The sequence below is a fragment of the Macaca fascicularis genome, chromosome 6 (assembly GCF_037993035.2).
Source record: "Macaca fascicularis isolate 582-1 chromosome 6, T2T-MFA8v1.1".
NCBI lineage: Eukaryota > Metazoa > Chordata > Mammalia > Primates > Cercopithecidae > Macaca > Macaca fascicularis.
Genome location: NC_088380.1, coordinates 139,076,841 through 139,319,121, shown reverse-complemented (window position 1 = coordinate 139,319,121; position 242,281 = coordinate 139,076,841). Strand labels below are relative to the sequence as shown.

Here is a 242,281-nt window from a genome sequence, read left to right as displayed (position 1 = left end):
AATTGGTGTTTACTGCAGCCACCTCTGTGATGTGTTTCAGTTTGCTTCATATTTGGGTTTGGCCTTTCTTGTCTATTTTGTTTTTCTGGGTATGCAATTAATTGCCTTTCTTCTTTTTTGCATTCTATAAATTTGCCAGGCCATCAGTTGTACTATCTATTCTATTGAATGCTCTGCCCCAACTCCTCACCTCTCTCCAAGAGCTTTGGAGACAGTCTAGGCTGGCTGCTCTCTTGACTTGCTGCACAGCTCTCAGCTCTCCTCCTGGGATTTCCTATAACTGCTCTCCTGGGTTGGATGCATTGTTTCTGAATCATGTGTCTTTTTCTTTTTCTTTGGTAACTTTAAAGCATATTATCAAGTAACTTCCTAAGAAAAGGTCCTTACGGAATTTTTTTTTTTTTTTAACCTTTTTGTTATAGAAAACTTCAGGCCAGGCACATCCCAGCACTTTGGGAGGCCACTTGAGCCCAGGAGTTTTTTTAAAATTTTTTAGACGGAGTTTCGCTCTTGTTGCCCAGGCTGGAATGCAATGGCGCGATCTTGGCTCACCGCAACCTCTGCCTCCCACGTTCAAGCAATTCTCCCACCTCAGCCTCCCGAGTAGCTGGGATTACAGGCATGCATCAACACATCCGACTAATTTTGTATTTTTAGTAGAGATGGGGTTTCCCCATGTTGGTCAGGCTGGTCTTCAGCTCCCGACCTCAAGTGATCTGCCCGCCTCAGCCTCCCAAAGTGCTGGGATTACAGGTGTGAGCCACTGCACCTGGCCGAGCCCAGAAGTTTGAGACCAGCCTGGGCAACATAGTGAGACCTCATCTTTACAGATAATTAAAAAATTAGCTGGGCGTGGTGGCACGTACCTGTGGTCCCAGCTACTCAGGAGGCTGAGATGGAAGGATGGCTTGAGCCTGGGGAGTGGAGGCTGCAGTGAGTTGTGATCGGCCACTGCACTCCAGCCTGAGCAACAGAGTGAGACCCTATCTTGAAAAAAAAAAAAAGAAAAAAAAAGAGAATTTCAAACATCTATAAAAGGAGATAAAATAACACCATAATGAACCCTTATATATCTATCCACTACTCCAATAATTATCAACTCTCAGCCAACCTTATTTCACCCACATTCCTAGCCACTGCTCACCTCTCCCAGATTATTTTTCCCCCAGATATCATATCACCAGAAAATATTTAAATATATGTCCCAGAAAGATACAGACTCTTATAAAAAACATAATCAATATACCATTAACATACCTAAAAATTCTCAGTGATTTCTTAATGTCATCAAATAACTGATCAGTGCTCAAATTTCCATGATATATGTAAACATTTGCTTGTGTTAATTGGAGCCAATTGCAATTGTTCGATATATCTCTTGAGTCTGTTTTAAATTTATGGTTTCTTCATCTTATTTTTTCCCTTGCAGTTTATCTGTTGAAAGAAATTGGGTTTTTTTGTTTCGTCTTGTAAAGTTTCCCAGAGTCTGGGTTTTGCTGACTGCATTCCTGCTGTGACATGTGGCATAGTCCTTTATCCCCTATATTCCTGTGAGTTAATGAAATCTAGAGTATTGATCAGATTACATTATATTATTTTAGGGGTACCTTCATAGGTAGTATTGTGTGCTCCCAAAAGGAGGCACATCATGTCTGCTTCTCTCTTTTTTATGATGTGAGCAGCCATTGATGGTCCTTTAATAGATTCATTATTTTATTAGGGATTATGACATGGTGATATTCTAGTTATATTATCACTCATTTATTAGCTGCAGGATTCCTATGTTAGAGAGAAATTTCCCCTTATTTACTATTTAGTTATCCCGAAGTCCCTATGGGAAAGGTAGGATAAATTCTTGATTCTTTCCCTTTATTTACCATTTTAAAATATAATAAGTCCCTAGCATCTTCCAAAGGTAACCTGTGAGTTTTAAATTTTTTTTCTCAATATTTATCTCTTGTTTTGCCAGTGGAAACATCTTTTAGTTGACTCCAAGCCTCCTGCCTCAACTCTTCCTTGATATGTGAAACTTTAAGATGTCCCACTTCTATTTTTTGTATTTTCCACTGTAGACCTGGAATAGTCATTGCTCTCATTTGTTTCTCATTGTTACTGGGTCGATCATTTTTCTAGGCCTTTTCAGTAGATTGAGCTAGAAATGCATTTCTTTAAAGATAAGATATATCATTAACTCCTACAAAACTTCTAAATCAAATTGAAAACTAAGGATTTTTACTTAACCTTATGGATCTTATTTTTCTTTTCTCCCACACTCAAACATGAGGTAAGCTTTATACCTTTTAAAATGTCTGAGCAGGCCGGGTGCGGTGGCTCACACCTGTAATCCCAGCACTTTGGGAGGCCGAGCTGGGCGGATCAGGTCAGGGGTTTGAGACCAGCCTGGTCAACATGGTAAAATTCCATCTCTACTAAAAACACAAAAATTAGCTGGGTGTGGTGGCAGGTGCCTATAGTCCCAGCTACTTGGGAGGCTGAGGTGGGAGAATCGCTTGAACCCAGGAGGCAGAGGTTGCAGTGAGCCAAGATCACCCCATTGCATACTCAACCTGGTAGACAGAGCGAGACCTTGTCTCAAAAAAAAAAAAAAAAAAAGATAATAAAATAAAATGTCCAAACATTTCATTATTCTACCTTATGAATTGTTAGCTTGTGTTGAAAATAGTTTTCTCTGGGAACTTTTAAACCATTGCTCCATTTTCTTCTAAGTAACCAATGTTACTAATGAGAAGTCTAATGCCATTCCGAGTTTTGTTTTTCTTGTATGTGGCCTCCCTTTTTTTGTTTTGTTTGTTTCCATTTGAGGAAGCTTTTAGGATCTTCTATTTATCTTGCAGTTCTGAAATTTCACCATGGCATGTTTAGGTGTGGGTTTCTTAAAAATAACTGTGAGGCCAGTCTGGATGCAGTGGTTCATACCTATAATCCTAGCACTTTGGAGGCTGAGGTGGGAAGATTGCTTGTGCCTGGGAGCAGTGGTTGCAGTGAGCTGAGATTGCACCACTACACTCCAGCTTGGGTGACAGAGAGAGACTCTGTCTCAAAATAAATACAAATAAATAAATTAAAGAACATTAACCTGGATCTACTCTTGGTTGGGGAGATATGAGGGGGATTATTCAATATGTGGGCAGTCAATTCACCTCTTTCTGTTCAGTCCCTTTCTGCTGCTGGGTCTCCATGGCATCTGTGGTCTCTGCGTGCAGAGGGAGGGGTGTCTGAACGGGTGGATACAGACCCTCTGTGAGGGTTCTGAGCTCCATCCAATCTGCTTTAACCATGAATAGTCACCTTTCCACTTTCTGTCTCCTAGAAACCTGTTGTAATCCTTTATCTTCAGATCTCTTCTCTTCTTTTCTGCGCTATTGCAAAAAGGAATATACTTTAGAAGTTTTCCTAGCAATGTCTGTCATGGCATCTTGGAAAGACAGGAGATGATCCTGAGCTGGGAGGCCCTGGCCTGTCTCTCAGCACTCATCCTCTACCCTTAGCTCTTCTCATTTCCTGAAATGGGTCTCCTTTTCTCTTACATTGGGATCTTCTCAAATTCTGTTCCTTCATCTTGAAATAGTTCTCCTTTCCCACCTCCCATTCCATACAGACTTTGTGCCTGGTTAATGCCTGCTGCAGTCTGTGCTCCTTCTTCAAGGGGTCTCCTATGAGCCTCCACTAGATCAAGTCCCCCCTTATGTGTGCTTCCATCACATTCTCTACTTTCCACATCACTATGTCTCCAACTATTGCAGCTACTTGCTCAGTGCCTCTCTGCAGACTTTCAGCGCCTTGAAGGCAGAATCTCACCTGCCTTGTGCGGGGCTATACTCCTGATTTGAAGGAGCTCTGTGTAGTCAGCCAGAAGTCAATGTGTGGCTGACTCAGCTTCTAGGAAGCTCCTGGTGGCAATGTGGGTGACGAAAAGGAGAGATCCATGTCAGGGAGACCGATGAGGAAGTATTGCTGGAGTCCACAGGAGATGAAAAAGCCCTGGATGAGGGCAGTGCGGGGAGGGGTGGGGAGAGAAGAGAGCCTGGCTCAGGAGATGTTTCCAAGAGCACAATCAGGAGTTGGTGACCCTTCACAGATGGGTGAGGGAAAGAGTATTCAGAGATGACTGCATAGTTTTTGTCTTGTGAGAAGAGGAAAACTGTTTCTGTTTGTCAAGATAGGAAAGATAAAAGGAGAAGGTACAAGCTGAGTTTGGACGAGTTGAAGTTTCTAAGGTAAGAGGTATTTATGGATCACCTGAAAGGAAGCTGCCCATGAGGGGCTGGAGCTCAAGAGAGACATCTGGGCTTGAGCCAGGGGGAGTCCTGAGCTTTCAGTTGGTGGCCCATCTAGGGGAAAGGTGTAGCAAGGGCAAGAAGGGACAGGAAGAACCCTGAGGAATCCCGGTCCCAAAAAGGCAGGTGAAGGAATAGCCGTTAAATGGAAGAGGAAGGAATGGGCCTCTGGAGAAGCAGGAAAGCCAAGGGAGGAAAGAATTTCAAGATCTAAGGAAGGGCTAAACTATGCTATGGCCACCCCTATGGGACACATGAGGAAGAGCTGTATGTACTGACAAGGAGGAAAGTCCATGCATGAGGTTTTCTAAATAAACCCAGCAACTTCATTCATTTACCTTATGTTTACCAAGGGTCTGCTAGTGCTGGGCACTGTTCTAGGCCCTGGGGATTTATTAGTGAGCAAAACAGCAAAATCCCTGTCCTCATGGAGCTGGTAATATAGTAGAGAAGACAGAAATAAGATAAATAAATGAAATACACAGTACATTAGAAGGTGACAAGTGGTGGCTGGGCACGGTGGCTCACACCTGTAATCCCAGCACTTTGGGAGGTCAAGGCGGGCAGATCACCTGAGGTCAGGAGTTCGAGACCAGCGTGGCCAACATGGCAAAACCCCGTCTCTACTATAAATACCCAAATTAGCTGGGCATGGTGGCGCATGCCTGTAATCCCAGCTACTCAGGAGGCTGAGGCAGGAGAATCACTTGAACCTGGGAGGCGGAGGCTGCAGTGAGCCGAGATTGTACCATTGCACTCCAGAGCAAGACTCTGTTAAAAAGAAGAAGAAGAAGAAGAAGAGGAAGAAGAGGAAGAAGAGGAAGAAGAAGAAGAAGAAGAAGAAGAAGAAGAAGAAGAAGAAGAAGAAGAAGAAGACGACGACGACGACGACGACGACGACAAGTGGTAAGGAGAAAAAAATAAAGCAAAGAAAAAGGCTATGAAATGCAGGGAGGGTTGAGATTTCACATAGGGTGGCAGGGAAGGCCTCACTGAGAAGGTGACTTTTGTTTTTGTTTTTGAGACAGGGTCTTGCTCTGTTGCCCAGGCTGGAGTGCGGTGGTGCAATTCTAGCTCACTGCAACCTCAGCCTCCTGGGTTCAAGCAATCCTCCCACCTCAGCCTCTGGAGTAGCTGGGACTACAGGTACGTGCCACCACGCCTGGCTAATTTTTCTGTTTTTCTTTCTTTTTTTTTTTTAGAGAGGTGGAGTCTTGCTGTGTTGCCCAGGCTGGTCTCAAACTCCTGGGCTCAAGGGATCACCCACCTTGGCCATCCAAAGTGCTAGGATTATAGATGTGAGCCACTGTGCCTGGCCTATAAAATCTTTTAAAAAATTAGCTGAATGTGGTGGCGTGCACTTGTGGTCCCAGCTACTCAAAAGGCTGAGGTAGGAGGATTGCTTGAGCCTAGGAGGTCAGGAGATTGAGGCTGAGGCTGCAGTGAGCTATGATTGCCCCACTAAACTATAGGCTGGGTGACAGAGTGAGACCCTGTCTCAAAAAAACAAAAACAAAAAAAGAAAAAAAGAAAAGAAAAAAGCCATGATGAAGAGGTCATTGGTGGCCTCAACAAAAACAGTTTCCTTGGAGTTGTGGAGACAAAAGACGACTGTCAACTGATAACTGACAAGCATCTTACATGAGTGAGTTGAAAGTAGGTAGCTGTTTCGATTAGGACAGGAAAGGGAAGGAGACATAAGGAGGGCCTGTCAAGGGAGGAGGCCTCCAGACTTTTTTAGATGGAGGATACTTGATGGTGTTGGCCAGATAAGAGGGTAACTGAAGGAGGAGAGAGAGATATTTAAGATGTGGAAAAAAGAAAAAAAAAATCACTGAGACTATTAAAGGGAATGCCCAGGGGCAGAGTTGGGCACTTCTTGGAGCCCAGAGGGAAAGGTTGTCCAGGCAGCGCTGCTGGCACTTGGCTGGGTGAGGGCTGGGGGAAGGGCTTCGGAGGCTGGCCAGTGCCCAGCGCCTTCAGTTACAGAGTAGCCAGCTTGCCCTGGTATCATGACCATCTGTGCTTTTCTGAATTCCCACCATACTATGAGGGCAAGAACCACACCCGATTTATCCCCCTGGTGCTAGCACACAGTAGGTCTTTATTTAATGTTTTTTGACCCAATGAATAGGTTTTCTTTGTAATAAAAGAGATCAAGGCCAGGTGCAGTGACTCATACCTCTAGTCCCAGCATTTGGGGAGGCTGAGGCAGGAGGATCATTTGAGGTCGGGGTTCGAGACCAGTCTGGCCAATATGGCAAAATAGCGTCTCTACTAAAAATGAGCTAGGCATGATGGCAGGTGCCTTTAATCCCAGCTACTCAGGAGGCTGAGGCAGAAAAATTGCTTCAACCCAGGAGGCAGAGGGTGCAGTGAGGTGAGATCGTGTCACTGCCCTCCAGCTTGGGCGACAGAGTGAGACCCTGTCTCAGGAAAAAAAAAAGAAAAAAGTCAAAGCTTCAGCTGAATGTGAAGGGGGCTGGAGTCAGGGAGAGTGGTTAATATTTAGGGCTGCTGCCATGGAAAAGGGACAGGATGGTGGCCAGGAACAAGTGCAGGATTTCCAGGCAGCTCTAGGAGGCCTGCTGAGCAGGGAAGCATCAGGATGTAGTGCTGTTAGGCATCAGGGCTGGTGACACTTTTTTTTTCTCATGAAACTCTGTGCAGCTCAGGAGCATGCCGAGAAAGCAGATGAGTTTCGTGTAATGTGAGGTGACCTGCTGTTGTTCTCTCAGTGGTGGCCTGGAAGAGCTCATGTAGCTCCCCAGGGCCCTGGCTTCATTCCTGGAGACTGTCTTTGTCTTGGGTGGGCTCATCTTTTGTGTTTGAAACTGCTGCTGACCAGACCAAATTAGTATTTAAGCCTCAGCCCAAATGTCATCTCCAGGGAAGATCTCCCTCCTCTCATTCTCCCCTGGATCCCTGGCAGGGGGTACCAGGCCAGTGTCCTTCCTGATTTGTGATGGTCTGGGTCCCACCAAGACAGCCTGGGCTGGGGGCAAAGTATTTGCTGGGACAGCGCACACATTGGGAGGGTGAGAGCCAGGTTGAGCCATCAGGTATCCACCAGTATGCTTTCAGTAGGATTGCTGAGGCAAGGAGAGCAAGAACAAAGGGGATGGCCAGGACACAGGGTTCTGGAGGCCAGCAGAAAACGAAAGGAATGTCACTCTGGGCAGGCAAGTTGAGTTTGGTGACAACAAGGGAGAACTAGGTAAAAGTTGGCAGTGAGAAACGAGTGGGCTGCTGGTACCAGGTGGCTCAGGATTTGGGCTTTGTAACGCTGGTATTTTGCCCTTTTATCTTATTCTTAGCATATTTTGCTTGACTGAGGGCAGATTTCTTAAAGGGGTGGTAAGTTGGTCTGTGTATTTTTATAATTAACACTTTTTATGTGTGCTTGCCTGTTGAACTCTGAACTCTGGCAGGCAGCATCTATGCCTTCTTTACCTTCATGCCCATGGCACACTGTAAGTGCTCAGTAAATCTTTGTTGTGTAAATGACCCCAATGTTCAATTGTTGAGGAACTTCTATAGTCATAACCTGGGCCAGCAGGATCCTGAGAAGTGAACCAGCCCTTCCCCTCCCCTCCAAGCGGGACTTCACAGATAAGAACAAATTCTACAGGCCCCAAATCCATAATTCATCAGAAAAACAGACACTTTCCTTTATCTAAAATGAACTCAGCGTGCCTGACCTGGAGTCAGAAGGCCAGACTAAGTGAACTCTTGTGCCTTCAGGCACCTACCCAACAGCCATTCTCTCTTTTTCTTTTCTAACAGACTCCAGTTTTTTCAGATAGCAATGTGTCCAGCCCTAGAGGCAAATCTTGTTTTGTCATGTGGGAAATTATCTTTATGCAATGTAGCTTCCAAGTACCCTATCAGGCAAGCTGTCTGGAGATCATGAACAGAAAGACTCACAGACCAATTTAAGATGCTTAAGTCACCCTGCTTATTGATCCAATTTAAAGCGTACAGTGAGAAGCTAGGGGAAAGAGGTGGGGTAGGTTAACCCAGTTAGGGTATGGGGTAAGCAAAGTGAAGAGAGCACACTGCCTGAATCCTGTGTTCCAGGGTTCACATACTATCCCTTTCTATCCCCCCCCCACCCACTCTCTTTCTCTCTCTCTCTCTCTCTCTCTCCCCCCTCCCACCATGGGAGCCATGTGGCACATTATCTCTCCACACTGACTGTGTGATTATGAAAACAAGAAAATAAGAGTTAGCTGGGCGCAGTGGCTCACACCTGTTATCCCAGCACTTTGGCAGGCCAGGTAGGAGGACTGCTTGGGCCCAGGAATTAGAGACTACCCTGGGCAACATGGTGAAACTCTGTCTCTACCAAAAAGATATAAATTAGCTAGGCCTGGTCCACACACCTGTAGTCCCAGCTACTTGGGAGGCTGAGATGGGAGGATTGATTGAGCCCAGGAGGTCGAGGCTGCAGCAGTGAGCTGTGATCACATCACTGCACCCCAGCCTGGGCGACTGATAGAGACCCTGCCTGAAAAAAATAAATAAATAAGTAAAGTGAGAAAGATAAAAGAAAACAAGAGTTAAGGTTGAACAAAGGGGCTCAGCAAACAAGGTGCCTAGAGCTAACACACTTTATCAAAGAAGCCTAGGGGCAAATACATCAGGCTAGACTCATAGCATATAATTTACCTACCAAGCAGCTGGGAAAGAGTACAGGAGGGACCAGAATGGGATCCAAGTGGAGGTCTCTAAGGGGACCAGTTTGAGGATGACAGTTGTCCATCTGAAATTAGCATGATCCCTGCCTTATAACTGGGGGTTTCTGTCCCTTTCTATCTCCAGTTAATACTCTTATGTGTTCTATCCTTTTAAATCTAAGCCTGACACCCTTATGTTTCCTGTATTCTATGTCTAGCATGTCTCTCAAGTTACCAACTTACTATCTATTCTAACACAGTTTTTTGAATTTTGCCTATTTTTTTTTTTGCCTGCTACAGTAAATTTAAATATTCTCAATAATACAGCCAACACACATTCCATTAGTCCAGGCCAACCTTTGGCAATCCTTTATCTTCTGTGTGGTCAAATGACTCGGTTCTGGTCACTGAGATCTCAGGGAGCGTTTTTAGTGGGGCATCTGGAAATATTTTCTTCCTTGATGAAAGGAAGAGCAATGCCGGGAAGAAGCCCTTTGTCCCCTTTCCTCTCTTCCTATGTCTTCCGCATCTGAACCAGTGGCTGGCACATAATAGACATTCAACAAATACTTTGTTGAGAGAGTGAATGATGGATACTGGTGCCTAGTCTTAACAGCTGTGACATTGAACTTGTGCTTCATCTTCTGATCAAGCTTCATTTCTGAATCCAGGGTTGAGAAGGTAAAAGCAGGGTGGTGGAAATAAATCTTGTGATGTTAATTTATAATAATAATAATATTAGCAGCAGTTAACATTTATTGAAAAGCTTCCTTTGTGTCAGAAATAGTTTTAAGCACTTCACATGTAATCCTCACAATAACCATATGAGGTAGAAATTATTATTATCCTAACTTTGCACATGAGGAAACTGAGCACAGAATGTAAGTTTACTTACCTGAGGTCCCTCAGCTGGCAAGTGATGGCCCTGGAATTAGAATCCAGATAGCTGTGTTCAGAGAGCACACCCTTAGACACAGTGCCATTTGTATTAGGGTTCTATTGCTGCCACAAACATTGTGGCTTAAAACAGCACAAATTCATTGTCTTACAGTTCTGGAGGTCAGCAGTCCCACAGTCTTCCTGGGCTGAGATCAGGGTATTGGCGGGACTATGCTTCTTCTAGAGGCTGTAGGGTAGAATCTGTTTCCTTGCCATTTTCAGTTCTAGAAGCTGCCCAAATTCCTTGGCTTGTGTCTGCATCACTCTGATCTCTACTTCTGTCATCACATCTCCTTCTCTGACTCTTCTGCTTCCCTCTATTATAACACAGCCCTATTCAAGGGCCCTTGGGATTTCACTGGGCCCACATGAATAATCAGGGATAATCTCTCCATTTTAAAATCCTTAATTCAACCATATTTGCAAAGTGCCCTTTGCCATGTAAGGTAAGATATTCACAGGCTGTGGGGATTAGGAAGTGGATGTCTTGTGGCGGGGGCACTATTCTGACCACCATACCATCTTGCCTGTGGGGTCCCAGAACCCATACCACACTAGGTCCTGGATCAACAAGTCCCAAGTCCTGCAGCAGAAGTTCTGCCATGAACGGAGGAGTATTCCCTTGAACATTCTTCCACTTCCCCAAAGGCTTCTGCCTGGTTACCACTCCTTCACAATCTAGCCCCACTGCTCCCCATCCCAGCAGGCGAGGAACATTTAGTAAACCGGTGATATGAACCAAGCAGATGAGGGCTGGGCCTTGGCCTCTTGTTCATGAGTTCATCTGGACTGGATTCTGTATGTTAATCAGGTCCTTAGCTTTCTCCATTTTCATTCCCCAGTCAGATGGCCTCAGCCTTGTGGTGTGTGTTTTCTTTATTGTGAATTTACCATCATTTCTACTTCTAATTCAACTTGGAGTAACTTCTCTTAGCTCCCTTGAATCCTTTCTTCCAATCTCCCTGGCCAACCGCTTGGTTCTAGGTGAAACTCTACCTCTCAGCTGTCTGAACTTGGACTCAGTGGTTTCCCTGGATTCCTCCCAGCAGCAGCCTTTTCCAGACCCATTTTGTCTGTCTGAATACATTTCCCCCAGAGAGGTGGTTTTTCAGACTTATTTTTAGCTGCAGAAAAACCCTTTGTAGAAATGAAAGCCCTATATATAAAGCAGGCAGAATGGCACTGTTTGGGGAGGTTGTAGAGCCCCACCAGATGAGTCTTTGTCCCCCGTGGCCCCTTTGGACCCTGTTTGAAAAGCATTGCTCTGCAGACCCCTCTCATTTTAAGTCTTGCCTTGCTGATTTGCCTGTCCTTAGTTAACTGTCTCCTTTCCTGATGGCTTCCTCTAGCGCCTTAAACAGCATGAACCATTCTTTCTCTCTCTCCACTTCCCTCATGCCCTTTGAAGGTCACATTTTTCCAAAAAAGCAAAACACTTTAACTTCCTCATCTCTGCCTAGTGGTGTCACCATGTGGGGCTTCCTCTCACCTGCTTGTGTCCCACCTATTCATGGCTGCAGAGATGGAGACCATGCTGATATGAGCTGGGTGGCCTCTCTGTAATGGGAGCATCTTAAAGTCCTCCACTTCTATAGACTGTAGCTGTTTGGTTACTGGACAGTTGATATATTTTTTTTCCAGAGAATTTTTTTTTTTTTTTTTTTTTTTTTTTTTTAGACGGAGTCTCGCTCTGTCACCAGGCTGGAATGCAGTGGCTTGATCATAACTCACTTCCGTTTCAACCTCTCAGGCTCAAGTGATTCTCCTGCCTCAGCTTCTTGAGTAGCTGTGACTATAGGAGTGCACCACTACACCCAGCTAATTTTTAAAATTTTTAGTAGAGATGCAATCTCTTTATGTTTTCTGGGCCGGTCTAGAACTCCTGGGCTCAAGCCGTCTTCTGCCTTGGCCTCTGAAAGTGCTAGGATTACAGGTATGAGCCACTGCACCTGGCCCAGAGAATTCTTTTTGGCCACAGCTACGTTAAAAGAGCAGAATGCTTCTACCTGGGAGAGGCCCAGGGTTCTGGGAGAGGCCCAGAGTTCTAGAAGAGGCCATGGGCAGAATCTTTGAATAAGTTTCATGGAGCTCCTTGTAAAGGTGCTGTCAATGCCTTGTCCTTAGGCCCTCCAGTCCAGGCTTGGAGTGGGGTCTGCTCCCCTGCTGGCAGCTCCGGACCATAGAATTGCTGCAGGGATCCCTGTGGACTCAGGGACCGGAGACATGTGGGTATCCATGGCCCATTCCCTGAGGGCATCCTGGACCTCATGGAACTTGAGTCTTGCATTTCCAGGTCACTCACTTGCTTGTGTCCCTTCTAAGTCCTGTTCTTTTTTCATTCTAAATAAGTAATTACTTCCATATCTAATTTTGTCTTTATAACAGTGTATTCTTTTAAATTAAACAAATTTTTTTTTGAGACAGGGTCTCACTTTGCCACCCTGGCTGGAGTGCAGTGGCGAAATCTCAGCTTGCTGCAGCCTAGACCTCCTGGGCTCAAGTGATCTTCCCACCTCAGCCTCCTAAGTAGCTGTGGCTACAGGCCTGTGCCACCACACCTGGCTAAATTTTTAATTTTTCATAGAGATGGGGGTCTCACTATGTTGCCCGGGCTGGTCTCAAACTCCTGGGCTCAAGCAATCCTCCCACCATGGCATCCCAAAGTGCTGGGATTACACATGTGAGTCACCATGCCCTGCCAGTGTATTCTTTTCCTAAAAGAAAGCTTTCCAAATCCCACAAGCTTCAGGCTCCACAAAACCCTGGCTGCATCCCTGAGAACCCTGGACCCAGGACTGTCTCAGGGAACCCAGGCACTCATGGGCTAGGCGTGCCTCTTCTATGAAAAAAGGCAGAGATTCTTATCTCCAGGGCTTTCCAAGGTGTCCCTGGTGCTCCGTCTCTAGGACATCCAATGCTAAATGCTTTGGTGGAAGGCAGGGAGGAATCCTGTCCCCATCTGCAGCATGAGGGTCCACCGTGGAATTCCGAGGCACATGACAGCCAGAAACCCAAGAGGCCGGGGAAGGGCTGCTTTCTGCTGGCTGTTCCTTCTGTGCCACATGGCTCCCGGTACCCAGCCTCAGTGCAAATTCGTCAATCTTTCTGGCAGGCATAAGAACATGGTTCCTTCTCTCTAGGCTAACTTTTCCATCAGGCCAGGACTCCTGATCTAGGCCTCAACCTGGCAACACTACCATGAGACTGTAATTCCTCAATCTGGCTTTTAAGAATTCTGGTTTTCAAAATGGGAGAGTTTGCCTGCCAGCTGAGACATCTCGGGACTTTGGAGTTCAGTAGACTCTTCGAGTCTGTTCTTGTTTTGTATTGTTTCGGCAGTCATTGGGACAAGTCAGACCTCAAAGCCAGAGGTAACATGTGCTGCTTTAAAAATGTGCAGAAAGCCAGGCGTGGTGGCTCACGCCTGTAATCCCAGCACTTTGGGAGGCTTAGGCAGGCAGATCACTTGAGATCAGGAGCTCGAGACCAGCCTGGCCAACGTGGTAAAACCCCATCTCTACTAAAAATACAAAAATTAGCTGGGCATGGTGGTGGGTATCAGTAATCCCAGCTACTTGGGAGGCTGAGGCAGAAGAATTGCTTGAATCTGGGAGGCGGAGGTTGCAGTGAGCCAAGCTCGAGCCACTGCACTCCAGCCTGGGCAACAGAGCAAGACTCTGTCTCAATAAATAAATACATAAGTAAATAAATTAAAAATAAAAATGTGTAGGGACACTGCTGCTTACAGATTATGGATGAATGCTTCCCCTCAGAACTTCTCTTTCTCAATGCCTAACAAAATCAAAGAAAGTAAATAAAACAAGGGACTAAAATCTATCATCAGCAACCAATACAATAAACTTCCAAACTGACATCTAAAGAAAGATGTAGAGGATTCTGGAGTGGCAAGGAATGGCACCACACGTCTCTGCTCCCTACCCTGTCCCGAGTGCCCAGAAATGGACCAAAACCTGAACATTCTTCCTATGGCTCCTGAATCTGAAAGGAAGCAGATGTGAGTCATGCCCTGTCTTCTTCCTCTTCTGAATGAGCTGTATTAAAAAGCATGCTGGGGGGACATGGGAAAGCAGGGAGCACGAGCCACTGAGCTGACTCGGCTGATGGAAATAAAGTCTCCAGAACAACACTCCCCATGGAGAAACTGACCCTGAGTTCTGCCCCTTCCTTGGAAAAGGTGTATAGCGTCCTGCTTTCCAGCCCCAATTAGGTGGTATGAGCCTGTACAGGACATTAAACAGGCTCTCAGGACAGGAGCATGCTGAGGCATTCCAACAAAGACCGCAGGCTGCTTCAGCTCAGCTCTCCCCTCCAGACTACCACAAAGTATAGAGAACCCAAATACCCAGCCTTTTGCTTAGCTCAGAGGGAAAAATAGGGTCTTAAACAGTGGGGAGACATCAGTAAATCCTTCTTCCTGCTGCTGTGTTACAGTGGCGTAAAGAAGGTCTGGACAGAGCCACCAAACCAGAAAGAAAAGAAATGGATGCAAACACATGGCAGCAAGATATTAACGATAAATAAGGGGGAAAACAGAGAGTGAAAGATGAGGGCTCCTCCCCATCCCTAAAAAAATCTTAAGGAATTTCTTGCAACTGCTTCACATTATGGAATGACTTAAGAATATGAATTTATTAAAGTGGGGGCTCAACAATAGGATGCTAGAACACAAGAATGGGATGGAAAGACCACAAGTTGAGGACAAAAAACATATTATTATAGACAAATTAGAACTAACAAGAAAGAGAATGGACCCTATTGAAACTCAAATTACTGAATTAGGGCAACTAAACTAGGCAAAGAGATTAAAGCAATTAGAATTAGTAGAAATGAAAGACAGATAAAGCTGATCTGATACAAAAATTAATTAAGATCCCTGAAAAAGAAAAACCAGAAACAGAACCAAGAGAGAATTCTTTTAATGGAGAAACAAACAAGTACATTTCAAAACTAAAGCTGTAGATTGAAAGAACACACTATATTCCAGAAAAGCTTGATTTGAAATGTTTACTACTAAGACGTCTTAGTTAAGTTATTGAACTAAAAAAAAATGATGAAGAGTGATTTCTTTAGGCATTCAAGCAGAAAAAAAATATCTCCTATAAAAGAAAATTCAGGCTGTCCTTAGGCTTCTTCCAAGAAGAAAAAGAGGCAAAACCTACCACATTCAGTGGGAAAGATGAGACTCAAGGATATTACACCCAGCCAAGATATGGTTCCAGTATCAAGGCACAGACAGATACTCTTAAACGTCAAAAATACTTCCTGGAAAAACAGCTTAACTATTAAATTTAGTACATTAAGAGATGAACAAACATAAAGAACTTGCAAATGGAAAAAAAGCCTTGGTAAAAAGACTAGCGATGACCATTGAATTCATTTTAATTAAGAATATTTATCAACTAACTATGAAGTTATGTTTATAGAACAGAATATGAGTGTTATAAACATGGATGATGTAACAATAATATGTAACTAAACTTAGGAAGCAGGTCAGAAATGGACAGAATCATGAGAGCTAATTTTTCAAAGCAATGAACACACTGAACACACACACACACACACACACTCATATGTCACTGAAATGTGCATTTTAAGAAAATAACTCTAACCTCAGTGTTTTTTACAATTTTTGTTTAGCCTCAGAGGTATCTTTTAAAAAGTAATATCTCTTGTGGTCAAGAAACATTCTTTGAAGTTCAACTCTTTCTTCAGTTTCAACTTCTTTTTCTTCTTTTAAATTCAAGTAAAATTAAATACTTTTAATTTAAATAGCATCTGTATTATGGCCCAGATTCCTATAAAGTATCTCTATTATCTTTCCTCCTATCAGTAAATATACATAGAAAGTTTTCTGGAATGATATAAATATAGTGCTCATGATGGTGATTTCTGGGTGGTGGGATTGGGATAATTTAAACTTCTCTGTATTGTTCAAATTATTTAAAATGTACATATATCACTTAAAAACATGCAATTTTTCTTTAAAAGGGGTGGAAGGCTAAGAAGTTATCTGTGGCTGATTCTGGTGGTGTATGGCTGATTATTTTCTTGCTTGTCTTTTTTTTTTTTTTTTTTTGAGATGGAGTCTTGCTCTGTAGCCCGGGCTGGAATGCAGTGGGGCAATCTCAGCTCACTGCAAGCTCCGCCTCCCGGGTTCACACCATTCTCCTGCCTCAAACTCCTGAGTAGCTGGGACTACAGGCGCCCGCCACCACTCCCGGCTGATATTTTGTATTTTTAGTAGAGACGGGGTTTCACCGTGTTAGCCAGGATGATCTCGATATCCCGACCTGGTGATCCGCCCGCCTCGGCCTCCCAAAGTGCTGGGATTACAGGCGTGAGCCACTGCACCCGGCCACTTGTCATTTTTTATATTTTAATTTTCTAATAAACAAAAAATTCAAAGTATTAGAAAAAAAGATTTTCAGGCATCTCACTGGAATGGATAGTCCAGAAACAGATTTGGCAGAGATGGCTGCAGCCTCCCAACATCTGCTCTCGTCTAACATTTTATAGACCTCTTTTTTTTTTTTTTTTTTTTGAGACAGAGTCTCGCTCTGTTGCCCAGGCTGGAGTGCAGTGGCACAATCCATTTTATAGACTTTTTAGCTGTGCACATGATAGCCAGAATAAAGAGCCAATTTCCCAGCTCTGGCCAATAGCATGTAAGCAGAAGTGCCACATGGCAGCTTCTGGAATCCTCTGAGAGTTGGCTCATTTGCACTGTATTACTATCATTGCCTCTTGCTGCCTGAAATGCAGATATCACCATATTGGACCATGAGAGCAAGACCACATAAGGCCAAGCAACAAGAAGAAAGTGTGTGTAGAGAGTCGCATAAGCCCTAGACTACCTACCTGGACAATGTAAGAAAGGAAGACATTTCTATCTTGTTGAAGCAGCTGAATGTCATCCTAACTGATGCACGACCTGCACACACATACAGAAATGTTGTCTGTGATACCATTTGCATTGTACATCAGAGGGGAAAGATGAAACAACTGGTTTGGCATACACATACACAAATCGCCTAGACGTGAAGGAGTTAAAAAAAAAGTTTTACAAGAAAAATTATTCTCTTCTCACAAACACTATATCTTTGTGAAGTTAGGGAAGGGTCTTTATTTTTAGAAGCCAAAGTAAAAACAATAAATAAAATAACAAATACATTTGACAACATCAAAAATTTAAACTTCTACATGACAAAAGAAAGTATAAACAAAAGTAACAAAAGTAAAAGACAAGCAAGAGGCCTGGAGGGCAGCATTTCCTGAAGCAAAGTCTTGTCATGTTCAAGTTCAGTGTGGTGCTGGGTATGTATGCAGGGTAGAGACGGGGGGCAACAAAGTGTGGGGAGAGCTGTATATTCCCCTTTCTTTTGCACAGAAAATGCATATTAGCTTATCAAAAGCTCTGAGGACTTCTACAGAACTCTGTCTGTGTGTGGAACTCAGCATTCCCCAGTTATTTGGCGTTGGGGCCAATCTTTTTGTGGTAAAAATCTATGAACTAACCTCTAGGTATATATGAAACACTCAGAAATGCTGCCATAAGAAATAACACTTTGCCATTTGAGAAACGATCATTATATTCACCTTTTGAACCCTCATAGATAATTCTCACTCTTTTATAAGTTCTGACCAGCAGCAGCAAAAAATGAGAAAGAAATTTCAGCATTGTGGAATAGGAGGAAATTCTCCTGTTTACTCCTACAGAGTACAGTGAATATATTCCAAGAGAAGGAAGTCATCTGTAGTCTGAGCTTTTCCATCTCATAGCCACTGGCCAGGACTGTGAGAAGTACATGTTTTGAAATATTCCCAATTAGAGATAAAAGACCATTTTAAAGATAATTTAGGGCTAGTCCCAGAGTGTTGTAATGCAGAACTGCCATACAGATGGCAGTTGGTCGTGATTTCTTGTTAGTTATAGGAAAAGAAAAAGGCAACAGTAGAAACATCTAGGATGATCAATTCAGTATTGACAACACGCTCTCTGGGCTCTGACATTAAGGCCCTTATAGTCTAGAGAGGGAGATTTTATTTAACACTATATTTTAAGTACAACTTAAAGCCCTTTACTTACGTTATTTAATCCTGTAACATAGGTGCTAAACTTGTTCTCTTTTTAGGACCAGGGAAGGGAGCCATAGTTAAGTAACTTGCCTAGCTAAGGTTAAAAAGCTAGCAGGATTCCAACCAGGAAGATTTGCCATAGATCCGGCTTCCCTAACCACTGCTCTGCCCTATTCCTTGTAGATAACTTTAATACAGCGTGGAAAACAGCAGCATAGAGGGAGGAGCAAAATGAAAACATTGTCAGGAAGGTCCAGCGGGAAGCCAGTTCACGTTGGGGACAAGCTACACTTTGCCTGGGAGGGTGAGGAGGGGAAAGCCAAATCAGGGTGACAAGGTCAAACAGCAGAGCGGGGGCTCCTCTTAAGCCAGGTGTGCCAAGTCAAACGTGGTCTTTAGGCACCTCCAGCCAGCATAAGTTTCTGAGTCGGAGAAACAGGTCAGGTTGCTTCTCAGCATACTGGGGTGAGAGGTGTGTGTGGAGGGTGGACCAACCTGGGATGAGGCCAGTGGGGGGTAGGGGGTACACCTTGCCATATTCCCAGAGAGAGCAGAGAGAAAGGCAGAGGGAAGAGAAAGAAACGGGATTTCAGAAGATTTGGGAGCTGCTTTTGTATGGATTGTCAGTAAGAAGGATACAGAACCCCCTGAGGTCTCCGACCCTGGCATTAAGTGTTAATTTTCTGAACGTTTTGAGCAGTGACATTAACGGAGAGAACGTGCACCCATTGGGAGCGGTCGGCCTCTTCGCACAATGGTGGGACTCCATTAAGACGTTGGCCCAAGCCCTTGGGACAGGCAGGGTGATGGACACTTGTAATCTGATGCCTTGACCGTCGAGCTCCGCTTTTCTATTGCACGAATCCCAGCCTAAACTGCGCATCCTGCTCGTTGGTTGCACAAGCAGCCGAAGGCTAGTGCCTTGCCCGGGAAGGCCGCCTGGCCGGACGCGCGGGTCCCGCCCGGGTCCCGCCCGGGTCCCCGCCGTAGCTCCGGCCGGAGCATCAGGTGGGGCCCAAGACACCCACAGACTAGGCTGCTGCGGCCTCTCCCGGATCCGACGGGCGGCCCGCAGCTCGTCCACACTCTGGCTGGTGGTCCCAGCACATTTGCAGGCTCCAGCGGGTGGAGACGGCTTGGTGGGGGAGACCTCTAGGGCGCACGCCGTGCCCCACTTCCCCCTCACGGGAAAAGCTTCTCAGCGCGCGGACCCAGGAGACTCCCACTCCGGCTCTGCCCCAGGCTCCCAGGGACACGCAGCGGACCGCCGGGTCCCGGCCCTGAGCCCCCCGACACTGCCGTCCCGGTTCCCCAACGCGCGGACTACAAGTCCCAGCAGTCCCCGCAGCTGGCACCTCCCGCCTCGCCGCGGAGACCCCCGGCCGTCCAAGCGGCGGGGCTCCGGCTGCGCTCGTGGCCGGGCCGGGCGGGGAGGCCGGTCCCGCGGGCGGGGGCAGGGGCGGCTCCGCGGCTTCTCCCGCCGCCGCCGCCAAGGGGAGTTTCCAGGAAGTGGCCATATTGGATCCATTCAGCCGCAGCCGCCCGGGCGGAGCGCGTCCCGCAGCCGGCTGGTCCCCGTCGCGGCCCCTGCGCTGGTCCCAGCCCGCCCGCCCGGTGCGGAGCTCGCCATGGCGGCCACCGACCTGGAGCGCTTCTCGGTGAGGGCCCCGCTGGGCCGCGGTGCGCGCGGGAGGCGCGGGGCTCAGGAGGGGCCGCCCTGCAGCTGGCGGGGGGCGCGAAGCGGGCTGTCAGCGCCGCACTGCTGGGCCTCGACGCCGGGCCAGCTCGAGGACCCTGGCGCGGGCTCTCGGTCGCGCTAGCGGGGGGTCCCGGAGCGTCGGGCGGCCTGCCTTGCCGGGCGGCTGGTCGGGGTCGCTTCCTGGGGCGCAGGCAAGGCAAACCCCTTTTGCGGGAAGGAGCAAAGACCCGCCTGGCTCCGGGCAGGTGCGAAGACAGAGTGGCGCCCGCGGGGCCCGCAGGGGAGGTCCGAGACACTCCGGACCCTGTCGCCCAGGGTGTTTCTTTCTGCACACTTGGGGAGAGTCCTAGCCGCACAGGTGCTGCGGGATAGGTACAGCCGGGGAGGATGTAGCCCCCCACAAGAGCTCAGGACAGTTGCAGACTTGAGTCCTGAAGACCCTTGGCCTGCTTTTCCTTCCTCCCTAGCTCCCCTCTGCCCCCGCTCCCCACGCCGGAACCCTGGGTGCGACTCCAGGCAGGTCAGGCCTCAGTGGTCGGGTCTGCGGCAGCCATTCGCCAGGAGCTGGAGGGATTCCAGACTCAGCCCAGTGGGCGTTTATCTGGGCCCCAGTCCAGGTCCTCAGAAGGTTGACGTCCCTGGTGGTCCCTGCAGGGGTCTCACTGGGCCCGAACCTGCCGATAGCCAACTTACTCAAGATTTCATAATTCACTCGGGGGAGGGAGGCCTTTGGGGGATTGTGTCTGGACGTCCCCTGCTGTTTAAGGCTGGATCTGGGTGTGTCTGGAAGGCTAGGCTGTGACAGTGAAGGAAGCTGTGTCCTCTTGCCAGCATGTGAGGCCCTGGTCGGCTGGAAGGGGGAGGAGGGGGAGAAGGAGGAGGAGGAGAAGGGAGGCCCAGGGCTGTTGGAGGGAGGGGGGAACTCTGAATATGTGAACGATAACGAATTGGTTCTGGGGCTAAATAAGGGAGCCAGAACTTATGTAATTAATGCTATAAATACTGTCATCCGAATTTATATATGTAAATTTTCCCTTTAATCTGAAAATACATTTCTTGGTCTACTTTGGAAATGTGCATGACTAAAGCAGGAGCTCTTGGTTTCATAATTTCTAGACTTGGGTGTTTTATTCCCATTGGGGAGGGGGGCCATATGTCAGTTAAGTAAGTTTAAATACATGAAGAACAGATTCAGAGGCTGGGCTACTCAGAGATTCACTTCGCCCCGTACTATAAATTGGAATTTATGTACCGGAGGAGGGCAGTGCCTGAATCCTAACAGACCTGCTGATTAACTGGAGGCCAAGAGACCCGTGAGTGCCTGGGCGTCTCTGCTTGTGTGTCTGTGTGCATTTTCTGTGCCCAGCTGACCAGAAAGTTATGTCTGGGTCTTGTCCGTGGCCGGAGGTTTAACAGTTGATCTTGCAGGTGGGAGAGGTATGTAGAGAAACCAGAATCAGACAGCCTGATAGGAATCCTAGACACTCCTTGTTGGCCATGTGACCTTGGGCAGGTTATTTAACCCCTTGGTGCTCTCATGTGTATAATGGGATAGAAATATTACCTCCCTCATAGGGGTACCGTGAGGATTCAACAAGAGAATCCGGGGGAGGTACTCAGAGCTGTGTCTGGCACATGATAAGGACACAATGAATAATATATGCTACCTATTGTCCACGTGGATGTGAGGACTGACGCCCTATGTAAGAAGGGAGCAGAGGATGCATCTGCCCTGTTCATGGAACTCTCTGTAGGGCTTCCATCCCTGCTCATCCAGAGATGGTCCTCAGAAGGTTAGCTGAGAGGCCAGGCTGTGGGCTGGACAAGCCTTCCCCTGGGGTCCTGTGTTTGCTCTCGGACCATTCCTGTGAGGAGTTTGGGTATTAGCTGCGGGGTGGCCAGGGCACAGAGAGGGTACTGACTCAGGCACAGGCGTAGAGCCTGAGCGCAGGGCCTTGGTTGCTATGCTAGCTTCAGCTGGAGGGATGGACTCCTTCCACACCCTCTGCACTTTGGGCTGTCAGCCTGCTGGGAGGACTTGGATAGGGTTGGATTTGGGTGGAGACCTTGGGTGGAGTTTGGCCTGAATTTTAAGTCCGGACTCCATTCACCCCTCCTGGCTTGTCATCTTGGGAAAATCATTTCTGCCTTTATCTTGCTGTAAAATGGGCAGAGCCACACTGGTTCCTCAAAGAGTTTATGGAGGGTTAATTGCAGTCCGTGGCATGTTTGGAAATATGCTGAGGTGTCTTGCAAGCCCCAGGATGTGATGGAGCCGTGACAGGTCTACACTATCCCTCTGGCCAGCTCAGTGGTCAGACTAGCCCTGCAGTCCTGAGAATTGTCCTGACCTGGAGCTTAGACAGCATACAGAGTTGTACTTTGAGATGGATGTGTGCTGGGTTCCTATGTCCTCACAGAGCATGGTGTACACACCACAGGCTAACAGCCTTGGCATCCTGACTGGGCTCTGCTCCACCCTAGATCAGTATTGGGGTGAGGGTGGGCATCCCCTGTGTGTGGGTGTGTGGAGCAGCCCTCTGGGGAGGGTGTGTTGCCCCTTGCCCTCCTTGGGCAGCCAGACTCCTGTCTACTCTTGCTGTGCCCCTCCTCCTAACTGGAATCTTGACTCTGGGGCTCAGCCCTTCCTTCCCCGAGGGCCAGCTCCAGTATTTTCTCCTGCCAGAATCTCATAGGTTCAGACCCCGTGGTGAGCAACCCTTTAGGGCTTGGGGAAAGTGAAGCTGAGTGGGAGAGGAAGAAACGTGCAGCACGCAGCCTCACATTGGCGTTCTTCCCAGCCAGTCACTTACCCCCATCTCTGCTTTATCCCCAGCACCATCTGTCACTTCCGTTGTCACCCCCTCAATCTTGATACTTCCCCAAGAAGCGGGCTCTCCAGGGAGTACCTAGTCCCTCCTGAAGCAGGAATTGAGAGCCCTCACCCAAGTGGGGCTCAAGGTCTCTGTCAGAGTGGTATCTCCCCGTCTTGTAAAAACGGCCAGTAGCCTCCTTGCTGAGCCATGCCGAAGAGAAACGGGAGCTGAGCAAGAGATGCCCGTGCAGCTCTCAGGGCACATGTGAGCACCACCTGCAGAGCCGCAGCTCTGCCCTCTCCCCCAGGAGGTGAGTCTGCCTGCCCGCCCTCCATCTTGGGCATCAGACCATGCTATGTGTGCCCACCTTGGGAAGGTCTGCTGGGGTCTTGACTGCAATGGGTCACAACTGCAGGGCTGATGGGAAGCATTGGCAGCCCAGGGAGCACATGCTAAAAGACTGACCATGATAGGAACAGAGAGGATGGCAATCAGGAGATGAGCTCAGGGCCAAGGAGGAGGGAGACTGGATGGAGCCTGGGAACCCAGGGTCTGACTTGTGTCAAAAACCTTGGATGGCAGGGAGGGCAGTGGGTGCTTTGAGCGCATTATCTTGTTGATGCTAACAGCCCAAGGTTGGGTGAGGATGCAGACTTTGGTCATTGGCCAGTAAAGGTAGGGGGAACAAGATCCAAATTCCAACACCAGTGATGACAGAGAGGGTGGATATCTTTGCGTTTTGAGCCCTCGGATGGGCTAGGTGGAAGCGTATATTATATTTGGGGCAGTAACTACCACGAATGTCTCTGTGGCTCAAGTCCAGCTACCAGAGGCACGCAGCTGCAGGATGATAGAGCAAAGGGCCTGAGGGCCAGCTGGCCTCTGTGTGTCCCTTGCAGCCTCCCCAGTCTTCCTGCCTCTGTGCTGCCAGCTTGAGTGTCAGGATCCCCAGGCATGGCCCCCAAGGCAAAAGCTTTGCCAGACAACCAGATGCGAAGCTATGCAGGCAGGAGGGAGACACATCTGACTGGGGAAGAGACACCCTCCCAGGGTCTCCATGCCCTCATGGTAGAGCTGGGGCACTCTGTTGGCTTCTTTTGGAGCCATTTGAACCTTCAGAGCTCCTATAAGAACTGGGCCTGGGAAGAGGCAGTGGAGGACAGGGCAGGGGGCATCTTGGCTCTGCGTGCAGTTGCCCTACATGTTCTTGGGGCAAATTAGATATTCTCCTCAGGACACATGGCTTTCAGGTGTTCCCTATCCTAGAGGTCAAATTAGAGGGACAGAACCAGCAGAGGAAGGTACAGGGGCCCATGTCTACTGGCAGGTGGCTGGCTGTTTTCTGAGGGGGCTCCAGGGCTTGGGCTACCTGATGCCTGGGGTTCAGGAGGGGCTGTGGGTTTGGACCCAAGCCCACTTGTCAGACCTGGCTCTTGGGCCTGGGTACAAACCTGACATTCTGCCTGGTGTTGGAATGAATGGACAAGCAGCAGAGAAGTATAGCAGTGCCACCCCCATACCTCCGCCAACCCATGTTGGTGCCCATGCATTCCTCCGTCCCTTTCCAGCACTGGCATCCATCCTGGGGTTGGACGGAAGGCGGGGCACCTTTGCTGCCCACTTTCTCCCTCCAAGGGGTTTCATTTGCTGTGAAACAGAGACTGCCTTCTCCTGCCATTGATATCCAGACCACTCGTGGCTTTCCCTGTTACAAGGCAGTGGTGGCTGCTGCTGGAGTCCCTGAGCTAAGTAAGAAAATGTGAATGCCTGGAGTTCTAGTACATTCAGCAGCCCAGAGCGCCTTCCCCATCTCTGTGGTGGGATAGACCATTCCCTCTCAGGCAGCACAATGAAGGCCAAGAATGTGTCTGTCCTAGGCCTGGGGGTTGGGGTGGCGAGTACTGGCCCAGCTACCAGTAACTGTGCTCTTAGTTTCCTGGAAATCTGATTTTGATGGCAAAAGTGTGAAACATACTATCCCAAATTAATAAGCTGCAGCCTGGCTGGCTGTATGCAGAAAGGGAAGACAGTGCCTCTTAGTGAGAGAGAAAAGCAGAGAGAATGGAGTATTAGGGTCAGGGGATGGTTTTGCTCCCAAAGTTCCTTCTCTTCCCAGGATGGGTGCAGTAGGACTGGCCTCGTGAGGATGATTGGCAGCCCAGCTGCCATCTCCCTGTTACCTTGACTGCCATCATGTTGGGACCATGGAGGGTGATCCTTGCTTGAATCTTCTCTCAAGTTTTCGGTTGCCACTGTAGGAGAAAGATGCTTTGGCTCCCAGGTGTCCTCTTGATTTGGGACAGGTATATCCTGCCTCTATTCTTCCTTCCTGGCCCGGGGTAGCAGCATCCCACCCCTACCCTCCCACATATGTCTCCTTGGTTATTTCCCGTAACCTCTGACCTGGGCTTAGAGGCTTGCTGTGGAATCCTGGGACCAGAGCCGAAGCCTTTCCTGGGAAAATTCCTAGGATTCCTCTAAGGCTCAAGGACAGTTGTGCTTATGACCGCGACCATGGGTTCTGGCTAGAGGCCTCTGCTCTGGCTATTTAAGGCCCAGGCTGCTGGGAGGAGCTGGAGCCGGGGCTAGCATAGTTTGTGCCAGGAACATGGGTGGAGAAGGCTCCCAGTGGTCCATTGACTCCTGGGGCCATTGCTCAGTTACTTAATAGGGCCATCCTCAGGGCTGGAGCTCCCCTGGGGAGTGGGCTTCCTGACTGCCTGACTGGGTACACTGGTGAGTGGGTGCTAGGCCTGGGAACCCAGAGGAAGAAAAGCATCCAAAGTCCAAAGCACTGGAGAACTCTGGAAAGCCTGGGGTCTAGGGGCTGCTCTTTGTTCATTATTCAGTAGCTAATCCACCTATGGTGGGGTATTCTTTCTACTCCCACTGCAACAATCAGCCTAGTTTGGGGGTTTGGATCACAGGCGTCTCTATTCACCCACAGCTTCCCTGGCTCTGTTGGTTTAGACATTCAATAGATTTCCAGTTCCTTCTGGATAAAAAACCTGTTTTTGTGTGTGGGCAACCATGAGATGCAGTTTCTTCCCAGATCCCACCTTGTTTCTTGGTAAAAGGGGCAGTTCCTCTTGGCTGGTGATGAGGGCTGCTCTAGGAGGCTCAGACAGAGCATTTCCTGATCAGGAAAAGGGCGTCCTAGTTATCCACTGGGCTGCATAACAAAATGCTGTTCTCCACTTTGTCTTGGACGGCTGGGCATGGAGGCACGCAGCCGGCCTGAGAAGTTATTATTTTGGTTGTCGTCTTTGATGTGCCAAAGAAATGATGACACAGAAGCCTGGGGCCTGGCTTAGGAGCCAAAAGCTTGTTAGTGATTAGAGAGGGGATAATGGCCCCATGGAGTTTCTCATTGCATATGTAGAGCTCAGAGCTCTACAGAGAGCCAACTCTCTCTATCCTGGGACTTTGAAGACGTGTAGAACGCTCACCCCTGTGTGAGCACCTCAGGGAGCTAGGTGTGTGGAATGAGCAAGAGGCTTTGGGTCCCCCTCTCTCTGGGGTCCAAGTTAAGTTGTCCTGCCTGAAGACTCCTCCCCACAGAGCAGTCTGCCATGGGGCTTCCTGACCTGAGAATGGAGCCCGGCTGCAGGGTCCTTCCAGCTCACTCCCACCAGAGCCGGCTTACAGACCGGCAGGCCTTTGGCCCACACTAGCCCACTGACGTGTTGTATTGGACCCTCATGGTATTCTCAGTTTGTATTGGTTGTCAATCTTTAAAAATTACAGAATTTCACATAAAAATATAGATTTCTGGGCCAGGCATAGTGGCTCACACCTGTAATCCCAGCACTTTGGGAAGCCAAGGTGGGTGGATCACCTGAGGTCAGGAGTTCAAGACCGACCTGGCCAACATAGTGAAACCCCGTCTCTGCTAAAAATACAAAAATCAGCCGGGCGTGGTGGCTGCGTGCCTATAATCCCAGCTACTGGGGAGTCTGAGGCATGAGAATTGCTTGCACCTGGGAGGCGGAGGTTACAGTGAGCTGAGATCACACCACTCCAGCCTGGGTGACAGAGCCAGACTCTGTCTCAAAAAATACATATATATATATATATATATATATGTATATATAGAGAGAGATTTTTGGGTTCCCTTTAAAAATGGGAAGATTTGGCAACACTAGACCTGCTTTCCCACAGTTGGCTCGAGTTGTGGAACTGCGGCCACCATGGATTGAGCATAAGCACAGGCTCTCCAGTTCTCCGTCATTCTCACCTCTCCTCGGGAGCCCCCACACTTGGCTGAATTAGCTGCTGTCTTTCATCCAGCAGGCAGAGAGTGATGTGACTAGAAGCATGGGTTTCACAGTCATGTTGTCTCCATTCAGATCCTGGCTTTGCTCTCCTGAGCAGTGTGGTCTTGGGCAAATTACACACTCTCTTGATGCCTCTATTGTCTCATCTGGACAATGGGGAGGCTTCTGTGGCCTATGTCATAGGGCCGAAGTGTGGACTAAATGAGATTAAATTAGGGTTGTGCATAGCAAGCATGCAATACATGTTAGTTATGTCTGTTGTTGTTGCCATTGTTATTAGGGTGGTGCTGCCCTTCACCTATATATGTTACCTGCCTGGCTTCTAAAGGCATTTGAGCTTAGGCTTAGCCCTCTGAGGTCAAGGATCTGATGTCCTCATCTTTTCATTGGCAGCCATCCCAGTTCCTGGCACACAGCAGACATGTCCAGTGAGTGTGTGTTGAGTGACTGAATGAATGAATTAGGAGCCTGCTAAGAACAGGGGAGGCAATGTAGCAGAGTGGTTTGGGACAAGAGCTTGGTCTACTATTAGGTCCCTGCTCTGCCCTGGTTAGTTCCCTAGCTTCTGTGTGCTTCAGTTTCCTCCCCTGTAACATGGGGATAATTGTGGAGTCTGTCATCCACAGTGAGGAAGGACTAAATGAGAGCCTGGGTGTAAATCACTCGGCTTAGTTCACATAAGGTGGTCCTCAGTGAGGTGTTGGTATCATCTCAGACATCCATTCCTTCCTTTGGTTGTGAACACTGAGCTGTTTTACCTTCCACACTGTCCCTCCTTTCTTGGCTCTCCTTGCTTTCTCCCTGTTCCTCTGCATCCAAAGAGTTTTACTTTGGATCCTATGGCACTGAAGATGTTTCAGTTGCAAGTAATAGATAATACCAGTCAACTAGCCTCAGTGATAAAGAGGATATGGCCAGGGGTAAGGAGAAAAGCCCAGAGATAGGACAGACACTGGCTTCCTCTCTTCTTTGTGATTTTCTTGGCTCTGCCATCCTGTGAGTGGACTGAAGCCTTAGGCTAGCTCCCTTAATGGTTTCAAGATGGTCATAAAGGCTCAACCTGTGTCACTTGCCTGTACCTGCACCAATCATGGGATCATGCTGATGGGCTCCCACCCCAGGAGTTGGAGCTGTGGTCTTACCCACCAAATTGCAGTTCTGGTAGCCACTGGGAGACCTGACTATTTCTGAGTCATGGTAGCTGAGATGTGCAGGAGGTCCTTCAGAGGCTGCTGGTTCCTCCTAGGTTGTAACCCCACTCAGGTTGGTAGAGATGCCTGGGGCAGGCACCCTGGAGCAAGTAATGCAACTTAGATCACGTGTTGATGCCAAATCTATGATCAGGGAGTTGGCATTAGTGAGAGTTACCCCTTGGTAAAGCCTGGAGGTCAGATCAGTCTCCTGGGACAAGGTAACAACACTGTCTCCATCAGGGTCAGTGGCCATTCTGTGTGTGTACGTGTGTGTACATGCATGCTCCATAGACTCATACCCCTGACTGTTCCCTGGGGCTCCTAAACAGATATTGCCCCAGATGTGTGGCCCTTGCAATAACAGAGTGTAGTCTGGGCAGCAACTTAGGGATGATGACCTCCTTGTACCCCACACTTCCACAGAAAGAGTCGAGCTGTGTGAGGGGAGGCCGCTCTGTAGTTGCTGTGCGTGGACAGGTGGTTTATGTGAGACCCGCCCCAACAATCCCCAGTGCTACACTTAGCCTCTGGAGCCTAGACCTGTAAGAAAGTGGGGGAAAACAGGAATGGAATGGCCTCTGCTTCTCAGTAAGTGCTCTGCATCCGTGTGTGTGTGTGTGTGTGTGTGTGTGTGTGTGTGGTTTCCAGACACAGCTGACTTGGTGGGGTTTGGCGGCAGACTACAGGATGTTGGATTGCATCCTGATTGTGTCACCCCTTGGAAGAAGAGGATGAATAAACACATAGCCTTCTCTGCAAGCACAGCACGCCTTAAATTTTGGAGATTTTCAGTCTTGCCTGAAAAGAAAAAAGCTCTAGACTAACTGTTGTGTCCTCCATTTGATCCTCAAGCTGCCATAAGGAGGTGGAACAGAGACTAAATAATGAAGCCCTGTGTAAGGTGGGCAGGTGCCCCGATGCCGTAGCAGTTGGAGGCCGTGTTCAGTAACTTGTAAATGGTAGCATTGTCCAGCATGTTGGGCATAATAATGGGAGGGAGGGAAGAAAAGAAAACCTGACCTCCCCAACCAGCAGCCAACATCGAGAAGCTTATAGAATAGGTAGAGAATCAAGATGCATTAAAAAAGGATAACCAGTAGTACTAGGAAACAGGATAACTGGCAAGTGAGGGGTCTGGAGTGTAAGTGCTTGGGGGCCAGGTGAGAGTGGGTGCCAAGGAAAAGGTGGAGTAAGCTGTAGAGCCCAGGGGAGGGGTAGAGTTTGAAAGGGGAGCTCAGAGTTACCAGCTAGGCTGGAAGTGAGGAAGGCCTGGAACGCCATGCTAAGGGGTTTGGACCTGACCCAGCACCTCCTAGGCTTCATTAACTACTTTTATGTGGGCACCAATGAGAAGAAGCTACCTTTGGGACCTCCTTGTCCAATTATGTTTGCAGCCCTAAGGAGACCTGGGCTTGAGTGGGGAGATTGGGACATGATGCTTTGGGGCTAGGTGATGGGGAGAAGGGGTCAGCTATAAGAAAAGAGGCTCCGTTGAATGGGAGAGAGCAGGTTTAGGGTTAGCCCTGACTTGTTTGAGGGGATGGTACAACTGCCCAGAGGAGCCATGTGGGGTCTAGGTTGCCAGCACCCACACTTGGGAGTCACTGATGCAAGGCTGCTGTGGGGAGGTAGACATCAATTGTGGAGAAGGTTGGCTTTGAGTGCCAAGGTTCTATGGTTGGGAGGGAAGGATGGCCAGAGGGGTTCAGGCCAAGGCAGTGGGCTGCAGCGAAGGTCAGCTGCTCGGGTGCTGAAGAGATGCCTTTGCAGGGCAGGAGCCAGGGCCACCCATCCATTCCTGACCCTGAGCCTGTATCCACATCTGCCACCGGCCCTATCTCCTGGGCTGTCCTCAGCTGGACCTGCTCCCCGCCTCGTGGCTATGGGCAGGAGAAACTCTGAATCCGCTGCCCTTTCCTCTCCTTCTCTCCTTCCTTTCCTCTCCTTCCTCTTTCTAGCTGTCTCAGGGCAGTGGGGCTCAGGAATGGAGGAGGCAGGATTCTGCACAACATGGAGCTATCTAAGGTCTGCCCTCCAGAGGGGCTGAGCCTGGGAACCTTCCCTCGGGCAGCATTTTACCCCATTCCAGGGAGTCAGAGAAACCAGCCACACAAGATGGAGTGTGACCATGACCCTCTGCTTCAGGTCCTTGTGGTTTCCTTTTATAGAGCGCTGGGCCGGCTCCAGTGGCCCCAGCTCACTCAGGGCCTGCCGCCCAGCTCTCTGCTAAGGCCAGGCCTCCACATTCTCACCTGGAACCTTCTGTCTAGACAACCAGGACTGAGATAGGGGTGGGACGGTGGCAGGAGTCAGGAGCCAGGAGCTGGGGATCTCTAGAGAACACCACTGAGGCAGAAGGGAGGAGGTCTCAGAGTCTCGATCCCTTTGGAACCCACCCCTGAGCCCCAGTGGGGGGTTGTCTGAGTGAGGGCCGGCTCCTTTAGCAGGGTCCATGCATGAGTCCCACACGTGGGTGTGTGAGGAGCAGTGGTGAGCATGGAGGGCCATGAGCCCAGCTGATACAGGAGGCCCCTCTGAGGGAGCACGCGTGTGAGGGGGTCAGACCAGACCTGCCCCTGCTTGAGTCCTGCCTCAGTGGGAGGGCCTAGGAGGACTAGGCAGGGGCAGCATCCCCCGTCTCCTCAGAGCTGGCTGCAGGAACAGATGCACTTTGTAATCTGGGCCTCTGGGAGCATCTGGGGCCTCCTGCTGAGTAGGAAAACAGGTGGGCCCTTATGGGTAGCAGCCACAGCCCCAGGAGAGATGGAGCCCTCAGGCCAGGCATCCCTGGCCATCCCAGGGGAAGCAAAGTCACAGAGTGGAAGGGCCTTTCCCCCTGGGGGCATCGGGCTCCCTCTGGGGAAACTTGGCCTGGAGTTGGCTTGGGAAACTTGGCTTGGGTGTACTCAGGGTGTGACTGAGATTTGTTGAGAATTCAGACATCGGGCGGGGCTGCTTCGCTGTTTTAACTCAGAATTAGCGCCCGCCCCCGCAGCCTTGACCTTTCTTCTCCAGTGGCCTTATGTCTTGTTTTATTTCTCTCTTGGCAGAATGCAGAGCCAGAGCCCCGGAGCCTCTCCCTGGGCGGCCATGTGGGTTTTGACAGCCTCCCCGACCAGCTGGTCAGCAAGTCGGTCACTCAGGGCTTCAGCTTCAACATCCTCTGTGTGGGTGAGTGTCAGGGCCTGGCCTTAGACAGAGGGTGGGTGAGAACCTCCTGGGAGAGGGGGTGCTTCTGGCCCCCTGTTGGGCTACGAGGGGGCTTCCCAGGCAGAGTGAAACTTTGGGGGTGTCAGGATGAGGATTTGGTTGGTGTCTCTGCCAAGGTCAAGGATGGAGTTAGAGCCAGGGCCTGGCACAGCGTTGTCAGGAAGAGTAAACTGGATCGGGCACATGAAAGTGGTTTGTAAACTGTGGGTGTTTATCACAGAGATTTAGGTTCATTTATTCATTTGTTTGTTCATTTAAAAAACATGTATTCATTTACTGCTTCCTACCCTGTGTCAAGGACGTTATGGTAAACAGCTCTGCCCCTCATCACCATATCCTGTGGTAAGTGCTCCGGCACGCATATGAACAAATACAGCCCCAAGCAGAGAGGCTCTCAGAGGTTCCCTGGGAGTCCCAGAAGGGCACAAAGTGCTCTGCTGGTCCCTCTGCAGGTGCCCTTCGGGAAGCAGCCCATCCTGGGTTCCCCCAGCTAAAGCCATGTGGAGCTAGGGCTGTCCAGGGCGCATGGGTTGAGCCACTGGTGGCTTTAGACCCTGGCCCTCCTGGTCCCGTGACCACCCTGGTCCTGGGAAGGGTGTTGTGTACAGCAGGTTATGTGTGAGGTGACTGGGTCTGCAGTGGTGTCTACCCAGCCGCACGGCTCTGCCTCTTCCCTGCTCCTTGAGGGAACACATCACACATCACACACAGCTATGTCTTCTGTCCAAGTCCACCTTTTGGCTCTTCCTTCCACAGGTTATTTCTGAGGCCACAGGGAAAGATAGTTCCTGGGGAATGGGGGTGATGAGGGATGGGGGTGGGCGGCCTGCCCCTTTCTCTTGTCCAGGGGCCATGGATGCCTGAGCCCTGCCTGGCCTGGCCACCAGCCAAAGACAGCCCCAGTTCCAGCCTGTGACACCCACTTGTTCCCCTCCTGTGCTCACTGCCCAGGGGAGACTGGCATTGGCAAATCCACACTGATGAACACGCTCTTCAACACGACCTTCGAGACTGAGGAAGCCAGTCACCATGAGGCATGCGTGCGCCTGCGGCCCCAGACCTACGACCTCCAGGAGAGCAACGTGCAGCTCAAGCTGACCATTGTGGATGCCGTGGGCTTTGGGGATCAGATCAATAAGGATGAGAGGCAAGAGGCGGGAAGGGCGGCCCCACCCAGCCTCTTCCCACCCCACCGACATTGGTCCCCATACCAGTAGCCCAGCCCTCACACTGCAGGGGACCAGGGAGTGCCTCTTGGGGAGTATCTGAGGCTCTGTGGTCACCAACAGACCAGTTACTCCTTTAGGTGTCTGGAGAAGGGGTCAGCTGCCTGTATCCAGTCAGGGATCCTCGGGCAGAAGCTGTTCCCAGAAAGAAAAGGCCAGGGGGCAGCCTGGCTTGGCCCCGAGCCCTGAGTCCCCCAAGCCCCAAGCCCCTGATCTCAGCTGGCAGCCTCCTGGGTGATGGAGCTGTCTGTAGTTACAGGCCCATAGTTGACTACATCGATGCGCAGTTTGAAAATTATCTGCAGGAGGAGCTGAAGATCCGCCGCTCGCTCTTCGACTACCATGACACAAGGATCCACGTTTGCCTCTACTTCATCACGCCCACGGGGCACTCCCTGAAGTCCCTGGATCTGGTGACCATGAAGAAACTAGATAGCAAGGTATCCCTGTCCCCACCCGCTGTCACAGGCTCCACAGTCTTCTGCTGCGATACGATGTGGTGGCTGCCTCATGCCTGTCCACCATGGTCCTCAGGGATCTAGTCGGTGGCTTGTGGATGGCCCCCTATTGGCTTGGTCCTCTCTCTGTCTTGCGTCTGTCCCTCCTGCTCCAGTGGCCCCCATTGCTCTGGGCTCTTTCTCCGGAGTCCTGTGCCCTGGGTCTGACCCTGAGCCCCTTGCTTGCAGCTGAATTATTGTCATTCTCAGCCCTGCTGCCTCTCCCGCTCCCAATAATGTTTGTTGCCCTTCACCCCAGGGAACCTCCCTTCCCATCTCAGCCTCTTCTCTGCTCATTTTCTGTCTCTCAATTCCTAATTTCTAGCTCCTCCCTTCACTTCCCCCTTCCTCCCTGATATAAGTGTCCTTTAGTTCCTTCTGAGCCCATCAGGGAGAGGAGAGTTAAGGCCCAGAATTGCGATGTGAACGAGGGCTGGGTATTGTAGGGGTAGAGAAGAGAGGCAGCTTTATGGGAAGGGCTAGAAGAGCTGTGCATTTTGAAGGGCATGTGGCCCCACATCCCTTGTCAGCTCTCACGTGACTGCCTTCCCATCTCAGGAGTTCATTTTTATTGTGAAAAACGGGATAGCCTGGGTGTGGGAGATTTGGGGATCTTCTTATGGCTACTGCTGATGGGTCCTTTTACCTGCTTAGTGGGGAGCACAGCCCCCAACCACTCCTTCTGTCAGGCCCCAGGCCAATTAGGACCTTCAGAGGATTCTGGATCAAAGCTGGGTATGCCTAGGGAGACCAGTTTTGGGGCTGGATGGTGATTTGGGGGAACCAGGGCTGTAAGAAGCACTGCGGACAATTGTTGAAACCCATCAGAATGGCCACAGGTGGCTGGGTTTGCACCTTGGCTGCCTGTGGGAGTGGCTCCATCTCTCTGGCCTCCTTCCCCCTGCCCAGGGATATGGCCTGGGCATGGCTAGCCATGGCATGGGAACCATTGCTCAAAAGAGCCAACCAGCCTGCTGTCCTCTCCCCTGATCCTGGCAGGTGAACATTATTCCCATCATCGCCAAGGCTGATACCATCTCCAAGAGCGAGCTCCACAAGTTCAAGATCAAGATCATGGGCGAGCTGGTCAGCAACGGGGTCCAGATCTACCAGTTTCCCACGGATGACGAGGCTGTTGCAGAGATTAACGCAGTCATGAATGTGAGCGTTGGGCGAGGGCCTCAGGGCCCTGGGGCCAGAGGGCGAGGAGCCGGCACAGATCTGACACAGCCCCAGGAGACTCTTGTTCCCCAGGATTCCAGCCTTAGCTTCTCCAGGACAGAAGGGTGGGCATCTGGAGCTGGCCAGTCCTACATCTGTGGGCAGGGGACAGGAGGAATCTGATAGTGGGCCTACACTGAGGACCCCAGGTTTAGGTGTCATAAGATCTGGACTCATGGAGGAGCCTGGAAACGGAAGGAGTTGAGCAGGCTTAAGGGTTTGGGAACTTGGAAGAGAGCCAGGCTCACAGGTCCTTTCAGGGAGCTCTAATGGTCCCTGGGAGGCCTGAGGGCTGAAAGAACAGCCTGGAGAATCAGGAGCACCAGGGAGGGGGTTGAGGGTTCAGCCCACTCCCCTGTTTGGAGTTCTGGGACATTTCTCAAGAAGAGAGCCAGGAAGCGAGCATCTGGCCCTGGAGCCTTTGTTCAGGTCTGGCTGCCCCTCCCTAGGACCCAAGGGCAGGGAGGGAGAGTCTGCCATTAGCCTGTGTCAACTCCGGGCTTACGCATACCTGGGCCCCTTTCCAGGCACATCTGCCCTTCGCCGTAGTGGGCAGCACCGAGGAGGTGAAGGTGGGGAACAAGCTGGTCCGAGCACGGCAGTACCCCTGGGGAGTGGTGCAGGGTGAGTGTGGATGGGAAGTACATCCCCAGCTGGGGGTAGAACTGTGTCCCCTGGCCTGCCCTGCTGCCTGTAGTACCCTGTGCTGTTTCCTCCTCATGCGCACCTGTGTGCCCACCCTGACTCTGGAGTCTGCCCGCCTGCATGCCTGCCTAATACCCCACTGGCCCTCTGCTTTCAGTGGAGAATGAGAATCACTGCGACTTCGTGAAGCTGCGGGAAATGTTGATCCGGGTGAACATGGAAGACCTCCGCGAGCAGACCCACAGCCGGCACTACGAGCTCTACCGGCGCTGCAAGTTGGAGGAGATGGGCTTCCAGGACAGTGATGGTGACAGCCAGCCCTTCAGGTGACAGCCTGAGCCAGAGTGAGCCTGTCTTCACAGCTGTGGCCAGACACACTATCCTGGCATCTGTTCCCTGGGGGACCCCACCATCCTCTTACCCCTTGTGCCCATGTGATTCTATTTCTCTGGCTCTGCCCTACCCCATTCCTCCATAATCCCATCCTTGGCCTCTTTTCTGTGGGTCTCCACAGCCTACAAGAGACATATGAGGCCAAGAGGAAGGAATTCCTGAGTGAGCTGCAGAGGAAGGAGGAAGAGATGAGGCAGATGTTTGTCAACAAAGTGAAGGAGACAGAGCTGGAGCTGAAGGAGAAGGAAAGGGAGGTATGTGCCAGGCTGGGGGCTGGGGTGGGGATGCTGAGGGAGGGAAGGCCTGGCTGAGGGTAGAGGTGGGGGTGCCTTCCTGGCCCGGGCTCAAGCCCTCCTCTTCTTGCTCCGCCCATCTTCTGTCCCCTTTCTGCTGCCAGCTCCATGAGAAGTTTGAGCACCTGAAGCGGGTCCACCAGGAGGAGAAGCGCAAGGTGGAGGAAAAACGCCGGGAACTGGAGGAGGAGACCAACGCCTTCAATCGCCGGAAGGCTGCGGTGGAGGCCCTGCAGTCGCAGGCCTTGCACGCCACCTCGCAGCAGCCCCTGAGGAAGGACAAGGACAAGAAGAAGTAGGTGGCAGGCCACGGCTCTTCCTTTCGTTCTTGTCCCTCACCTCCCTTCTCGCTCTTCTCCCGCCCTCTCTTGCCCCTTTCCTGTTTCGTTTTCCCTCATCTTCAGTGGCTCTCTCCCCAGCTTTCTTGGTTGCCTTTCTTTTTCCTTCACTAGTGATCCAGTGTCTCGCGGTCTGGATCGCTCTCATAGTCATGCACTCTTGCTTGCACAGGCAATCTTGTGCTACCCCTCCCTCTCCCTTTTTCTCTCCTCCTCTTCCCCCTTCCTCCTCTTCCCCCCCACCCCGCCACCATTTCTTGCTCACCCATTCGCTCTCCTGTAGCCCCCTTGGCAGCTGTGGCCCTGCCGCAGCGTGGTGAAGGTGGGGCTGCACGGGCGAGGAGCAGCCTGGAAAGGGCAGAGCTGCAGGGCTCTGGGAATGCTGGGAATGGTCTTTCAGGCCAGAGGAGGGACAGGACCTGGCAATGTCAGCATCTCCAGCTGACCAGATTCCAAAAGCCGCAGTGGTTTCTGCTTGGACAGCTGTGGCGCATCCCTCCTCAGTCTGTGGGGCAGTGGTGTGGGGCCCGTATTGGCTGGCAGGTGGTGACGGAGAACCGTGGGCACTCGCGCCAGCCAACACCAGGCTCCTGGACACTGTGGTCACCACACTGCTGTTCTGAAGGGTCCGCAGCGCTAAAGGGAGGAAAGCAGCTTCCCACAGGGCCTCTGTGGTTTCTTCTGGGGGGAGGAGCTGCCCCTCAAGTAGAGGCTGGAGTTGTTCCTGCAGAGGGCAGAGAGGAGAGAAAGACTGGATGGCAGGGAGGCCTTTCTCAGCACCAGGAGTGCAGTCAACGGAGTGGCCAGGTGGGGACAACTCTGAGTCACTTCTCCCTGGCAATCCATAACCTGTTTCCACACACTTAGCTGGAGTCCAGATGTTCTGGCTTCTGGGGCTCTCCCTCGCCCACCCATCTCATTCACAGCCATGCCACATCACACTATGGGGATTTCATACATCCCTCCTTCTCCCTGCCCTGGCCTATCTTGGGTGCCATCTTTCTCTTGCCAACCTAGGAACTAAGCAGGTGAACCCATTCTGGCCCTCATTCTTGGGATCCATTTCCTCCTGGGATATTTGGGGATGTATATGCGCAGGCCCTTCCTTCCTTGGTGGCAATGAAGCCTAGCCATTAGGGCCATGAAGTGCATAGTTAGCTGTGGCCCTGGGCTGTTGCTTTTGGTGTTAGCCCTGCCCCTGCACCACCCCCGCCCCACCCCCAATATGGCATTTCCTAACCACATGTGCATACACATGTGCACACACACTGTCTTTCTCTCCTGTCCCATCTCACATACACAGTCTCAGGCACATATCTACCAGCACACAGTACACACATGCACAGAGGCACACAAACACATACCAAGGAAAAAAAACTCAAAGGACTTCTTGCTGGAGGAAATGGGGACAGAACCAGGCATTTCAGAACTGGTTGCCAATTCTCACTCCTAAGGTCTGTCCTCTGCTTCAGGACAGACCCTCTTCCTTTTTGTAGTCTCCCTCATCCCGATGCCTGGTGGCCCTACCCCAGCTGACAGTGCTGGGACAGATGTGCCCCTACCTGTCCCCAGGGAGGACCCCAGCCCCACACTCCCCTCAGCCGTGAATTTCCCCTCTGCTCTGCATTTGCTTCCAGCCCCACTCCCACGCCCATCTTTCGGCTTGGTGAGCGTTGGGGCTCTGCGAGTTGGAACCTGTGTAGATTTCAAGCTGGCAGCTTAGAAATCAGGATTTTCCTGGGAGGGGGTGGAAGTCTATGACCCAGATGCTGGCACCCAAAGTGACTTTGCTCTGCTTCCTGCCATCTTGTTAAAGAAAAGATAGCCAGGATTCCCTAGGAAAAAAGCTGTGGAGAAACCACTCAGAAACTGCAGACAAGGGTCTGTGGCCAGCTCAGGGTGTGAGGGCCAGTGAAGGTGGGTGCAGGCAGGCTGAAAGGACACCAGCACAGCCCTCGGGGTGGGGGCTTGTCACTAGTGTCTGGTCTCCCTGCTTTTCCTATGTGGCCAGGGCTCCATGATATGTTCTCTAGGCCTGGGCCTGGAAAACAGGTCTTTCCTGTTTTCTGGACCTGCTAGAAAGCTTCAGTCAGTTTGGTCCCTGGGAGAGAAAACTCTCTTCCCATGACGGCCCTGTGGAGGCCAGGAGTGGGGTAGGTGGGGTGACTGGGAATACTCCTTCCTGCCGCCCTGGTCAAGGGACTAGTGTGAGTCGGGAGTGCATTTTTGGAATGGGGGCAGGGGTGTTTTTCATGACCATTTATTTGAGTGGTTTTGATTGGTTATACTTACTCTTTAAATTTGAATCCAATTTTTTTGCAAAATTACTTCCGAATCAGATCTTGACCCTCAGCCTGGGACGCCACAAACGGAAGTGAATTCTCTGCTTTGCTCGTCACAAATGCCAAACTGACTGCCCTTTCGCAGTGTCCATCTTGCTGTCTTTTGCTTCTGTTTGATTTGGTCTGCATATCTTTTAATGTGTCTATTTTTGTTTTGTTTGTTTTATTTTTATTTTTCAGTTAATGCACGCACAGACTTACATGTCAAGAGTGGACTTTAGACTTTCATGTGTTAAGTTGCTTGAGTTACACCTTGTGACCCTTCTCCCATAACATGGTGTGAGGACGGACTGGGAGCTGGTACAGACTCCAGTGTTTACAGCCTTGCTTTCCCCTACCCGACCCTGGCCCCAGGCTGCCCCAGGCCTGGCGGGCCACCCCTCTCTATGCAAACACGTAAAAGCCAGGAATGCTGGAATCCAAAACTGACGAGGTTTATTTTTTTCAGAGCCAGTGGCTGGTCTTCCATTTACAGTGTCACTATTCCCTGATGGAGCTGTTATGTGCTGCTCCAGTGAAGGCCCCAGCCGGGATGCTAGGCCTAATAGTTCACCGTGGAGATGGCAACTCACGTGGTGCCCTAGGTGCAGCTGCGTGGTCTGGTATACATGCTGCAAAATTCACCCAGTTCCCCTCATTTTAATTTTTCTAACCTAGAGCTTAATTTTAATAACTTTAAAACACTTCTAAATATTTATTTTGGCACCAGCATCAAGACAAATAATATCCTCTCCCATTATTTTCATAAGTAACACAGATTTCCTGATTTTTAAAAACTAAAAAATACCGCTAAACCTTTCTTATGTATAAAGTATGCCTATCATATACAGGGAGAGGTGGGTAATAAACTTCCTGTAATGACAGTGTTTGGCATTTCTTTGTGGATGGAATTGGAACATGAACAAGACCATGTCCAGCGTTTTTACTGTGAATGTAAATGGAACAGCAGCCTAAAGCAGTTGTCTGTGCCCCAGAGGTGCTACCTGTAAACAGGGACCAACTCCGTGTGTGTGTTAAGTGTTTGACTCCAATTAAGACTCCCAAGCAAATCCTGCATATTCCAAATGCAAAGAGTACTCAGTGGGAAAAGGTTGTTACCTCAAAGTCATTGCTTCTTTCCTGGCTGGGTGAAGAGATGAAGGTGTCTGATATATACAGACAATGAGGGAAAAATGAGCAGCAAAGGAGCTTTCCCCTTCAACTGCACTCTAAAGGGGAACATTTTAAGGAAGTACTAGCAGCTTTGATTCTTCTATGCTCCTGTTGGTTTACAAGCCACCGAGAATGTCAGTGTTGAGAATATGGCCTGGTAAAATGGGAGATGGAAAATGACTAGACGAAAGGAAGGGTAGTTTTAATGTTGAAGCACTGTGCTGGGCACTGGAGCTACCCAGAGGAATGCACAACGCTCCCCTCAAGGAGCTCACAGTCTAGCACACTCCCTGGCTGGAAGCCTCAGGAAGCCCTGCTAATTTATTGTGGAGTTGGTAGTTCGCTTTTCATGCCCCCGTCTTCTTTCTCATGACCATTTCCCACTTTCTGCCTGGCTTGCATTGGTGATATCCAGAACCAAGTCGTGGCTTCCTCCTGCCTTCCTGAGATGATGTTCTGCTCAGGGGGAGGCGGAGGGGCGAGCTGTGTGCGTCCACTGAGGCACGGCCAGGAAGAGGCAGCGTTTACCTGTGAGGGGCTCCATGCTCCAGCAGCGGAGCAGGTTCTAGTGACAATTCTCCAAGTTTTTATGCTATGACCGGGGTGGATCTAAATTTTGTGGGGCTGAAAGCTTGAATTATTTAGACAGACTTCTTTAAGAAAAACAATGTTAATATAAAATTAGGTACAGGGTCTTGGAAGGGGCCCTGAAAATTAAGGTTCATTAGCTTCACAATAAGTCCACATCTGGTTGCAACTGAAAACTGATGCTTCAGTGAGGGTATCTAAAAAGGTAAACTGGCATATATCCATGGCAAGTGTGGGCTGCCAGTGGCTCATCTCTAGGGTAATTTTATGTCTGAAAGTGTATGCAGTTGGGTCAGAGCATGACCTTTAAGATAGCCTCTTTCAGCTAACATATTTCTGAAGATGAGGCCTGGTGACCCAGCAGGTTCATTGGATACATAAGAAATGAGAATTCCTGGTTCATGGGCCAACCTGGGACTCTGGAGTGTGCAGATTTGGCCATTCGTCCATTGTGGCCTGCGGGTTGCACCCCGGGTATACTGAAAGGCCATACTCGTGGCTGGCTGCCTGCCTGTGGGCCTAAGCCTTCCCAGTATCTTCAGGGACACTTGACAGACGCGTTTTCTCAAGTCTGAGCTGCCTCCACAGGTCCCTCTAGCAAGCCTCACTGCACCTCTCCCCCTGCTGTTTGTGTTTGGAATTTTGTCATTTTTAGCTGAGACCAAATTAAACCTTGGTGCATAAAGTGAGCTTAAAACTTGCCACTGTTTAATAAGTTAGCTCTCATAGAATGTGACCCTGTCTGCAGGGTCTCATTTACCCTTCTTTTTCTCATTGTCATTTGTTGGTATTAATAGGGCTGTCTTACAGGATCATGTTGGCATTTACTATCATGTCTTTCATAAACCATGTTTGTTTGGGGTAGAAGAATCACCGTATAATTTGTTGTCCAAACTGGGACTATTAAGAAAGAAAGGGGATGCTATTACACCAGATCAACAGGCATAAACCAGACCTGTCCCAGGCCAATGGGGATATATGGTCTTTCTAGTTGTGGGTAACCTGATCTAGGTGGTTTGTAATTGTGCATACTGACTGCATATATGTTTGTGTATGTCTAAATGTGGGCTCCCTGTTAAGTGGGGCTCATGGATACGAGGCCCGCGTGTGGCTTGCTAGTCTGTTATGTTAACATGCTTTTCTAAAATTGCTTCACGTGTTAATTCATTTACTCCTGCATTCATTGACTGTTTTTGTTCTTTTCCATTCACTTTGTACTCATTTTTTTCCATTAAATTTTGCATTTATTTTGAGTTTTTGTGGTGTCTTTTTTGGGCAGTAGCTTTTCTGATTTAACAAGTTTCCTAAGCCCATTAATCTGCTACAACTGTGGTAAAATACAGCTTGTCTGTTCTTTGAATTTTGTGGAGGTTGATCTACTTCCGCAGGAATCGTTTTAATAGGAAACCCTGCTACAGGCATCTGTGAAAAGCTCTTGGATAGGTGGGGGATGGAGGGAAGAGTCACAGGAAAGTCACAGAAAGGTAAAGGTGCAGTCTGTGGTCCACGAATCTTTATTGGACAACTGGGGGCAGGACATGAGAAAAGGGGCTCCTGCCCTCAAGGAGCATTCCTCCTTAGCAAAAAGGCTTCCCATGGGACTGCTAATATTTGAGTGTCAGAACTGCTTGGAACCACATTACATGCATTAACTCCTCTAATCCTCATCCTAATCCTATGATTAGGGACCATTCATCCCCATTTTATAGCTGAAACACAGAGGTTTAAGTAATTACCCAAGGTTACACGGCAAGTAACTGGAGAAGTTGAGATTTGAACGCTGGTAATCTGTACCCTTAATTCCTGAGCCTACAGCTGCTCCTTGGCATCTCAATGGAATGATGGAAGAGTAGTGGAAGTGTGGCCAGGTTAAAGTACACAGCCTGATGATGTGGGCTGGTGGACCTGAGACTGTTTTTTAGAGGTAGATAGCCCTAGAGGACAGGCAAAAGTTTGGCTGAGGAAGAGCAGACTGGTGGTTGAAAGGTGGTAAAAAGTACGTGGGTTTCTTTTTAAAGGAGCTTTCTCCATTGAGCACCAGGTAGATTTGGGAAGACCAAAATGAGAAAATGGGGATCCCTGCAGGAAGAGTGGTATGAACACATCCCTAATGCAGGCATAGCTCAGCTCTACTTGTGGGAAGGCAGGCAGCAAAGAGGCAAAGTATTCACCAACTTTTGAAGGACAGAGACTTTCCAGGAAGCCAGGGGGAGGAGGGTCTCCTAGGTGGTGGAAACATCATCAAATGACTTGGCTCCTTCCTTTCAGGGACGTACTGTTTGGACAAGTTTAAGACAGGTCTATGATGCTCCCTCCCTGCCCTGTTCCTCCCTGAGCCCACCTACCTTTCTTTCTGCCATAGCATCTGCCTCTGAGCTTTTTCCATCTCCATTTTCTTCACCAATCCCTGCCTTTCTATAGGTGGGGTCAAAAGGAAAATGGATTGTATCCATACTTCTCCCTGAGAAGTATTTCCCAATCTCTGAGTTGAGGTGGGATAGGAGTTCCTAATGTCAGAAAAGAATATTAGAGGGAAATAGGATGGGATCTGGGGCCTCAAGGCAAGCTTGAAAAGCACATAACACTTTTTAAAATCCACAAGTGGGACTTTGGCAATACAAAAGTGAGCTTCCCTATAGAAGAGTTCTATCATTTACAGAAAGCCAGAGCAGAAGGTTGTCTCTTATCCCAGTCCTGGGACTCACAGGTCTACCCTCTGCTTTCTCCAAGAGGTTGAGTTGGATCAGCTTTTGGAATCTAGCTCACATCCAGAGCCACCTGGTTAAGCAGCAGATGTCTTCTAGCAGTTCCCCAAAGCCTGGGACACCCAAGCTGGTATGGGCCCTCGGGATGTCCTCCTGCCTTATGCACTGTGGTCCCACTTACACTGGAAGGAAGGAGGCAGAGGGCACTCACGGCCACCACTGGAAGCTGTGAGCAGCATGGCCTCAGCATCTCCATCTGTAAAATGGGTTCTGGAGTAGAGGAGAGTTCTTGATATGACCTAGGAGATAGTGTTCCAAATATATCTGACTCTCGCAAGCCTAAATGCATGGTAGCTCAAAATAAGATTCATACAGGATTGGAAGCAATTAAAGTTTAATTTTAACAAAAGCTCCAGCAAGCAAAAGTGTGTCAAGAAAAAATAGAGATGTATACTAACTCTATAATATAGACAATTATGGTATATCTAGCCCTTGACCACTTTGCACCTAGTAAATCATTCCCTTCCCACACCATGGCTTAGCACATTTACACACACACACACACACACACACACACACACAAAGCCACCATAGTTCAGAGTGGAAGACTTCATAAACCACCTCTGAATGTGTAGCTCAGTCATTCATGTCCCCAACACAACTTACACAGCCCAGCTGGCATCTGTGTCAGCTGCACTCCCCTGCTCAGAGAATGGCTCTGTAGTAGCACAGCTTGAAAGAAGCAGCTGGCTCCTCCTCCTGGCAGCACTGTGGTTGGAGCAGGCTTGGCCTCAGAACCTGCTCATCCCAACAAAGCACTCAGAGCTGTGCCTTCCATCACAGGTGTTAGCCTATAATACCCATTCATTAGCACAAAATCCCTCTAGTTAAACTAATAACTGAAAACACTTTGCTTAAGAGTAACAAAGGAAAGATATGCTTAAAGCTTGCTCAAGTTACATTAAACAAAGCATACTTTATAATCCAGTCCTTGTAAAAAGAAGACATAAGTCATGGCCATGGTCGGGTAAATGTGTCTGCAGAGACTGTCCCATGTTAGGAGTTGCAGGCAGGGTAGTTGGGACTGGAAGCACCACATATATGTTTGGGATAAGCCTGGGAAGTTGGAAGGACTTGGCCAGCTCTGGCAGGTAGAGCAGCAAGAACTGGTCAGAACTAGCCCCAACCCTTCAGCCCTGAGCCAGGCCTGCCTCTTGGTCTCATATTCCAGCGTTCTCAGGGGCCCATGCCAACCCTTGCTGTAGAAGGAAGGAAAAACAAGCTGCCATTTGAACGTTCATTCATACTCCCTGGCTTCAGGCCCAGAGGAGAAAAAGGGAAGGCAGGGTCATGGTCTATCAGACCACCCTGATCTCTACTGACCCCAGCCTGCCTTTCCCCTCCCCACTTTATTTTTTTTCCAAGGGCTTAGTTGGGAACTTTTTCTCAGTTGCTCTTCCAGAGCCACCTTCCCTTTTTACAGGATTAATAACAAGCCAAAGAACTCATGGTAGTCCAAGCAAGGAGGTTTCACATTAGGCTCTGAAGGCCCCAGGGTGGAGGCAGAGCGGCTGGTTGGCAGGTGACATAAAGTTGTCTGTACAGGATGATGACTGAAAACTTCTCAGTTGCTGCATTACAAGTTCCTTGCAGCAGCTGTACTGCATATCACCAACCTGTATTAGAATAGAGTGGCCATCTTCAAGCAGAACCATCATACATTCTAAGAAATTGGCAATTGAGTGCCAAAATGTTAGCATGAAGCAAGTTCAGGAAGGTCCAACCACCCAACTAAGGACCACTAATCCTACCATCTCAGGTACATCCATTTCCAACCTCAGTAAAGTTGTCATTAGTTTAACCATGCATTCCATCCTAACCTATCTGTTCTGAGGGATTCCGACACACCCCCCTCCTCCTCGTGCCCCGACAATGCTTGCCTTATGGTACCCTGTACCTGGTACCACACACTCGTACAAAGGAGAGGTGAAGGAGTTTAAAATGTATGCTCCCCAGTATTAAGCTCAGGGTTGCTTCCTCCTAAGCCAGACATCCCCCTGACCCCCCAGTCCTCTTGACTACAAGGGCTCCCATTGAGATAAAGATTCTCGCACTCTCAGAGACAACCCCCATTGGTCCAGTGAAGAGAACACATGTCCCATCTCAAGTGCATAGGGCATGGCCAAGTGTGGAAAGCCTAGCCTTTGGGCAGACTCTTTCCAGGGTTATGGCCAGAACATTTTCCAGAGGCCACAAGGGGAAAGGGTACCCCTTTGGGGTCAGAGTGCATCAGCTAAAGGGGCAAAACACAGAGCCTGGTCTGGGGCAAAGTTGATGTCTACCTGTGCTTTCTTTAGCAGATCAGATATAGGAGCACACCAACCGGGCATGAGCCTCTCCAGCTCTAAGGTGATGATGACCAAGGCCAGTGTGGAGCCCTTGAACTGCAGCAGCTGGTGGCCCGCCATACAGTGCTGCAGCTGCCTGGTCAGGGATGCGACGTGGAGGGAAGGATTCCTCTGAGGCAGCAGCTCCAACACATGGGGCCAGCTCAGGACCACCAGGGCATGGAACTGGAGACCATGGTTTTTAATGTTAGAACAGAAAACCCCATACTTTTCATATATCAATGACCAGAAGCGCAAACAATTTGAATTTCCATCAGGGAACATCAAATGTTGCCCAACCCTTTTCATTCCTATCCATGGCTCCATAAGGGGCTTGAGGCTTAATGCCCACTCTGTGGCCAAGCTGAGCTTCCACCCCAGAGACCAAAAAAAAAAAAAAAAAGAGTCTGCTTTGTGACATCATCGTTATGAGTGGAAAGTACCTAGATGACAATGTTTCCATTCTGAAAAATAGAAACATACTATTCAATACCAAGGTAGCAGAAAAGTTACTTGTATCTGCTTATCATAAGAAACTCTGCAACTTGGCAACAGTGGCCAGTTTTCATAATGAAACAGCCCTTAGTAATTTAATCTTCATGCCTCATAACAAACCAAAACCCCATGAGATTTCCACATTGCATAATTTGCCTTACTAACAGAATCATATCCTTAAGGATGACCATCATTCCCCCAACTAAAACAAATACAAACTAATGTATGATATTTTTTTAAGTGCCAGATCAATATGGTCTAAAGCCTCAATAAGGATTGTGTGTAGGTGAATAAAGACAGCTAAGTGAATGTGTGTAAAGTGTAGCAAAAGCAGACAGATATTTATGTACAGTATTCATAGAATGGAAAGTTAAATATTTTTGCAGTGTGTATTTAAAAGAGAAACTCACCATAATAGTGCCGTCTAAAAATCTTTGTAAAGTTAATTTAATGTCCTTTAGAAGTGGGAGTCTGGTGGAACTGTGTTGGATTTAAGATACCTTTTCACTCTCCCGTACGTCGTGAGCCTTGTGGGTCACCTCACTGTGGTGCATGTGCAAGGGCGTGTGCACGCCTGTGCTTTGCCGTCCTATGTTGTAAACAGCTGTTCCAAAGGCACAAATGAGTTTAGGGTAGACTCTGTAAACGCCTCCTTACTCACTATAGTCAAGAAGTCCAGCGGCGTCCCAATATAGAGGTCCCAGTGCAGTCTGTCCAGAATAGCCAGCTCCATCCTTAGCAGCTCATTCGGGGAATAGTCAGAGCCATAGTGCTTTATGAAGTCTTTTACTTGTGGAATAAACTGTAAAAAGAAAATAAAGAGGCCAAAGCCCTACATCATGTCATAGTAGCTTTTGTTTTCTTATCCATGGGGACTGGGCATTCATGACCTTAGTGGAGTTGTCTTCCTGTGGCCTGCCACAGAAAATGCTTCTGAAAGAAATACTAAACCAGATCTTGGCTATCTGTCAAATCCTCAGGTAGTTATGTAGTGAACATTACATGGTTCCCCTCTGAAACCAGGTCTTGATCCCCCAACTGCATACTAGCTCATACCCAACGGTGCTTTGGAGGCTGGGGCTGTGCCATCTCCCCTGTTCAGCTGCAAGAACTCACCCAAAGCTTTCCAGGAGCCATGGGTTCTGGTTCTGCCTATCCCTATTCCTGATCCCTACCATGGGTACTGGGCATACAGAAAAAACTATGCTTTTGAGCTTCCTAGTCTGTACCAGACAGACACATTGATAAAACTTCCTATGGGTTTTTCAGCATCACAACTGCAAACTTCCTTCAACCTTGATTGAAGGTGGTTCAGTTCTGGAAAATCTATGGCTTTTCCCACAGAGGGACTAATGAGACTTGTCTATGAGTAAACATTCAAGTACTAAGTATATTAAAGGCTTGATCCTATGTTTTTAGACAGACAGAAGTATTACTATAACAGCCAGAAAAAGGGTCACTTGATTTTTAAAAGCAACTTGGGCATTAATTCTATTCTAATAAATAGGAGTTTAAAACATTTTTATTGAAGGTTTGGAACTGGACACACAACTTCTTCCCTGCCTCATCAGACCCAGAGATCAGCTAAGGGTGACCCCTGTGGCAATGGCAGTGATTTCATCATCCCCAAAATGAGAAAAGTTGGAGGGAGGTAGGAAAGTTTGGAAAGGGTATTAGGAGATGATCTCCTCCTGAACATATGGCACAGTGAAATTCAGCCATTCAGGCATGCCTGAAGCACTCATGGGCCCTTGTACTTTACCCCCAGCACATGGCCCTCCTGTCCCTCTCAGGGGTCCCAGAGTTCCCAAAGACCAGCTTCATTGACACAGCCAAGTCCTCAAGTCTCAGGCAGCTTTCTTAGACATAATTGCTTGGGGTGGATGTTAAGTCACATGGTTTGGGAGGCCTTTTTCCTTGCTCAACAGCAGATGCCCCTGTTGAGAGAGAGGTAGCATCTGGCATCAACCAGTGAGGCCATATGTATCTGTCAAGAGTTCAGGTCTCTAGGTTTGGTGGGCCAGGACAGTTCAGCTGTTCTACTTGTTCATTTGTGGGGTCTCAAAGTCTGACAAGCCAATGGAAGGGACAGCAGAGATGCTGGCAAGTTGGTGACTTTTCCAGAACATCCACCATACGTGAAGGGCACAGACCTATCATGAAACTGGAGTCCTCCAATGTTACACCCCTATACCTGAAGTGCAGCCCAGTGTGGACTTCCAAGAATGCATACCTCCTGTTCTTCATTAACTTTTGCAGCAAGCCTCAAGGAAGTAATTGTGGCGCAATGTAGGTATTTCTCTTTTACCTGCGGTATGGAACAAACACATTTGAGCAGAATATGAATGCCAAAAACAAACTGAAAAGCATCTGTGTTTGTTTTTTTTTAATATACTTTTTTGAGATGGAGTCTCACTCTGTTGCTCAGACTGGAGTGCAGTGGCATGATCTTGGCTCACTGCAAACTCCACCTCCTGATTTTGAGTGATTCTCCTGCCACAGCCTCCTGAGTAGCTAGGACTACAGGCACGGGCCACCACGCCTGGCTAATTTTTGTATTTTTAGTAGAGACAGGGTTTCACCATATTGGCCAGGCTGGTCTCGAACTCCTGACTTCAGGTGATCCACCCCCCCCACCCCACCCTTTGACCTCCCAAAGTGCTGGAATTACAGGCATGAGCCATTGCCCCCAGCTATTTGTTTTAATAAGCTTTTTTCCATTTTTAAAAGGCTCCATTTCTCCACAAGACAGAATGTTAGTGCCATTTTTAGATCTGACCAATGAGGATGCTCCTGATTTCAGAACTGCAGATGACTGGGCAGTATTCCTTCATTTCGGGACTGACTGGAGGTGGGAAATACGGCACCTTCTCAGGGAACTCAGTCTCATCCTAGCCTCAAGCTGCCCTCGACAGGTCGAGACAAGCACATCCTACCTCATTACACAGGAAGCCCTTTCCCAGCTACTTCCTCTCACGCTCCCCGAGCCCTGACCCTGATGACCACATGACCCTGAGACAGCCAGTGTAGGATGTGGAGAGGTTCCAAAACCAGTTCTACCACTCGAAGCAAGTTAGTTTATACACCTTGGTTTGAGCCTCTGGAACCCCTCACCTCTCAAGCAGGAATGGGGAACAAAGGTTAGTTTCTTCTTTCACCATCTGCCACCGTCCCTCAGAGGCCTCCCTACCTTCACTGATATCAGGAGGCGGCTGAAGATGGTGAGGGCCAGGTTAAAAGTGGATTGGGAGAAGTAAAAGATGTTCTGAAGCCGCAGGAGCCACAGCACGACTCCCTCGAAGGCATTGCAGATTTCATCCCGCTAGGAAGAGCAGGTGGGGCGAGGAAGGTCGTTAGCGGCCACTCCTGGTCCCCCAGGAGCAGGAGCCTCCTACTTAAGGTGCCGGGGGGCAGTGAGAAGTCCCTTCCCCTGCAGGCCCGCTGGGAGTAAGCGCCCAGCTGGCGCAGCGGCTCACCCATCACCCCCACCCCGCGCGCCCGCTTTTCGTCGTAGGCCGAGTTCCTTGATTCAAACAGGCCCTCTTCCGAAGGCCCTGCTATCAAGACGCCCTCTTAGAGAGAAGCTGGTGGGTCCAGCCTCGTGCCTCTCGTGAGGGGCCACACCTGGGGAAGCGCCTGGCCTCCAGGTGCAGAACATCGGACCGCTGGTGCAGGTGGAGGCCACATCCGCCTGCCGTGTGCGCGCAAGGAGGGCCACGCTGCGGGGACGGGTACCTGGGGTTTGCCGCCCCGCCACAGGCGCGCCTCGCGGTCCTGGGCCAGCTGCAAGTGGCAGAGCAGCCGGCGCTCGTCGAGGACGCCTTCCAGGTTTCGCGGCTTGGGGGACTGTGGAGCGGGCCGCGGAGCTTGCTCTGGGGCGGCTGCGGGCACCGGGTCTGTGGTTCTCCCGGCCGGGGCCGTATTACGCCGGGGCCGCAGGCGGACTGTCGCGGACGCAGCGTGGAGGGAAGCCGCTCCGGGCTGGCTGGTCCCAGGGCACCTGCTCCGGGTGCTCGGGGGCAGAGGGGCCTCCCCCGGAGACCGCGGGAGAGGAACGCCCAGGGCTGCTTCCTCCAGATGGGCGCCTGGACGCCCGCCTGGGCTCTGGACTGCGCTGACTTCTGAGCTCGACGGTTGCGGCGGGAACCGAGCGCCCGAGGCCATGTCGTGAGCGGGATCCTAAGTCTGAGTCGCTGCTTAACCCGGCATTTTATAACCCAGCGCCCACAACACTGCAGCCTGGGGCGCCGCCGGGGGAGGCGGGGAGGCGGGCTCGGCGAGCCCCACCCACAACGCTCCCGGGGGAGCTACCCCTGGCGCACCCGGCCGCGCTTCCTGGGCACTCGCCCCGCAGGTGCGCGGCGCGCACCCAGGACACGGTAGGACTGGGCGCGCACAGGCGGGTGGCGGACCCCGACCCTTCCCTCCATCCCGGCTGCTGCCTACCGCACGCCTCTTCCCCCCTGCCGGCCGTGCTCCCTGCGCAGAGCCCCCAGCCGCGGGTGGGGCGGCTGGAGACTGCGCTCGCCTTAGGCCGGGACTCCCGGCCGCAGACCCTGGGTCTTACCTCATATTACACACCTGGGGACATAAGACCAGGCAAAGGAACAGCGAGAGCGCCCTCCTCAGACAGGCTTGAAATGGAATTCCAGACGCGCTGTGTGACCTCATGCGTGTGTCGTGACCTCTCAGAGCCTTGGCTACCTCTTCTCCAAAAAAAAAAAAGTGATAATACTTCCCTCACAAGGTGATTAATTCATTCATATATATATATATATATTTGTTTATGTATCTATACATACATATATAGCTATAAACGTATAATAAGGAAAATCATACAAATCATATATATGTATATATACACACACATAAATTTTAGGGGTGGGTCTTGCTCTGTTGCCCAGGCTGGAGTGCCGTGGCTATTCTCAGGTGTCATCACAGCACACTACAACCTCAAACTCCTGGGCTCAAGCTACCCTCAACTTCAGCCTCCCAAGTAGCTGAGACAGGTGCACACCACCATGCCTGGGTCCTAAGTTATATTTTGTTTAAAAAAATTCATTACATTAAATGCATATTAAAAATATATGGGAATACCAGAAGGACAAGAAAGAGAGGAACAGAAGAAATATGTGGAACAATAACGACTGAGAATGAATATTCCCAAATTAATGCCAAACACCAAACCACAATCTAGGAAGCTCTGAGAACATTAAGAAAGATAAATGCCAAGAACTACACCTAGACATTCCTATTTAAACTGTAGAAAATCAAAAGAAACTATCAACAGAGTCAGCAGACAACCTACAAAATGGGAGAAAAGTATTAGCAAATTACGCATTTGACAAAGGTCATAATATCCAGAATCTGTAAGGAACTTAATTAAACAAGCAAAAAACAACCCCATCAAAAAACAGGCAAAAAGATATGAACAGACTTCTCAAAGGAAGATATGCAAGCGGTCAACAAACATGAAAAAATGCTCCACATCACTAATAATCAGAGTAATGCATCTCACACCAATCAGAATGGCTACTATTAAAAAGTTAAAAAACAACAGATGCTGGTGAGGCTGCAGAGAAGAAAAGGGAATGCTCATACACTGCTGGTGGTAATGCAAATTAATTCAGTCACTGTGGAAAGCAGTTTGGAGATTTCTCAAACAACTTAAAACAGTACTATTCAACCCAGCAGTCCCTTTACTGGGTATATACCCAAAAGGAAAATAAATTGTTCTACCATAAAGACACATATATTTGCATGTTCATCACAGTACTTGTCACAGTAGCAAAGACACGGAGTCAACCTAGGTGCCCTTCAGTGGTGGACTGGATAAAGAAAAGGTGGTACAAATACAACATGGAATACTATGTAGCCATCAAAAAGAATGAAATCATGTCCTTTGCAGCAAACATGGATGTAGTTGGAAGCTATTATCCCAAGCAAATTAACACAGGAACAGAAAATCATATACTACATGTTCTTACTTATAAGTGAGCATTGAGTACACATGAATGTAAAGATGGCAATAGTAGACACTGGAGGCTACCAGAGCAGGGAGGGAGGGAGGGGACAAGGGTTGAATAACTATGGGGTACCGTGCTCAGTACCTGGGTAACAGGATCATTCATACCTCAAGTCTCAGCATCACGCAATATGCCAGAATCTAAAATAAAATTTGAAAAAAACCTGCAGAAAATCAAGATTAAAAAAAAAATCTCAAAAGAAGCTGGCCTGTAATCTCAGCACTTTGGGAGGCTGAGGTGGGAGGATCACTTGAGGTCAGGAGTTCAAGACCAGCCTGGCCAACATGGTGAAACCCCGTCTCTACTAAAAGTACAAAATTAGCCAGGTGTGGCATAGTCCCAGCTATTCAGGAGGCTGAGGCACAAGAATCACTTGAATCCAAGAGGTGGAGATTGCAGTAAACTGAGATCATGCCACTGCACTCCAGCCTGGGTGACAGAGGGAGACTCCATCTCAAAAAAAAGAAAAGGAAGGAAAGAAAGAAAGAGCAAGCAAAGCCAGGAGCAGGAGCAGGGTAGGGTGAGGTGGGAATAAGATAAGGTGGGATAAGGATAAGAATCACATTGGACTTGTCTTCGGAAATCATACAAGCAAGAAGAGTGGAGTGAAGTATTTAAAGTTTTGAGAGAAAACCCCACCAGCCTAGAATTCTGTATTCAACAAAATTATCCTTCAGAAGTGAAAGAGAAATAGTTTCACAAACAAAACTGAAGGAATTTCTCACCAGTAGACCTGCTTTGCAAGAAATGTTAAAAGAAATTTTTCAGAGAGAAGGAAAATGATGTAGGTCATAAATTTCGAGCTACATGAAGAACGAATGTTAAGGAATAATTGAAAGTAAAATAAAACTTTTGTTTTTCTTATTCCTAATTGGTCTAATAATCATTTATTCAAAATCAATAATGTATTTGATGATTATAGGTTATGGATAAGTTAAATGAATGACAACAATGATACCAGGCATGGGAGGGAAGAATTAAGAATACTTTGTTGTAAGGTACCTGTGCTGCCTGGAAAACAGTATAATGTTACTTGAAAGTGGACTTGAATTAGTTATAAATGTATATTGCAAACTGTAGGACAACCAGCAAAAAAAGTTTTAAAAAAAGTATGATTCGTATGCACTAAGAAAGGAGAGAAAACGGAATCATATAAAATGCTAGTAACACCAATGGTAGCTTGAATCCACAGGAAACAAGGAAGAACAAGAAATAGTCAATAAGAAGATTAATATTACAAACTCTATAAATACAAACTTGGCTCTATTTTCTTCTCTCGGCTACTTTAGAAGATTTAAAATACTTAAAATTTTATAACAAAGTTATAACAAAGTATTGTTTGGTTTATAACATATGTAAGTATAATCTGTATAATAATAGCACAAAAAGAGGAGGAGGGAACAGAAGTAAATGGGAGTTACCTTTTTTTTTCTTTTCTTTTTTTTTCTTTTTTTTTTTGAGATGGAGTTTCACTCTTGTTGCCCAGGCTGGAGTGCAATGGCACGATCTCGGCTCACCGCAACCTCCGCCTCCCAGGTTCAAGCGATTCTCCTGCCTCAGTCTCCCTAGTAGCTGGGATTACAGGCATGTGCCACCACGCCCAGCTAATTTTGTATTTTTTAATAGAGACGGGGTTTCTCCACGTTGGTCAGGCTGGTCTCGAACTCCCGACCTCAGGTGATCTGCCCGCCTTGGCCTCCTAAAGTGCTAGGATTACAGGTGTGAGCCACTGGGCCTGGCCAGGAGTTACATTTATATATGTCACTGGAATTCAATTATTATAAATCAGAAGTATTATAGATTCTGATAAGATCTATATCGGAAGCCTTAGAGGTTTTTGTTTTTTTTGTTTTTTTTTTTTTGAGACGGAGTCTCGCTCTGTCACCCAGGCTGGAGTGCAGTCATTGCAACCTCTGCCTCCCGGGTTCAAGCAATTCTCCTGCCTCAGCCTCCCAAGTAGCTGGGACTACAGGTGCCTGTCACCATGCCCAGCTAATATTTGTATTTTTGATAGGGACAGGGTTTCACCATATTGGCCAAGCTCGTCTCAGACTCCTGACTTTGTGATACGCCTGCCTTGGCCTCCCAAAGTGTTGGGATTACAGGTGTGATCCACCGTGACCAGCCTTTTTTGTTTGTTTGTTTATTTGAGACAAAGTCTTGCTCTGTTGCCCAGGCTGGAGTTCTATGGTGCGATCTTGGATCACTGCAACCTCTGCCTCCTGGGTTCAAGCGATTCTCCTGCTGCAGCCTCCTGAGTAGCTGGGATTACAGGTGTACGCCACTGTGTCCAGCTAATTTTTCTATTATTCATAGAAACGGGGTTTTCCCATGTTGGTCAGGCTGGTCTCGAACTCCTGACCTCAAGTGATTCGCCTGCATCAGCCTCCCAAAGTGCTGGGATTACAGGCATGAGCCACTGGGCCCACCAAGGAAATAACTTTAAAAAATAGTAAACCAGGCCGGGCGCGGTGGCTGAAGCCTGTAATCCCAGCACTTTGGGAGGCCGAGACGGGCGGATCATGAGGTCAGGAGATCGAGACGATCCTGGCTAACACGGTGAAACCCCGTCTCTACTAAAAAATACAAAAAACTAGCCGGGCGAGGTGGCGGGCGCCTGTAGTCCCAGCTACTCGGGAGGCTGAGGCAGGAGAATGGCGTAAACCCGGAAGGCGGAGCTTGCAGTGAGTTGAGATCACGCCACTGCACTCCAGCCTGGGCGACGGAGCGAGACTCTGTCTCAGAAAAAAAAAAAAAAAAGTAAACCAATAATTAAAGAAATTCAAATGTTAAACTATAAAAGATTCACGTAACGAAAAACCAGTGAAGGAGGAACAGAAGAACAGAAAGACAATACGACATATCAAAAAACAAAAAGCAGGCTGGGCATGGTGGCTCACGCCTGCAATCCTAGCACTTTGGGAGGCTGAGGAGGGAGAACTGCTTGAGCCCAGGTGTTTGATACCAGCCTGGGCAGCATAGAGAGATCCTGTCTCTATCAAAAAAAAAAAAAAAAAAAAAAAGCCGGGCATGATGGTGCATGCCTGTGGGCCCAGCCACTCAGGAGGCTGAGGCAGGAGGATGGCTTGAGCCCATGAAGTTGAGGCTGCAGTGAGCCACGTTTGTATCATTGCATTCCAGCCTGGGTGACAGAGTGAGACCCCATCTCAAAAAAGGAAGGAAGAAAGGAGGGAAGGAGGGAGGGAGGGAGGGAGGCAGGGAGGGAAGGAAGGAAGGAGGGGAGGAAAGAAGGGAGGGAGGGAGGGAGCGAAAGGGGCAGGGAGGAAGGAAGGGAAAACAAAAAGAAAAATGGGATACTTACATCTAATATTATCAATAATAACGTTAAATGTGAATGGGCTAAACAATTGTATTAAGTCTGCTAGGGCTGCGTAATGGACTGAATGTTTATGTCCCTCCCAAATTCGTATTTTTTTTTCTTGTTTGTTTTTTGTTTTTGAGATGGAGTCTCGTTCTGTCGTCCAAGCTGGAGTACAGTGATGCCATCTCGGCTCACTGAAAGCTCTGCTTCTTGGCTTCAAGAGAGTCTCCTGCCTCAGCCTCTCGAGTAGTTGGGTCTACAGGCACGTGCCGCCACAACTGGCTAATTTTTGTATTTTTAGTAGAGACAGGGTTTAGCCATGTTGGCCAGGCTGGTCTTGAACTCCTAACCTCAAGTGTTCCTCCTGTCTTAGCCTCCCAAAGTGCTGGGATTACAGTACTGAACTATCACACCCTGTTGCAAATTCATATTTTGAAACCCTAACCTGCAATGTGATGGTATTTGGAGATGAGACCTTTGGGAGGAAGTTGGGGCTCTCAGACGTCATGAAGGTGGGACCTTTGTGATGAAATTAGTGCCCTTCTAAGAAGAACTTGCTCCCTATCCTCAGCTTATTCTGTGAGGCAAGTATCACCCTGATGCTCTAACCGAGAGAGAGAGAGAGAGAGAGAGAGAAACAGAAAAGAAAACAAGGTTGGTTTTAACATCTAAAAATCAATATGTATCTGATAAAGGACATAAACACATTTTATCAGAAAAAGCATTTGACAAAATCACACACTTTTTCATAATAAAAAACACTCCACAAACTAGAAAATTTTCCAGTGTAAAGCGCATTTATGAAAAACCTGCAGATAACATCAGACTTAATAGTAAATGATCAAATGCTTTCCACCTGAAATCATCAATAAGACAAGAATGTCTGTGTTCACCAGTTCTGTTCAACAATGTACAGGAGAGTCTAGCCAGGGCAATTAGGCGAGAAAAAGAAAGAAAAAGCATCCAGGTTGGAAAGAAATCATATCGTCTTTATTTGCAGATGATATGATTTTGTATATAGAAAATCTTTAGGAATCCACTAAAAAAAAAGTTTAGGAAAGTTGCAGAGTACAAGATCACTGTACTATAAAAGTCAATTTTATTTCTGTACACTATAATGAATAATCTGAAAATGAAATTTAAAAAACAGTTTCATTTACAACAGCATAAAAATAATAAAATATTTGTTACAAAAATTAGCCGGATATGGTGGCACGTGCCTGTAATCCCAGCTACTCGGGAGGATGAGGCAGGAGAATCCCTTGAACTCGGCGGGGAGGTGGAGGTTACAGTGAGCCGAGACTGTGCCATTGCACTCCAGCCTGGGCCACAGATTGAGACTCCATCTCAAAAAACAAACAAAAAATAAAATATTTGGGAAAAATATTAATATAATAAAAAAATGTAAAATGTATACATTGAAACTACAAAACATCACTAAAAGAAATTAAAGAAAACCTAAATAAATGGAAAGACATTCTGTGTTCATGGGTAGGAAGACTTAAATTGTTAAAATGGCAATACTCTCCAATTTAATCTATATATTTTGCATAATCCCTGTTAAAATTCCAGCTGTCTTTTTGCAGATATTGACAAAGTGTTCCTGAAATTCTTAAAGAAATTCAAGGGATTCAAAATGGCCAAAACAATCTTGAAAAAGAAGAAAGTTGGAGGCCCCACCCTATCTAATTTCAAAACTTACTACTAACATAAAGTAGTCAAGACAGTGTGGTATTGGTATTAGGATGGACTATACATCAGTGGACTAGAATCGAGGGTCTATCTTGTTAAAATGATCAGTTTAACAAAGGTGCCAGTTCAATGGGGTAAAGAATAGTTTTTTCAGACAAGATCAGGCTCATTCAGGGTGGTATGGCTATAGACAAGAATAGTCTTTTCAGCAAATGGTTCTGGGACAGCTGGATATTCACATACAGAAGAATGAATTTGAATCCCTCCATCACACTGTATACAAAAAGTAACTCAAAATAGGGCCAGGCACGGTGGCTCATGCCTGTAATCCCAGCACTTTGGGAGGCTGAGGTGGGTGGATCACCTGTGGTCGGGAGTTTGAGACCAGACTGACCAACATGGAGAAACCATCTCTACAAAAATACAAAATTAGCCTGCTGTGGTGGCTCATGCCTGTAATCCCAGCTACTCAGGAGGCTGAGGCAGGAGAATCGCTTGACCCCAGGAGGCAGAGGTTGCCGTGAGCTGAGATCGCGCCACTGCTCTCCAGCTTGGGTGACAGAACGAGACTCTGTCTCATAAACAAAAAACAAACAAACAACAACAACAAAAAACCCACAAAATAGATTATATACCTGAATGTGACAGCTAAAACTATAAAACTCTAGGTAAATCTTCATGATCTTGGGTTAGGAAATGGTTTCTTACATATGTACCAAAAGCATAGTGACAAAAGAAAAAATACGTAAATTGGACTTGATCAAAATTTAAAACTCTTGTGCTTCAAAGGACGATACCAATAAAGTAAAAAGAAAACCCACAGAATGAGGGAAAATATTTGCATGTCATATACTTGAAAAGGGCTTTGCATTCAGAATATATAGAGAACTCTTACAACTTAATAATGAAAAGACAAATAAAATGGTCAAAGGATTTGAATGAACATTTCTCCAAAGAAGTTATACAAATTGCAAAAGCACATGAAAAAAATGCTCAACATCATTATGATCAGGGAAATGAAAATAAATAAAAACTCCAGCAAGATACTACTTTACACAAAAGTGAGTGTTGGCAAGGATGTGGAGAAATTGTAAACCTTACATGTTACTGGTGGGAATTTAAAATGGTGCACTACTGTGGAAAACAACTTGGCAGTTCCTCGAAATGTTAAACATTAGCATTACCAAACGATCCAGCAATCCTACTTCTAGATGTGTAACCAAGAGGAAGGAAAACATAGGTTCATACAAAAACTTGTAGCAGCATTATTCATGATAGGCAAAAGGTAGAAACAAACCAAATATCCTTCAATGACAAATAGGTAAAAAACATGTGATAGCCATACAATGGAATATTATTCGGCCATAAAAAGTAACAAATTGCTGATATATGCTACTATAGGGATAAAGTTTGAAAACATTGTAAGTGAAAGAAGTTACTCACAAAAGGTTGCATATTGTGTAATTTCATTTATATGAAATGTCCAGAATAGGCAAATCCATAGAGATAGAAAGTAGATTGGTGGTTGTCTAGGTCTGGGATGTTGGCAGTGGGGTGGGAGGAGGGTTGCAGAGAGCAAGGGGGAGTGGCTTATGAGTGTAGAGTGTCTTTTTGAAATGATAAAAATGTTCTAGGTTATGGATGCACAACTCCATATATAGTAGGAACTATTGACTTGTACAATTTAAATTGGTGAATTGTATGTTATGGTGTGTAAATTATATCTCAGTAAAGCTTGTATGTGTGTACATATATAAAATATTGAATGGTGATAGGTACTATGGAGAAATATAAAGTAGGCAGGGAAAAAAAGAAGAGTTGGGGCTGAAGGTTGGAGTTTTAAATAAGGAAATCATATTTGGATTCATTGGGATTATGTGAACAAAGACTTTCTGGAGGAGGTGAGTGGGTCAGGTGGTTATTTAGGGAAAGAACTTTCTAGGCTGCCTGGGTTTGGACCTGGGCTCTGTCATTGTTTGAATGTATGACCTTGGAAAAGTTATTTAATGGTCCTGTGCCGCCATTACTTTATCTGTAAAATAATAATAAATAGTATCTATTTCAAAAGGTTATTGTGTGGATTAAATGAATTTAAAAAAGAAAGCATGTAGAACAGTACACTGGCACTATGTAAAATGCCTTATCATTATTTTCCTCAGTTCCTACTGCAAGCTCACAGCCCTTGCATGCTAAGATGGAAGCACGACGGGAATGTTGGATGATACAAGGAGGCCAGGTGGGGCTGGTGCAGAAGAAGCAAGAGGGAGGATTGTAGGGCTTGTGGCTTTAGCTTTGTAAGATGGGAAATCAATGGAGGGTTTTGAGCAGAGAAAAGAGAAGATCTGATTCATGTTTTAGCACCAGCACTCTGGCTCTTGTCCAGCACACTGAAAGGGGACAAGGACACAATCAAGGAAACCAGTTCTAAGCGACTGTAGTAATGCATGTGAGAGACGATGGTGGTGGGAGAAGTGGCCAAATGGTTCCACTACGAAGACAGATACAACAGGCTGTATTTAAAGATACACTATTCATACACATGAAAGAGCTTGCAGTTTTGACCTGAGCAGTTGTCGGAATTAAGCTCCCACATATTGAGACGAAGGAAGTCTGGGAAGAATGAGAGGGAGCCCTTTTTAATTTTTTAATGGGGGTGGAGTGGGGTAGTGGGGCGACTGATGGGGGATCAAGATTTCAATTCTGGACATGAATAACTTGAAATACCCATTACACATTCAAGTGGACTGGAAAGAGGATGGACGGATCATTGGTTCTTTGACCAACACGTATAAAAATCCCACTCTGTGCCAGGCTCTGTGTAGGCTCTGGAGATACGTGTGAAAATACTAAACCACCTCCTTAAGAGCTCACTTTCTAATGGTAAGACCGGTCATGAGGAAGTTAGCAATCAAGCGAGGTCAGGTAGGTGAGGTCTTTAACTCTTCGGATGAGAGAAAATGTGCAATTGCTATTACTGATTTTAACATTCCGGGTATTGCAAGGACCAGCAGACGGGCCTAAGAGCTGCTACTCCTCCCAACCCGGGGCTGCCAGGTTATCTCCGCCTCAGTGCGGGCCACATTTCTAGCGCAGCAGAATGGCAGCATTGCGCACGCGCGGCCTCTGTCTGGAGTCCTAGGAGATGGACTCGGAAAGCCTCCGCGCAGGCGTAATTCAAGGGCCATGAGAGTCTGAGACTGGGCTTGGGGCGGGGCGAGCTCGGAATGCGGCTGCGCACTGGGCGCTCTCGCCCGGGAAGCCGCAGTCTCGAGAGCTCTAACGAGGTGCTTCGATAGTCTCTGGCCAGCCTTTCTGCGCACCCGGTGTCGTTTCGCTGGACCCCGGGCGGGGACGTCCGCCGGGCACGGGAGGGAGCCAAGATGCCGGTGAGGAGAGTCGCTTCGCCTCTGGGGTTTCTTCTCATCCTCGCGGCCTGGCCCGGGGGCGCGGCCGTTGCCATGGAGGCGCGGAGCAGGCTGACTGCCTGGGTGGGGCGGGGCAGGCTCGGTCGTGCGGCGGAGGTGGTTGGAGAGCCTGGCTAGTCAGCCCCGGGGCCGCGGACGTCCGGCCGGCCTCGAGAGGGGCCTGGGGGCAGGCCCTGCCGCCCTCGTCGCTGCTGCGTCCCGTGGGGCCTGCGCCGCTTATCAAAAAGGCGCTGGGCTGGAGGTTGCTCTCTGGCTCGCAGCCCTGCCTGCTGAGCGGGGCGTCTGGGGGTGGCCACGGAGGGTCTCTTTGGATGCTCCACACCTCGTTAGGCCTTTGCGCCTCGGAGCAAGCTCAGGGAGGCAGCGGAGCGAAGGCTGCCTGCCCCTATTCCGAGCCCCAGACTCCGACTCTCCTAGCCTGGAGCTGTCATTTCTCTTGTGGCGCTTTAGCTTATGATGCAGAATGAAACCTGTAGGTGTCTTTGTGTGTGTGGCGGTGTTATGTTTATCTTCCAGGATTTCACAGATTGTTATCGTGAACTTAATAATGGGGCCTTGTAAGACCCCTTGTTAGGGGTCATGGAGGAAAATTGAGCCATGGCCGCTTATTTAGTGGTTGTGAAGCCTGGCATAATTATTTAATCTGTCTGGGTCCTTAGTGCCCAAGTAAACTTTACCTCATGGGGTTGTTATCCGCGTGAAATAATGCACAGGAGACTAGAAGGACAGTGCTTGACATTTAAGATTAAACGCTCTATATTTGTACCTGTTCACTGCTTTCAAGTTTTTAATTCAATAAATATTGGGCGCCAACCACGTGCTAGGCCTTGAAGATACAACATTGAGCAAAACCAGTCAGGTTCTTGAACCTGGAAAGAGAGAGGCTTGCCTTCTTGGGCAGAGGTGAAAATCATACGTATTTGCAGAAATAAGACACAAAACCTTAATGAATGAAGTGAGTGGGTGTCCTACAATAGAGAGAAGTAGATTCTGGTGAATTGGAAAGTATTGCCATGTAAGATTGATGGTCTGCAGATGATAACAGGTCATTTTTTTTTCCTCCCAAGAAGAGACTTTAGAAATCATTTTTGTGAAATTTCTTAATTTTAGCAACTAATTCAGAAGCTCTTTAAATACTATGAACCAAACAAAAGAAATTTGTGGGCTGAATTCAGCCTCTTGACTACCTGTTTGCAACCTCCAGTGTAGACAGAAAGACGTTAATCAAATAAGGAACAAGCAAAAGTAAAATTCGTGTCCAGGAAGGGGAGAGCAGGTGCTTTCTGAGCCTATAAGAGTATTTGACCTAGTCAGGAAGTCTTCCCAGGTGAAGTGGCTGTTGAGTTCTGAAGGATAAGTAGATGTTAGCTAAATGAAGAGGCCACTGAAGATGGTTCTAGGTAGAAGAAACAGCACCTGGAAAGGCCAGTGGTGAGGAGCCTGGTGACAAGAAAAGGCCAAGAAGCTCAGTGTGGCTGTGGCATGGATGAGTCAGGCAGAATATCTTGTGAAATAAGCCCAGAGAAGCAGACATGGGTGGAAGCCAGACCTTACAGTCCACCTTAAGGATTCTGGTTTTTGTCCTGAGATCTATGGGAAACCACTGAAGAATTTTTAAGTAGGAGAGTGACATGATTAGATTTGTGTTGACACTGACTGCTATTTGGAGAATAGGCAGTAGGGCAATCTAATTAGATTCAGGAATATAGTTAGGAGGCAGTAATCCAGGGCCAAGATGATGGTAATTTAGACTAGTGTGATGAAGGCAGAGATAGATAGAAGTGTATTGTACTGATATAATCTGTTACTTGTCAGTGACAATGTCAAAGTCAATGACAATGGCTTATATTTGTTTCTCTTTAATGCTTAGAAGAGAATCTGAAACAGTAGGAATTTAACAAGTATCTGTTCAACTAAACTGTCCTTTTCACTTCAATAATAGGATTGTGTTTCATTATATTTTCTTAATCATAAAATTTCAGAAATAGCTGGGTGCGGTGGGTCACGCCTGTAATCTCAGCATTTTGGGAGGCCGAGATGGGTGGATCACTTGAGGTCAGGAGTTTGAGACCAGCCTGGCCAACAAAATGAAACCTCATCTCTACTAACTAAAAATACAAAAATTAGCTGGGCATGGTGATGGACGCCTGTAATCCCAGCTACTGGGAAGGCTGAGGCAGCAGAATCGCTTGAGCCTGGGAGGCAGAGGTTGCAGTGAGCCGAGATCATGCCACTGCACTCCAGCCTGGGTGACAGAGTGAGACTCTGTCTCAAAAATAAGAAAAAAACATTCAGAAATGGAAACTTTACATGCACAAATGCTCATAAGGTTAGGTAATATAAGGCATTTTTCTTTGCCATTAGACTTTCATTTCTGTCTTTATCTTATTGTTGTCTTCTGTAGAGAAGGCATATATGGATATATTACATAATAAAAACCATTTTACAGATGCATGATAGGGGATAAAACTAAAGTCTCAGGGGGAAACAGAGGTCCTACTATATTCTTGAGTTAAAGTTGTTAACCATAGTCACATGTGTTTTTCTATAGGCAGGAAACGCTGGGTCAGAGACTTTTGTGCAGAAAGACAATCTAGAATATATTGGTTCAGTTTCTGCTTGTACAGCCTTTGCCACAAATGTAAACTAGATTTTCTCTCCCTTTTATGTTTTAAAAGAAACTATTTTCCTTTTTATATCTTTTAATAAACTTTTCACTTATATGTAAGATCTTTAATTGCATTTAACAAATACTTACGAAGTGTTTAATGTGTGCGAGGCACTGAGGTGGCAAAGTAGCCTTTTAAAATTTATACATTTAATCTGTTGAGGGTAAAAATAAATGTTCTTTTCGTTATTTGTAAATATTATCTCCAACAGATCAATAAATCAGAGAAGCCAGAAAGCTGCGATAATGTGAAGGTTGTTGTTAGGTGCCGGCCCCTCAATGAGAGAGAGAAATCAATGTGCTACAAACAGGCTGTCAGTGTGGATGAGATGAGGGGAACTATCACTGTACATAAGACTGATTCTTCCAATGAACCTCCGAAGACATTTACTTTTGATACTGTTTTTGGACCAGAGAGTAAACAACTTGATGTTTATAACTTAACTGCAAGACCTATTATTGATTCTGTACTTGAAGGCTACAATGGTAAGTGAATATTTACTTTTTAAAAAAACACCCTTATTGAGACATAATTAACGTGCCGTAAATTCACCTATTGCAACTGTACAGTTTGATGAGTGTAGTAAATGTATACAGTTATGAAACCATCATCACAATCCAGCTTTAGAACACCATTGTCATCCCCAAAAGTTCCTTTATGTCCGTTTGCAGACCCACCCCCAAGCAACCATTGATCTGCTTTCTGTCACTGTAATTTTGCCTTTTCTTGAAATGTCATATAATATGTCACCTTGTTTATCTGTTTTCTTTCACATCAAATAATGTTTTTGAAGTTTATCCTACTAGGATTTTCATAGGGATTGTGTTGAATTGTCATTCTGACAATATTGAGTCTTCCAGTCCATGAACATGATACTTCTCTCCATTTAAAACGTTGAAACATTAATTAATTATGGACAGGGTCTTGCTCTGTTGCCCAGGCTGGAGTGCAGTGGTGCGGTCATAGCTTACTGCAGCCTTGAACTCCTGGGCTGAAGCTATCTTCTCTCTTCTGCCTCCTAAGTAACGAGAACTACAGCTGTGCACCACCACACCTGGCTAATTTTTTTGTTTTTGCAAAAACTAAGTCCTGCTGTGTTGCTCACTCAGGTCTCGAACTCCTAGGCTCAAGGAATCTCCTGCTGAGGACTTCCAAAGCACTGTGATTTCCCATGTCAGCTACCATGTCCAGCTTCTCTCCATTTATTTATGTCTTAATTTCTCTAATCTGTATTTTGTAGCTTTTAGTGTACAAGTCTTGTACTTGTTTTGATTAATTTATTCCTAAGTATTTTTTTGATGTTATTGTGAATAGGATTGCTTTCATAATTTCAGTTTTGGATTGTACGTTACTAATATATAGAGATGAACTTGATTTCTTTAGGTAGCTTTTGTGATAAAATTCAAATATCAAATTTATGATTTTACGGTTCATAGTTTTTAGTTCATTTACAATGTTGTGCAGCTGTCACCACTGTCTGTTTCCAGAACATTTCTATCACTCCAAAAAGAAACCCTGTATCCATTAGCAGTCACTCCCAATCCATTACCACCTCCCTTCCCCCAACCCAGCAACTACTAATTTGCTGTCTATATCTATTCTATGAGTTTGCCTGTTCTAGACATTTTCTGTAAATGGAGTTATATGCTATGTGGCCTTTTGTGAATAACTTATTTCACTTACAGTGTTTTCAAGCTTCATCTGTATTGTAACATATAAACGTATATCAGCAATTCCTTCTTTTTTTTTTTTTTTTTTGAAACAAGTCTCACTCTGTCGAAAGGCTGGAGTACAGTGGCGCAATCTCCGCCTCCTGAGCTCACGCCATTCTCCTGCATCAGCCTCCCAAGTAGCTGGGACTACAGGCGCCCGCCAATACACCCGGCTAATTTTTTGTGTTTTTAGTAGAGACGGGGTTTCACAGTGTTAGCCAGAATGGTCTTGATCTCCTGACCTCGTGATCTGCCCACCTTGGCCTCCCAAAGTGCTGGGATTATAGGCGTGAGCCACCGCACCTGGTCTTTTTTTTTTTTTTTTCTTGCGACGGAGTCTTGCTCTGTCACCCAAGCTGGATTGCAGTGGTGTGATCTTGGCTCACTGCAACCTCTGCCTCCTGGGTTCAAGTGATTCTCCTGCCTCAGCCTCCCGAGTAGCTGGGGCTACAGGTGCCCGCCACCATGCCCAGCTAATTTTTTTATTTTAGTAGAGATGGGGGTTTCACTATATTGGCCAGGCTGGTCTCGAACTCCTGACCTTGTGATCCACCCGCCTCGGCCTCCCAAAGTGCTGGAATTACAGGTGTGAGCCACTGCACATGGCCAGCAATTCATTACTTTTTATGTCTGAATAATATTGTATAGATATATCATATTTTGTTTATCCATTTATTAGTTGATGAACATTTGTTGTTTCTGCTTTTTAGCTATTACAGATAACGTTACTTTGAACATTCTTTTACATATTTTTGTGTGAAAATATGTTTAGTTTCTCTTGGTATATACCTAAGAGTGGAATTACTGGGTCACATGGTAACTCTTTAACGTTTTGAGGAGCTGCCAAACTTTTCTACAGTAGCTACACCATTTTCTCTTCCCATCAGCAATGTGTGAGGTTTCTGATTTCTTCACATCTTTGCCAGCACTTGTTATTATCTTTTTGATAACTGCCCTCTTAGTACCCACAATTGATTTTTGTATATTGACCTTGTATCCTGCAACTTTGCTAAACTTGCTTATTAATTCTAGTACTTTTTTTATGTTTTGGATTTTTTGTAAATTTTGTAGGATTTTCTCCATGTAAGAATATGTTGGCCAGGCACAGTGGCTCACGCCTGTAATCCCAGCACATTGGAGGCCAAGTCAGGCGGATCACGAGGTCAGGAGTTCAAGACCAGCCTGACCAACATGGTGAAACCCTGTCTCTACTAAAAATAAAAAAAATTAGCCAGGCATGGTGGCACATGCCTGTAATCCCAGCTACTTGGGAGGCTGGGACAGGAAAATCACTTGAACCCTGGAGGCGGAGGTTGCAGTAAGCCAAGATCACGCTACTGCACTCCAGCCTGGGTGACAGGGTGAGACTCTCTCAAAACAAACAAAAAAAAATGGGCCGGGTGCGGTGGCTCACGCCTGTAATCCCAGCACTTTGGGAGGCCGAGGCAGGAGGATCACGAGGTCAGGAGATCGAGACCATCCTGGCTAACACGGTAAAACCCCATCTCTACTAAACAAAATACAAAAAATTAGCCGGGTGTGGTGGCGGGCGCCTGTAGTCCCAGCTACTCGGGAGGCTGAGGCAGGAGAATGGTGTGAGCCCAGGAGGCGGAGCTTGCAGTGAGCCGAGATCGCGCCACTGCACTCCAGCCTGGGCAACAGAGCAAACCTGTCTCAAAAAAAAAAAAAAAAAAATGTCGTTTGCAAGTAAAGACAGTTTTTACTTTGTCCTTTCCAGTTTCCTTAAATTTATTTTTGTTACCTGATAGCACCTGGAGACTAGAACCTCCAGTAAATGTTGACTAGAAATGGTGAGAGTGGACATTTTGGTCTTGTTCCTGACCTTAGGGAAACTGCATTCATTCTTTCACCAGTATGATGATGTCTGTAGATTTTAACAGATATCCTTTGTAAGTTTGAGGAAGTTCCCTTCTGTTCTTAGTTTGCTGAGAGTTTTTGGATTGTATATTGGATTTTGTCAAATATCATTTTTTTCTGCACCTATTGAAATAATCTTTTTTTTAAAGGTTTGTTAATATGGTAAATGACATTGATTGATTTTTGAATGTGAAACTAGCTTTGCTACTTGGTCATGATGCATTGTTCTGTTCATATATTGTTAGATTTATTTGCTAAATTAAAAAAAATTTGGCATCCATGTTCATGAGGGATGCAAGTATGTAGTTTCCTTCTAATGCCTTTTTCTGGTTTGGGTATTGTGATAATGCTAGTTTCATAGAATGAGTTAGAAAGTATCCCCTTCTTTTCAGTTTTCTAGAAGAATTTGTTTAGAAGTGGTATTATTTCTTAAATGTTTGGTAGAATTCATCAGTAAAGCCATCTGGGCTTGAAGTTTTCTTTGTGGGAAGGTTTTCGACTATTGATTCAATTTCTTTAATAGACATAAGACTATTCAGATTATGTATTTTTTCTTTTCCTTTTTTAGTCAGGGTCTCACTCTGTTACCCAGGCTGGAGTACAGTGGCACAATCACAGCTCCCTGCAACCTCCACTTCCTGGGCTTAAGCAATCCTCCCACCTCAGCCTCCCCAATAACTGAGACTACAGGTGTGTGCTACCATGCCTGGCTAATTTTTTTCTATTATTATTATTTTTTTCTTGAAACAGGGTCTCTATCGCCCAGGCTGGAGTGCAGTGGTGTGATTGTGGCTCCCTGTAGCCTCTACCTCCCGGGCTCAAGCAATTCTCCCACTTCAGCCCCCTGAGTAGGTGGGACTATATGTGTGTGCCACCACACCATGCCCAGCTAATTTTATTTTTATTTTTTATTTTTTTGGTAGAGATAAGAAACTATGTTTCCTAAGCTGGTCTTGAACTCCTGGACTCAACCAGTCCTCCCATCTCAGTCTTGCAAGTCACTGGGATTACAGGCGTGAGCTACCATGCCTGGCCAGGTTATCTATTTTTTCTTTTTCTTTTTTTTTTTTTTTTTGAGACGGAGTCTTGCTCTGTTGCCCAGGCTGGAGTGCAGTGGCGCAGTCTCGCCTCACTGCAGCCTCTCCTTCCCCGGGTTCCAGCGATTCTCCTGCCTCAGCCACCTGGGTAGCTGGGATTACAGGCACACGCCACCATGCCTGGCTAATTTTTGTATTTTTAGTAGGGACAGGTTTCACCATATTGGTCAGGCTGGTCTCAAACTACTGACCTCAGGTGATCCGCCTGCCTTGGCCTCCCAGAGTGCTGGGATTATAGGCGTGAGCCACTGTGCCTGGTCAGTTTTTTCTTAAGTGAGGTTTGGTAGCTTGTCTTTCACAGAATTAGTCTGTTTCATCTAAGTTGTCAAATTCATTGGCAAAAAGTTGTTTATACTATTCCCTTATTATTCTTTTAGTATGTTGAACGTACTGGTATAACTTTTCTCATTCTTGATATTGGTAACTTAGTATTTTCTTTTTTTCCTGATTAGTCTGACTAGAGGTTTATCAATCTTATCAGTCTTCTCAGAGAACCAGCCTTTGGTTTTATTAATTTTTCTTTCTGTTTTTATGTTTCCTATTTCATCTATTTCTGCTCTGATCTTTTTTTTTTTTTTTTCTCTTACTTTGGGCTTACTTTCCTCTTTTCTTTCTACTTAAAGTGGAAGCTGAGGCCATTGTTTTGAGACCTTTTTTCCTAATATGGGAGTTTAATGCTATAGATTGCCACTGAGTGCTGTTTTAGTGTCATCCTACAGATTTTGACATACTGTGTTTTCATTTTCATGTAGTTCAAAATACTATTTTACCTCCTGATTTCTTCTTTGATCCTAGGTTATTTAGAAATGTGTTAGTTTCCAAATATTTTTAGATTCTCTAGAGATTTTCGGTTATTGATTTCTAACTTAATCTCAGTTTAGTTAGAGAACAACTTTATGTGCCTTGAACCTTTTTAAATTTATTAGGACTTGTTTTATGACCCAGAATATAGTTTTTCTTTTAGTTGTTGTTTTTTGTTTGTTTTTGTTTTTTTCAAGACAAGGTCTCACCCTGTCACCCAGGCTGGAGTGCAGTGGCACTGTCACGGCTCATTGCAGCCTCAACCTCCTGGGCTCAAGTGATTCTCTGGCTTCAGCCTTCCCAGTAGCTGAGACTACAGGTGCATCCTACCTTGCCTGGCTAATTTTTTTTTTAAATTTAGTTTTAATTTCAATTAAGTTTTTGGGAACAGGGGGTGTTTAGTTACATGAATAAGTTCTTTAGTGGTTGTTTCTGAGATTTTGGTGCACCCATCACCCAAGCAGTGTACACTGTACCCAGTGTGTAGTCTTTTATCTCTCACCGCCCTCCCACTCTTTCCCCTGAGTTCCTAAAGTCCATTGTATCATTCTTACGCCTTTGCATCCTCCTAGCTTAGCTCCCACTTGTAAGTGAGAATATACGATGTCTGGTTTTCCATTCCTGAGTTACTTCACTTAGAATAATAGTTTCTAGTCCCAGCTGGGTTGCTGCCAGTGCCATTATTTCGTTCCTTTTTATGCACACCTGGCTAATTTTTAAAATTTTTTGTAGAGATGGGGTCTCACTGGGTTGCCTAGGCTGGGCTCAGGTAATTCTCTTACCTCAGCCTCTCAAAGTGCTGGGACTGTAGCATGAGCCACGGCACCCAGCCCAGAATATAGTTTATTGTTTTTATTTATTTATTTACTGTATTTTTTGAGACAGAGTCTCACTCTGTCGCCCTGACTAGAGTGCAGTGGTACTGGCTAGAGTGCAATGGTGCAATCTTGGCTCACTGCAGCCTTTGCCTCCCAGGTTCAAGAAATTCTTGTGTTTCACCTTCCCAAGTAGCTGGGACTACAGGCGTGCGCCACCACACCCGGCTAATTTTTGTATTTTTAGTAGAGGTGGGGATTCACCGTGTTGGCCAGGCTGGTCTCAAACTCCTGACCTCAAGTGATCCGCCCTCCTTGGCCTCCCAAAATTCTGGGATTATAGGCATGAGCCACCCCGCCTGGCCATTGTTTATTATTTTTAAATAATATTAATAATAATAAATAGTGCCTATCTCTTAGGATTGGGATGGAAGTTAAATAAGAATGCAAACATAACTGGGAGGTACAGCTGTAATCCCAGCTACTCAGGAGGCTGAGGCAGGAGGATTCTCTTGAGCCCAGGAGTTTGAGGTTGCAGTGAGCTATGATCATGCCACTGCACTCTAGTCTGAGTGACAGGGCAAGACCTCATCTCTTAAAAAAAAAAAAAAGTAAAGTACATGGCCTAGCACATAGCAAATTATCAGTAAGTGACAGCTGTTGTCCTTACTCAATAGACACATTAAATTATTAAATAAAAAATAAGCTTTATTTTTTATTTAATAATTTAATGTGTCTATTCTGAAATGCAGTCTATGAGTTCATATTTTCCACTTCTTTGAGTGTAGTGTTATATTCCTAATAGCAGAGTTTGAAATATTTAGTCAGTTTGAAAAAATTGAGACTTTTTTATTCCCGTGTGTAAAAAATGGCTTCTGGTATGATTCATTTATTTTCACAGAAAAGTCTGAAAAGTATGTTATGATTATTTCCACAAAAAAAAGTCTGAGAAAAGTTGAGGTTAACTGAATAGAGTAGTAATAGTTGAGGAACCATTTTCATATATGCCATCACATCCAAGGCTATCTTCTCTTACTATACTGTGTCCTGGCCAACTACTCCAGCCCTCTGTTTCCCCACATCTACCCTTGCTTTTCTCCAATTCTTCATCCACAATATAGCCATAGTGATCATGATGTCACTCCTTTGATTGAAAAATCATTCTATGGCTTCATGTTGCTTTTAGGATAAGGTCTAAAAAGTTTAATATGGTCCTTATTACACTGTGTGATTATGGCATTGTCAGTTTCTCTAGCTCTGCCTGTATCCACCTTCCCTTTCTATCTCTGTTTCTTCCATTCTTGTCTCATTTCAGTCCTCAAAATTTCCATTCTTTTTCTTGCCTCTTACTGTCCACACTGTTCCTATCTGATTCTTACTTGTATTTCAGATCTAAACCTTACCTCTTCTGGAAAGTCTTCCCTGACCCTCTCTCCCTTTTTCCCACTACAATTCCTCTGCCCAGTTGATGTCCCTGACTCCCATCTTGAACTCCGTGTTTCTCATTCTGAATACTCATTATCATGATAAACCCAAGAGTATACACATCATAAGATTAAGGATTGCATTTGTCTTGTCATTCTGTCTCTAGTGCCTAGCACAATGCCAAACTCAGGTATGGTAAATATTTGTTGAATGAATGAATTTAGGTATTTAGAAAGTTGAGATTTTATCTGTAATTACCTGTAATAATTGTATTGTCATCTTTTTGTTAACTCTGTTTCTTACAGTTGTTACTTTAAAACAATTGTTTAAAAATACACTTATTTTAGGACTAAGAAAAAAAGCTATCATTTTACTGATACTTTCTATGAGATGTTGTGTTGGTTACTTGAAGGAAATTGTCTCATTTGGTTCTTACTATCAGTGGCGAGTTTTCTTATCCCCATTTTACCGTTGAGGAGACAGTCTCTGGGTAGATAACTTGTCCAAGGTCAGTGGCTAAAAAGTGGCAGATGTGATTTGAGACAGGTCTTTCCACTCTAGAGCCTGTATTCTTTTGCTGTGCTTATAATACCTTCTCCAGTTTAATGTCCACAATAAGTACTTTATATACACATGATAAGAAATGTCTCATAACTAGATATATTGGAAGATTTTTGCATTTAGGACTTGGGATGCTTTTTATTAATTATTAGGGATATCTCTCATTGACTCTGGTGCTGTAACAGTGCTTTGTGCATGTGGTACAGACTACACAGTGTAATTGTTGATAATAAAGGTGAAACTTGTGTGAGAATAAATTTTGAATCCAGGGAAGAAATTACATCACAGTGTCAAAGGAATTAATTTTAAGAGCTATTGTTCTGTAGCATTAGACTTTTAAGAAGTAACTGATTCTCTTCATCATTTTCAGGGACTATTTTTGCATATGGACAAACTGGAACAGGCAAAACTTTTACCATGGAAGGTGTTCGAGCTGTTCCTGAACTTAGAGGAATAATTCCCAATTCATTTGCTCACATATTTGGTCATATTGCAAAAGCAGAGGGTGATACAAGGTAAAAGGAAATTCTTTTATTTTCTAGTATTGAGAAGTACAAACACAGAAAAGGCACATAGGTATAAATTTTATAAACATGTTTTAAAACGGCTCTTACAAATATTCCACTCTCCTCGACTTTTTAAAAATGATGTTTTATTTATAGATTTTTGGTTCGAGTGTCTTATTTGGAAATATATAATGAAGAAGTTCGTGACCTTTTGGGCAAGGATCAGACACAAAGGTTAGAGGTAAGGATAATTGAAATTGGTGGAGTACTTTTTCCAAAGCAGTAGAATGTTTACTAAATTAAGGTCCCCCTTCTTTTTTTACACAGAAGTTGCTTTTTATATTTTAAATAACCTAGTACATATATAATGTCGTACATCTGCAGACATATCTGGGGATAAATTACTGAAGCAGGATTGCTGAGTCAGGTGGTAAATGATTGGTAAATTTGATATTGCTGCATACTTTAGTATTTTAAGATGTGAGACATACAGCAAGGAAAAGGTTAATCCTGGAATTTTAGTTGGATTGCATCACCAGTAAAATAGAGGAGAATAACGTATGTAGAGTAACATGTAGAACAGCAGTAGCTGCCATTGTAGGATAGTATAGAGCATGTGTAGAACAGCAGCCAGCGTTGCTGAGCTCTTGTAATATGATATAGGCATCCAGTGCAGTAATTGATAGTTGTTGGTAGTAGTAAATAATTAATTTCATTTAATCTTCCCAGCAGTTCGATTTCAGTGATGTGGAAACTGAAATTTAGAGGGGTTTCTTGACTTGCTCAAGGTCACATAGCAAGTGAATGGCAGTATCATCTAGGATTAAGAAGGTGATTCTAGCAGTCTACCATCTTAGCTTGAATTCTGGCTCTGATCTTGAGCAAGTTACTTAATATCTGTGAGCCTTGGTTTGGCCATAAAAATGGAAATAATAATGGTATCTACTTCATAGGATTATTACCAACATTAACAGATCAAAGTGTTTAAATCAATGCCTGACATAAAATAATAAATATTAGCTTTTTTTTTCTTTTTGAGTTTACTGCATAAACGGAGTTTTTGGAGCAATGTATTACAGTGTTAAGGATTGTTTGTGCTTGTTGGACCTTCATGAAGCCTTATTCTCTGATACCATTTATATAGCAAATATAGAAACAAATTTCTTTGTTGCTAGTTTTCAACTTTAGTTCTGATTAATTCTGTGCTTTCATGTCCTAAAAAATTTGTTGTCTTATGCAAATTCTAGGAAAAAATCATTTGGAAAGAACATTTCCATTTTTGTACCAGTAATTATAGATCAGATTTATTCTCAGGAAGATTCTTGTCAATGGTTCTCAACTCTGTTAGACCCAGTGCTCCTTTCTAAATAACGTACATTTTGTAATGCTCTTTTGACTGTCCTGAAATAAAATTCATAAGTGACATTAATAAAATCTACCTATACACATACTTTAAAAAAATTCATATACTACCCTACCGTAATATAAAGGAGAATACAAGTAATTAAAAATAAATTTAGGTATGTAAATGCTTAGATGTGACCACACTTGATGACATAATAAAATAGAGGCATATAGAATCAAAATTGTAACAGCTTCAAATGCAGTGTCAACAGGTATGTTGTATTGTTGATCTAAACCCCTTGATTGGTGTTATTGTCAATGACATGGTCTTTTAAAATAGTGACTAGCTCTTGGTAGAGTTTGGAGCAAAATAAAGTACAATTCCTTTTTTTTTTTTTTTTTTTTTTTTTTTTTGAGACGGAGTCTCGCTTTGTCGCCCAGGCTGGAGTGCAGTGGCCGGATCTCAGCTCACTGCAAGCTCCGCCTCCCGGGTTTACGCCATTCTCCTGCCTCAGCCTCCCGAGTAGCTGGGACTACAGGCGCCCACCACCTCGCCCGGCTAGTTTTTTGTATTTTTAGTAGAGACGGGGTTTCACCATGTTAGCCAGGATGGTCTCGATCTCCTGACCTCGTGATCCGCCCGTCTCGGCCTCCCAAAGTGCTGGGATTACAGGCTTGAGCCACCGCGCCCGGCCTAAAGTACAATTCTTTCCTCAGTTTTTCTGTGTTCTCCTATTATTGCTATATGGAAAAGCACTTTGTCTTTATATGTGAAATAAAGTTACATATGACAGACTCAGATATAATTATCTGGGTCTAGACTCAAATAATTATAAGTAGTTTTTTTTTTTACCATGTGAATATCTGGTAGGACATTCAAAATTGTGTGGGACAGTTCTTCATTGGGTGAAACTGTCCCACTTATTTCAGGATATTTAGTATCCCTGATCCCTGCCTGTCAATACTACAGTGTCCTCAAGTGAACCAGAAACTCTTGTGCAAATTCCTAAAACATTCTAGGACAAGAGGGTAACTGTTTCCATTGAGATCCATTGTTATAAACTGTGTTTGTCATAGATATTGAATTCCTATGTTTTTTATGATAAAAATTCTTTGGTAGCATTTCTATCCAGTTTTTTAACTTTCACAGATTTGGAATTATATTTTCTTTCTTCATCTTTCATATTTAATCAGTTATTAGTTGAATATACTTATTAATCGAATTTTGAATTAGTATCATATAGTGACTGGAAAAGACCACGAGTCTGCAGACAGATATCAGTTTGAAGAATGTCCGTTTTCAGTCTGCAGAGAGAATGAATACAAAAACTGAGAGTAGTTGCTTAAAAGCTTTCATAGCAATTTGACATTGGCCATGGCATCCAAGTGCATGATTTTTGTATTTTACAAAATTATCGTATTACAAATATATACATCCCTTACCACAGATTTTTTGAGAAGTATTGATATAGACCAATAGTTTTCAAACCTTTTAAAAGGTGTAAAGCATTTAAACACTTTCATCAAACTAGACCTTATGTGGAAGCTCAATGTGTAAAATTCATGAAAGCGCCCTTCTCTTTAGAACTTCTCTGGGCCTGAAGACCCCTGAACTCCTACAGTGGCCCCTTCAGTGCCACCATGGACCCTCTAGGGCTTTTCAGAGCAAGGTCTAAAATCCACTGGTTTATAGAGATCATCACACTTTTTTTTTTACTACTAATAAAATTAGGGCTTAATTTATATCCCATGACAGATAAAGGATTTTTCCTAATTTCTAAATTTATCTTATCAATTGTTATAAAAGGTGCGCTTACACACACACACAACATTGAAAATCAACAACTGGAATGTTGAGTGTCTGCGCTTATAACTTTTTCTCCTGGAATTGTTTATCACATTTTCGTTTGTCTTTGATGTCTATGAGGTTTTCCTACCCGTGGAATGATTTTTCCCACTGGCAGCCACAGACTTCTGCCCCAGTTTCACTTTTCATTCTGTTGGTTTGTAGAGGTGACTCTGAACCTTCAAAGTGAATTTTGTTTATACAACGCCACTTGTAATTTAGGTAAATCCATCCTAAATACCTTTTTCAAATTTGGTTAAAAATTCTCGTAAGGTAATTCACAGAAAGATCATATTTTAACATTGATACCATAGATCTGATTATTTCCCTCAGTTGCTTGAAATTCTCCAAATTATTCTTACCATAAAGACCAAAAACTATTCTAAACTTGTCTCTGCCTTCCTGTATAACCAGATGTCTCACCTGTTTTTCCCTGTTTCCTGCTCTCTCCAACCACATTGTCTTTTTCGGTTTGTTGTTAAGTGCCTAGTTTTTTCTTATTTCAGGGTTCTTGCACATTTTCTTCTTCTCCTACCTCAATTGACTGTCTACCTCCTTTTTATTTAAAGAAATTTTAGCTTAAACATCATCTTGGGGAATTTTATCCTATCTCCTTAACTAGCTTAGTGTTCTGTACTTTTTCTGTATTTTTCTTCATGTCATCACAATTGAAATAAAATAATTTTTGTGTATACTTCTTCATTTGTATGTTCTTCCTATAGACTGACATCTCCATGCATGTAGGAACAGTGTCTGTCTTACTCATCACTATATCCCCCCTGTCTAGTAGAGTGTCCAACACATAGGAGATCCTCAATAAATAACTGTGGGAGAGTTATTGATATAGTATGAAGTCTTAATTTTTTTTTTTTAGGTTAAAGAAAGACCTGATGTGGGAGTTTATATCAAAGATTTATCAGCTTATGTGGTAAATAATGCTGATGATATGGATAGAATTATGACACTAGGCCACAAAAATCGTAAGTATAGTATACGTGTAATTGTGATTAAGCCTCTGTGTGTTGAGTATGCTGGTTTAGAAGCAAATTTGGTATGGCACTTTGCCCTGTAGAGACTGAAATTTTTAGGTTTCTTGAAAACCATTCCACTTTGATTATTTACCGTGTAGGGAGCATATATGAATGAAAGATAGCACAAATAATTTTCCATGCCAAGCAAAATTTTGTTTCTTTTTAGTAGTGCCAATCTATGCAACTCTTATACAGCTGTCTCTTGGTAGCTATAATACTAAAATTGGTAATGTTTATTGAGCTCTTAGTGGAGAGTGTTGTGCTAAGTGCTTTATAAGAATGCTCTCTCAGTCCTCACAGGAGACTATGAAGATATTAAATTCTTACTTTATGAATGAAGAAAGTGAGACTTAGTTTAAGTAACTTGTCTAAGTACTATAACTACTAAGTGATAGAGTGAGTGATCACACCTAAGCTATAGCCATGCACGGTGGCTCATGCCTGTAATTCCAGCAACTCGGGAGGCTGAACTGGGAGGATCATTTGAGGTCAGGAGTTTGAGACCAGCCTGGGCAATAGGGAGCCTCTGTCCTAAAGAAACACACCTGGAAGAAACCCAAAAAACCTAGGCCAGTAGTCTGCATTAAGTGGGCACTATAATGCTTCCCTTTTGTTGACAAGAAAAACAAAATTTAAATTAAAAAATTACGTTCTTTTTAGTAATTGTGTCAAGTTTTTAGTCTAAAGAGTAAGAAGCTTCAGCGATGTTATACAGATGCCTCAAACCTAGTACTGGTGATGCAGCTAATAGCAATTAGAAATTAGAGGTGAAAAGGCCAGGCGCGGTGGCTTACGCCTGTAATCCCAGCACTTTGGGAGGCTGACGTGGGTGGATCACTTGTTTAAGACCAGCCTGGCCAACATGGTGAAACGTCTCTACCAAAAATACAAAAATTAGCTGGGAGTGGTGGTGGGTGCCTGTAATCCCACTTACTCAGGAGGCTGTGGCAGGAGAATCGTTTTAACCAGGGAGGCAGAGGTTGCAGTGAGCCAAGATCGCGCCACTGCACTCCAACTTGGGCAACACAGCAACCAAAAGAAAAAAGAAAAAAAAAGATTAGAGGTAAAAGATGAGAAATAGGAAATGAAAAAATGAAAAATTTTTATAAGTTTCTACGACTTGACCATAGATCTATCAAACCCAAGGAAATCAAACAAAAAAACTTCAAAAATTGATTATATTCTTGTGAACCAATTAATAGAAAAAGACCAAATCTTAATAGAAAAATTAGCGAAAAATATGTATTTTATTTGTAGAAGAACTAAACACAGCAATAAGTATGTGAAAGGCTCTTTAACTTCACAAGTAATCAGGAAAATGCTAAAATGAGAGAGAGAGAGATGTTTCACCCATCAGATTGGATGAAGGATATGTAGGTTGGTGAGACTTTGAAGAAATGGGCACTGAGGATGGAATATAAATTGGCGCAGCCTGTTTGAAGGGCAATGTAAACAGTATCTGTTGACATTTTAAAATACATTCCTTTTGACTCTGTGTTTCTAATTTTAGACATATTCTGGAAGATATTTTCAGATGTAACAATCTAAATAACCGTCAACAAAACACTGATTATGTAAATGATGGCACAAAAATACCATAGACTGTAATAAAGCTGTTAAAAACAATGAGTTAGGCTGAGTGAGGTGGCTCATGCCTGTAATCCCAGCACTCTGGGAGGCCAAGGTGGGCAGATTTCCTGAGCTCAGGAGTTTGAGACCAGCCTGGGCAACATGGAGAAACCCCGTCTCTACTAAAAATACAAAAAAATCAGCCAGACGTGGTGGCTTATGCCTGTAATCCAAGCTACTTGGGATGCTGAGGCAGGAGAATCACTTGAACCTGGGAGGCAGAGGTTGCAGTGAGCCAAGATAGCACCACTGAACTCCAGCCTGGGCAACAGAGGAAGACTCTGCCTCAAAAAAAAACAAGAAAAAAAACAGGCTGGGCATGGTGGCTCATGCCTATAATCCTAGCACTGTGCGTGGCCGAGGTGGGTGGATCACTTGAGGCCAGGAGTTTGAGACCAGACTGGCCAACCTGGTGAAACCCTGTCCTACTAAAAATACAAAAATTAACTGGGCGTGGTGGTGTGTGCCTGAAATCTCAGCTACTCAGGAGATTGAGGCTGGAGGATCACTTGAACCTGAGAGGTGGAGGTTGCAGTGAGCCGAGATCGCGCCACTGCACTCCAACCTAGGCGACAGAGTGAAACCCTGTCTCAAACAAAACAACAAAAAAAACCCAATCAGTTAAATGTGCCTGTACAGACCTGGAAGAATTTCAAAGTAGTTTGTCAGTGGGGGAAAAAAGCAAATTGTAGAACAGTGTGTATGTACTGCCTTACCCCATTTATTTATATGTGAAAAATTGTTAAACCGTATATTTATTTGGGCACTGTGTGTGCGTTTGTGTCTACATGTGTGTATATAAAATACAAAATGAAAGGACAGATAGTAGTGGTTACCCTTAGGGAAGGAGAAATAAAATTGGGGAAAAGGAATGTCAGGAGTTTTCACTTTATACTTTCTGTATGCTTTTATTAAAAAAAATTTAAATACCAGAAATATGTTAATTATTGGTTATTTAATTAAAAATTGTTAACACAATATTTCATTCATAGAATGAAATTAATTTAATTCTCAGGTAGTTAGTGGGAACTTTTGGTCTCTTCATTAAAGACTACCACTTTAATGTTTCAATTCTAAAATCAAAGCTTGCGTAGAAAAGTTCTGCATGAATGTATAGTAGGAAGATAATTTTGGCACTGAGTAAAATTAACAATGCTTTTAAAATACTTTGGAATTTAAGAAAAAAGCTAATACAGGTCTATTGTAAAAAAACGTTTTTTGTTTACACAATGTGTTCATATATTTACACATATGCAAATACTTTGCATATTTTGAATGGATTTTTTTTTTTTTTTACAGAAGTAGGATTATGTATTCTTTTCTAACTTGCTTTTATTTTTAATTTATATGTTATGGACATTTTTCCATGTCTTTAGATCTACCTTTTTTTTAATGCTGCACTGAATATTGTTGTATTATCTAACATATACACGCAAGTGTTCCTGTGGTTTATATGCCCAGAACATAATTCTTTTTTTTTTTTTTTTTTTTTGAGACAAAGTCTTACTCTATCACCCAAGCTGGAGTGCAGTGGCGCAATCTCAGCTTACTGCAACCTCCACCTCTTGGATTCAAGTGATTCTTGTGCCTCAGCCTCCCAAGTAGCTAAAATTCTCGCCCAGCTATTATTTATTTATTATTATTATTATTTTTTTTTACTTCCTACAGTACACCAGCTTGCATAATTCTCTTTAGACAGCTAAATCAGCAATACTTTTTCCAATTACTTAATGTGTTTTTTTTGGGTGTAAGTTAGTTACTTTTTAGGCAGTATTACTTGGGATTGAAATTATTTTTTGCTAAAGTTACGTCTTTAGTATGAGAAACCTTACAAATTCATTTGTTATCAACAAAGTATAAGATAAATTTCATGTAATGGCTAAGTACACACTCATGCCTTTATGGTTTAGCCATGCTCTCTGGCTTTTGATTGTGATAAAATTAAGTATTTTAAACTGTTCGGGGTGTTTAATTAATTTTAAAGGTACTCTCTGTCACACTTTTTAAGGATTTCCTTTATTTATTAAAGGTTCTGTTGGTGCAACTAATATGAATGAACATAGTTCCCGTTCCCATGCCATCTTTACAATTACTATAGAATGCAGTGAAAAAGGCATTGATGGTAACATGCATGTCAGGATGGGGAAGCTCCATCTTGTAGATCTTGCTGTAAGTAACAGGACGCTGCTTAAGGAATAACTCTTTCTTGTGATCCATTTATTTTATAAATGAATGAAAATTGAGGTGAAAAGGTATAATTTACATATGATTTTTAAGTTGTTACTTGTGTATGTTTATTATTTATTATGGAACATTTTAAATGTAAATGAAAGTAGATAGAATAGTATAGTGATCCCCCATACACTCCCAACTCCAACAATTAGTTCATGGCTAATCTTGTTTCATGTACTCTCACCCACTTCTTCCCTTCCTATATTATTTTGAAGTGAATTCAGGCATCATATCAGGTTTTTTACTGTTACATTACTTTTTAACAAAACCTTGGGAAGAATATTCTATTTTTTCAAACATTTTAGCTTTACTTTCATCTCTGTTTTTGCTAGGGTTCAGAAAGGCAGGCAAAAACTGGAGCTACTGGACAGCGCCTAAAGGAAGCTACAAAAATCAATCTTTCACTTTCCACCCTTGGTAATGTAATTTCTGCCTTGGTTGATGGAAAAAGCACTCATGTGCCTTATCGTAACTCTAAATTGACTCGTCTTCTTCAGGATTCCTTAGGAGGAAATTCAAAAACCATGATGGTAAGACTTAATTGGTGATATAGTTAACATCAGGCAAATTTAAGATTCTAATTTATGCCAATAATTGATATGTATCACATTTTTAAAACTTGATTATTTTCCCTTTTTTTGACTTGTGGTTGTCCTTTCTGTGGTACACGCATGTGTATTAGCCCATAATAGTGTCGTTTGGAAACCTATGTGGTTGACACTCTCATTTTCAAGAAGGCCAAGGGTGCATATGTGCTTTAAACAGTTTTTGACGTATTTGTAATGGTAGTGTTAATTTTAACTGTGTCAAGTGTAAAATGATTTGTTTGATATTTCTAATTCAATAGTGTGCAAATATTGGGCCAGCAGATTACAATTATGATGAAACGATCAGTACATTACGGTATGCCAATCGTGCTAAGAATATTAAAAATAAAGCTAGAATTAATGAAGATCCAAAGGATGCTTTGCTGCGTCAGTTCCAGAAAGAAATAGAAGAACTGAAAAAGAAACTTGAAGAAGGTAACTTTTTCTCAAAATATTAATCTTTATATTGGCTAAAAATATGTTGTTGAACCACTAAGTGTTGTAACAAAAGCCCCCTCTATTAAACCTTTTTTGAGCCTCTAACATTGGTAGTTAAATGAATATTTCTGGAAAGTGACTTGGTACTTATATACTTTTGCATTTTCATATTAAGCTTAAGTAAAATTACATAATATTTGTGTATGTGGTTTTTAAACATTCCCATGATGTTTTATAGATTTCATATGACCACTTGTTAAAGAATGAATGTTTATTTGTCTCTGTATAAGAGCAAATTCTGCCATGTATGTATTTAGGTGAAAATGACCAGAATTCTGGCATTGCAGTCAATATTGTTTGAGGTAAAGAAAGATGTTAGTTGTGAGTAAACCAAGTTTGCTATAAGGAAAAATGCGTTGCATGAGGTCACCTTTACAATATCCTTTCATATCTAAATTTGAACATGAGATTCTATTTTGGAAATTCTTTTCTAACATCATGATGCTAGAAAGTTGGAAAATTTGAAGATCTTATTTATGAGAGTGAGATGCTTCCCAGGCATTAAGTGCTCAGTGATTCCTTGCACCTTAATGCAAGAAACAGATCCTTTCTAATAGGTACAGAGCTCCTTTGCGAACCAGGTAAACAGAGGGCTTTGGTTTCAAAGCACCTTTGTAGTCTGTGAGGAGACTGACTTTCAGAGGTGAAATTCAGAGACGCCAGCATCACAAATGTTTAGAGAAGGTACTTATTTAGTAAACAAGTACAGTTATTGAGGAAAAGCAGTAAGAGAACTGTTAGATAATGAAATTTGGTATTTTAAATGTGACCACTAGGTGGTATTTATAGCCAGTATGTTTTAAAGATTTTTAATTTCTTAGCGATGTTAATGGTGAGTGCATACTTTTATTTTGCTGACTTTATGTTTTACATTTTTTTTGTTGTGGTAAAATATACACAACATAAAATTTATCATTTTAACCATTGTTAGTTAAGTGTACAGTTAGTGGCATCAAGTATATTCACATTGTTGTGCAACTGTCACCACTCTTCATTTCTAGAACTTTTTCATCATCCCAAACAGAAACGCTGTGCCCATTAAGTAGTAACTTCCTATTCTCTTCTCCCCCTAGTCTCTAGTAACCACTATTCTACTTTCTGTCTCTATAAATTTGACTATTCTAGGTACCTCATATAAGTAAAATCATAGAGTGTCTTCTTGTGACTGGCTTATTTCACTTAACCGAACGTTGAAGGTTCATCCATATTATAGCAAGTGCCTGAATTTTTTCCTTTTTAAAAAATTGTGGCAAAACTTGCACAACATAAAGTTTACCATTTTAACCACATTGAAGTCTACGTTTCTGTGGTGTTATGTTCACATCGTTCTGCAGTTATCCGTCTCCAGTTTTCTTCTTGCAAAATTGAAACTTTATACTCGTTAAACAGTATCTACCCATTCCTCCCTTCCCCTAGGTCCTGGCCAACAACCATTCTGCTTTGTCTGTGAATTTGACTGCTCTGGGTATCTTATGAAAGTGGAATCAGCAGCGCGCAGTGGCTCACGCCTATAATCCCAGCACTTTGGGAGGCCGGGGCGGGTGGATCACTTGAGGTCAGGAGTTTGAGACCAGACTGGCCAACATGGTGAAACCTCATCTGTACTGAAGATACAAAAATTAGCTGGGCATGGTGGCTCTCGCCTGTAATCTCAGCTACTTGGGAGGCTGAAGCAGGAGGATCACTTGAACCTGGAAGGTGGAGGTGGCCATGAGCCGAGATCATGCCACTGCATTCCAACCTGGGTGGCAGAGTGAGACTCCCATCTCAAAAAAAAAAAAAAAAAAGAAAGTGGAATCACACAGCATTTGTCTTTTTGTGACTGGCTTATTTCATTTAGTATAATGCCTTCAAGGGTCATCTGTGTTGTAGCATGTATTAGGACTTCTTTTTAATTCTGAATAATATTCCATTGTGTATATACTACATTTTGTTATCCATTCACCCACCAATGGACAGTTGGTTCCTTCCACCTTTTGGCTATTGTGAATAATGCTGCTATGAATGTGGGTATACAAATACCTGTTCAAATTCTTGTTTTACCATTTTTTGGGTATGTACCCAGCAATGGAATTGCTGGATTCTATGATAATACTGTTTTTAATACATTGCACTTTATTTTTGCTCTTATGACATTTCTTTTTATAATCCGGTTAATGGAGCTGATAATAACAACAAGAAAAAAGCATAGCATTAAAAGAATAATTTTTAAACTTAAAAATTATTTTAGGCTTAAATACAACTTGCAAACATGATATGGAGAGTTCCTATCTACCCTTTAGCCAGCTTCACCTCATGTTAACATCTTATATAAGCATACAACAGTTATTGAAACCAGGAAATTTACATCGATACAGTCTTATTAACTAATCTGTGGACTTTATTCAAATTTGGCCAGTTTTCCTTCCAGTGCCTTTCTTTTCCTGGTCCAGGATACAATCCAGGATCACACATTGCATTTATTTGACATGCTTTCTTTCTTTCTTTTTTTTTTTTATTTTTTTTTTGAGACAGAGTCTTGTCTGTCGCCAGGCTGGAATGCAGTGGCGCAATCTCAGCTCACTGCAACCTCTGCCTCCCTGTTCAAGTGATTCTCCTGCCTCAGCCTCCCGAGTAGCTGGGAGTACAGGCACGTGCCACCATGCCCAGCTAATTTTTGTATTTTTAGTACAGACAGGGTTTCACCATGTTTGCCAGGATGTTCTTTATCCTCTGACCTCATGATCTGCCCGCCTCGGCCTCTCAAAGTGCTGGGACCACAGGCATGAGCCACCACGCCCGGCCCTGTCATGCCTTCTTAATGATGATGTCTAGCACACTTGTTCTTCAGTCTTTTATAATTCCCCAGTCTTTCTTGATCTTGACATTTTTGAAGAGTACTGGTCATATATTTGTTGAATGTTCATTAATTTGGGCTTGTCTACTTTTCTTTTATAATGACCCTGCAAATCTATTGTTTTATTTTTCCATTTGTAATTAATAATATCTCATTGGGGATACTTTGAGACTGCAAAGGTCCTGTTTCTCGTCATACTTTCTCCTACTATTTTTAGTATTCATCAGTAGTTCTTACCTGCAACAATAATCCTGTGGCATTTGCTCAATGTTATTTTCTATTCTCATCATTTCTTCTTGGTTAGTGTTTAGGATTCTATTGTGAGGAAGAGCAGCCCCTTCATTCCCATTTATTTATTTATTCAAGTATTTATCTTATTTAGATCATGGATTATAATCCAGTATTATCATTATTTATTTTGTTTCTTGAATTGTCCCAGCTTTGGCTCTTAGGAAATCCTTCAGAGTAGTTCCTGTATTCTTTCAGCATGTGCTCTTCAGTGTTTTTGAGCATTTGGTTACTTTTTGGCACTACAAAAGGTTTATCTTGTGTCTTCCTTGCCCAGCCTTAAAATCATTCACTTCTCTCTGGTCCCTTTGGTAGGAGAGTGGTATTTAGAAACCCAGTTTTGGGCATTAGCTATGCTCATTACTATCAAGATATCATTGTTTCTAAGCCCAGAGAACAAAATATTTTTCAGTGATTCTTCCTCCCAATACTCTGTGTTCCTTTCCATCTTGTACTTACAGGTACAAGTATTACCTGGTTGTGATTAGGGTATATTTTACTTTTTTCTCCTCTTTTATTTTGTTAGACATTTCATATGTAAACAGTGGCATTTAAAAATAGCTAATGTGAAGATGATACAGTGCTGATCTGTTCTCTTGGCTTAATCATTCCTTTTTTATTGTTTTTTATCTTTAATGTGTAGTTAGCACTATCTTTGTGCAAATAAGCATTTCTTTTTTTGAAAATATCTTGTGATACAGTCCTAATAGTGGGATCACTGCTACGTGACAGTTCTGTGTCTCTTAAAAATACAGATTAAGTGATTTTCTTGAAATCTTAAGCAGGAAGCTGTTTTAGAAGAAATTGTTCCTCAAAAGTGATCACATTTTTAAAGACTGAATTAGTAATTCTATCCCATAATTTATGTATATGTTTAAAATTATACATAACTAAATGATTTGAATATTTTTATGTATTTTTTTTTTTGAGGCAGAGTCTCACTCTGTTGTCGAGGCTGGAGTGCAGTGGCGCCATCTTGGCTCACTGAAACCTCTGCCTCCCAGGTTCAAGTGATTCTCCTGCCTCAGCCTCCCAAGTAGCTGGGATTACAGGTGCGCACCACCACGCCCAGCTAATTTTTGTATTTTTAGTAGAAATGAGGTTTTGCCATGTTGACTAGGCTGGTCTCAAACTCTTGGCCTCAAGTGATCTGCCTGCCTCAGCTTCCTAAAGTGCTGGGATTACAGGCGTGTGCCACCTTGCCTAGCCAGAATGATTTGAAATTTTAATTGGGTCAGAATTTAATTTCTCTTTAGAGACTTTAAAAATAAAGTATTTTTGTACATCTTATCTATGTCTGAGATTGGCATATCTGTTATACTCTCTAGAGCATTTAAATAGTATTTAAATTTGTTGTTTGCAGTAACAAAAACCTAAGGAAGAAAGTTGATATAGGTATTGCCTAAATAGCTAATGACTTGGTACAGGATAAAAAACATCCTATTAAATTTCTGTCCAAGGAGAAGAAATATCAGGCTCTGATATCAGTGGGTCAGAGGAAGATGATGATGAAGAAGGTGAGGTTGGAGAAGATGGAGAGAAAAGGAAAAAAAGAAGGGGTAAGTTCTGATTAGTATTCTAATTTGTAGAAGTTAGGTGGTTTCACAAGGTGGTAGAGTGCATGACTTTTATTTTGCCATTATCTGTTTAATATATTAGATAACAATTATCTAGTTGTTGTTATAACAATTAGAAGGTGTATGCCATTTACCTGGTTAACTTTGCATTTATTCTCCTGTATTGATCCGTTTATAGCTGACTTTGAATATATCTTCTGTTTTTTAGAATTTAGAATTGTAAGACTCTATAATAGTGGGTATGCTGTTTTAAAATTTCCTGTGGGTTTTAATTTTATGTAGGGACTTATATCTGTGTTAGGAACCTAAGTTTTTTTGTTTGTTTTGAGACAGAGTCTCATTCTGTCGCCCAGGCTGGAGTGCAGTGGCATGATCTCGGCTCACTGCAACCTCCACCTCCTGGGTTCAAGTGATTCTCCTGCCTCAGCCTCCCGAGTAGCTGGGACTACAGTGCCACCATGCCTGGCTAATTTTTTGTATTTTTAGTAAAGACAGGGTTTCACCGTGTTAGCCAGGCTGGTCTTGATCTCCTGACCTCATGATCTGTCTGCCTCGGCCTCCCAAAGTGCTGGGATTACAGGCATGAGCCACCATGCCTGGCTGGAACCTAAGTTTTTTAAGGAAATTAGGATAATGTGGAGTTTTTCCGCAAACAAGATTAGTCTTTAAAAGTCATTGAATTTTTAAATAGTAAATTTATATGAAGAATTCCATTTTTAAATTTAGTTCTTTTTCTTTATAAAATGTATTCTCATTCTCACCTTGTTGGGGGATTTGTTGCCAAGTGTGAATTAAGACTGTTTATTATGATAAGAATATAGATAGTATGCAAATGAAATGGACATATTATAATGGCCTACATTTCAAACCTTTTTACCATAAATATTTATTTCAGAACTCTCTTCCATTAATGTGGTCATTGTTTTCAAGCTGGTGCATATTTTGTTTGTCTTATTAAAATGATCGTGCTGAAAATAAACCCATCACTGCTTGATTAGAAGTCCCAAATTTAAAAACTATGTAAAGATTTTGTAACTTCAAAAGACAGAAAAATAATGTTTTATAGCAAAAATTGGCAAAATATCTGCTGGCTAAATCCAGCTGACCACCTGTTTTTGTAAATAAAATTTTATTGAAACAGCCATGCTCATTTATTTACCTATGCTCTATGGCTGCTTTCACATGAAGCTGTATGGCCTGTAAAGTCTCAAACGCTTATCTGTCCTTTTGCAGAAAATGTTTGCCTGACTTAGAGAAATTTTTTTTTTGTTCACACCTAGTTTTTCACAGAGTAGATTATTACTTTCACAGCAGAAGCTGATAACAGATTTGTTAAAAATAAAATTAAATAGAAAAATGCCACTGTTTAATATGTTAAAATATTTAACAGTAATATATCTTCCTTCCAGGCTTAGAAATTTAAAAATTTTCAATGAGCCTTTTGAAAGTTTTGCTATCCAATCTTAAACATATTTGATAGTTTGATATTTTGGTGGGGAGAGACTGAAAGTGGAGACAGACTAACCTATTATGAAGGGTAATATATCACTCCTATAATATTACATATGGCTTTAAGTTTTAAAACTCCATTCCTTTAGCTTATCAACCTAAATCGTTTCAATAGACTAAAATCTCACCAAATGACTTCTTTATTTTTTATTCTTCTCATTTCAACCCTTTGAATGATTAGGCTTTAGGTGACCAGTAGAATTTGCCCACAGTAGTTGCTTAAAGCAGTACACTTTCTAATTCCTCTGTATGGCTTTGTAAAGTAGAGAATATTGGATAAACTACCAAGACTGGTTTTTTAGGAAAGTAAATTTTGGTTCTTTAATACAGAGCTTGATTGTCCTTTAAAATTTTTTTCTCAAAACTGAATTTTTCTCTGTGTATGTGTTCATTTTCTTGTTTCCTCTTTCTTTGGTTCCCGTTGGGCTCATTTCTTTGTTTTCCAGGCAGTAGCAGCAGCAGTAGTTCAGACTCCACATGTTCTGTCATAGAGAAACCTCTGGATAAGTTCTTGCCTAGTGAGTGGTAGCTCTTACATTCTCTAACAGAGCTTTGGCTTTTCCATAACCCATGGGCTTCATTTGAGCAATGCTGCTGCACCACTCCCTGTCATTACCTAAAGAATACATGTTGGATTCCTCAGTAGAACAAAGCATGTGATGATTCCTCCTCCCCCTTTCATTGCTTCCAGTTAATCATAATTGTTAAAACATATGCTTTAGCTTATGTTTGAGACAATGGAAGAGAGATTCATGCTTTTGCAATTGAGATAATGTAAAGAGAGCTAGTAAGCTGTATAAAAGAATAATTCTTATGGTTCTTTTTTAGGTTTCATGACACATTTGTAATCCTGCTCAGAATAATGGACACGTAACATCAAATCTTATATATCTAAAAGTACAAATTATATTTGAAGTACACCAATGCCCATTATAACATGTCGTAAAGTTGCAAGTTTTTACACTTTGGTGTCCTATTCTTATTGGTAGCTTAAGATTAAAGGCTCCCAAATAAAGAAAAACGTAAAGCTTGAAGCAAGTAAAAATGAATTGAATAGCATTTTGTTTCAAACGGACATTTATCCATATTTCTAAATTACCTGATAGATTTTAAGAAAATTTTTTTTTTTTTTTTTTTTTTTTTTTTTGAGACAGAGTCTCCCTCTGTTGCCCAGGCTGGAGTGCAGTGGCGCAGTCTTTGCTCACAGCAAGCTCTGCCTCCCGGGTTCACACCATTCTCCTGCCTCAGCCTCCCGAGTAGCTAGGACCACAGGCACCTGCCACCACACCCGGCTCCTTTTTGTATTTTTAGTAGAGACGGGGTTTCACCGTGTTAGCCAGGATGGTCTCGACCTCCTGACCTCGTGATTTGCCCGCCTCGGCCTCCCAAAGTACTGGGATTACAGGCGTGAGCCACCGCGCCCAGCTGATTTTAAGAAATTTTCTAAGGTATGATTTGCGAATGCAGAATCACGAGAAGTTTGTGCAGGATCCATCTAGACTTATTTCAAACTTAAAGGCTTTTGTTAAAACCTAGTTTAATTAAATTGAAAAGTGTTACTTAATTTATTTATATTTTATTTTCAGAAGAAAGGGGAGTAGTGTTGCTTTCTTGTACCACCCTGCAGCTTACTGTCTTTTAAAGCATTATCTATATACTTACCCTTTCAAAACGAATGACAAAAATAATTGCTTGTTGTTCTTATGCTTTTAGCTTTCTAGAAGAATTCCAAGAACATTAGAAATTTCTTTCTCTATTGACAATTCGTAGGCAAGTTACCAAAACAATTCATTTCAAAGGATAATTTGTAAAATACTTGGAATTGCATTAGAAACCACATAGAGGTATTACTTTGTATAATAAACTGTGAAATATGAGAAAATATTTGAGTGGGAGGCATTGCAATTTAGTTTTCTGTTTTAAAACTTAATTATTAAAGAGTAGTTATATGAAAGTATGTTATGAAATGAGTTGCACTTTGTTCAAGAAGTTTTAATTCCTATTTGCATATCTAGCACAGAATTTTTTTGTTGTAATGTGGGCGTGTTGGTAAAGTGGAGAGATGGTTGTCCTAGCATGTGGTTGCTGTGTGTAAATTGTGTGTACCCTCCCTTTTAAATATCTGAATGGCCTTTGTAAAAGGTGTTTCTTGCTTGAATCATTGACACCGACTCCTATAGAATCATTGTTTATAATTACCCTTAACAGTCTACTAATAGAAGGAATGTAAGTGTGTTACTGTACAGGTATACTTCATTTTACGTAATAATTTTATTTTCTGGGAAAAAAAAAAGCCCTTAATCCGGTTGGGAAATCGGATATATTGGGAGAACTTGCTGTCTTTAAAAATTCTTCATTAGACCTTTCTGTTGATCAAATAATCGGGAAATTACTGTAATCTAATTTATCTGTTTGGTTCAGGTTTTTGTGTTAGATTTTCTTAAAGTGAAGCATGCCTGTAATAGATCCATATACAAAAAGAAATATTGAATTGGGACATTTTTGATATGGACAGTGTGAATTTTGTCACTTTAAACATACTAGTTGTTAAAATTGGCTTAATTTTCTGTTTTGCTCTTTTAGATTACTTCCCAGATCTTAGCAGGTTCCTAATTTCATGTCTACTGTTAGCATAACCACATGGTGTTGAACTGTGACCTTTGCAGGACTTGGGGAATCAGTGTGAGCTCTTGAGATTGGCTTGAGTTATAATCTAAGACTAAGTTAACTTTAATATTCTTCCTTAAATGACATCTCTCATTGTGTTGAATATGCTTTCTTTTTACATGGGCTCTATTTCAGTTTTGATAACGATTTGATTTTTACTTCTACACTTAAATGAATGCTATTATGTATTTTTCTTTGTTTTACAAGAGAAATAATGTTTTCCTTTTTTTCCTCCTCATCTCTGTGCATATGCTTCCTGTCTGCGATTTGCTTACTTCTTCTTATTGCAAGATCAAGCAGGTTGGTGTGATTGATTTGCACTCCACATGGTACAATTATTTATCCTATAAAGAACTATGTTATTTAAATACATTAAATTTTTAAAATTTAATACTTTTTTTTTTTTTGGCCAGGTAAGTATCTATCTTTTGTATTTTTAACACTCTTTCAACTTTAGCTTTTAAAAAGAACTTCATTTTTTTTCCTAAATTCTTAAACACCCATTAAGCCAAATTTTGGAAATACAAGTGTAAATTATTTCACATTCAAACATTTTTCTCCTTTTTTTAAAAAGCCAAGAATCAGATGCCTGGTTATGCCGTGGGTGCTTATGTAATAAAAATGATTCAGTTAGGACTGCCCTGAAGTTCTTCCCCTTTAACTTACCCTGGCCAGTTTACCTTCACAATATTAGAGCACATGGCAAAGGGCAATAAAAAATGTTGCTACTTATGTCTGGTTTAATTAAATACTGTTTATGGCATTAACTCTTTTTTTTTTTTTTTTTTTTTTTTTGAGACGGAGTCTCGCTCTGTCGCCCAGGCTGGAGTGCAGTGGCCGGATCTCAGCTCACTGCAAGCTCCGCCTCCCAGGTTTACGCCATTCTCCTACGTCAGCCTCCCGAGTAGCTGGGACTACAGGCGCCCGCCACCTCGCCTGGCTAGTTTTTTGTATTTTTTTAGTAGAGACGGGGTTTCACCGTGTTAGCCAGGATGGTCTCAATCTCCTGACCTCGTGATCCGCCCGTCTCGACCTCCCAAGGCATTAACTTTTAAAAATATTTATTTGCCTGAATTTTGTGCTGAATTTTATCATGCATTGTTAGAAATAGATTTCTTTTTTGTTTGGTTTGTTTAATAAGGTTTTTTTTTTAAAAAAAAGTCTTAAAAAATACATGTAAAAGTGACTTTTAGTGATGTCACATTTTTAAATACCTGGTTAGGAGAGTTAGTACATATTCACATTTAGCTTAAAATATTATTTGTGAAGAAATATAATGATTTATCAGAGTGATTTTGGCTAGAGTAATATGTTACTTAAATATTAGGCTTTTGAAACTAACCCTGGCTATATCTCTTTGATTGTCTTCATGAAAGTGTTACAAGACCACAATAAGACTTTTGCTGCTAAAGTATCAGTTTGGAAACATACCTGAAAAGTTTTAAATTACTAATGTAATGTATTAATTCATGAACAGTTATGTCTTTGTATTTCTACATATAAAATCTTTTTATTAAAAAAATCTTTTTATTTTACTGCTTCTTAATAGGTTTTGAAACTGTTTTTAACTATTAAAACAATTAGAACCCTTGAAGCCTGTACATACTACTGTTCATATGTTGATTAGATCATTTCCTCTATACTGTTAGCATCACTGTCTTCATGCATTTATTATTTTTATCTTAACATATGTCCCATTTTGTCTTTAAATACTTATAATTCTGAGGTGGAAAGCAAGTTACACTTTTTTGAATGTGTATATTTACTATATACCTGAACTGATACTTTGTAGCTTCAAATTTCTAAGACATAGTATAACTAATGGGAAGTACTATGGGAATAGTAGTTAAATTATTTTAAAGTTATTTTTTAATAGCTAATTCGTAAGATTCAATACAGATGACTGTGCCAAACAAGCCAGTAAATAGAATCAGTCTACATCCTGACTTTTGGAATGCAATTAATCACACCACACCAAAGCATGAATTTGGATCAGTGCTTTTATTTACTCTTTTGTTTCATTTGTCTCGTGCCTTAGGTTTGCTTTGGACTTACAGTTCTATAGAAGTAATGTATTTTAAACCCTTGAGTTTTTTACGTAATTTTGTCCTGAAGAGTTAAAGCCTATTAATGATTCTTCATTTCATAGTTCCTGAAAGAATATACTCAGTTATGTATCTCCATCATAATTGTTTTTCAGTTCTTTTACCTTGTTAGGTGGTGGGGGGTTAGCTTTTGGGTGGAGACATTAACAATTTATAAACTCTTATGATTTACACTCTTCTTCTATAGTTCTTTGGGAAGGAAGTTAAGAATGACAGAAAGGTTCTAGGAGAGCCTCAGACCAATTCTATGAAAAATTTTATTGGTTTTCTGAAGGAATGTATGTTTCTAAGAAACTGTATGACCAGAAATGAATTGTCTTTGATTCAGTTTCATAACCAGTTTAATAAGCTAGTTTTATTTTCTCGTTTTATTTGGATTTTATGATTTTGAAATTCATTAATAAACTTTCCTTGAGCACCTGTTACATGTATGTAAAATACTTTATTAGACATTATTAGCAAAAATAATCAATTGGAAACCATATTCCAGCTTTATTATTTGGTAGCATTTCTACTTATATTTGACACTTGGCATGGTTACTCTGACTTAGGGAGCCTTCGAGTCCTGAGTTTGACATAATAGCAAGCTATTTTAGTTGTTCCTTTAGTGTATGATGATATATCTTGACAGCTCAGCTGAGGAGCGAAATGCTTGGTTAATTACTGTGTATGTAACTGTTACATAATTACATAGCATAGAATTTTTTCCTTTGAAAGTATGCTGTGAAATTAAATACTTTAATGTTATTTAACAAACATTTTAGAAAAACTCTGAAAAATATATTAAAACTACTTGATACAAATTCTGCTTGATATTTTTATCTGTGTGTTTTATACCTATATGTGACTTTTATTCACTTGTTTTATGTGAAATTGGGAAATATATTTTAAGGAGTCACTTGATTTTGTACTTGGTTATCAAGAAAAAGTAACTGAAGAATCATGTTGCTTTTTTTTAAACCTGTATTTGTTATCTGGGGACATAATTTTTTTTTTTAATTTGGCTTTCCTGTTAATCTTTCTTTTCCTATTACTTAGCTCATCTATTTTGCTTCTCTTTCACTTTTGTTCTTAGTTATCATTGTAAAATTGGACAACAGTTTGAATTTAGCAATGAGTTATAAAGTTCTTCTAGGAACATAATAAATGGAAATGCATGGTATTATTGGTTTGATTTCCTTAAAATATTGATAATTGGTTTTGTATTATTGAGGAGTGTAGGCATTTCTACATTGAAGGAGGTAATTTATATAAGTCTGGAACATTGACTCATTTTAGTGATTATTTCAATTAAATGATTCAAATAGGAAAAAAGAAAGTATCCCCAGACAAGATGATTGAAATGCAAGCAAAAATTGATGAGGAGAGAAAAGCACTTGAAACAAAGCTCGACATGGAAGAAGAAGAAAGAAACAAGGCTAGAGCTGAATTAGAGAAACGAGAAAAAGATCTTCTTAAAGCCCAGTGAGTATTATTGAATTGAGATGAATTCATGATTTAAATTTCTGTTTTTTCATAGGATATATAAAATAGGAAAATTGAATAGTAATTAAAAGCTTGATTTTTGTCTCCAGTGTAACTATTTTTGGATAGAAGGGTCTATTGTATATAGTATATTTCTAAAAACTAGATCTGTTTTGATTATTTTATTTCCGCATGATAGGAGAACATATCAATGAATTAGAATGAGTTATAGATTAAATGAGAAATCGATACTACACAGTGGTATAATTTGGTAGAGATGTTACATAATTATATTTGTATTTTGAAATTGTATATCCAAATTTTTGTTAAATTTTGGGAAATGTTATTAGTAGAATAATAGATGATCAGTGAATATAGAGTATCCTCATTCTAATCAACAGACAAGAGCATCAGTCTTTGCTGGAAAAATTATCTGCCCTGGAAAAGAAGGTAATTGTTGGTGGGGTTGATTTGTTGGCCAAAGCTGAGGAACAAGAGAAACTTCTTGAAGAATCTAACATGGAACTGGAAGAAAGGAGGAAAAGAGCAGAGCAACTTCGCAGAGAACTTGAGGAAAAAGAGGTAATGTGACTTTCTGTTTTTAGTTTGGTATTTTGCCGGCGAGATTTAACTTTTCTAGTGGAAAGCTAAATATCTATAATCGTATTGAAATTTTAAAGCATGTTTATGGATTGCTTTGAAGATCAGAGTTGCTAAGATCATTTATGTCATTTGTTAAAGAATTAGATATTTGATTTTACAAAGAAAATTCTGAAGTTTACTAATTTTTGTCATAGCAAGAACGCTTGGATATTGAAGAAAAATATACCAGCTTGCAAGAGGAAGCACAGGGAAAGACCAAGAAGTTAAAGAAAGTTTGGACTATGCTGATGGCTGCAAAATCAGAGGTTGGTTCTCTTAGAAATTACCTACTAATGCAGTTCTGAATTTTTGAAAAAGGAGTTGTTTGATTAAGAATTTATAAGTAATCATAATGTGAGCTTATAATTTAAAAGAAATAAAATATTTATCCTTTATGCGCAATTTTTAATTTTATCTATTAGGCTAAGTTGTTTCTTTTCAACCTTAACGAATAGTGTAGAATAGATGCTGATAGTGTCACGCTGTTTATCATTTTTATAAAAGAACTAGGTAAGCTCTCACAAGGTCTCTTAGACAAGCGTCCTATGTGAGATGGTGCTGTTTGGTAGTTAAAGTCTTGTTTGTTCATAATATTTTTATGGATTTTCTCGTAGATGGCTGATCTTCAGCAGGAACATCAGAGGGAAATTGAAGGTCTACTGGAGAATATTCGGCAACTTAGCCGGGAGCTTCGACTTCAGATGCTTATTATTGATAATTTTATACCTCGGGATTATCAGGTAAAAAGGAAGTTCTCTGACCCAGATAGTCACTTGACTGGGGTTAAGGAACAAGGATTTCTAATTTAATTGATGGTAAATACTTAATACTTCAGTTATTGAATGTACAATATTTTGAACAAATGCCATCACTTTTCACTTTAGTTGTTAACTTTTCTTAATACATAATCTGTGTTTGAGTATCTAAGGATCTCAATGAGAATTTTTTTTTTTTTTTTTTTTTTTTTTTGAGACGGAGTCTTGCTCTTTCGCCCAGGCTGGAGTGCAGTGGCCGGATCTCAGCTCACTGCACGCTTCGCCTCCCGGGTTTACGCCATTCTCCTGCCTCAGCCTCCCGAGTAGCTGGGACTACAGGCGCCCGCCACCTCGCCCAGCTAGTTTTTTGTATTTTTTAGTAGAGACGGGGTTTCACCGTGTTAGCCAGGATGGTCTCGATCTCCTGACCTTGTGATCCGCCCGTCTCGGCCTCCCAAAGTGCTGGGATTACAGGCTTGAGCCACCGCGCCCGGCCTCAATGAGAATTTTTTAACCTTTTAGATGAACTCAGATTCATGTACATGCAATCAGAATCAAGGTGTGGGTCCCATTCCTACATTCAGCGCCCAGTATCGTACAAGTAGAATAAATGGAACCCCTATGCTACCTTTTTCTCCCTGCTGTGGATGCTGATTCTTTTGTGTGTGTGTGTATGTGGTAAAATGTAGATAGCATGAAATTTACCATCTTAGCTATTTTAAGTGTGCAGTTCAGTGGCATTTAGGACATTCATATTGTTGTGCAGCCTGCACCATCATTCATCTCCAGATGGATGCTAATTCTTAGTACTAGTATAATTTTAAAATCTCAGCCTCTATTTTTTTTTAATCCAAAATTTGTCTTTCCAGTACATTTTGGTAAACTTTAACATTATGATTTTTTTTTTTTTTTGTAAGGGAGGGAGAGACACCCTGTTGCCTAGGCTGGAGTACAGTGGTGTGATCTTGGCTCACTGCAACCTTCGCCCTCAGGGTTCAAGCGATTCTCATGCCTCAGCCTCCTGAGTAGCTGGGATTACAGGTGTGCACCACCACACCCAGCTAATTTTTGTATATTTAGTAGAGCCAGGGTTTAGCCATGTTGGCCAGGCTGGTTTTGAATTCCTGAGCTCAGGTGATCTGCTCGTTTTGGCTTCCCAAAGTCCTGGAATTACTAGGTGTGAACCACCATGCCTGGCCAATTTTTTTAAAAATCTGTTTTAACTCTCAATACAACTTTAAGAAATTTGTCTGAAAATAAGTCTTAGTCTTTTTTTTTTTTTTTTTTTTTTGGACCACAGGTACATGGAATTAATCCTGGGTTCATGGTACATTCTCCTTATTGGTCCTAGGATGGCCTGCTTTTATTTAGTTATTTTTGTAATGAACTCATCACCCAAAACAAAAGCTAGGACCCTGGTAATAACCTACTTCTAACCAAACAGTTTCCCCTTCCCTTATTTCATTCCTTTGCCTCTTCCAACCCAAGGTAATCATTATCTTGATTCCCGAGTTTCTCATTCTGTTGTTTTTTCATTTTTATTTAGTTTTATTGCATCTACATCCATTCCTAAGAAATATATATTTTAGAATTTATAAAAAGGTTATATCAGTATATAATGTTTTGAGACTTTTATTACTCAATGTTATTAAGATTTTAGTTGTATGACTTCAATATTTTAAATGTTATTAAATATTAAAAATAGACTCTCTTTCATCCTTTTAAAAGGAAATGATTGAAAACTATGTCCATTGGAATGAAGACATAGGAGAATGGCAGCTAGTGAGTATTACCTTAATTCTTTCATGAGAGTACTTCCTATGGTCTAGATATTGTGCTGGCTACAACGGGGAGGAACGTGGTCCAGTGGATGAATCAGATGAGAATCCAGTAGGGCAGATAAAATATTTTTCTAATTCTGTGTAATTAATTGTAACATACAGATCATGGTCTGGGTGGAAATGGTCAGGGTCAGGGGCTATGTGGGACTAAGTGACCTCTGGGGCCCTTTCTGCTCCAGCATTCAAATCATGTTTTACTAGTGTAATATTAGGATTTCTCAGTTAGTTGCCTCACTCACAGTATTGATTACTAATTAAGACATTTCTCTCTCTCCCCCATTTCTTTTTTTGAGAAATGTGTTGCCTATACAGGAAATAACATGAGGAAGCAAACCCCAGTACCTGATAAAAAGGAGAAAGATGTAAGAGTACTTCTTTAAAAAACACAAAACTACAGTTGTTTCTTTATAGGAATATGAGTCATTAAATTGTATTATCAACCTGATATCTGTTAATCAGCTGTGCTGAGAAACGGGCTGATCTTTTGGGAATAAAGGCTCTAGGATGGGGTGATGAGGAGGACCGTTCTGCTTACCATCAGTCTTGATGTCAGGCTTATTCCCACCATAAGACGGCATGGAGTCACTCTTTGGAGTCCTCTTTTCACTACCACTCTGGGTCATAGGGTTATGGGTAGAGACTAGAATGTGTCTGTCTTTCTCTTCAAAGCTAGTTCTAGTCATAGGTCAAGAAGAGGAGGGAGCAGGCTGGGCGCGGTGGCTCACGCCTGTAATCCCAGCACTTTGGGAGACGGAGGCGGGTGGATCACAAGGTCAGGAGATCGACACCATCCTGGCTAACACGGTGAAACCCCATCTCTACTAAAAAAATACAAAAAAAATTAGCCGAGCGCGGTGGCGGGCGCCTGTAGTCCCAGCTACTCTGGAGGCTGAGGAAGGAGAATGGCGTGAACCCGAAGTCGGAGCTTGCAGTGAGCTGAGATTGCGCCACTGCACTCCAGCCTGGGCGACAGAGCGAGACTCCGTCTCAAAAAAAAGAAGAGGGAGCAGCTTTAAGAAAAACAGCAGCAGTTTTTCTTTGTGTGGAAGGAAATTTATAGTGTGTCAGGGCTTCTTACTCACCAACCTTGGTGAGTACGTTTTAGATACTGGGATTAGAAGATGATGTCGTTAGACGTTTCTTTGGTTTTAGTTTCTGCAGGTTTTTTTGAGGAGTTTATTCAGTATTTTAAATCTTCCCCCAAATCTGGCTTAACTCTTTCCCTTAAGAGTGCTTTGTGTTTGTTTCTTTTAGCCCTTTGAAGTGGACCTTTCTCATGTGTATCTTGCCTATACTGAGGAGAGTCTGCGTCAGTCTTTGATGAAACTAGAAAGACCACGAACTTCAAAGGGGAAAGCCAGGCCGAAGACAGGGAGAAGGTAAGGACTGTCCTTGAATCTGATGTAATGAAGGCATTGAGGTATTCTAATTAGATACATGTACAGGAAGTTAACATTTATTTAGTTAAAATATAATACATATTTTAGCTGATTTATTAAAAATCAAATTCCTGGCCAGGTGCGGTAGCTCACGCCTGTAATCCCAGCACTTTGGGAGGCCGAGGCAGGCAGATCATTTGAGATCAGGAGTTTGAGACTAGCCTGGCTAACATGGTGAAACCCCCGTCTCTACTAAAAATACAAAAATTAGCCAGGCATGGTGGCTGGTGCCTGTAATCCCAGCTACTCGGAAGGCTGAGGCAGGAGAATCACTTGAACCTAGGTTGTAGTTAGCCAAGATCATGCCACTGAATTTCAGCCTGGGTGGCAGAGCAAGACTTGGTCTCAAAAAAAAAAAAAAATCAAATTCCTTGTGTATTAGAATTTGAGTAAATAAAATCTGGCCAAAGAATTAAGGTCTTCCAACTTCTTAGGCTCCTGAGTAATAGAATTTATTTTTAATTCACTCTGTTATTTCCGAAATGTATAATGGGTTTAATTCCTTAATTCTTAGACTAATTCTTCTTATGAAATGCTAATTAATTTGCCTGTTTGGTCTCCCAAGGTATTGTATTCAGCTGGTTAGTTTTTCTGTCACAGTACCCCAAGAACCTTGATTTCCTCAGTCACCAGCTAAGGAGAACTTCCTTGGACATTTTCCCCTCTCCTTTGGGCACTGGTTTTGACTGTTGGGTAGTCTGCATGTATCATCACATAAGCTCAGGGAAATCGGGATATGGGAGTCCTGGGCTGGAGCTTATTTTTTCCTTTCCCTTTCCTACATCAAGGACTCTTCAGTTTATTTAAGCTGATTTTAAGACTCTGGGGCTCCTGAAATGTAGAAAATAATAAGCTGCTTTGTTCCCTACTTTGAGTGCATGGACTTTCAAGTTACATGTGGGATGAAGTTGTATGGTTTTGATATTTTTGTGTTACATAATCTCACAGACATGACTTAACACTTAAAAATTTGGGAAGGTTGAACTCAGGGTTGGGCAAACAGTTGAATATTAAAAATGTACAAATTTTTACATTCTGTAGCATTTAGGTGAGGGGTTAAAAACTTTCCTATACCAACACATGCCGTGCATATTATGAGTGAAGCAAATCATTTCTAAGAAACACGAGTCCCTTTAGATGTATCTTTTACTTTTCCATTTTTAATAAAATGACAATGCAAGTGTGATGATAATCGGTAAGACATTTGTCCTCAGCATAGGAGGAAAATTGGCAGTGGTGAGCAGTCCTGTCTAAAGTGAGTGGCTGCTATTCTCTTCCTAGTTATCTATGGAAATAGAGGGCTCATTGTTTCTGGATCTTCTCTTTTCTTTTTTTTTTTTTGAGATGGAGTCTCACTCTGTTGCCCAGGCTGGAGTGCCCTGAGTAGCTGGGATTACTGGCACCTGCCACTGCACCCGGCTAATTTCAGTATTTTTACTAGAGATGGGGTTTTGCCATGTTGGCCAGGCTGGTCTCGAACCCCTGACTTCGGGTGATCTGCCCACCTCAGCCTCCCAAAGTGTTAGGATTACAGGCGTGAGCCACCGTGCCTGGCCTGGATCTTCTCTTTTCTAAGGAAGAGCCAGAAATTGGAATTATTTACTTGAGATCTCTCGGTTTTAGTTACTGTTTTTTTTTTTTAAACTGTATGGACCCTAAAGCAAACGAATAAATAATATGATATTTGAATACATTTTCCAGAACACCCATTTTAAGATATGTCATTTTTTTAGTTTAACATTAAAAAAAATCGTGTGGCCCAATATTATATGAGCCACTCACCATCTCTGTTTACTAGAATTGGCCTGCTATAACCATGGAAACCCTAAGAAAATGATAGCCATAAACATGGATGAATACATGCATTAAATGGCTTATTGATGTTATATTACATTATATGATATGTTCAATGTGGTGTTCCTCATTAGAAACACATAGTTAGATGGGTTGGTCAAAATTGCAATAAATATAATACATTAATATAGCATTTCCGTAAATCCCTACATACGCATCTGTGAGATGTTGCCTGAGATGATTTGTTTCTGATTTCCTCTGAATGCACTTGTACCTTTTCGAGTACCTCAGAAGAGATAATCAGGGGGTTCAAATCTGGCAAGCATGCAGCTCACTTTGCCTGGCCACATGACCTAGTCCAGTCTTGGAAATTATCACCTGTCCTGTCCCTCACTATCTGGCATAATGGGGTGGGCTGCCATCCTCTTGCATTTACTCTAAGTCAACTTCCTGTAGCCTGAAAAGGTGAGCATTAATTGAACACTTACCATGATCAAACGTGTCAAATTTTGGCTTGTTTCCAGACTCTATACAGGCCACCCCATATTTTCTATATAATGTAAAATGTTTGCATTTCAGTCTTTTAGGAAAGCATTCATGCTTGCTTTTTTTCTTCTCCAAACAGAAAGCGTTCTGCAAAGCCTGAAACTGTAATTGACTCTTTACTACAGTAAATGTTACAGACTTAAAGTCACAATAAAAATTAGTGATATTCTCATGCCTGTACAAAATCTTTAATTAAAACAGTGAAGACTTCTCTATAATTTCAGTTGATGGAAGCTGTAGATCAATGAATAAGACTGGAAATAATAATTTGCTTAATAACTTTTAGTCTACATATATTAATATAACATTAAAATTGTACAACTGGTGATTGTTCAAATTGTCGTACTACTACTCTTCAATTGTACTGTGCAGGGAAGTTGGGGGAGCAGTTCATACTATAGAGAGTTACAGTTTAGATGTATGTGTAAATTGATTAGCTATTTATCCAACTACTGTATATTTAGGTAACTAGAATTTCAAAATAGAAAAAAAAACTGTGTCCTGTTTTGCACATAGAAAGAAGCAGATCAGATTGTCCTATGTTACACTGTTATATATGAATGTTTGGACTGTACATCTAAGAAATGATTCCGTCCTAACACTAACCCACCCAGCCTGTTTAAACACATTCTAATTGTCTAACATTTGTTGCATTTTAAGTATGAGATGACTGATCTTATTGATGTTCTGTAGAAAATTTTATAATTTAACAATCTTTGCGAGTATACATGTTTTTTAAAAAGTTGAAAATGTTTCATCTGAACCTTTCCTAACTTTTTTTTTGCCAGTTTGAGTTCAAATCAAATACATCTTATGTTCTGGTTTCATGTTCTCTTGAAATATTGAATTGTACGTAAATATAAAGGATCTACTGTTGCAGAAAATTAAGAAGCTAAGTACTGCTCAGTTATCTTTGCCTGCATGTGTATTTTTAAAAATTCACTCTGAAGTGTAACTTACGGATGCTTTTCTTTGAGTTCTAAATTTTGGTGGGAATTACTTTATATCTCCCAGTTGAGAAGGTCTCCATTTTCCAGAAAATACAGCTAAGCAAGAAAAATATCTTTTAAATACTTTGCCTTTAGAACACTTTTTATTTTGTTTTTCTGTTTTAAAAATAAAATATTATTTTCTGAATTTCTTCTATTGAGTAATCCAGTTAGACCATATTCCTCTACAAATAAAAACTATGTTGATTTCATAGTAAAGTAAGCTGTAATAGAATTATTTTTTTCTGTTGTTGGCTGCTTATGAAATTTTTATTTTATTTTTTTTTTAAAGTTATGCTACTCCTGGTGGGGCACAGGGGCTCACGCCTGTAATCCCAGCACTTTGGGAGGCCAAGGCAGGTGGATCACTTGAGGTCAGGAGTTCAAGACTAGCCTGGCCAACATGGTGAAACCCTGTCTTTAGTACAGATACAATAATTAGCTGGGTGTGGTGGCACACGCCTGTAATCCCAGCTACTTGGGAGACTGAGGCAGGAGAATCACTTGAACCTGGGAGGCAGAGGTTGCAGTGAGCCAAGATGGCATCACTACACTCCAGCCTGGGTGATAGGGCAAGACTCCACCTCAAAAAATAAAAATAAAAGTAAAGTTATGCTACTCCTAAACCACTTAATATATGTTTTGTGGTTTTCAAAATTATGTAATCAGCCCTGAAACACATTGGTTGAAAATATTTTGAGACTTTATAAGTTAGTATTTATTAAATTAATATTATTTTAATAAGTTTTGTTAAATCTTAGTTTAATGACAAAGCTGTGTATAGAGTAGGGGTGAGTGAAGGTGGAGTACTGGTGAGGTGGTAATAAAAATGTATCCATAAATTTCAAGTCCATTCCATAATTGGAACACTGAATGTCCTGTGTGTGGTGAACATTTTCTAGGTGATTAGAATTGCATTTCACTGGCAGCATTTATTTGTGGTATGTAAGATAGCTAGAAGTTTATTACTTAACTCTGTGGGGCATTGTTTAAATACTGTGAAGAGTTGAGGTAAATATGTGTCTTGTAAAAGCTTTGTGTGATCAGAATATTTTGGTAATTATAAAATGTTTTTGATGATACACATTTAACTCTGTTAGTAATTACTGTAAAGATATCTTAATTTTACCAGTTGAAAAAAAAAATGCTTCTTTTTAAAAGTTCATGTTTCTAACCTTTACAATTCAGTTAATAGGAAAGGAGTAACTTTTAAATCAAGCTTTAAAACATGGAAATTTAAGCCAGTATGTTAGATGTTTTTTCTATCCCACCCTACCATGATAATAAAAAGAAATCTATAAAAAGTCAAAATAAAAAGCCGATCTATAGAAAGTCAATTGAGAATTTCTTAAAGCAGGCTACTATAGCAGGGGTGTTTGCTTGTTTGGAGACAGAGTCTTGCTCTATTACCTAGGCTGGAGTGCAGTGGGATGATCTCGGCTCACTGCAACCTCTGTCTCTTCAGCCTCCTGAGTTGCTGGAACTACACCTGTATGCCTCCATGCTTGGCTAATTTTTGTGTTTTTTTGTAGAGAGGGGGTTTTGCCACGTTGCCCAGGCTGGTGTCTAACTCCTAGAGCTTAAGTGATCTACCTGCCTCAGCCTCCCAAAGTGCTGGGATTACAGGCGTGATTATAGGCCTTGAGCCACCACACCCCACCTACTATAGCAGTTTTTTTAAAAAAGCATTATGTTAAAACTGATTATACCAGATGGACATTAAATATCCATCTCAGAAATACCAAAAATTTGATATTTAAGCCTGGCCTGAATTTTTTTTTTTTTTTTTTTTTGAGACAGAGTCTCACTCTGTCGCCCAGGCTGGAGTGCAGTAGCGCGATCTTGGCTCATTGCAACCTCCGCCTCCTGGGTTCAAGCAATTCTCCTGCCTTAGCCTCCTGAGTAGCTGGGATTATAGGCAGGCGCCACCACGCCCTGCTAATTTTTGTATTTTTTTTAGTAGAGACCAGGTTTCACCATGTTGGCCAGGCTGGTCTCAAACTCCTGACCTTGTGATCTACCCGCCTCGGCCTCCCAAAGTGCTAGGATTACAGGTGTGAGCCACCACACCTGGCCTCAAGCCTGGTCTGAATATCTATGTGCAAATATGGGACACTGACTTCAGAGCTATTCATTTAGCTCCAGTCATAGCAATTCTGTAGTTTCCTCACATTTACTGTGTCTTTGTCCATAAATGAAATATTTTGTATGGTCAGTGTTAATTTCCTGAGACAATATAGATGAACATACTTGCTCATTTTTTGAAATAAATATGCAGATTTAAAATGAGTGGCACATACATATAAATAGGTTATTGAATGGGTATTCTCTTTTCCCTTTAATTTAAAAAGTAATATTTATTTATTAAAAGAAGCATTGGTAGAATTATTGGTTTATAGTATCTTCTTTAATAATCCTTACAATTACATATACTAATAGGATGTTAAAATTATCATAGTGTTTCCTATTTGTGTTTAGATTCTTATAAAGCATGAGATGAGTAATCAAGGGGAGGGTTACATCTCCATGTTTGCCCCATGAATAGAATCCATTTGACAAGCCATTTCATTTCCTTTCTGGAGAAAGGGAGTTTGTTGTTGTTGTTGTTGTTGTTGTTGTTTTCTTTTTGCAGCAAAAATTTAAGGTTGTTTTGGGGGAGGGGGTGGTGCTACTTCCTCTGTAACATGTTTTTAAAACTATGATTATGGTTTTTGGTTGTTTTTTGTTTTGTTTGTTTCTTTTTAGTCTGTTTTTAATATCCTTCCCCTTCACTCTTAAGGAAAGTCTTCTTCTTTCCTACAGGCTGTGAATTAAGGAATGGGTAATGTTTACATTTAAGTACACCAATGTCTGCCCAATTTCTTAGTGTATACATTTGTTTGTTTTTAATTATTTTTTGTTCTTAAAAATACTAGAAGAAAACATAGATGTTTCTAGTGCCTTTGAACTTACACTGTAGTCTGACTAAATAATGAATAACTTCAGTAGCATTACTATAATACTGTATACTGGCCAGAATTACAAATTGTACAGTTTGTTGCATTAATTTCAGAAGCCACGCTTTCATTGTATTTTATGTATAAATTGTATTTGTTCAAGTTGTATATATTGATATTGTATGTATACATGCAGCATGGTTAAATAAGAATAAAAATCTTTTACCTAATGCCTGTAGTAGTGATCTGCTGCTTTTCTCAACTATCTTTGTGTTTACTTCCACTCTGATATTAATGAGCATGTTCTTTGTGCTTGGCATCTCAATTTGTGGTTAAGAGAGGCCTGTGTAATTTCACACCCAGAAATGCTTAATGTTGTGGGTCTTTTAAGCAGAAATCATGAAGCAAATCTGGGAGAGATGCTATTTACTTCTTTAAACTTTTAGGTTTGGCAGTACATGTGAAGGTTTGTTACATAGGTAAACATGTCATGGGGTTTGTTGTACAGATTGTTTCATCACCCAGGTATTAAGCCCACTACCCAATAGTTACCTTTTCTGCTCTTCTCCCTCCTCTCATCCTCTCCCCTCAAGTAGACCCCAGTGTCTGTTGTTTCCTTCTTTGTGTTCATAAGATCTTATCGTTTAGCTCCCACTTGTAAGTGACAACATGCGGTATTTGGTTTTCTGTTCCTGTGTTTGCTAAGGATAATAGCCTCCAGCTCTATCCATGTTCCCACAAAAGACATGATCTCATTCTTTTTTATGGCTGCATAATATTCCATGGTGTGTATGTACCACATTTTCTTCATCCAGTGTGTCATTGATGGACATTTAGGTCGATTCCTTAGAGAAATATGTTTTTTAAATTTAATTTAATTTAATTTAATTTAATTTAATTTTAGTTTAGTTTAGTTTTTGAGACAGAGTTCCACTCTTGTTGCCCAGGCTGGAGTGCAATGGCACAGTCTTAGCTCATTGCAACCTCCACCTCCCGGATTCAAGCGATTCTTCTGCCTCAACCTCCTGAGTAGCTGGGTTTACAGGCATGCACCACTACGCCCAGCTAATTTTGTATTTTTAGTAGAGACGGAATTTCACCATGTTGTTAAGGCTGTTCTCGAACTCCTGACCTCAGGTGATCCACCCGCCTCAGCCTCTCAAAGTGCTGGGATTACAGGCCTGAGCCACTGTGCCCAGCTGGACAAACGTTTTTAAATATGCTTCTTCTCATTGATAAAATGTATTTTTCACCAAAAACACTTTTTTTTTTTTTTTTGAGACGGAGTTTTGCTCTTGTTGCCCAGGCTGGAGTGCAATGGCACGATCTCCGCTCACTGCAACCTCTGCCCCCCAGGTTCAAGTGATTCTCCTGCCTCAGCCTTCAGAGTACTTGGGACTATAGGCATGCGCCATCATGCCTGGCTAATTTTCTATTTTTAGTGGAGACAGTGTTTCTCCATGTTGGTCAGGCTGGTCTCGAGCTCCCAACCTCAGGTGATCCACCCACCTCGGCCTCCCAAAGTGCTGGGATTACAGGTGTGAGCCACCACGCCTGGCCCCAAAAATACTTCTGAGTTTTGTTATCCTTTTCATTAGGTGTTTGAGAACAGAAACCAATTCTCAGGTCACAACTTAAGGAAGTGTGTATGTAGAATGTATTCTATGAAAGGTACCATTACTTAGTGGTAACAGTGCCATGATCTCATTCAGAAGCTTAAAGTATCTCCAACCCAGTAACAATTGGGTTTTTGTTAATCATGTTCTTTTGACAAACATTGTTTTACCAGGCACTGTGATTGGCACGCTTAAGAAATGCAAAGTAGAAAACAAGAAATTTTGATTTGTCCACAAGTTTCAAAGGACTTAAATTTTTTTTTTTTTTTTTTTTTTTTTTTTTTAGAGAGTCTTGCTCTGTCACCCAGGCTAGAGTGCAGTGGTGCGATCTCAGCTCACTGCAAGCTCCGCCTCCTGGATTCATGCCATTCTTCTGCCTCAGCCTCCCGAGTAACTGGGACCATAGGCACCTGCCACCATGCCCGGCTAATTTTTTGTATTTTTAGTTGAGACAGGGTTTCACCGTGTTAGCCAAGATGGTCTCGATCTCCTGACCTCGTGATCTGCCTGCCTCGGCCTCCCAAAGTGCTGGGATTACAGGCATAAGCCACCTCGCCCGGCCTAAAATTTTTATTTTTTAATTGACACATAATTATATTATGAGGTACATTGTGATGTTTTGATACAATATATGATGATCAGATCAGGATAGTTAGCATGTACATCTTCTCAGACATTATTTCCTTGTGTTGTGAACACTCAGTATTTTCTAGCTATTCGAATAGTCATTCTACAGTGCTGTAAAAACACTAGACCTTCTATCTAGCTGTAATTTTGTGTCTCAAATGACTTTGTTTTTAAAGACAGGGTTTTGCCCTATTCCCCAGGCTTGAGTGCAGTGGTGCGTTCATAGCTCACTGCCCCCTTGAACTCCTGGGCTCAAGCAATCCTTCTGCCTCAGCCCCCTGAGTAACTAGGTGCATGCCCCCACACCTGGCTAATTTTTTATTTTTACTTTTTGAGATGGAGTCTCACTCTGTCACCCGGGCTGGAGTGCAGTGGCACAATCTCAGCTCACTGCAACCTCCGCCTCCCGAGTTCAAGTGATTCTCCTGCCTCAGCCTCCCAAGTAGCTGGTACTACAGACGCACCACCACACCCAGCTTACTTTGTATTTTCAGTAGAGATGGGGTTTCACCATACTGGCCAGGCTGGTTTCGGACTCCTGACCTCGTGATCTGTCCGCCTCAGCTTCCCAAAGCGCTGGGATAACAGGCGTGAGCCGCTGCACCTGGCGTCAAGTGACTTTTTTAAAATGTGGTTTTTGTAGGAGCGGAAACTCCTCTGGCCATTCCAGGGGTCTTCCTCTCCCCCACTTCCAGCTTATGTAAAACTCTTACCTATGTGTAGAACATGAAGACAGAATTAAAGGCCTGCCCTGGCATGTACAAGATAATAAATTGTGCTGCCTTTGCCCCCTTTGCCGCTCTTCTCCAGTTGAGTTCTGGAGCTATGGTATCCAGTTTCATCAAGCAATACCATTGAGCCACTGCCTTACAAAACCTGTTACTGCCTGTGTTGTCGGGATGCTGCTGAAGACATTGTCCATCCTATGATCTTGTGAAGACGTTCAAGAAAAATTTCTTTTTTTTTTTTTGAGACGGAGTCTTGCTCTGTCGCCCAGGCTGGAGTACAGTGGCTGGATCTCAGCTCACTGCAAGCTCTGCCTCCCGGGTTTATGCCATTCTCCTGCCTCAGCCTCCGAAGTAGCTGGGACTACAGGCGCCCGCCACCTCGCCCGGCTAGTTTTTTGTATTTTTTAGTAGAGACGGGTTTCACTGGGTTAGCCAGGATGGTCTCAATCTCCTGACCTCGTGATCCGCCCGTCTCGGCCTCCCAAAGTGCTGGGATTACAGGCTTGAGCCACCGCGCCCGGCCAAGAAAAATTTCTTTTAAAGTTAAGTACCGGATTATTATATCAGACTATTTTCTCCCTGCATGTATAAAAAGAGTGAGGTAAAATATGCATTTTCCACTGTGCTTTCACTGATAGGACTATAATATCTGATGACCTGCTTATAGTCTTATTTTTCTCTGGATCATCATTTCCTCCTACTCCCTTTCTTCTTTCGTCCTAATAATGTTATTTTCTGTCTTAATCTTTCCAATAAATCACTTTGAATCCATTTTTAAAACAAGGTAGAGTAAAAATCACTGAAGACCACCGTTAGCCTGTGTCTTTACAGGAGAAGTTAACACAGTTCTGAAGCCACAGCCTGAACTTAAAGCAAGCTGGAGGAGCCTTCCAAACACATTTATTAATTATTATCTCAATTTCTCTTTCTTAAACTGTTTCATTTGCAAAGCAGATCAGGTATTCAGTCCTTTTTCGGAAGTTGAACGAATGTGTGGGAAAATGATTACGAAGAGGCTACTTCAAAAAGAACCTGTTTCCTCTCAGCATTTATCTTGGGCTTCCTGTGACCCAATCTTCAAGTGACTTTTATCAACGTTATCAGAACATCAGATTGTCTTACCCAAACACGTTTATGGCTCTGACTAAAGAATATGACAGATCAGACATTCCTCTCCACCTGCTCCCCTCCCCCATCCCTTTTTAGAGGGCTGGGGAAATTTTAGTTTTTAATCAAAGGTTTTATTTCTCCAGTTGTGCAAAGGAATTTAACTGGGACTTTACAACTGAATAAAGTATTTCTCAGAGTCGATACTAATCTTAGCAAGAGGATATTGCCTAACCCAACCTAAAAGCAGCAGAGTCATTACAGAAATACTATGTTGGCCTTGATTTCTACCCCACCATGAGTTATGCTACTCACCAGGTAGCCTGTTTTGTTTTTTATTTTTAGAGACAGGGTCTCACTCTGTCACCCAGGTTGAAGTGTAGTGTCACAATCATAGGTTACTCAAACTATGCACCCGGCCTATTTGTGTTTTAGAAAAACAACTGCTGGACCAGGCACGGTGGCTCACGCCTGTAATCCTGGCACTTTAGGAGACTGAGGCTGGCGGATCATGAGGTCAAGAGATCAAGACCATCCTGGCCAACATGGTGAAACCCCGTCTCTACTAAAAATACAGAAAAAGTAGCTGGGCGTGGTGGCATGCACTTGTAGTCCCAGCTACTCAGGAGGCTACTCAGGAGGAGAATCACTTAAACCTGGGAGACAGAGGTTGCAGGGAGCCGAGATCATGCCACTGCACTCCAGCCTGGTGACAGAGTGAGATTCCATCTCAAAAAAAAAAAAAAAAGAAAAGAGAGAAACAACTGCTGGGGAGATTGTGAAGGATTAGAGGGAGCAAGTCACGGATGATGGTTGGGAGAACAGATGTTATACACACCTATGTCCCAGAGGTGGAAAGGGTCATCAGCCAGAGGAGTAACCGCCCTCTCTTCTCAGCTGTTGTGCTTGCACTCGTGATTGGTATAAACTGAGGGAGCAAATGTGTCCCCTTATTCACGTTGCCTGGGTGTGCGGTGAGCAGACAAAACATCAAAACATATTTTTGTTTGGCTTAACTCTGGCTAATCAGGAACTAGAAGGAGTAGACAGCTTAGAGACTGAAAGTTGGAGTAGGAAGAAGTTGACAGGTTGGATTAGAAGATAGCCACTTTAGGCTGGGTGCGGTGGCTCATGCCTGTAATCCCAGCACTTTGGGAGGCCGAGGTAGGTAAATCACCTGAGCTCAGGAGTTTAAGACCAGCCTGGTCAACACAGTGAAACCCCATCTCTACTAATAATACAAAAAAATGAGCCAGGCGTGGTGGCAGGCACCTGTAATCCCAGCTACTCAGGAGGCTGAGGCAGAAGAATTGCTTGAAGCTGGGAGGTGGAGATTGCCGTGAGCCAAGATCTCCCCACTGCACTCCAGCCTGGGTGACAAAGCGAGACTCTATCTCGTTTAAAAAAAAAAAAGAGGCACTTTAGAGAGCCAAGGAGAGGGTGTCTGGATACTTAGGGCAAAAGCCCAGTTGAGGAAATGCTGGGCGTGACAGCTAACTGGGGATTTTAGTACTCCACCTGGGAATGGAACTTCAACTTGAGCTAATAAATTAAATCTAGAAATCAGCTCCAAGACTAGAGAAAGTGCCTGCTTTGCTCCTAGTGGAAGCTGCTAGGAACTGAGAAGTCAGCCCTGTGTGTCATAGGCCAGTCTGTGCCTAGCTCCATAAGAAAGCTCTGTGTTGTACTTAGCCTTGAGATTCTCATCCTTAGATGATGTGGGCACCCTGAGATTATGTGGAGGAGGGCAGAGAAAAACCAAGAGCAGGGTCAATGACATGGAGAGCAACAAGCAGAGCCCCTGTGGCATTTGTAACAGAGGTGACCCTTTGTAACTGTAGCCCAACAATGTTTCAATAAAAGCCATAGATTTGAGCCAAATCATTTTTTGATTCATTTATCCAATAAATAATTATTACCCCCTAGATGCCAGTTACAGATAGTTTATTCATTGGCAAAAGGTGGAGGTAGCTGATTGACAGGAGGGAAAGGTTCAGTCTTGCTGTGGATGTCATATTCCACACGCAGACAAAAGGCGTGTCCCATGAAGCCGGCACGGGCTGTGGCTGAGTTTGCTGCATAATTGTGCTCAGATGACAAGCATCTTAACTTAATCTGAAGTTTTCTCACCCACTGTTTTTATAAGTATCCACCTCAATTTGTGTTCTCATTCTCTTCGGAAATTCAAAGGATTGTTGTTGCGTGTTTGCATCCAGAGTCCAGGACTGCCTGACTGGGAGTAAATGGGAATGTGAGTTACATCTTGCCTAATGAAGCTTACGTGGCGACAGACCTGCCTAGAGTCAGCATGTGTCCTTTCCATGGCCTGCTCTAAATCTTCCTACTTTCCTTTACCATCTGTCCTCACATACAAACTGTAACCCACTACCCATATCCTGTGGCAGACTACAGCTCACATTAGCCATTGAATGCAAATGAGCCTCAATCAAAGAAGAAAGGAAATTAAAATTTACAGTATGTGTCTTCTCCGATTGGCCTGAGAAGCCTCCATGACTCTCATAGCTACTTATTGCCCTTGGCATGCTGGTATTTTATGTGGGCAGGGTGAAACTGGCTGTGGTCAGGGTGAGACTTGAAGCTTTTGATTTGTTCCCTTATTTTGAAAGGGTTAAAAAGATGTTACATGTTTTGGTGTAATTTTAGTACTCGTATTAATTCTGTCACATCTCTGTAAGCGAGGATGAAAAGAGAGTGCTCAATCACTGTTACTAGATCCATATTCTTGCAGAGAACAAGTCTTCAAAAGGCAAGTTTTGATGACGCTTGGGTTTTTTCCCCCTTTTAATTTCTTTTAAATAACAGCTTTATTGAGTGAGAATTCACCTACTACCAAATTTATCCTTTTAAAGTGTACGATTCCGTGGTTTTTAGTATATTCATAGAATTGTGCAACCATCACCATTATCTAATATCAGAACATTTTCATCACCCCTGAAAGAAACCCCACCCCCATTATCAGTCACTCCCCTTGCCTCCACACCCGCCCCCCACCCACAGCCTGTAGCAATCAATATTGTATTTTTGCCTCCGTGGATTCATTCTCCTGTTCTGAATAATTCATATTAGTAGAATCATACCATACCATGGTCTTCCGCATTCGGTTTCTTTCCCATCACATACTGTTTCCAAGGTTCATCCGGGTTGTGGCCTGTGTCAGTACTTCATTTCTTTTTATTGACAAATAATATTCCATCGTATGGATATGCCACATTTTGTTTATCCATCAGTTGATTGACATTTTGGTTGCTTCTACTTTTTTTTTTTTCTTTCTTTGAGACAGAGTCTTCTTCTGTTGCCCAGGCTGGAGTATAGTGGCGCAGTCATAGCTCATTGTAGCCTCAACCTCCCAGGCATGAGCCATCCTCCCGCTTCAGCCTCTCCAGCAGCTGGGACTACAGGCATGTGCCACTATGCTAAGCTAGTTTTTTGTAGAGACAGGGTTTTTCCACGTTGCCCAGGCTGGTCTTGAACTCCTGGCCTCAGGTGATCCTCCCGCCTTGGCCTCCCAAAGTGCTGGGATTACAGGCATGAGCCACTGTGCCCAGCCACTTCTACTTTTTTGCTATTATGAATAATGTTGCTATGAACATTTGTGGAGAGGTTTTTGTGTGGATATGTGTTCCTAGTTCCCTTGGGTATATACCTAGGATTGGAATTGCTGGGTCATAAACTATTTTATCCTTTTGAGGAACTGCCAATTGTTTTCCAAAGTGACTACACCATTTTTCAATCACTCCAGCAATGTAGGAGGGTTCCAATTTTTCTACGTCTTCAGCAACACTTATTGTCTTTTAAATGTTATTTCTTCTTTAATGAAAAAACTTCATTTATGCACGTGGTAACACACACACACACTTACAATGGAAAGCCAAAAGTCTCCAGCCCTGTTTCACCCCTCCTTAGTCCAAGTCCCATTCCCAGCAAACCATCTTCCTTTTTGTTTTTAGTTTTTCCATGACTATCATTATAATTCCAAAGATTTCTTGATTCATTCATTATTGTTTTTTCTTTTTATTATGAAAACTTTCAATTATGTATAAAAGCAGAATAGTATAATCAACCCCCTGTACACATCCCCAGCTGCAACAACTGTCAATCTATGACCACTTTTACCAACTGTTTTTTGCTTTATCAATGTTAGATATCGTATATTTATTTCCCTATTGAAGAAAGAAAATTTACCTAATTTATTCTACCTCTTCCAAATTTTTATAGTAAATTATTTTTCATTCTTCTATTACCTTTGTAATTTTGATAAATCCCTAAACCTTGTGTTCTTGTTCCATCCACCGTAGACAGTGTTATTTAACTCCCCCTTCTCCATGCAAGCTGGAGATAGCAGTGCCCACCTCTCTTTCTTTTCTTCTGCTTTCCCCTCCCAGCTTTTTCCAGCTATAGCTCTTATATTGTTCCATGGATAGCAATTTGTAGTCTGTTCTCTAATCATCATCAAGTCTTCTGTGCTTTGTCTATTGGTTGGTTCTAAGACTTGAGAGTCAAGATAATTTACATTATTACGACTTTAAATATCATTCACTGTAGAGCCATGTGGTGTACTAAGGATTACTTCTTTTTTTCTGTAGACTCAGTATAACAATCCTTGTGCCAATGGGGGAAGAACATTTTAGACATCCAGTTGATACCTTTTCTGTTGAGAAATATATGGTAATCCGTAGCACTCATGGACCCACAGTGTCTTATTTACATCTTGTGTGGCCTTGTATTCTTTAATTATCTTGTGCATTATATCCCTAACTCGAGAGGGAGCTCCTTGAGGGGGAAGTAGTCTTTCCTGTTTTGCTCCCACAGCATTTATAGTCTCTTGGTAAATTAAATTGATTTCCCTAAAAGTTGCAAGCCATGATTTCATTTGTCAAGTAAACATAGCCAATACTTTAAATGCCATTGCTGTTAGATTCTATATATACTTTATTTTATGATGAGTTATAAATATATAAATATTTTTAAAATAAAGCTATTAAAAACTCATAAATTAAAATATTCAGCTCCGACACTTTGAATATTTCTCTTTCATGATCGTCTTTAGCCTTTCCAAGAAGTCTTCCAACGTACTCTGGCTGGCTTCCTTCACAGGACAGGAGTTCTACAAAAGAAGCATTTAATTAGCTTGCATTGGTAAGCATTTGTCTTGCCTGCCTGTCTACTTGATCAAGCCTACTCTGGTACTTGCCACCTGAACACTTACCAAACCAAGGCCTCCAGTCTAGCCTGACTGGGAGTCGTCTCTATCACTAGGCCAGCAGGTGTTGCCTGTTTTGGGTGCATACTACTTACACTTCTAGAAATGGTTACTGTATACCATTACCTATCTGCTTTTGCGGTGGGCAGGGCGGCGGGGAGTGCAGTCTCTGGAGAGGTGTGTCACAGCTAGGTGCTTGCTCAGAGGGTAGAACTTGAAGGTGCTGGCTCAGACCTGCCCGTGCTCTACTGGGCCTTCTGCATGGCTGCCTGGACTGCTGAGAGAGATTCAGTCATGTGGCCCTCCTGTCATTAAACAGCAGCACTGCAGCACAGCAGCCCTAAAGGTGGGAAGGGTTCCAGATGCTACCCCCAGGCCACTGCTTCAGTTTGAATCTCAGCTCTACCATTTATTAATTGTATTGCTGAGAACATACTACTTAATTTATAAAAGCTTCAGTTTATTTTTAAAGTCGGGACAATTGTTTGCCTACTTGCCTGCTTCATAAGATAATGGAGAGAATTAAAAGAGAACATGTGTTGTGCCAAGTTCCTATCCCATGACCTATCCCATTGTCTACAAGGTGATAGGCCCAAAGAAGGGATACATGTCCTTGTTCTCTTCTAAAGCCAATTAATTCCTCCACTCGATATTAGATAACACCCACTCTGGGCCACAAGGACTTCTGCCCTCTAATGATTCCTCCTCCTTCTCCTCTCTTCAGTTCTCCCTACTCCACCAGACCGTTCCCCCAGGTGCATTAGCATGCTGGGTATACACCCCACCTTAAAAGAGCTTCCCTCACTCCATAACCGCCCTGCAGCCATGGTTCAGTTTCTCTGCAGCCTTATAGCTAAACACCTTCAAAGAGTGTTCTGCCCTCACTGTTCCTTCTTTGGCTTCTCTCACCGCCCCATCCTCGGTGAGCCCACTCCAGCTGGACTTTCCTTCCTGCTTCTCCATTTACATCAGCCTCACCCATGACCTCCATCAGTCAAACCCAGGGGCCTTTCTCAGTCCTTACCTGACCTGACCTTTCAGTACATTTGAAACAGTCGACCCTCCCTCCGTGAGTGTCCTCACCGGCCTCCTGGGATACCGCCCACTCTCCAGTGTTCTCCTGCCTCACTGGTCTGAGGAGTCTCAGGCGCCTTTACTGGATCCTCCTCTCCTGACCTCCATGTGTTGATCTCAGGCTCAGTCCTTTCATCTCTCCCTTTCTGTCATTCAGACTTTCAATAGCATCTATCTAAGGACTCTCCTTTTTGTACTGCAAGTTCTGACCTCTCCCCTAAGTTCCAGACTTTTCTAACCATCTTCTCAACATCTTCACTTGGCTGTCCAACAGCCACCTTACATGTACAATGTACAAAATTGAACTCTTGATCTTCTGCTTAACCTCCAGCCCTGCCTTGCCCCCAGTCTTCCATCGCTCTATAAACGGTACCAACCATCGCCAGAGGGGTTTAGGCAGGAACGAAGAGGTCATCTTTTCCTCCCCTGTATCTTACCCCTTACAACTGATCTGTCAGCAAATCTTTCTGGTTTTATTTTTAGTCATATCCCAAATCTATTCACTGTTCCCATCCTGTCCATGCCACCATCATCTCTAGCCTGGTTTACTGCCTCCCAACAGGCCATCTTGCTTCTATGCCTCCCCCTTTCAGCCTATTTACCACACAGTAGCCAGACTGACCCTTTTAAATCACGTAAATCAGATCGTACAGTCTTTGCCCTGCCCAAAGCTCTGCAGGTGTTCCCTGCCATACTCGTGGTGGAATCTCAAGGCCTTGTGTGATCTGCTGTCCTAGAAACTCCCCCTCACTCACTGTGATCCAGCCACACTGGCCTTCCTACTGGTCTTCAAATACAGGAAGTTCATTTCCATCCTAAGGCCTTTGCATAGCTCCTCCTTCTGCCTGGAATGGTCTCTCCCCAGTTAGTCATGTGGCCTGCTCCCTCACTTAATTCAAATATCTGCTCAGATAATGTCACCAGCTCCTAAGTCAGCCCCCTCCCCCATGACCCTTATGTTCTTTATTCCTATGTTTTTCTTTGTAGCACGTATCACTACTGGGCATCATTTTACATGTTTGTTTTTCTAACTCTCCCACTAGAACATCCCACGAGAACAGGGACTTGGCCTGCGTGTCTTTAGTGACACGTCCTCAGCACCTAGAACCGCACCCAGCACTTATGGAACTTCAACAAATACTTAGTGAATGAGTGAATGAATGAATGGGTTGACCAAGGGTGCTGCAGCTCCTAAGGAGGAGTGTTTAGAAGTGAGGCTGCTGTCCACCAGGAGCCATGCTGCCAGCTTGCTAGGAATACAGTGCAGCTTACCAAGCCCGCCAGGCCCCAGAGGTTCCTGTCGAGCCGTTTCAGGAATCGGATCAGCTGCTTGTGCCTGTGGAACTGCTGTGCAGTCGCACCCAGGCAGCGAGTGTCCTTCTCATGGTGGCTGTAGAACTGCCGGAGCACAGTCGCAGCCCTGCAGAAGGTTTCCTTCTCAGTTGTGTTCTGGAAAGACAAATGCCACAGATAGCCATGTGCCAGCTCCATTTGGAGGATGGGAAAGAGATTTTTTCCTCTTGATTTCTTCTTTCCAGAGGGACAAATGGAGGTGAGTTTGCTCAACTACAGACCTGTCTTCAAGTATTCCACTGAAGGAAGGCTGCTTGCCACAGACACAAACCTCTGTCAACAACCTCTCCCAATTGCAAACACAGCAGCCTTCTCCCCAGAACCCCCCAGTTTCTTTTCTCTTGGAGGATTTTGCTGACAGGGTACCTGAATAAAGCCACCCCGCAAGGAAAGGGCACAGTGGGGACTAGAATGCAGGACTATCTATCGCTACAGCCCACGTTCCGCGTCCGTATCTCTATACCCCATGAGCTATTCTGCTATGGACAGTGCCCACATGAGCTCTCAGTCAGGTTCTGCTCTCGTTCCCAAAGGTTTTAAAATCCAGCTTTCCCTGGAAATCCTGCATGCCTGTTGAATAAATGAGGGCACATCCTTTGGCCTGGACTCTGCTGCTTTGGGCAGCACTATCCGTTTGGTCCTCCCCATGGGAGATGAGAGCAGCACATGGTCCAAGTGAGGAGCTAAGACATTACCCCAGGCAGCAAGAGATAAGTGTACAGATTGGGGAAAGGTGTCCTGGGAGATCAGGGGAGGCTCTGGGAGCAGGTGCCATTGAGCTGAGCGTTGGGCAGAGTTTCTGTAAGGGGCCTTTTGGCCCCAAATGGTGCAGAGTGAGAATCTCCCTGAAATGCTGGCAACTGTGAGGGTCTGGCCACATGGCTCTTCCTGGGGCCCTTAACCTTAGAGAAGGGAATGGACACACAGGGAGACAAGTCATTGGGAACCCAGGAGAGGGATTTTGTCTCGGTCTGAACTAGTCTGTCCTCTCATTTTTCACTGAAGAACAAAGATGCAGAACTTGGAGAGGGTTCTTAGCTTGAGCCTAGTTCCTTTATCCAGTTGAGATAAAGCTATCCCCAGCCTCTCCCCCGACATGCTCTGGTCCCTTGCTACTCAAAAGTGTGGTCCATGACCAGAATCATGGACATCACTGGGAGCTTCTTAGAATACAGAATCTCAGACCACCCCTGCCCCACCCAGACCCTCTGAATCAGAACAGTGACAAGATCCTCAGGGATTTCTGTCAGCAGCACTGTCCAAGCAGCTTTCAAGTTCTTACGGTTACATTTTTTTTTTCTGATGATCAAGGTAACGTGTATTTACTATAAAGGTAATTATATATTCAACAAAAGTACATTCACTCATCCCATCAGCCAGAGGTAACTACTGCTGTTAATATTTTGGTAAATATCATCACACTTTAAAAAACACTTTTTAAAATAGGGATCAACTATTGATACTGTTTTGTAACTTTTTTACCCTTTGCACATACTATAAGCATTTCCTAAGCCCTTCGGTGGTATTTGAGAACATGGGTTTGAGAGCTGCATAGAAACGTATTGCATAGTGGTGCTGTCATTTGTCAGGCCCCTTTACAATTGTAATTTGCCTTATTTACAGCAGCTTTCTCTTTCTGTAAATAAGTGGCAGTGAGTAAACTATATAAATCTTTGTGTTCATCTCTTATTTATATAGGCTACATTCTAGGAATGCAGTTCATATTTTAACGTTTTTTTTCAGGAAGATCTAGACCCAGATTGAGGCACCAGAATCCCAGGCTACAGAAGCTTCCCCTTTCCTCTGTGGGGCGTGACGTCCCATGGGCAGAGCGGTTGGAAAGACATTTACTTAATGAACTGACTGAGAGTCACTCCTGGTTCCTGATTCTAGTTGGAAATATAAGAGTGTGTCAGTATTTTTGGGCTCTTGGAGCCAAGAAACAGACCTCTCTGTGCTTTGTGGGCGAGTCGAGGTGGAGGGGACACAGGGGCTGGTGGGGGGCGGCACATGCTACCTGAGTGTCTGGAGGTGGGCAGACATGCATGCTGCTGCAGAGGGAACAGTGAGCTTCAAGAAGGCCAAAAAGCCTTTGCTTCTTTTCCCACAAACCTTGGTGAGATTTTTCTGAAATGCTGGCTTGGAGCCTGGAAATTAAACTTAATTTTGACCCATATATGGCCACATAGTATAGGAAAAAATCCTCTAAAGATATTTTTCAAAGGACTTTCTAAAGGAAACAAGGATAAAATAAGAATTGAAAAGAGTCTGCATTAAATGGAAAAACTTTAAAAGAATACATCCTAAGGGCAGCTTTAGTGCAAGGCCTTTACGTTTTAGTTGCTCTGGTATCGCAGCGAGGGGGCGACACTCCATCCCTGCTGTGACCCTGGACTCCTTCTACCTGCCTGTCTAGCTCCGGCTGCTGAGTGTGTCTGCCAGTGGCTCAGGGAGTGCACTTTGACAGCCTGGCTGACCTCACCGTTCAGAACTGCTTAGGGAGTGACTGAGAAGGAGGTCTGTCCCTCCCGGGAATGTCAGGAAACAGCCACTTAGGAGATTTCTTCTGTGGCAGTGACTCTGTGAGAGTTCTGACTTGGTTCTTGACCAGCCTCACTGAGGACCATACAAATCCAGCCCGACTGGCACTGCATTCATTATCTCCCATCCTGCCCAGGGTAGTCAGCTAGTGCTCTATATGAGAAACTCCTTCAAAAAACAGAGATATTTGAGGTTCATTATGGAACTCTCTGTAGAATTATGAACTTTAGCTCTCTTTGGTAAGTAGGAAATAGCTCCATCTACTTGTCCACCCAAGAAACCCTTCATCGACCAGCCAGCTTGCTTCTTCCCACTTTGCTGTTCCTCAGACAGCCTTGACTTCATAGACACCCCAAAAGGTGTTACCTATGAAGCCCAGGACCTAGATCAGTGCCTTCTTTCCAGCAACTGCCAAGAGTAGAATGCTACCCAACTTAGAGATACTAAAATTCTTGTTCCCCCCGAAGAAATAAAATCAATAGGCTGGATTTTGGAAAGATGTTTTCTTTGGGAACACAAAGAAGTACCTTTTCCTCTGTATACCACCTTTGTAGGTTTTTGAAAATAGCAACATTTCACTGTTCTGAAATATCTTAACATGTAAGTAAGCAGTGCTGAATCTTCGAGGGGAAGAAAAGAGTAGAAGAGTGAGATTGAGAACTCCAGGAGGATGAAGTTCGGGGAAGGCGAATGAGACAGGTAAGAGTAAAGGCAGGCAGTGGGGATTGTTCTAGGAGATGTCTGTGTGTGTGAGAGGGAGGTGAGTGAGGACTGAGTGAAGAGGGGAGTTAAGGACGGGAGGGCAGTGGTGTCCTCGCCTGCGCCTGGAGGTCTTCCAGAAACAGCCCAGATGGATAGCCCCAGGCTCAGCATCCTGGAGGGTTTGATCCTTTCCAACCTGGGCACCTCCTTCTTAGAATCATCGCTTCTCTGCAACGTGTCCTTGCTTTTAATCAGGGTTATATCATCTCACAATAACCCTTTCCACTAACTCAAGAACTGGATTCCAATCAACCTTGCAATCACCTTCAGAATCACTTTCGTATCTTCACACGTGGAAACTGAGGTGCAGAGAGGTGTGAAGATGTGCCGAAGGCCAGCCACACAGCTGTCAGTGGCAGAGTGGGGTCTAAAACCATAGGCAGTCTCACCTCCAGGCCCTCAACCCTCACCCTTCCTCCAGGCCTGACTTCTAGTGAGGTGGCCCTTCCCTTGGCTTTGTTAGAGCCTTCTCAGCAGTGCCACAGGCCTCCAGAGACCCAGTGCTCAACCCGGTGGACTCTTGGCTTCTAGTAGGAGCCATCTCGGTTGGAAGGACTTAGAAATTTTGTGTATACACACACACACACACACACACACACACACACACACACACACACACACAAACTGTTGTCCAGGTGCAGTGGCTAATCCCAGCACTTTGGGAGGCCGAGGTGGATGGATTGCCTGAGCTCAGAAGTTCAAGACAAGCCTGGGCAAAATGAAATGGCAAGACCCCATCTTTACAACAAAAATACAAAAGTTAGCCAGGCGTGGTGGCGCAGACCTGTCATCCCAGTTACTTGGGAGGCTGAGGTGGGAGGTTAGCTTGAGCCTGGGAGGTGGAGGCTGCTGTGAGCTGAAATCGCACCACTGCACTCTAGCCTGGGTGACAGAGCAAGACCCTATCTCAAAAGAAAAAAAAAAAACAAAGTGTGGATTTACCCTTCAGGAATCTCATCCTGTATTGAACTCCTGGGATAACGTTTAATGAATGAGATAGTCCAGATAAAGGCCCGAAGAGCAGTTTCCCTCAGGAAGCAGGATGGGCCCTGTTCTATGGCCTGGGTGCCAGGGCGTGACCCTGCCCAACACACAGGGCTTCACTGCTGGCCAAATCATCCCCCTAGTTCGCATGGAAAGCAGTAGTTAGGAGACCACTGTGAAATTGAGGCTTTGGGGCTTTCATTCTCAGCTGTGTGTTTCCATGAAAACAGGAACTGAAATGCACAAAACTATTGATACGGCTGTAGTCATGTGTTTGTCAGAGAAAATGCACTATCAGCTGTCAAATCTATCTCCTCCCACTACAGATAGAGGGGTGGGGGTGAGGCAGCACAGGAGGCAGAGAGGCGAGGTGCCCAGGCAACCGGAAGCAGGGATGTGCTGGACGCTGCCCAGCAGGATGGTTCCGGACTGAGCTGGACGGGAATTCGGCCCGCCAGAGCAAGCTGAGGAGCCCTGGACCGCCAGCCCTGGAACCCAGAGGGCTGTTAGGTGGCCAGGCTGTGGAAGAGGAGGGGCTCTGGTGATACCTTTTCTGTTGCCATAGGAAGTCTCTTAGACAAAATGAAAGCTCCCTCAACCTGTCATCTCAATATCTGTTTCTGTGAGAGTATTTGGTTTTTCAGAAATGTATGGGCCAGAAAAATTCTCCCATTCAACAGGCATTTATTGAGTGCCTCCTACGTTCCAGGCACTATGCCAAAGCTAAGTAAAACCCAAGAGGGCTTTTCTTTGACCAGGATCTGAGTCAGGACTATAGCATGTAAGCTTTCTATTACACATCTAAATCAAGTGAAACCAGAAAGACCAAAACACACTTAAGAGTAAAAATCAGACTTCTCGTTCTTTGAAAACATCTAACACCTTAGAGTTAATTTGGGCCCGTTTGTTTTCCATTAGACAAGTTTCTTATTCAGACACTTGGGGATGGATCTCCCCATTTGCTAAAACAGACCGTGGGACGGCTTCTTACCTTGGAGGCAGCAAGGATGTCCGTTATGGTCAACTTGGTGCACAGAGTCTTGGTCCAGGCAGAAATGAGAGAGCAAGAGACAGAGTTAACCTCCAACTGGACAGAGCAGTCCTTGATGAGCATCTCTCACTCCCTCCAACTGAGGAAACTTCCTACAAACCCTCAGAAAAAAGAGTGACAGGGGAAGCCTGGCTGTGTGCCCCGGGCTGCCACCAACCACCAGTTCCAACTTCTCTAGCAACTGTTAACGTTTTCATGGCCTAGAAATACTGACAGCATCACCAGAACATCTGGAGAGATGGTGCCAGATAGGTACTCACCTTCTGCTCTGTGAGGCTGTTCAGAGTTTCGATGATCTCCCGTAAGGCGATATGGCAGTTGTGTCCGTGGGCAAAGTTGCCGGCACATGCTAGCAGGAAGAACAGAGGGGGAAGCAGTTGGGAGGTGAGACCCATTAATAGGTGTCAATTTGCAATGACAATGTGAGACAATTAGTTTATCAGGAGAAGCTAACGATGCAATGCTGACAAAGATATCTCTATATATAGATTTAAAATTGCTGAAACCGAGGGAAAATGAGTTTACATTGGAAATTTTCGTTACACCAGATTGTCAGTCACTTGGGGCCAATCAGCACCTCTCTTCCAGGAGAAAAAATGCCTCACAAACAGGTAAAATGTTCCTGTGAAATCAGACCAATAGGAAAATGAAACCTTTTTAAAAAAAATTAACTACAAAGTTTCAGCATAGGAAATTACACCATAATTTGCTCTTTAGATTAATCTTATCAGCTTGGGGCTGCTGCTGGCTTTTTGCTTTGCATAGAAGGGAGAGGCCACAGGTGTCCGAATTTGTTGTAATGCAGTCCTCCTGGGGAAAGATAGAGTAATATCAAGAAAGTTTGACTTGAAAAGTATTTTAACCTGGCTTCTTCCAAGTACAGGTGGTATCTTGGAAACTGTCCTGTCGTGGAAAAGCTGATCTGGGGCTCTTTCTCTGCGTAGAGGGAGAATAACAGGCAGACTCTCCTGCCCCAGCACTGGGGGACAATGTTCTCCCAAGTTTAGGTGTTTGGAGAAGGACAGGCCACATCAGGTGAGGCCTAGTTTGGGTCCCAGCAGGTCCATAAGGTTCTTACCCATAAGGAAGCCCTTGGCAAGGTAAGTCTATTCTGAGGTTTCAGGAATAACTTTTTTTTTTTTTTTTTTTCTGAGACAGGGTCTCACTCCGTCACCCAGGCTGGAATGCAGTGTTGTGATCAGGGCTCACTGCAGCCTCGACCTCCCAGGCTCAAGTGATCCTCCTACTTCAGCCCCCCTGAGTAGCAGGTGCGTGCCACCACACCATGCCTGGCTAATTTTTATTTTTATTTTTTTGGTAGAGATAAGAGTCTCACTATGTTGCCTAGGCTCATCTCAAATTCCTGGGCTCAAGTGATCCTCCTATCTCGGTCTCCCAAAGCTCCGAGATTACAGGTGTGAGCCACCATGCCTGGCCAGGAATGCCCACTTTTTGAATGGAACCTAAACATATCCTCAGCTAATTAGGAAAAAGAGCTACAGTCTTATCAACTTACAAATCAGCTCTCCTTGTCAGTGCCCCACCACCCGCCCTGCTTGTTTTTTATTGAATTCATGTGGACACAATAAGGTGCTCATTGCCTCACCCCAGCCGTGAACGTAAGGATCCCGCCATTCACTCAGGTGCCTGGGCCCTGTGCACAGCCCACCCAGCCTCCCAGTAAGGGCTCATGGGCAGCAGGATTATTGGGCCCTGCCTGTCCCCTGCTTTTCTCCCGGAACCTTCCCTTCCCTTCGTCTCTGACCTTCTTTTCACTATGAATTTCCTTTTTTTTTTTTTTTTTGAGACAGTCTCGCTCTGTCACCCAGGCTGGAGTGCAGTGGCGCAATCTCAGCTCACTCCAAGCTCTGCCTCCTGGGTTCACACCGTTCTCCTGCCTCAGCCTCTCGAGTTGCTGGGACTACAGGCACCCGCCACCACGTCTGGCTAATTTTTTGTATTTTTAGTAGAGATGGGGTTTCACCGTGTTAGCCAGGGTGGTCTTGATCTCCTGACCTCGTGATCCGCCCGCCTCGGTCTCCCAAAGTGTTGGGATTACAGGCATGAGCCACCGTGCCTGGGCCTCCCTATGAATTTCTTCTGGAAGATCATCTAAAAATGTGTGTTGCTAAAGTGTTGCCTCTCTTCCACCCCCCCCGACCCCCTCCCCCACTCCCCCGGCCGCCACACTCTGTCACCCAGGCTGGAGTGCAGTGGTGATCATAGCTTACTGCAGCCTTGAACTCCTGGGCTCAAGGCATCCTCCAGCCTCAGCTTCCCGAGTAGCTGGGATTACAGGCATATGCCACCACGCCTGCCTAATATCTGTATTTATTTATTTATTTATTTTTTAAGTAGAGACCGGGTTTCACCATGTTGGGCAGGCTGGTGTCAAAGTCCTGGCCTCAAAATGATCCACCCACCTCAGCCTCCCAAAGTGCTGGGATTATAGGCATGAACCACCATGCCTGGCCAAGGTTTTGCCTCTGTTTTGGATCTTTTCTTCCCTCATTATTATTATTAAATTGACAAATAAATATTGCCTATATATTTAAGCTGTATGATATAATGTTTTAAAATGTGCATATGTTATGAAATTGCTACATCAAGCTAATTATACAGTACTTCACATATTTATTGTTGGTAAGAACATTTAAAACCTACTGTCTTTGTGATTTATGTGTTTACTTATTTTGAGGTGGAGTTTCACTCTGTTGCCCAGACTGGAGTGTGATGGCGCGATCTCGGCTCACTGCAACCTCCGCCTCCTGGGTTCAAGCGATTCTCCTGCCTCAGCCTCCTGAGTAGCTGGGATTACAGGTGCCTGCCACCACGCCCAGCTAATTTTTGTATTTTTAATAGAGACAGGGTTTCACCATGTTGGCCAGGCTTGTCTCGAACTCCTGACCTCAGGTGATCTACCCGCCTTGGCCTCCCGAAGTGCTGGGATTACAGGGGTGAGCCACTGCACCTGGCCTCTCTTCATGATTTTTAAGTATACAAAACATTGTTATCAACTGTTGTCACCATGTTGTACAGTGGCTCTCTTGAACTTATTCCTCCCAACTGAAATTTTATATCCTTTGACCAACATCTTCCTGATCACCACCCTCCCAGCCCCTGGTGACCATCATCCTACTCTCTGCCTCCCTGAGTGTGACTTTTTTTGATTTCACATATGTGTGAGATCATGTGGTATTTGTCTATCTGTGTCTGACTTTTTTCACTTAGCATAATGTCCTACAGGTTCATCCATGTTGTGGTGAATGACAGGGTTTCCTTCTTTTTTAAGGCTGTGTAGTATTCCACTGTGTATATATAGTTTTGGATCTTATTGCAGTGCCTCAAGTTCTGTGAAGGAGAGAATCTGGATAATTTTATCAGGAAGGTCCTTAGACCATATTTAGGATCCTTCCATTGGGACTGGGCAGCAGAGTTACCAAACTAAATGCAGTGGCTTCAGATGCCAAAGCACCTGCGATGAGCCACACCTCACAGGTGAGGGGTATGGTCCCCCACAAAACTGCCCTCACTTCGGTTGCCAGCTGCACATTCAGGGGTCCCCAGCCCACCCTCACTGCTGACTGACTGGCTGCAAATCTGGGAGTTTCCACTATCCCTCAGGTTCCAGAATTCACTAGGATAACTGACAGAACTCAGGAGAGTGCTATACATAAGGCCACAGTTTTATCATAACAAAAGCATTCAAATCAGAACCAGCCAAAAGAGGAGACACAGGGGCGAGATGGAGGAGGGGCCCAAACACAAAACTCTCATTGTCTTCCCCCTGTGGCATCAGAGGCATCACCTGCTCAGCACTTTGACGTGTGACAAAATGCTGAGTATTTCCAAGCATGTAGGCTCACTTGAGCTTTGGGGTCCAGAGTTTTTGAGTCTCATCATGTAGGTGTGGTTGATGGAATCACTGGCCACTGGGTTGAACTCATCTTCCAGATTTCCTTCCAGGAGGCCAGGCTGATATCACAAAACCTCAGTGGCGTGGCCAGCCCCTCGATGGTCATATTGTCAGCAAAAACTACCTAGGGCCCACCATGAGTCACTTCACTGGCATAAACTCTCAGGGTCCACCATGAATAATAAGATACTCCTATCACTTGGGAAATCCCTAGGAATTTGGGGCTACCTCCTGGGAACTGGTGACAAGGACTAGCCACATTCTTTACTCCAAGGGTTTGTAGCTGGTGGGACCTCCCAAGAGCTAGGACAAAGGCCAGACTTCTTGGGTAAAGTTGGTTCTTCGCTGCACACACTGGGGGAGAGTTATGAGAAGGGCAGGTGGTTGCTTCCAAGGCAGGTGGGGACTTTGAATCCGATGAACTATTATGTGGAATGAAGTAGAGCAGCGGTTCCAGTTAACACAGGAGGGAGCTCGTCAAGCTGCAGACTTGCTGGAGGGCTTCTGCCAAACAGGTTCTCAAGGAGAGTCGGGGGTGCAGAAGGGGAGCTGGTGGGGAGGGCAGGATTCTGGAGTGTCTGGCGGGCAGTGGAACAGCCATTTATGTGTCCAGCTGGTGTTTTTCTAAGCACCCACTAATGGGCAGAACCTGGGCTTGAGGCTCTGAGGGCAGAGCTGGTGAGTGAAAAGGGAATATTAGGTGGGCAGCTTTAGCTCAGAAGCAGAATCCAGCTTGTTTTGTTTGTGTCAATGGTGGAGTGGGGCCAAAGGTGAAAGGATAAACTGTCCAGAACATTCGAGAGTGACCAGGAGTCTCCCCAGAGGGCAGAAGTGGGGGATGGGCCATCCTCACCTGCAGGGACAGCACCATGGCAGGTGCGGCACGTGGGTAGAGATGGGGAAGGTGGGTGCCTGCATTGTCAGGGCAATGACAGAGGAGGGCAGTGATCTCCACCACAACCACTGCGAAGGAGTCTCCGAGCCTGCAGGGCCATGGGCAGTGTCTTGGTAGGGTGTGGTGGGACGGGCACCAAAGTTCAGGAGGGAGGTTGAAGACTGTGCTGTCTCTGGGTGTGTGGGTCACAGGCCCCGTCCCCTTCTCTGTGTGAGAGCTGAGAACCGGCGCTGGCTCCTCTGTGGATGCAGAGTTTTCCCTTCAGGCCCTGGAACGTAGCAGTTATGAGCACTGGCTTAGGAGTCCAGCAAACGAGCCCTTGTCAACTCTGTGACCATGGATAGATCATTAACTCTCTCTGGGTCTCGGTTTTCTCACCTGTGAAATGGGAATAATGTGACTCTTCCTTGTGAGGAGCAAGTGAGCGGTTCCATGGAAAGTACTTGGCATGGGTCATCCAGAAAGGGCGTCTGTTAACAGAGGCTGCTGTAGCACACGGTGGCTAAGAGAGTGGACGCTGGGCCCAGGTGGTCTGTCAGGCCTGGCTGCTGTGCCTCCTGGCTGTGTGACGTTGGGCGCGCTACTCAGCCTCATCTGTGAAATGGAGGTCATAGCTGTCCCTGTCTCATGAAGTTGCTCTGAGGAATGAATACACTGAAGTTTTCAAGTATTTAGAATAGTGCCTGGCACACAGTGAGTGCTGTGATGATGATGACAGCTCATATCTTGAGTTGCTGGAATGACTGATGATGCTTCATCTATTAGGCAAGCCCAAGTCTGGACAGGGCAGTGGAGATCTGGCCAGACGGGCCCTCCGCACAGGTTCCTCCTGGATGTGCTCCTTCTCCGTCTTTGAGTTGCCGTCCTTGTTTCTGGTGGGTTGCCATCCTCACACTGCAGCCCGCCTGCTTTAGTATCTGGATTCATTACAGGGAACAGACACGGCTGTGGGTGCTTTAGTCAGGAAAGGATTTCATGCAGGAAAGTAGGTGCTTATAAGAATGTCAGGAGGGCTGGAGGGGCAGGCTCCAGGCTGGGCCCGGAACCCTAAAGACCTGACCCACTCGGTGAGCCACCCCTGAGGCTGTAGTGCCGGGATCCCAAAGTTGCTGCCTCTGCCGACCCCCTACACCGTGAGTCTGCTCCAGGACACCCCCACCTGACCCCCACACCGTGAGTCTGCTCCAGGACACCCCCACCTGACCCCCACACCGTGAGTCTGCTCCAGGACACCCCCACCTGACCCCCACACCGTGAGTCTGCTCCAGGACACCCCCAGTCTGAATGACCAAGTACATGGTGTCTGCTGCCCTCCCCTTCACAGCTTGTCAGCCTTCATCTAATTGGAGACGCCAGATGCTCGCCTCAAAGGAGTCAGAAACGCGGCACTCAACTCCGAGAAAGGAATGCAGGTCGCGCAATGCAGCCCAGTCTCCATGGGCCTCGTCCATTGATGCTTGCTGTCCCAGCCATTCCTGTGGTCCTTGAGTCAGGTGAATCTCACCTCTCTCCTCTTCTGTCAGTCCTGCAGGTCAGCACCCAGGAGAGTGCTTTCCAACCCCCACAGGCTTTGTCATGGGAAAACATGAGACTTCTCTGAGGGAGGGGCACTTAAGCAGAGTTAGGGATGAGCCGGCTTTAGCCAGGAGCAGGGGCTGCAGGGTGGGGTGAGTGCAGGCAGGGGACAGCCAGTGGAAGGCCCCGGGGGCACTGAAGAGAGGGCTCCCAGGAGGGGAGCATGGGCTGAGGGGACCCAGCCAGAGCACTGCAGGCACCCGTGACAGAGGCAGCTGGCCTGAATCAGGTGGGACGGTGGCAGGGAGAGCTGTGGGCTCTTGAGTCGTTTGTCCCAGCACAGTGTCCAGGTTAAGACCTGGTGTCCTGGTGCCCATGGGACCTGGCTGGTTCTGAATCCCAGCTCTGGGTTACCTTGGAAAAGTTCCCCTGTCCAGGCTTCTCTGTAAAACTGGGCTGATTACAGGGGCAAGGGAATACTATAGAAGGTGACAAATATGAAGTGTTTGGTGTGGTGACTGACATGTCGCAAGCCCTCAGAAAATGCCATCTATCACCATCACCACGACCATCATCATTAATAGCACTTGGAAGTGACTGAATGTGGGGATGAGGGAGAGCAGGAGGTCGCAGGTGGCCCCAGGTCTCTGGCTTGGGGAGGAGGCAGGGGAGGAGGGCAGGCGGCAGGTGGGAGCCACCAGCTAAGGGGCTGCTGCGGGCCATGCTCTGAGCACCGGGGAGGGTCCAGCCTGCAGGCAGTAGACATGGAGGTTGACTAAGCTGCGGGAAAGAACACAGTGTTGCTGGAAAAAGGGGTCCTGGTTCAGACCCCAAGAGAGGGTTCTTGGATCTCACACAGGAAGGAATTCAAGGCGAGGCGTGGAGTGCAGTAAAGAAGGGATGGTTTATTGAAAGCAACTCAGAGTAGGTTATTCTCAGAAAGCACGAGCAGGAATGCTTCATCTGCTAAAGGTTTTTCTTATATAGGGGTCTTGTCTATACAAAAGCCAAGCTAAGTTATGTCTGTGTGTGGGTGGGCTGACAGTGTCACAAAATGTAGTACTTTGTTGATTTAAAGAACGTTTTATCCTTGGCCTTTTAGTGAGTAAGTACATCAAAGCATTACTGTAACTATCTTGAAAGCATATACTGTTATGAGACATCAGGACACCCGGACATTCTGCTGTTGTGGGAGTTTGTCCTTGCGGGCATGACTAAACTGCTTCCTTGGCATAAACATCTCATGACCATGGGTGGTGACTGGCAAGGAATATACCTAGCTAGTTTTAAGATGGAGTCGATTTTAAAATGGTGTCACCCTGGCTCTCCTCTGTTCCTGTTGACCTAACAATATGGCCAGGGGGTGAGAGGAGACAGGGGACAAGAAATGAGCCAGGGGACTCCCATGACGCTGGAAGGTGATGATGCAGGGCGCAGAGTCCTGGCGTGAGAGAGGCCCAGAGAGGAGGAGCAGTGGTCAGTGGCAGCGATGTTCCTCGTAGGTGAGGCTAGATAAGGAAAGACACACGTTGCTGCACAGAGTGATGAGTTGATAATCAGTGACCTCATGAAATGTCTGAGTGCAGTGGGGGCACAGGAAGGGGCCAGATGAGGTGGAACTCGGTATGGGCATCTGGGAGGGCAGCTGTGTTGGGCTGCAGGCTGCATCGGTGGTTGACAGCTGTGTTCTGAATGGGACACAATCAGCACAGGCTGCCCTAGCTCAGTGAGTGGCAGCTCCGTCCTTGCAGTTGTTCACACACAACACAGGAACACCTCACACACTCACCTCCAGGCCATCCCAAAGCCTCTCCCTTCACTGATGTGACATCTCGGATTGGTGTTGGTGGGGAAGGGACAGGGGTAGAGATGGAACAAAATTGACAAAATTGGCCATGAGTTGCTCATTGTTGACGCTGGGCAATGGATGCTTGGGAGTGACTTTTGTGTATATTTGAAATTTTCTGTAATAGAAGATTTTCAAAATGTAATTGCATAGCAGATATAAATAATATTAACATATATGCACATTTATATATTATATATCTATACTTTATGCATTATATAATATACTATTTAAGTAAATAATATATACAGTAGTAGTATAATGTATACATGTATCTTACACACACGCCCCTCTCCAGTCCTCCACTACCACACGCACCATCGCTCCCCACCAGCATCTCTGCGGGAGCCTTGGTGCTCATCTCTCTGTTTCGCACTCGCCCCCACATTGCGTTCTCCACACAGCAGCCACGGTGACTTTGTTAAAATGTGAGTCAGACTGGCAGGGCGCGGTGGCTCATGCCTGTAATCCCAGCACTTTGGGAGGCCGAGGCGGGCGGATCACGAGGTCAGGAGATCGAGACCATCCTGGCTAACACGGTGAAACCCCATCTCTACTAAAAATACAAAAAATTAGCCGGGTGTGGCGGCAGGCGCCTGTAGTCCCAGCTACTCGGGAGGCTGAGGCAGGAGAATGGCGTGAACCCAGGAGGTGGAGCTTGCAGTGAGCCAAGATTGTATCACTGCACTCCAGCCTGGGTGACAGAGCGAGACTCCGTCTCAAAACAAAACAAAAAAAAACAAATGCATGTCAGACCACATCACTCCATCCCACTTAAAGTGAAGCCTAGTCCTGGCCTCTGAGGTCCTGCTGGGCTCCTGCTGCCCTCGCCACAGGTTCTACTCCAGCCCGAGGGTCACCCGTGAGTGCTGGGAAGGGCATCCCCAGCTTGCTCTTGCTCAAGACCTTAGCACCTGCAGTTCCCTTTCCCTTTATGACTTTGCTCCCATCTGTGCACGGCTGTCCCCTCCCCTTGTTTCATCCCGATCTCTGTTCTCATTTTATCGCATGGGGAGGATTTCTCCAACCTTCCCGTGTAACACGGCGCCCTCCCTGCCGTGCAGCCCCGGTCTGTTCTGTCTCCCTCAGGAGTGGTTACCACCGCCCAACACACTGAGTGCTCTCTTGTTGGCTTAGTCTGTCTCCCTGCTAGAAGCAACCTTGTTTTATTTAGTGGACCCACAGCACCTAGAACAGGGTCTGACACCCAGGCCAGGCCTCAATCCATACTTGTCGAATGAATGAGTGGAGCTCCATTTCCGCGGAGGCACTGAGATGTGGCTGAAGTAACAACACTAGAAGTCAGGGATACAGCTGGGGCTGGTTTCACCCTGAGCTGTATGTTCTGCCTGTGTCCCTGAGAGGGGAAGGGATGGGACCCAGAGCACAGTCACATGGAGGGCCTCATCCAAGGGCACAGGGACCGAGGGGAGGAGGGAGCTGAGGCAGGCAGGCAGTGGTGTAGACTGCTTTGCAGAGCTGTGGGGAAGTAGCTCTGCAGGCCACTGGCTTCTCTTGCCTTTCAGAAGCAGGTGGAAGGTCCTTTTCCCAAGAGAGGCAGAGCTGCTGAGGAGGCTGCAGGAATGCGCCATCTGTCCCTGTAGTGTTAATGTCACTTCAGCCTCAGAGCTAGATGGGCGGCCCACCCTTTCCCTTCCCACTCCCACTGGCTCCTGTGCCCTGGCAGGCCAGGGCCTGGCGAAGACCCCCAAGAAGGCAGCACCTTCCTCTGTCTTTGACAATGCAAGATCTGATGGGTCCAAGAGTGCCAGCCCGTGGGAGTTGCAGTGCCAGGCCTGCCTGGCTGAGCGGCTGCCTTGCAGGCCCCTGCAGACCCCCCCTCCTCTCCTGAGGGGGCCGGCTCCTGAGGGAGGACTTAGGCTGGTCTGAGGGGTGCTGGTGCTGGTCCAGCAGGGGGATGCTGCAGCCAGGTCTCCTCACCAGCCTGTCTCAGTACATTCCCTCCATGATGCAGACATCACGTTCATGTTCTTTTTGCTTTTTTAAAATGAAATTTATCTTTGTCTCCCATTGGAAAATGAATGCATGCTCATTATAGAAAATGTGGGAACAGATCAGAAGAAAGAAGAGTAAATAAAAATTGCTTTTTCTAATGTGGCATCACCACAGCTCCTCTGGCACAGGGTCCTGGGCTGGGCAGGGAGTCATGGACCATGTGGCCAACTGGCCATCGGGCTGTGGGTCTACAGGGGATGCCATGGGTGGCTCAGGCCTTCCTCCCTTGAGGGTTTGGGGAAGTGGTGCCGGCCCCCGCACGCTTGTCCGTAGTGATGCAGAGAGCGGAGCTGACAAGAGTTGCTATATTTAATTTTGGTGCCTGCGTCACCTCTGACCACACAGCAGCGTCTACCGGGGCAGGCAGCACATGGCTGGGGGTGTTTCTGAACGACACTGTGAGAGAATCACTTTCCACAAGAAAAGGTATAGTGGAGGGGAAGGGAGAGACAGCAACAGAAAGTGAGGTCGTAAGTAGAAAATTACTTCTGGGATTTCAAATGGCTTTGTCATGGGGCCCGCCCTTGCTGCTGAGAAATCAGTTGATCTGGGAAAGTTTGTTGCAAACCCTTGCCCTCTTGCTTTTGGGTGGAGCTGAGAAATGAATGAAGATAATGGGGCTTTATGAGTGTGGGGGAGGGCAGCTGAGGAGACAGCACCAGTCCTGACCCCAGCTTGGACCCCTAGAAAGGCCAGATAGGAGCTGACCAGCGTGTCCCTGGCCAGGCAGTCCTGTCTGGAACATAGTCAGCCTGGCCCCAGCCGGGCCTCCTTAGAAGGGAGGCAGGCGAAGCGGGGAACAGGTTTGCAATGTGTTACCATGGACCAGCTAGATGAAGGTCATAAGCAGAAGACGTTTCTCTTTGACCATAATGAAAAAGTGATAAGCCGCTGGGCCAGATGAAGTCCAGACTTCAAGCTGCTGCCTCTGTCACAAGGAAATAAGAGATGGGCCTGGTCCCCCTGGGGCCTGCTCCTTCTCGTCCTGCGCGGGACAGGGGGCCAGCCTCGGAGAAACCCGCCAAGTGACTGGGAGTGTTTTCTGACACCTCATCTGAGCAGCAAACTGAGGTGTTTGGTTCACCGGAAACTCGCGTGTATCTCACTTCTCACTTAAGCCCAGCCCCTCTTCCAGTGAAACCTCCTGGGCTGGGGTTCCCGAGGTGCCAAGGGGCTCCCCGACCTGGGCCCCATGGTCAGCTTCTTCCTCCCACTCACCAAGCACTCTTCTCCCTTTTCAACCCCCCTCTCTCTGAGCCCTGCTGAGGGCTTGCCTTGTTTATGAAAGAACTTAGGCCACGTGGTTAGAGAAAACTCCCAGCAAACACCGCCAGGGGTCAGTCCCCAGGGAGGGAGGTTCCCAGCCACAGTTGCAGCCACTGACACTTACCTACCTTGTTCTGTCTTCCTTTCTCATTCCTGACAGGGCCCTCTCCCTGTCGCCACCAGCTGCAGCTCGGTTCTGTGGCTCCGTAAGGCATCCCTCATCGCTGGAGAGCCCCATGCCCTCTCCAGCACAGGGTGCACTGCCAGTGACCACAGGCCCCCTTCCTGGGGGGCAGCCTGGAAGGTGTGAGAGACAGGAGCTCCACAGTGGCTGAGGAAGTGGCAAGCTGCAGACCCCTAGTGGTGGGGCCCGGGACGGCCGTTGGCCGTCCGCACTGTGCACCTGCCTCACAGGCCGTCCTGAATGTGTGGCTCAGAGCAGGGCCTTGGAGGATCCTGAGGAACTCTGCCCCACATCAGTCTCAATTCCAGTCTTTGTTCTTGAAGGAGTCACGTGGAATTTCACTGGAAGGGTTTCCATCTTCTTTCTGGATAGGCAGGGCAATACTTTGGCTGGCAGAGAGGACATGGGTCAAAGATGGGAGATGGATTGCTAGGTCCTGTTTACAAAGTCATTGCCCTCCATAAATATCCTTCCAGCCTTAAACCCTAGACTCAGAATGCCGAGACCCTGAATCCCACCCACCTCCTCTGGCTTCTGAGACTCTCCCACCCTCCGCGGAAGCAGCCGCTGCTCACCTCCAGAGGGGAGGCCCTCCCAAGGGAGGACATACAGCTCCCCGCAGCAGATCCTGGTTGTGTCTACAGAGTTCTTTCTGGGGCTCAACCTGGAGTGCATGTGGTGTCTTGGTTGTCACTAGCCCAGATGTCTGCTGTGGTGGTCCCCTGCAGGTATTCCCTCAGCAAATGTGACAGGACTTAATAGGCTTGGCACCAGAGAGCTGGTCCTGTCCCCTGCCCGGGACAGCCTGCTGGAGACCCAGCTCTTGCACCACCACCCTCTTCACCCCCACAGTCTTCTCTCCTCTGGGCCAAGTGTCCCCTGCCCCTGCACTGTCGGGTTTGCCTTCTTCCCTTGCCTCTCCGTGGGGAAAGTGAGTGGTTCTGGAGTAGCTGACTGCCATCATCAGCCCCCTGGTCAACTCCCTGCCATGTCCTCTGCTGTTGCGTGAATGACACAGCCGTGAGCAGCAGAGGGCGGCTGCCTTCAGGGACTTCTGAGCATCACTGTGGTGTCCCCGTGGGGCTCTGGGCTCCCCAGGGAGGGCACCTGCCTGCCACTACAAGTTTGAGACTGGTCCTTGATGACTATCACCCACTGCAAAGGCATTCCATCCTGGAGTCACCCTCTGCCCTGGGCACCTCCCAGAGAGTCACAATGAAAAACGTTGCTGACGGGCATGGCCTGGAGCTGTGGCTTGGTAAGGCCTGCTGGTCTCTGCACTCCAGCTGCTGGCCAGGGCCAAGGGAGAAGCAACAAGAGCTGCTGAGGAGTGGCCTAGCCAGAGCCCTGTTCACAGAGGCGGTGCGTGTGTGCACCTTAATGGTGAGAGCTGTCCAGAAAGGCAATGGGCTGCCTCTCAAAAATAGTAGGGAACTCGCTGTCAGTGAGATGGCCCAAACAGGTTGATGACAATCTTACAGAGGGAAAAACTCCATTCAGGACAGGTGACATTTGGACAGAAATAGGCAGGGTGGTTAAGTGTGTGGGCTTTGGAGTTAAAGTGAGTTTTGGGCCCCAATCCCAGCTTTGCTTCTTTACCTCAGATGAGCTCTGAGGCCCCAGGACCCCAGTGAGGAAGTAGCTATGTGACCTTAGGCAAACCACCCACGCTCTCTGAGCCTCACAGTTCTCATCGGCCTCCTGGGTTGTGAGGGAGACATGAATGTGTGGGTGGTGCCAGACACAGCTGGCCAGTCCTCAGGAGATGTGATCGTGAGACTTCCTGGGTCTCCGTCTGCTCCTCATGCCCTCCTTGAACCCTGACAGCCTGGCCCAAGTCTCTCCGTCCTCGCTGGCACGGCAGACAGAAGGTGGGGCTTCCTTCAGGCCACGTCCCCACCCCCGGGAGCTAGCTTGCTTTCAGCCAGGTCACTGCACCCCATCCTCACTGTAATCCATCCCAGTCCCCTCCTCCAACCCGCCAGCCTCCCAAAGAGCTCCTCAGAGTCTTCAGACCACCCACCAGTGTCCCCAAAGGCCAAAATGAAAGACAAATACAATCAGGCCTATTCGTCACCAACTTTATTTCTGGCTTCAGTTTGACAGTCAATGAAACAACTTGTTCAATGTCCCCTCCCCCAGTGTTCAAGGTACCCTTCTATATATTATTAACTCTTTGCTAACATATTTAATATTTAAATACAAGGAAAAACAATAAATTACTCGTTGGCTGAGAGCTGGCTGCTGGCTGGCAGAGTTCTGCTCCTCTCCTGACGCTGCCTCGGATGAGGCTTCGAGGCCCCAGGACCCCAGTGAGGTAGCAGAATTCTGTATACAGTACTTATTACCAGGGACTCCTGGTGTCCACTGCTTTAGTGCTGGGGCCCTGAGTCTCTGAACCCTTGACTCCAAGTGCCAGCAGCCACAGTCTTTCCCAGTCCCCAACGCTGACAAACACACTCATTTAAATAACACACAAAAATAAATAAGGCCAAGAAGAAATGTGCCTGAGCTGCTCTCTGCCTCAGTTGCCTGTGTGTGAAGTGGGTACCTCTCCCACCACATGTCTGGCAAGGGGGGCACCCACTGTAATGCTACAGTGTGCTCTAGGGCAGGGGAGGGGTGTAGGGACGCGTCATCCCCGGATCCACTGAGCTCAGGGCCCTGGACAGAGGAGGCCCACCAGGCTGAGCCCTGGGCAAGGGGAAGGCTGGGGTCGGCTAGGCTGAAGACAGGCAGCACAGGCTGAGGTCTAAGCTAAGGAATTTTACCCCCTCCCTAACCCTCTTCCCCACCTCCCCAAGACACTTTTGACAACAGAAAGAAAAATGAATCTGCAACTTCAATAGTCAGGTCCTGTCTCTGCAAATAATGATGCTTTCGATGTTTCAGTTGAACTGTCCCTCGCGAAAAAGTTTCTTTAAATGTACGAGCAGGTCCTTTACAAACTGGGCCACCTCGATTTTGGTGTCTCGGACACGCAAGCTGGAAAACTGCTGCAGGACAAAGAGGCCAGCGCGTGAGTGGGACGCCAGAGGGCAGAACGGCCCGCACAAACCAGGGGCTTTCCAGGGACTGTCTCGTTCAGTCCTCACGGAAGTCCCCAGGAGGTGAGTACTGTTAGTACCTCTACTGTACAGATGTGGACATTGAGGCCCAGGTAGGAGTCAGGAGCCCTTGAGCCCAGGTCCTGTAAATCCCGAAGGCCATGTCCCTGCTGCCACAATGTCCCCCCCCCCCCGGGTGGACACACACCTTGAGTATTCAGCCAGCTTCCCTTCAGTGAGCCCAGGGTTGGCAGGAGGGGGTGCAGGGTGGGGGTGAGAGGTTGGGGGGCACCTTACCCCAGCTGAGACCTTGTGCGGGCAGAATCCGTTCAGCATCCTCTGGGTCTTCTCGATGGCACTGCAGCCTGACACGTTGATCAGGGATTCCAGGGCTGCACAGTACTGTGGAGAGGGGACACTGAGGGGTCAGGCCCTGCTGGGGTGGCTGCCTTTTGTGAGTCTGCAGGAAGATGGGGCTGAGATGCCTGGTGCAGATGAGTCTGGGTGGTGGGAAGGGCCCAGATTATTGGGGGAGGGAGGAGAGCGCTTGAAGCTTGTTTGGAACCCCAGCCATGGAAGGGAGTCTCAGAGAAGACAGGCCCAAGGCCTGGAGCCTCTGCCCCATCCTCCCCGCACCTGAAGGTCCTTACCACGCCAGCTGTCAGGTTGATGCTCCACACCATGCTGCCATTGCAGAGCGGGGCCTGCGGGAGCAAAGTGACAGTGAGCAGAGTGCTGGCAGGGGTCGTGGGCCTGCCCTGCCAGCCCAGGCCAGGTCTGCACCAGCACAGGCCCCACACGCATCCCTCGTGTGGCGCAGAGGCAGGCCTGGCAGCCCCTCAGCGTTCCTGAGCTTCGTTTTCTGCTTTGAACAGCGAGCATGGGGGTGAGGACCCATGTATAGGGTCTTGGAATTAAAAAAAAAAATTGAGTGACACCACTAGAAAGGGACAAGCTGCATGCGAGGCTTGCCATAGTCAGGGCAAGAGGACAGGGGCCTGTGGAAAGGGCCAGGGTGGGGATGAGTGAAGTAGTGGTGGCCTGGGCCACTGTTGACCAAGACAAATCAGATGGGAGGCAGTGGGGGTCTGGTGTATTAAATGCCCTGCCTTCTGATTGTCAGGGAACATTGCAGTTAGGAGCATGGGCACTCTGGTGTTGGCCAGGCCCGGCTTGAATCCAGCCTCTGTCACTTAACCTCACTGAACCTTAGCAGAATGGGTTCATTGTACCTGCCTCTTGAGGTGGCTGGCAGTGATGAAATGACACATAAAGCACGTGTACCAGGCCTGGTGTAAGCAGCGCTCAAGACATGTGAGCTGTTACTAGTGAGGCAAGGAGTGGACTCTACTCACAAATCCTCCTGTAAGGGCAGGCCTATTACGGTGCTGGGGAGAATGGCTGCATTATTATGGTCAAAATCCAGCTGGCAAATGCCACATGGTTCTGGGAGGGTGCTGGCCCTTCTCTGCTGTCCTGTGTTCAGGAATGGCTGAGTAGGAGCTGGCAGTGGCAGACAAGGCCAGGCCAGGAGAGCAGGTAGTCCCTGGGGACTCTGCCAGACCCCTTCATAGGTCCATCCACACTGCTGAGCCCCCCAGCCCAGCTCCTCTCTCTCTCATGGCTGGGCCAGGCCTTGGTCCATGGGGATTCTTCCTGACCCATAGGCATCTTAGGATCCAAGCCCAGCCTGCTCATTACCTCATCCTGGGAATCACCCGCCCTGGAGCCCTCATAGCTAGGACCCTGGCTAGCCGACACTCACCTTCTGGTTCTGGGTGATGTTGACCAGCTCCTCAATGAGCTCCTTGAGGGCTGTAGAGGGAGGCACAGGGCTTGGGGAGGCAAAGCCGCCGAGGCAAGTGAGAGCAATGACCATGGTCAACAAGAGCGCCATGAGGCCCAGTGCCAACAGGAGAGGATTGAGGAGCGGACGCATAGGCTGGGTGGCTTGTGGCCTTGGCGTCTTGTGGCAGCTTTTATAGGCCCAAGTGGTGACGCCTGACACCATGGTCTCTGCTTTTTCAGGCACTATCTAGAAACCACATCTTTACTCATCTTGATTTTACTTTGTGGAAAATCCAGTGTCGCATAAAGGAAAGAGTTTGATTTCTCGTGGACTTATTGAGAAGGGTCCAGGGCAGAGTTTCCAAGATCTGGGTGGGTTTAATTCCAGCGGCAGGCAAGGGGCCCTGAGAGCGGCATGGCATCTGCAATGCTGCCCTGAGTTCCAGCAGTTTTGCCTGTGACAACCCTGAGTACCTAGACAGCTGACCCAACTCTGAGCTCCTGTCCTCAGACCCTTTTGGGTCACCGGAAGTGCTGGGCAGATAGTGCACTGTGGCTGTCGCCACAGTCTACCAGCTATGGGAATTCGGGGAGTTTTACTTTTTTAATAAACCAGTCTCTTAAATTACTTAAGTAATACTTGCTTGGATACAAAATTCAAACAGGCAATAGAAGAGTAAAGTTCACTTCTTTTGGCTTGCCTAATTCCTCCTTGGCCCCACTGTGGGAGGGATTGTCAAAAGTCAGATTGCCAGGTCTCCACTGAGCGATCCAGACAGGTTCAGAGGTCTTCCTGGAACCTTTTTTGGTGTTTTTTGTTTTTTTGGAGATGGGATCTCACTATGTTACCTGCCTAGGTTGGCCTCCAACTCCTGGACTTAAGCGATCCCCCCACCTCAGCTTCCAGAGTGGCTGGGAGTAGTGTGCACCAGTGTCTGGCCCCTTTAATTTAAAGTGCACGGGCCATCCTGCTGGGAAACTCTTAACCGGGCCAGGCTGGCAGCCTTAGTTCAGGTCAGAGATTATAAGTGTTCCTAGTGCCACTGGGACTTGGGGTGATCCCGTTTGCTCACCAGTCTCTGCAGGATCAACCCCTGGCATCTGGGGGCCTCAAGTTTCCCTTCTGCAGAATGAGTGATGTGGAGGGGCAGCTCCTGGGCCTGGCCCCTGCAGCCATGTCGCCTTTTCCTGCTCTTCCCTCATTTTCTTAGAAGTCCTCCAGAAACCCCCACAACAGAGGCCACGGCATTTGCCTGTTGGGTGTTGATGTCAAGATTTCTCCTTTACCCACTTCCTCCCCGAGCCAGCGCCTCCCCAGCCCCCCTCTCTGCCTGCTCAGGCTCCCTCCATCCTGTCCTCAATGGGGCTCAACCTCTTCACAAGGGTGTGCTTGTGACCTGTGCCACAAGGGATGCTGGATTCCCGCCCAGAGGCATCCCAAGCTTGCTCACCCTCTCTTCCCACAGGGAACATCATTCCCACCCTCTCTGTCCACACTCGAAGCTTCCCAGCCCAGCTGCTGGCCCTGACTCCCAAAAGTCTGCCCCTTCCCCTTGAGGGCCCCCAGTGCCTGGAGTGCCACTGCTTGGCTGTGTGACCCCTCTACGGGCCTGTTTCCTAACCTGCAGTAGAGAGTCCATGGCATCTCCCATAGGGTCTCCAGCATGGGGGAAGCAGCGGGGAACTACCCTGGGCTGTGCAACTCCCGGTGCCCCGCCCGGATGAGTCAACGCCCCCGTAACCCCCACGGCTACCAAAAGCCCAGCCGGGAGCGGTGGGCAGGCGCGCCCCCGCGCGTGGGAGAAGGCGCTGGCGCGGCGGTTGCGGCGGCGATGACCCGCGGAGATAGGGGAGTGGCCTTATGTAACAGGAGATAGGCCCGATAAGCGGGATCTGCGCGGCCGGGCCCTCCTCCACGGCCTCCGGCGGTGGCCGGTGCGGGAAGCATGGGTGGGCGCGCAGACCGGCCTGTCTGGAAGCTACGGAGGCTGGCGAGGGGACGGCAAAACTGGAAGTGGTGGTCCGAGCGCCAGGCAGGGCAGGGGCCAGCTGGACACCTGGGCCCGCGGCGCCCCGTGCGCCAGTGCGCACCGGCGAGGGCGGGAGCGGCGGAGGGGCCGAGGCGCGCACGTGCCCCTCCAGCACCGGCCGTATCAGGCCGAGGGATCCTGCGGGCTCGGCCGAGCGGCAGCACCTGCCCTCGAGGGTGGTCTCCGCGGACCGAGGCGTGCCGGGCCGTGCGGAGAGGCGCGGCCCAGATGGCTACATCAGAGGGTCTGTTGTTTGTTTCTAGATTGTCAGTGGAGCTCCACTCCTGTGCGGGCAATTTTAATTAACACTAACTACTAAAGGGCCGCTCCAGGCACTTGGCGCATGTGGCTCGCACCTGCCTGCAATGCGCCGCGCGGGCAGCCCGCTGATGGCCATGCGGAGCCTCCCCGCTTTGCTCTGGCGCCGAAGCGCTGGGATTGGGACCGCCCTTCCTCCGGACCAGCTCACCCTGGAAAAGCTGGGAAAGCTGGGGTTGCTTTTTCGGGTTTCCTCGGACTCTGGGTCTCCGTTGGCAAAGACATGCCCAGTCGGGAGGAGTAAGGCCTGAGAGAGTTGTTTTAGTAAGTGAAACGATTTAATTTTTTAGATTTTTATTTTTAGGAAAGTTACGAATGCCGATAATTGTAAAAATCAAGAAGGTTCATTATGTAAAGCGGCAGCGCTGGGAATCCGTGCTCTACGGGCCTCTGGCATTGCTGCTCCTCCTGTGAGTGAGGCACTCACTGCCCTGCTGTTTCCCTTACTGTCTTTTAAAGGTTGTTTATATTGCAGACAGCCTTGGAAGAGAGCTAAAGGCAGGCGCACTTCCCATTCTAAAACTTCAGGCTCCCTAAGCTCATGACTTCCTCTCCTGTAAAGCAACCCATTTGTGCAGGTGCCAGCTGGCCCTCTCTGCGTCTCCCTGGGAGAACTGGAATTCAGGGGACAAAAATGTTCATGCTCTGCTACTACTTCTGTGCATAATAAACATGTTTGCCGTTGATGCAAGAATCCTGTGTCTTCTACCAGCATCCACGAAACTGTGAAGTGTGGCATGCTGACTTGTTAGCTTGTAAGTAGAAGAAAAACTCAGATCTCTCCATTTTTGACAAGCAGCCTTCCCCCACCCCAGCCTCTTATCCAGGGAAACCTCTTTATCTCCCTTCATGGTTCTAAATTAAGCCTAGGTTGCTGTTTCTTGATTTTTTAGACATAGGCGCTGTTGTCTACAATGAATATTTCGTTCTTTCTTTCTTGCTGTCCTTCCTCCACCTGCATCCTTCCTTTTTTCTCATCAATACAGATAGATCATAATTTGGGTCAGTCAAAAGCCTTGTATGCTGTTTGCCTAATGATACTAATATATTCACAGGTGAAACATGGTTGGCTATGATTACTTTTATTTTCTTTCAAACCTTTTTACCTCTGGAGTTAATAATTATCTTGTTTTTCCATATTCTTAGTTTTCTGTGTTCTCTCAGTGACTGAACCCTAAACTCTCGACCAAATACATAAAACTACTCTCAAGAAATTTGATGAGTTTTTCTCATAATTCATCTTCCTAAGAAAGCCGGGAGGTCAGGCCGTCTGGCCTGCTCTGATCTAGCACTGCCCCCGACCCTGCCACACAGCCGTCGTCCTGAGGCCTGTCGCCACTGCTCTGGGAACTCCCTTCGCCACTATGTGTGCTTCTCTTGAGTTTTTGATCTTTCTTTTTTCTTGGGTAAACATATCCCCTGATAGCTTTCTAATAAAGGGTGTGGAAAAGGTAAACTTTTTGAGAACTTGCATGTCTAAATAGATGTTTTATCCTCAAGTTGAATTTGACAGTTTAGTTAGGTATAGAATTTTAGGCAGGAAATACTTTTCTTTCAGAATTATAAAGGCCTGTGCTGTTGCCTCCTATCTTCCAGAAGTGCAGAAGTCTAGAACCACTTTGAATCCAGATCTTTCCTCACTCCTTTTGTAGAAATTGTCTTGGTCCCCACACTCCACATTTTACAACAATGTGCCTTGGTATAGTTCTGTTCTCAACAACTGTACCAGATACGTAGTGGGCCCTTTCAAACTGAAGACATGCCATTAAGTTCTGGTAAATTTTATTTCTTTAAAAAACCTCTCTGTTGTTTTTACTTCTTTGATTGTTGTTGTTGAGACAGAGTCTTGCTCTGTTGTCCAGACTGGAGTGCAATGGCGTGATCTCAGCTCACTGCAACCTCCGCGTCTCAGGTTCAAGGGATTCTCCTGCCTCAGGTCCCGAGTGGCTGGGAGTATACGCACCCGCCATCACGCCTGGCTAATTTTTTGTATTTTTAGTAGATGCGGTTTTGCCATGTTGGACAGGCTGGTCTCCAACTCCTGATCTCAGGTGATCTGCCCGCCTTGGCCTCCCAACATGCTGAGATTACAGGTGTGAGCCATTGCGCCCGGCCCTATTTTTACTTCTTATCTTTGAATAAATATTCCATTCACATGGCACAAAAATAAAAACTATATACATTATTTCTCCTTTCTCCCTTCTTTGGGTTGTACATGGTATCGTTTCTTGTTTGGTTGTTCAACACAGAGGTTAGGGACACCCATCTTCACCCTGTTTTTTCAACCCCCAGCCATGCAGTTGAAAATCCACATATAACTTTTGACTTCCTCAGAACTTAACTCCTAATAGCCTATTGTTGAGTGGGAGCCTTATTGATAACATAAAATGCATTAACACATATTTTGTATGTTATATGTATTATATACTGTATTCTTACCATGAAGTAAGCTAAAGAAAATGGTGGCTAGGTGCAGTGGCTCATGCCTGTGATCCCAGCACTTTGGAAGGCCAAGGCAGGCAGATCATTTGAAGTCAGGAGTTTGAGACCAACCTGGCCTACATGGCAAAACCCTGTCTCTACTAAAAATACAAAAATTAGCCAGATGCACTGGTGGCACATTCCTGTAATCCCAGCTACTCAGGAGGCTGAGGCTGTAGAATCACTTGAACCCGGGAGGCAGAGGTTGCAGTGAGCCAAGATCACGCCACTGCACTCCAGCCTGGGTGACAGAATGAGACTCCATCTCAAAAAAAAAAAAAAAAAAAAAAAAGGTTGTTAAGAAAATCACAAGGAAGGAGGAAAAAATATATTTCCTCTTCATCATTAAGTAGAGGTGGAACATCACAAAGGTCTTCAGTGTCACTGTCTTCACGTTGAGCAGGCCAAGGAGGAGGAAGAAGAAGAGGGGTCGGTCTTGTCATCTCGGGTGGCGGAGGCGGGAGAAAATCCATGGGTAAGTGGATCTGTGCAGTTCAGAACCTGCTATTCAAGGGTCAACTGTGTACGTAAAAAATTTAGTGGAATCTCCACCTTCCCTCACAAATAACAATTTTTCTTAGGTGTTTTTTTTTGGGGGGGGTGGTTATCCTATTTGTTTATGTAAATACAAGCAACTGTGGATATATGGTCTTATTTTCCCTTGTCCCTACATGTGAAGTGGCATCATATACACCTTTTGCACCCTGTTTTTTCTCACTTATAAAAATAATATATTTTTGTATTCACACTTAAATTGGGATATTTTATGACTTTTCTTCTCTGTTCTCTTTCTTCTCTCTTATTGGAACTGCCATTTTTTGATTACACCTCTTGGACTTGTCCTTGAATTTTCTTTTTATTCTAAAAATTTCTCTCCTCTGGGATATTCTCATAGCTTCATCTTTCTTCCTGAGGGCATTTGATTCTTTGAAAGTGTGTGTGCACACGCGCACATGCACGCTAATGGTACTGTGTTCTTGTTTCATTGATGAGATAGCTTCTAAGTTTCCTTTCTCATACATAATCTTTATTTTCTCCAAGTTTTCTTTAAAAAATTGTTTTGAACTGGGCATGGTGGCTCACGCCTGTAATTCCAGCACTTTGGGAGGCCGATCGCTTGAGCCCAGGAGTTTGACACCAGCCTGGGCAACATAGGGAGGCTTCATTTCTGCAAAACACACAAAAAACTTAGCCAGGCATGTGGTGCATACCTGTGGTCCCAGCTACTTGGGAGGCTGTGGTGGGAGCATCACTTGAGCTCAGGAGTCGAAGCTGCAGTGAGTTGTGATCACACTACTTCACTCCAGCCTGGGTGACAGAGCCAGACTCTGCCTCAAAAAAAAAATATTTTTTCCATGTGATTGGCTTTCCTTGCATGTTAGGGGATCCTGGATTGCCTGCACATGTTAAAACAGATAGGGAGCTCTGAGGGTAAATGTGTGGGAGGGGGCTGTTTCCTGTAGGGCGGGTGGCTGACTGTTTTCACTTGGGGAACCTCCTGTGCCAGTTTCTTTGTCGTTTTTCGGCAGGCAGGTCAGCTAGCGCAGAAAAGATTCTCCCTGTCTCCAGCATTCTGGCAGCAAGGGTGGAGAGAGGGCTGGGGTGGGGGCCTTGGCATCTGTTGACTGTTCCTGATTTCAGCATATTTCTTTTTCTTTTTTTTGAGACGAAGTCTCGCTCTGTCGCCCAGGCTGGAGTGCAGTGGCCGGATCTCAGCTCACTGCAAGCTCCACCTCCCAGGTTTATGCCATTCTCCTGCCTCATCCTCTCGAGTAGCTGGGACTACAGGCGCCCGCCACCTCGCCCGGCTAGTTTTTTGTATTTTTTAGTAGAGACGGGGTTTCACCGTGTTAGCCAAGATGGTCTCGATCTCCTGACGTCGTGATCCGCCCGTCTTGGCCTCCCAAAGTGCTGGGATTACAGACTTGAGCCACCGCACCCGGCCGATTTCAGCATATTTCGACTGCCCTCCACTGTGTCTGGTGTTTCTCGGTCCAGATATCCTGTCTGGAGAAAACCCTGCTGCAGGAGGGTCACCCAACTTTGAGGAACAAAAATGGATATCTAACTGTTTCTTAAACTGAGTTTCAACAACTTTCCTTATTTTCACTGACCCTTGCCCTTCCGATGTTCTTGGTCTTTGCCCAGTTCCTGAGCATTCTTGGGACTCTGTAAATCACCATGGGTCTCAGCTGGCCTGCGATGCCGTTTCCTTGGGTCAGCCAAGTAGTCTGCCCACCGTCCATCCACTTTCCACCTTTCCAACGCTGGTGCTGCCATCCCTTTCTCCCATTTTGGGGCTTTTAAAACTTTAGAAAATTCAGTTACTGTCATTTTGGTTGGTTATAAAGTGGGAGTTTGTGTTTATTCCATTGTTTTTACTTGGAATTTAAGTTTTTAATGTGGAGAATTTATAAACAAGACAAGCAATAAGAGGCAAGCACTAATCTTGCACCCCTTGTCCCTGGCGCTATTAACACCTCTGTATCTTTGCTGTGCACATTTACATTTTGTTAGAAAAATGAGATAATACACTATATGGTTTTTACTCTTTTTTCACTTAAATTATATGAAGAGCATTCTCCAATGTCAGTATTCTGCATTAAAAAAAAAAAGATTCACTTTGGGAGGCCGAGACGGGCGGATCACGACGTCAGGAGATCGAGACCATCCTGGCTAACACAGTGAAACCCCGTCTCTACTAAAAATACAAAAAACTTAGCCGGGCGAGGTGGCAGGCGCCTGTAGTCCCAGCTACTCGGGAGGCTGAGGCAGGAGAATGGCGTGAACCCGGGAGGCGGAGCTTGCAGTGAGCTGAGATCCGGCCACTGCACTCCAGCCTGGGTGACAGAGCGATACTCCGTCTCAAAAAAAAAAAAAAAAAATTACACAAAAATGTTATTGTGTACAGATATGCAAAGAAAAAGCCCCATAGTCCCAGCATCCAGAGATAATAATCATTGTAATATTTTGGTATCTGTCATGCTAGTATGTGGGTATGTACAGGGCAAGTACCTTATTCCTAAAATAAAAGGAAAATAACTTTTTTTTTTTTTTTTTTTAAGACAGAGTCTTGCTCTGTCATCTACGTTAGAGTGCAGTGGCACCATCTTGGCTTACTGCAACCTCTGCCTCTCAGGCACAAGCAATCCTCCCACCTCAGCCTCCTGAGTAGCTGAGACTACAGGTGAGCCAGTACACCTGGCTAATTTTTGTATTTGTTGTAGAGACCAGGTTTCACCGTGTTGTCCAGGCTGGTCTCAAACTCTTGGGCTCAAGCAATCTGCCTGCCTTGGCCTCCTGAAGGGCTGAGATTACAGGTGTGAGCCACTGTGCCTGGCTGACATATTTTACTTATTTATTAGTATTTTTTTGAGACGGAGTCTCACTCTGATACCCAGGCTGAAGAGCAATGGTGCAAACACGGCTCACTGCAGTCTCGACCCCCTGGGTTCAAGTGAGCCTCCCCTCAGCTTCCTGCATAGCTGGGACTACAGGGCACCATCACACCCCCACGCTGATTTTTAATTTTTTTTGTAGAGATAGGGTTAAACCTTTAGATACCAAGGTTTTACTAATACCAGGTCAAAGGGGTGCAAGATAAATGTTTGCCTTTTATTGCTTGTCTCTTTTATAAATTCTCTACATTAAAAATATAAATTCCAAGTAAAAACAATGGAATGAACATAAACTCCCACTTCATAACCACTCAAACCATAGTAGCACCAATCTTATCCTGTTGCCCAGGTTGGTCTTGAACTCCTGTGCTCAAGTGATCCTCTTATCTTGGCCTCCCAGTGTGCTGGAATTACAGGCATCAGCCACTGCGCCGGCCTATTACTTAATCTAATACATTTCTGTGCCAAGCCCTTGGGAGACAAATAATTACAAATAATTCCCATAACAATGATAAGTTCATACATTCATTAAGGAAATGTTTATTGAGTGCTCACTATGTAGGTGCTAAACAAAACAGCACAGTCCCTGTCCTCTAAGAGATACATTCTAGTGGGTGGAGATAATGAACAAATACATGATATATAGTATGTTAGACAGTGAAAAGTACAGTGGAGAGGGAAAAAAAGAGGGCAGGTAGAATGGAGTGAGTGCACTATTATGTATCGGATGGTGACGTAAGACATCACTGAGAAGGTGTTATTTGGGCAGAGGCCTGAAGGATGAGAGGAAGTGGCCATGCAGATATTTGGGGGAAGAAATTTCCAAGCTGAAGGTACAAGCAAGTGCAAAGGCCCTTTTCTTATTTTGTGTGTGCTGCTGTAGTAGAGTACCCAAGACTGAGTAATTTATAAATCATAAACATTTATTGCTTACAGTTCTGGAGGCTGGGAAATCCAAGATCAAGGCTCCAGCAGAATTAATGTTATATTTACAGAAAAGATACAAAAATAGTACAGAGAGTTTCTATATCCCCTCCCCTTACCCAGCTTCTCCCAATGGTAACACATTACATAATCATAGTGCAATGATCAAAAACAGAAAAATGAGCATGGATTTATTAAGGAAACTATGGATCCTATTCTAATCTCACCAGTGTTTCCATTCACATCCTTTTTCAGTTTCAAGATCAACCCAGGATCTCACAGTGCATTGAGTTAATTCTCTTTGGTCTCCTGCAGTCTGAATGGTTCCTCAGTCTTGTCTTGTCTTTCATAACCCTTACATTTTCCAGGAATACTGATGAGTTATGCTGTCAAAAGTTCCTCCGTTTGGTCCCCCTGGTGTTTTCTCCTAATTGCACTGAGGTTCTACGTTTTCACAGAGATGAAGTTGGGGCCCTCTCACCACATCAGGTCACAGGGTTCATGAGGTCCATGCCTTCTTATTGGTGATGTTGACCCTGACCATTTGGTTAAGATGGTTTCTGTCAGGTTCTTCCATGATAAAGTTACTATCTTTCCCTTTTTAGTTAATATATTGGGAAAGATAGTTTGAGATTATAGAATTTTTTTCTCAGATTTGTGCCTACTAATAATAGCTTCATCAGTGACTCGTCTCTGAAATGATTTTTATTGTGGTATTTGCCTAGTGATGATTTTTCTTTTTCCCTCTTTCCTTCTACATTTTATTACTTGTAATTCTACTATAAAGAAGTGCTGTCCTTGTCCCTCATTAATTTTTTTTAAAGTAAGTACTTGTGTATAGCCATGTAAGTTCATGAATATTTATTTTACTCTATGGGTTATACTCCAATACTGTCTTTATTTTGTTTCTCAAATTGTTCTACCTTTGATCATTGGGAGTTACTTCAGGTTGGGTTCTGTGTTCTTCGAACAAACTCTACTTTTTTTTTTTTTTTAATATTTTCTTAATTTCTGGCACCACAAAAAATTCTAGGGTCATTTTGTATTTTCCTTACTTCAGCCCTGAAATCAACCACTTCTCCAAGGAGCCAGAGTTATTTTTATTGAAGAGGGTGTTTTATTTTATTTATTTATTTATTTATTTTTGAGAGGGAGTCTGGCACTGTCGCCCAGGCTGGAGTGCAGTGGCCGGATCTCAGCTCACTGCAAGCTCCGCCTCCCGGGTTTACGCCATTCTCCTGCCTCAGCCTCCCGAGTAGCTGGGACTACAGGCGCCCGCCACCTCGCCCGGCTAGTTTTTTGTATTTTTTAGTAGAGACGGGGTTTCACCGGGTTAGCCAGGATGGTCTCCATCTCCTGACGTCGTGATCCGCCCGTTTCGGCCTCCCAAAGTGCTGGGATTACAGGCTTGAGCCACCGCACCCAGCCGAAGAGGGTGTTTTAAAATCAAGATCTTGGAACTAGGTGTCCTCATTATTACTGGGGTATCATCACATTGGGCCCTCTTTAAATAACTTTGTTACTTTCACTATAAGCTTTTCGTTATTTTCTTAGTGGTTGCCCTGGGGATTACAAATGAACACCTTAATTTAGATGAATGTCAACTTAATTTCCATTTCAAAAGTTCCTTTATAGTTCTGTTGCCTCTCTCTTTTGTAGTATTATTGTCATATAAATTATATTTTTATACATTATAAGCCCATCAACAGTGTTAAAATTCTTAATGCAGTTGCCTTTAAATCATATAGGAAAAGAGTTGCAACCGAAAATACTTTTTTTTTTGAGATGGAGTTTTGCTCTTGTCACCCAGGCTGGAGTGCAGTGGTGTGATCTCAGCTCACTGCAACCTTTGCCTCCCGGGTTCAAGAGATTCTCCTGCCTCAGCTTCCTGAGTAACTGGGATTACAGGCGCCCACCACAACGCCTGGTTAATTTTTTTGTATTTTTAGTAGAGACAGGGTTTCACCATGTTGGGCAGGCTGGTCTCGAACTCCTCACCTCAGGTGATCCGCCCACCTTGGCCTCTCAAAGGATTGGGATTACAGGCATGAGCCACTGCTCCCAGCCCCCAAAATACATTTATGCTTTTATATTACCTATATATTTACCTTTACCAGTACTCTCTGAGTATTCATGTGCATTGGAGTCTAGTTTCATTTTATCCTAAACGATTCATTCTCCTTTCATATTTCTTGTACGGCAAGTCTGGTGAAGACAGGTTATCACAATGTTTATTTGGGAGTGTCTTCATTTCTTGTTTTTGAAGGACAGTTTTTCTGGATATAGAATTCTTGGTTGAGGCTGGGCACAGTAACCCACACCTTAATCCCAGCACTTTTGGAGGCCAAGGTGGGAGGATTGCTTAAGACTAGGAGTTTAAGACCAGCCTGGGCAAGATAGGAAGACCTCTGTCTCTTAAATATTTTTTTTTTTTATTTTATTTTGGTGGCACATGGTGGTAGTCTTATTTGAGAGGCTGAAGAGAATTGCTTGAGCCCAGGAGTTCGAAGCTACAGTGAGCTATGATTGCACCACTGCAAAAATAATTCTTGGTTGATAGTCTTTTTCATTCAGCACCTCAATATGTCATTTCACTGCTTTCAGGCCTGCACTGTTTCTTATGAGAAGTCAGTTCTTAGCTTTACTTCTTTCTTTTGAGATCTCTTTTTCAACAATTTGATCATGATGCATCTAAATGTGAATCCCTTTGAGTTTACCCTACTTAGAGTTTGTTCAATTTCTTGGATACAAAGATTAATGTTTTCATAAAATTTGGGGCGTTTTGGGCTACTATTTCTTCAATAGTCTTTCTGCTCCTTTCTCTCTCTTCTGGGATTCTCATTATGATTGGCATACTTGGTATTCTGGTACACTTGATAGTGTCTCAAAGGTCTCTGAAGCTCTCTTCATTTTTCTTCATTCTTTCTTTCTATTCCTCAGACTGTATAATCTCAATTGACCTGTCTTTGCACTCACTTGATTCTTTCTTCTGCCAGTTCAAATTTGCTATTGACCCCCATCTAGTGAATTTTTATTTCCATTATTGTATTTCTCAATTCCAGAATTTCTATTTTTTTGTCTCCTTACTGATAGTCCCGATAATTTGGTGAAACATTATTCTCATAATTTCCTTTAATTCTTTAGACTTTGTTTCATATTTACAATAGCTGATACCTAAAGTCTTTGCCTAGTAAGTCTAACATCTGGGCTTCCTCATAGATTGTTTCTATTGACTGCTTTTTAAATTGCTGTGTATGGCATGGGTCGTATGTTCCTGTCCTTTGTGTCTTGTTTTAAATACTACATCAATTATTGAAGTCAGATTACCTCCTCTCCAGGGTTTGCACCTGTTACTATTCCTTATTGTTGCTGCTTTTGGTTGGTTCTGTGTCTTTCCTGGACTAATTCTGTAAATTCTGTATTCTTTGTTATGTTTGGTTCCTGAAGTCTCTACTCAGCCTAGTGGGTAAGCTAATGATTGGACAGATTTTCTTTTTAATGCCTTGAACCAATAAATTTTCTAGCTTTTATCAAGTGCATGCGTGTATATTTGTCCAGTCATGTCACTGATGTATCAGCGGGCAGTTTACAACTGCCTTTACCTTCATTTCTGGCATGAATTGGGTTTCAAGGTCGGCCAGAGATGAGAGCTTAGGACCCTCTCAGGACATGCATACATCCCTGCACATGCACATGGACTTCTAGATTCCCAGGATTATGCTTGAGCTTGTCAAAGCTCCCATGGACATCTTCCCAGATTTTTCCTTTTAAGTTTCTTGGTCAGCCTTTTGTTAGCCTCACCTGATAACGCTGCCTGAGGCAGCCACAGGGTTATCCAGTTGCCACTGATTATTCTGCAGGAAGGGCTGTTTTCAGAGTGAGCTGAGTTAAATAAAGACAGGTCCTGAAAATGGAGCTTTTCAGTGAGTTGCCAGACAAGTCAAATAGAGGCAGTTCTCTAGTAGTGGAGATCTGGGGGACCTCCAAATTCATTCTGCCTCCTCCAGTGGTTACTAGGTTGCTGGTTTTCACAGACACTAAGAGGGCTGTTGGTTTTCAAGGCTACCATGGAATAAGGAAGAGGGGCATGGGATTAGGGCAACTTAAAATGCCACTTTCTGCTCTGAGATTCAGCTGTTTTCCTTTAATAAACACGCCTCAGTTTGTTGCTAACCATTAGTTGCTTTCCAAAGTTCTGAAAAAGTTGATTTTGACATTTTTGCCAGTCTTGTTGCTTTCATGAAGGAGCAGATTTTGGGTGGCTTTTACTCCATCCTCATTGAAGTAGAAATCCTTTAGATATTAAAATTATAAATTTATACAGATCCTTTGGATTCAATCAACACCACAGGGTTCTTTTTATGGCCTCCCTTCCTGATATGCAAACACCTTTTTCCAACAGTGAGAAACTAAATTTGTATTATCTACAACACAGGTATGTATTTGTCTGACTTTAGTATATACATAAAAATTTCAGAATTGCTAACCCACACCCCTGTGAGAAACACATTTTCTTGAGTTACTTTTTAAAAAGATTGCTGGCTGCTGTGTTGAGAACCATGGGGAACAGGCCCTAAATCAGTGGGAGCAGTTAGGTGGTTACTCAGATTATTCAGGTTAGAGATGGCAGTGGCTTGGACCAGAGCAATGAGGTGCAAACTCTATTGTGAATTTGAACTTGAGGGATGTAGGTTGTGTGCTGCTTATGCGAATCTAATGCCTGATGATCTGAGATGGAACAGTTTCATCCTAAAACCATCCCCCTCACCCCACCCGTCCATGAAAAAATTGTCTTCAACAAAATCAGTCCCTGGTGCCAAAATGGTTGGGGACTGTTGGTTTAAATGGTGAGGCATGGTCAGATTCCGGATGTGTTTTGAAAATTGAACCCATAGTATTAAACTGATGAATTAGACAGGAGATGTAAGATAAAGAATCAAAGATAATGCCAATTTTTGCCTGAGCAATTGGAATAATGGAGTTGCCATTAACTGAAAGCCTGTGGAAGAGATTCAAGTTCTGGGAGAAAGATTGGTTTTGCTCATTTTAAGTCTTAGACATTTATTATTCAAGTGCAGATAGATGCCCAGTTATCCACAGGCAGCTGAATATATCAGTCAAGCATTTAGGAGAGATGTGGACTGGAGACAAACATTTATGAGTTATCGGTGTATAGATGGTGGTTGTAGGAGTGGTCAGTGCCCTGCATATATCCTATGATCCTAGGAACTGCCAATGTGTTCCTGCCAACTTTCAGCTGCTATCTGGTTTTTCTTTCTTTTTAGACAGGGTCTCACTCTGCCACCCAGGCTGGAGTGCAGTGGCACAAATCACAGCTCACTGCAGTCTTATATCCTCAGACTCCAGGGATCCTCCTATCTCAGCCGAGAAGCTGAGACTACAGGTGTGTACCACCATGCCTTGCTAATTTTTAAAAAATTCTGTGTAAAGATGGGGTGTCATCATGTTGCTCAGATATTTTTTTTTTCTTTTTAAACTGTGGAAAGCAGTTCTGCTGGTACACATGGCAAGCCAGAAACTAACACGTGCTAGAATAGCTCTCACTCAGTTACCCTGGGAAGTTGTTATATAAATACTCCAGGTCTCTTGCCCCTTAGGTGGGATAATTCTGAGGTATATATTTTGCCAAACTCCCCAAAGTCTCCCTGTGGCACCAAACTCTAATTGCCTACTACCATAGCTGGCTTAACAGTAAACTTTTCATTGGCTGCTTTCTCTTTCATACACAGTTTCCCCAATTTCCTACCGATTACTTTCACGTGAAGCATTGTTTTACGTTCTGCTTCCGGGAGAACCCAAACTAAGATGGTTTAAAGCTATGACATTGGACGGGATCACCAAATAAGTGAGCACAGAGAAGAAAAGAGGTGCAGACTCCGTGTGAGTACTGAAACCCTGTGACACTGAGGGGCCAGGGAAATGAGGAGGAAACAGCGAAGGAAACGGGATGTGCAGGTGTTGCAAGGAGGTTGCAGGGAGGAAGGCAGAGCTGGATTCCAGTAGGGCTGGGGATTGTCAGGACAGTTTGAGGACAGTGCAGTGGAGGGTGACATAATGATGGGCCATGGAATTTACGTTGAATAAGGAGAGAAGTACAGGCATGAGGGAAATGACCTGTGAAAAAGCCATAGAATCAACGGATTGAAATCTCAGTGGGGTCAAAGAATTGTGGGGATTGAGGACCACAGGAAAATTGTATACACCATGGGGTTATTGGAGAGTGAGATACTTAAAACTGAGATTTTGGAGGGGTGCAGTTATTGTTATTAAAAGGACTGGGCTCTAGAATAAGACTATAGAACTGAGTGTCTTCTCACTGGAGGAAAGAAAAAGAGGCTGAGGGAGGCTGAGGTGGGCGGATCACTTGAGGCCAGACGTTCAAGACCAGCTTGGCCAACATGACGAAACTCTGTCTCTACTAAAAATACAAAAATTAGCTTGGTACGGTGGTGCATGCTTGTAATCCTAGCTATTCGGGAGGTTGAGGCAGGAGGATTGCTTGTATCAGGGAGGCAGAGGTTGCAGTGGGCTGAGATGGTGCCATTACACTCCAGCCTGGGTGACAGAGAAAGACTCCATCTCAAAAAATAAAAATAAAAAAGGTTGAGAGGCCAGGGAGTGTATTAGACCATCACTTGGATATTGAAATCAGCAATGATTAGTAGTAATGGGGTGACACTGAACCGGGAGCTAAACTCTTCAACAAATAAGAGGGAGTAACCAGGCTGGGAATAAAAGATAACTGCAACAAGAGTGAAATGAAGACAGGTTTTTCTTGAACACTCACACAGTATTTAGTAGGTGGCAAGCAGTTCTAAGCAGTTTATAAATAATGTCATTCAATCTTCGTAACAACCCTATAAAACATGTACCATTTTACTCACTTTTACATATAAGGAAACAGAAACAAAGAGGACAAATAACTTGCTCAAGGTCCCCAGCTAATGAGTGGTGTGCTAGGATTTGAGCCCAGGCAGTCTGGCTCATTCTAACCTCCATCCATACTGTGATGGCTATTCATTCCAATGTGGGGAAGGGGGGATATTTGGAGAATGATCTAGAAGCAGCAATGAGAAGCCAGAAAGGCACCTATCTGAACGAAAGCAGCCACTCTCAAAAGTGCTGCCAAGGATGCCACATACTCAGGGGGAAACCAGATTTAAAACTGGGAAGTCTGTTTTAACTTGCAAATGATAATTTTGTTTCACTGCCTGTATTGGTCTTGTGTTGCCTTTGTTATTCCTTGCTGCAACAACTAGCACTTTCAGAAACATGTTGATAGAAGGTAACTGGCTTTAGTATTTACTGAGAAATGTTTTATTTTGCAATTAAGATGACTGTTTAATTTTGATTTAGCAACAGATAACATTAAGAAAATATTCTTTGCAAAACTGAGTTTGCTAAAGCTAGATGTTGAATTTTATCAAATATAGCTGCTAGAATTTTTCAGAATTTTTTCCCCTTCGGTTTTATTATAGTGATGATTTATCAACAGATTTTTATTACAGTGATGATTTATCAACAGATTTTTATTATAGTGATGATTTATCAACAGATTTTTATTATAGTGATGATTTATCAACAGATTTTTCATTTTCTGAAATCTCGCATTCTTGGGATAAAAATATCTTGGCTATTGTGGATGTTTACTATATGACTAGAATTGATGTGCTCTTCATCTTACTTGTGATTACATTTAGGAACCACCCCCCTCCACCCCCGCCCCACCCCCAGGACACTCTGTCTTAAGGTCCTTAGCTTTAATCACATCTGCAAAGTTTCCTTTGCCATATAAAGTAACAGTCACGGGTTCTAGAAATCAGGACCTGGCTATCTTTGGGGGCCAACTATTTAACCTAGCACAGACGCTTTAGGACTTTAGGGCTTAATTCTCTTCTGGACCCAGCTGAGAAAAGCTGTCTAGGCAATATGCTCGTTATATCTACAGATGGCACAAAACCATGCCACGTGACTGAATCAAGACCCGGCTGACTCTGAAAAACAGAACTCCACAAAGCGTAATTCAAAAGCGTGTGACGTGCTTGCATTCTGTGTGGAATGGAAGGATTCAAGATGTCAGCTGGCAATTCCAGGAAAAACTGTGATTAGGCTTTTCTTAGAAATGGCATCTGAAGAGCATATGGCGAGGCCTGCTCTTCTAGGTCTGGCTGGACCCTACAGGGAGCAGGCCTTGACTTTGTGAGTGAGCCTGGCTTGCCTTCCACACGGCAATGCCCCCTTGGAGAGGAATCAGGATTGATGGTGAAGCCAGGATGCTACACAGGATAGATGCAGAGGAGTGTTACAGGCTTCACGATGGGCAGATCGGGCCTCAAGTGGTCAGAGCTTTCCAAAGGTGGGTGTGCACAGTGGAGAATTTCCTCTCTGTAGAGAGAGCCCTGAGTCTGGATGACCATCTGGCAGGGATATATAGGGGAAGAAGGTGGTGGGTACTGACTTAGATGATTACTTAAGGTTCACTGTCAAACTTTGGGACCCCACTCAACCACTTCAAATTTTAGTTGGGGAAACCAAGTCCCAGAGAGAGAGGTCACTTGGATTTATAAAGTTAAAAGCAGAGTCAAACATACATCTCACCACTTCTAGTCATCCTCAGATATTAATACTCAGTTTTTCAAACAACATGCAAGGAAATAAATTCAGAGGTAACATTTAACTATGATTAAAAAAAAAATACCAAAACCATAAATTTTCAAGGCAGTAATTATCTCAACAGTGCTTTGAGAAGGAGCATGCATTTGCATTGGGGAGGAAGGCACAGAGTCGAGTCTCGGCTGTGCTGCTGAACCCTGAAGGCCTGTCAGAGGCTGCCTGGAATGGGATGAAGAGCAGGGAATCAGAAACAGGCAATCTGTCCAATTTTCAGTGAAACAAGTTTCATAATTTTAGAACCTCCCAACATCCAAAATCCTAGACACAATGTTCCTTTGAAAGAATATATTTTCTTACTAAGTTGATATCAGAAATAAGCAGTTTGTTCTTACACACTTTCTGAGGACCTACATTTCTATGGCATTTAAATCTTGGATATTTTTAATGAACATTAAATCCCAGGGAACTAACACTGCATTTCACAATCTCTGAGCACTGATCGATGTTCTTTTTAATCCTGTAGAATTTCTCCACATATTCAGAACGTCCTAAAAGCTCCACAAAATCTTCATCATGAGTGATTACCAGAAGCTGGAAGTTACGCTGCTGCGAGCGACTTTTTATTATCCTGAAACAATATATTTAGAACATATTATTAGTAAAGAGCATAACCCCTTCTTTGATTTGAAAAGTCACTGCAAACCTTGCCAGACACATGAACTTGTGCTGTGTGTGTCAGGGCCCCAGCTACCCTGCAGGAAGTGGAGGAGCGACCCTGGACCTTCAGGCCAGCCAGGCAGGAGTCTCATCTCCTCTCCAGACAGTAGGGACACATGGGCTGACTCCTCACTTAGGTCTGGTTTAGGGACTCATAGGAATACAAGAACTAGTTTCTTCCAGAAGTTCTCACTAAAGCAGGTATAATTATTTTATTGAGTTTTCCTTAATACCCAAACTGTTCAACTATAGAAGGCTTATTCCTTCGCCTGGGATTTTCCTGACCTGTTACTACTTTTCTCTGGAAGAAAAATTTTAAAGTAATAAAGACAAACTGCAGGTAAGGGGAATAACACTGCTTTCTTAAGAGCTGGGTCTACTTAGAATTCTGCCACCACCAGTCACTAGATGCATCATTACTATGACACACAGGGATGTGAGTGGGTGTTCTGGGAACATTTTGCTGAGGTAACCAGCAATGTGACTGAAACCTGAAAGACTTTTTCTTTTAGCTAGCCACTTATCCCCTTCCTGGAGCTGGATGTACTTGAGGTTTCAAAAGCACTTGCCCTTACTTGCGATGGCTGCAGAAAGGTGGCCCTGTGCTGCTCAGCTCTCCTTCTGGCCCTCTCTGCCAGTAAGGGTCTGTCTGGAGCCAGGAGTGCCTGAAACACCTCCTTTGACCTCAGGGAAAGTGCCTTTTTCTCTGCCAGCATAGTCCTTACGCAAGAGCTGCTTGACAACCTTGGCGTCTGTACCCACCCCAGGTGAATGTGGTAAAAGGTATGTGCAATTTTACCCTCACTGGATTTTACCTAATCTCGAATAAGCTTTTTGAGTAAGAGCTCTGTCATTCTTCACAGTTGTCTGACACATGTGGAAAGCTGGGGAGACAGTCCTAAATCCACTACCACTACCTACAGATGTCTTAGCAGGGCATGCTAATTGCTGTGCATGACATGTGGGTTCCTCTGGTAGGTTTACAGGAAAACCAGACCAGGAACCCCTCCAGTGACCCTCTCCCTGTGAACACACTTGGGGAGCGGCAGGATGTGTCTGGGACTGCTATTCACCATCTAGTTCCTTTAGGAGGGATCTGAAGAATTACTATCAAAAGGTAAAGCCCAGGGCCTAGCACCAACTGGCTTCCCCAAGAAGTGGGGAACACAGCTAGAGAACGTTTTCACCACAGAACTCTCTTGATCTTGAAAAACTATCACAACCTGTCCCCAAATGTGAGATACTTACTCAACCAGAGCATGTGCAAGAGATTCAATGTTTTCTCGGTCAAGATTTGTTGTTGGCTCATCCAAGGCAATGATGCCACAGTTGAGGCAGAACGTTTCAGCCAGGGCCAGGCGAATGATAAGTGAGGCTAATACCTGGAAAAAAGCCCCTATGTGAGAAGCCCAGCACAGACCTTCTCATCTCATGGCAGGCAAGCAGTCCTGACATGATCTTTTCAGAGGGAAAAGTGGGAAACATCACAGGTTCACTGTTAGGTAAAGCACTGCCCTCTGGGAGAGCCCAGCACTGGGACCAGATTCTTATGTCCTCCAGAAGGAGAACCTGCATGATCTCAGCCCATCATTCACCACAAAACAAAATGCTCAGAGCAATACTGATGCCTTCACATAAAAAAATTACATCAGCTACAACCAACTTGAGACCAAAGGCTAGAAACAGAGACAATGCCATTTATCTGTAATTTTAATAAACCTGTAGGATTAGCAACCTTAAAAATTCTTGACCTGGCTATTTTCCTGATAATGGGATCTGTCAGAAAACTTTGACACATTTTCTAGAGCCTCTCACTTTTTCTCAGCTACCTTTAAATTTCCATATTCTTGTGTATAATTCTGAGAGTGAGAGAATAAAAAAGAAAATCCTAGGTCAAAGTATCAGGAGTATAGAAGTGTGGTTTCAGTTAAGCTTACCTGTAGAAAATCCAAGTAACTGGAACTGTTAGGCATTTTCACGGTTACTAGAAACCTAATACTAAAACCCTCAGACTTAACTGAAGCCATCTGAAGATACAAGACACACAGAATTGACAGAGTAGGGCTATTCTGGGAAGTATAAACTACTCTGTTGTGAGCTGTAAGTCCCCTTTCCCCCTCAATTTGTGGGTGGGTGTGCACGAATCAGTGAGTTGGTAATTTTAGAATAGTTTACGTCTTGTCTTTGATGCCTAGGCAAGCCAGAAGACAGAGCCACAGGTTGGCCCTGTGAGGGACAGGCATTTCCTGTCTTTGAATCCAAACTGCTGTCAACTCTACCACCACCCACTCACATGCAGAGTCCCTGGCTGGCTTCGAGAGCCTCAACAAAAGCCAGTGTTAGGTAGGATGGACGCCCACCTCCATTATTTGTTCTCTCCCCTCACACCAAGGGGGCAATTATTGCTAATTAATTTTCATAACTCAGAATAGCTAGAGAAAATCTTTTTCCTCAAGATATTTTTGTAAGTATTTTTAATCCAAAGAGACCATGTTTCACACTCTGTATTTTCTCATTTATAATTATCACTAAAAATCACCAAAGTAGGTAGGAATACTGATTACAGATCACAAGGTTGGTCATTTTTGTAGACTGATTTAGATAGTAATCTGCAGATGCTTTAAATTGGTATCAGCGGCCGGGCGCGGTGGCTCAAGCCTGTAATCCCAGCACTTTGGGAGGCCGAGACGGGCGGATCACCAGGTCAGGAGTTTGAGACCAGCCTGGCTAACACGGTGAAACCCCGTCTCTACTAAAAAATACAAAAAACTAGCCGGGCGAGGTGGCGGGCGCCTGTAGTCCCAGCTACTCGGGAGGCTGAGGCAGGAGAATGGTGTGAACCCGGGAGGCGGAGCTTGCAGTGAGCTGAGATCCGGCCACTGCACTCCAGCCTGGGTGACAGAGCGAGACTCCGTCTCAAAAAAAAAAAAAAAAAAAAAAAAGGTATCAGCTGTCTAGGCTGACAACATAATACATATATGCATGGCATGTTCTTTCTTTCTTTTTTTTTGAGATGGAGTTTCGCTCTTGTTGCCAGGCTGGAGTGATCTCGGCTCACTGCAACCTCTGCCTCCCGGGTTCAAGCGATTCTCCTGCCTCAGCCTCCCGAGTAGCTGGGATTACAGGCACACGCTACCATGCCCAGCTAATTTTTGTATTTTTAATAGAGATGGAGTTTCACCATGTTAGTCAGGCTGGTCTCGAACTCCTGACCTCAGATGATCTGCCCTCTTCGGCCTTCCAAAGTGCTGGGATTACAGGCGTGAGCCACCATGCCCCCAGCTGCATGGCATGTTCTTTAAGCAAAAATTGCAAACTATGAAAATGGGTTAGATAATGTGAGCATCCATTTCTATGATTTTAGAATTTTATTTAAAAAAAATCAAGGGCTTAGAGGTGTTCTCAAGTGTAATCTTCTGCCTTAATCTGAAAGCAGAAAGCTCAAGAATCTGTGACATCTTTGTTACAAATCTGTGCACAGTGAAGGACCCAGCCTTGTTCCCCAAGGATGCCATATTCCTGACTCTTTAAAACTTCATTCTTCTTCCTGATTTCCAACGCAGGCTGTCCTCACAGAGCCTCACCTGATGAAAGGGGCCTGACCCAGCAGCTAAGTCTTTGAGTATGTGGTGGTGGGGACTTAGTCCTATGAGGAGCTACTTCCTTAGTGAGACTCCCTCCTATGTTCATTCTGGCTTAAGCTAGAATCTGGTTTGCAATACTATGATGTCACTGATTCTGAAACATCTTATGGTTATAATTGCATTTTTTCATTCCTGCTGGCACATAAAATAGTGGTACATCTTATAACTGATGAGACAGTAACCTTATTCTGATAAGGAGTGCCATGAAAACTCTAACAGGTCTTCAGCTTCTTATTCTACATTTAGCCTATGCTGCAAGAATGCTTCAGGCCCTTCTTTTAAAAGTCTACTTTACATAATGTTGCAGGAAATGATGGTTAGCTTCAGGAGAGTGTAATAATAGTAGCTGAGCCTGATTCATATTATGTGGCAGCAAAGAGCTTCCCACCATTCAGGTGTAGCCTTGGTGCTTTCACTGCACTGATGTGTGTTTCTCTCTTTCAGTTACTTGGGTGAGTTGGCTCCCCAGGCTTTTGAGATACCTGCCTTTTGTCCAGCACTGCATCGTCCTCGCATATCCAAGGCCGTGTCTCCCTTCAGCATCACCACTCGGTAGTTATAATTCCGCCTTTTATCTGAAGCTGATACATTTTCATCGGCATCAGACCGTATTTCTATGTATTCAATATCTGACACAGAAAAAAGAATATTTTAAAGGAACCTATGCTCTGTAGCCTTTTGTCATTTACAAACGTTATCAAGTAAGCCTAGGAACAACACACGAGGCTGACATTACCAGGGGAAAAAAATGGCTGGTGTGGAACCTCTTTCTCTGGCTGGGAGGATTCAGGAGCCTGGTGGTTTGGCCAGAAGCAACCCAGATACTCCAGTTCCTCAGCCTCAACTCTGTCTTTCTTAGTTTCTGTTAAGAGCGTCCTCCGGGCTAGGCATGGTGGCTCATGCCTGTAAACCCAACACTTTGGGATGCCAAGGCGGGTGGATCACCTGAGGGCAGGAGTTTGAGACCAGCCTGGCCAACGTGGTGAAACCCCATCTCTACTAAAAACATGAAAATTAGCCAGGCGTGGCAGTGCACACCTGTAATTCCAGCTACTACTCAGGAGGCTGAGGTGGGAGAATCACCTGAAGCTGGGAGGTGGAGGTTGCAGTGAGCCAAGATTGCGTCACTGCACTCCAGCCTGGGTGACAAAGAAGAGCGAGACCATCTGAAAAAAAGTTTCCTCCGGATGGTTTTTTCTTATCGCATTTTGGTTTATCCCTATCTACACTATGACAAAACCTATTATGTCATCAGCTAAATATAATGCCTACTGCAGTCAAATATGTAAGTCCTGTTAGGCTCTAGAACAGAAAACTTTACATTTTCTTGCTACAAGATATTGCCAAGATAAGAATTTTTAGAAAATCTCAAAGACATGCTTAGAAAGGGGTCCAGGGAGGTAATGCTGGCATGATGAGAGGTCATAAGGGGAAGAGCTGTGGAGAGGGCTTTGGAAAGAGCATTTGTGATACACCATGGTACTCACCTTGTCCACGATAGGTACTTCGCCACAGATCACGAATAATTTTATTGATTTCTTCCATTTTCATACTGTGAAATTTCATTATTGCTCTGGAAAAAGAAGCCATTGGTACTTTATATATATAAAAGATATATAATTATGTGTAATAGTAATACTAAAATACATAAAATATATAATGTATATAAAATATAAATAACTTCCTCAATATTTTCAATGGTAAAAGTGGAATATAGTAAGAGCTAGAAAAAATAAACAGCAGCAAAACTTTGCTGCTTGGCTAATACTGAAAATTGGTAGGCTTATTTCTAGTGCTCCAGGGTTACCCTTCTCCATATTCACTCTATGGGATACAACAAATACTCCTTTAAGTAAATACTTAAATACTGTGAAAACTTCAGGAAACATAATTTTGTAGACTTTTTTCTTAGGCCGTGGTAACTTATTGGAGGCACTGCTTCCACTGATACTCACGGGTCACAGGAAGGCCTGCTGAATGAACGAGAGGGAGTTAAAGGGGAGGAGGTTTATGGCTGGCCAAGCAGCCGGCAGTCTATGGGGAAAATATGAGAACAGTCTATGGGGAAAATATGAGAATCGCTGGAACTGCCGCCTTGTCCCTCTTCTATCACTGTTAGGGCTTACCAAAAGTCAGCTTCTTACGCTGCTTTTATTCCTCAGATCTTACATTTTTACCAATGGGAAGCTCTGGTTCAGCGAGAATGATTTAGAAGCTTAAGCTGAACTGACATCAAAATTTTATTTTACCTTCCTATTCATAGATTCAGAAATCCTAATTCTTAACTTCCATCTTTATATTCCAAATCCTAACTCTAAGCACTAACTTCCACTTAGTCCAGACATGTCCCTGTCCCCAACTCTCTTTTAAGGTAGTAGTTTCTAAACACTAAAAAGAAAGAACAGAAATATTTGTAAAAACAAAAGTAGCCTGTCAAAACCTAACATTGTTCCCACCACAGTCACCTTTCATCAAAAAGCCCTTAAGTTCTCTGGAAGCGGGTTTATGAACTAATAAATGTTGCACCAGTGGTAAAAAGGCAAACATTACTGCGATCACCATACAAAGGATGTGAGGCGACTTACTTCCATTTGCAGGCCTCTTATCTGATGCATACAAAAAAAGAAACTGAACATAATGCTACTGCCTCTGTAGAATCATTTCATGATCTTCTGGTTCACCAGCAAGAGAGAAAGAAATGACTCAACATAAATACATTTTAAATATCAGATGAAGGACTGTGAAGTAGTAGAAGACTGGAAAAAACCATATTCTGCTTGTTGATGAGAATGCAACAAGTCTCCATTTTCTACCTTATACATTTATCCAGCCTAACATTTTATGCTCCTTTCAAAAGGAGACAAAACATCTAAGAATTTCCTAAAAACAAAACAAAACTGATGGAATGTTAGACCAATCATGTAAAGACTGCCTTTCCATAGCTTATATATTATGATCCTGATTTTTCAAATGACATTAAAAAAAAGTTATCTTTCCATTCAAGTTAAAAATCTTCAAAAACTAACATAAGCATTCTAATGTGGAGAACAAGCTCCAGATAGGGCAGGGGTGGCCAAGGTGCACACATGCAGTCTGCCTTGGCTCCCTTATACAACACAGGTGGTGCATCCTGTCCCATGGCCAGGTCTGCTGAGACACAGCACTGTGGGAAAAAGCTCTAGTTCAGGGAGAGGTCTCAACCCACCAAAGAGTGTGTCGGATGGAGCTGATGACTACCACTGTGGGATGGACCATTAATTCATCTTCATATCCTGTCTACTGTGGAATTTACAGCTGTACTGTGTAAGAGATGTGGATGATGAAGGTTGCTACAGTAATCTACATAAGGGAATAACAATGATAATAATGATTATTATTGATGACCATTTACCATATGCGAGACAAAACTATGCTAAATAATCAATGCCATTTAATCCTTACAATACTGGGAATTAGATACTGTTATCTCCATTTACTGTTAACAAAACTAAGATTCAATGAAATCAGTAACTTGTTCAAGATCAGAGAAAAGTGGCTAGAATATTAATAGCCCTTGAATATGATAGTTAAAATTGAAAAGGCAGTCAAAATTCCATCTTTTAAAGCCACCAGACTCAGTTTTATGAGGAAATGTTATCAAATCTTCAAGATACACCTAGTTCACAACTATATAAAGTGTGACACAGCAAGGAGAAACATAAGGGGAAAAAAGTACAAGGCTATTTTGCTTATGAATATAAACATTCTAAATAAAATTTAGTGTAAGGGTAGTAAAAAGAATACATCATGACCAAGTAGTGTTTACAACAAGAAACAGTAAAATTGGGGAAAATAATTCAATTATTGTAGTAACAGATGTCAAAAATAACATTTGATACACTGTAACACTGAATTTTGATAAAATATCCTAAGTGAAAAATCGAAGAACGTTTTCTTAACTGGACAAAATGACTCCCTCAGATATCCACAGAAAGCATCAAATTTAATTTAAAATATATAGAAGTGTTCCTCCTAAAACTAAGAAGAAGAGAAAGATGCCTCCTATTATGGCTGCTCTAAAATAACGTCCTGGAAATCCCTAACAACTTAAGGATTTCACAATTCAAATTCCTAACTAAAAAGAAATGAAAAATGAAAAAAAGAGAGAAAAGCCTGTTATTGCTTTTGCAGGTGACAGAACTGTATGCTTAGAAAATCCAAGAAAATCAACTGAAAACTTATTCAGACTAATGAGGTAGCCAGAGGTAAATATATAAAAATGAAGTTTTATTATCTAGAGCAAACACCAGTAGGAAAGGCAATAGAAAAAAAAGGATCCTATTCACAGTGGTGATAAAAACCATAAAATGCCTAGGAATAAGTCTAACAAAAGGGTATAGGAGCTGGAGGAAAAAGCTGTAAAACTTTACCATAGGAGAAAAGAACATGATTGAGTAGGAGATGCATACTAAGGAGTCCAGAATGGTAGATTTGATATTACAAAGATGTCCGTTCTCCTCAAATAATCCATAAATTAAATACAATCCAAACAGAAATCCCAATATGATTAAAAAATGCTTAATAGAATCCATAAGCTGACTCTAAAGTTCACATAGAAGAGATAATACAAAAGAAAAAAAATAAATTTTAAAAGTTGGTGTACAAAGGAAAATCCAGAAACAAACCCAAATGCATATAGAACGTTAGTTTATAACTGCAACAGTTCAAATCAACTGGAAAGGTTTCAATAGTGTTACAAAGGATAAAAAAATAACATTACCTGTTATCTAACCTCAAAATAAAATCCAAATGAATGAAAGGATTAAAAGCTAAAGTATTTGGGCAGCTGAGGTGGGAGGATCGCTTGAGCCTGGAGTTTGAGCCTAGGCAACATAGTGAGACCCCATCTCTACAAAAAAATTTAAAAATTAGCTGGGTGTGGTGGTGAGTGCCTGTAGTCCCAGCTACTTGGGAGGCTGAGGTGAGAGGATCACCTGAGCCTGGGAAGTTGAAGCTATAGTAAGCTGTGATCATGCCACTGCACTCCAGCTTCGGTGACAGAGTAAGACCCTGTCTGAAAAAAACAAAACAAAAGCTAAGGTAAAATAAAACCATCAGAAGAAAACATTTTGATAATTTTAGGATTGGGAAGCCTTTCTAAACAAGGAACAACATAAATCTAAAACTAAATCATAAAACTAAATCAACATAAATCATAAAACTAAAGATCTGACTACCTAAAAATGAAAAGTTACAAAAGATACCATAAAGAAAGCTGAGGTAGTTGGGCACAGTGGCTCATGCCTGTAATCCCAACACTTTAGGAGGCCGAGGCAGGCAGATCACTTGAGGTCAGGAGTTTGAGACCAGCCTGACCAACATGGTGAAACCCTGTCTCTACTAAAAATACAAAAATTAGCCAGGTGTGGTGGTGCATGCCTGTAGTCCCGAGGCAGTTGACGGAGGCCGAGGTACTTGCGAGGCCGAGGCAGGAGATGGAGGCCGAGGCAGGAGACGGAGGTTGAAGTAAGCTGAGATTGTGCCACTGCACTCTAGCCTGGGTGACAGAGCTAGACTCTGTCTCAAAAAAAAAAAAAGTTGATGGACAAATGATAAACTGGGAATAGGCACCTGCAATGTATGTGAAAATAATTAACATCTAGAATCTATTAAAATGTGACAAATCAAGAAAAAGACAACCTAGTAGAAAAACGGGCAAAGAGATATGAATAGGTAATTTCTGGAAAAGAAATACAAATAGACAACATATGAAAGGACATTTAACTTCACTAGTAAAAAGAGGGAAATGTAAATTAAAGTGCAAGCATTCTTTTGTGCAGCCAGTAAAATGTCAGTAACAAAATCCAGACATGGAAACGGGTACTTTCATATATTACCGGTGGAAATTTTATAAGTGTTTTTAGAAGGCAATTTGGCACTAATTAAAAAATATACATAACCTCTGGGCCAGTAACTCCATTTCTAGGAAGCTGTCTTTTTATCTGCTCTAGTGTGCAAAGACGCACTCTGCAGCATTATCTGTAGTAGCACATATTCAAAAGCTTTCTAATATGTTCAATAATGGTTAAATAAAGTAGATATCATGCATTTTACAGAATATGCAGTCATTAAAAATACAAAGTACTTGAATATATGAATGTAAAAGATTACCGCTATGTTAAATGGAAAAAAAAAAAAAACTCAGAAAAATACCTACCTTGTGATAATGCTCACAAAGAACAGAAAATATTTATTTGGGTGTACTACGTGCAAAGCCATTGTGAGGGAAATGAAAATATGTCACCAACGTAATAATTCTTAAGGGCTGAATCAAAGTTAGACATTGTCATGGAAATGAACCTAAGTCTACCTTGAAGTGTGTTCTGTGGTTTGCAGTTATGGAGTATGGGGAAGCCCAAATATCTGTAATACAAGGCTGAATGGCTTTAGTTGCATAAGTGGTACAAAATATTATGAAGTACAAAGATAGGAAAAAAAATCACATATATTTGGGAAGGACTTCATCAACGTAACATTCCAAGGATGGGAAATAGCACAGGAAAATATGGGACGTATTAAGGGAACAAAATTGTTTGGTTAGAACACACTTGGTAGTAAGAATTGAAATGGGAAAGCCCAGGTATGGAAGTCTTTGCTAAAATTAGAAGGGAATAGGGACCACCAGCTTTAGGAAAATTAAGCTGACAGAAGTATAATGGGTGGAGATGGGGGTGGGAAGGATGGTAAGAGATAAGACGTGGGAAAGCTACCACGGTAATAGGTGCGAGTTACTTAGGCTGAAGCCATGGAAAGAAAGCAGCTCAGGGCTGGATTGCTCACACCTGCAATCCCAGCGTTTGGAAGGCTAAGGTGGGAGGACTGCTTGAGCCCAGGAAGTCGAGGCTGCAGTGAGCTGTGATCACAGCACTGCACTCCAGCCTGGGTGACAGAGTGAGATCCTGTACAAGAACCCTCTAGGAGCTATTGAGTGACATATAGTGGCCCAATTAACTTAACACTCTTTTGTCACTTGGACTTTACAGGCATTTAACATCAAATAACTTACAGAATGGCCTTGAAAGTCCATGACCATGTGCTGAGGCAAAGATTTGAATTTCATGGGCTGCAAACTGTTATGGTCAAGTAGTCATCTGGCTAGTGTATCAGCTCCACCACCTGCCTGGAGTATGCACATCTCTCAGTTAAATGTATATACTAACTCATGTGAAGTAGTATGATTTCCTTGTGAAAACTGGTTCTCAAAAGAAAGTGAGAGGCCGGGTGAGGTGGCTCACACCTGTAATCCCAGCACTTTGGGAGGCCAGGGTGGGTAAATCACTTGAGGTCAGAAGTTAGAGACCACCCTGGCCAACATAGTAAAACTCCATCTCTACTAAAAATACAAAAATTAGCCAGGTGTGGTGGTAGGCACCTGTAATCCCAGCTATTTGGGAGGCTGAGGCAGGAGGATTGCTTGAACTTGGGAGGTGGAGGTTACAGTGAGCCAAGATTGCATGACTGCACTCCAGCCTGGGTGACAGAGCGAGACTGTCTCAAGAAAAAAAAAAAAAAAAAAAAAAGAGAGAAGCTCTAAGATCTCAGAAAATAATGATTTATAAATTACTTTAGTCTGATATTTAAATACTCGTTAAGAGTCTGAAAGATTTCATTAAAAATTTCAGTAATAATCGATTGCATTTTATGAGGAAAAATGATGGCTTTAATGGCGTTGATATTTCTGGTAATCCATGAAAGTCTTAACAAGCTTGCCCAGCCTGCCTTATTTTGTTGTTGTTCTGTTTTGTTCTAGGCTTTTAGCAGACTGAAGCCATGGTTTTTAGTTTTGTCTCTAGTGATAAGCAGAAAAGAGGGATGAGGAAGAGGCTTTACTGGCCCAACCAGAAACAGAAGCTAAGAACCCATGACTGGATTTTCTCCCTTGGACACCCCATAGACCAATATCTCACCTTCCGGGAGGGTACCCTTCCAGTTCTTGCTTCTTTAAACTCATTAACTTAATTTTCTTTAGCTAGACTCCCAAACATCAGCTTTTACAATTCAGCCTATGGTTCAACCACTATGGCAAGATAAACATTTGTTTAGGTGTGAAAAACCAGTGGCTATCTTTGGGTTTTGTAATCTATCCTCTTGAGGTTGCACGAGCTACTGTGAAACCTTACTGCATCCATGGTCATGATGGAGATGGTGACTATAAGGTTAGCCCTGAATAAAGCCCTCATCTGAAGCTCCCCTTGAATGCAGGGACCCAGGCTCTGAAGAGCCTCACAGAAAGCTGGCCACCTTGGATGCAAAATGGTAAAGGTTACGTGTTTACAACGAGTCTTAAAAGAAGTATGACCTAATATGCAACCTTCCACATCTGGGGAAAAATGAGAGTAGAACATTTTGGGCATAGGGTAGAACACCATATCTTGAGTGATATATTCTAAAATCATTTAAATTGGTATATTGTATTAGTATGGGGTAATACATTCCAAATGATGGATAATTTCCCCCTTTTCATCTATGTGTCTCTCTGACCATTGCCAATGCTTATACTTACTGATGTTTTTAGATGATTACTAATAACAGATGGTAATCAGCTTTTCTTGAAAATGCACTGCTGATTTCCTGTGTTACCTTAAATAGACAGCTGAACGCAACAATTACACTGACTGCATGCTTCATTCTAAGACGTGAAAGAATGAGGGAAATTTTGTACCTTACTTTCTTCTGGGTTAGAAGGCAAATTTAGGGCTCACTGTATAAACCTTGAGAAGGCCACTGTTTGCAAGCATAAGCCCACAAAGACTCAATTTTGGGGAAATTTGTATCATTTCTTTTCTTTTTATTTAGAAGAATCCATCTGAGTACCATGTAACAGAACTCAGTAAACAGCCTGGTTTTGTTCCTTAAGCAAGCCTAAATTGCTGGAAAGCACTCCTGTACCTCTCCACCCCTGCCTGGCTCCACTAAGCTCCCTCATAGGTCCTCACTCTCCTCAGCATGATGCCTCTGTGACTGAGGCACTTTTCTCTGCTGAAAAGCCCTTCCTCCTTATCCCAGGCCCAGGTCAAAAACAGACTACGGAGCACCTACCAAGGTCTCCATCAGAAAGACTGTCAGCAGTTTGGAGGAGGGACAGGGTATGATATTCCTCTTTTCCCAGAGCCTGACAAAGTGGCAGAGCAGGGGTTGTTGAATTTTTTTTTAGTTTTTCTCCTATAGCCTAATCTTGGAAGTGAAGGGAATTCTTATTCCTGCTGTCACTGATTCCCAGGGTATGCAGGGATAGCTGGAGGGCTCCTATGTATGGTTTTCTATTCAGTGAATACATATGAAACCCCAGGTCTGCAGGTCAATGGGCTGTAAGTAAGAGAAGAGCTGACTTTGTAGCAAAATACTTACAAGTAAAATTGAAAACAAAACCAACCTGCCTATTTAACTTGGTCCCTGGTCCACTCTAACCATTGCTCCATTTTTCTTGCTCCCCATCACAGGAGAAGTTGTTATAAGAATTATCTATATTCGTTGTCTCCATTTTCTTTTTTCTTTTCCAAGACAGAGTTTTGCTCTCATTGCCCAGGCTGGAGTACAATGACACGATCTTGGCTCACTGCAACCTCCACCTCCCAGGTTCAGGCAATTCTCCTGCCTCAGCCTCCCGAGTAGCTGGGATTACAGGTATGCCCCACCACGCCCAGCTAATCTTTGCATTTTTAGTAGAGAGGGGGTTTCACCATGTTGGTCAGGCTGGTCTCGAACTCCTGACCTCAGGTGATCCTGCCCTGGCCTCCCAAAGTGCTGGGATTACAGGTGTGAGTCACCATGCCTGGCTGCTGTCTCCATTTCTTACTACCCATTCTCTCCCCACCCAACTCGACCAGGCTTCAGTTCCAACTGTGCCACTGACTGCTCCTCAGTCATTAACAACTTCCATTTTGTCAAATTTAAGGGTCACTTCTTAGTCCTTATTTGACCCCAAATAGCATTAGATTCTTGATATATTTTCTTCCCTTGGTTTTCAAGATACCATATCTTTTAAAATTTTTTCCCACCTCACCAGCTGCTTATTTAAGGGATTTGCAAACATAACTAGTGATGGGACCTTTCCCTTCTCTCTCTATGCTCATTCCACATGTGATCTCATCTCATGAGTTAAATGCCATGGATATGCTGATGACTCCCCAATGTACACCTTTCCCTTGAACTCTAGGCTCGAGGTTATATATCCAACTGCCTGCTTCACATCTCTGCTTAGATGTCTACAAGCACTTCAAACTTAAAACTGTACAAAATGGAACTACTGATTTTCTCTCCCCAGTCCCGCCCATTTTAAGGAATGGCAACCTGTTCCCCCAATATCCTGTTGTTCAAGTAAAAATATGTAGGAGCAACCTTTGGTTATTTTACTTTCCCTCCCTTACACTCAATTCAGAAGCAAGGCCTGTCAACTCTCTCTCCAGAATAAATTCCAAGTCTATCTTCTATCACTTCCCTCTATTTTCACTGCTACCACCTGATCTAGCCCACCACCATCTCTTGGTTACTACAAGTCTCCTCATCGGTCTCTGCTTTTACTCTTGCCCTTTACAATCCATTCTCCACACACAGCAGTCAGTGCAATTTCTTCTAACTAGAAATCAGATTATATTATTTCCTTCCTTTAAACCCTCCAGTGACTGCCCAATGCAGTTAGAATGAAATAAAACTGTTTACCACAGCTACAAGGCATGACATACTCTGGGAATGGCCTATCTCTGACTATATTCCAGCCATGCTTGCCTTCTTCCTGGTCCTTAGAAAATACTTTCTGTTCGTCCTGATCTTGGCTGCTGCATTAACTATTCTCTCTACCTGGAATGCCTGCACCCCAGTTTTTTGCATATCTTGCTCCCTTCTCCTCAATCAGGTCCCAGCTTAAGGGCCCATCAGTTATGCTCACATTGTTCATTTTTCACTGTAATAACCTACCATTACTAGCCATTTTGTTATGAATTTATTTCTTAATTTTGTTTCTTCATCCTTATATACTTAGTATCTAGAACAGTATCAAGCATATATGTACTCACATTTTTACTGAACAAAATCCTAATATACAACTATATATTATGTATACACGCATCTCACTGAAGAGTTACAATATAGAAGTAAGTTATGGTTCTAAACCAGGAAGTATAAGTAACAGTTAAAATGTTTTTATATAAATACTAGCTTTTTTAACGGTTACAAAAAAAGGTCATGTCCATAATTCCAGCAGTTTGGGAGGCTGAGGAGGGTGGATCACTTGAGGCCAGGAGTTCAAAACCAGCCTGGTCATCATGACGAAACCTCTTCTCTACTAAAAATACAAAAAATTGGCCCGGGGTGGTAGCACATGCCTGTAATCCCAGATGCTTAGAAGACTGAGGCACGAGAACTGCTTGAACCCAGAAGGCAGAGGTTACAGTGAGCAGAGATCACACCACTGCACTCCAGCCTGAGAGAGCTGAGAGAACCAGTGAGACTCTGTCTCCAAAAAAAAAAAAAAAAAAGCAGGGGGGCCACTATGGTAGCAACATGTCACAGGGGTTCTGAGATTTAATTTTATCTCTACCATTTACTTGGGTAATCTTGGGTAGGCTGCTTAATCTCTCTGATAAATACTTGCTCTTTAATACAGAGTTAGATACAATAATTAAATTGATTATGGCTATCATGTAGTATTCAATTGCTATTAGTGTTTTCTATGCATAGCCCTCAACCTCAAAGAATGTTGAAATAGGAAGAGAAACCTACATTTTCTTAATGAATTTAGTTCTTTAGTGCTATTTAAGAATAGAGAATTTAAGAACTTACATTAAAGAATGGAACATGACAAAGAAAGCTGGACTAAATCGCCTCTGAGCTTTTCTGACTCTATACTGAATAACAGTATAGATTTTTAAAAATTCAATTTTATAGATGAGGAAACGGAAACTCAGAGTGTCTAAAGAATTTGCTAAATATCTTCAGTCAGGACTCAAAATCATCACTATGGAGAATAGCATGGAGGTTCCTAAAAAAACTAAAGACAGAACTACCATATGATTCTGCAATCCCACTTACTGGATATTTACACAAAGGAAATGAAATCATTAGGTTGAAGAGATATCTGCACTCCTATATTTATTACAGCACTATTCATAATACTCAAGATTTGGAAGCAACCTGAGTGTCCATCAACAGATAAATGGATAAAGAAAATGTGGTTCTTGCTGGGTACGGTGGCTCATGTCTAATCCCAGCACTTTGGGAGGCTGAGGCGGGTGGATCATTTGAGGTCAGGAGTTCAAGATTAACATGGCAAAACCCTGTTTCTACTAAAAATACAAAAATTATCCAGATGTGGTGGCAGGAACCTGTAATTCCAGCTACTCAGAGGCTGAGGCGGGAGAACTGCATGAACCCCGGAGGCAGAGGTTGCAGTGAGCTGAAATCAGTGGCTGAATAGCCATATGTGTATATGAATGACTTTTTTTTTTTTTTTTTTTTTGAGACGGAGTATCTGTCTCCCAGTCTACAGTGCAGTCCAGTCTGGGAGACAGAGACTGTCTCAAAAAAAAAAAAAAAAAAAAAAAAAAAGTCATTCATATACACATATGGCTATTCAGCCATAAAATAAAATGAGATCCTGTCATCTGGAATAACATGGATGGAACTGGAGGACACTATGTTAAATGAAATAAGCCAGGCACAGAAAGACAAACTTTGCATGTTCTCATTCATTTGTGGGAGTGAAAAATTAAAACAATTGAACTCATGGAGACAGAGATGATAGGTAGCAGAGGCTAGAAAGGGCAGTGGAGATGGTTAATGAGTACAAAAATATAGAAAGAATAGGATGTAGTATTTAATAGCACAACAGAGTGACTACAGTCAACAACAATTTATTGTACATTTAAAAATAACTAAAATAGTATAATTAGAATGTCTGTAACAAAAGGAGGGATAAATGTTTGAGGTGATGGAAACCCCATTTATCCTGATGTGATTATTATGCATTGTATGCTTGCATCAAAATATCTCATGTGTCACATAAATATACCTACTATATAGTCATAAAAAAATAGAGTCGGCCGGGCGCGGTGGCTCACGCCTGTAATCCCAGCACTTTGGAAGGCCGAGACGGGCGGATCACAAGGTCAGGAGATCGAGACCATCCTGGCTAACACGGTGAAACCCCGTCTCTACCAAAAAGTACAAAAAACTAGCCAGGCGAGGTGGCGGGCGCCTGTAGTCCCAGCTACTTGGGAGGCTGAGACAGGAGAATGGCGTGAACCCGGGAGGTGGAGCTTGCAGTGAGCTGAGATGGCGCCACTGCACTGTAGACTGGGCGACAGAGCGAGACTCTGTCGCAAAAAAAAAAAAAAAAAAAAAAAAAAGAGTAAGACTTTTTTTTAAAAAAAGAATTCAAAATCTGGAGACAGCACTTTTAACCATGTATTATGGACTTCTGAGGTTTTTTAAAAAACGTAAAACTTATGTTGGACTTTTACACAAAGTCCAATGTCTTGCTTTATAATACCCATTTTTATTTTTTCATCACAACCAACTTACCTTATTCCAAATAGAAGTTTTGGTGTTTTGTTTTTTGCTTTTTTTTTTTTTTTTTTTGAGACAGGGTCTCTTTCTGTCACCCAGGCTGGAATGCACTGGCACAATCTTGGCTCATTGCAACCCACCACGGCCTTCTGAGTAGCTCGGATTATAGGTGTATGCTACCACACCCAGATAATTTTTGTATTTTTTTGTAGAGATGGGGTTTTGCCATGTTGCCTAGGTTAGTCTCAAACTCCTGGACTTAAGCAATCCACCCGCTTTGGACTCCCAAAGTGCTAGGATTACAGGCGTGAGCCACTGTGCCTGGCCAAATAGGTTTTTACTGACAAAAATCTGTTTTGATTTGTGTCTCTTCAAATAAACCTATAATATCCTTGCTAGAAGTTACTGGATCTGCTATTCCTTAATGCTCAATGAATGTTTGGTAAGTCTATCGGATACACAGCATCTGTTGCTAAACAACTAAAAAAAACTAAGAAGTCCCCTAAAGGCATAAATGAAGTAGCTGAGAAGACTAAAAAGAATTATTAAAGGCAAAAAAATAAAAAACAAATATATGTATGTGTAGTCTACTGGGCAAGAATTCCTTAAGTTTTGCTTATGTTCTTGTTTCAACACCTTAACTTCCAAGACTAACCACTTTAAACTGTTGGATCTAGTATCTAGGAGAGATGGCAACATTCAAAGAGGTTAAAAAACAAAAGTTCTCATTTGGTGCAGGCATACACCTTTTTGGACCCAGGGAGCATTATAACGTTAACCTACCCACTCACAATGAAATGGGACAAAAGATGTATCTATGGAATACTCTCAAAAAAATAGTTTTAAAAGTTAAACTTAATCTAACAAAAATCTTAGTATAATTTATTTTTTAAAAATAACATGTTAAGATAATTGGCTCACTCCCAATATTTCACAGTAAATGGATCTAATCTGTCTTACATGATTATGTACTTCCTAAAACTTGTATATGCCAAAAATATGCCTAGGCAATTCTGGGACCACCTTTGTTATCATCACTAACTAAAAAAGTCCTCATACTGAAACCAGAGTTCTCCTGTCTTCCTGAGACCTGTGGTCTGAATGCCACTGCTCAGGTTGGTCTGTTGACTATGCTGTATCTGACCAGAAGTCTTAGAAGAGAAAAGAAGCTCTCTGTGTAACTCTCTTAGTGCTAAGGAAGATACTTGCCATTCCGGAAAAAACAACCACCACCAAAATCTAAAGTTAGTAATAATTCTCCTGCCACAAATGAACAGAACTGCTAGATAGATTTATAACAAAACTTATTTTAAATTCATAGTTGAGCTCACAAGAAAGAAAGGGAAATCCCTATATAACAGAAACGAAGATAGAAGTGAAAACCAGACCAGTCAGTATGTAACCTGACAGACAAACTAAACTTGGGGTTATTATTATTATGTTACTGTTATTTTTGAGACAAAGTCTCATTCTGTTGCCCAGGTTGGAGTGTAGTGGTGCAATCTTGGCTCACTGCAATCTCTGCTTCCCAGTTCAAATGATTCTCCTGCCTCAGCCTCCTGAGTAGCTGAGATTACAGGTGTGCACCACCACACCCAGCTAATTTTTTTATTCTTTTAGTAGAGATGGGGTTTCACCATGTTGGCCAGGCTGGTCTCAAACTCCTGATTTCAAGTGATCCACCTACCTCGGTCTCCCAAAGTGCTGGGCTTACAGGTGTGAGCCACTGTACCCAGCCATGAACTTGGGGTTATTATTTTTATAACCTAGGGATTGGTTCTTATCATCCAGGACAGAAGATAGTCTAGGAACCTACCAACTGAGAAATCAACAAAAACCCCTACATGCAGGCCAATGTTTTCTCTGGAGTTCCTAGTTAATATAAAACCAAAATTTCTGTGTAGATGGACATCTACAAGGAAAGGTCACAAGGCAGTCTCACAGAAAAAACAATGCTAGTAAAGATAAGTGCACAATTAAATGTTAATAAAACACAGAAACTTCACTAGGGGATAGAATCAGAATACAAAACAGCAGAAGCAGCCTCCTCAAAATGTGAAATTAAAAAATAATAATCTGAAAGAGAATATAAAATGTGTATAGTTAAAATGAGTAAAGACACATTCAAGAAGGAATCAAAATACTAAGGAAGAAAATACATCAAAAGCCTGGCGCAGCGGCTTGCATCTGTAATCCTAGCATTTTGGGAGGCCTAGGTGGGAGGATCGCTTGAGGCCAGGAGTTCAAGACCAGCCTGGGCAACATGACAAAACCCCATATGTACTAAAAATACAAAAACTAGCTGAGTGGTGGCATGCATCTGTAATTCCAGCTATTCGGGGAGCTGAGGAATGAGAACTGCTTGAACTCAGGAGGTGGAGGCTGTAGTGAGCCGAGATCACGCCACTGCACTCCAGCCTGGGCGACAGAGCCAGACTCTGTTTAAAAAAAAAAAAAAAAATTATAAAAAAAACCATGTGAGTTTCTGAAAAAGAACAAAATAGAACTTATAGAAAAAAAATGAAGGGGAAAAAAAACAATGACAACAACTCAATAGGTAGTATTAAGTAGCAGCTAAATAATTTATGAACTACAAGATATTTACCCAGAGCCCACTATATGCAAGAGGGGTTAAGCAATGTAGAGGAAAGAGGAGGTTATGTCTAATAAAAAGTGAAGAAGGGGAAAATAGTGAGAAATGGAGAAAGAATAATATTTGAAGAGATAATGTATGAAAAATCCCCAAAATTGATGAAAGATATCAACCCTCAGATCAAAAAGCACAATTCATGAGCAGAAAAACTAAAGCTGAGTCTAGATACACTATTATAAAAATACAGAACACTGAAGACAAAGGGGAAAATCCTAAAAGAACCAGAGGAAAAAGGCAGATTACTTTTAAAGGAATAATTAAAATGATTTCTCAACTGTAACCACAGAGGCCAACAAAAAATTGAATATTTTTAAAGTGCCAAGAGAACAAAACTGTCAATCTAGAACTCTATGCTCAGCTAAACTATCAAATTAAGGGGAAAAACTTCTTAAAGACTGACAGTTTACCACTAATAGTCATTCACTGAAAAAAGCTATTGAAGAATATACTCTAAAAAAAAGAAAACTGAACCTAAAGGGAGGAGTGGGATTTGACGAGCAAGAATGAACAAAAAAATTGGTAAACATGTGGGCTTATGAAGCCACCATAATAATTATTACTCATTTGTGATGATTTAAAAACAAGGTAAAACTAAAATATTAGACAAAAGAAATAATGCAGATGGGAGAAAATAATTAGTATTCAGGAAAAAGGTAAAACAATTCACATTAAAGTTATGGTTTTTAAACTCTGATGTGCATCAGAATCACCCAAAATGCTTGTCAAAAATAGACTGCTGGGCCCTACCCCTCAAATTTTTGATCCAGGTCTCGGGTAGAGGCTGAGAGGCATTCCTAACATGTTCCAAGGTGATAATGATAATGGTGCTCCAGGACCACTTTGAAAACTAATGCATATGATTTTAAGTCAAATAAGTACGTTAAAAATTAAAAGGTAAACCCTCAAATAACTAAAGTAGAATACAACTGATCCTTGAACACAGGTTTGAACTGTGTGGGTCTACGTTTATGCAGATTTTCTTCCACCTCTGCCATCCGAGACAGCAAGACTGACCCCTCCTTTTCTTCCTCCTCCTCTTCAATATGAAGAGGACAAGGATGAAGACCTTTATGATGATTCATTTCCACTTAACAGAAAACATATTTTTCCCGTATAATTTCTTTTCTTTTCTCTGGTTTACTGTAAAAGAACACAGCATATAATACATATAACATACAAAATATGTGTTAATCAACTGTTTCTGTTATCAGTAAGGCTTCCAGTCAACAGTAGGCTATAAGTTCTGGGAGAATCAAAAGTTACATGTGGATTTCTGACTGCGTGGGGGCCTAGTGTCCCTAATCCACATGTTATATGGTCAACTGTATAACCCAAAGAAGGGAAAAAGGAGGAGTCAAGAAAAATAAATCCATCTCAAAAAGGCAGAAAAGGAAAAAAAGATGGCAGAAATAAATCCAACTCAATTGAGTAATCACAATGAATATGAAAGGACTAAATTCACTGGTTAAAAGACAGACATACGCTGGATAAAGAAAATTCTGCTATACGTAATTAAGATGGTGTGCGAAATGGCACAGAGATAGATAAAATGACCAATTAAGTAGAATAGAGAACCCAGGCCAACCCAGGCACATAGGGAATTCTGATATATGACAGAAATGACACTGAAGGTCACTGAGAGAAGGATAGTCTATCAATAAATAAAGCCAAGACAACCGGTTATTCATAAAGGAAAAAGTTCAACTTAGAATACTTAAATGTACTTGTATGTGAAAAGCAAAATTTAAAACTTTTAGACAAAAATATAGGAGTAGGGAAGGATTTCTTAACAAGACACACAAGGAGCTAACCAGAAAAGGTTGCTAAATTCAACTAACTCAAAATCAAATCCAGTGTCATCAAAAGATGCTAAGTAAAAAAGATAAGCATAATGTTTGAAAAGACTTTTGTAATACATATAACTGAAAAGGAATTGAAATGCAGAAGAGATAAAGAACACATTTAAATCAATAAGACCAATAGGGCCAGGAACAATGCCTCACACCTGTGATCCCAGCACTTTGGGAGGCTGAAGCGGGAGGACTGCTTGAGCCCAGGAGTTCGAGGTTACACTGAACTATGATTGCACCACTGCACTCTAGCCTAGGTGACAAAAAGAGATTGTCCCAAAACACACAGAAAGACAAGACTAATAATGAATAAACAATGATTCATCATTTTAAACCCATGAGGTTGGAAAACATTAAGAAATTTATAAAACCAATGTCACAGGATCCATCAAAGAAACCCTTATAATACCTGCTAGTGGTATAAATCAGTAAAGTCATTTCTGGAAAACAACATTATTTTGTAAAATTGAGCATACTCCGCAATGCACTCCCACAAATATAACCTTACACCTTTCCTCCAGAAGACATGACAAGACCTGAGAAAAAACCCCAAATGTCCCTCTATAGGAGAATGGGTCCACTGTGGTCTATTCCCATAGTAGATTCTGTACGTCAGTGAAAATGAATGAACTATGGCCACAAACAACACGGATAAACAAAAGCAAATCCAAATAAAAGAGCAAATCCTAGAATATCGTATCATTTTTAAAAAGTTTAAAATACGACATATATATGATAAAACTGTTTTTTAAAAAAGCAGAGAAAGTAAAAATCTTTGTCACTGGTTACAGGGAATGGGGATGACAGAAGGTTGAGATAAGAAGGGAGCATCTAAGTGGATGCCAATAATGGTAGATTGGTTAAAGGGAGGTAGTATCATGAATACTCCTAGATATTAATATGCTTTATATCTTAACTTCATAACTTAAGCTAGTGTGTGTTTACATATGTACATATATTTTTCCATTGCATGGTATACATAAAATATCATATTTAAAAAGAAAAAATGAGAGGCCGGGCATGGTGGCTCACGCCTATAATCCCAGCACTTTGGGAGGCTGAGGTGGGCGGATCACCTCAGGTCAGGAGTTCGAGGCCAGCCTGACATGGAGAAACCCCGTCTCTACTGAAAATACAAGATCAGTCCGGCATGGTGGCATGCACCTATAATCTCAGCTACTTGGGAGGCTGAGGCAAGAGAATCTCTTGAACCTGGGAGGCAGAGGTTACAGTGAGCTGAGATCGTGCCATTGCACTCCAGCCTGGGAAACAAGAGTGAAACTCCGTCTCAAAAAAAAAAAAAAAAAAAAGAAAAAGAAAAAGAAAAAAATGAGAGAAAAGATTACTAAAATATGTTAATATTCATTGCAATAAGAAAATCCCCAGTCTAATACTTACTGGTCAAGAGTCTTATAATAAATATCCAGATCCTTGTTCACAAGTTCTGTTGTCCTCATAACAATCATCATTTCTCTATACTTTTCCTCAGCATCCCGAAATTGTGGTTCTCGAAGTTCTTTCTTAAAATGAATAATTTCTTCCTCATAACCTTTCTGTCGCCCTAATGCCAAACTGTGATTTCTTTTTATATTGTCTATGTTCTCTTCCAACTTCTGATGTTCACTGTAAAAAATGAAAATGACAAATGAGGACCATTTTTTAGCTTTTAACAATCTGAAGTGGAAAAGTCATAGATTTCTTTAGACAGGTTAAGTATCATTCTCCTTAGGAATCGTGTAACAGAGTCTCTCCTTGCTTATTATTTAGGGCTTTGGTACTAAAAAAAAAACAAAAACAAAACCCTCTCTTCCTTCCATATCTCTGCCCCACATAGGTTGCTAAACAGCTAATTTTTGTGTGTTGAACAGAGAACCCTCATAGCATGTTATCACTGATAAAGTTCCCGGCCTTTAGACGCTAAGCATTCTGGTGATTAATATTACAAATTCACAAACTTCTGATTGTGAGCTGAGAATGCACAATTATCAACACTAAGAAGTTATGGATAACAGGCTTCATCATTTTGCTCATGTCAAAGGCATAACACGAATTAAATCATATATTAATTATCTGCAGTAATACCTATTAAAAATCTAGATTCCTCCATGAAAACAAAATTTCTCTTGCCCAAGTATAAAACCCATAGTAATGACCAAAAGAAGTAAAATATTCAAACTTTTCTGATAATTTGGCAGACTGTACAAATTTCAACGTTTGCTTTAAAAATCTTCATTTGTTTAACAATCACTTATTAAGCATCCTCATGTGTCAGGCACTGCTCTCAAGTTTATGGGCATCCTTACAGAGTTGACTGGATTACATGTCTTGTTGGCATTTCTGTTATGTCCTGGTTGAAGAAAGGTTTGAAAAATAGTTGTACTTAGTAATGTGAATGAATGTAAAAAGTACTGTTATATACCAATCACAGAAGAAATTTTTAAAATATCTGGTTTTGGTCTTTAGTAGCCACGAATATATTATTTCATTTCAAAATTTCTTCTAGAAGCATTACTCTTCCAACTTGCCATGGAGAGCATAGTGTAAAAGAACTGAGGCTTGGAAACTAGCATATTAAGGTCATATTCTTGGCTTTCATCATAATTTCCTCTGTGATTTTTCTGGGTCTAAGTGTGTATAATGCATAAAAAAAAGAAGATTCTGAAGATGATGAGCTCTTCTAATTATAAAATCTGATTTCCCTGATATAGGAAAGAGATTTTAAATAGCTAAACTAAGAGTACTTAAACATAACACAGGATTAACCATTTGTTAGGCTTTATAAATAAAGTTAAAATTCACTTTACTATATCCTTTAGAAAAACCTGAGCATTTTTTTCATTCATATTTCCATATAAATTCAAGAAGACATGAAAACTCTACAAGGAAAGGTTTAATAAATGAGAAGCCTGGATTTAACCAGGTGAGATGGTTCGCAATCTACGTATTTGCCTAGTACAACCTTTTATACCAGTCTAGTGCCTTAGCATCAACAAGGTTCTTACAGAATTCCTAAGGCAACTCTAAGGCAGTCAAGGCAGGAATAAAATCTTTTCTGGTCTACCAGGAAGGCAGCAACTACAATAAGTAACCATAAGACCAGATAAAGGAAGAATGAGACTCATCTTTCAAAAGAAATGCTCTGGTGGACACATAATTACAAATGAGAAAATCTAGACTGAATCTCTGTGGATAAATCACTGGCAACAACTCCACTGACAATATTATAGACTGTACAATCTCTGACCCAGGCAAGGTCCACAGCTCCATATTCTTTATGCTTAGTACCACTATTTTGTGCAGCAGGCTAGCAGATGTATGGGGACTAAGCATGTTCAATACTGAATAACTAAGGCTCATCACTACAATGTGATTACCAATTCTGTATCACTTCTGCAGTAATAAAGTTCTTAAGGCCATGAAATATAATTGTATCAAAACACTGTTCACCTTCTAGTAATTCTCAAAGGATACTAGGCTGAGGCTAAAATTCATTTAAAACAGGTATTTAACATTCTTCACATTCCAATAATAAAGACTTTTATTTAAACCGAAGATTATTTTAAAAGCATACTTTTTCATTTGCAAAACCTGCATTTGACCCATTTCCTTCAAATGTTGTTTTCTTTCTTCTTCAACTTCTTTTAGTTCCTCATTTCTTTTTCTTAAAGTAAGGTTATCCTGTAGCCACCTTTCTTGTATCTAAAGGTAAACATTAAATTAGTTAACAAAAATAACCAAGTTACTAACGTGAAATCTGTAACAGGCAACTGCTGATAGAAAGTGCCATGTCTGTCTTAGAATCATGTGAAGTTCAACAGAGGGAGAACAAGCCAGTGTGAAGGAATCTCCAGGTCTGGGGCAATCTGGATGGCCCATCCCCACCCATAGTCACAAGTGTAATACCTCCTGTAGTGCAGCTTTTACTGCTCTTTCATGACCATAATCTAAAAACCAGGTCTACTGTTTGATGGGGAGTCTCACAATGATGTGAGCATATATCTATGTACTTATTTACTTATACAGTATTAAAATATTTAGAAAACAATGCTATGAAATGGTGTTCACTTAAAAACATACAAAACAGAAATTTTAAATGGTAAAATTAAAAATATAACTAGATATTTTAATACCTATATCCCCAGTGGATCATTCTGCATAGGAACTCCATGATAAAGCCTACTGACCTAAAAGATCATAAGAGATCAATACTACTATTGAAGTCTTCCCCAACTTTTTCTTCCTAGTTCTGTCTCCCAACATGTACCAAGACTATTAGAACCTGTGAGGTATATGTTACCTACAGCTTCTACCTTTAGGCTGACAAATAATCATCACTCAAGGCAAGAAGAAGTGCCACAATAGTACTATATATCTATGAACTTGATACTTTCTTAGCCACTGAAATGAAATTTCAAAAAATTGGCTGTTCTTGTTGAGCAGTTTTGTCCTTCAGAAAAGACTCAATCACACTTAGCAGCAGCAGCAACAACAAAATTATTTCAGTGGTTTTCCTGGTGATCAAAACGAACTATGGTGTCAAGAGACAATCATTAGAAAACAGTTTGTAAGTTGATTCTTTGGAATTTAAGAAAAAAAAAAAAATTCCTGCAGAAAGAAATTGGTCCACAAATCCTGTGTGTAGAAAACTTATCCTGAGTTTGGAGTAAGGATTTCTCAAAGAGGGAGGTGGGACCCTCCTGCAATAGCCCTTGCAGCTAAGCTAAACTCAGTGATGCGGGAAGTGAGAGAGATAGACAGACCTGTGGCAATATCTTGCACCAACAGTAAAGGCCAGGGACTGGTAGATGGGAGAGGGAAATCAAGGATTTCTCTCACATGCTTAATGTTCATATCCAATTCTGCCCATCTGTGTGTGATTATTTTTAGAGTTTTTTTTTTTTTTTCTTTTTTAACAGAAAGTAAGGCTACCTTCATTTTTCCTGGAAATAATATAAACATACAGTTTATCCACAGGGTCCACATCTATGGATTCAACTAACCATGGATCAAAAATACTGGGGAAAAAAATACAATAAAAAGTAACAGTACAATAAAAAAACACAAATTTAAAATAATACAATATAAAAACTACATATCATTTACATATTAATATCAAAAGCAATATAGAAATTAAAGTATATCACAGGATATGGATAGGCTATATGCAAACACTAGATATGCCATTTTATATAAAGGACTTGAGCATCCTAGATTTCGGTATCTGTTGTATTGGGGGGTCCTGGAACCAATCCCCCCCGAGAGATACTGAAACAACTGAATACATATCTACTAAAGGCATTATTATAGGCAGTTAAAGGTGACTAAAATGGCATGGTTATAAATGTCCTTTGTTGCTAAGGCAACCTAATGTGCCACTGTAGCTGCTGTGACTTACCAAGGTTCTACTATGGGGGACTATACTTGTTGTTCCTTGTTAGGAACAAGGGAATGTGCTACTACTTACTTTCATCTAATACCATAGAACATTTGAATTTGCTTTCACGATTGCATGAAAGGACTCTTTAAAGTGCTATCACATTTCTAGATGAGATTGATTTTTGGCACAAAATATTGTTGCTGGTCTGTCTACCTGCATTGTTACCAGAAAGCTAGGCATTTCTTTCTTTTAAGTCAGCTTCCATTATTCTTCTAGTTTTCAAAGACAGTATATACCACAACAAGAGTACAATGCTTCGAAGTCAGATACATCTAGGCTCAAATCAGTGTTATTACTTTTAAACTGGATAACTTTGGGCAAATTAGTTTAAATTCTCTGAACCTCAGTTTGCTTGTAACATGGTCAATAATACTACCTATCATAAAGAACTACTGTGTGGCCGGGTGCGGTGGCTCACACCTGTAATCCCAGCACTTTGGGAGGTCAAGGCGGGTGGATTACTTGAGGTCAGGAGTTTGAGATCAGCCTGGTCAACATAGTGAAACCCCACCTCTACTAAAATTACAAAAATTAGCCAGGCCTGGTGGCACTCGCCTGTAGCCCCAGGTACTTGGCAGGTTGAGGCAGGAGAATTACTTGAACCCGGGAGGTGAAGGTTGCAGTGAGCCGAGATTGTGCCACTGCACTCCAGTCTGGGTGAGAGAGCAAGACTCCATCTCAAAAAAATAAATAAATAAATAAATAAATAAAGAAGTATTGTGAAGATTAAAGGTATGAGTGTATGTAATCAATATAGTGCCTGACTCAGTAATCGCTAATAAAATGCCTTTTGGGTCAAATTTGTCCTTTGTACTTTAAGCAGTGAGAATTCCAATTATAGTCTACAAAATATAAAATATTAGAGAAATGAAGGGGAAAAAAATCAGATGCAGTTATAGTGTATCACAACTATTTTTTCCATTCTACTAGAAATCTGATAGTGTAGGCACCAGTTCTACCTGTTACTACTTTTTGGGACCTTGAGCAAGTCAGGTCACCTCCAGTTCTCTTCATATATTCCTTCATCTGAAAACTGAGAAAGGCGGTTTATTAAGTTTCCAAATTATTTTATTCTGTGGACTAAATTTAGCAGGGCTTAGATCAGTAGGTAAACAAGTGACTGTTAGGCTCCTCAGCTCTTAAATATTAACCCCAACTATCCAACTCAGACGACAGTTAATGCATGCAGCTGGTCACCTATGGAAACATAAAAATTAGCTGCATTCTAGACACCTGTGAGAGAGTGGCATGCTGAACAGATTACAGTCCAATGTCCACCAAAAGTATGGCTGGGAATAACGCCACTTCTAGAAGACTGCCTGAAAGCTATGCAGTCCATCCAGTGCTGGCTCAGTTACTGACAGCTAAGGGTATACATCAGAAGCTCTAAGGAATTTCAACAAAACACACATATCTCTGCCGAAACCCCCAAGATTCTGATTTACTGTTGTGGATTGGAGACATAGACTTTTTTTTTAGACAGGGTCTTGCTCTGTTGCCCAGGCTGGAGTACAGTGGAACAATAAGAGTTCACTGCAGCCTTGAACTCCCCAGCTCAAGCAATCCCCCGACTTCAGCCTCCGGAGTAGTTGGGACTACAGGTGCGCACCATCACACCTGGCTAATTTTTTGTAGAGATGGGGTTTCGCCATATTGCCAGGATAGTCTGGAACTCCCAGGCTCAAGCAATCTGCCTGCCTCGGCCTCCCAAAGTGCTGGGATTACAGGCATGAGCCACTGCACCTGGCCAACACATGTATTTTTAATAACCTAAGTGATTTAAAAAAACTGAGATGTAATTAATATTCCACAAAATTCACTATTTAAATGTGTACAATTTAGCAGTTTTAGTTTATTTAGGTGGTTATACAACCATCACCACTATCCAATTCCAGAGCATTTGATCACCCCAAAAGGAAATCTCATATTCAATAGCAGTCACTCTATTCCTTCCTCACCTCTAGCCCCTGAAAACATTAATCTGCTGTCTGTCAATGGATTTACCTAATCTGTACATTTATTATAAGTGGAATCATACATTATGCAGCCTTTTGTGACTAGCTTCTTTTGCTTAGCATGTCTTAAGGGTTCATGCATGTTATAGCATGTATCCTTTTTATGGCTGAATAATATTCCATTATATGGATATACCATATTTTGTTTATCTGCTCATTAGTTGATGGTCATTTGGGTGTGTCCATATTTTGACTATTACAAATAATGCTGCTACGAGCATTCTTGTACAAGTTGTTGTGGGAACATATGTCTTCAATTTTCTTAGTTCTATACCTAGAAGTGGAAAAACTCAGACGATTTACAGGTGCCCCTAGCTAAGAACCTTTGCTTTCTAAACACTAACATTTATTTCAGGCTTCAATCATACCACCTTCTATAGAACCTCATATCAAGGAATAATGATGCTGAAATACACTGTATTTTTTTCTTTTTTATAAGCCCTATGAAGTCTGTTGAAGACTATACATGTCTTCCTTTCTATGAATAGTCAGTAGTCAGTACAGGAAACTGGTCTCCTTTTAGCACTGACACAATGTGAATCTTGACTAATTGTGACTTCCTCTCTTCTTTTTTTTTTAAATACGGAGTCTGGTTCTGTCACCCAGGCTGGAGTGCAGTGGCACAATCTTGGCTCACTGCAAGCTCTGCCTCCCAGGTTCACGCTTCTCCTGACTCAGGCTCCTGAGTAGCTGGGACTACAGGCGCCCACCACCATGCCTGGCTAATTTTTTGTATTTTTTAGTAGAGACGGGGTTTCACTGTGTTAGCCAGGATGGTCTCGATCTCCTGACCTCGTGATCCGCCTGCCTCGGCCTCCCAAAGTGCTGGGATTACAGGCGTGAGCCACCGTGCGCCTGGCCTTTTTTTTTTTTTTTTTCTTTTGAGACAGAGTTTCACTCTTGTCACCCAGGCTGAAGTGCAATGGCGTGATCTTGGCTCACTTGCAACCTCTGCTTCTGAGGTTCAAGTGATTCTCCTGCCTCAGCCTCCTGAGTAGCTGGGATTACAGGTGCGTGTCGCCACACCTGGTTAATTTTTGTATTTTCAGTAGAGATGGGGCTTTACCATGTTGGCCAGGCTGGTCTTGAATTCCTGACCTCAGGTGATCCACCCACCCTGGCCTCCCAAAGTGTTGGGATTACAGGCGTGAGTCACTGCGCCCGGCCTCCTCTCTTCATTTGACTACTAGAATCTTTAGCAAGCACATCAGACTTCATGCAAACGTTTTATACACTTCTCTCCTGGTTTCATTACTTTCTTGCCCTAATTTCTACACTGCCTTGTTTTCCCATTAATCTGAAATACACTTATCTTTGCTCTATTGTATATAACTAAGTAAACAATTTCTGGAACAAGGAAGGTTACAAAATAAACTAATACCATCAGATCCACTAAATTTAGACTATCACCTTAAAAGGTTCATAGATTATTAATCTTAACAATTTCGTATATGTATACAGAGAGCTGCTGCGAATTTATAGACTGTGATTTTTATATAGGCAACTACATAAAAGCTAGAGATATTTTGTTATATATGCATCATAAATGTACACATTATTCAATATGTATTAGGCCAGGCAGAGATTTGATTTCCCTTTGACTGATATTTCATATATTTGAAATTCTTGGTGCTACAGAAAGAGACCCAGCAGAAAACTAATGTAACTAATCTTCCAAATGATTTTTAGCAATGACTTATAACCGAGTGGTTAAGGCATTCAAATAGTAAATTTTGTTTAAAACAGTAAGAACAGAGAAATGGTATAGTTTTTAAAGGCATTAACTACCATGCTTGCATAAAGCATGTGATGATGGCTTTTTGAAATGATTTTGATTATACGATAGAAATTAATTTCGTTAATAGAGAAAATAAATGATAAAGGGATCAACTGGAAAATGACCTAATATATATTTTCCTTACAGATAACGTTCAAGATTATTAAACCTTAATCCCACTTTTGTGAATTTATGCTACATAAAGATATGTTAGAATAAGAAAAGATACAGATATATGTTAAAGATATTCACTGTCACACAGTTTATGATAAGGAAATGAAATCAATCTGAGTAAGTTCTGGTATATGCACAAAATGGACTATAATCATTAAATCATTAAACATAAAACACATTTGATTGTGTTTTTATTTATTGTGCTTAAAGAATTTTCTTTTTTGTAGCAAAAAGAAACTGATCATTAAAATCATTAAATGATCATTCAAAAGAATGTGATATATCTGTGAGTTGATATGTAAAATCAAATTAAGTGAAAAAAGGTACAGAATAATATGACATGACCCCATCCATAAAGGTAAATTTAAATATATATATATATACACACACACACACACACCCCTAAATGTATCTACCTATCTATCTGCTGGTATATGAATAAAACTTCTTTAAAAACAAATAAGTGTAACAGTTAATGACATGTAGAAGTGAGATTGAGAATCAGAAGAAGGGGAGGAACACTTTTAGTTTTAAGCCTTTATATTCAAACTTTAACTACGAGTCTTTTACTGAAAATAAAAATAACAAATAAATGAAATAAGAATGTTATTGGAATTATTTTTCTTTACTTTTTGTATTTCTTTTTTGAGACAGAGTCTCACTCTGTCGCTCAGGCTAGAGTGCAGCGGCGTGATCACAGCTCACTGCGCCTCCCAGGTTCAGGTGATTCTCATACCTCAGCTTCCCAAGTAGCTGGGACTACAGGTGTGCGCCACCACGGCCGGCTAATTTTTGTATTTTTAGTAGAGACAGAGTTTCACTGTGTTGGCCAGTGAACTTCCAGCCTCAAGTGATCCACCCACCTTGGCCTCCCAAAGTGCTGGGATTACAGGTGTGAGCCACCAAGCTTAAGCTTGGCCTCTTTACTTTTTGCATTTCTATTCAGTGGATCTTCTATTGAAAATAAAACTATAGCAAAGAATGTCATAGGTGTAAGTGACACCATAAGCAAAACAGACCTACCTTCTGTGTATCAATATCTTGTCTCATGATTCTCATATCTTCATTTATCTTTTCTTTGTGTTTCTCGCATTCACTTAGTTGAGCTATTACTTTATTAAGTTCAGTTTCTTTTTGCTACAAAAAAGAAAATTCTTTAAGCACATGAAATAAAAACACAATCAAATAAATAATTTTAAGTTTTAAATTACCTTCTTATAGTCGTCTTTCCCATCTTGAATATAATTCTCAATGTCTTTCATATAACCATGAATATTTTTAACCTTCTCTTTAATATCATTCAGCTGTAGAAAAATATTCATTAAATTTACACTGGTTGTACTTAAGGGCACATAACAGGAGAACACAGTAAAACACTGGCTGAGAAGTTATGAACCTTGGGTTCCAGTTTCCACCACTACTGAATTTTATGATCTCAGACAAGTCCCTTTCTCACCTATAGGAATGGATTAATTAATCTTAATCCTTAACTTCTATTTTAGATCAAGCAGCAAAATAATTTACCTCTAATCCTTGTTCTAACAAGAATTTCTAATGTCAAAATTATACCATGAATCTGAAAATACTATTTATCTTATGCTATTTAATTTCATGTGGAATAACAGTGTCCAACATGGTGCTATGAACGTAAGTTTAATACAGGTATTTGATAAGTAAATATATAAATGAAATCTTACTTTATCCTGTGCTATTTTGTTGCTTGTATTTTTTTTGTTGATTATTTCTTCTTTTTCTTGCTGGAACTTTTCCAACGTTGTTTCCAAAGGGCTTACCTGCTCTTTAGCATCCTAAAAATATAAAAAAGATAAAGTATTATATAATATTCCATTATCTTACTTTAGGTGTCAGACTTCACAGCCTTAATAAAAGCACTTTCTATGTGCCAGGCTCTAAATGTCAATGCATTTGCTCCTTTCAATGACCCTATGAGGACAGTACCATCATTTTCAGTCCTATATTTCACATGAGCAAACAGACACAGAGAATGACTTGTCCAGGGTCACAACAGCCAATAAATGAATCAGCCAAGATTTTAACCCAGTCCAGCTCCAGAGATCACTCTCTTAACCACTATGCATACTATACTGCATCAACCACTAATTTGATTCTTAATCTAGGCCATGTGCTCCCAATTATATTAGCGTGTGGCTTCAAGCATGAGTTTTCATGATTTTATAGGTACCCCTGTCACTGCTGCATGATCAAAGAATAGGAAAGCTCATTCAGTCCAGACTTTTCTTTTACAGATGAAAATACCATGGTAAAAACACTTCTGTTCTTAAGCTTAGCCTGCTAAGGCTATGCAGATATTTTATGGTAATAAAAGCATACTGTTAAACTAATGTTGGTGTGTCCACATCTATTCTGGAAGGAACGGGGCTTTCAAATAATAAACTATTTTACTAAATAGAAGTCCCCATTATTTAGCCTTGTAACACTAAATCTGCAACATAGTTATATGATAACCACAGTTCAAAACAATGGTCCCCAAGCTCTTTAAGATTCTGAAGTATTGAGTGAATCTATAGAGGTAGATACAATTATTTAGTAATTACTTCAATATATGTCTATTTTATCATACTGGGAAGTGGTATGGTGTGTTAGGAAGTCAAATGCCTTCAGTGTCAGAAGATCTATCAGAAAATCAACTCTGCTTCCTATCAGCTGCATAAACTTAGGCACTCGTGAGACATTTGTAAATCTCAATTCCTTTTTCTATAAAGAGATTTCGTCATCTAAATAGGGTTGCTGAGGCACTGAATGGTTCAATGTCAAAGTGCTTTATAAACAGTAAAAAAATTATACAAATGCAAGTAGTATTATTTTAATATCATATTCTGAACCTGATATTTTGTAATCCAAAATTATTTAAGAAATAAAAATTTACAGTAATTATTCAGTAATATACTTAGTGCTTATTGAATGAGTACCCATAATTATATAAACCTAGGTAAGACTGTTTCTAAAACTGTTTATAACTGGTTGAGTCTTAGATGTGATTAATCTATATAAGGGATGTCAAAAGGATTCCAGTGGCAACTGAGTGCCTGCTCACTGTACTGGTAAGGATTCTGAAACCACATCTGGAATCAAATGGAAAGAGTGCTATGACTGAGAGTGTCTGCTATAGATAAAGGATCTGCAGATAAGACAAACCTCCTGTACAAGCAGGAATCCTTATACAGAGTTAACCAACCACCACCTGACCACCTCCAATAACATTTGCTGCTTAACCAGGCAGCCAGTTCTTCCTTATTATGGCAAACTCCTTCTTCCAGAAATCTTTACTTACTAGTACAAGTTCTATCACTTAGGAACCACACAAAGAATGATTATACCATTTTCATTTGATCCTCATAACAGCTGGTTTTCAAAGGGAATGCTTCCAGTTTTTGCCCATTCAGTATGATATTGGCTGTGGGTTTGTCATAAATAGCTTATTATTTTGAAATATGTTCCATCGATACATAGTTTATTGAGAGCTTTTAGCATGAAGGGGTGTTGAATTTTATCGAAGGTCTTTTCTCCATCTATTGAGATAATCATGTGGTTTTTGTCTTTGGTTCTGTTCATGTGATGGATTACATTTACTGATTTGCATATGTTGAACCAGCCTTGCATCCCAGGAATGAAGCCGACTTGATCCTGGTGGATAAGCTTTTTGACGTGCTGCTGGATTCAGTTTGCCAGTATTTTATTGAGGATTTTTGCATTGATGCACATCAGGGATACTGGCCTGAAATTTTCTTCTTTTGTTGTGTGTCTGCCAGGGTTTGGTATCAGGATGATGCTGGCCTTATAAAATGAGTTAGGGAGGATTTCCTCTTTTTCTATTGTTTGGAATAGTTTCAGAAAGAATGGTACTGGCTCCTCTTTGTACCTCTGGTAGAATTCGGCTGTGAATCTCTCTGGTCCTGGACTTTTTTGGTTGGCAGGCTATTAGTGCCTCAATTTCAGAACTTGTTATTGGTCCATTCAGGGATTTGACTTCTTCCTGGGTTAGACTCGGGAGGGTGGATATATCCAGGAATTTATCCATTTCTTCTAGATTTTCTAGTTTATTTGCGTGGAGGTGTTTATAGTATTCTCTGACGGTAGTCTGTATTTTCTGTGGGATTGGTGGTGATATCCCCTTTATCATTTCTTACTGCATCTATTTGATTCTTCTCTTTTCTTCTTTATTAGTCTGGCTAGTGGTCTATTTTGTTGATCTTTTTAAAAACCCAGTTCCTGGATTGATTTTTTTGAAGGTTTTTTTGTGTCTCTATCTCCTTCGGTTCTGCTCTGATCTTAGTTATTTCTTGTCTTCTGCTAGCTTTTGAATTTGTTTGTTCTTGTTTCTCTAGTACTTTTAATTGTGATGTTAGGGTGTCGAATTTAGCTCTTTCCTGCTTTCTCTTGTGGGCATTTAGTGCTATGAATTTCCCTCTACATACTGCTTTCAATGTGTCTCAGAGATTCTGGTATGTTGTATCTTTGTTTTCATTGGTTTCAAACAACATCTTTATTTCTGCCTTCATTTCGTTATTTTAACTGGCAGTCATTCGGGAGCAGGTTGTTCAGTTTCCATGTAGTTGTACGGTTTTGAGTGAGTTTCTTAATCCTGAGTTCTAATTTGATTGCACTGAGAGACTGTTATGACTTCTGTTCTTTTGCATTTGCTGAGAGTGTTTTACTTCCAATTATGTGGTCAATTTTAGAATAAGTGCAATGAGGTGCTGAGAGTTCTGGCCATTACACTAATAAGGAGCATTTCATATTAAAGAAACGTGGACTGAGGTGATGTATGCCTGTAATTTTGGGAGGCCAAAGCTGCATTGCTTGAGGCAGAGTTTGAGACCAGCCTGAACAACATAGTGAGACCCTGTCTCTACAAAAATTTTAAAAATTAGCCAGGCGTGGTGGGTTGTGCCTGTAGTCCCATCTACTTGAGAGGCTGAGGCAAGACGATTGCCTGAGCTCAGGAGGTCAAGGCTGCAGTGAGTGAGCTGTGACTGCACCACTGCATTCCAGCTTGGGAGACAGAGGAAGACTCTGTCTCTAAAAAAGAAGAATAGGGTGGGGCATAGTGGCTCACGCCTGTAATCCCAACACTTCGGGAGGCCAAGGTAGGCAGATCAATGAGTTCAGGAGTTTGAGACCAGCCTGTCCAATGGCACAACCCCGTCTCTACTAAATACAAAAATTAGCTGGGCGTGGTGGTGCACGCCTGTAATTCCAGCTACTCGGGAGGCTGAGGCAGGAGAATCGCTTGAACCCAGGAGATGGAGCTTGCAGTGAGCCGAGATTGTACTACTGCACTCCAGCCTGGGCAACAGGGTGAGACTGTCTCAAAAAATAAAAATAAAATTAAAATAATTTCACAAAAAACATGTATGGATATTCTTACCTTTATCTCTCTGTACAAAGACTGAACTTCAGTGGATAATTCCACAGTCTGCTCCTCCAGTTGCTGACGACGTTGCAAATTAGTGGATATCTGAAGTTTCTCAGATTTTAGCTCATTTGTTATACTTTTTAGATGTTGAATCTGTTCCTGCTGGTCCTGTATAAGCTTACGATTCAATTCAATCTTACTAGAAACTACACAAGAACATATTAACACAGTAATTAATGTAAGGGTATAGAAAATACCATTTGTATAATTCTTCCCATTTTTATTAGTCTATGGAATCCACAAATGCTGAGTTTCTGTGGGCCCCACCCACTGCAACAAACATATAATGAGAACCCTGCTAGCTCCCAAATCAGCTTGATGTCCCCTGCTGACCACTCACAGGGAAAGCTCACAGGGCAGGTATGACTGAGAAAGAATATAGCTCATGGCCAGGCGCACTGGCTCATGCTTGTAATCCCAGCACTTTGGGAGGCCGAGGCGGGTGAATCCCGAGGTCAGGAGTTTGAGACCAGCCTGACAAACACAGTGAAACCCCGCCTCTACTAAAAAATACAAAAATTAGCTGGGCGTGGTGACGAGTGCCTGTAATCCCAGCTACTCAGGAGGGTGAGGCAGGAGAATCACTTGAACCTGGGAGGCGGAGGTTGCAGTGAGCTGAGATTGCACCACTGCACTCCAGCCTAGGCAACAAGAGCAAAATTCCATCTTAAAAAAAAAAAAGAAAAAGAATACAGCTTATTTGACACTCTCCTACTATTCAAAATCTGTTGTGCAAAGTAAGAGAACAAAGAGAAGTGATGCTTTTCAGAAAAAAAGAGCGAATATACTGTGGACTGGAAGGAACTTCCTTGTCTATGTAACAGGTATAAAATTGAGTATAAAAGGCATGTGCTGGCAATGTTGAAGTCTCTATGGGTACAGAAGGACACAGACTGTATTACCTGTGTCTAACTTGTGCTGTTTCTCTTGTTTCTCCTGGTTGACTTGTTGGACAGTTCGATCTAAGTCTATTCCTTGTAGCTTAGCTGCTTGTTGTGCAATTTTTCTTTCAACATCTTTAAGTTCCATCTTAAGAATATAACAAAATTATTTCCTTTAATAAACTTACTGCATTATTCAAAATCTTTAAAAATTAATTGCTATTATCATTTTTTAAATCTAAACTTATAAACCATTTCCAGATACAATTTTAGCAAAGTGTAACAGTATAAAAGTGAAATGATGTAAACAAAAGGAAGCTGACTAAAAATGAAAAACAAACAACTGTCTTAATTTTTAAATTTATGAATTAAAAAATTTAAACCCAGGGATGTAAACTAAGCAGTTGCTCCCTGAGGGCATCTGAAATTCAGGATGGGGAATTCTAAACACAACCTGTACCTGAATACTAGCTGCTATTTTTAACTCTCACACTTCAAATTCAAGCTACCATGGAGCAAGTTTTATTCTGCCTTAAACTACAATAAACTTACCTGGAACCTCTCCATAATTGTAACATCTGTCAGGCACACTTTAGCACTTTCTTCTTCAGGCATTATTGTACCCAAGAGTGTTTCTTGTTCTTCTATGTCATTCTTTAGGCGCTGTATGTCTCTATTGACATTCTGCAATTTGTTTCTTAATTCTGGTATTTCCTTCTCCTTCAAATCAATTATGCTTTGCCTAAATAGAAAACACAATTAAAAATAAAGTATCTGATGTTTCTCACAGTTAGACTGAGGTTTTGTGTATTTTTAGGAAGAATACCACAGAAGTGACATTGGGGTATCCTATCAGTGGGTAGAGAATCATGATATCAATATGTCTTATTACTGATGATGTTAATCTTTATTCACTTGGCTTAGGTGGTGTCGGCCAGGTTTCTCCACTGTAAAGTTACTGTTTTGGTCTTTGTAATTAATAAGTATCTTAGGAGAGAAATGTTGAGACTACGTAAATATCTTGCTTCTCCTCAACTTTCTGCCTACTGATTTTAGTATCCACTGACAGATCTTCCTTGCAATAATTATTACTGTGGTGTTTGTCAAACTGAGAAATAGTCTACTAATGAACTGGTCATATTCACCAAAAGTGTTAAGGTCATGAAAGATAAAGACAGACTGTTATAGACTGCAGGAGCCTAAGGAGAAATAACAACTAGATGCTATGTGGGATCCTGCACGGAACCCTGAAACACAAAAGGCATTGATGGAAAAACTGCTAAATTCGATGTAGTCTGTAATTTAGTTAGTAGCATTATACCAATGTTAATCCTGGTTTTGATAACTGTATTATAACAGAGTACATAAATAGTTAATATCAGGAGAAGCTGGGTGAGGGATATATGTGAATAATTTGTATTATTTTTATAATTTTTCTGTAAACCTAAAATTATTTCAAAATAACTTTTTAAATTACAGGAATAAAAGGAAGGAAACCAGCCATTAAGTCAAATGCTACATGGGTTTAAGGTACAAAATGTCAACCGATTTTACTGGTACTCATTACTCTAGCTAATGAACTACTGCCTCCATGGCAGGTACTGACAACTATTTTTGCTGATGCCTCTGAAACAATAACACAAATTTAATCTTTTAAAAAAATTTACTTCAGAAATATTCCAAATTCTTATTTAAAATTATATGGAATTAGTATGACAAAGCAGTATGATAAATTAAACTGGTCTCTAATGGGAGTCTTATTATAAACTAAAAGAATAACCAGAAACTCAAGTGGCTACTACTTAATGATTTTTTAAAAATGCAAACTATGATCAAGAAATGCCAACCTGACCTGTGGCAACAGACTTATAGTTTTTTTTTTATTTTTTAATTTTTAATTTATTTACTTTTTATGCTTTAAGTTCTGGGGTACAGGTTTGTTACATAGGTATACACGTGCTATGGTGGTTTGCTGCACCTATCAACCCATCATCTACATTAGGTATTTCTCCTAATGCTATCCTTCCCCTAGTCCCCCACCAGCTGACAGGCCCCAGTGTGTGATGTTCCCCTCCCTGTGTCCATGTGCTCTCATTGTTCAGCTCCCACTTATGAGTAAGAATATGTGGTGTTTGGTTTTCTGCTCTCCTGTGTTAGTTTGCTGAGAATGATGGTTTCCAGCTTCATCCATGTCCCTGCAAAGGACATGAACTCATCCTTTTATATGGCTGCATAGTTACTCCATGGTGTATATGTGCCACATTTTCTTTATCCAGTCTATCACTGATGGGCATTTGCGTTGGTTCCAAGTCTTTGCTATTGTGAGTAGTGCCGCAGTAAACACATGTGCATGTCAGACCTATAGTTTTTTATACCACAGAAATAGGAGGTATTATTATTCCATATGAGTATAACAAATATGAAGGCATGGAGATTATGAATAATTCCATGCCAATGTTACCTCTTGAACACTGTTGTCACAGATCAGTAGTTGGCCTTAAATTATGTGCCCAATATCTAAAAAGTAACATAGCTATGATAGCCTAATAATGATTGCCAAGCATTTATTAAACTGGGGACATCTCTGTGAAGAACTATAGGTATACATACAGTTTTAACCCTATTTTTACATTTTCATACACACACACAAAATCTTTCATCAGTATGGTCCAGGTTTTGGTGCACTCTTTTTTGATGATTACCTAAGATGTTAAAAGAAGTGTTCTGGCTGGGTGTGGTGGCTCATGCCTGTAATACCAGCACTTTGGGAGGCTGAGGCTGGTGGGATCACCTGAGGTCAGGAGTTCAAGACCAGCCTGGCCAACATGGTGAAACCTCATCTCTACTAAAAATACAAAAAATTAGCAGGGTGTGGTGAAGGGTGCCTATAATCCCAGCTACTCGGGAAGCTGAGGCTAAAGAACTGCTTAAACCCAGGAGGCGGAGTTCAAGTGAGCCGAGATTTGTGCCACTGCACTCCAGCCTGGGCAATAAGAGTGAAACTCTGTCTCAAAAGAAGTGTTCTAAGAAAAAGCAGAGAAGCTTCCCTGAAGAATGCACTAGAGAGATCTATTAGGGTTCTCTGGGTTTGTTTTTCATTTTTATGACATTTTATTTTTTATATTCAAGAGTTAATTTTTCTCATGGTTCACAAGGTTTTAAAAAATATTTTCGATAAATCTTAATTGTAAACATTTATGGGGTACAATGTGATGTTCTATGTACACAATGTACAATGATTAAAGGTAATTTAGCATATCCATTACCTTGCCTATCATTTTTTATAGACAGATATTTGAAATTTACTCTTTGGATTTTTGTTTTCTCAGAAACTCAATTCACCTATTTTTGGACAGCATTCCTTTTCTAAGGGGATTGTGTGTAAAAAGGCCCACAGAGATATGGTACTGAAAAACACCTGTGGGAGAAATGGGGGGGAAATACCAATTGAGTTTGTATTCAAATGAGGTGCTATAATAAATGAATCTGAGTCAGTACTATACAAAATGATAAACAGGTATATTTTCAGCTGAGTTCTCAGTCATGATGTTAGTTTTACATTAGGTACTGGTGAATCTGAGGCTTTAAATGAAGTATTTCCCGCAAAGAAGCAAGATATAGCTCCCTACTACTACTCTGAGCTCATCTTCCACAACTCTTCCCTTTGGCCTTCCGGTCAAATATGTCTCAGAGATTTTGTACTGCCTGGAATATTATTCTGGACAACTGCATGGCTGGCTCCCTCACTTCTCTCAAGTTTCCACTCCAATGCCACCTTCATCAAGTCCCCCCCACCACCCTTCAGCTACTCCCTATTCCCTTATCTTGCTGTATTTTTCTCGATGCCCCTGATCATCCCCCGGTGTATTATATATTCACTTATTTGTCATCCATCTCCTCCCCACTGGAATATAAACTCCATGAGGGCAGGGACTTTGTCCATTTTGTTTACTGCTGTATTACCTGCACTCCAGTAGACTGCCTATCTTGGCTGCACGAATAAACAGTTCTCATGATAGTGTTGGCATCAAGGGCATATTCTAAAGGTGAAAAGGCAAATGGCACACAGATAAATTTAATCTTGTTACTTTACTCCTCTTCACCAATAACCTTCCACCTAAGTGACTATCATAAATAGACCTCCACAATGTCTCTGAAAGTGACCCCAGGGGATATCTGAAAGTAGTGTCATAACCAGAGGTGGTAGGAAGCTTAATGACCATGTAAGTCAATCTCCTCACTTTATGTGGGGGATACTAAGGCCCAAATGAGTTAAGTAACATCCTTAAGGTCACCCAGCAGAGTTGGAATTTGAAATCAACCTGACTGTACCCTTAGGCAATTGCTTTCCTATATTTCAAAAAACAAAACAAAACAAAACAAAAAGTCCTCTTGGTTGAGCATGGTGGCTCATGCCTGTAATCCTAGCACTTTGGGAGGCTGAGGATTGCTTGAGCCTAGGAGTTCCAGGCTTCAGTGAGCTATAATCAGTTACACCACTACCCTCCAGCCTGGGCGACAGGAACAAGACCCTATCAATCAATCAAGTCCTCTTAATTCATTATTGACCTTCCATTTGTGGATTTATTTAAACTTTAAAAAAACGTGTTTTCCATCCTGGCTAACATGGTGAAACCTCGTCTCTACTAAAAAATACAAAAAACTAGCCGGGCGAGGTGGCGGGCGCCTGTAGTCCCAGCTACTCAGGAGGCCGAGACAGGAGAATGGCGTAAACCCGGGAGGCGGAGCTTGCAGTGAGCTGAGTTCCGGCCACTGCACTCCAGCCTGGGCTACAGAGCGAGACTCCGTCTCAAAAAAAAAAAAAAAACAAAAACAAAAAACAAACAAACAAAAAAAAAACGTGTTTTATAATGTTATTTCCTACTATTGGGAAGAAGACTTCCTCTCTCATTTGTCCCAAACTCATCCTTCTCCAGTTTTCCAGAATGGCCCACTGACATTCTGTTAAGAGCTTGCTAAACAAACGGGGGTTCATCATTTCCCTGCTCTTCAGGTTTTCAAGTTTTGGTTCCTTTATGAAAATGGTTTCCCCACACACGTGTCCTCACTTAGCAGCCCTGCCAGCATCTTGGTCCATTTTTAGTGCTTCCTCTAGGCTTTTTCTAGCTTCAGGTTCTCTTAAAATGTGTGGTAACCAGACATTTAACTGGCTAAACTAGCCAGGTAGATAACCTAGCTGAGCCCAGTCATCCCATGAAACCATGAAAAACTAATCACTGTGAGACAGTTCTTTTTTTTTTTTTTTGAGACGGAGTCTCGCTCTGTCACCCAGGCTGGAGTGCACTGGCTAGATCTCAGCTCACTGCACGCTCCGCCTCCCGGGTTTACGCCATTCTCCTGCCTCAGCCTCCAGAGTAGCTGGGACTACAGGCGCCCGCCACCTCACCCGGCTAGTTTTTTGTATTTTTTAGTAGACACGGGTTTCACCGTGTTAGCCAGGATGGTCTCGATCTCCTGACCTCGTGATCCGCCCGTCTCAGCCTCCCAAAGTGCTGGGATTACAGGCTTGAGCCACCGCGCCCGGCCTTGTGAGACAGTTTTGAGGGGTGTTGTTACACAGCAATAAATAACGGGAATAGACACTACAGTTCTCATTCATTCAACAAATAGTTATCAAAGTTACAATATAGAATATACAAATGTGTGGTTGCCTAGTCTCTAGGTAACCAGAATGGCACATAGATGCTACTGCAGATATAGGGTTATGCAGATTGAAGTCAGTCACAAGTACTTTGATACTCTTTCCATCAAGAGACACAGTATCCTCCCTCACTGAATCTTGGGAGTCTCTGTGACCACTCTGACCAATAGAAAATGAAGTGTCACTGTGCCAGTTTCTCAGTCTAGGCCTTAAAGGACTTGCAGCTTCCACTTCCTGTTCATGGAATACTTACTCTTGGGATAGTCTGTTTAGGAACCCGGTCACTATGCTTCCAAAAGCCCAAGACACATGCAGAGGCCATGTGAAGACATCCTGTTTTGAGAGCCCCAGCTGAGCTGCCAAACAACAGTCAGCATCACTGTCAGTCACGTGAGCCATCAAGAACATCCAGCTCGGTTACACTTTGAGATGACTGCAGCCAACATCTGACTACAACCATAAGACCTCAAGTGAGAGCCACCTAGCTGAGCCCAGTCATACCACAGAACCATGAGAAATTAATTATTGTGAGATAGATTTGAGGTTTGTTACACAGCAATAAATAATTGGAACAGACATTACAGTTCTCATTCATTCAGCAAACAGTTATCAAAGCTGCAATATACACGGAACTGTGGAGATACAACAATAAGTAAGACATGCACTTTACTCTTAGAGGGGAAACTGTGGCCCAGCACGGTGGCTCACTCCTGTAATCCCAGCACTTTGGGAGGCTGAGACAGGTGATTGCCTGAGGTCAGGAGTTTGAGACCAGTCTGGCCAACATGGTGAAACCCTGTCTCTACTAAAAATACAAAAAAATTAGCAGAGTGTGGTGACGTGCGCCTGTAATCCCAGCTACTTGGGAGGCTGAGGCAGGGGAATTGCTTGAACCAGGGAGGTGGAGGTTGCAGTGAGCCAAGATTACATCACTGCACTCCAGCCTGGGCGATGACAGCTATAATACGATGTTAATTTCTGCCATTTATTGTATAACTGTCTAACACAGAACTAAGCTCACATTTTTCCTACATGTACTTTCTACCAATTTCAAATTTTATCCATTTGATCTTTTTCTTTTCAATATACTATCTTATTCCTCTCCTTCCTTTTTATTCTCAAACTACTGCTTCTGTCTCCTCATCTCTGTGGCCCCAATAATCTCGTTTTCACCCTTGATGCTTGTATTTGTTATCTCTTGTTGCATAACAAAGTATCCCAAAACTTAGCAGCTTAAAATAACAGCACTTATTATTTCTCAGAGATACCAGGATCAGGAGATAACGCTTCTCACTCAGGGTCTCGCATGAAGTTGCAATCAAGCTGTAAGCCAGGACTGCAGTCATCTTAAGGCTTGACTACTACAAAGTCTATTTCCAAACTCACTTGCTCAAAGGCCTCAGGTCCTTACCACAAGGGCCTCTCCAGAGGGCTACTTGCAACATGGCAGCTAGCTTCCCTCAGACAAGAGACAGAAGGGGACAAAGTGGGTGAGAGAGGGGAAGAAGAGGGGGAGAGTGAGCAAGTTCACACGAGTGAGGGTACGTGCACATGCGAGCACAGAAGAAGCCATAGTACCTTAAATAACCTAATGTTGGAAAGGCCGTACTATCACTTCTGACTGTTTTATCAGTTACACAGACCAATCCTGCAACAGCATGAGAGGGGACTATACAAGGGTATGAATACTAAGAGGCCGAGATTACTAGGGACCATCTTAGAAGTTGGCTGCCGCGAACCACATCTTCTTAGGCCTTTCTTTCTCCTTTTCCTGAAACTCCTCCTTGGTTTTCCAGGGCAATCACTTTCACTCTCCTGGATTTTCTGCTTCCTAAGTTTTTCTGAGCCTGTTTCAGTCAATATACTGATATTAGATTAATTTTCCTAAAATACATCTTTCATTAAATCCCTTAGGTTGGCTCCTCCTCATCACCTATCAGAAAGAGTTATAACTAGGCCTGAATATAATGTAGCCCTATCTCCCCAGTGTACAAGATTCAATCCCTATAAATAATTGCCCAAACTCCAGATAACATTTCTACTGCAGCATAGGTCATACTCCTCTTCCCTTTGCACCATGTTCTGGCTTCCATCTCCTCTCGGTTGAGCTGAATGAACTTCTCCAGGCCTTATATTTCTCTCCCTGCCTCATTCTCAAAATATTTTTCTCATTTTGTATCCACTGACTCCTCCCTTCTTAACTAACACATTTGTTTGAATCATTTTGTTAAGCACTTTATTAAGCCTAGTTTTCTAAACGCTGAATTCTGAGAGCCTGTCTTCTTAATCAGACCATTAGCTCCTGGAGGGTCATGTCTTAGGTCTCTGGGACCAGCCTTGTTCTCTATGTTCTGAGAGACACTAAGGCAATCATCACATATTTCCTAACTTGATTTTTATTTGTAAACAGAACATAACATGAATTTCTTGTACAAGTGAGGGAAAATATAAACAACTGAAAATCTTTTTGAAAGCGGAAAAGACATTAAAAACATAGTTTAAAATCTGTCTTCTGGGAGAACTTTTCAGTACTTAAATTCTTTTGCTGGGTTCATAAAGTGGCAAGTCGACAGTCCTAAATCTGTGAAAATCTATGCCCACAAGCTAAGTCTTGGGAATTAAACACACATACAAAAGAACGTAGACTATGTCTACCTCACATTTTAAGAAATAAGCTTACCGGCCATGCACGGTGCTCACACCTGTGATCCCAGGGAGGCTGAGGTGGGCCAATCCCTTGAGGTCAGGAGTTCGAGATCAGCCTGGCCAACATGGTGAAACTCCATCTTTACTAAAAATTACAAAAATTAGCTGGGCATGGTGGTGCCTGCCTGTAATCCCAGCTACTGAGGAAGCTGAGGCATGGGAATTGCTTCTGGGAGGTGGAGGTTGCAATGAGCCAAGATCGTGCCCTCCAGCTTAGGTGACAGAGAGAGACTCTGTCTCAGGAAAAATAAAAGAAAGGAAATAAGCTTACCTTTAAACAAAATAATTGACTCTTCTTATCACAGAAGTGACCTAAGACAGGGCATACTAGCTCAGAGTTCTTACTGAGTAACTACCATCTGCCCAGGCATGAGACAGGTACCTTTTACAATGTGCCGCTACATGTACAGTTAAGGTAAATCCCTATTCTTACCTCATGGGCACAAGTCCCAGCATTTCATCACGCCGCTTTTCCTTTTTTTTTAGCTCTGATTCTGTTGATTTGAGTTTATCTGGAGCAAGTCGCAGTTTAGACTGCAAATCACTGATGACTTCTTGTAATTCAGCCTCTGTCTGAAAAACTCTCTGACAAACGGGGCAACATGACTGGTTTTCATCTGTTAGCTGAGTAATGAACTGGGAGTAAACTGCTGTGGCTCCAGCCAGCATGGCTATTTTAAGAAAATAAGTTATATCACCAATGAGAAAAAACATAAAATACAGTATTGTCAATATGGTTTCATCTTTTTCTATAAATATATTATTCTTACTTTATAAATATATTATAAAAGAAATAAAAATTCTGATACTTAAAATTCCAATATTCTCTTCCAAAGAGCATGATACATTCAGATTTGTATAAATATTTTTTGGTAACACATTATAAGTATAACAAAATGTCTACTGAGAGCTTTCTCTGTGCCAGGCACTGTTCTAAGGGTTTTACAACTATAATCTCATTCACTCCTCAGTACCCCAGGTGGTAGTTGTGTCCTCATTTTACAGACGATGAAACACAGGAAGGTTTCAGTAACTTGCCTAAAGTCACACAGTGAGTAAGTTGTAGAGCCAGGACTGAAATCCAAGCCATTAGGCTCCATAACCAGGTTTTTAAATTCCCCATCCTTAACAGTTACCTGTGAATGAAAATTCAAAGGTGTCAGAGTATCCTGATAACATAAAGTAGGTAAACTTACCTCGCTGTTTTGATGATTTTTCAATTTCCTCTTTAAGCCTGTCTAAATCACTTTCAAAATCCTGGCTACCACAAACATCAAACAGCTTGTCTTCGTAACTGGACAACTGCTCTTCCTTTCTTTTTAGTTCATTATTTATATGATTTTTATTCTGCTCAGCTGAAGCTAGTTCTTTGCTAAAATAAGAACAAATATGGATTTTCATTTTAAAATAGGAGAAATGAGTTTGAAAGTTTGAGTAGGCAAAAACAAGATAAATTTCTGCCAACAAATCATGACCAAATACTTTTTTTTAGAAGTTGAGGGACAAGTCCACTTCTGTCTTAACTCTCCCCCTATGACACTGACTCACCTGCCAGTCCTGCTCATGGGCCTGCTCCCAGAAAAACGTACACAGATTCTGCCTGGTTTCTGGGAATTCATGGCCTTTGATCCCAGGTTAAGCCCCAGCAAGATGCTTGCTGGGACTACTGGACAGAAAGAAGACAGGAGAACACCCCCGTAATTCTCTTTAGTCCTTTCACAAATACTACTTCCTTACTCTCCTGTAAATAGTTTCTTTATATCCTCTCCCTCCTTGTTGCTGTCACCCACTTGCCTCCAGAACAGTCATTCCCTCTCGTTAATCAAATATTTTACTTACTAGCACAATTTATCTCCACTTTTAGCTCTTAAATATCATCCTAGCCAACCTCAATACTTACATATAACATGGTTTTTCAATTTGCAGGTTTTGATGCACTAGCTACCATGTAGTCAATTTAATGTATTGTATTCAGCATATTTTTAAAAAATGAAATAGAAGAGATGGTAATATATTGGAGTAGGCTGTATGTATATATACTACTTTGAGAAATTGGTTTCAGATAAATGTGTGTTACTGCACACATGCTTCTTCATCATGACTACCCATCGTGAGTCACAGTAAAATTTTGGAAAAAAGTAACTAATACAGATGATATTTTCATTATCCTAGACTCCATTGAGCACTTCTCATCAAGATCACCAGTGACCTAAGTGCCAAGTACAGTCTTCATCTTACTCTACCTCTAGGTAGCACCAAACACTGTTGACTTTCTCCTTGAAGACTGTTTTCTCAAGGCACCCAGACACCACGGCTATCTGGCTCTCACTCTGGTTCCTTGGGCACATCCCAGTTTCCTTCACTTGATCCTTTTCCTTGGCCTGCTAACATTTTAAATGTTTGTGCTTCCCGGGAATCTAATTGTAACCCCTTCTCTTTGCGTAACTCTCTCAAGGTGACATACTAATGACTTCAAGTATCCCTTGCATAGCAACAACTCCCAGTCTCCTGAATTTCAAACTCCAATACTGTATTCCCTCACAGACACTTCCACAAGACACAGAGATTAAACATCACCAAAACCAAGTCCTCTACTTTCCTCAAAAATCTGTGTGGAATTTTTGACCCGCTTATCCAACCACCATCCAAGGTAACATCTGAGAAATATGATCACTTTTTATAATGGATTTCTCACAGAAATGAAAATAGAATTTTTAAATTTTAATCTTCACAGATCTACAAATTTTCAAAGGACAAGACGTCTAAATTACTACCCATTACAATTTTACTTAATTTGTAAAATATGAGGGGTCTTCAAAATGTTCATGGAAAATGTGTATTATAAAAAAACTATGCATGAAGTTCAAAATGTTTTGCACTGAAATAAACTCACACTAACTTGTTATAACATGTCTGAATAGGATCTAGTTTAAGGCACTAACACGGTTAAGACATCAGTTTGAAAAGAGCCCCAATTAGAGCTAAAACTGAAGCAAGAACAAACATCAAATTTATGGTGAAGTGTGGGTGGAAGAATGGTGAATCACTGATACTTTACAATAAGTTTATGAGGTCAATGCCCCAAATAAATCAGCAGTTTACAAATGGATAACTCAGTTTAAGAAGGGATGAGCCATTATTAAAGATGAAGCCCACAGTGGCAGACTGTTCACATCAATTTGTGAGGAAAAAATTCATCTTCTTCATGCCCTAATTGAAGATCAATGATTAACAGCAGAAACAATACCCAACACCACAGACACCTCAATTGATTCAGGTTACACAATTCTGACTGAAAAATTAAAGTTGAGTAAATGTTCTACTTGATGGATGCCCAACCACTGCTTCCAGATAAGCTGCAGAGAACAGCAGAGCTTTCAATGGAGAGTCTCAACAAGTAGGATCAAGTTCCTAAAGCATTCTTCAAAGAATTGTAACAGGAGGTGATGGAATGTGGCTTTACCAGTACAATCCTGAAGACAAAGCACAGTGAAAGCAACGGCTACCAAGTAATGGAAGTGGTCCAGTCAAAGCAAAAGCAGACCAGATAAGAGCAAAGGTCATGGCAACAGTTGTTTGGGATGCTCAAGGCATTTTGCTTGCTGACTTTCTGGAGGGCTAAAGAATGGTAACAACTGCTTATTATGAGAGTGTTCTGAGAGAGCTAGCCAAAGCATTAGCAGAAAAATGCCCAGGAAACCTTCACCAGAGTCCTTTTCCAACACAACAAATGTTCCTGCTCATCCCTCTCATCAAACAAGGGCCATTTGCAAGAGTTTCTATGGGAAATCATTAGGCATCCACCTTACAGTCCTGATTTGGCTCCTCCTATCTTCTAGTTTCTTAATCTTAAAAAATCTGTAAAGGGCACGCATTTTTACGCTAATAATGTAAAAAAGACTACATTAACATGGTTAAATTCCCAGGACCCTCAGTTTTTTAGGACTGAACTAAATTGCTGGTATCATTGCTCAGAAGAGTCTTCAACTTGATGGAGCTTATGTTGAGAAATACAGTTTATTTTAAATTTTTATCTTTTAATTCCATTTTTCCATGAACTTTCTGAAGTCTTCTTGTATGCAAGAACTAAAATTGATCAATACAACATACCATTTCAAGACAATAAATTATTTTAAAACAATTAAACAAGTAAGCATGAAATAAGAGATTTCTATTACATCTCCAAATGTTGCAACTTACTTCAATTTGGCAAGTCTGTCCCTGGTCTGATTAATTTCTTTTGATTTACTATGTAGCCAGTCTTCAAGCTGTTTTTTGTTGGGAAAATATCCCAACAGTGACGTTAATTCATCACTGTGCCTAGATTTTATTTTTCTGATTTGTTCATCTTTGTCAGCCTATAGGTAAAAAAAAAAAAAAATCTTTTAAAAATAAAGTCTGTATCTCTACATTATATCAAGAACAAAAATAAATTCTAGATTGACTAAAGTTCTAAGCTTAAAACTATAAAAATATGAAAATAAAATATAAAATTTCTTAAAGTCTTCAAGTGGGAATGGTCTTTCTAAGCCCTAAGAGTGGAGTACCAAGTCAAACAATATAGAATTTTAAAACTTCTGTTATGTTAAAAGCTAACAGTAATGTTCATGTGTGTGTGTGTATATATATTTCTGTATTAACTTTTTGTAATTAAACAATAACTTTTAAGCTTGAAAGTCTATTATACAGAGTACTAAGCTCACTTAGCCTCTAAAATATAAAGTCAATACCAACTTAATACCTTATAGTCTATGACTTATGAATGCAAGGTAGGCTATTTTAAGTACCAGACAGTAAAATTAGAACAAAAAGAGAAATCATACTTTGTCTTTGGTCAGCATCTCCATCTGGGTACGTGTTGTTGTATGATGGTTTAACTGCTCCATCTCCTGGTCAAGTTTACGCAGGGTCCTGTCTAAGTCTGCTTTTTCATTTTGAAGACTTATTACTTCCATTTTTAAGGTTTCTACATTGCTGTTTTTCTCAGCCTTGCTTAACTCACGTTCCTGGTCAATAATTCATACAAATGCAAAGGTGTTAGATATTTTGTGCAAGAATTAAAATAATGATAAGGTGTATTAGAAATTAACTACTCCTCACAATGTTCCAAATAATATTGTTTGTATCCAACAAGAGAAAAAAACAAGGCACTATATATGCTTTAAGGTAAATCTTATTAAAGTGACCGTACTATGTTATAATGGTAGAGAATTAGTAAATAAACCTAGAAGGGTCAAACAGGAAAGAAAAGTGAGAATTAGTGTACAATTAGGAGACATGTGTCTAAGTATACAGATTAGTGAGTCCTCAGTCAACAATTAAGTATTTATTAAGTCCCCATGTAATTCACTACATTGCCTGGAATGTAGAAACTATAAAAATAGTGTGACGTGGTCCCTGACCAGTATCTCCCCACCCCAACAAGATAACACTGTGAAAAAGTGCTAAATTGACAAAAATGTATGCTACAATGGTAAGTTACGAAGCAAAAATAAATGTTTACATAAATTATCAAGATGGGCTTTAAGAAGTTTGCCATGCTTTAGAATGCTTACTTTGGTGATGGAGATGTGAAGAAAGACGACAGACTAGAAGCAAGAAAGAAAATTTGGAAATACCTGAAAAGACTGGCTAAGAAAGTTGTTACCACAGAAAAAGTAGTAATACAGCAAAAATCATCTAGAATTACAATGTGTGTGACCTACAGGAAAAATACTTGTTTTTTATAAACTTTGGTAAGTGTTCTTTTTTTTTTTTGAGATGGAGACTCACCCTGTCACCCAGGCTGGAGTGCAGTGGCATGATCTTGGCTCACTGCAACCTCCGCTTCCCAGGTTCAAGCGATTCTCTTGTCCCGGCCTCCCAAGTAGCTGGGACTACAGGTGCGCGCCACCACGCCCAGCTAATTTTTGTACTTTTAGTAGAGATGGGGTTTTGCCATGTTGACCAGCCTGGTCTTGAACTCCTGACCTCAGGTGATCTGCCTGCCTTGGCCTCCCAAAGTGCTGGGATTACAGGTGTGAGCCACCGCACTCAGCCTGGTAAGTGTTCTTAACCAAGGTGCTCATAAGAATCACCCAGTTTTGTTGTGTTTTTGAATGTACATTTCTATGCCCCATTCTCAGAGATTTTGATTTGGAAGGTCTGAAGCTTTAAGGTCTGAGTACAGTATCTTTAAAAAGCTCCCTATGTGATTCTAATTTTCAACCTACCAGGTTGTAGAACCAAAGACTCAGAAGATCAAGATACTCAGATGAATTCATTTTACATGAGAATAAGACAAAGTTGATGTTTTTATTAAAATGCCATAATCTCAGGATTAAAAATAGACAAAATACTTCTAAAAGTCTTATATCTTAAAATTATTAGATTATTCAAACAATATCTTACAGCTTTTATGAGCTCCTGGTCCAGTTCAAGAATCCTGTCTGAAGATCCTTCCAACTGCTGTAATTCATACTTCACGTTTTTCAGCTCATTCTGCTTCTTATTTAGAATTTCTGATTTTAACTCAATTATTCTTCCCAGTCCAGTTTTCTTATCTCTTATCTCATCTATCTGTTTTTGTTTCAGAGTCTCTTTTTCTGCAAAGTCATTCTAAATGCGTATATAAAGAATGAGCATTAATAATTTACCAAACAATTTAAGAAACAGTTTTTTAATTGCAAAAGGAATATATGTACACTGAAGAAAATACAAAAATGTACAGTCATGTGTTGTTCAGCAGGGATATATTCTGAGAAATGCATCATTAGGCAATTTTATCGTTGTGTGAACATCAGAATGTATTTACATAAGCCTACATGGTATAGCTTACTACACACATAGACTATATGGTATAGCCTATTGTTTCTAGGCTACAAACTTATACGGCATATATCTGTACTGAATACTTCGGCAACTGTAACATAATGATAAGTATTTATGTATCTAAACATATCTAAACACAGAAAACATACAGTAAAATACAGTAATACGATTTTATGGGACTACTGTCAAATATGTGGTCCATCACTGACCAAAACATGTGGTTCAAGACTTTATTTTAAAAACTATCAAAACCATTACCCAGAAATAATCATTAACTATGAGCAAATGTTTTCTCTGCAATTAGCTTTTAAAAATTTTTTACTTAAAACCAAATAAAAAATGTAGGTTTACATTTTCTTCATATTTTTATCCTTATACACTTTAGAACATTTGCTTCAATAAAGGTTTCTCTGCCTTGTAGCAGATTTTATGCTAACACTAATAGAAAAATATGCCAAAATAGAGTCCAACCAAAAATTAAAACAATTCAAGTAGAGAATATGACGCAAACAAAATAAGAAACACTATATTTCAAAATACTTGCCATCAGTTGGTTGGCAGTTTTTGCTTCCCCTTCTTGTCTCTCTTTCACAAGTTTGTGAAAATTTTTAATCTGTCTTTCACTGAATGGTCCACGCTCAAAGCCATCTAATTCTAGCTGTGTTGCCAAAGACTGAATTAATGAATCTCTAGCTCGGATATGTTCTTGATGGCGATCTGCTTGTAGCTGTAGACGACCTTTAAAAAAAAAAAAAGCCTCATAATTTTTATTTTTAAACTGGTGCTTAAAAAGTTGAGATAGTTGTAGATTCACGAGTTATAAAAAATAATGCAGTGTGTTCTCTTGTACATTTTGCCCAGTTTCCCCCAATGATAACATTTTGCAGAACTGCACTATAATATCACAACCAGAATACTGACATTGATATAATTCATCAATCTTATTCAAAAGTCCCCAATTTTATTTGTACCCCTGTGCATGTGTATGTGTGTTTATTAAGTTCTAAATAATTTTATCACCTGAGTAGGTTCATATATCCACTATGGCAGTCAAGGTACTGAACAGTTCCAACACTACCAGAACCCTCTTTTTGTTCTAATCATAACCATACTTATCTCCCTCCTGTCCCTTCTCTTACCTAGGATCCCTGGCAACTACTAATTTCTCCACCATTTCTAAAATTTTGACATTACAAAAATGTTATATAAATGGAAACATACTGTGTATAGCCTTTTAAGATTGGCTTTTCACTCAGCATAAGTCCTTGGAGATTCTTCATTCATACAGAAAATGTGTAATATCATAGTAGGAAAAACAACCAAATGAACATTTTGTCCTACCCTGTTCAACAAGCAGTTCTGATTTTTCTTGATTGAGAAGCCTAGATTCTTTATTTAATTTTTCCAGTTCACGATGACAGTCTACCAATTTCCTTTCTTTCTCCCTTACTGTTCTCTGGTGATTGTGATATAAATCATTTAGTTGCTCATCAGTCCCTTGAAAAACCTGTGTAACACCAAAATAAAAAGCTTTAATGTACAAACATAAGAAAATATGATCACTTTGAGATGCCAAACAGAAACCAAACTTTATTCAATATCCTTCATTTCAACATATACATAGAAGTAACCAGATCTGTATTTTTTTCCAATGTGGATGGCAAAATGGATTCAAATAAAGTTCATTACAATAATCCTAAAATTTTGAAGCAGAACAAAATTCTACCACCACAAACCTTTTCCATTTTCTCTTCGAGTTCACTATTATCTTTCTCCATTTGCTTCTTTCGGCTATCCAAGGCTTTAATTTCATTGTCAAGTTTCATTATTTTAGAGAGATTATGTTCAATTTCTTTTAGACGATTCTGAAAATAAAGAAACACCACATAAATAAAACTCACTATAGCTTACATGGCTGATAGATGAAGACAAATAAGATAATCCAGGTCCAGGCATTTAGTAAAAGTGATCTAATTTAATGCTAACAATAACATTGTAGAGCGGGCCTAGAGAAACTGAAGTTCAGAGACATTAAGTAACTTAGCCCAAGTCCTTATAGCTAGTAGAGAGAAGTAGGAATTCAATTCCACTTCTAACTCCGAACACCATGCCCTGTCCTCAACCTCCCACAAAAGTCATTCATTCACTGGGCAGTTAGAGTTACAATACATAAAGCAGCACATTTTAAGAACTTAATCCTTAAAAGGCTAATTATTTAATGTATTTTTGTTTTTAAGTCAGGACTACTGAGAGGGCTAGAAATTCATGGTGAGTTACCAATGCATTCTGAGCCTGTAGGCAAATTTACATGAAGAGTATACTTTAATCCAAAGCTTGCTCAACCACTGGGGACTCTGAGCAAGTAAAGTACAACAAACGAGCTCAATGGCCTGCTCTGAGGCTCGCTTCCAGAGACAGCTGGCTGTCCCATCTTCTAGGAATGAATACTGGGATCTGGTTCGGGGCATTCTCTTATTGGATGATGCTGGGGATATTCTTCTAGCGTTTGCCTCTATGATTCCAAAACTGACCAACTCTTCTTCTAACACATTTTTAGAACCTACTTGTATTATTATTATTATTTTAAATGCAGAGACAAGGTCTTGCTATGTGGCCCTGGCTGGGGTGGCTATTCACAGGTGCAATAACAGTGCAATACAATTTGAACTCCTGGGCTCAAGTGTTCCTCCCACCTCAGCCTCCAAGTAACTGGGACTATAAGTATGCACCACCATGCCCACCAGGACCTAATTTTAAACTAACATATTAAGTTACTGGAATGTTTAGACAGCAGTTGCAAACCTTCATAATTGTACCAAAATGCATCCTTAACTTTAACATAATTAAAATTATACTAATAGCATACCTTGTGATTTGCATATGAATGCAAACAGCCTAAAATCAGAAACTTTGTTTACTTTGTTCCCTAATGTATCCCCAGAACATGCAATAGGTGTTCAATGTTAGCTAAATGAAAGAGAGATTTGAAAAAAATAACTTTACCAAGAACAACAGTCACAGGTATCACTGATTGAATGTCTACTATGTTCCAGGCATTGTACTAGGTGCTGCTATAAATTCTCTCTAATCCTCACAAAAGCATATACTAAGCAGGAGACTAAAAGGACTTAACTGACTTGTACAAAAATGTATTATAAACTATAAAACATTGAAGAACATTTTTGTGGCACTGGGTCAAAGACTTCCCCTAAATATGAAACAAAAAGCATAAACCATAAGTGAAAACAGTTGACAAACTGTGCCTCATCAAAATTTAAAACTCCTGTCCTCTGAAAAGCAGTTAAGAAATATCTGCAAAACCAATATCTGATAAAGGGCTGGTATCCAGAACATATTTAGAACTCTCTGCCCAGCACTGTAGCTCACACCTGTAATCTCAGCACTTTGGGAGACTGAGGCAGGCCGATCGCTTGAGCCCAGAAGTTTGAGACCAGTCTGGGTAACCTGGTGAGATCCTGCCTCTACAAAAAATTAAAAAACATTAGCTGGATGTGGTGGTGTGTGCCTGTAGTCCCAGCTACTCAGGAGGCTGAGGTGGAAGGATCACTTCAGCCTGGGAGTCAGAGGTTGCAGTGAGCCAAGATCACACCACTGCACTCTGGCCTGGGTGAGAGAGAGAGACCTTGTCTCAAAAAAAAAAAAAAAAAAAAGAACTCTCACAGCTCAATAATGACCAATAAATAAATAAAATTGAAAAATAGGCAAAAGATTTTTACATTTTACTAACAAAGATACTCAGATGGCAAATAAATATATGAAAAGATGCTCAAAATCAATAATCAACTGACTAACTGATCAACTAGGAAAACACAAATTAAAAAATATAAAGAAATACAACCTCACAATGAGATACTACCACACACCTACTATTATGGCTAAAATGAAAAAGATTGACAGTACTAAGTGTGGATGAGAATGCAGAGCAATTACATTCTCATAGATTATTGGTAAATTGTTGGTAGGACTACAAAGTGGTACCAGATGGTACAGCTAAAGTGTACATTAAACATACACTTACCATACAACCAAGCAACCCCATTCCTAAAGTTATCCAAAGATCTGTATACAAAAGTTTATAGCAGTTTTATCTGTAACAGCCCAAAGCTGAAAACAACTTAATGTCCATCAGCCATGGAATGGATGAGGAAAAAAATTATAATATATGCATACAATGGAAGGAATGCTCCTCAGCAATAAAAAGGAATGAACTGCCGGGGCGCAGTGGCTCACGCCTGTAATCCCAGAACTTTGGGAGGCTGAAGTGGGCAGATCACCTGAGGTTGGGAGTTCAAGACCAGCCTGACCAACATAGAGAAACTCTGTCTCTACTAAAAATACAAAAAAAAATTAGCTGGGTGTGGTGGCGCATGCCTGTAATCCCAGCTACTCGAGAGGCTGAGGTAGGTGAATTGCCTGAACCTGGGAGGCGGAGGTTGTGGTGAGCCAAGATCACACCATTGCACTGTAGCCTGGGCAACAAGAGTGAAACTCCATCTCAAAAAAAGAATGAATTACTCACACATGCAGCAACACAGATAAATCCCAGACACAAAAGTCTGCATACTCTATGATTCTATGTATGTGCCACTCTTTGGAAAAGGCAAAACTATGACAGAAAACAAATTAGTGGCTATTAAGGATGGGAGCAGGGGGAGAAGACTGACTGCAAGGACTTTGAGAGAACTTTTTGGGGAGACTGAAATATTCCACATCTTCATTGTAGTGCTGGTTATGCTACCATATGCATATGTCTTAACTCAAAGAATTTATATTCTAAAAAGTGTGGGTTTTACCATATATATATTACACCTTAATAAACTTGACTTAAAAAGAAAAAACAAGTATAAACTTAGGAATCAAAGGACTCAAATCCTACCTTTAACCCTTATTTCCACCGTGAACACCTGTGCCTCAGTTTTCTTGCCAATACAACCTCATAGAGTTACTATGGGGTTTACATCATACATTGTAAAGCACTTGGATTAGTGTTAGGCATTAAACAGTGAATGAGACCATTTGCACTACTTGTGAAAAAACTTCTGTACTCAGAAAATACCTTTTGAGTAGAGTCTGACAAAGATAACTGGATGGACACTTAAAAGCAATGAATATTAACAGCTCCGTTATGATAATCTACAAAGTGCTCAGTTTCTTTCCATCAGTGTTTTCACCGCCTCTTGATAGCACAAACATTATGACAATCATCTGGGCTTGGATCTTTCATGACATCTCTACCTGCTTCATTCCTTAAATCCAGCCAGTCACCAGATCCCCTGAATTCCTTCTTTGACATCTGTGTTTTGGTTCTAATCTCAGAGCACAAAACATAGGTTCCATCCCCAGAGTACACACCTAGTAAAAGGAGCTAGGACAAGCAGGCAGACGACAACAACAAAAACAGCCAAGTGTTTAAAGCTTAGGTGCCAGTGTGAAATGAGTTTAAAAAAATAGAGCAGCTGGGCTATCAAGTATAGAAGGACCATGAACTTGTGTATGGAAAAAAAAACAATTAGAAACGTATTCCTCTAGCAATTCCCATTTAAGGCAAGAAAGGAAAACAGATCTAAGTAGGGCAAAAAAAGAGGACAGGATATGGTGGGATGGTAATAAAGTAGTTTATAAGAGAGTGAGAGTTCCTGAAGATGAAGGGAATCAGTAAAAATGGGAAAGGATGCATTCTAGTGCATGGTTGAAAAGAAGTAGTCTTTTCTGGGAAGGTGATTTGACCCAAACTTTAATTGGGTTCTATGAAGGGAAGAACCTTCACATGTCAGAGCTAAAAAAGGACTCTGGAAGTCATTTACTTAATAAACATTTACTGAACCACCTGCTACGTGCCAGGCACTAGGCTAGGCTCTGAGGAAACAGAGAAGAGTATGAAACCCTTGGAGAATTACTCACAATTAAACACAAACAAGTACATAAATACCTCAACCTCTACTACGGTCTTGGTTAGAATCTTGGCACCACTCACTAAATCCTAGGTATTATCATTTAGCCCTACCTTGACATCATCTCCAATAAAAATGCTTCATTTCAACAATATGGATTTCCTTGACAGTGTTCAAAGACAGCTTGGATTTTACTGTCTCTATGTCTCCAATGACCTACTCATTTATGATCAAAAAAGTCATGGCCAAATTTAGTCCCATGAAATCCTCTCTGGCTACCTCAGACAGAAATTCTCTTTCTTTATCCTCAGAGCTCCTACAGGTCTTGTTTTTTTTCTGCTTTACCGTTACACACGCTTGTCATCTCTCCAATCAAGATGCTCCTCAAGAAAATAAAATGTGGAGTGGGGCAAGGGGGAAAGAAGAAAAAAAAAGGAAATCTTCTCCAGTATCTTGGTAATTACCACGGTGCTCACAGAGAGTTACCAGGACAACTCATCCTAAAATATAACATAATCTTCCACTCTTCTGTCTATTGAACTAAGTCTGAAATCCATTAGCTTTCTATAATCTGATCCCGATTCATATTGATCATTTACTCCTTTTATATTGATTTACTTAACCCAGACTTTTCCTCTCACAATTCTGTTCTGATTAAGCTTGTACAGGTAAATATACACATACATACAAGTGAATGTTTGTATACACATATGTATAGTATACATGCAGTTAAAAAAAGCTACAGGTAGAATATACTCTGGAAGTTCAGAGATGAGGAATGGAAGACTATCTTTTACTTTTCTTTTTTTTTTTTTTTTTTTGAGGCGGAGTCTCGCTCTGTCGCCCAGGCTGGAGTGCAGTGGCGCGATCTCGGCTCACTGCAAGCTCCGCCTCCCGGGTTCCCGCCATTCTCCTGCCTCAGCCTCCCGAGTAGCTGGGACTACAGGCGCCGCCACCACGCCCGGCTAATTTTTTTGTATTTTTAGTGGAGACGGGGTTTCATTGTGTTAGCCAGGATGGTCTCGATCTCCTGACCTCGTGATCCGCCCGTCTCGGCCTCCCAAAGTGCTGGGATTACAGGCTTGAGCCACCGCGCCCGGCCTATCTTTTACTTTTCACCTAATATCCTTTTATAACTTTTTCACTGGGGGCACATATTACTTTTAAAAGAAAAGTCAAAATAAATACGAACATTTCCGGGCACAGTGGCTCATGCCTGTAATTCCAGCACTTTGGGAGGCTGAGGCGGGCAGATCACTTGAGGTCGGGAGTTCAAGACCAGCCTGACCAAAAATGGAGAAACCCCGTCTCTACTAAAAATACGAAAAGTTAGCTGGGCATGGTGGCGCATGCCTGTAATCCCAGCTACCCCGGAGGCTGAGGCAGGAGAATTGCTTGAACCCAGGAGGCAGAGGTTGCGGTGAGCCAAGATCGCACCACTGCACTCCAGCCTGGGCAACAAGAGCAAAACTCCATCTCAAAAAGAAAAAAAAAAAAAAAGATAAATACATAAATACAAACATACATACATAAAATGTCTTCTAGTTTGCTGACTTGATTTCTTCCCAGTCTTCAAGACCCACCTCAGCCCTACCTCCTCCCAGAAGCCCTTGCAATATATTTCTATGCATGGCCATCATTAAAAATATATATATTTTCTACTTCATGATTCAAAGATCTATACCGGTATTTACAAGTGAGTTTTTAAAAATCAAATCAATACCTTCTTAAATGACTTAAAAAAATCTACTATCTAAAATGTAGAAAATAGCCATTTTTAAGAATGCTCTTACTTAGACTAGGAATGCCTTAAGGACAGGGGGGTGCTGTTGTAGTCCTTTTTGTACTCAAGCACAGTATACCTTGACACAAAGAAGACACCCAATAAATGCTTATTAAATGAATGAATGGAATTTCCTGTAGGCCTTTCTTATAAATCACGGGGTTTAGACAGGTATACTCATTTGCAAATGTATCAACATGTTATGGATCAATTCCAAATTCTGTACAATTTTTGAATGTTTCAAAAACATTCTGCAAATTTAAAAAATTCTCTAGAAAGATCTGTCAATTTAAAAAAAATCTTAATACAGAACTGTAGGGCTGGGTAATGATATTGCTATTTAACACCTAGTGATCTACACTACTAATTTAGTGTGATACAACAAATTTGTTTTCTTTCAAATCCAAGCTCTTTGAGCAATTTAAAGACTAATATAGACCTAAAACATTAGCTAACTGATAATTTGAGAAATATATAAGCCATTCAGTTTCACATACAAATAAGGGGAGAATGCTACCATAGTTAAAACAAAACAAAAAAAAAGGACTACCTCTTTAGTATACAAGAAATTAACTACTGTATATCACTGTGACTTTAGTTAATAACAATATATAATTGCTAAGAGAGTAGATTTTAAGTGTTCTCATCATTAAAAAAAAATGAAGTAATTTTATGCACGTTAATAGCTTGATTTAGCCATTCCACAACGTATACTTTTATCAAAACATCATGCTGTATGCCACAAAGATGTACAATTTTTGTCAATTAAAAATAAAATCAAGTTACCTTCAACGGATCAAGTTCATTCTCATAGGATTTGACAATTTCCTTTGAAGATGTTAACTGGGCTTCCTTACTTGTAATCTGATCACGAATCTCACAAGCTTTTTCCTTATATTGCTTCAGATATTTTAGTTCCATTTGATATTCTTTTACTTTCTGACCTTGTGTCTGACGTACCTGCCGAAGTGTTTCCAAGGCTTTAATGTATCTTTGAAGACACAAAACAAAAATCAAATTTCTGGCAAAGTAAATTATGGTGTATATTCATACAGTGGGATATTATGCTGTCACTAAGGTTACAGTTACAATGAGTTTCTAATAACTTGGAAAATGCCTATGACATAGTAAGTGAAAAAAATTACATTTATACTGTCAATCAGGTATATAAATATATGCACAGAAAGACAAGTGAAATAAAATATGCCCAATGGCTGCTGCTGGGTGAGAGGTAGTAACTGATGACCTTTCTGCTTTTTAAATTCTTTCTGTTAAAAAGAAGCATCCAAATTGCAAACACAGTTCAATAACTTAATGGACTACAAAGTTTATTTAAGGGTTACAAACCTTGTTGCTGAAAAAATTTCATCAAACTTTTGCTTCAAAGCCTTTCCTTCACTTAAAGGCCAATTAGAATCTTCTTGATGACAGAAAATGACGTTATTTAGCACAGCCTTGGAAACCCCAAGAGAACTGATCATTTCTCGGTCAATTTCTGCACACTTAGAGCTTAGACTGACCTTTTCACCATGCCTACAGAAAATGAAAATCAAGAACATATGTAAAATAACCTTCAGTGTATCTACTCTATTGCTTAATCAGTTCATACTGTAATTCTAAAAAAAAAAAAAGGCCCTTCACCTATCCCGTTAGAAATGGCTTCATCATGCTAAAAAGTGTAACTCTGAAACTATTTAGCACTTCACAGATGAAAAGATATGTAAAACAAAGTAGCTCAGGAAAGGAAGCCAGAATTTATTTTTTACATATTACAGACTGCTTTGGTGAACAGAGGCAGTATCTGTCTTTACTATTTTTTATACATTTCATTTTGTATTTTGAAAATATTACACTGGGCCAGGCACAGTAGCGCATGTCTATAACCCCAGCAATTTGGGAGGCCGAGGTGGGCGGACTACCTGAGGTCAGGAGTTCCAGACCAGCTGGACTAATACAGTGAAACCTTGTCTCTATTAAAAATACAAAAAAAATTAGCCAGGTGTGGTGGTGGGCACCAGCTCCTCAGGAGGCTGAGGTAAGAGAATCACTTGAACCTGGGGGAGGTGGAGGTCGTAGTGAGCTGACATCGTACCATTGCACTCCAGCCTGGGAAACAACAGTGAAACTCTGTCTCAAAAAAAAAAAAAAAATTACACTGAATATATTAAGAATGCTTTGTAGAGGGCTAGAATGGACACAGATAGATCAACAGGTTATCACATTAGGTCATGGAAAAACAATGGTAGCTTGGACTAGGACTAGAATGGTTGTTGTCGAGGTGGAAACAGATTCAAGAGACATTTAGATTCAATTTAGGTCTTAGTAATAGACTGGATATGGAAGGCAACGACAGTATCAAGACTTAGGTTCTTGGTTTTTGTCACTGGATGGATAGTGGTGTCATTCACCAAGCTGAGGTATACCATAAGACCAAGTTGTTGGAGGTTTTTTAAGCGGGGAGGTCAAAGAGAAAGGACTGTGAGTTTGGTTTTGGAAACACTGAATCTAAGTTGTCTCTGAAACAACTGGTAAAAAATCAGAGATGGGGCTCACGCCTGTAATCCCAGCACTTTGGGAGTCCGAGGCAGGTGGATCACGTGGTCAAGAGATCAAGACCACTCTGGCTAACATGGTGAAACCCTGTCTCTAATAAAAGTACAAAAATTAGCTGGGCGTGGTGGCGGGCACCTGTAGTCCTAGCTACTCGGGAGGCTGAGGCATGAGAATTGCTTGAACCTGGGAGGCGGAGGTTGCAGTGAGCTGAGATTTCACCACTGCACTCCAGCCTGGGTGACAGAGCAAGATTCCATCTCAAAAAAAAAAAAATCAGAGATGGGTAAATAGGTCTGGGTAAATGGGTCTGGAAACAGAGGTCTGGTTTGGAGATATAAATCTGTGAGTCATCTATGAACACAGAGTAGTTCGAACAATGGATAAGAATGTGATTACCTAGGAAGAAAATACAGAGCAAAAAAAAGGAGAAGATATAGGACTGAGCCTAATGAGACTTCCAACCTTTATTGATGGGGTGAATGAAGTAGTATGTGGCTGTGATAGAGAGAACAGTATTGTATCATGGAGGTCTAGAAAAAGAACTTTTCAAATAAGTGATAAACTAGCATTTACTCAGCTATGGTATATGGAACAATGGTTCTCCAAGATGTCCACATTTTAATTCCTTCAATTTGTGAATGTTACATTGCACAGCAAAAGAGAATTAAGATTACAGATGGAATTAGGGTGTTAATCATTTGACCTTAAAATAGATTATCCTGGATTATTTAGATGGGGCAAATGTAATCATATGGGTTCTTTAACGTGAGAGAGGAAGGCAGAAGAAGAGAGAAGAGGTCACAGTGATTTGAGACGAGAAGAACTATGCCCACTATTGCTTGCTTTGAAGACAGAGTAAGAGGGCATGAGCTAAAAAATATAGGTGGCCTCTAAAAGATGGAAAGAACAAGGAAACACATTCTCCCTCAGAGCCTCCAGAAAGGAACGTAACCTGCTAAAATTTTGATTTTAGCCCAGTGAGACCTAATTCAGACTACTAAACTACATAAGTAGTGTAAGATAATAAATTTGTATTGTTTATGCCACTAAGTTTGTGGTTTGTTATAGCAGTCATAGAAGATTAATACATGAACTCTTACTACATATTAAGCATTTCATATGCATTAGCTCAACCTTGACAACATCTTTCTAAGCTACGTACAGTGATAATGAATGCCTATTTTACAAATGAAATAAACAGAAGCTCACTCTTAGGTCTACTTTGTATAGCAGTAGCATTACCCTAATTAAAAACAGAGTTATTAGTAACTTTAGTCAGAGGTGTTTCAAAGGACGAATGTGACTACAATTAGAGTGAAGAGGAAGTGAAGAAATGGAGACAGTATCAACAACTCTTTTGAGAAGACTGGCTATAAAGGGGAAGAAGGAGACAGGTAGTAATTGGAGTGGAATGAAATCCCAGGGTATAAGAGATACTTGAGTGTGTTAAAATGGCAATGATGAAAACCTGCTTGAGAAGCCAGTATAGTGCCTCTAGCACATAGTAGATGTGCATTATTGGTTAAATAAAGGAATTACTTAATTAGTTAAAAGGGAGGAGAAGTAGCTAAACAGTCAAGTAATTTGCTCAACAAAGTCAGAGACTCGAATCTAAGGCAGTCTAATCCCCAAATCCATTAGAAAATGATACCTGCCTCTAACAGAATGATAATGGTTGAAAGGAACAATTTATCATTCTTTCCTACTTGTTTGCTTCTCATCTCAACCATTCTTAAGCACGACACTAGAATTTTTTACTCATTCAACCTGTATTTGAGTGATTATGTGTTTTCAATTCAGCAACTGTTCAGAAATTACTCAAGAGAATGGAACATAACCCTAAGTCTGTAATGGGACCATTCTATTTAATTGACAAATAGCATACACAAAAAATCAAATGTTGATAGTGGAGGAGGGTGTGTTTGTGTGTTGGGGTAGGGAGAAAATGGAAGCTCAGTACTTTCTGCCCAATTTTGCTATAAGCCCAAAACTGCTCTAAAAAAACAAAGTCTAAAGTCTATTGAAAAAAATTTAATATGCTCCCCTAAACTTAAAGTAGTAAACAACCATCAACTTACAAACCTGAAAATAAACAGAAATTCAAATATCACATAAACACCTACTTTGTTCTAGTAATGACTCCTTCCAAAGTTTTAAATTCTGTCTTTTTGCTTTTCTGAGTACACACCATAGATCTTTGTACAGCTATAAGTTCTCCATTGACATCACGAAATTGCAGACGAATTTGGGCTCTCACATCTGTTTCTTGAGCAACCTTTGAAGGAAAACAGAGAAAAAACTTATGTTACTTTAATAAGCACCACTGTTGGTTCTGAGAGAACACGCATAAGCAATCTTACCCAGAATGAGGGAACAAAAAGAAAAACATCCAAAAGGAGTGACATTTTTACATGCTATCCAAAATATAGAAGAATACTGTTTAATTAATTTATAAAAATGATATATTATCTACCTCCTTTATTCAGCATCATTAGGAGATAAGGTATGCAGATTTTTCAAATAAAGGCATTTTATCTCTGTAAGCATCAAAAATGTTTTTTATCATTAAAAATCACAAATTTATAGAAAGGTAGAATGATTCGGTTTGGCTTTGTCTCCACTCAAATCTCATCTTGAATTCCCATATGTTGCAGGAAGGATCTGGTGGAAGGTAACTGAATCACGGGGACAGGTCTTTCCCATGCTGTTCTTGTGACAGTGAGTAAGTCTCACAAGACCTGATGGTTTTATAAGAAGGAGTTTCCCTGTACAAGCTCTCTTTGCCTGCTGCTGTCCATGTAAGATGTGACTTCCACCTCCTTGCCTTCCACCACGATTGTGTGGCCTCCCAAGCCACATGAAACTGTAAGTCCATTAAACCTCTTTATTTTGTAAATTGTCCAGTCTCAGGCATATCTTTATTAGCAGTGTGAAAACGGACTCATACAGTAAATTGGTACCAGGAGTGGAGCGCTGCTGAAAAGTTACCCAAAAATGTGGAAGCAACCTTGGAACTGGGTAACAGGCAGATGATGGAACAGTTTGGAGGGCTCAGAAGACAGGAAAATGTGGGAAAGTTTGGAACTCCCAAGAGACTTGAATGGCTTTGACCAAAATGCTGACAAGGATATGGACAATGAAATCCAGGCTGAAGTGGTCTCAGATGGAGATGAGGAACTTGTTGGGAACTGGAGCAAAGGTGACTTTTGTTATGCTTTAGCAAAGGAACTGGCAGCATTTTGCCCCTGCCCTAGAAATGTGTGGAACTTGGAACCAGAGAGATGATTTAGGGTATCTGGTGAAAGAAATTTCTAAGCAGTAAAGCATTCAAGAGGTGACTTGGGTGCTGTTAAAGGGATTCAATATTAAAAGGGAAACAGCATAAAAGTTTGGAAAGTTTGCAGCCTGACAATGCGATTAAAAAAAAAAATCCCATTTTCTGAGGACAAATTCAAGCCAGTGGCAGAAATTTGCATAAGTAACGAGGAAACAAATGTTAATTACCAACACAATAAGGAAAATGTCTCCAGGGGCATGTCAGAGACCTTTGCGACAGCCCCCCTCTTCACAGGCCCAGAGGTTTAGGAGGAAAAAATAGTTTTGTAGGTCAGGCCCAGGGTCCCTCTGCTGTGTGCAGTCTAGGGACTTGGTGCCCTGTGTCCCAGCCATGACCAAAAGAAGCCAAAGTACAGCTTGGGCTGTTGCTTCAAAGGGTGGAAGCCCCAAGCCTTGGCAGCTTCCATGTGGTGTTGAGCCTGCAGGTGCACAGAAGTCAAGAACTGAGGTTTGGGAACCTCCACCTAGATTTCAGAGGATGTATGGAAACACCTGGATGCCCAGGCAGAAATTTGCAGCAGGGGCGGGGCCCTCATGGAAAACCTCTGCTAGGGCAGCATGGAAGGGAAATGTGGGGTTGGAGCCCCCACAGAGTTCCTATGGAGGGGACTGCCTAGTGGAGCTGTGAGAAAACAGCCACTGTCCTCCAGACTGGTAGATCCCCCAGAATAATAGATCCACTGACAGCTTGCACTGTGTACCTGGAAAAGCCGCACTCAACACCAGCCCGTGAAAACAGCCAGGAAGGAGGCTATACCCTGCAAAGCCACAGGAGCGGAGCTGCCCAAGGCCGTGGGAGCCCACCTCTTGCATCAGAGTGACCTGGATGTGAGACATGGAGTCAAAGGAGATCATTTTGGAGCTTTAAGATATTCCTGCCCCACTGAATTTCGGACTTGCATGGGGCCTGTAGCCCCTTTGTTTTGGCCAATTTCTCCCATTTGAAATGGCTGTATTTACCCAATGCCTGTACCCCCATTGTATCTAAGAAGTAACTAACTTGCTTTTGAGTTTACAGACTCATAGGCAGAAGGGATGTGCTTTGTCTTGGATAAGACTCTGGACTGTGGACTTCTGAGTTAACGCTGGAATAAGACTTTGGGGGACCATTGGGAAGGCATGATTGGTTTTGAAATGTGAGGACATGAGTTTGGGAGGGACCAGGGATGGAATGATATGCTTTGGCTGTCTCCCCACTCAAATCTCATCTTGAATTCCCATGTGTTGTGGGAGAATCCAGGTGGGAGATAATTGAATCACGGGGGCAGGTCCTTCCCTACGCTGTTCTCGTGATAGTAAGTCTCATGAGATCTGATGGTTATTATAAGGGGGAATTTTCCTGCACAAGCTCTCTTCTCGTTTGCCACCATGTAAGACATGTCTTTCACCTTCCACCATGATTGTGAGGCCTCCCCAGCCTCATGGAACTGTAAGTCCATTAAACCTCTTTCTTTTGTAAATTGCCCAGTCTTGGGTATGTCTTTACTAGCAGCGTGAAAATGGACTAATACATAGAACTACAGTATACACAGCTTTCCTGCTCCCCAAACCACATGAGAGTAAGTTGCTGATCTGACGTCCCAACACCAGTATTTCCTACAAAACAAGGACATTTTTCAACCACAAAAATCAGGAAACTGATACTGATATATTACTACCACATGGTCCACAAATCCCATTCAAGTTTTGCCAGTTGTTCCAATATGTGATAAGTTACCTTTAACTCAGCTGTGGCATATAAAATGATAGTTCTCCAAAGACATCCACATTCTAATCCCTTGAATTTGTGAATGTTACATTACACGGCAAAAGAGAATTAACATTACAGATGGAACTGGGGTGTCAATCACTTGACTTTAAAATAGAAAGATTATCTTGGATTATTTGAATGAGGCAAAGTATCCACAAAAAATTAGATGCTGACAGTAGAGGAGGCTGTGTGTGTACGTGCAAGGAATATACAGAAACTGTACTTTCTGCTCAATTTTGCTATAAACCCAAAGCTGATCTACAAAACAAAGTTTAAAGTCTATTGAAAAAAATTTAATATGCTCCCTTAAACTGAAAGTAGTAGAAAATGATCATCATCTTTTAAGTCCTAAAAGACCAACAATGAACAGACATTCAAACATCATATAAACACCTATTTTTTCTGATGTTTTCTGTCTTATATTAATATGGTGACTTCAGCATTCTTTTCATTAGTTGGCACAGTATATTTTTTCCATCCTTTTGTCTTTAACCCATCTGTACTATTATATATAAAAACACTGTTATTCCTTTTACTCTAGGGTTTTTTGGTTATTGCCCTCCATCTTTCTCACGTTATGTTTTTATTTTTATGTTTTTATATCTATGAAGATAGTTGTAAGATTTATAATAAGATTTTAAGGTTCTTATCTACTAATTCTATCATCTATTCGTCTCTAGGGTAGTTTTGTGGGTGCCTTCCTCACTCAGTCCTACCTAATGGCTTTTGGACTGAATTAATCAGGAATGAATAACTATTCCTCTGTTAGTTATGCTGAGAGTTTTTGTCATGAATGAGTATTACATTGAAATGCTTTTTCTGTATCTGTTGATGCTCATATAATTTTTCTTCTTTATTATGTTAATGTGGCAAATTACACTGATTGGCTTTTTCTTTTTCTACTGCCTAATTCATTTGTCCCAGTATGTGCTTTACAGCAAAAGGATCCAGTTCAGAATTACACTTTGTATTTGGTGGTTATGTCTCTTTACTTTCTTTCAGCCTGAAACAGTTGCTCAGATTTTCCTTGACTTCCATGACTGATAATTTTGAAAAGTACAGACCATTATTTTGTAGAACACCTCCCAAAATTTGTGTAATATTTCCTCATGACTAGAATCAGGTTATGTATCTTTGGCAGGAATATTATACAAGTGATGATGAGTTCCTTTTTCTGCATCTCATCAGATAGGGTATCATTTCCATTTATCTCATTACTGAGGGTATTAACTTCAATCCATTTATTTATTTATTTATTTTGAGACAGGGTCTCACTTTGTCACTCAGGCTGGAGTGCAGTCACCTCACTGCATCCACGAACTCCGAGTCCTAAGCGATCCTTCTGCCTCAGTCCCCGAAGTAGCTGGGACTATAGGTGCATGCCACCACATCCCGCCAATTTTTGTAGTTTTTTGTAGAGATGTGGTTTCACCATGTTGCCTAGACTAACTTCAATCTCTTGATAAAGGTGTATCTCTTAGTTTCTCCACCAAAAAATTTTTCTTACTTTACAATTACTTAATAATATGAGGGAGAGATGCAGAGACCATATAACTATCCCATACTTCATCGAACTTTCTTCCATTAGTTTTAGCATCTACTGTTTCTTACCTGAATAAATTATTATGATAGCTATCAAATACAGGCATACCCCATCTTATTGTGCTCTTCAGAGGTGTGTGGCAACTCTGCATCTAACAAGTCTATTGGTGCCATTTTTCCAACAGCATGTGCTCACTTTGTGTCTCTGTGTCACATTTTGGTAATTCTCACAACATTTCAAACATTTTCATTATTATTGTATCTGTTATAGTGATTTGTGATCAGTGATCTTTGATATTACTACTGTAATTGTTTTAGTGTGCCACAAACCATCCACATATAAGAGGTGAACTAAATCCATAAATGTGTGTATTCTGACTGCTTTACTGACCTGCCATCCCCCGTCTCTCTCCCTCTCCTTGGAACCTGATTGACTGAGACACAATAATACAGAAATTAGGACAATTAGTAACCCTACAATAGCCCCTAAGTGTTTAAGTGAAAGAAGAGTCAAAAGTCTCTTGTTTTAAATCAAAAGCTAGAAATGATTAAGCTTAGTTGAGAAAAGCATGTCAACATCCAAAACAGGTTGAAAATTAGGCCTCTTTTATCAGTTAGCTGAGTTGTCAGGGCAAAGGAAAAGTTCTTGAATAAAATTAAAAGTGCTACTTTAGTGAACACATAAATGATAAGAAAGTGAAACAGCCTTACTGCTGATATGGAGAAAGTTTTAGTGGTTGGGATAGATTAAACCAGCCACAACATTCTCTCAGGCCAAAGCCTAATCCAGAGCAAGGCCCTAACTCTCTGCAATTCTATGAAGGCTGAGAGAAGTAAAGAAGCTGCAAAGAAAAGTTGGAAGCTAGTAATGGTTGGTTCAAAAGAAGCTGTCTCCATAACATAAAAGTGCAAGGTGAAGCGGCAAGTGCTGATGCAGAAGCTGCAGCAAGTTATCCAGAAGACCTAGCTAAGATAATTGATGAAGGTAGCTACACCAAACAACAGATTTTCAATGTAGACAAAACAGCCATCCATTAAAACTTAACCTAAAATATCTAAGGTATGCCTACAGTAATTTTCTAATTCCATTATTCCTTTTATATTAGTTAAGGTTCTAGTATAAGGGGCTTTGCTCTTTCTCCATTTTTTCCCCCCATTTTCTTGTATCAGTATGAATTCATAGATCCCTTACTTGGGCTCCAATTCCCCACCAGGCTGTCACAGCTTGTTTTTGTGGATGCCTTCCTCACTCAGCCACACCTAATGGATTTTGGACTGAATTATTCAGGAATTAATATTCCTCCATTAGTTATGCTGAGAGTTTTTATCATGAATGAGTATTAAATTGAAATGCTTTTTCTGTATCTATTGGTGCTCACATGATATTTTTTTTATTCTGTTAATGTGGCAAATTATACTGATTGTTTTTCTTTTTCTACAATCTCTCTAAGCATGATCTAGCTGCATCCCACACATTTTTACATGCTATACTTTTGATTCATTTAAAGTATTTTTTCTAATTTCCCTTGTGATTTCGTTTTTGATCCATGTAATATTTAAAAGTGTGCTGCTTAATTTTCTAATATTTGGGGATTTTCTGGTTATTTTTCTGCTACTGATTTCTGGCTTAATTCTGGTGTAGTCACAGAATACATTATCTATGACTTTACCAATAGATACAGAAAAAGCATTTCAATTTAATACTCATTCATGATAAAAACTCAGCATAACTAATGGAAGAATATTAATTCCTGAATACTTCAGTCCAATTTATTGACACTTGTTTTATGGTCCAGAATGTTGGACTATCTTGGAGAATGTTCCACATGCACTTGAAAATAACGTGTATTCTGCTGTTGTTCAATTGAATGTCCTATAAATGTCAATCAGGTTGATTTGGTTAACAGTGTCGTTAAAATTTTCCATATACTTACTGACATTTCATCTGCTTCTTCTGTTTCTCTATTGAGAGGGGTATTGAGATCTCCAGCTAAACTTGCAGAGTTGTGTATTTCTTCATTCTGTTTCATAGGTTTCTGCCTCATTTATCTGGAAGTTTAACATTTAGAATTTTTGTGTCCTTGCAGTAAATTGACATCTTATCATCATAAAATGTCTCATTTTCCCTAGTTCTGATGTATTCTGTCTGGTATTAATATGGTCACTTCAGCTCTCTTTTCATTAGTCGGCACAGTATTTTTTTTTCCATCCTTTTGCTTTTAACCTATGTGTACCATTATATACAAAAGCAGTTATTCCATTTACATAATTTGGGTTTTTAAAATTATTTTCTATTTTTCTCGTTATGCTTATGTTTTTCCTTTATATCTATGAGCATATTTATAAGATTTATAATACGGTTTTAGGGTTCTTATCTACTAATTCTATTATTTATTTTATTTTGGACCTGTTCATATGATTGATTTTTCTCTGGTTATGGGTCCTATTTCCCCGCTTCTCTGCTTGTTAACTTTTGATTGTGAATTTTGCATTGTTGGGTGAAAGATTTTGTTTTATTCCTTTAATGAGTATTGAACTTTGTTCTGGCATGCAGCTAAGTTTTTTGAGCAACAAACAGTTGGATTCTTTTGAACTTTTGTTTTTAAGGTCTGTAAAGGGGGGCCTAGAGCAGCTTTTACTCTAGGACTAATTTACAATCACTTTTCTTCAGCCTCAAAAACTTCCTTTAACAATTACTATAATGCAAGCCTGTCTGTAACAAATTACCTCTACCATTTTTTTTAAATCTGAAAATTTTCTCCATTTCACCTTCAATTTTCAAAGAATATTTTTGCTGGATATAGTTTAACTTTTATTCCCCAACACCTTAAAGGTGCTGTCCCACTGTTTTCAGGTTTAGATTGCTTTTCCTAAGAAGTAATCATACTCATTATTCTTTCCCTCTGCATAATGTGTTACTTTTTTCTCCACCTGTTTTTAAGATTTTATCTTTAGTTTTGAGCAATTTGAATGTAATGTACAACATAGGTATGTTTATGCTGCTTGTGATGCATTCCACTTCTTGGGTCTTTTTTTTTTTTTTAACAGTTTTTATTATTCTGTTTAGATGTCTTCCCACACATTATGTCCATCTTTTCCTTTAAGTCCTTGAGCTTATCTATCATAGCTTTAAAAAAATCTAGCCAGGTGTGGTGGCTCACGCCTGTAATCCCAGCACTTTGTGAGGCCAAGGCAGGTGGATTACAAGACCAGGCTAGCTGATACAGTGAAACCCCATCTCTACCAAAAAAAAAAAAAAAAAATTAGCCGCACATGGTGGCGGGCACCTGTAGTCCCAGCTACTTGGGAGGCTCAGGAAGAAGAATTGCTTGAACCTGGGAGGCAGAGGCTGCAGTGAGCTGAGATCGCGCCACTGCACTCCAGCCTGAGAAACAGAGTGAGACTCCATTAAAAAAAAAAAAAAAAAAAAAAAAAAAATTCCTTGTCTGCTAATTCCAAAATCTGTCATCTCTGGATCTGTTTCTACTCACTTTTCCCTTCTCGGGTGTAGACCACATTTTCTTTTGCATATTCCCACTAATTTCTAAAATTATATTCTGCACATTATAGATGCCACATTGAGAGCTTGGATTGAGCAGACTTCCTTTAAAAAGTCTTGAGTTTTGTTCTAGCAGCCAGTTGATTTACTGGCAACTCAGCTTGATTCTATCAAAACTTGGTTTCAGTATTTGTTAGGTGGGCCTTTCTGAGGTCTCAAGTGAACACTGGAGAGTTCCACAAGGTCACTCCATTCTGGCATATCAGGACTCAAATGTCTTGCAGCACTGTGTGACCCTTAGAATACACCACTCACAGCCCCACTTCCCACCTTGATAGTTGTTCTCTGCCAGCCCTCATTACATCTCATCCTATACATGGACAGCTTAGTATTTGGCCAAAGACTCAAAAGATCCTTATGCAGACTTCTGGTACACCATCTCTGCACAGCAACCCTACTTCAGTACTCTAATCTACAATTTCCAGTCACTTTAGCAAATCCAAAATCCTATCTTTGCTTCATCTGCCTAGTGATGCCCAATTCTGCCCAGCTCTCTATTGGATTCCAATTCCATGTGCCAAAGTTTACAAAATGTTTCTAGGTAGAAAGCTGGAATGAATGCAGAATCACCTTTTATGTTTTTTTCTTTCTCAAATAATATAGCCCTGCATTATTTGTTGTCCAATGCCTGCAAATAGTTGTTTCACATACTTTTCCAGTGTTACAGTTATTCATCTTGAGAGTATAAGTGTGACACTCATTATTTTGTTGCAACCCAAATCAGAAGTACTGGATTCTGCTTTGAAAAAAAAAAAAAAATCAGGAAATATTCTTTGTTGACTTTTTAATGACTTCTTGGCATGAATTTAACTTTGACATTAATTCAATTAATCACTCAACAAAGATTTACAGGCACTTTGTAGGTTTCATGTGTTGTTTTGGTTCAAAATGATAGACTTTTTTCCTCTGGAGCATGGAAGATAGGTTAAATGTAGAGAAGGTATGCTAAACACCATCATAAGTGAAGTACAGAATAATCTGGGAGTACAAGGCAGGGGCATCTAACCTATCTAGGAGAGCTCAGGGAAGGTATTCTAAAGGAAGTGCATGTTTAAATGAAACCTGACAGATGAGTAGGAGTTAACCAGATGAAAAGATCTGAGTCACTACGTGACTACAGAAATTTCAGAATGTTTGGCATAGAAAGTAGGGAAAAGAGGAGTACCATCACAAAACGTTTCAGAAATTAACAGCCTTCTAAACATGGTAAGGCTTCTGGACTTAAGATGATGGCACTAAATGGTTTGAACCAGGGGAACTGCATGAAGTAGATATGCATTTTAGAAGAATTATTTTGTCTTTAGGGTGTACAGAGTGAACTGAGTCAAGACATGAAGCAGGGAGTAATCGAGGAGAGTTAGGAAGGCAGCCTGGACAAGGGTTTTAGCATTGAGGATGGAGGTAAAGTGACTACTCAGAAACAGCCTCTTAGGATACAGATATTTCAATGAGGAGGTGGCCAAAGGTCAGTATAAAGTTTTGAAAGCCCAGAGACTGGACTCTGTCATTTCATTATAAGGAGAGTGTTCTGCTGAGGGTTTAATCCACAGCAGTTAAACCAAGGAACTATGTATTTATACAGCAAAAAAATAATTTGTTTACACTGTTCCTGACTAGCAAGCCAAATACACATATATTCGTTCTCCATGGTATCTACCTTTCGAGGACCTAGCTACCTGGCAAACATCAAATTAGTAAACAGAATTCAAGCAAGGGCTATCTTGTAGCATTTCTATCACCATATTGTTGTTGACACTCTTATTGAAGAAGAGTCACTTCAAAAAGTGTAATTTAGATTGAATTATTAAAACAAAGAAATGTGTATTATACTTCAGAACAATTTCTATCAAAAATAAAATAAAATAAAAAATAAGAAAAACCCTTCTTTCTCCAAACAATCTAGCTGTAAAACCATTAGGTGGAGCAGAAGAAGCTGTGCGCTCATGCCAGCTGAAGGTTAAGGCACCTAAAACTCAGTCTAAGTGGAATAAATGAGCTTGAGTAGGCTGAGAAGGGTACCCTCATGGGAAAGAGCTTAGCACAGAGTTTCAAGAGTCCAATGGTATCAGAGTTCCAGCAGGATGAAAGAGGAATCCACGAACAGGGAGGATCCAGCTCAGAAGCAGTGTCCACGCCAGGGAATAGCATGTGGATTCAGAGCCTGATAATGATGAGAAGGGGGCCCATGTGAGGGGTAAGTCGGCTAGGGGGAAGTCAGATCATAGAGTAGAGAGGGCATTCTTGCAAGAAGCCGCCTGGTATAAAGTATCAGACTGGGAAGAGTGACCCTCTCAGTGACACAGATCTGGGGAGATTCAGCTCACAGAGTACAGCTGGCATCCCTGTAAGAGGTCACCTGGTATCAGAGAAGGGTGGGGAATGAGGACGTGATCCAGCACCGGAAGTCAAAGTCTATACAGAACAGGAAAGCATCCTGTGAGGGAGTCAGAATGAAGAGTCAGAGCCTACACAGGGTAAGGAAGACTGGCATACAGGGATGGAGTCAGCCCATATCGGGTGCTAGAGCCCTGATGCAATGATGAGATATTGATTACATACAGGAGGATTAAGTCAATATATTAAGATTATAGTTGTATTAGTACATTCTTGCACTGCTATAGAAAAAAACCTGAAACTGGGTAACTTATAAAGAAAAGAGGTAGCTGGGCGTGGTGGCTCACGCCTGTAATCTCAGCACTTTGGGAGGCCGAGGCGGGCGGATCATGAGGTCAGGAGATCGAGACAATCCTGGCTAACACGGTGAAACCCAGTCTCTACAAAAAATACAAAAAATTAGCTGGGCACAGTGGTGGGCGCCTGTAATCCCAGCTACTTGGGAGCTGAGGCAGGAGAATGGCATGAACCCGGGAGGTGGAACTTGCAGTGAGCCGAGAGCGCGCCACTGCACTCCAGCCTGGGCGACAGAGCAAAACCTCCAGCCTGGGCGACAGAGCAAAACTTCATTTTAGAAAAAAAAAAAAAAAGAGGTTTAATTGGCTCACGGTTCCACATGCTGTACAGGAAGCAAGACTGGGGAGGCCTCGGGAAACTTACAATCATGGCAGAAGGCAAAGGGGAAGCTGGCACATCTTACATGGCTGGAGCAGGAAAAAAAGAGTAAAGGGGGAATTGTGACAGATTTTTAAACAACCAGATCTCATGAGAACTTACTATCATGAGAACAGCAAGGGGGAAATCCACCCCCATGATCCAATCATCCCAACCACGTCCCTCCTCCAACATTGGGGATTACAATTTGAGATGAGATTTGGAAGGACAGAAATCCAAACCATATCATTCCACCCCTGGCTCCTCCCAAATCTCATGTCCTTCTCACACTGCAAAATACAATCATCCCTTCTCAACAGTCCCCCAAGTCTTAACTCATTTCAGCATTAACTCAAAAGTCCACAGCCCAAAGTCTCATCTGAGACAAGGTAAGTCCCTTTGGTCTATGAATCTATAAAATCAAAACAAGTTATTACATCCAAGATACAATGGGGGTACAGGCATTGGGTAAATATGCATGTTCTAAAAGGGAGAAATCAGCCAAAACAAAGGGCTACAGGCCCCATGCAAGTCCAAAACCCAGCTGGGCAGTCATTAAATTTTTATTTATTATTATTATTATTTTTTTGAGACAGAGTCTCGCTCTGTCGCCCAGGCTGGAGTGCAGTAGCACGATCCTGGCTCACTGCAAGCTCCACCTCCCAGGTTCAGGCTATTCTCCTGCCTCAGCCTCGCAAGTAGCTGGGACTACAGGCACCTGCCACCACGCCGAGCTAATTTTTTGTATTTTTAGTAGAGATGGGGTTTCACTGTGCTAGCCAGGATGGTCTTGATCTCCTGACGTTGTGATCTGCCTGCCTCAGCCTCCCAAAGTGCTGGAATTACTGGCATGAACCACTGCGCCCAGCCAAATCTTTTTTTTTTTTTTTCTTGAGACAAAGTCTCGCTCTGTCACCAGGCTGGAATGCAGTGGCATAGTCTTGGCTCACTGTAACCTCCGCTTCCTGGGTTCAAGTGATTCCCCTGTCTCAGCCTCCCGAGTAGCTGGGACTACAGGTGCATGCTAGCACGCCCAGCTAATTTTTTGTATTTTAGTAGAGGCGGGGCTTCACCATGTTGGCCAGGATGGTCTTGATCTCCTGACCTCTTGATCTGAAAATTTAAAGCTCCAAAATACTATCCTCTGACTCCATGTCTCACATCCAGGCCACAGTGGTGCAAGAGGTGGGATCCCAAGGCCTTGGGCAGCTCTGCCCCTGTGGCTCTGCAGGGCTCAGCTCCCATAGCTGCTCTCAATGGCTGGTGTTGAATGTGTGTAGCTTTTCCAGGCACACAGTGCAAGCTGTTGGTGGTTCTATCATTCTGGGGTCTGGAGGATAGTGGCCCTCTTCTCACAGCTCCACTGGGCAGTGCCTCATTGGGAACACCATGTGGGGGATCAACCCCACATTTCCTCTCTGCACTGCCCTAGTAGAGCTTTTCCATGAGGGCTCTGTCCCTGTAGCAGACTTCTGCCTGGACATCCAGGCATTTCCATACATCCTCTGAAATCGAGGTGGAGGCTCCCCAGCCTCAACTCTTGTCCTCTGTGCAACCACAGGCTTAACATCATGTGGAAGCTGCCAAGGCTTACAGCTTGCAGCCTCTGGAGCAGCAGCCTGAGATGTATCTGGGGTCCTTTTAGCCATGGCTCGAGCTAGAGTGGCTGAAACACAGGGAGCAGTGTACTTTAATGGGAGAGGCTGCTGTGAAGGTCTCTGAAATGCCTTCTAGCCATTTTCCCCATTGTCTTGGCTATTAAACATTCTGCTCCTTTTTACTTACGCAAATTTCTGCAGCCAGCTTGAATTCCTCCCCAGAAAATGGGTTTTACTTTTCTACTACATGGTCAGGCAGAACGTTTTCCAAACTTTTATGCTCTGCTTCCCTTTTAAATATAAGTTCCAGTTTCAGATCTCTTTGCTCACACATATGAGCTACACTGTTAGAAGCAGCCAAGCCATGTCTTGCATGTTTTGCTGCCTGGAAGTTTCTTCCACCAAATACTCTAAATCATCTCTTTCAAGTGCAAAGTTCCACAGATTCCTAGAGCAGGGGCACAATGCTGCCAGTCTCTTTGCTAAAGCATCGCAAGAGTGACCTTTACTCCAGTTCTCAGTAAGCTCCTTATCTCCATCTGAGACCTCCTCAGCCTAGACTTCATTATTCATATCACTGTTAGCATTTTGGTCAAAATAATTTAACAAGTCTCTAGGAAGTTCCAGACTTTTCCTCATCTTCCTGTCTTCTTTGGAGCCCTCCAAACTGTTCCAACCTCTGCCCATTACCCAGTTCCAAAGTCACTTCCACATTTTCAGCTATCTTTATAGCAATACCCTCCTCTCAGTACCAACTTTCTGTATTAGTCTGTTTTCTCACTGCTACAAAGAAATACCTGAAACTGGGTAATTTATAAAGAAAAGAGGTTTAATTGGCTCATGGTTCTGCAGGCTGTACAGTAGGCATGACTGGCTTTTATAGGCTTCAAGAAACTTACAATCATGGCAGAAGGTGAAGGTGAAGATGGCACATCTTACATGGCCAGAGCAGGAGGAAGAGAGTGAAGGCGAAGGTGCTACACACTTTTAAACAACCAGATCTCATAAGAACTCACTATCACAAGAACTGCAAGAAGGAAATCCACCCCCAATGATTCAATCACCTCCCACCAGGCCCCTCCTCCAACAATGGGGGTTACAATTCAACATGAGATTTGGAAGGACACAAATCCAAACCATATCAGTACTCAATTCCTTGCTTCTCATTACCTTCATTATATTTACCAAATCCCCAACCGTGGATAAACGCAACTTTCCAACTTACTCAGTGGTTGGGCTGAACAAGACTGAAAAAACATACATAATCATGACTGGCTGGTCTCTCTTTAAATTTTCACAAAACCCCTGACACTGTCATGTAATCCTAGAACACCTCCCTTAATCGATTTACTCACTGAGGTTAAAAACTACTCTATGTTTTCTAGGCTCAATCAACCCCTTCTGCCAATCTCAACCAGTAACTTCATTTCTTTTTTCATTGAGAATATAGAAGCAATCAAAAGAGAACTTATTCTTTCACCACTAAAGTTTCCAATCATATACTCTGCCTAACATCCCTGTTACAATGCATAACAGTGATGTTCCTGGTATCCTCTCCGGTTGGGCAATGGATCTTATCTCTTTTTGCCTACTGAAGAATTGTACTCTGTAATTATCCCCTCTCCTGCATCAATGTTTCCGTCCAGAGTCACTCCCAACAGTCTATAAATACTCTAGTATATCCCGCTTTTAAAAACATAACAAAGCAATAACAACAAAACTTTCCTTTATCCTGTAAACCTCTTCAGCTACTGTCCTATCTCTGTGTCCACTTACAACAAAATTTGTAAAATAATTGTTTCACTTCCTTATCTATTCTCTGATTACTGGAACTGGTTTTGACAAGAGCAACAAAGGACTCCACATATCCAAACACTCCTCTTCTTTCTTGAGCTATCAATATATTTTACACAGTTGATGATTTCCTCCTTATAACACTTTATTCTCTTGTCTTCCAAGACACCACCCTCTCAGTTTTCCTTACTTAACTAATTGCTCTTTTACTATCTTTTGCTAGCTTCTCCTCCTCTTCCCAATTTCTAAAGGCTTTGTCGGCTCTAGTGCTCTAGGTTCAGGTCTTGAATATCTTTTCCATATTCACTCTCTATTTGATCTCATCAGGCTTTAAAAGTTAACTATATAGAACTACCTGTATACATTAACGATTCCTAATTTTCTTTCTCCAGTCTTAATCTCTTTCCTGAACGATTTCTGTTTGCCAACTGGACATCTCCTTCGGATATTTAACACATATCCCTAATTCACATGTTTAAACCAGATCCACCCAAATCTTTTTTCCACAGTGCCCCTATTACAGTAAATGACAAAACTATTTTATCCAGTTGTTCAAATCAAAAACTTTGGAGTTAATGCTCGATGCTTTTACTTCTTTCAGACACCATTATTCAAACCATTAGCTAATTTGTTGGTTCTACTTTCAAAATACATACTAAATCCAAACAATTCTCACCATTCTACCACTACCTTAATCAAGCCACCTATATTTCTCACCTGTATCATCACAAAATCCTCTTAAAGATTTGTCTCTGCCCTCCTACCTTTGCTACCTACAGATAGTCTTCTCTCAGCAACCAGACTGAGCACTTTAAGACATAAATCAGATCATGTTCTTTCCCTGCTCAAAATCTCCTAATAGACAGATTCCTATTTAAATAAGACTAGAATCCAAGGACCTACAGGATCTAGTCCCTTCTATCCTTCTAACTTCACTTTCTACCATTTTCCCTTGTTCTTCCTTGTGATTCCTTGAACACATCAACCATGCTCAGTAACTCCGCACCTAGACTGAATAGAATGTCTTCCTCCCAGATTTTGAACAACTCATTCCTTCTTCAATGAATATTTAAAAAGACAACTCTGATTACTCTGTGAAAAAGAGAGAGATTCAAGAATGAGGGCAGGAAAACAAGTTAGGAGACGATTCTAATAGTTGAAAGGGAATATGATGGCGGCTTGGAACAGGAACACAGTGGCCAACGGAATGAAGTAGACAAATTCTGACATATTTTAGAAAGGTAAGTAAGAATTGCTTATGTATGGATGATGACATCATTTACAAACCTGGTGGGGGTCGGGTACTGAGGTAGTAACAGAGCTGAGAATGTAGGCAGGAAGTGCGTACAAGGAATCGAGAGTTCTGTTTTGAACATATTAAATTTGAGATGCCCATTAAATATCCAAACGAACAGCTAGACATATATGTCTAGATCTAAGGAAAGAAGTCAGGGTTAAATATATAAATGTGAGAGTTACCAGCACATAACCAGTACTTAAGGCCGTTAGACTGAATAAGCTCATTCAAGAGAGATAGGGAAGAGGGTTAATGCAAAGATGGCCAACTCTTGTGTCACATTGGCTTTTAGAAAATCAAGCAGGTTGGGTGTGGTGGCTCAAGCCTATAATCCCAGCACTTTGGGAGACTAAGGCAGGCAGATCACCTGAGGTGAGGAGGTCGGGACCAGTCTGGCCAACATGATGAAACCCCGTCTCTGCTAAAAATACAAAAATTAGCCCGGTGTGGTGGCACCACCTGTAATCCCAGCTACTCGAGAGGCTAAGGCACAAGAATAGCTTGAACCCGGGCGACAGAGGTTGCGGTGAGCCAAGATCATGCCACACTGCGCTGTACTCCAGCCTGGGTGACAGAGCAAGACTCCGTCTCAAAAAAAAAAAAAAAAAAATATCAAGCAAAGGTAGATCCAACAAAGACTAAAGTATAATACGCCAGTGAGAAAGAAGAAAACTATGAGATTATAGTGTCACAAAAGCCAAGAAGGAAATTTTTTTTTTTTTTGAGACAGAGTCTCGCTCTGTCGCTCAGGCTGGAGTGCAGTGGCCGGATCTCAGCTCACTGCAAGCTCCGCCTCCCAGGTTTACGCCATTCTCCTGCCTCAGCCTCCCGAGTAGCTGGGACTACAGGCGCCCGCCACCTGCCCTGGCTAGTTTTTTGTAGTTTTTAGTAGAGACGGGGTTTCACCGGCTTAGCCAGGATGGTCTCGATATCCTGACCTCGTGATCCGCCCGTCTCGGCCTCCCAAAGTGCTGGGATTACAGGCCTGAGCCACCGTGCCCGGCCAAGAAGGAAATATTTTTTAAAAAAGAAATAGCCAACTGTGTCAAATCTGACGAGATGTTAATGAGAATTAGAAATTGACCACTCTATCTGGCTCATAGAAATTATCGGTAACCTTACAAGAGCACTTTTAGTGGAGGAAAAAAAGAAAACCTGAATGGAGTAGACTGAGGGAAAAATGGGAGTCAACGAAGTAAAGGCAACGAGTACATACAAATTTATGAATTTTGCTATATTGGAACAGAGAAAAGGTAATGGCTAGAGGGTGAATTGGAGTAAAGGGAGAGTTTTTTGTTTGAAGACTAGAGCTACCAGAGCATGTTTATATGCTGATGTGAATGATCCATCAAGAGAAACTGCTGATCCAGGAGAGAGAAGGAAAAACTGAAGGGGAAAATCCTTGGGTGGATAAGATGGATCAATGAGATCTACCCTCCAACGAGCCTCCAAGATGTTTAGATAAAACAACAACAAATTTATCCTTAACAGACAAGAAAAAACAGTATGTACACTAGTTTTGCAGATTTGATTGGAAAATAAGACAATTTTCATTTGATTCTTCCTATTTCTCAATAAAGTACAAAGCAAGATCATCAATTAAGGAAAGTAGATTGTAAATTTAAGGAGAAAGAAGGTGGGAAATAGTCATTATAGAGAGGACTCAGTAAATGTACTAAATACTATTACATTTCTAAGAGGAAAATTCATACTTTCATAATTACAGAGTTTAATCACACAAAAGTGGAAACAAATAATAACAGGGAGTCAGTTAATAAACTATAAGATATAAACTCAATGGAATACAATTTAGTAACTAAAAACAATAAAATAGAAGTATAAAATTATATTAATGTGCTAAAGTATGTATGTGTAAATGCATTTATATGCTCACATAGGCATGGTTTCATAAGCAGAAAAAAGCTTGGAAGAATACATAACAAAAACATAGCGGAACTGGGGTCAGGGAGCAGCGAGAGAGGCACATGATCCCACTAAAAACAAATAAACTATATATATACACATACATATATGCATTGTTTCATTTCTATATGTGCAAAAACAAACCTATAGACCAAATTCTATGTCCTTACATACACTAATAGTATAAACACCATAATTCAAACAATGATTCATACACAAAGATTTTATCATGGTACTTTTTTTTCTAGACAGTGGGTCTCACTATATTGCCCAGACTAGCCTTGAACTCCTGGGCTGAAGCAATCCTCCCATCTCAGTCTCTAGAGCTATCTGGGAGTACCCGCACACACCCACATGCCTGGCTTATCATGGTACATTTTAATGAAAAACTGAAAGCACTTTAATGTAAGAAAATTATAGAACTATTAAAGTGTTCATGAACTTTTAGAAAATATCTCAGACATACAAAACAGTATAAAGATTAAAAGAAGCACTCACATACCAAACACCCAGATGATAGTTTTTTAATGACATGGGACTTCATGATAAGGTTAAGTGGGGAAAAAAAAACCCAGCATACAAAATTAAGAGTATGACATCAGCTATATAAAACAGTATATAAAGGAGGAGGAAAATACATGAAAATGTCAACAATGATTATTACTGGGTGCTAAAACTGTGTGTGGCTGACTTTCATCTCTCTTTATACTTCTTCAATGCCAAGTTTTCTATAATAAGCTACTATCATTTTTATAATTATAAAAATACAACATTGTACTAGCACCATTACCTTGGGATCATGTACAAATGTATTTCCTTTGGTTCCAGGAGGGAAATCTCCAGTACAGATATATTTTAGACATTCAATGATGGTCTGAAGAAATAGAAAATTACATCACTTCGTTATAAGAGAATCACAGAAGTTTATCATAAAATATGAATTCATTACGAAAATATTATTTATCATGGAAACTATAAAAGATGGATAAAATCTGACATTATAAAACTTGTAATAAAGATTTGATTAAGTGTTTAAAGAATCATTGCTGTAAGTTCACAGAAATGCTATATATAACTAAGAAGTTATCCTAACACAAAGAATTGTTACTTGAGAAAAAAATAATTATTTTCAACTGAAACCCTTTAAACTAATTTAAGTTAATAATAAGAAGAGCTAACAGTTAAGTACTGAATTGTACTAAGCGCTCTTACATATATTTATTTAATTCTCACATTAACTCTAGGCTGTAAAAACTTTTTGTCTGTTTGAGACAGGGTCTCACTCTGCTGCTCAGGATGGAGTGCAGCTGCATGATCATGACTTACTGCAGCCTTGACCTCCTGTGCTCAAGCAATCCTCTAGCCTCAGCCTCCCAAAGGGCTGGGATTACAGTCGTCAGGCACCAAGCCCAGCCTGTAGAAACTTTTTTTTCTGAGACAGAGTCTTGCTCTGTCACCCAGGCTGGTGGAGTGCAATGGCATGATCTCGGCTCACTGCAACCTCCGCCTCCTGGGTTCAAGCGATTCTCCCCCCTCAGCCTCCCCAGTAGCTGGGATTACAGGCGTGCGCCACCATGCCTGGCTAATTTTTGTATTTTTATTAGAGATGGGGTTTCGTCATGTTGGCCAGGCTGGTCTCGAACTCCTGACCTCAGGTGATCCACCCGCCTCGGCCTCCCAAAGTGCTGGGATTACAGGCGTGCGTTACCGTGCCCAGCTGTAGAAACTATTTTTAATCTCCATTTTATGAATGAGAAAACTAAGGCACAGAGCAGTGAGGTCACTCGCCAACAGTCAACTAACAAACGAAGCAAAAAATTTGTATTGAGGCAGCCAGTCCTCATATACACTACACAGTACTACGCTCCCTTCTGCTAGTATTTAGTACAATGCTAAGTACATAACAAGCATTCAACAAATAACATTTTTACAAAAACAGAAGTAAACAAGTTTGACATTCAATTCTCAACCTCTCTTTCTACACTCTTCTCCCTGCTATAGTGACATTGTCTTGCTTTTTCTTAAGCCACTCTTCCTCACCAAAATGCCTGTTATTCTTTCCATTCAAATTTCTAAATATTCCCAGGGCTGTAAAAGCAGTCAGTCAGTCGTGCACCAACTTTAAATTGTTGACTGGGTTTTAAGAACAAAAGTTTTCCAAGTTAAGTGCCACTATAAGTTACATTTTTAAATTAAGTCATTTATTTTCCATGTATCATGCTTGGACAGTTGGCATACCTGGAAACTCTTTAGTCATATATATATCACTTTATAACTTTTAAAAGAATTCTTGTGTGGGACAACTAGTGGGTAGTGAATGCTATGCTTTGAAAGCAAAAAGACAGCATTAAAAAACATCAATACAGACCAAAGGGCATCCAGTGGGAACTGAACTCTGAGTGAGCTGCGACAGCTCCCTGTCTCGTGGGATTCTTAAGTAAACCTTGTCCCCAGGACAGGCACCGACAGCCTTCAGGGACTGCCTCAGGCTAACTCCTAAGGTCGCGGTAGCCTACAGGCCACGCCCCGAGGCACTTTAAGGGCCTACACCTGTGGAGCCCTACGGACGCTTCTCTTCCTAAGGAGAGTTCTGAACTCCCCATTTTATTCTCCGAAAGATGTAGAGACCTGTAAACTGAAGGCGGCTACTGAAGACTTACCGTCTTTCCCGCCCCATTGGGTCCAACCAAAATTGTAAGGGGGCTGAAGAAAGTGATAATTTGCTTATCTTTGTCCTCTATTCCAAAACTCCGCACGCCCAGAATGCTCATCTTTTCGATCCGGGACATGTTTGCAAACGTTTCTAATCTCACCGGGGACCTGGAGCCCACAAAGGCTTAACTGAGGCCGAAGCAGGGCGTGCACCGGACGTGAGACCCACGAATCTCAGGGTCAGGAGGATCCGGGCGGGAAGCGAGGCCACAGGACAGGCAAAAGATCCGGCCGGCCAAGAGCGGGAGAGATGGGGCGGGAGATGGCGCCTTTCCTCCCACACTAGCTGCTTTTCCCGCCGGTGGCGAGAGCGGAGGCGGGAACCAGCCAGGGGCTGCCCGCCGGGGACGCAAAGCAGTAGCCGCAACGCGACCCCGCAACCGCGCTCACTCACAGCTTCCCGCCTAGGCCGCCCTGTGGGTCACGTGGGTCTCTAAGCCCGCGCGCGTCCACGCCGCACTCCTAGGGCACGCCGGGAGATCGGAAGCCCGCCGTGCGTGCGCAGCTCCGACTTCCGGGTGTCGAGTGCAGGGTGCTGTTGCCAGGGGCAGCGGACGTCCAGATACTTGCTGGGGATGGGCAACCTGGAGAGGTACTGACTTTTGGAAGGGAAGACCAAAACCTGTGACGGATGGCGCTTCTCAAAGCTTGACACTGGGACTTCTGGAATGGGGGGAAGGGGTGGTGTGGATTGGAGACCCAGGAAGGTGGTCCGTTCATGTCCAAACTATTTTCCTTTTCATTCCCATTCTCTAATGTTCGTATAGTAATTTCCAGTGATCACATAACATGTGATGACGCCATTGCAGTAGTGTTTAATGGAATGTGCGCATGTGTATTCCTTGTGCTTAG

At 42.7% G+C, this 242,281-nt stretch overlaps 6 protein-coding genes and 3 long non-coding RNA genes across 34 annotated transcripts; 4 read left to right on the top strand and 5 right to left on the bottom strand.

Moving 5' to 3' along the window:
- The first annotated feature begins 19,539 nt into the window (after positions 1-19,539).
- Positions 19,540-46,335, top strand: SEPTIN8 (septin 8). Of its 8 annotated transcripts, none has more exons than XM_073994216.1 (10): positions 19,540-19,671; positions 31,049-31,169; positions 32,160-32,355; positions 32,694-32,874; positions 33,931-34,092; positions 34,680-34,776; positions 34,955-35,123; positions 35,312-35,444; positions 35,588-35,778; positions 44,969-46,335. In XM_073994216.1, exons 1-10 carry the CDS (start codon positions 19,642-19,644, stop codon positions 45,129-45,131), a joined length of 1,443 nt encoding a protein of 480 aa, XP_073850317.1. In that variant the 5' UTR covers positions 19,540-19,641; the 3' UTR covers positions 45,132-46,335. The 8 variants fall into 8 exon arrangements, with proteins under 8 accessions (XP_073850317.1, XP_005557800.1, XP_005557799.1 ...); XM_005557743.5 differs by having other exon boundaries at positions 44,966-46,335; XM_005557742.5 differs by having other exon boundaries at positions 32,688-32,874.
- Positions 45,126-49,724, bottom strand: CCNI2 (cyclin I family member 2). 2 transcript variants are annotated; one of them, XM_005557748.5, is made up of 4 exons: positions 49,226-49,724; positions 48,681-48,812; positions 47,724-47,798; positions 45,347-46,292 (listed from the first exon to the last, which is right to left on the bottom strand). In XM_005557748.5, the coding sequence occupies exons 1-4, from the start codon at positions 49,652-49,654 to the stop codon at positions 46,080-46,082; spliced, it is 849 nt and encodes a 282-aa protein (XP_005557805.3). In that variant the 5' UTR covers positions 49,655-49,724; the 3' UTR covers positions 45,347-46,079. The 2 variants fall into 2 exon arrangements, with proteins under 2 accessions (XP_045250157.1, XP_005557805.3); XM_045394222.3 differs by lacking the exon at positions 48,681-48,812 and having other exon boundaries at positions 45,126-46,292.
- Positions 49,725-59,783: 10,059 nt separating this feature from the next.
- Positions 59,784-109,933, top strand: KIF3A (kinesin family member 3A). 9 transcript variants are annotated; one of them, XM_065546723.2, is made up of 18 exons: positions 59,784-59,916; positions 62,836-63,109; positions 71,284-71,428; positions 71,576-71,660; positions 75,484-75,589; positions 79,299-79,438; positions 79,834-80,031; positions 80,349-80,523; positions 85,171-85,269; positions 87,243-87,314; positions 92,876-93,032; positions 93,434-93,614; positions 93,830-93,940; positions 94,289-94,414; positions 96,158-96,211; positions 96,564-96,632; positions 97,525-97,649; positions 107,900-109,933. In XM_065546723.2, exons 1-18 carry the CDS (start codon positions 59,911-59,913, stop codon positions 107,928-107,930), a joined length of 2,154 nt encoding a protein of 717 aa, XP_065402795.1. In that variant the 5' UTR covers positions 59,784-59,910; the 3' UTR covers positions 107,931-109,933. The 9 variants fall into 9 exon arrangements, with proteins under 9 accessions (XP_065402795.1, XP_045250152.1, XP_065402794.1 ...); XM_045394217.2 differs by lacking the exons at positions 87,243-87,314; positions 107,900-109,933 and adding exons at positions 89,755-89,763; positions 100,129-104,204; XM_065546722.2 differs by lacking the exon at positions 107,900-109,933 and adding an exon at positions 100,129-101,257.
- A 3,050-nt stretch (positions 109,934-112,983) lies between these two features.
- IL4 (interleukin 4) lies at positions 112,984-121,495 on the bottom strand. The gene is made up of 4 exons (XM_045394210.3): positions 121,299-121,495; positions 120,979-121,026; positions 115,620-115,796; positions 112,984-113,177 (listed from the first exon to the last, which is right to left on the bottom strand). Exons 1-4 carry the CDS (start codon positions 121,431-121,433, stop codon positions 113,076-113,078), a joined length of 462 nt encoding a protein of 153 aa, XP_045250145.2. The 5' UTR covers positions 121,434-121,495; the 3' UTR covers positions 112,984-113,075.
- Positions 121,496-128,251: 6,756 nt separating this feature from the next.
- Positions 128,252-129,328, bottom strand: LOC135971147 (uncharacterized). The gene is made up of 2 exons (XR_010587225.2): positions 129,154-129,328; positions 128,252-128,872 (listed from the first exon to the last, which is right to left on the bottom strand). It is a non-coding gene; the product is annotated as an uncharacterized lncRNA (long non-coding RNA).
- Positions 129,329-134,743: 5,415 nt separating this feature from the next.
- Positions 134,744-137,676, bottom strand: IL13 (interleukin 13). The gene is made up of 4 exons (XM_005557731.5): positions 137,489-137,676; positions 136,374-136,427; positions 136,021-136,125; positions 134,744-135,672 (listed from the first exon to the last, which is right to left on the bottom strand). The coding sequence occupies exons 1-4, from the start codon at positions 137,660-137,662 to the stop codon at positions 135,565-135,567; spliced, it is 441 nt and encodes a 146-aa protein (XP_005557788.4). The 5' UTR covers positions 137,663-137,676; the 3' UTR covers positions 134,744-135,564.
- Positions 137,677-139,975: 2,299 nt separating this feature from the next.
- Positions 139,976-152,534, top strand: LOC141407061 (uncharacterized). Its single transcript, XR_012414068.1, has 3 exons — positions 139,976-140,123; positions 151,948-152,066; positions 152,413-152,534. It is a non-coding gene; the product is annotated as an uncharacterized lncRNA (long non-coding RNA).
- A 903-nt stretch (positions 152,535-153,437) lies between these two features.
- On the bottom strand, positions 153,438-241,864 carry RAD50 (RAD50 double strand break repair protein). Of its 10 annotated transcripts, none has more exons than XM_073994194.1 (27): positions 241,378-241,864; positions 239,508-239,591; positions 227,433-227,547; positions 222,908-223,028; positions 220,994-221,145; positions 217,665-217,850; positions 217,104-217,308; positions 210,359-210,487; positions 209,964-210,129; positions 209,167-209,360; positions 208,203-208,409; positions 206,636-206,818; positions 206,013-206,170; positions 203,009-203,184; positions 202,246-202,483; positions 193,997-194,186; positions 193,466-193,592; positions 192,516-192,709; positions 188,803-188,913; positions 188,317-188,409; positions 188,129-188,242; positions 181,274-181,401; positions 179,101-179,325; positions 161,145-161,230; positions 160,144-160,286; positions 157,262-157,395; positions 153,438-155,924 (listed from the first exon to the last, which is right to left on the bottom strand). In XM_073994194.1, the coding sequence occupies exons 5-27, from the start codon at positions 221,059-221,061 to the stop codon at positions 155,738-155,740; spliced, it is 3,642 nt and encodes a 1,213-aa protein (XP_073850295.1). In that variant the 5' UTR covers positions 221,062-221,145; positions 222,908-223,028; positions 227,433-227,547; positions 239,508-239,591; positions 241,378-241,864; the 3' UTR covers positions 153,438-155,737. The 10 variants fall into 10 exon arrangements, 9 of the variants coding, with proteins under 9 accessions (XP_073850295.1, XP_073850298.1, XP_073850294.1 ...); XM_073994197.1 differs by having other exon boundaries at positions 221,059-221,145; XM_073994193.1 differs by lacking the exon at positions 222,908-223,028.
- LOC123574134 (uncharacterized) lies at positions 156,251-160,317 on the top strand. Its single transcript, XR_006699055.3, has 2 exons — positions 156,251-156,353; positions 160,102-160,317. It is a non-coding gene; the product is annotated as an uncharacterized lncRNA (long non-coding RNA).
- Positions 241,865-242,281: the final 417 nt, after the last annotated feature.

Coding starts and splice junctions, on each gene's coding strand:
- SEPTIN8 (XM_005557741.5), top strand. CDS start 19,642: ATGGCGGCCACCGACCTGGAGCGCTTCTCG. Junction 32,356..32,687: donor CAGATCAATAAGGATGAGAG/GCAAGAGGCGGG, acceptor AGCTGTCTGTAG/TTACAGGCCCATAGTTGACT. Junction 35,779..44,965: donor AAGGACAAGGACAAGAAGAA/GTAGGTGGCAGG, acceptor TGCTTTCTTTAG/CAGATCAGATATAGGAGCAC.
- CCNI2 (XM_005557748.5), bottom strand. CDS start 49,654: ATGGCCTCGGGCGCTCGGTTCCCGCCGCAACCGTCGAGCTCAGAAGTC. Junction 48,813..49,225: donor GGCGGGGCGGCAAACCCCAG/GTACCCGTCCCC, acceptor TGCTCTTCCTAG/CGGGATGAAATCTGCAATGC. Junction 47,799..48,680: donor GCCTCCTGATATCAGTGAAG/GTAGGGAGGCCT, acceptor TCCATACCGCAG/GTAAAAGAGAAATACCTACA.
- KIF3A (XM_045394213.3), top strand. Junction 80,032..80,348: donor GAAATTCAAAAACCATGATG/GTAAGACTTAAT, acceptor CTAATTCAATAG/TGTGCAAATATTGGGCCAGC. Junction 85,270..87,242: donor GAAAAGGAAAAAAAGAAGGG/GTAAGTTCTGAT, acceptor TTTGTTTTCCAG/GCAGTAGCAGCAGCAGTAGT.
- IL4 (XM_045394210.3), bottom strand. CDS start 121,433: ATGGGTCTCACCTCCCAACTGCTTCCCCCTCTGTTCTTCCTGCTAGCA. Junction 121,027..121,298: donor ACAGCCTCACAGAGCAGAAG/GTGAGTACCTAT, acceptor GCCTGGACCAAG/ACTCTGTGCACCAAGTTGAC. Junction 113,178..115,619: donor TCTGGGGCCTGGCGGGCTTG/GTAAGCTGCACT, acceptor CTTCTTTTGTAG/AACTCCTGTCCTGTGAAGGA.
- IL13 (XM_005557731.5), bottom strand. CDS start 137,662: ATGCGTCCGCTCCTCAATCCTCTCCTGTTGGCACTGGGCCTCATGGCG. Junction 136,126..136,373: donor TCAACCTGACAGCTGGCGTG/GTAAGGACCTTC, acceptor CCCTCTCCACAG/TACTGTGCAGCCCTGGAATC. Junction 135,673..136,020: donor CGCACAAGGTCTCAGCTGGG/GTAAGGTGCCCC, acceptor TTTGTCCTGCAG/CAGTTTTCCAGCTTGCGTGT.
- RAD50 (XM_005557732.5), bottom strand. CDS start 241,506: ATGTCCCGGATCGAAAAGATGAGCATTCTGGGCGTGCGGAGTTTTGGA. Junction 210,130..210,358: donor TCGAAGAGAAAATGGAAAAG/GTTTGTGGTGGT, acceptor GGTGTTACACAG/GTTTTTCAAGGGACTGATGA. Junction 208,410..209,166: donor AAACTGCCAACCAACTGATG/GCAAGTATTTTG, acceptor ATACGCATTTAG/AATGACTTTGCAGAAAAAGA.